The 244,348-nt window shown below is 33.5% G+C and overlaps 3 protein-coding genes across 5 annotated transcripts; 1 reads left to right on the forward strand and 2 right to left on the reverse strand.

The window, feature by feature from the left end:
* Nucleotides 1–1,988: 1,988 nt before the first annotated feature.
* On the reverse strand, nt 1,989–208,114 carry LOC140446036 (uncharacterized). Of its 3 annotated transcripts, none has more exons than XM_072538550.1 (7): nt 207,873–208,114; nt 194,538–194,988; nt 31,932–32,175; nt 24,423–24,652; nt 12,613–12,788; nt 12,303–12,431; nt 1,989–9,616 (listed from the first exon to the last, which is right to left on the reverse strand). In XM_072538550.1, the coding sequence occupies exons 2-7, from the start codon at nt 194,916–194,918 to the stop codon at nt 9,490–9,492; spliced, it is 1,287 nt and encodes a 428-aa protein (XP_072394651.1). In that variant the 5' UTR covers nt 194,919–194,988; nt 207,873–208,114; the 3' UTR covers nt 1,989–9,489. The 3 variants fall into 3 exon arrangements, with proteins under 3 accessions (XP_072394651.1, XP_072394659.1, XP_072394643.1); XM_072538558.1 differs by having other exon boundaries at nt 194,538–194,945; nt 207,829–208,114; XM_072538542.1 differs by having other exon boundaries at nt 207,829–208,114.
* Nucleotides 208,115–220,891: 12,777 nt separating this feature from the next.
* Nucleotides 220,892–226,061, reverse strand: LOC140446053 (soma ferritin-like). The gene is made up of 3 exons (XM_072538570.1): nt 225,827–226,061; nt 223,577–223,801; nt 220,892–221,919 (listed from the first exon to the last, which is right to left on the reverse strand). The coding sequence occupies exons 1-3, from the start codon at nt 225,923–225,925 to the stop codon at nt 221,719–221,721; spliced, it is 525 nt and encodes a 174-aa protein (XP_072394671.1). The 5' UTR covers nt 225,926–226,061; the 3' UTR covers nt 220,892–221,718.
* Nucleotides 226,062–230,801: 4,740 nt separating this feature from the next.
* LOC140438048 (lysophospholipase-like protein 1) lies at nt 230,802–232,629 on the forward strand. The gene is made up of 4 exons (XM_072527762.1): nt 230,802–231,024; nt 231,311–231,432; nt 231,568–231,715; nt 232,245–232,629. The coding sequence occupies exons 1-4, from the start codon at nt 230,946–230,948 to the stop codon at nt 232,580–232,582; spliced, it is 687 nt and encodes a 228-aa protein (XP_072383863.1). The 5' UTR covers nt 230,802–230,945; the 3' UTR covers nt 232,583–232,629.
* Nucleotides 232,630–244,348: the final 11,719 nt, after the last annotated feature.

A 244,348-nucleotide genomic window follows, 5' to 3' on the forward strand; every position in this document is an offset into this window, starting at 1 on the left:
TTATAATGAAAGGGAAAGTAGAAGGTCTAGGAAGAAAAAAATGCTCCAAGCTGAAGAATGTAAGAGACTGGACAGGCATGGACACACATTCGATACTAAGAACAGCTCAAGATAGAGAGCAATTTGCTTGCTGGTTTCTTCTTCATTATCCTTCCGTAATGAAGAAGAAACCTTAAGAATCAGTGTAAACAGCATTTTATTTAAATTAATTTATTCAACAAAATACATAATATAATTAAGGAATAGTTATTTCTATAATTAGGCATATTAGGCTATAAGTGAGTGAATTATTTTTTTACTCGATATTGAAATTTTTCTCACGAATTGTCAGCAACAGCCGGCAACGAGTAGTATATAAAAGTTCAGTGATTAAAAATACTATAAGAATAAAATAAGTAAATATTATATAATTTTATAAAAATGTTTTCTTTTTGCCTATCCGATTTAGCAAATCGCTCTATGATTGCATCAAGATGTAGAGAAATTTCAGGATGCACATTGATGAGTGCTAAACCAATTAACCTTTCCGCAGAAGTTCTATTTCTAAGCCAAGTCATTAGACGCTTAAGCGTAGGACGTTCTGCTGTTGCTGCACTGACTGGCAGTGTAATTAATATTTGCAGAAATATTCTGATATTTGAAAACATATGAATATCGCAGTTTTCTAATACTTCTAAAATATATTCAGGAAGTTTTCCATTATTTTGCACATCTCTTGTCCACTCTTGAATCCAGTGAAAACTCTTGTTCTACTGTGGAATATGCAGTAAGTAGTTGGTCCAATAATATCCTGGAAGGTGTCAACAATTTTTTTTAGTGCCACTTTATCTTCTGGTGTGTTATCAGTTTTAGGTAAAACAACTCGAAGATTAAATAGATTCATAACTGTTGGTGAAAGTCGTTCTTCTAAATCAGTTAAGATATTGTCTAAAAGGGGTAAATAAATAGATCTTCGGAAATATTCTTCGCAAGAGTTAGCAGGTTGGTTTTGGCGACAAGTTTGAGGAGAAACTATACGAGGCATCTTCAATTCAATCTCTAGTTGTTCAGCTATTTGTTTACTTCATAGTAAAGTTTGCTAAAAACAGATTCAGCATTTGACCTTTTATTTTGAAGAATGCATTTAGTGTCCTCTATGGTCTCAGTAGCCTACTTAAAACCTAGTTTTGGTGACTGAAGAAGACGACTAAGTGATACAGTTGTACCTAAAACATCACTAAGACAAACTACTGTTTCACAAATACCTTGGACAGCAGCCCCCAGTTCCTTTATTTGTATTCACTAACGGATCAGACAGAGCTAATGCAACAACAATATTCACTTTGATATTTATTATAGATAAATAATAAAATGTAGCACACAGTCTCAATAATTATAATACTTATTCAAATTACAAACAACCAATTCGTAGACAAAACTGAAGATAAGAAATACTTAATACAAAATAAACATGTGCTGATTTCGTGCGAAAAGTCATGTCATCTACATTGAATTGCAATAATGTGTGCGCGGTAATTCTATCTTATCGATAATCGAACGATTCTCTGGCACTCAAATGACGAATTGACAAAATTTGAAAATCGCGTAACTCGGAATTTGTGGAAGTCTTAGTCGAGGTAGTACTGTAGATATTTAGAATTGTTGATTTTTTTAAAGAGCAAATTAAAAATGCTTTCGTATAATTCTAGACTTAACCCTAAAATAAATGAGTTTGAATCATTTCAACTCTTGACTTAGAGTTGATGGGTTTTAAATTATTTTTTTAGGATTATTTGATTGATATTTAATTTTGTTTTAGGGGTGGTCATGACCCCCGTGCCTCCCCCCCCTTCCTTGGATCCGCCACTGAGTGATGACAGTCACCGTTTAAAATGACGGTTAGTCATAAATCACGGTTACTGATAACGGTGTGATTTAAAAATCACCACGTTCACCATCACTAATTTAAAGGATTTTTATAATATAGGGATTAAAAATTAAAAAGAAAATATGTCTACATTACTTTTATTGTTCTATGCTATTTACATTGTTATTATGTAGCTATATTTCAATATACTTCAGCACCTATGTATTTTTATTCTAAAGACTAGTTTTTGGATACGAAAATTAAAAAAAAATCTACGGAGATAATATAAGTACAATAAAACTTGTCTTATCAATATTAGGCATAAAAAAAGTTTGTGGACTTTTATATATACTTTAAAAAATATACTTTAAAAGTCAATAAATACGGGAAACTTCGAACACACGTCTGTATGAGATTGCGTATGACAATGCTTATAAGAATAGTTTGGTTAATATTTTATGGAACATGTGTATCATCGTTAGGGGCGATAGATGTTGTAGAATCGTCAAACTAAGAGGATTCATAATTATTAATTTCTGATCAAGTAAACAGTTAAGTCAAATATGTATATACTTCATCTAATTTACTTACCGTTGCACGTCATCCGCGTCATAGCCCGTGAGGTCACATGATACCAACACGAAATATTTAGGCGGTAGGTGTGTTCTTTTTTAGAATCACTTTGCCGAGTACACTATAATATTAACTTAAAGAAATACACAATAATATGTTTCATTTAATTTGTATAAATGCATTATAAAGCGTTGTTATGAAGAACATTTGTTCGGAACACACTGTAACTATAATCGAACGAAGGTGATATTCTGGCATAAATTGGTAACACTTATTTGACAGTTGCGGTATTGACACTTCTTGTACTTTAAAATTTTGAATTTTAAAGTGAATACCTCTTGTTTTATATTTTTACCTATTTAATAAAATCTGTTCTTTTTAGAACAAAATTAGTGTGTTTTATTTAAAAAATGTCACGTAAGAATTTAAATAGTCGTTGTAAAGAGATGGTAGCTTCTTTGATTCAATATTATACAATTATGTGACCTATTTAATTTAAAATGGATTCAGGATTTTTTTATACTTTGGCAACTATGTCAACTTCGATCTCTGTTAATGATAATGACGTGCAACGGTAAGTAAATTAGATGGACTGTAACTAGGTATCACTTGTGTAAATCAATATTGATTTCAAACAAATGCCCTCTTTATATTAATTTTTCTCCTTCTATACAAAAAAAATGGAAAAAAATAAAATGAACTTCCTTTGTATATTGTTTAGTGAAATAATTTTAACAGGAATAATATACACATTTCGGAACACTCTTTAAACAATTTTGATTGACAGATAAAATTACAATTTGACACTCATTAATGGATAATTAATTATGCAGTAATTATCTTATCAGCAATGACTAATGAAACATCTCTTAGATATATGGTTTCAGTATACATGAAATGTTATATGTTGATGGAATTGATCGTTAGGTTCTTCCTACTATTTTGATAAAGAATACATATATTAAAAATTGGTTGAAAAGTATTAAATGTAGGTACAGATACAATAAACATACATCAGTCTATCTGGGAAAAGATCATTGATTTCAAGTAAAAATCTTATACAGATATTTGAAGTTTCTAAAAGGTATATGAGGAGTAGCTGATAAAAAATCCGTGAAGGCGTACTACTGATTTTGGTTTGTTTTTGTTTTAAACAATCTTAAAAAATGAAAAAATCATTTTTGACGTGACAACGTCTTAAATTAGGTTGTGGCTCGGAGTCATTCATGAAAAAGTGTAACGCCCGCTCACGTCTGTTACGATGAGTCACCGAACGAGAGAGAGGCCCGCTGGACCGGCGAACGCCTTGCGTCTCTCTCCCACTCAAACATGATCGGTCCGCTGCGCGCGCAGCACTATAGAATTAGGCGCGTTGAATCGGTGCGTGCTTGTGTCTCTGTCTTTCTCGAGCGTTCTTGGCGTTCAAGACACATTACAGCAGAAACACTTCCTTTCATTTCATATTTCTCCTATCATCGTCCTATCCTCAACAAAATCACTCAAATAGAAATTAGTTAAGTTTAAGTTTACATGTACAATGTTTTAGTAAACAAAATATATTTCTATAGTTAAAATTTGTGCAATTCTTATTTTCATTCAATTCCTTGTTCCTATTGTGCAATTTAATAATATTCATATCAATAAATATTCTACCGAGAAAAAAACGTTGTCACGTAAAATCTTCGCCCGTAAAACCGACTTTACAGGCAACCGATTTTTTTGCCTATAAAACTATAATGAACTATAATGAAAATTGTAGATCTTAAAAAGTTTTTATATTAAAATACATAAAAAATTGACCAAGATAGTTCTAAAAAGCCTTTAATTTTGCAGTAATTTATAAATATTAATAACTATTTGGTCGATCTGTTTGAAATTTGGCACACTTTAATAACTTATTAATTGCCAGGATTGTGAGTAGAGGTATATTATATGCCAGTATGCAAAAAACAAAGTTATTAACATTTATAAATTATTACAAAAATAGGAGTTTTTTTGCAATTATCTCGGTCAATCATTTATGTTTTAATTTGTAAATAAAGATTTTTTTATGATCTATAACTTTTATTTGAACCATTTTTTTTTCTAAAATGTTAAGGCAAAAATATTTTTTTTACTTTTAAAAATTGCTTAAAAAAATCAAAGCAAAATCAGCTGTAAGTCTTCCTGTAAGCTTCAAATATCTGTATAAGATTTTTCCAGCTTTTCTTCTTCCTTGACTGGGATACCTAACATGCATACAATCAAGACAATCACTCAACATTTTTAATCATAGATGATCATAGTATATTACAAATTGATAGAGAAAATACTCTACTAGAACTAAAGCTGTAATAAATTAAGTACTTTACCGTCTTTTCTGAGAGAGCGAGTCTTGAATGAGTTTTCCTGAGGTATGTATATTAGCTTACTCACAATCTAATATAAATAATTAAGTTTAAAATCATAAAAATAATAAATTTAAAAACCAAATAGTTATGTTGATACTTCTTTATTAAATAAATAACAAGTTGATCAAATTTTATTTTTAAAACCATTTTTAATCACAAAATTGTAAGAAAAATGGTTAACATGCTAGCCAAAAAAGTACTTTCTAGTAATTTTATTGTAATTTATAGATTAGTATTTACAAATGGAAAGTTTTATTCAAAATTATTTAATATACACTTGCATTCTTCATAATTATTCTTTTTTTTTTAGAAGTCTCTACCAGCAAATTTATTTCAGATTTTAATAAGGACTGGTAAGCGTTTTTATGTTTTGTGGTTTCATTCGTATCAAATTTGTACGCTCATATGGACAGTGGAAGTGTGACGTCACAACTGTCAATTACTTTCCAAACAAAAGTTGAAATGTCCAATCTCAAGACTTTTTAATTTCTATAAAGTTAACATTTTGCTTCCTCTGCTGCTTTTTCTTTTAAGTATAGTGTTTTTACGATAATACCATCATAATTCAGTGTTCTATTTCTATGAAATATAGTTTAAAAGTTTAAATTAAAGACATTCTAACCTTACTTTATTGATACATGCATTTTATTGCTATTTTTATAAAACAACATGCTTTATTATTTACACAACCTTGTAAAATTGTTGTAGTAACTATTAGAATACTTAGATATTGCAAAAAGCGGAAAGATTCTGTAAAAAAATGAAAAAATAACGAAAAATACAAATTATCCACACTAAACAAGGTTTGTTTGGAAAGTGAAACTGACAGATGTCAATAAAATCTACGTCATCACTTCCACGGTCCATTGTTAGAGAGGATTTGCTGTGAGATTTCCCTGTCGCAAAAGAATGCCTAAACTGTGAATATTTTTATCGTTTTATTTTATCGCTATTTCTTTAAATACTTAATATTATTAAAAATACCGTATATCTATATGAAATTTATAAACAAAGTAAAATAGCTTTATGAAGAATGAAATTATATTCCAATAATGAAATTTATATTTAAAAGAATTTAAAATGAATCATTGTGGTTTTTTTACCCAGTTGCGCCATATGTAGGCAACTTACAGTTCTTTGTCCCGACGTTATATTATGCATACTCATCTTTTAGGTATATTGCAACCATTCATACCTGAAGTTATTCCATCAGATAACTACGACCAAGGAATCCATGAAACTTATGAAAACTATGTTTACAATTTCAGACACACCAGCTACGATTTTATTTTGGGTTTTATCTCCTCTAAATAATTTTTTTAACCAATTATCCCGTTCTGTAAGTTACACCTCATAAATCTACATATATATAGAAATTGTGAATGCATATAATTACGTATACTTATAAATAATTTCAAGATAAAATTCTACTTGCAAAGTTTTTTCACATTTAACTTACATATTTATATTATAAAATGTGATCACAGTTACGCAACATTCTGTCGCAGCGAACGCTACGAAGATTTGTCTATCGCCCCTTCCTTCCCCTATACGTTCTAGTCGGAGAACTATCTTTTATTACTAAGGTTATATGCTTTTATTACTAAGGGGTGAAGTTAAATAAGTAAAAAGTTGCTTCCCAATTGTTTTTTAAGTCATAAATCAAGACATTATTAACTGGTTATGAGATAACTCGTTTACGCCTTATCGACATATTATTTTTCGTTATCCTGGACGTAGGGGTAGTGAGTTACGCTCAAATTTGATTGTCAAATGAATTGGACACTCTGAAATTTATTTCTTTCTTAGTATTAAGAACTTCGAAAAGATTAGTAGTTTCCACGGTAAATCAAGTTGTTATTCTAATATACTTACGTACAAAGTACCAAAAATCCACAAACGTATTAAGGGGCGTCCTCACTTAGTAACATAACATGTTATCAACAATGTTATTCAACATGTTACCGAAATGGTACAAAAAATCAACATGTTACGGTAAAGATGAAAGAATGTTGACATGTTGGTGCCACATGTTGATACTGCGTCTTCACTTAATATTTTTGCATCTATTCTCTTCAGTTGCATTATAGGCCGGAAGCGAGTGAGTACGAGACATATTTTTTGTGATTTGTTTTGATATTTTTTGAGTTTTGTGGAAAAAAATGGAGTGGTCAAAAGAAGAAACTATGCATTTAACTGATTTATTTAAAGCCAATAGCGTGTTGTCGGATTGCCACACACAGATTGCGTCACAAAGATTATAAAAGTCGGCAAATTAAGAGTGCATTTATCCAAATAGCTACAACGATGGAAATACAAACAGATGCAGCAGAAAAAATATTAAAAGCTTAATAGGACAATTTCAGAAGGAAGTTAAGAAAAGGAAATCTCATTTAGGAGACGGAATCGGTAACGTTTACTTGAGCAAGTGGTTTATATTTAATAGTTTAATGTTTTTAAAAGGTAAGAACACGCCGCGTCACACTCTTGAAGGTTCGAATTAAGGTAAAAATTTACAAATTTTAATTTAAATATAAGTATGTCGTTATTTTATTGTTTCTTTATTCACAAACTGAAATAGTTCCACACCTTGTTCGTTAGAACTACACAAGCAGCAGCCGCGAGAAGTATAAGTTTCGTCGGACATGTTGAAATAGACTGGGCTATAAAATGTTACTTACTGCTTGCAATCCCAATGAGAATGTTAAAAGTTGTCAACATGTTGTTAGAAATATGTTGCCAATAAGTTTCGGTAACATGGTAATAAGTGAGGATGGGCCTTTATTCTTAAGTAAGAAATATCACTGTAGAACAATCAGTATCTAAAATGTTAAATATATTCATCATCTAGAACTAGCTATGTGTAATCGATAAAGTGATATGAGTGATGAAAAAGATAAAAAGGAGAACAAGATGCATCTTCAGTTAGATCTTTTTTAAACATTACAATTAAGTCACCAAATATGCAAGGAAATATTGCATTCGATTTGGAAAAATGTGATGAAAGTTTGTGAACAACATTCATAGTGGTAAAATGAAAATTGCATTTTGTGCGCAAGAAAAATGCTTTTCCAAGGTAAAGTTGGGGTTTTTTGAGATTACTTAACACGATTATGAAAACGTAGATGATCCTTGAGTTACCTAGTACCCAGGGTGGACCTCATCTCCTGGAGTTTTATGTTATTTTCATTCGAAATCAGTCGAAAACCATTGCTTGAAGGTTTTCGAGGTCGCTGAATACGAATTTAATGACGGCGATGGTTCTCGAGCTATCTAGTGGAGCGTGAACCTCTTCTCTCTGGAGTTTTATGTTATTTTTATTCAAAATCAGTCAAAAGTCATTACTCGGGGGTTTTTGGGGTTGTTGAACACAAATATTACGACTTCTTTGATCAAAGACTCGTCTCCTGTAGTTTTATGTCAATAAAAATTGTAAATAACAATTTTAAAAAAACTTCAGTAGACGAAGTCCACGCTGGACACCAGATACCTTGAAGATCATCGCCGCCGTAATATTCGTGATCAGCAACCCAAAAAACCCCCGAGTAATGATTTTTGGCTAATTTAACTCCAGGAGCGAGGTCCACGCTGTCGTAATATTCGTGTTCATTGATCTCTAACACGCGAATAATGACTTTTGACCCATTTCGAGTGAAAATAACACAAGACTTCAGAAGACGCGGTTCACCCTGGCTACCAGGAAGCTTGAGGATCATCGCCGTCATAATATCCGTCTTCAACGACGTCTAAAACCTTTCAAGTAATGACATTCGACTAATTTCAAATCAAATTAACAAAACTCCAGTGGGCGAGGTCCACTCTGGGCACTAGGTAGCTTAAAACCATTGTCGTTGTTATATTCGTATTCAGCGACCTGGAAAACCCGTGACTAACAAAATTACACTCATTTCAGTAAATAGTTTCTTAGTTGTAAAATTTTCGTTTTCTATCCACTTTGGAAATGCATTTTTCCCATGCACCAAATGTAATTTTCATTTTACAACCATGAATTTTGATCAAAAACTTTCTTAACACTTTCCCGAATCGAATACAAAAACTTCCACGGCGATTCATCTTGCTGAGGAAATTTCGTAGGTTTGGTGCTTTGTTTCCTCGCCTAAAATGAAATATGTAATCGACGATGTAATAAAATTCTGACTATAATTGTGACAACATTTAACACTAAAAGAAACACTTATGATTTGACAGTTGGTGAAACTTACTATAGCATTAGCCACACAGTAATAACTTGATTACAATTATGCTTATGGTTTGGCTTAATAAAACACTCAATTGTCAATAACTGCGTATTGTGTGTTGATTGAACGTTTAGATATAAATATCTAATAGATAAGCTAGAAGCGTCAAAATACTACAGAATCTTTAAAAACCAATAGTTTTCCTGTTCTAACCTTGTCCTAGATGATGATTGATTTGCTGGGTTCTCCATCTGGGGATTTATAAAAAATATATATTCAAATTATTGCTATTTCTTCTTAAATATACATTCTTGGAGTAACATTTTTTGTAGTTGTACACATTTTCTAAAAGATAACAGTACAAAAGAAGAGATATAGTAGACTAGACACTCTAAAATATAAATTAAATAAACCATTCGCTAAGTTTGTCTAGATTATAAACGGTAGTAGATTCTTAAATGACCTATCTGGATCCATTGATTTAGTTTTCGAACCTAATATTACGAAATTCTTCTAGTCGATCTTGCTTAGAAGGACATTTGCCTTCTGTATACATGTATGCTCCGTATTCGCATGCTGGCAGGCCGCATTGGTTGTCTTGGATACATCTACAAGAAAAAATTTAAATTTTGATTAGATAATGTAGGTTACGATCGGTTAATATCTTATGTATAACTTATGTGTAAGGCTAATATAGATTATAGTCGATTAATAGCTAACAGCAATCGTCAATTATGGGGTAGTTTCGTCGTGAAGATTTTATAAACGCCAATTTTAGTAGTATTGGTTAAATAAGTTGTAGCAATGAAACAACGACAGGCGCAAGTCTTGTAACGTTCGTCACTTTTTAATTATAATTGAAACATCAATAGGCTCTTATTCGCTCCGTGCATGACTGTCGCGACACCTACCGCCTTCATCTAACAGTTTTGGACCTCCCAATTTGAGGTTAAACATATATTAAATACAACTGAGCTTCTAAAAATTCAGCATAATTTATCTTTTCAACCCCAAACCTTAAAGAAAGGGAAAAATCTAGTACTGGCAAATCAAGTTTTTCACGTGGAAGAGCATGTAATTAAAAACAATAATAGTAATAGTTATGATATAAAAGCTTCAATCATCAGGCAGGCTGCAGCTTGATGCCTTATGAAATATCATTTAAGGTAAATTATTTAAATTTTTCCTATTTCAATTGCAAAAAATTAAATTATATGATATTTACTTTTTCATATTAATAGCACGAATCCGTCTTTTTCTTTTCTCTAATTTATACGTAATCTTTGGAAACCTATAAAAACTACACTCACTATTTTTGCTATTATTAGCACAATTAAATACGCAACATGTATTTGCGCACATTTTTGTTAAAATTTATGCATAAAAAGATAGGTCCAATTTTGTCATATTTTGCCGCTACGCACGCTGGCATCGTTTCATGGTACCCCTACCATGGTTACGCACGGAGCGAATAAGCCCTAATAGTTAGACAAACCATATTACCTTAGGAATTTCAATTTGATAATACAATGAGTGTGGAATGCGTAGAACAAAGATTCATAGCTACTAGGAGAAAGAGACTTCACACTTCACTTCGTTTCAGACAGTCAAACAGGCGGGTATTTAGGGGCATGCAAATTGACCGAATCCTTCGTGAGTTTAATTGGTCATCCTCTGGCATAGCTTGCTAGCCAAGCTGCATTAAGTCTCACAATATTGTGTTGTGAGCAAATCTCTTCCAGTTTTGTTACCTTGGCCATTACATCTGCCAACTCTCTTTCTTGTAAAATTGGTGCTTACCACAGAAGCCCACATATACAATTTTTGTTACAATCTTTCTGAATATAAGACAAAACTAACTATTACTTAAAATATGTAAATTTGTTTTATTGTATTTTTATTTATCTAGTGTCCAAAGTAAAATATTTATTATATTATATTATATTTATAATTTATAAATAAGATATTGAATATTTTGCCGTTTTATTTGTCACAAAACCGGAAGTTAATAAAAAATATCAATATATGTAGTTTGTTTTAAATTCAAAACACACTATCTTATTTAACCTAAACTTTAAAATTATTTTTATAAAAACAAGTGCATATATCTAAATTATAAATGCATATTTACATATTAGTTGTGCATATTTGTGCACATTCAGCCTATTTTAAAAAGCATATTGCACGCATATTTTGGACATTTTTGAGTGAATATTTTCCGACACTTAGTAGCAACCCAAACTTGCAGATACGTCACTAAATGAATGTAGATCCTCCAATCCTTTCGCCGGGAGAAATCCAGTAACTTTTGGTGATAATTTTTCGACTGTTCTAACAACCATTCAAATTTCGTCATTTTGTGTCATGTGGAACAATTTCACCCAATCATGTCAACATTAGACTGATAATTGCATCCAGTGCAATTTTCAATCCCTATGACAACACGATCGAGTTTGACAACTTCATCCAAATAAATTTCAAAATGTCACGTTTCGGCAATGAGAATGTTCAAAGTATAATGCTAATACTTTCACTAACTGTACTTTTAATAAATAAATGTTTCGTTATGTTGAGTTATGATTTTTTTTTTCGAAAAATTATCCGCCGAATATCCCTCGGACATTGATGAATGCCTCATAATTTCATGACAAATTTCTCAAGCTCGTTGCTTGGTAACAGCACTCAGCCTTCGGCTTCGTGCTGTTACCAAGGAACGAGCTTTCGATTGTCATGAAATTATCTCGTCTGTTATCAATGTCCTAGGGATATTACTACTGAAAATAGTTCACTTACGCACGCAACCGGCTACATACAGCCTTATAATTGGAGGTTGCTCTCTATATGGCTAAATTATTTTATATTAACAGTGTGTACTTTTATGACTGAAACAGTAGTAACCTTTTGTCACTAGATATACTATTCCTAAATTATATTTATTTATAACATATCGCATAGCATATTGTTTTTATTATTTCTTTTGTATTTGCCTTATCATCTGTAAAAATTACTAATAGAAATATATAATTAATCAGTATAGAGCTGTCTCTTTCTTACAGAACTATAAATTTACCTTCTGTGAATCTGGTGTAATTATTTGACCCATTATTCTGTCGACGTTCAGATGGAATGATTATTTTTTTCTCATATAATCAAAACATAATTGGCATGCGTATTTTTATTTAATATTATTTAATATTTTTTGATATAGTACAGTAAGAGTACTGAATTTAGACGTACAAATGTCAACAGTTTGAAAAGGAACTATGTAGAATAAAAGGCAAATAATATACTTACATTCTGTTTGTCATGCTGAAATGCTCTTTTCCTTTTTTAAGTGTAATACAGTCTTGGTCCGATTTGTCGCAGTCACAGCTGCACTTTTGTAATGATAAAAATGATTGGAAAGGCTTTGGGCAGTTGCACCTAAAAATAGAACAAAACCAATATTACAAAATATATTTCAAGAAAATATTGTATAGTTTATAAGATTGTCTTAGCTGGAGATTAGATATTGTATAGACCCTGTATCATGGTCTAATAAATTTGTAGACTAACTTAATAATATTAAAGAAGATTTTACCATATAATAAAAAAACCTTTTTACCTTGTGTTGGTAATTTCCGACGTCAGATTATATTCTATCAGAGATTTGGCAGCAAAATCAGGATCTTTTTCACTCTCCAGAGGAATGTATTCGGTCTTGTCCTTACATTCGCACTCTGTGTGGTTATAGAAATCCAACCTTTCGATGGTATTGTGATCCTGGCCCACAAATTTGGCCTAAAAAACGATTTCCAACAATAAAAAATAGCAATAAAAAATAAATTAATTAAAATTAGTAATTTAGTATTGGTGAAAGTATTTATAGCCGGAGATTTTCACTAATATATGTATTTGGTAGAAATAAATACTTCTAGCCTAGAGAAACATTTGGATTATTTCACGGAACAATATTATTAAAAATTAAAACTAAAACATCTTGAGGTTCGTTGATAATATTGTTTTATTAAATTGTAAATAAATTCGAAGCCAACATTGCATTAGTCACTAACACGTACAATTATTTTAAATACTTAACTAGGTCCTTTGGAGCCTTCTTGTTAAAACTGTGCCATCGAGCAGCTGAAGAGCCTTAATAGTGGTTATGATTAAGTAGCTTTTATATAATGGTTCATATCAAATCTGATTTTTTTACTGACTATTTCCACGCCCAGATCCCCTAAGGTCTCTAAATTCCTATTAGAGCAAGGATCATTTACTATGTCTCTTAATACGTTATTTCATTGCCCTGGCTTAAGGATTTGTTGGTAAATTATTGTTCTGTTATACGTGAACAGAGTAGAATTTGTTCCAAGCCAGTACAACTTTATTTAAGACTAAGCCGAGTATCAGTCAACATCTAAGGATCTGCTTGGAATGTATCTCCATTTTTTAGCTTTTCGTGTGATAATAATTGACCAGGAAGATACAAAGCCAACCAGGAAGAAACAGAAGAAGAAGAAGAACAAATACAACCAGAAAGAAGAACAACGAATCCTCCGTTCCGAAACTATCGTGTTACGCTCAGCCCACTGAATATACCTGTACTTCTTCTTCTAGTGCCATCTACACTAATGAAGATTGGCTATAACCATTGCAAATTCGTCTCTATCTTGGTCCATGGTATCTTCAAAATTCTCCTAAAAAGCCACATTTTAAAAGCTTCTAGTTTTGTCATTAAGTCAAAATTAACAGTCCAGGCTTCGACACCATAAAGAAGAATAAAATGGATATAACATTTTATCATCCGACATCGCTATAAAGGCTGCTATTGATTGCTCTATTCTTGAGCGAATTTCTGATTTCGAATTCAGATCTTCCGTAATCCAGACTCTAGAAGTATTTCATTTTGTTCACTGAGAAAAACACTTTTTTTCCAAGACCAAGACCAAGTGGTTTGTTTTTTCTTAAGAATGCCTTAAAACTCAAGTGAATTTTTATCTTTTATCTAAAAACGCTTCATTTTTCTGTACATATATTTTTTCCTCTGTGCATTTATTCACTTATCTGGTCTTCATTTGATATCACTGATCCTGTGTTTCTTGTTATCATGTTTTGGAAGACATTTAGTTGTTCTTAGTTTATTAATGTGAGTTTGGTTATTTATAGTTCTACATTACTACTGAACTTTTGTGGTAAGAATGGGCAGAAATTGAATGAGAAAACTCAGTACAAAATATAAAACAGAATACAGAAAAGTGAACAGAAAATAAAACAGACATCAGAACAGAGAACAGAGCAGAAAACAGAACAGAGGATAGACAGAGAACAAAACAGAGAACAAATTATCTATAAATCTACGTTACTACTGAACTTTTAGGGTAAGAATGGGCAGAAATTGAATAGGAAAATACAGTACAAAATATAAAACAGAATACAGAATAGAGAACAGAAAACAGAACAGACAACAGAACAGAAAACAAAGTGGAGAACAGAACAGAAAACAAACAGAACAGAGAACAGAACAGAGAATAGAACAGAGAACAGAACAGAGAATAGAACAGAGAACAGAACAGAGAACAGAACAGAGAACAGAACAGAGAACAGAACAGAGAACAGAACAGAGAACAGAACAGAGAACAGAACAGAGAACAGAACAGAGAACAGAACAGAGAACAGAACAGAGAACAGAACAGAGAACAGAACAGAGAACAGAACAGAGAACAGAACAGAGAACAGAACAGAGAACAGAACAGAGAACAGAACAGAGAACAGAACAGAGAACAGAACAGAGAACAGAACAGAGAACAGAACAGAGAACAGAACAGAGAACAGAACAGAGAACAGAACAGAGAACAGAACAGAGAACAGAACAGAGAACAGAACAGAGAACAGAACAGAGAACAGAACAGAGAACAGAACAGAGAACAGAACAGAGAACAGAACAGAGAACAGAACAGAGAACAGAACAGAGAACAGAACAGAGAACAGAACAGAGAACAGAACAGAGAACAGAACAGAGAACAGAACAGAGAACAGAACAGAGAACAGAACAGAGAACAGAACAGAGAACAGGACATTGAACAGAATAGAGAACAGAACAGAGAACAGAACAGCGAACAGAACAAAGCACACAGTACAGAACAACGAGCAGAAAAGGATATGCAATTGAAAACAGAACAATAGAAACTAAGCAGAGAATAAAACAGAGAAGAGAAGTAAGAACAGAGAATAAAATTAAGAACAGAGTTGAAAATTTTGAGAAAATAGACATAAAGCTAAAAAAATTGTGCAATAACAAAGAATGACGTAAAGACGAAATGACACTCAGTGTGTGACATTCATAATGTTTTATGATAATAAACAGGAAAGTTTGTAATAAAAAAAGCATCATATGATTCTTAATGTGAGGATAAGCAACATCCTTTATTTATTTATAATTCGTCAGGAGAGAAACGGGAACAGAGGACACATGAGATGGCATAGCTCTCAGTAGAATGTTTCTTTTTAAATACATTGATACGTATATACATAGTGCATTTCCGTTGCACTAGATTTACATAATTGTTACACATTTAATCGCTAATCTTAATAGTAAAATGTTTAAAAATAATACCAATCATTAAAGATAACATTTACAGAGAAAACACGTTATCTATTAACAAAAACATAAACAACGTATCGTTGTTCTTTGAATTTTCTACTTCGGTTTATTTGTTTTCGAAAAACATCTTTCGATTTGATACACACAACCATTCAGACCGTTACGAATCTCATCAAATGCTAAAGGCACGCAAATATTTGCCAAGAATCTCTTTGCAGTGCAGATTGTTTTCGTAGCTGGAAGATTAGGTTTCACATAATTCAAAAGTCAAAAAGTAGGTGCAAGTGTTTGAAAATGCAAAACAAAATTGGAGAATAATGATCTTAGTCTTTTGCCAACTGCACTTTGTAAACACTTCCTCGAACTAATTTCGTTTTGAGGGCAGGAGTGGACTTTTTAACGTTATGTGTTACTCTGTACCCAACCATAAATACATGAAGAATTCTAAAGTTACTTGCAAAAATTTCAGCACTCACAATAAGTGTGATCATGTGATATTTTTGGATTTTTATTTTTAATAACTTCATAAATAAATAAGAAGTAAAATACGAATTTTACGAATAGGAAAAGATGAAATATATTTTGAATTACTGATAATGACCATAACTTGCGGCATGGTGTATAATCTACGGGCCAGCTAGGTCACCGTGGTCTTTTCAATTCTGATGAGTCCACCCAAGTTTTTTTATGTATTTTAATGGCTGGTATTTAAAAATTTCGAGGTTGGATTGCGATCCGAGTGGTCAAACAATGGTTTTAAAATTTTTAATTGTTTATAAGGTTCTAGATCGTAAACTACAAAAGGGAAAAAAAAATTATCAAATAAAACTTGTTCATTGAAAAAAAAAAAAAGAAGAAAATGGCGTTTACTAAACTTTAATCCAATAATTATAACTCGAGATATAGTCCAATTAATGCAAAATGGTTGCAAAATAAGTATTTCTCGAAGTTTTTTCGATTGTAACTAGGCTTTTACACATGCAAATGAGTTTTACAAAGTCTCTTGATTCTTAGACTGTCAAACAAAATTTGTTAAATTACTTTATCTCCTTAAACAATTTGTAAATTACATTGTTTATAATAAGCAAATTTGACTTGAGTTAACAGTAATGATAGACAACCTCAAAAGAAACATTTTGGACTTAAGAAACGTTTGTAGGCTTATTTCTGGCCAAGATATCGATATTTTAATAGCGCGCTCGAGGCGCAATATCGGCTCGCAGTGAAAAGGTACGCGCATCAAACGCTCGATAAAAATTATAGTTAATATTATATAATATATACGTTATGTGAAGATCCTAATACAATTTTGTCACATAATTTTTATAACTAAATCATCATAAAGTAGATCCCTTTCATTCTATTTACTTTTTACTTCAATTTTTTATACTAAATAAGAAAAACACTTTCTCATTCCATCCAAAACTTTTGTAGAATGCAAACATAAAAAATATAATTGTGTAATGTAATATTTATAAAATAAAGTGCTTATTGAAAATGCGAAGATCAGAAATAACAGACCGACACATCCAGGAATTAAAAAAGTTTTTAATAAAATCCTTTATAAAAAGGTTTCTTCAGTTTTAAATTAGATATACACACTATAAATGGCAACACTGCGTGCCGTCGACTTTCCACGAACCTGCTTGCCTATTCTGATTTCATGACCAAGATATATGTACTTTTTTGTCAATTCTACCACTTGATTTTGGATGGTTAGGTATTCGCTGGGAACCAAATTTGTCATAAATTTGGTCTTACTGATGTTTATTTTTAGACCTATTATTGAAGATACGTTTTCTAATTCTTGTACCCATTTGTCGTGCTTCACTCAAATCTTCGGTAATAAGTACTATGTCGTCGGCAAAACGCAGATGATTGAGCATTTCTCCATCTATTTTTATTCCTCTATTTTCCCACTTTAGCATTTTAAAGGCGTATTCGAGGAACGTTATAAATTATTTAGGTGAGAGAGTGTCACCCTGTCTCACACCTCGCTTGATATGAATTTCTCTGGTGGTATCATGTAGTTTTACACGCATTGTGGCATTTTGGTATAATGTTTGTACTAGCTTTGTGAACCGGTAATCGTAATCTATTCTACTATTGTTCAGAGCAGTTATAATGCTGTCTAATTCCACAGTGTCGAAGGCTTTGTGAAAGTCTACGAAGATAAATACCAGTGGTCTGTTATATTCTAGCGACTTTTCTATTAAGGTTTTTACTGTTTGTAGGTGATCGTTTGTTCCGAATTTTGAGCGGAAGCCAGATTGTTCTCGGAGCTGGTAGAAATCTAACTTTTTCTCTAGTTTTGTCGTGATATTCGGGTAAACATTTTATAGATGTGGTTCAATAAGCTGATTGGCCTATAGTTTTCTAGGTGCGCCTTGTCTCCTTTCTTGTGTAGTAAAATTGTTACTGCATTGTTCCATGTTTTTGGTATGCAACAATTTTTTATTGTCAATAAGAGTATATTTTTTTGTTTTATCTTTTTAACTAAATGCGCTTTTATTTTTACTTCAAGCACAATAAATTGTTCACATTATTAAAAACCAGTAAACACAGTGTATTTTTATGGAGTTTATGTTATAAGAAATGAACCGGGTATACGTAAGCAAAACAAAAATCGACGGACGGAGGTGCATATTCCTTGCGTTGTTTAACAGTATTTTAACGTACTGTATATATATATATATATATATATATATATATATATATATATATATATATATATATATATATATATATATATATATATATATATATATATATATTTATAAATATATATATATATTTATATATATATATATATATATATATATATATATATATTTATAAATATATATATATTTATATATATATATATATATATATATATATATATATATATATATATATATATATATATATTCCGAAAGGTTTTTACGGTAACCTGAAAAGGCTCCCGGGTTGATTATCATTGCGCTGAGCTTTCGACATCCTCTTTGACGTCTTCTTCAGGACTTCTGAGGTATTAGTTTTCCGAGTCCCCAGACACTACTACTCTGATCACTCACCAAAGCATTACTAGTGCTGGGAATAGACGATCACTGGGAATCATTTATATCGTCGATGGTGACGCGGTTTGGGTGGTATAAAATTCAGGAAAAAACGGTAAGAGAAGAAACAAAGCGAAAAAGATGCAGACAATGTGCAAATAAGAATGACTACAATACTCAAATGAAGTTTTTGTGATGTTAAACCATCGAGTTAGAATCTATGGAGAGGGCATCACGTGACTAAAAACGACCTCACTTCGGCCATATTGTTTTGACACTTTTGACAGATCGTATATGTTTATTTACGTTTGTTGTTTTTCGAATATTTTTAGTTTTATAATACTTTTATAGAAACTGTAATAATATATTGTGATAGTGCATAATAATGGTTTCTTGTTCTCAACGTAGTTGCAGTGGCAGAAGCAATGTTAATAAAAAATCTTCAGGAATAACGTTCTACAGGATAGTATACAAATATGTAAACAAAGTAATGGCCCGTACTTCAGAGAATAAATTAATAGTATTTGACTGTATTAATTTATCTTTATGTATATATCGATTACATAAAAAGGTAAAAGAGTTTACATCGACTACCAAGAGAATGACTTTTCACACCATGCTGAACACGGATGGCAAACTGCTAGAATCAACGGAAGATAAACTGAAAGAATGGGAAAACTATATTAAAATTCTTTTTCACGACATACGAGAAGAACCAAGATTGGAAAATAACAACGAAGGGCCAACAATTCTGAAATCTGAAATCATAAATGCAATTAATCATCTTAAAACAAATAAAAGCCCAGGACCAGACGGAATATACCCAGAAACGTTAAAATTAATCAGCGAAGAAAATATCGAAATATTTGTCCTTTTATTCAATCGCATTTATACGATTGTAAAACTCGATGTGTTAAACCAGGGTTTTGTCTAGGTGTTTTACTATATATCACATAAATATTGATCTGAAGCTATTTTCTTGTGGCATGTTAAAGTAATTATTATTTAAATGGGAATAAGCGAAATAAATAAATGAAACGTCAATAAACGTACTTTAACCTTTAATTGTGGCTTATTCCCATTTAAATAGTAATTATCACATAAATATGTAAAAATAAATCTTGACTGTTGTATTTTCCGGATTTTCGTAATTTTAATAAACATTTTATTTTAATATTCAGTATTACCTTGTTATTTTCTGTAAATCTAATGTCACGTGCATCTTCAACGAAATTTGGATAAGAGACTCTACTGTCACGGATCAACAACAACACAATTTTATTATCTTAAGTATTAATGTTATTATTTACGTCACGCGCCCCTTAGCGACATCTCTACATTCGTGTCAGCATTCAATGTGTTAACTGTCGCGCGAATTTTTGTACATTTGTGAGTCTTTAAAATATCTAGATAACGCTCTAAATACCTCTAAAGCTAAAATATGAAAAAACACTTGTAATATACGCCTCGGGAGATCACAATCCGAAGAAAGAACAGGCTGCTGCCAGAAAAAGCCGAAAGGGGGAAAAAGATTTAATTTTCTTTATTTCTTGCGACATTCTGCTGAAAATATTATTCTAATTCGGTCCTGGCATTATGACCTAACATGACCCATCTCCAAGTTATGTGGTCGCCATTATTTAATCTTTTTTAGACCAACCTTTTCTTTGTAAACGCGGTTTGAAATAGTACGTGCACCGTTTCTAGAAGACTGACTTTCTTTTCAAAAGCATATACTGCATCAGAATAAAAGAAGTTTTGTAAAAGGGATTTGATTTTACTCTTGTCTTTATGCAAAATAAAAAAAGTAAATTGCAATATGGGTAATGGAACTATAAATATAAGTAATCGAAAGCGACGAGTAACATGCATTTACATGAAATTGGCGATCCAATATAAATATACTCTCTGATACACTTAAACCAGCAATTTCGTTTTTAGAACATTTTCATTCTGTTTATGATCAATCATCAAACTTTCATTTTTTCATATTTTCCAAGTTTTGTTTTTCACTTTCAAGCTTTTGCGATCACTGAACACTGAATTATGTGATAACCAATCTTCCAACTACAAAAACAACCCGCAACGAGATTCTTGGCAAATATTTGCGTGATTTCAGGATCTGATGAGATTCGTAACGGCCTGAATGGCTGTGCGTACCAAATTGAAAGATGTTTTTAGAAAATAAATAAACCGGAGCGGAAAATTCAAAGAAAAGTGATACGTTGGTTATGTTTTTTGTTTATAGACAATGTACTTTCTGTGTAAATATTATCTTTGGTTGTTTCACATTATTTATATACATCTTACGATAGCGGTTAAATAATAAGTGTAGAACGATTATATAAATCTGCTAAAAAGAACAAAAATACTTTATTTACAGTAAGTATTGTCAGTTATTGGATCAATAGCTGACGAAATGCAACGCATATTTTCAACGCATATTTTCAACATCTATGTATCCCACTTCTGAAAATATAAATTTAAATAATAAGACAACATAAAGAGGCTCTGAAACCGTTCTCTTGTGGGCTGGTTGTTCCATTCTACTCTTATATTTCTTACTCAGGCCTTAATGGTCTTCACCTTGCATCTACGTCGTATATCTGTACTTCTAGCTCTGTCCCATAGTGTTTTACCATAAATTTTTTTAATTGTTTTTATCTCTGCTGTTTGTAACATCCTTTTTGTCCTGGTTGTGTCAGGTCATGTTCTTGCCAAGTATGTCATTATTGGTCTGATGACTGTTTTGTAAATGCCTTTTATTTCTTTCCCAATATTTTTTTATGTTGTTTTTCTCCCATTTGGTATCCTTTTTGGTTCTTACTTTTTGTATTATTTTATCCATAATCAGAAAGGTTTCAAAACTATATCGAAACTAAATACATAACTAAAGAGAATCTAACAATTAGTGAACAACGGGAAATGTATAAAAATTACATTAAAGACGCAGCAAATAACATTCTAGGGCCGCAAAGACCACCACCACGCAATGAGTGGTTCGATGCTGAGTGCGAGGACATTACAAGAAGAAAAAACAATGCATATAAACATGCAGCAAAGAAGAACCCGAGAAAAAGAACAAAAATATAAAGATCTCAGAAGAGAAGAGAAGTACATCCATCGGAGAAAAAAGTGAACTTATGAAAATAGAGTATTGGAGAAACTTGAGGCATTAAAAAAGGAAAATCAAACAAGAAAATTCTATAAAAATCTAAATAAAGCAAGAAAAGAATTTAAACCAAGGATCGGACTCTGTAAGAATAAGGAGGGACATATACTCAATACAAAAGAAGAAGTATTGAAAAGGGTGGAACACTATAAAGAACTGCTTACTATCGAAGTAGAAGATCCAAATCAACCACCCCCAGGAGCAAACAACAATACACCATTGGCTACACAAAAAGGGCGATGAATTAGAATGTAGAAACTATAGGGGAATAACCCTCCTTAATACAGCATACAAAATATTTTCGAGTATTTTATATGGTCGCCGGAGTGAATATTCAGAGGAGCTTCTTGGCGAATATCAAAGTGGTTTTAGGCCTGGTCGATCAACAACAGACCAGATCTTTGTGCTAAGGCAAATACTGGAAAAAACCAATGAATTCAATATCGACACATACCATCTTTTCGTAGATTTTAAATCGGCCTATGATAGTGTCCTAAGAAATAAATTGTATGAAGCCATGGATGAATTCCACATTCCCGATAAACTGATAAGATTGGTTAAGGCTACAATGCGTAAAGTTGTTTGCAAAGTCGAAATACAGGGTGAACAATCATAGGCATTTGAAACGCATGTTGGGCTGCGACAGGGAGATGCGCTGGCGTGTCTCCTTTTCGACATAGCTTTGGAAAAGGCGGTCAGGGGCCCAAATAGACAGCAGAGGAAACATTTTTAATAAATCATCCCAAATTTTGGCATATGCAGATGATGTTGATCTAGTTGCCCACACAATACGCAAGCTAGAAGAAATGTATACCAGCTTGTCAAACGCCTCAAAAAATATGGGCCTGCAAGTAAATGAAGATAAAACTAAAATAATGGCATCAACACCCAACAATAGAGCCAGAAACATCGGCCACCAATTCACGGTTGATAATTCTACCTTTGAAGTAGTAGACAAATTCACATACTTAGGCTCCCTGATCACCAAGGAGAACGTCATGACGGAAGAAATCAAGCAAAGAATATTCCTAGCAAACAAATGCTATTTTGGACTGAGTAGACATATGAGAAGCAGAAACTTAAGCCAAAAAACAAAAATAACCATATACAAAACCCTTATACAACCAGTGTTGACATATGGGTCGGAGACATGGACCATTTCCAAGGCAGATGAAAATCTCCTGCTTATATTTGAACGAAGGATCCTGAGAAGAATATTTGGTGGCATCTGTGAAAATGGTGTTTGGAGAAGGAGGTACAACTACGAGATATATCACAGATATAAACATATATTTGGTGGTAAAGACGTAGTATCCTTTATAAAAATAGGAAGACTAAGATGGGCAGGACATCTGGTAAGATCACAGCAAAACAATCCTCCTAGAAGAATCCTTATGTCACAACCTGTGGGAAGTAGAAGTAGGGGTAGACCAAAACTCAGATAGAGGGATGGTGTAGATGAGGATGGTAGACAAATAGGCGCAGCAAAGTGGCAACAGTTGGCAATGGATAGAACTGACTGGCGTAATAGACTTGGGAAGGTCGAGGCTCTTTTATAGGGCTATAGCACCAATGATGATGATGATGATCCATAATCCGGATAAACAATAGAGGACTCAGGGTATCTCCCTATCTTATCCCATTGCCAGCTTGAAGAGGGTCAGTTAGTTCTTCTTCTACTTTTACCTTAACTGTGTTGTTTTGGTAGATATTTTCGATCGTTTTGATTATTCCTAGAGGTATCTCTCTTGCGTACAATAAGTGGATAACGTCGTTTAATTTGACCCAGTCAAATGCCTTCTTAAGTTCCACGAAACATAGATATGCCGGTTTGTTGTATTCTAATGATTTCTCTCGCACTTGTCTCGTTATAAATATAGCGTCTTACAGTCTTACAGTGCTGCTTACAAATTTTCGAAAGAGAGCACTGGGGTTCATTGGGGCAGTCCAAATTGCCTTCATTTTTTTAAATAGTTTTATCTGTAAATCTCATAAGTCCTATTAAACACTCTCAAAAATAAACACATTCCAATTGTTTGTTTATACAGCCAGATACCTCCACCGATATAGCTACTGTCTTTCTCTGATTTCGCTATTATAGGAGTCCTATTTACACCGTCAAGGAGTGAAGTCCAGAGTCAGATTCTGGCCTTTGGCTAATCATGTAGTGCGGGGATTATGTCAGTACCATCAGATTCCCATTTTAGATTGATTCTGATTTTAGCCGTCCGCCTGAGACGACCAGTACGAATGATGTTTGAGTGTTTGAATACACCTTTAGCGATACAAGTGTATCTTTAGCAGTTTTTATTATTTAATTTTGAGAAATATGTCATGGTTTCCTTGTTGTGCTGCCTCTAAGCGAGACTCACGAAAATTGCAAGGTCCGAAAAACCCAATACATAGAGACCACCTGAGAAACCTCCAAAATGATGGTACAGATCTGGTCATCATACTCCCAAAACTTAGTTATAAGAACGAACAGAACTTATTCCTAAATTAAAAGAAGAAGAAAAACAAGATTGTAGATATTTTATATCTTTCTAGGTATCTTCTAACAATATCATATGTGCTTTCAAATAAACTTTACCCTACACTTTGAGTTTTTTTATTATACTTACATAAAAATATAGAGAAACTAAGACCCTCGTCTTATACTGACACCTAGTATCTCTCTTGCAACATCCAGAATCTTCTGCGCACCTATGGAGGACTGTACAAGCAGGGATGTAAGTCCTGGTTGGATCTGGGTGCTCTTGTTGGACAGAGATAACCCTGGGCAACGGTGTCAGACATTTGGACTGCTGGTTCACTCGCGCGTAGTGTTCTATGACTGCTTTCACTTTCAACTCTGAAAAGAAAATCAAACGTTGGATGTCCATTATATGATAAAAAAAGTAAGACATAACAAGCTGTAGCTGTTAAATGGACAGGGAAATGATGACGTAGTAGCTTTAACAAATCGTAGAAAAGCATAGGAGACTAAAATTAAAAAGGAGATTGTAGATAAAAGAACTTAAAAAACAATAAAGTTACGAAAAGTCACAAGTCGACGAATGGTTTAGCGGCAAAGTGCTGCTTCAGCTCGTTCACTAATTCGAGGAATAATAATTTTAATTAATTAAAAATAAGAAAAAGATATAAAATAGTTCTATGTAGATCCGACTTTTATCTATTTCAAACCAATATCTGTCTGAACAGTGAAGTGTTCTCCTCGAGCTGTTTGATAATCTTTGTGAAATAATGTGTAAGTCCGTTTCCAGACTTTTGTTTATCTCGAACAAAGGATAGTCGAACAGCCAAGTGCCGCATTTCTTCACTTCTGATTTGTTGTGATAATCCCAGAGTCTCGTGACCTTGTATTTATCTCCAGCAATTTCAAGAGATATGGAACCGTTCTTCGTGACGAAGTCTCACAGTTCGATGATTATTGGTATAGGTGAGAAATAAAACGCAAAGTTTCGTAAAGCGGGCTACTCAGCCAAAATAGATCTTGCTTGGTCAAGATTAAGAACTAGCGTAACCTCCGATCGAAAAGTAAACTGCTGTTATGCATTTCTTAGTTGCATGTGCACAGCAATTTTCCATCGGAGGGCCAATACAATCGTAGATAATAAACCTTGTTGTAATTAGCCAGGCAGAGTGACAATTTTCGCTGTGATTGGTCCACTCTGGCGACAATATGGTAATCAGCAGACAAAACCATATAGAAGCTCAGTTGAATATAAATAATGGAGCTATTGAACGCGCTGAAAGGATTTAAATATCTTGGAGCTACATTTAACAGCAACTGTGACTGTGACCTGGAAGTGAAAATAAGAGTAGTAATTTCTAGAAATGCCTTCGTTAAAGATGAATATCTCCTTCTCCGTGCCTTCGAAGAGGTAATGTCCAAAGATCATTGTTAGATCTCATTAAACAGCGAAAGATTTCATACTTGCGCCATATTCTACGAAATAAAAAATATAATCTACTAAATGTCATCTTGATAGGCAAAGTTAAAGGTCGACGATGCACTGGGTGAAAGCAATATACAAGTTTCAGAGACATAAGAAACCGGTAGAAAGGTGCGGTATACCTGATGTCATCTCAAAAATAAGAAGAGTGGAAGAAGGATCTCTATATATTTAACAACCAGCATGAACGGCTACAAAGAAGAAAGCTAACCCATTTTCTCCGCCACTGCGGCATACAAATCTGGCTTAAACCCTTAATAAGCATTTGAATTTTATATTGTAATGAAAGTTTGTAGGGGTAATCATATTATTTTTATGGAAACAAATAAATATCGATATTTATAGTTTTTTGCTTTGAACAATCCTGTATAAATACTTGTAATCTTCTGCCATAAAAACTGTGCTATCGTGCATTTGCAAATCGCATATACCCTCGACTAGGTCTGTGTAACCTAAATAGCTTTATAAATAAAATCTCGATACATAAATCCTAGTTATTTTTCAATTGGATCTAATATCTCGTAAACAATACACTTACTGAACATGTTTAAAATCGCAACAAACAAAATAACTGTTTCATTCGCAAATTGGTCGACATATATAATAATCATCTATGAAAAGATCACAAAGCAGACCCCACACACAAACTACTCCTTTTTTTGTGTCTGCTCGACAGTGACTTCATTCCAGATAAAGATCCGCTGTGCGTATGCCTCGATCGATCATTGAAATTGCTTAAATAATGAGCACTAATTATGTTCCACGTTTTCTTTTAGGAGGGTGGTTGAAATGCCGAAGTACTCACGGCTATTAAAGTAATAGAGTAATTTGTCATCGACTGTGAGTGATCGGAATGTTGATTGTTGAATAGTAGATGTTGACTTTCTTTGCTCACAGCGCAATAGAATTGATCTCTAGTCGATGGTTTTTACGTGGATGCGGTCTTTAATGAAGTGAAGCTTCACGTGTGAAAATTTTTTTTATAGTCAAGGGAATAAAGTTCTATTCTTTTAAATATAAGTGTTAATTATTACTTTTCATTTTGTTTTATTTAACTACTTTATTTTTATTTAACTTAGTGCAATGGTGCAATACATTTTATTTGATTCTGATTTATTTTATAATATACACACATCAAAATAATGGTGAACCACAAGGTGGAGGGAAACTTTAGAAAATCTCAATTTCACATACAGTAGCCGCACCGCATGGAACCTTCTAAGGAAACTAGACTCTGGCACAAACAACACTACAGCAAAATCTACATCCCCAAAACCGTAAGACATAGGCAAACGCATAGCCAACCTTTCAAAACCAGTAATAGAAAAAACTCATAAATGAGAAGTTAGATTTCAGTTGAAAGAAGCCAACATTGCTCAACAATAAAGCCTACCAATAATGAAGCCTATCGAGCAAGAAGAGCTTGCAGAAGCTTTAAAATTAATTAAATGCCGCAAAGCCGCAGATCCTGAATTTTTAAAACACATTGGTCCAAATACCAGTAAGTGGCTTCTTGAATTTTACAATCAAATATTGACTAAGCAGAAGTTTCCAAAATCCTTCAAAAAAAAAGTAAGATCATCGCAATATCTAAACCTGGGAAAGACCCTGCACTACCTGAGAGCTACAGACCAATTGCTCTTTTAAGCGTCTGCTATAAGATATTTGAGAGTATAATCAAAACGAGATTATTTTACCATGCAAAGCCAAATATTCCTCAAGAACAAGCTGGATTCATGCCCGGAAGAAGCTGTGGCGATCAAGTCCTCTCCTTAACAACATTTATTGAGAACGGAAGAAGAAACTTAAAACAATAGCAGCTTTCATAGACTTGACGTGCGCCTACGACACAGTGTAGAAGTAGGGTCTTTTATTTAAAATATACCAGATGGTACCATGCCGCTCGTTCAACAGTTTGATAAACCAAATGCTAAGTGACAGACTTTTCCAAGTACACCTAAATGGGAAAAACAGTAGGTTCAGAAACCTGCAAAACGGCTTACCATAAGGGTCAGTTATGTCTCCTCTTCTTTTTAATATTTATACGTCAGATGTACCAACTACCACCTCGCGTCAATTTATTTATGCCGATGACATGGCTCTGGGTGCTCAAGAAGAAGACATAAAAAACCGCTGAAACGACCATAGAAGCAGACCTAAACACTTTTAACAGATACTTTAAGAAATGGGGCCTACAACCAAACCCATCGAAGACTGAAGTAACAGCTTTCCATCTTAACAACCACAAGGCAAATTACAGGCTAAACATAGAATGCGATGGAAGCATTCTAAAGCACAGTTCGAACCCAAAATACCTCAGTGTAACTCTAGATCGAATCCAGATGTCATCATAATGAGCGCGCTGTCCTTAGTATATCCTAATGCAGAATATTGCGCTCCTGTCTGGCTAAACAGTCATCACACAAACGTCATAGATACCTAGTTAAACCAAACAATGAGGCACATAACGGGAACTATAAAGCCCACACCAACCCAATGGCCTCCAGTTTTAAGCAACATCGCTCCATGAGCAACAAGACGACTAGCCGCACTCAACACCCTAGTTCAAAAATGCCAACAAAAGCCAGCACTACCGATAAATACAGACATCGCTGAGCTAGACCAAAGAGAGTTAAGACTGAAATCCAGACATCCAGCTACTAGAACTGCTACAAAATTGGCTGATTTGCGAGATCGCAATTTAACTGCATCACAATTGCAAGTGAGGCTGCAAGAGACCCATCAGGTGTTTGTAAGTGGCCAATCCATTAGAAATAGACTGCATGAAGTAGGGTTAAATGCTCGACGACCTGTGAGAGTACCTGTGTTATCCAGAGGAAATCGCGCTCATCGACAGTGGGCACAAGAACACGCAAATTGGGTTAGACGTGAGTAGCCTCTACTTTGTTCACAGATGAGTCCCGATTTGGATTTGCACCAGATGCATGACGGGCAAGAATTTGGAACTGATCTGGCAATGCTGAACGATTGGCCACCGTGCAGGAGGTTCATAGACAGCAAGGCGGCAGTATAATGGTATTGAGTGGCATCACTCTTAGTGGAAAAACCAAACTCGTTTGTCTGGAACGGTTTCTAAATGCAACAGACCGCGATATTATTATCAAACCTATTGTTTGACTCTTTGCATAACAAGTTGGTCCAAATTTCAATTAATGCACGAGTCCGCATACTGCCAGGTTTGTGCAAACATTCCTCTAAAAAAGGGAAAATGAGTTTTTACCATGTTCTTATATAATATAATTGGCGGAAGCATTTTGCAATAAAATATCGCGTTCAATACAAGACAGCACTTAGGTCATACACTATACTCACTTAACCTAAAGACTACTTTGTTGGGAGTTGAGAGGCAACAAATTAGTTTTTTATTTGTTTTTGTTACCATTTTTTGACTTATGAAGTTCTCTTTTAATTTTCTTAAGAGCTATTGCGATAATTCCAAAAAGTCCTAGTCCTTAGACGAAGTGTGTGTGAGGACTTGTTAATAGCAACTGATTGGTATTCAAATTCTAAATTACGCATTCTAAATTACGATCATACTACAGAGTATAAGGCACTTGGGCGAGACAGTGTGATGTCACTGTCGGTAAGCGTTGAATCTGCATTACCGGTCGAGCTTGAACCTTAGCCAGGACCGGAACCATTTGTTAACTGTCGAACAGTCAATTCTTCTTCGTCTGTCAACTGTCAATTCTTCTTCTTTACCGTAGCTAATGTCAGAACGAAGATACACCAGCGCTGGGGATATGACCCAAGCATGACAGACATATTTGATGACGATTTGAGACTGTCACACGTGTGGAAACCGTAACGAGTTGCATACTATATTTTATCTACGAGGAACAAGTAATTCATTTTCAAAGTTGTTAGTATACTTCCGGTCTTTGGTAAGAAATATGTAGATCATAGATGGTTTTTCGATAGCCATCAGGCAAAATTTTCCCCAATAGTACTCCTCTCTCTCCCAGAAATAGTATGTGCATGAGTAGCGTTTTCTCGAGTAGCATCGTCAATTTTTTTTCTAATCCGGAGGTATATTATTAAAGGTACAGCTACAGAACGGACGCATTTTGGCAAAGTTTCCCATGTAAATCTCCATAGAAGATCGATTCTGCTCATTTTTGACGCTTTTTGTGGTGGGATAAAACGGCTCATCCGATCGTGACGTATGATACATCATTCGAAAGTAGAGGGATAGCGAATATGTTGAAACAGAAAAAACAAACATGGCGGCATTGCCAAAAGGTCATTACATCATATCTCTATTGTTATTGGTCCGATTGAAGCGTGTTATACATTAAATGAAAAAGAAGGGTATAGAGAATATGTTAAGACAACACGGCGACTACCAAACGGACATGTTTTTCGTTGTTATGGGTCTGATTTTGATTTATACATATTTCGAAATAAAAAATCAAACAGGGCGTCACGGATTTTTTGACTATATCCAAACCATCGAACACATCTACGTATACACGTTTTACACACATACAAGCATACATATAGGCTGCACACAACGTTACGTAGCATGCTACTGTTATACACAGACTACTATTGCTACGCATATTAAAGCCGCTACACAGGTGTGTACAGGTCTACTGTTACAAAAACTCATTCATCAAACAGTTTCCATTCTTTAAGTATGTTCAATCCATCTAGCACCTGTTAGCCATCGCAAAAAAAGACAATCTTTCTCTTTCTATCACTTCTTGTACAGGGTATACAATTCTTCTTTTCTCTCTCTCTCTCTCTCTCTCTCAAAACAATAAATGTAATATATATGGGTGAGATATCGTTGAAAAGGATATGCTGGCTTGGTAAATTTTTTGTTTATGAGTTTGTTGACTTTACGATATTTGTTAGGGTCTCCATTTATATATTTATGTAATATATACATTAGATCCAGAATTTCCTCTATATTCAAATCATTTTTTGTTAACATTTAAGGTGTTTATAGGAACTTGTAGTGCTTTTTTAGGTGTTAACAAAAAAGCTGTACTGCCAACATAAAAATTAGAAGTCAAAAAGCACGTAACAACGTTATAAACATGCAAACAAACGTTTCTTTATAACACAGATTTGACAATATTTCTAAAAATACAATTAACTAAATGTTATGCATGCATTGTGCTTTACTATGGAGTTAAATCATGGACGCTAAATCAATAAGCGAGTAGAAGACTTAAATTCTTTGAAATATAGGGATTTTCAATATCTCATGAGTGGATCATGTTTAAAACAATGAAATGTTACAAATAATAAAGAAATAAAAAGAAGTTGAAAAGACGATAATAGAAATAAACCTGCGATATCTCAGACATATAGGGCATGGCGAAAAATATTGCATCTGGCGATTGATAATTATAATAATATAGCAAAATAGACACAAAAGGAATGGGTAAGAAGACGAATATCTTGGTTGAAGAAAGTAAGAGAGTAGAACAGTTGCAGCACAAAAAAATTCTTCTGAACAACTGTTTCGAAAGTTAGAGTGACTGATGATTGTCTACCTCCATAACGGAGATGACAGTTAAAAAAGAACCAAATCCTACTAGATTATGTCTACCTCTCGCATACGCATTTTTTTATTGACTCTAAGAAACCTGTAAGAGCATATGACTAATAAACAACTGCGGTTAAATATTCTGAAACGGCGATTGAGTTATTTTAACCTTGACATGTTGTCGAAACTAACGACCACAAAATAAATAATAAAAATAACCTGAATGATCAGATCCCGATGCCAAATGGTAGCGGTATAAAATGTTTAGGTCAGGAAACTATGCAATCCAAGCTAATCTCATTATACACGTTAATGTCACTACCAGAGCCAACATCTGTTCATAAATCAGGCTGATATAATACCAGGATTTGATGTTCTCGTTTGCGGTACGTGGTAATTTGGTTAATAAGGTGTATTTATAGATTGAAAATTACGAAAAGCGTCAACCATGCAATATGTGACGGTATTCATTTTACTATTACACATTGTGTTCACGTGAAATTAAACTTCCACCAAAAAAAGAAGGAACAACAAAGAAGTACAGATAATAAGATTAAGTAGCATAAAAGAAGATGACTTCAATTATTTTTACCTTGCACCACACTATAAAAAATATACAATGAAGACGAAAAAAACTGAAACAAAAGACTTACGTTCTTTTGATGGTTTTAAATTCAGTTGCTGCCTCATCGACTCCCGAACCTTCTCCTGCGTTCCGAAGTGGTTCCATTTGTATTCCGTCAACCTGGATACTGGTCTTACTACTGGCGGTAAAGTACTGGATGGCTTCTCGGTAGGTTCTTCTGCTTGGACGTCCTCATCTAAAGAGTCGAAGAAAGGATCCGAATCGGGATCATCATCTTCATCTGCGTAATCTAATTCGTCATCGTCATCATCCTGAAAAAAAAAAACATTTCATTATAATTTACAATCTTTTAGTTTGTTATTTTAAGTGTGCGATCAAGTAATTTGTTGAATGAATTATTTCATTGATCGATAATTCAAAACAGTTGGTAATTTTATAATATTATCCATATTTTATTCATTAGGTTAATTATATCACACCGAAAAGCGATTTCCACTCCGGAAATTGCTTTCAAAGAAAGATTATGTTAAAATAAGATATAACAACAACCAACAACTCCTTAGTTTAAAACAATCTGTTTTTTAACGATTTCCGGTGTGAAAATCCAAACTTCCAAGACCAAATGTAAAATTCAATTTTGTATTACAATCAATTGTAATTTAATCCCATATAAATACAATATTCAACTTCAGTCCTGACCCAGAATGAGTGAAGTGGTCATCGTGATTCCTCTTCCAAAGATCCGTCTCTGGTCATTTCTTTTGACTTATGCATAGGTCTTTTGCATATTCTTGTAATTTGGTTGATCCATCTTGTTAGGGATTATTTTCGTGATCTTCGGCCTTCTTCCTTTCCTTGGATAATAAATTTCCATGTTTTCTGTGGCTGCTCTCATAACTTGTCCAAAGTATTATAATTGTTGGGGATGGACTTTCCTGGAGAGAGTTTTAGCTCATTTAACATTGAATTTTTTTTAAAGTTCGTGAAATTTGAGAGTCCTTCCATATTTTCTGAATTTTAAATCCCATGTACAAGGGATTTTAAATTCGAACTAAGAGTTAGGTTGGCGAGGTGCTATGTTTTTTCGACTTTATTTTATGGAATGGAATCTTGGACCTTGAATTCGACATCAATGAAAAAACTGGAATCATTCGAGCTGTGGGTGTATAGAAGAATTCTGAAAATATCGTGGACAGAACACATCACAAACAAAGAGGTTCTGAAAAGGATAAATAAAAAAATAGGAACTTTAAATATAATTAAAACAAGAAAATTGGAATATCTCGGACATATTACACGTGGAGAGAAATACACCTTGCTCCAACTGATTATGCAGGGAAAGATCCAAGGAAAGAGAAGCATAGGGAGGCATAGAATGTCATGGCTGCGCAACCTGAGAGAGTGGTACGGATGTACATCAAATAAACTTTTCAGAGCAGCCGTCTCAAAAATCCGAATAGCTATGATGATTGCCGACCTCCGCCGCGGAGATGGCACTTGAAGGAGAAGAAGTGGGTTCGTATAGTTCAGTTATAAGCAAAGTTAAGTTTTGTGGTACGCCTACTTCTTTTAATATCTGCCATTAGGGTTGCCATTTGACCCGGTCGAATGCTTTGCGATAATCAATAAAACAAATATATAATAGGATATTGAATTTCCTAGATTTTTTTATAATTTGTCTTATATTTAGAGGAAGTATCTCTACCTTTGGTATATCCAGTTTTCTCTTGGGGTATTTCTCTTTATAGGAATGTTTTTAGTCTCTCATATAAAATAAGGGAGATGGTTTTATAATTGCCGCATTTATGGAAGCTGTCTTTTTTGTATATGGCTGTTATTGAAGATTTTGTCCAGTCGTCAAGTTTTGTCCTATCTGTACCTGGTGCTTTATACTTGAGTTTACTAATCGCCAGTCTTATTTTATTCTCGAATATATTCATCTTCTTCAAATTACTGCAGGAACTCGAAGCCAATAGTAATGACAATGCAAGACTATACAAGTACATAAAATCACAGAGAAAAAAAGAGATACCGGCAAATATTGGAAAAATGGAATGGGAAACACACTATAGAGAACTGTTTAAAAAGAAAGACGAGGCTGAAAATGCAGAAAATGAAGAACAAACAGAAAATAGGAATGAAGAACAATCAGAGCCTCCCTCATACAGCGAAGTATTGGCGACCATAAACAGATTAAAGACAAGGAAAGCAGCAGGGCCAGACGACATTATAAATGAGTTCTTCAAGAAAGGGGGAGAGGAACTAGCCCACAGAATCCACAACCTAATAGAACGAATATGGGAAGAAGAACGCATGCCGAACGACTGGAATTGTGGTCTGATAACACCAATCCCTAAAAAAGGCGACAAGACGAAATGCACTAACTACAGGGGAATCACGTTATTAAATACAATGTACAAAATATTAACTAATTTGATCAGACAAAGAATAGAAAAAGAAACTAGAACAAAAATAGGTGAATACCAACATGGATTCAGGGAAGGTAAGTCAACAATAGATGCAATACACATTGTAACGCAAATCGTCGAAAAAAGTTACGAGCATGGAATAGATCTACATATACTGTTTATTGACTACAAGCAAGCTTTTGACAGTGTAATAAGGGAGGAGCTAATTAAGGACATGAAACAATTAGGCATCCAAGAAAAACTAATAAGTCTCACGATAATGACGATGAAGGAATCCAAGGCACGAATCTTAACAAGGGAAGGCCCGTCAGATGAAGTACAAATGGAGGTAGGTGTCAGACAGGGAGACTCCCTGTCAACAACATTATTTAACATTGCCATAGAGGGGGCAGTAAGAGCAGCCAAAATTATGGGAACGATTATCGAATCTTCAGCCCAACTGATAGCGTATGCAGACGATATTGCACTGGTTACTAGAGATTTAAAAACCATGCAGAACATAATATTAATACTAGATAAAGAAGCAAAGAAGAGAGGGCTAGTAATAAACCAAAGCAAAACGAAATACCTCAAGTGTTCAAGAGAGAATACGAACATAGAGAAAGAAATTAAGCTTGGTGCATATACATTTGAAAGAGTACACCGTTTCAAATACCTGGGAGTGATGGTGAATGACAGAAATGATAGAACGGATGAAATAAATGAACGCATCCTACTGGGTAATAAAACCTACTGGAATTACCAAAAATTCCTGAAAGAAAAGTACATTAGTAAGAAAACCAAATTAAAAATTTACAAGACTGCAATCAGGCCAGTGATCACCTATGGTGCAGAGACGATGTGCCTAACACAAAAAGATGAAATGAGGTTGGAAATCCTAGAGAGAAAGATAATTCGACGAATAATGGGACCGGTGAGAATAAGTGTAGGCGAATTTAGAAGATTAACCAATGAAGAAATTAAAGAAGTCATCGAGGGTGAAGACATAATCAAGTTCGTGAAGACGCAAAGGCTTAGGTGGCTGGGACACACAGAAAGAGCTAACCCAGACTCTACCCTAAAGCGAATAACTGGATGGAGACCAACAACAAAGAGACCAAAGGGGAGACCCAAAACAAGATGGAGAGATCAAGTCTTAGGAGACATAAAGAAGCTGAGAATCTACAATTGGAAGGAGCGCTGTAAGGACCGGAAAGAATGGAGGAAAATTGTAGACAGGGCCAAGTCACACACGCTGCTATAATAATAAAAAAAACAACAGCGGACTGATTCTCCGCAATAAATAAATCAGAGAGCCCAAAAGGGCGGCAAACACTCCGCCAGGAGTGAATAAGCCATGATGATGATGATATTCATCTTCTATTTCTTCAGGGTTTGGTAAACGTAAAAGTTGTTGGCGTTGATCATCTTTCTATAGATTCCGACAATATAATCTCCATTTCTCTGCTATATCTTCTCTAATGGTTCTCAGGGTTCCTGTTTGGTCTTTAATTGCCCAAGTTCTGGCTTTAAACCGGTAAAGTCCCTTGCTATGTAGCGTATTTTTCTAAATAGATCTTTCAGCTGATTGTTTTGATCGTGGCTCTCAATTTCTTTACATATATTGTGATAATACTGTTGTTTATCAGCCTTGCATCTTAATTTTATTTCTTTGTTGAGCTCTTTTCCTTTTATTATGTACACCACTTTAACAAAGATTTCTTCTATTTTCAATTATTTTAAGGGTTTCATCTTTTATCTAGTGTTTCTGTTTCACAAAATTATTTAGCTTTGGACGATTCATCGGTATTGTTACACAATGTTTAATAGTCCCCCATATTTCTTGTGATTTACCCTTACGAATAGCAGTTTTATGCTATTCGTAAGAAAGCTTTTTCGCGCTTCTTGGAGAAGGTCGTCCTTTTTTCTTAGTTCTATCCTCTTTATTTCTCTCTGTTTTTAAGCGCTTTAAGTTTAAGATTTACTTTAGCTACGAGGAGAGTATGATCTGATCAGGATATAGCCGCTGGATATGATCTGAATTGAACTTGAACATAGCACAAGAAAAAAACAGTTTCAGAACCTCCTAAAAAACATTATTTAACATTAATTTCCCTTGAAGATCCGAATCAATTCTTCGATTTGCTAATTCAAATCACCGATCTACAATAGTTGCGAACGTTGCTTTAATATATTAGGTACCTTTAAAAAAAATAGGTGTGTCAATATTTGAAAAGTGTAAACGACGAAAGCAATATACCTAAAATAATACTAATTTGCTATGATCATAGAAGTGAATGATTTAATTAACTGATTCGTTTTGCTGATCCGTTACTACATATCTACCTGATATTATCTAATAAAGAACATTGCATAACAATCCAAAAAGTAGGAAGATCTAGAAATTAATACAAAACAAAATAAAACACAGACAATCTTTAATTGAAAATATTGATCAGGTATCACTTAATCTTCTCACATGTACATAGAGTACAACCCTGGTATGCAAATCAGATTATATTTAGATTTTATTGTTGTGTAGCATAAAATTGAACCCTTGACCTTACTCAAAAATACCGCTATAATGCATAATTTTCCATTCTCCCAAGGCACTTGTTTCCACTCGTATTCCTTACATTGGTATTTGTCACGGTAGATTCCTACTATAATACAACCACGTACTTAAAATTTTATGTGAGAAGTAGAGGTCTTCGGATCGATGTCTGATACGGTTACGGATCTACTGAATTGTAATTTCACTTTAATTCAGAGTTCTTATTAATTTCTGTTTTATTGTAGTTATTTGGAACGAAATTTTAAGGTTTCAATGTAAGTTTTTATTTCATCCATAAGTTTCTGTCTTGGGTTATACGGATATGAATCCTCCCCTTCGACTAAGCGTCTCCCAATAGGTTGTGTATAAAATTATTGGTTGTGTATTGTTAAACCATCATTTTATAACTTCCATTTTGCAATTCACATTTTATTATTTATTAACCACATCAACCACTTAGTGCGAGGACAAAATACAATAATTACAATAAAAAATTACAAAGTAAATAACAATTTCGGTTGGGTTTATGTTTCATGTTTCATTAAAAATGAAAGTTCTGTAATATTAAGTTATGTTTTATCTTTGAAACATAAAACTTTTATAATTTGTTAAGGATATTAATGTTCTTTAGATAGTTACATAAGTTTTAAAATTACAATTAGGTCTTAAAATTTGTGATATATTGACAGGTATTTAGTGTTTGTGTCTTTCCTTGGAAAGACACAAACGCCAAAAAGAAATGGAGTTCCTGAGGAGAAGCTGTAGACTTACAAAAAGAGACAGAATTGAAAACGCAGAGATTAAGCGGAGAATGGGAGTGCAATCAGACATAATCGACTATATAGAGGAGAAGAGACTATCCTGGTACGGCCACGTCAGAAGAGCGGACAGAGGACGCTGGATAAACAAAATCACAGAATGGAGCCCGATTGGAAGAAGAAAGAGAGGAAGACCCCGAAGGTCATTCAGAGATGAAATCGACGAGGCTATGGAGAAAAGAACCCTGCGAGATGGAGACTGGAATGACAGGGAAAATTGGAAAAAACGGTTGAGTGAAGGAAGACAGTGAAAACTGTGGAAATCCTTAGTAGTAGTAGTAGTCTTTCCTTAATGTTTTTAGGACAATCTAAAGTAAATGCTGCAGATATACCACAATCACAATATTCACATAAAGGCCGATTTGATTTAGAGGTAAGGTAACCATCAGTTATTCTGGTGTGCCCTATACGTAAACGAGCGACTTCAACGTTTAAAAACGATTGTGACGGCTGCCATTATTTTTCCATAAGCTCTTCGGACGAAGCATCGAGTTAGAGTCTAAACTCAATGGGACGAAGTGTCGAAGTGAAGTTAATCGAGGCGAGGTGACTCTCTACTTATACTGTATCCAGAAATTTAGTGTCTCATTATAAAAGTTATTTTAATAACAGCTGTAAAACTGAATAATCCCTTGTAAATACTCTATTGTTGTATAATTATCACAGCTACCAAAGCTGCCAGGACCGGCATAATAGCCAAGCATAGCACAACTGTATATAGGTATATATAATCAAATCAAATATTATCATTCAAGCATAATGTCAAAAAACTCTTTTTATAAACATACAAATTTCCCATAATTATTGTTATTAATCATTATTCTCAACGAAGAAAATGTGTTTTGTGTGTGTTTTGTGTTTTATTGGCACTAGTTTTCACACTGGCCAGTCAATTTCATAATGATTTTTTTAGACTATAACTTATCACCAACTCAGGGGAGTACTGTGTAGTGTCTGTGTTAAGTAAATGTCTTGTTACTTTAGTAAAGTCGACTTCATTGTCTTTACAAAGAGACGCTAATTGTATCTTAACGTCTGAGGTCCCTTCGGTGAGTACCGATTTACTCGTTTTAAAAGGTTCATATTTATTCATGTTGACTTGTTATGTTTAAGTTTTCCGTTTCATGTCTGAAAAAGTTGGCAAAAAATGGGAAATATTCTTTATTAATAATTTTACGAAAAAAAATTATTCTTCATTAAAGGTTATGCATCACATAGAAATCATTAACAGATAATCTTATAAAATATTAAGTGGTAGATAGGAAAAATCAAAATTATTAATTAATACTGAAGAGGAAAGTGATTTTAAATTTAGATATGCAAGAAAATGTAATTTTAAAATGTTTGTAGCTATTAAAAATTATGTCCAAGTTTAGATTCATGGCCTTCTAATAATTAAATAATACATTTAAAGTAAAAAGTAAATAAAAAAATACTTTTGCATTTGTTGATTTTGTATATTGAATAAGGTAAATTAGAAATAAAATTAAAAATTAATGCACCTACTGATACATCATTAAAAGGCCATGAATCTAAATTTAAAAATAATTTTTAAATCCTACAACCAAATTAAAATAACATTTTATGCTGCACCTAAATTTAAAAGCACTTCACTTTTAAGCATAAATCAATATTTTTGATTTTCGGTGTATACCACTCAAACTTTTATAAATTTGATTATTGATTATTGATTTCTATGAAATGCAGAAATGTTTATGAAGAATAGTTTTTTTCATGAAATTAATAATAAAGAAATTTCCCATTTGTTGCCAACTTTTTCAGACATACTTTATACCTTACTAACAATTAAAACACTTCTTTCCTTACATGAAGTATAAAATATAATCATATTTAGCTATATGTATATATCTACATTAATTCATTTTAATTTTCACTTCACCATTTTATTATTTCACTTGCAATTTTTTTAACAAAACAAAAATTGTTTATGACTATATTGTTAATTCAAAATTTGGATATATTTAATAAAGAATCGAGACAGGAAATATAATAATTAATTAATTCTAATACTCCATCAGTTTATGTATTTTTCCCTTAATTATCTAGATATTTATTTAAATTAAATCTGTAATGTAAATGACAAATAAAATATAAAATTCGTTAAGCCGGCCCTTTTTACTATTTACCTATTTACTATTGAAGAGGCAAATCCCTTTATGGCTTCGACTTTATCAGCGGGATACTTTTAAATTCTGCATAAGTCAATTCTTATAATTGTGAATGAAGTATACATACTCGTGAAATCGAGTAATGTAGTCTGACAGTTCGTACATAGAATAACCGAACACACATAGAAGCGACACAACGGTCCAAAAGCGTGTACCATTTTTGTATACGCATGCCCGATTCTGGTTGTTTAACTGTCAAAAACACGTGCTTATTCTTTAATTCTGGTTGTTTTCGATAGTCCGTAGGCATCTATGGTAAATACTCGACACAACAAGTGCATTTGACCATTTATATAATTTATTTATAGTTAAAAGGTTATAGTTATAGTTTATAGTTATAGTTAAATATATAAGTTTATAGTTATATTTTATAGTTATAGTTAAATATATAAGTTTATAGTTATATTTTATAGTTATAGTTTATAGTTATAGTTTATAGTTATAGTTTATAGTTATAGTTTATAGTTATAGTTTATAGTTATAGTTTATAGTTATAGTTTATAGTTATAGTTTATAGTTATAGTTTATAGTTATAGTTTATAGTTATAGTTTATAGTTATAGTTTATAGTTAAAAGTTTAATTTATATTTAAAATGTCTGGATATATTTGTGCGATTCGCGGATGTTCATCTGTGACAGGAAAAGGAATAAGTTTATTTAGATTTCCTAAGAATAATAACAGGTAATTACTATTGCTTTGTAATTATTATTAGTTATTACATAATAGTATTGGTTTGACTTTCGAACAGTAAGCCGGCGCCGACGTGTCTGTCCGAGCTATAAAAAATAAACTTTGGTCTGCCAAGGGATAGTTCAAAATGAAAACATTAAATTTGGTGTCAGTGCTATTTCTTTTATTGAAAGACGCAAGTCTCCGAAGACTCAGGTCAAAAAATCAACAGATGGTGGCCGGGTGTCAGCGCGCTCGAAGACAACAATACGAATATAGTATTTTTAGGAAATAAAAATATATAGAGGGTTTTATACACGAGAATATTTGATTTAAGAGCGTAGGCGCAAAATTTCGGGCAAATGTTTTTTAAATGTATTCATTTTTTTCGAATCCTGAAAAAACTAATAAGTATTTTTAAAAAATTTAAACGCAGAATGAAATACTACATTATTACTGAGGGCCAAAAGTCCCCGAAAACTTCTATAATGTTTATTTTAATAAGTTACAGGGGTGAAAAAAAAAAAGAAAAAATTTAGTGTGATTTTTAATTTCAAATATCTCATTCAAAAAAACTTTTTGTTTATTCTAAGGGACTTTCGGCCCTCGGTAATAATGTAATCTTTCATTCTGTGTTTAAATTTTTCAAAAATATTTGTTAGTTTTCTCAGGATTCCAAAAAAAAATGTTAAAAAGCATTGGCCCGAAATTTTGCGTCTACGCTCTTAAACGAAACAAAGAAATTACTAAAATGCTCAAACTAAAAATTGTTGGAAACATAATTAGACCGATAATTGGGAAAATCTTAAAATTACAACAGAACAAGACTTCAAAATTGCAAAAACATGGTTGCAAATAAACAAACTTACATTAAATTGATGAAAAAACTAAATAGGTACTCATCTACTTTTTGCTATATACAAAAGTTGTCTGCCAATTTTTAATTCGTTAAATATAAATAAAAAAGATCAAATATATGGATCGAAGTACATAAATTATTTAGGAGTTTTAAATGGGAATTACAAATAAAAAATATTAAAACTTTATTTGTTGCATATCTCAATATTTAGTGACATTTTTGTGACTTAGTCAGGAGAAAACTGTAAATTTATTAAGATTAGATATTGACAAAAGTTAAATATTTCATTACTTACAATATGCTTAGAGAATATACTAAGACTCTTATAGTTGTAACTAATAAAGTATTATTTATAAATACAGAAAAAGTTCTTTGTTTAAAATTTGTTCTGTTAAAAATTTGTAGTGCCAAAGTGTGGATAAAAGCTTGCAGACGAGAAGATTTGTTATTCAAAATGGATTCACTTTATAATAATTATAGGATTTCTGAACTACATTTTGAAGATAATGTTATTGTAAAAAGAAATAAAAGAAAAACATTGGCGCATGACGCAGTACCTTCAATGATCTTTGTTATTTATATTTAACGAATTAAAAATTGGCAGACAACTTTTGTATATAGCAAAAAGTAGATGAGTACCTATTTAGTTTTTTCATAATTTAATGTAAGTTTGTTTATTTGCAACCATGTTTTTGCAATTTTGAAGTCTTGTTCTGTTGTAATTTTAAGATTTTTAGTAATTTCTTTGTTTCGCTTAAGAGCGTAGGCGCAAAATTTCGGGCCAATGCTTTTTAAATACAATCATTTTTTTCGAATCCTGAGAAAACGTAACAAATATTTTTAAAAAATTTAAACACAGAATGAAAGATTACATTATTACCGAGGGCCGAAAGTCCCTTAGAATAAACAAAAAGTTTTTTTGAATGAGATATTTGAAATTAAAAATCACACTAAATTTTCTCTTTTTTTTTTCACCCCTGTAACTTATTAAAATAAACATTATAGAAGTTTTCAGGGACTTTCGGCCCTCAGTAATAATGTAGTCTTTCATTCTGCGTTTAAATTTTTCAAAAATACTTATTAGTTTTTTCAGGATTCGAAAAAAATAAATGCATTTAAAAAACATTGGCCCGAAATTTTGCGCCTACGCTCTTAAGAATTTATATTGTGTGATATGCCCACTGACTATTAATTTTCTGGTTGTTAGCTGTCATTGGCGGCTTGGCCACGTAACTTCAAAGGACTGTCACTTCTCTGTGTTCGGTTGTTCTCTGGTTCGTATTCGAACTTCGGGCACTTGACTCGGACGCGAAAAACCGACACAGAACGAGACGAAGCGAAGTCGCATGAAGTACCTGTCTGCACTCTCGTACTCGCTGAGATTCGACCAACTTCGCGAGTAGTATAGTGGCCGCTATACACTTAGTACTTTTTGTTTAACAAAACTCTTGAAATCGGATACCAACACTGTATTCACTAACACCGACGACGCACTTTGTATTGCTTCACGTGCATGATGATCAGCTTATCGCGCAGATAGAGAACCATCCTAGTCACATATTGCGAGAGATCATGAGGTACGACGCTTTCCACAGATGGAAGCACAAAAAGAGACTTAAACAACAAATAGTAGAATAAAACCAAACGTACTAGAGAGAAAATCAGTAAATACACCAGAGAGAAAACAAAACACCAGAGAGAAAACACTACAAAAAACAACAAAAACAAAGCACCAAGAAGATAGTTCGTAGCTCAAAAAACTCGTGGACAATCGCAACGTACAGCGTGGACCGAGTTAATTTTAAGTAGATAATTATTATACTAATATGCACTAATTCTGATTTTATGTTTCAGGCATCCTACAAAAAAAATCCAAAAAAACACAAAAAACGGCTTCGGCCACCAAAAAAATCAAAAACTACTAACAAAAACCGGCGCAAGCCACAAAAGATAATAAAAAAACCATTAAAAACCCGGGTACGTAGGGCCCAACCCCTTGAGCACCAAGTCGCCGAACTGAGCCTAGCTCAAAGCGGAGACTTGAGGCCCAAGTAAGCAATTTTAGTTCGCGGATAAGCCACAAGAAGATAAAAGGATTATAGCGATAATGCGCTGTCCTGAGTTTTGAATTCGGTTAGGAAACCATGTTGTAGTTCTATTACCCAGGACTCCCACATAAAGAGCATTTGGCTGATATTTGTGCCCCTATCGTGTATCAGAGTGCCATAGGGGGTAAAGGGATGGTCTGGAGCATTGGAGCGCGGTGCGCGGCATCGAAGAATTTTGGAAATTGGCTCCTTCGAATGCTCTCGAAGAATGGAGGGGCTGTCCAATTATTTTTAATGTAAGTTTCTTTGAAACGCCGCCCAATGGTATAATAAAGAGAGGGATGCGACTTTATCGCTTGAATGCGTGAAGCGTAAGCTAACAAAACATACATTCTTCTGAATTTTAGAGGTGGTTCAACCGCTAAACATTGTAGAGTTTCAATCGGGCTGATACGAAAAGCTGTAGCTATTCTTAGTACTATATTGTGTATAATTTCGAGTTGATAAAGTACTGTTTCCTTACAGAAGTGTAAACAGTTGACCCATAATCAAGCTTTAATCTAATAACTGATTTGTAAATGTGAATAAGGTTTTAAAAATCTGGTCCTAATCATTGTTACACCAAGTTTGCAATAAATTAAGGGCAGTTTGGCAAGATTTCTTAACCTTTCAGTACACGCGCCTCAAAAAGTTTCATCAGTACACACGGCGGACTGTGAGTCCTCATATTGAAATAACAAGTACGAGACGGACTAAAAAATTCTTCTGATAAAATAAAATAAACTCCTATTACAAACACTTATTTATTAATTATTTTGCATGTTATACACATTCATTATTATGTTGTAAACACATATATTTTCCACATTTAACACATGAATACTTGGTCGGACGGTTCTTTTTTTCTGTCGGGATTGTTGCAATAAAAAATGACATTATCATTAATATCTGCAATATTCAGCATCGAATAGAAAACTACCATTGGCCATCTCCTGGTATTTCTTGCAGTGTTATAGGCAGCACATAGCTTGTCCACGGAATCAACACCCCCTTTAGTATTGTTGTAATTAATTATGATTTCGTTTACCTGTTACTTCATCTATTTTACTATCATAATGAAAACTGGATAACAGTAGGACGTTTTTATTTTGCTTGGGTTTCTAGGACACAAGAGTGGCATTTTGTCGAAAGCCAAAATAAACTACTAATACTAACTGTGACTTTGGGGGGATTCCATCAAATATTTTACGTATGGGTGCTAACTTGTCCAGCTTCTTGCGTTCTTCGCGAGTTTCAGAATTGTCGAATCTTAAGTGCCGTAAAAGAAATTGAAACCTGTTTAGAGACATTACAAGTCGAAATAACTCCATCCCTGTTCATTGGGTATTGTACACGTCTCGTGCATTTAAGCGACTTAATTTTAAGACGCCAGCTAAGTACAAGAATCCAAAGAGTGGTTGTCCGTAGGTGATATATCTCTTTGACGAGAATAATTGGCTGCAGTTGATGCAATATGCTTATTTTTACATTAGACAATAATTTTTAACATATCTGTATTAAAAAGTATTTCCAGATTTCACGTGGATTTTTCAATATTTTAGTTGAAGTTTTTAGATCAGGTAAATGTTTCAATAGATTTACAGATCTTATTTTAACAATCTTTGGTTGTGCGTCTTTTCTGTGACAGGAGATGCTTCCACTTCAATATCCGAAATATCTTGTTCGCTCTCTGAATGATCACTTTTTTCTTCTACATAAACTTCTTCTTGGTGATCATCATTATCATAGAAAAGTTCTTCCTCATCTAATTAATAATCATCATCATCTAATAATGCTTCCTTCATCAACTTTTGAAGGCGGTTCTGCTCTGATTTGGAAACAAGTTAACGTACTAACTTCTTAGTCTAGATTAACATAAAGCAGCCGAGTGAATGAAGATTTACAAATCGGCTACATAAAATAGTGGGAGGTATGCGAGTAATTCTAATGTGCATAATATGGATTTTCCAAGAAAGTTTTTTATAAAAAAAAATCCTCAAAATTGTATATGGTCCACATAATCTAAACTGCTTTCATATCTTCACAGATCTGGATTTGAAGAATGTCCATATTTTGAGAATAATATACACTTTGTATTGGTTGTACAGAAATGTAATCTCACAGATTTAGACCAATTTTCAAGGTGATTGTAGGTTTTTATATGAAATAATAAATTTTTGTGTTTTGAATATAAGACCAAATCGTCAGCATGTAAGTTTGCTTTCACGAATTGCAGTGATAACAGATCCCTGTGCGGAGTTCCTTATAGTTGGTGTACTATGCTCGATGTAGTACTTACTATTTACTTGGATTTTAAATTCTCGTTTGATTGGAAATATGTGGATAAAATGGAACATATTAGCTTTTGGATTTGAAACACATTAAGACACCCCAGTGACTTAATGTGTTTCAAATATCGGACCTAAAAACCACATCGAATGCTTTTGTTATGTCAAAAAATACAGCAATACATGTCTTATAGCGAAGCTTTCATGTTTTTCTGATTCTACGAGTAAATCTATTAGATTGTCCAGGGTTGATCTGTTTTTGCGAAATCCACTTTGTTCATTATTAAATTTCTCTTTTCTAGGAACCACAACAATCTTTTATTTATTATTTTTTCTAATATTTTACAAACCAGAGCACACTGGTTTGCTCCCAAGTTCAAAAAACCCTCAATTATATACTAGCTCGCTCCGAAAACCATAACCGAGTTTGCTCCCGTGGTCAAGCGGATTAAGTATTTATCTATTAAGTTCTAGAAAAATTAACACCAGGAAAATAGGTACTGCGGCTTTTGTATTTTATATTAGAATTTATATCAAATATTGGTAGTTACATATTTATATAAATATAGTGATAAGCGCGATAATCGGCAAAATAACGCAAACGATGAAAAACATATGAAGTTGTAAGATAAAAAAGATGAAACTAGTAGAGATGTGAAATTTAGCGATAGAAACCTATAAATTTACATTCTACTCACTGTTTCTCACTTTTAGACGTATCAGAGGAGAATGTCAACTAAAACTGTCACTAAGACACTGGTAGTTTCCAAACTCTTACGTCTAAAGTTGGGAAACAATAAATGAAATGTAAATTTATAGGCTATTTCTATCGCTAAATTTCCCATCTCTACTAGTTTCATATCTATTTATCTCACAACTTAATATATTTTCCATCTTTTGCGTTATTTTGCCGGTTATTAGAGCGCTCATTACTGTTATGTATTTTGAAAAATGTTAGTGATTGATTTAGAAATTATATTAGAAATTTTGAATTGTTTTTAACAATTACTGAAATAATTTTTGTGCCTATTCTTAAATATAGGTATAATAAGAAAGCTATATGAGTGTAAAAACTAACATAATATGGGATATTTACAAAATTAAACAAATATAAATTAAAACGTGGCATTTATTTGGCTAGAAATCTAAATAAAATACATTTGACAAAATCAAATCTACTAATTTTGTTTTGCTTTAATTCCGCTATTTTGTGATCAACAAATTTTTGACGCTCTAGAAGTACTTTTCAGTGCACTTTTTTTGATTTCACAGAACTTCGTATGTTTATATAAGTGTCAATTTGAATATCTTTTAAAACTTCTAAAAATTGAAATATATTAGCGTGCGGATTGTAAAATAACGAATTAAATTTAGAATGGAAACTTTCACAGGCATTGGTTGTACGCTTAAGTGATGAACTGTTTTCCGCCCACATCTCAGGAGGGAAGTCTGCCTCTTCAGAAATATAGTTGTCCACCAAGTAGTCAGCAAATTGTTGTACGACTTGGTGTTGTGCTGGTAATATTTCACTAAAGTCTAAAGCAAAACACTCACCTACTTCTAATGGATCTAGGAAAGGTAGACCAAACATATATCTAAGATATTGTCCGACTTTATTGTCGTTTAAATACTCAGTAGCCAGACCAACTTTTTGAATTTTTCTCCACCATGATTGTCCTAGATGAAACCTACATCCTTTTATTTTTGCAGATGGAAACACTTCACTTACAGCTGCATGGATCGCTTTTTCGAAATCGGCATACACAACCTTGGGACTAAAATTTAAGTTCAATTTTTGACACTCCGTCTTTAAACAATTTAAGGCAGTCACATAAGTGTTTGTTAACTTATTTGAAAGCAAAAAGAATTCCAACGACACATAGTATCCATTTTTGAGTCCGTGAATTGTAAAGAGTTGAATAAAAAATTTAGCGCAGTATTTAAAAGTTCCATCAACATAAATTGTTTCTAATTTACTTAAAAATGTTAAGTTAGATACACAAGAAAAAGCAATAATTTTTTTTACCGGATCATTTTTCAATAAAAATTGTTCTTTTTGGTTGGTTGTCACTTCCACGGAGTTTAACGAGTCATGTACTTCCTGCGCGCACTTCGGAATTTTGGGAATAACTTGTTTTCTGCCATTATAAATATTTTTTCTAGTCAAATGTACATCTTTCACAGTAAGACTTTTAGTGCCTGTTTGTTTAATTTCGCTGTGTATCAACTTCAATGGTTTTTCACACAAATCATCCATTGCCTTCCGCTTAACACTATTAAATAATTTTTGCCGGTTTAACACTGTTTTTGATAAACTTTCATGGGTATGGTTATGACTACATTCGACTAGACTGTTACAAATATTTAAAGCTTTAACAAATGCTTTGTAACTTCTTTCTACACACTGCCAACGTTTGATATTATTAGCAAGAATTTTATGGAAGTTATACTTGTAATTGTCAATAACTAACATTGGCTTGCCCTTTTCACTTAACATTTCACTTACTTCAGATTTCTCCATCATGAACTAGGTATAACGACATTCAAACTGGAACTAAAGTAATAATGTTAAGATTCGCACCACCTCTATTTCTTATCATAAAATTTCAGGTAGACTACTAATTACCTGCCAATCTGTTCAAAGAAATATATCAATTGCAACTTCTGATACGAAAAACCCCAATCAAAAATTGAACAAGGGAATATGAGCTCTAACATCATAATAGTTTAGTGATGTTATCGTTATAATTTTAATATTTTTTTAAGTAATAAGTAGTGTTATTATAGTAGCATTGTTTAAAAAAGACTCATTCTTTTTTAAACAATAATGGTAGTGTTGTATTAATAGGTAAATACAAAGTTTAAGAAGACATTATTCAAATATATTTTCTAAGAAATATATGGCCGGAGCGAATTTACCTATGCCCCTTTTTTGTGTGGTATTAAAATCTGACCGCGGGAGCGAACTTGTATATACCCTTACAAACAGTGTTAATAAGTGAAATTGTTCTATACGACTCCAGATCAGTTTGTTGTTTGGTTGGTTCGTGTTTTATTTAATTTTCCCAAAAATTTCACGTCAGCATGGCGATTATGCGATTACTGACACGTAGAAATATATGATTCTATAACCACCTTAAATTACGTTTTTATGCTCCTATATAATGGATTTTACAGATTTCACTTACCTGAATGTGACTAATTCTGAGTAAATTATTAAATCACAAGTGATGATTAAAATTTATTACACAATAAGGTCACTATAATTATTTTTCGGTACTGTCCAAATAACGTCCTGTCTGATACATTAAATAAAGTCAATTGTAGTAAAATCTGCCGATATGAGTGGCTGCCAAGCCTGCCATCAAATATCGTAACATAAATGTCAGCATTTAATTTAGTTGATATTGCATTTGTCAACTGAAGTGCTAAAATTCTTCTTATGGGTTATAAGTTGTTTCAACCATTGTAAACATCACTTACGTAACACAACATTTATATTATATTAATACCGTTTGACATACTTGACCAAATATCTCGTTAAACGTGACACTATTCACGCCATATTAAGCAAAATGAAGATAAATACTACGGCTATATGCTAAGTCCACTTAGCATTCAGAAATTATTATTCACATTAATCATGCTGGAAGTGATACTAGAGGAGAGTGAAAGTCTTATTTTTCTTTATGTTTATTCACCATTTGCTAATAAAAAAAGCACTGGAAAAACGACTGAACAGTTTCGTCATGATGGAAACCTACGCATTTAGTGTATTCAATATGATTAAGTGTTTAAATCAAAAATCATTCCACCAAAATGCTAAATTAAAGGATTAATTGAAGTCTTTCCGTACAATTTTTTGAAAATTATCTTCTACACAAACCTTCTCCTAACAATAACAGGAGAAGGTTATTTTAGTCTCTCTTCCTCTCCTGATAACAAAAAAAAATATTTAATTTGGTGCGATCGTTCTGAAGTAATGCCCGTACAAACATGTTGGCGATTCATTTTTATTAATATATATATATATATATATATATATATATATATATATATATATATATATATATATATATATATATATATATATATATACATATATATTATATAAATAACCTGAAGAAATCTAGGAGTATTTAACGTATTTCATACTCTACTGTTTATAAGAATTTTAGGATTTATCCAAATCTGTAAATAAACACCAGAAATTTTTAAAAGAAGTTTGAAAGAAACAATTGCGTAATGCTTAGTATCAATGATTTTTATCTTTTTCTTATTAACTTCTTATAGTGTATATATGTATAAGGAGAATGGTGTCAATTTTGCAAGAGGTGTGTAAGGTAACTCAAAATAATATAAAGACTATCCAGTCCGATCTGGAATACAAATGCGAGAAATTGGTGAAGGAGAAGATGCTTTGAACGAATTACAGTTTCAAAGCTGGTGTCAACTTGAACAAAAAGAGAATGTTATCGAAGAAGTAAGTCTCCAAATCACCACAATTAAACAGAAAGAAGATAATGATCAAACTTCTCTGGAGAACCTTAAAAAGAGTCTAAAGAAAGATATATCAAAATAGATACTAAGCGATAGAAAAAATTCAGCTAATTTTTCAACAGAAAAAAAAGAACGATGTACATAGTATATGGATTGACATTGTGGATGGTCGTAAAAAATCAAACCAGCATGCAGCTGTGTTATAAAACATTAGACTCATTAAGACAATAGGTATTAGACACTTAAAATCTAATAAATAATAGCTTAATCTGACGCATGGCCTACGCACATCTGTCTCCATGTAGGTTATTAATTTGTAGCTATTTGTCACATTCATTTCCTAGAAACACACTATATGCGTGGCGAAAAGTAAAACTAATGTTTTAATCTGTCAACTAAAATTGATGGGGCAATAAATAACATTTATTGTGAGTGATAGCGATATGCAAATTAGTTCTCATCCTATTTTCTATAGGAATTAAAAACATCCACTAGAGCAAGTTCATTCATCTGCATGTTATCTTTTAAAAAATTAATGACACAACAAAAATTTGTTGTTTTCCTACAAAATTCGTTGAATGTCATCAGTTTTTTTTTGTTATTTATACTTATTTGTACATTGGCTTTAGTTATTCACAAAATTAACCTAATTATTTTATTAAATTTTAAGTAGCTAACAATTTAAGTTTGGAGATTTCTGGTTTTGCTTTAAACGTTTGGAGATTGCCGATTTTTCAATAGAAAAAACAATATAGGAATGCCAAAAAACACGTATCTTCCTTGAAACTAAATTTTTATCGAAAAAATCTTAAAACAAATATTTATGAAACAAAAAAGTTTTAAACAACCAAATCTGAAATTTCATCACAAGCATAAATTTCTTCAGAATCAATAATGTTTTCTAGCATATCATTATTCGTGTTTAAAACGTCATGTTAAAACTCAAGTTTTTCAACTCTTCTCCAAAATGTATTGTTAGGAGTTTATTAACATCCCAAAGTTTTAAGTGGTTAACTTTAATAGTCCCCAATTCAATAGTATCAGGATTAATCATACCCCAAGGACAATTTTTGGTTTTCCAATATCGCTTCGATAGTGCGGCTTTGCCCGTACCAAAACGTTTAATTCCATTGGAAAATCTACATTGGATGGAAGAGTATAGGACACAATATCTCGAGAAGGTGAATGTTTGGGCCGGCATTATAAACAATCAAATTGTAGGGCCATATTTTTTTAAGGAAAACTTAACTGCTTCTAGTTATCTAGAATTTCTTCAAGATTATCAGTTGCCACAGCTGAATCAGCTATTTCCAAATAGAAATGATTTGTGATACCAACATGATGGGATCCCCCACACTACGGCGTTGTGGTACGAAATTAAATTAATAACGTTTTCCCAGGTACGTGAATAGGTAGAAGGAGGCCCATCGAATGGCCACCATGGTCTCCAGATTTGACGCCGTTATACTTTTTTTGTGGGGATATTTACAGAGCAGAGTGTATCAAAATCGACCGAATAATGTAGAAGACTTGAAGGAGCGCATCAGAACGGAAATTGCACAAATAACACCTGAAGTGATCGAAAACGTTAGGAAACAATTGCCCATCTTTCACATTGTATTATTGCTGAAGGTCGTCAATTTGAACATTTGTTGTAGTTTGATTGTATTTAAGTAAACCTTTATTGTAGGTAAGTTAATTGTATTAATAAACCAACAGTTTTGGTTAACCCTGTAGAAATAAATATTCAAATGATTATATCGTTGCAAAGGCGATAAGGAGACCTTTCAAATTAGCTGTCGCGTGACCTAGGTTTGTATTTAAAAAAATCGTCGCTAACGTCATTACGCCGACACTGATGACGTAATGTTCAACATATATATATATATATATATATATATATATATATATATATATATATATATATATATATATCAGTTAATGGCCATTCAAACATTAAAATTGACGTGTTTTAAGATTTTTTTTAAAAGTCGTCTGTTTCTGAAATAATGTATTTATTCCATTACATTACATTTGCATCATACTGTATATATCCCTGTCTATAATATCCCTTTTACTATATTAATGTTTTACTCAATTATATAGTTCAATGTAAAAATAGACGGATACAAAAATTAAAATCAAACTAAAATAAATCCCACTCAAACTAATGGACAAACCATGTTCCAATCTCCTGATCTATCAGATATTTACACTTCTGGCTCCATACATCAATGAAGCTGCAAAATACTCGTACACCTGACCAGTAAAGAAATCGATGAAACCGACAAAAATAAAAGAAATAATTGAAATAACTACATAAAAAACATCTCGGTTTAAAAAAATAGTCTAAAAAAACGCAAATGCGCCTCATCAATCGTTGTTTTCGGCTTCCAGCACATTTTTTTCTGTCATCACATCCTCAGTTTATATTTAGGTGAATAAATATACAGTGGCATTTGAAAATAAATTACGCTAGGAGATTTATTTTTATGAGAGCTTTTATACGTGATTTAGGTATAACGATGCTATTAAATTTAAATGAATTGAAAACAGGGTGAACATTGTCTAGAAATAATAAGTACATAGTTAGAAAAACAAAAGACTAATATGGTACATTATTTTATAATTTAATGTAAACACATAGTTCAACAGTTAATTTCTCTTAGCGAATTTTTTAAGTTTCGTTTTAAACTGAAGTAAATATATAATTATAAAATTTGGTTTAAATTCGAACCATTTGTTTCCTTCTTCTTCTTCTTCTTCTTCCTTCTTGTATGTAGGCTTTAAAGCCTGTTTCTTCTTCAATATTAACCTAAATTGTTTAAATTAACGCACCATCTTTTTCTTATCTTATCTCGTGCTATTCGTACTATCCTATTCTCTGCCACTCTACTAATGTTTTCGTTCCCGTTCGTTCACTCCTCTTTCCGTTTTGTCGCCCATCCATTTATGTCTTCTATATTGCATGCTCTTCTTATGTTTTCGCTTCTCTACCTATCCAACAAACTTTTCCCTGATATTCGTCGGAGTATTTTCATCTCTGTTCTTCTAGTAGTCCTCTCGTTTTAAATGTGTCAGTTCTTGTTCTTGTATCTGGTGTGTATATTAATATACATAGGTCTAATTGCTGCTTTATAGATTCTTGTTTTTGTATTCCCAAAACTGAAAAAGTATTTTTTTTTTAATTTCTGAATTTAGTAGTAGCTAACAGACTCTGTTTTGTCTAAAAATGTTTGATTTTAGTCGCATGCTTAAAAATAATGACGCACAAGTCATCTTACAGTCATTGAATATTTTTCACAGCTTTTTGTTTGGAAAAATATTCAAATGTTTTGACATGTTTTACATTTATATTGTTCTGAAGCTATTTTCTTGTGGCATTTTAAATTAATTACTATTTAACTGGGAATAAGCCACAATTAAAGGTTAAAATACGTTTATTGACGTTTCAATTTCCACTTCGGAAATCGTTCTCAAAATACAAACATTAGTTTGTATTTTGAGAACGATTTCCGAAGTGGAAATTGAAACGTCAATAAACGTATTTTAACCTTTAATTGTGGCTTATTCCCAGTTAAATAGTAATTAATGTTTTACATTTAATTTCCAACTCTGTATTATAACCCTGGCTTTGAAAATATATTGAGAAAAATAGAAATTTATGGCATTACGTATTAAAATCATAAATCTGTACTGCTCAACGGATAAATTCACTTCCTACACTCAGTTCTATTGTCAAGATCACTTCAAGCCAACGCCCCACTTGTACAGATTAGTTAAAAAATGATTTGAAGCTAATTTGCTTAATACACAATGATACTGTAAAGGATGATTATGAATCAACAAAATTACCATGTCAATTCAAGAGATCGATTGAAACGTTACACACAAAAAGAATTTTTCACTAGGAACAAATATTAGACAAAGAACCGCAGGTGTCACCGTCAATAGACAGCGGCGTAGGCGCACACATTAGACAATGTGTTATAGATTTGATATTTTCACTCCTACTTTTTATTTTGAACTATTTTCCTCCTCAATGTCTCTGTTACGTATAGAGCGTTTAATTCGCTCATTCCAAGATGGAAGAATGGCACAGCATTATGCGCCATCTTCATTCCGCCATTCATAGTAGGTTGTCAAACGATCTTAGCCCTCATTTTACACAAAACTATTTCTGTTGTCCTCGCTTGATTTCTTTATTTGTTACATGTTTAAGTCTTGAAACTATCGCACTACATCTGATAGTTCATGTTGATGGCATTTAAACTTCTTTTGTTTCTGAATTAACATCGAGATATAGCTATTCTAACAGAAAACCGATTCTGGTAGTGTCTTTCCCACACGTTCCCTTTTTTATCTGAATGTTTTTATCTCACCAAGGAGGTTAGGTAACCCAAAATCTCTCTGCTTTATTAAATTCTCTCTTTTATTTTCTTTTTTCTGATTTCTTTTACATATACTTCTTCTTCCTCAACTTTTCCCTTTTCGGGGGTCGCTGTTCGTTACTCTTCGTCGCCACTCATTTCTATCTATCGGGTCTTCTTCAATAAAGAATAAAATTGATCAGTTTCCATTAAATAATAATTCTTGTACCGTCATGTAAGTAGTATTTTTTGGTTATTTACTAATTTAATTTCAATTTACTTATTATTTTGTGTCACTTAATTTTACTTCCAATAATTAATGGAAGTTAAATTTTCGCCTCGTAGGTATGAAAAAGTTGACCTCTGCGTTAAAAATAGGATTTAACAAAGTGATATAACCTAGGAGATTTGCTTAAGATGGATCGCGTTAAAGATATCTTGTGGAGGAGGAAGAATAATTATTATCAATTAGTAGTTACCAGAGAAAATTTCTGGCTGTCCATTAGATTCTAATTTCAGGTGATCCATCTGACGTGATTCACATTCTTATTAAGATAGATCACGCTAAAGATATCTAGTAGCGGGGGAAGAATAATTATTATCAATTAGTACTTATCATGTAACAATTTAATTTACTTACCACATTGGGTGTCACTTGTAACAATATAATTTGCTTATAGGGGGTTGAAAGGGGGAACTGAACAATTACTGGGCTGGAGATAGGTTAAGCAAATAAACTCAAACGTTTGTGAACGGCTATTCTTGTTTTGGTTGAAGAAGTGTATTTATTTGAGGAACTGGGAAACTAACTACAGCAAAAAAGAAATAAAAATACTTAGAGAGATTCACTGGGTAACAAACACAAGAAGATTCCTAAACTATTTAAATTGGACGCCGTTTAAAAAAATCCTCTTGCTTGATAGAAAGAAAGTTTTGTTTCCTAAAAATTTTTTAAGGATGATTTTTAAACTCCTGATTTAAAGAGAAACATTAGCTATATATTTATTATTATTTCACATTAACAATAATTATTACAAGCAAAATTATACAAAATTATCAACAAACCTTACATTGGCACTATTTGTAAAATTCAAATAAAATAAAAACAGACTAAAAATGTTTATATTATCAATCTCAGCGACGCAAAAAGATTGAGAATATTTTTCGCTGTTTTAATATATACGAGGTAGACAAAAATGCTACAACCAAAGAAAGTTTCTAGCTGTTCAAAAGATTCTTATTTCTTATGTTTGATTTGAACAACTTTTTATAGACGAAATTTACGAAGAATCAGCAACACACTTACATGATTTTCATAAAAAATCTTTTAATGGCAACACCCGATGTTCACGAAGAAATCGAACGGTACTTGTGGCGCTACATTTGAAAACGTTGTTGGAGGATTTAGTGATCAATTTTACCACCGGAGAACAAATTCACTCCAAACTACGGTACTCTGATCTCTGCTGTTTTCAGTAGCCTTTCTATTGTGGCTGTGTCGAGTCTTCTTTTCGATGCATATGTCATTATTATGACTTCATATCAGTGTTACTATGTCGGTTTCGCCATAAAGGTTTATTAAGGTATCCTGTCAGTCTATTTGCTTTTTGTACTTAATTTCTCGCGTCCTTGTCCAGGTGTCCATAGCTGGAGAGAGCAATTTCAAGGTATTTTATTTTCATTATCTATCTATATATTTATCTGTCTATCTATCTATCCATCTTGATCTTGCCGCCTTTGCAAACTATCTTCATCGTGGGCTATCTATATTGCGTCGTCTGCATAACAGAGTATTTTTACTTCTTTGTTATCAATTCCCAGATTAAATGCTATACAGATAATTGATCGAAATAAAATTGTAGCGTGAGTAGTTGTAGAAGACAAAATATCTGCATTAAAAACAAAATAATGAGAATAAATATTTCACTGATAAACTTACTACCAATTTTTTTCTCACACTGTGTTCAATTCATAAAATATGATTTCTTTCTCTCTCCCTCTCTCTCTCTCTCTCTCTCTCTCTCTATATATATATATATATATATATATATATATATATATATATACCTATAATATATATATATATATATATATATATATATATATATATATATATATATACACTTCATCCAATTTACAAACCGTTGCACGTCATCCGCGTCATATCCCGTGAGGTCACATGATACCAACACGAAATATTTAGGCGGTAGGTGTGTTCTTTTTTAGAATCACTTTGCCGAGTACACTGGCATTACAGCCACTATACATATTTTATTATATACGCGTAGAAATAATATTTAAAAATTTCTATTAATGTTAACTTAAAGAAATACACAATAATATGTTTCATTTAATTTGTATAAATGCATTATAAGGCGGTTTTATGAAGAACATTTGTTCGGAACACACTGTAACTGTAATCGAACGAAGGTGATATTTTGGCATAAATTGGTAACACTTATTTGACAGTTGCGGTGTTGACTAGAAATTAATAAGTAATGAAAAAAGTGTTGTGTTTGTTTAAGTATTCCATTTTATATCTTTATACGACGCATACAAGTTGCTCAAATTGTTTTTAACAAGATTATTTTTTAGCTTCTGTTTTGTTTCTATTTATTTACATTAAATATTAATTTGTTTTGTTGCATAATCCACTTTTGCAATAATTGTGACCTATTTGATTTAAAATGGATTCAGGATTTTTTTTATACTTTGACAACTATGTCAACTTCGATCTCTGTCAATGATAATGACGTGCAACGGTATTTAAATTAGATGAACTGTATATATGTATTATGCAATTAGTTACAATTATATAGGATTCGAATTAGCGCTATTAATACTTAATTTTTCATATATTTTTTTTAAACAGATTTATGATAAGCATCTATATTAATTTAAATTAAATTCCGTTATTTTTTGTTATATAGACACATAATATATTTCCAAATACTGTACCTATTAATTTTAGGTTGACCTGTGAACTGCAACTGTTACTAATAAGCATAGGTGTCACATGCACATTAATTTGAGTTTATAAAAAAATCTTGGTCTTGGAGTTTATGTGTACCAATTTTTACGTCTTCCTCTTGGGACGCCTCTGCTAGTATCACTTACGAAATAATATCGGTACTAACGAAAGATTTCCTACCGACACATCCACCTGAGAAATTCACACCTTAAAACTAACAACGTTGGTACGTGTATTGCAATTAGTAATAAAATTACAAAATGTCGCATTAATGTAATGAATTGACTAATAAGGTATTTCTTTTCCATTTTTTAATTGCGTTTTACGTTAGGTTTAGATACAAGGATTATCGGAGTAGAGATGCGTTGCATATTTTATAATAATCAAAAATATTGCAGATTTCACTGCCTTTCCTTTCTCAACCATCATCGTTTTTCCTTGTTTCTCGTGCCTCGTATTAACATGTCTTCGTCTACTTCCTTACTATAAGACTTTTTTAGATCGACCTGTTTCTTGTAACCATGTAAGCATTATTCATTTTGTAGGTCAATTATCAAATATATAAAACTGAATAGATATGCACACGGATCGACTGCATGTTTTTTATCGACCTCAAAAGACCTTTGTCCAAGTGAATCAAAACCAAATGATGGGTCTACAGTCAAACACTGAATTATTTTAACTTAAAATGGAACGCCCTTGGATTTTCGACAATGTGGTCTAAAAACTATGCTAATTTCATTTTATTATTCTTTCATATAGATAAACATAAATTATAGCCAAAACAAGCTGCAATCACGAGCACACAATCCAAACACGGAAACTTAGTTTGTATTGACTGAATATAATAAACAGCCGTCCATTTCTTATTGCTGCCAACTTTCAATAACATTTGACCCTTTACGAAAAAATTTTTCACTTATCCGAGTTATATGAATCATTATAAAAAAAAATAGTTTTCACTGTATTGATTCCAAAATAGCCGTTATACAGAACAATATCACACCCACATCTCTATTAAGCTGTATTTCGTTACGTCCAATAAACCATCCAGATATATTACTATTGTGGCGACTTATGAATGAAACTTTCTCTCTTTGGTATAATCCAGAAAGACAGTTATTAGGCAATAAACACTAACATTAGGGATTAAGAAATTAGTAATACGATTTAAAGCTCTTTATTCATCAAACCACTAGGAAATTTAATAGTAAGATTAAGTTTTAGTGTAATTTTTATGGGTAAAGAAGCGCAAGAATTAACATTGTCCAGTATGTTATAAAATTATGGAAAGACACCTTACATATATGTTTTAACGATTACAAAAGTTTCTAGTAATATAAAATGTATATTATCTAGTAATATAAAAGATACGACATTGTTCACGGTATTAGGTATGTTGTTATACTCGTATTTGGGCGTGTTCTTAGGCAGTTTCCTTAAGGCCACGATCGACAGGCGAGTAAAACTGCGGTTTTGTGGCTCGTCGGTAAAGCTCGTCAGTGTATCATTGCAATACCGAGGTTTTATATACCTACGAGCCTGGCTCGCGGCTCGTCAGTTTGTTTTATTTTTTACTTGGCTCGTCATTTAAAACCGCGCGTGTATCACTACGAGCAAAACCTGCAGTTTTCAAAGACCGTTGAAGTGAAAAGATCAGGTTTTAATCATGGATATGCGAACTCTCAGCTACGACTTTTTATTAGAATTTATATATTGTTTACGAGACTGTGTTTGTTTATGGAAATGTACATCTCCAGAATACAAAAACAAAACAACTTGACTTACCGCATATGTTAAACTTTTAAATACCCAACGTCTAGAGCGTCTCCGCTTTTTTTTTTGTAATTTCGTAGTATGCTATAGCGAAGTAACATAAAACTTCACTTTCAGTTGAACACGACATGTTAGCTGTGGACGGTGGACAATGACTGTTTTGCTCGCTATAGTAGAAACCCTCAATTTAGAAGAGTGATATCATAGTTTAAACGCCGAATATCCTCAAATTTAAATGCACACAGCGGCCCTCGAAAACTGCCTGTTTTCTCGATTGCAATTTGCGTTTCCTCATAAGAAATTACAGAATATATAAAGTAGTATATTTATTTGTGCTTCTCTATAGTAGACTTGACCAGAAGTTGTCGAACAGTGTAGCCAATTCTTGTTCACAAGTAGTAATTATGGTCATACAAAACCTGTATTCTTCCACGCAGCGATTATAACTGTCATAAAAATACAAAAAAAACCTGATTTTTTCAATAGTAAAAATTAAGCACAAAATTGTAATGAAATAAATTTTATTTATATGTTCCGTTTTGTTACATATTTAAATTTATAAAATAAAAATCGATATTTTAAAACAATATTTTTCAATCGTTTGGCAACTTTGGAATTAGCGACGGAACCCCGTTTCAATTCAGATCCACAGAAACCCGTAAAACTAGTTTTTGTCGAGCGAGTGCCCATCAACAATAGTTCATTACATTGGCGTTTCTGAGGGTAGGGTATTTTATGCGATAAGTTTGTGTTATTGATAATACGAGTGTTATAGTTTGTCGTTTTATAGTAAATGTTTAGTTATATTCTGTAATTATTTGGTTTGAGTTTTATTGGAGTTGGACGAAAAACCGAGTTGTTCCAAGACAAGACTGCAAAATTCTGATGTTGATTCCAAAAATGAAATGCCGCAAAAGAGACGGAAAATGTTAACGTCCGAAGAGAAGGTAATAATACGAAACGTTTATGAAGGAATTGTCGGCAGAAAAATGGAATTAAATGTTAGCCAAGCGGTCGACATTTGTAGCAGTTTAACAAAAGTATCCGTTAGCTGTATTTATCGTGTACTTAAAAATACATCGGAAAATAAAAAGCAAGAAAAAGGTAAAACTAGAGGTAGGAAAAGCATTGTTTTGGATGACGAGACAAGGAATATTATACGTCGAAAAATTCATTCACTTTATTTTCGTAGTGAAATTCCAACACTGAAAAATATTTCTCAAGAGCTCGAAAACGATGACTCCTTACCCAAGATATCTCGTAGAGTCTTAACCAGGACCATGCGTGAAATGAACTTTCGATAAGTAAAACTCAACAGAAAAAGTATGCTATTAGAAAAAAATAAAATTATTGTGCGGAGAAGAAAATATTTAGAAGAAATACGCAAAATTCGCAGCACTGGACGCAAAATATGTTATTTGGATGAAACCTGGATTAGCCGAGGTTGGAAAAGGTCATACAGTTGGAAAAGTTTGGCAAGATTTAAATGTCAAAAGTAAACGCGAAGCATTTATAGAAGGCTGATATACAGGATTAAAAGCTCCATCAGGAAAGGGACGGCGTTTAATCGTCACCCATATAGGAAGTGATACAGGGTTTCTTGATGATGGTTTTCTTCAATTTGAGTCGAAAAAAACAGGTGATTATTAAAGAAATTGAAAGGGAGGATTCAAGAATGGCTTACAGAAAAGGGGATTGCATACGAAATCAATGCTCAAAATTTAGCTACTTGACATTGCACGGTTAAGGAAAATTGAATATCTTAAATATGCTGTAGATGAAACTGCAAAAGATTATGGTGTCAAAGTTCTGCGTCTACCACCTTATCATTGCGAACTTATGAGCCACAAAATATTTATTCATATGTTTATTTATTGACGTTTCGATCTCTATATCCAGAGACCGTTTTCAAACATACAAATGACAGATATATTTATTTTTCTATAGCTGCTTGTTTGTGGCATTCTGTATTTTTAGGGAGAAGTTTTAGGGAGAAGCCACAATACATCTATTTACATGTTTAATACATTGACGTTTCGATCTCTATTTTGTTTTTAAAGATAGAAACAAAAAAGAAAATAAACAATATAAGATTATAAAAATATATAATAATAAACAAATAAAATAAATATAACTATCATTTATATCTTTGAATGCGGTCTTTGGATATAGAGATCGAAACGTCAGTAAAAACTTGTAAATAAATATATTGTGGCCTATTTCGAACATTAATATTTGAAAAATAAAATATAATTAACGTTAAAATAAAAGTAAGTGTACGTCACTGGATTTCCAAACGGCTTTCCGCATTTCTGGGCCTTTAAACGATGACTCACTCTCTCAAATAGTGAAATTATACTTTAGTCGATCAGCACCAACGAGCCGCAAGTAAAACCGTCGTTCTTAAAACCGCGGTATTATGGCTCGCACGTCGATCACCTACTTTACAGTTAATAGTTACAGCAAAATTTAGACCCTTTGTGAGCATTAGCTTCCCCGTTTTATTCAATTGTCTCTTCGATAAATTATTGTACTTATTTTTTTTTTGGATTTTTACAAGGATTTTTGTTTAGTTGGGGAGATATGTTGTGGAATGCAATTTTAGATTCCCCATGTCTCTAATGACATCTTTATCAACGTCTGTTTTGTCTTGCAATTCTTAGAAGGCACAGATTAAAGCAAAAATCTGAATTTGGTTTCAAAAAATTAGTTTACGGATTTATTATCAGCTGTCGCTATTTGCGTCCATGCGAGCCATGTTATAGTTGCTTCTCAAGACAGGAAAGATTTATTTTCACGTTCAGAGCGTCTGTGGATAGCCGTTCTAATGATCCCTTTTAGGGTAAATTAGGTATTTTAATTATTGATGGATTTTTCTAGTTTGGTATTGTTCTGAAACTATTTTCTTGTGGCATAAGGGTAAAATGGTCCATATTTCTCATAATTTTCATAAAAACGCCGTTTAGCTTTCTTTATTATATTCAGTACTACTAGTGCCAGTTATGCACGAAGCTGTGAAATTGTGCGAACTATTATAGGCTAGTTTTTATATAGCCTATAAAAAACATTGCTAATTTCGTGCTTATAAAAGTTGAGATTTTAGGCGATTTAATTGAAGTAGGTAGATTCTTTTAATGTAATTTAAAAAGGCTTCTTCTATTTATTTCATATATATAAATTAGTTTTTATATTTAATCAGATTTTGAGGTAATACGATCCTTCCATGTTAAGGCAAAGGACTATTTTTTATAATAATCAAATGTAGGTAAATTATCTTAACAGAAATAATGGTTGCTGCTCTCAAGTACTTAAAAAAGGGCGTAAAATCATAATGTGTTGGTAAGTGAACCAAATGTAGACTACTTTATTTATAAGGGGGATGTCAGAACATTATCGGTACTAATTACTATTTATTTAAATGGGAATAAGCCACAATTAAAGGTTAAAATACATTTATTGACGTTTCAATTTCCACTTCGGAAATCGTTCTCAAAATACAAAAATTACTATTTAAATCGGTACTTTCTTTTAGACAACAGATTATTGGAAAAGCCTTCACTACAACATTGCCCAACGAATTGAAGAAATTTGTGAAATAGCTTACGAGCTTGCGGAGAGAACCGGTATTAAACACGGTTTTTCTGAAAACAAAAAGTCAGCTGGAACGGCTTGGTTTAAACATTTTCTAAAGAGACATTCAGAGATTTCTTTTAGAACTCCTTTTCCCTTTTAAATGAAATAGAAAATAAAAATAACATCAATCCTATGAGAACATATAATATGAATGAATCTGGTATCCAGACTTCGCTAACAAGTTGCCCAAAATTTTAGCACATAATGGGCAAAAACAGCTTGGTTTCTTAACAAGCGCTGAAAGTAGATAAAATTTCACCATTGTTCTCTGTGTAAATGCAGCAGGCCAATTCATTCCTTGAGCAATAATATTCCCTCATAAACAAAGGTGTTTAAATTCAAATATGGTTGTGTGAACTAATCAAAACATTTGTCCTCCCTGTATTCCTACGATCCCTATAAGTACCGCCATCGGGCTCGTGGAATGTTTCCCTTTACGAGAGAAGAGCACCAGTCGTTGAAAAGAAAAGACGCAACCCGGCACGTGAACCCATGCACGCATATTGAATTGATTTCGTTCGTTGTTTTGTAGTGCAAACCCTGGTAATTAGACCCAGCGGTAAGTTTTTACCTAGTTTTACCTAAACTATAAATTGTCTTTGATTGTTTATTGCAACCATTTAAATTTTAATAATTATTTGCACCAATGAGGAAAAGTCCATATTTTCTCGCCAGAGTTATCGAAGGAATAGTTCTGTCAATTAAGTACTATTAATTTGTAATAGTACATTTGTTTGTTAATACCCCACATTGGCCTATCTAGCCGGATTTGAACTCATTTGTTGAAAAAATATTTTGTTTTATTTAAATTTTAATGGTTGGTTTCGTCGAATGTCGTATTTTTTATCGTTTTGAGGGTTCTTATCTTAAGTTTGCGTCTCTTGTCGTGGCTCGAGAATAATTTATGACCTTTTTGTAAAGTCGACCATATGGGACTTTTTAAAAGGGGATTATCGTCGTTTTAATAAAGTATCGAATTACAAATCGGTAATTTCGGGGTTTTAGACCACATTTTTGTACACTTTCGTTTGTATAATATTATTGGAACTTGTTAAAAATTTAAAATGGAAAAACTTGAAGAAAAGAATAGGAAGCTCAAATTTTTAAGAAAAACTGCTTTAAATGATATTCAGTTAATTTTCGATTTAGGTTTTAAGGCCCTTTCAGACGTTTCTATTCGCCCTTTATTTAAAATTAGACTGGAAGAATTAGATTCGATTCGCGAAGAGTTCTTAAAACATCACACTAATATTATTAGTAATATTCTTTCTGTACCAGACGCGGATACGAGGGTTGAAGAAAATGTTCGGGAATTATTTTTGGAACAATTTTATAAAATAAAACTATTTAGTGCGGAATTATCTGAGCCACAATTTGAAACTCCAGAACCGTTTAGATCAGTAGTAGTTCCACAATCAAATATTCGCTTGCCTAAAATAGAGCTGCCTAAATTTAAGGGTGATTTTAAGGAGTTTAGTTCGTTTTTAGACTTATATAATTCGGTTGTACATAATAGCACAGGCCTAGCAGACGTAGAAAAGTTTAAGTATTTGAAAGGATGTTTAGAAGGGACTCCACTTAGTTTGATTCGTAATTTGTCAATAAATAGCGATAATTATCAAATTGCTTACGATCTAATTGTTAAAAGCTACACAAATGTTCGTCGTTGTGCGACCGCGCATTGGGATGCGATCTTGGGCGTACAGAAAATATCGGTAGTTAATTCGAAAAATCTGGCTAAATTAGTAGATACGTTTATAGAAAATTTAGCCGCATTGAAAACATTAGGTCTTCCGACAGAACATTGGGATTTTATTATGTTTAATTTACTTTTGTCGAAATTAGACGCGGATTCAGTAAAGTTATTTGAGTTAGAAAATAAATCGAATAAAATCCCGTCATTTCAAAAATTGGTAGAGTTTATTGAAACTCAGTACATTGCTTACGATAATTTGAATAGTAGCTTAAGTGAATCTAAGAAATCGTCGAGGGCTCCAACTTATACGGAGCCAAAGTGTAATTATAAACATTCCAATGAGTCAAGGCATAATAGTAGTTCATCCTTTGTTACAAATTCGTCGTCAATATGTTGTGCTTTATGTAAACAAAGTCATTTTCTTAACCATTGCTCGTTGTTTTTGAAAAAATCTCCAAAAGAAAGATACCAATTTTGTAAAGAATCTTCCTCGTGTTTTAGGTGTCTTAATCAGGCTAATCATTCTGTTAAGTCGTGTCCAAAGGCCTTTAAATGTAGTAAATGTAATAGTCACCTTCATAATAGTTTGTTGCACTTTGATAGAAATCTTTCCAATAATCAGTCGTCCACAGGAAATACTAATAATTCAGGAGCATCGGGAGTAGAACAAAATTCGCCTGAAATATCACATTGTGCTGCTAGTTTTGTAGGGAAGAAAAACGAGACAAAAAAGGAAATCTTGCTCGGTACTGTTTTAGTTCACGCGATTGATAGTAAGGGGTGTAAACAGCCCTTGAGATGTCTTCTAGATTCAGGTTCAATGAGTTCGTTCATTAGTCGTAAAGCTGCCAGTAGATTAGGTTGGCCTAAAACTCCTTGTTCATTTGAAGTTAACGGACTTAATTCGATGCAAACGAAACTGAATCAAGGTCAAATAAGTTTTTCTATCCAACCTCGTCATCAGGAGTCACCGGTGTTTCACTTGGAGGCTATTATTACAGATCGGGTTTGCTCGGATTTGCCGAGCACCAAAATTGACATATCGACGTGGAATTATATTAAAAATTTGAAGTTAGCCGATCCCGAATTTAACTGTAGTCAATCTATAGATTTGTTAATTGGTTGTAGCATATTTTCGAAGGTGTTGTTAGAAGGTAAAATTGAAGGTAAAGCGGGACAACCAGATGCCCTAAATACCGTTTTTGGTTATATTTTGTTAGGACCTACTAGCACACCTAACCTTTCGTCGACTTCGCTTGTTTGTCTTTCAAATATTGAAGACCCACTAAATTCTTCGTTAACGAAATTTTGGGAACTGGAAAACGTACCGGAAAAGCCAGTTTCAGAACCAGAAGACGTTCTGTGTGAAAACATTTATCTGGAAACGCATAATCGGGACGTCTCGGGTAAATATGTTGTATCTTTGCCTTTTCGTGAATCGCCGCCTTGTTTGCAAGATAGCTATGATATTGCTTTAAATAGATTGCTATCATTAGAACGACGCTTATCTCGTCAACCAAGTTTGAAAAAAGAATATTCTTTTCATATGCAGGAGTATCTTGATTTAGGTCATATGCAGTTAGTCTCTAATGCCGAAAAGAAAAGGGGAAAGTATTATATTCCACATCATTGCGTTGTGAAACCAGATAGTGTTTCAAGTAAAATTCGAGTTGTATATAATGCGTCTCAGAAAAGTCCCAGTCGCGGTAAATCTTTAAACGACGATTTACTGGTCGGTCCTAAGCTGCAACAGAGCATAGTCTCGCTGTTGTTGAATTTTAGACTTAATCGTTTTGCGCTGTGTGCGGACATTCGTCAGATGTATCGTAATATTTTAGTCGCTCCTGAACACACGGATTATCAACGCGTGTTATGGAGATTTTCTAGCGCTGAGGAAATTTAGGAATATCGTTTATTAACTGTTACTTTTGGAATAGTATCTTCGCCGTATCTCGCTTTAAGAACTCTCCAACAATTAGCATTAGACGAAGGCTCTCGGTTTTCTAACGCCGTCTCGCTTATTCGTCACGCTTCGTATATCGATGATTTTGTTTTTGGTGCTTCGACTCTCGAAGAAGCACAAACTTTAGTTGACGAATTAGTCGCTTTGTTAAAGTTAGGAGGCTTTGAGTTACGGAAATGGTGTTCGAATGAACCCAAATTGTTGTCGCAGTTTCCTGAATCCCATATTAATCCTCATTCCATTAATTTTGATCCAGAAGCAAATGGTCCTTCATTAAAAATCCTTGGTTTGAAGTGGATTGCACAGTCCGACGTCTTTCAATTTTCAGTCAAATTGCAAGACGTCCCTTGTACCAAAAGATCGTTTTTGTCCGAATTAGCTCGAATTTATGATCCTTGTGGTTACTTAACACCTATTACCTTTTCCATTAAACATTTAATCCAACAACTTTGGGCAACCGGTCTTAAATGGGATGATCGTCCTCCTTCGGAAATAATTCGTGTATGGGAACAATATAAGAGCGAACTATCTCTTATTTCACAGTTCAAAATTCCTCGTTTTTTGAATATTTCCTCATGTCCCATCTTAGAGCTTCATGGATTTGCCGATGCTAGTGAAAAGGGATATGCTTGTGTCGTTTATATTCGTAGTATTGATACTCGTAACCTAGTTCAAGTTAATTTACTGTGTGCCAAATCGAAAGTAGCTCCTATAAAACAGATTACTATACCTCGATTAGAATTGTTAGCTGCTGTTCATTTGGTAAAACTTATGTCGTTTGTGTTAGAGTCGTGGAAGCATATAATATTTCAAAATGTGTATGCTTGGTTAGATTCTCAAATCGTATTGCACTGGATTAAAAGCTCCCACTCGAGATTCAAAACTTTCGTCGCAAATCGCATTTCGTATATCCAGTCCCATAGTCAAAATTATTCTTGGCATTATATCGAATCTCGAAATAATGCAGCCGATGCGCCTTCGCGAGGCATGCTACCGATCTAATTTTTATCAAAATTAGACTGGTTAACAGGTCCTTCGTTTTTGTGTAATATTCCATTAATTTTTTCAGAGGTTCCTCCCTCATTGCAGGAAAAATCCTCTTTGGAAGAGATAAAGAAAGCTTTAGTGTTTGTTTCCACTCGTGAGGAACATTTTTGTCTTGTTTGTTAAAAAATAAATCGTCTTTTACCTCGATCCAAAGAATTTTGGCTTTTATGTTGCGATTCGCGCACAACTCTCGTTATAAAAGGTCGAAACGGTCAGGACCCTTGACTTTCGTAGAATTAGAAGACTCGTTGATTATTCTTGTCAGATTTACACAAGAAAAGTATTTTGAAGAACATCTTCAATCAAATTCTTTTCCAAAACCATTTCGTAAGTTGGGAGTATTTTTAGATGATAGTACTCAGTGTTTAAGAGTAGGTGGTCGTCAAAGAAATCACGCCTTACTACTCTTCTAGTTCGTCATTATCATGAGAAGTATTTACATGCTGGATTTAAGAGTACTCAGTTTTTGGTTAGTCAAAGGTTTTGGATAATGTCTTCTAAACAAGCCGTTAATTTGGTATTGTCCAAATGTATTAGATGTTGGAAACAATCTCCTACAAACTTACAACCCCCTATGGGTAATTTGCCTAGATTTCGTCTCGGTGCCATTAAACCCTTTTCGATTTGTGGGTTAGATTATGGTGGACCGTTTTCGATAACCATGTCTCGTTACAGGATAAGTTATAACCCAAAAGGCCTATTTGTGTCTATTTGTATGTTGCGGTACTAAGGCTTTAAATCTTGAATTAGCTAGTGATTTGACCGCGGAAGCTTTTTTGGCCGCTTTACAACGTTTTTATTAATTTTGTTTTGTTCGGCTTTTATCAAATAGAACCACGACGAAACCACCATTTTAATTTTAATTTTTTTGATTTTTTAGTTTAATTTTGAATATTTGTTTAAGATTTGTATAGGAATTGTTTGTATTAATTATCGTTTTAGTTGTTTAAGTAGGGATAGTATTTAGAATTCGTTTTGTTTTTTAAAGACCTTATGGCCTTTAAAGGGGGGAGAATGTTTAAATTCAAATATGGTTGAGTGAACTAATCAAAACATTTGTCCTCCCTGTATTCCTACGATCCCTATAAGTACCGCCATCGGGCTCGTGGAATGTTTCCCTTTACGAGAGAAGAGCACCAGTCGTTGAAAAGAAAAGACGCAACCCGGCACGTGAACCCATGCACGCATATTGAATTGATTTCGTTCGTTGTTTTGTAGTGCAAACCCTGGTAATTAGACCCAGCGGTAAGTTTTTACCTAGTTTTACCTAAACTATAAATTGTCTTTGATTGTTTATTGCAACCATTTAAATTTTAATAATTATTTGCACCAATGAGGAAAAGTCCATATTTTCTCGCCAGAGTTATCGAAGGAATAGTTCTGTCAATTAAGTACTATTAATTTGTAATAGTACATTTGTTTGTTAATATCCCACAAAAGGAATGAATCAAGGCGTCCCATATGGAACACTTTCTCTTTACATCTAATCTGGATACATAAAATCTGACACCTTCATTCTGTTTTTAAATCATTTTTAACAACATACACAGTGCTCAGTTGAAGATAGGGTTCTAATGGCGTATTTTAATGAGGAAGTTATGTTATGGCTTAAAACAAACCCTGTAAAAGTCGTAACTATGTACAATATAGCTAGCTTGTTTGGAAAATTCGAGACAGCATACATCTGTCCTTTTAATCCGAACATATTTCCAGATTATAAATTTAAACCATCGTGTACAACTGATCGACCTATAGTGGAAAATGAAACCGTTGATCCTATTCATGAACCAAAAACTACTTCTCCACAAAGAGATACTTCTTCGCCTCCAAGTTCTTTACCTATAAGGAAAAAAAATGCAAAGAGATAACTCTTCGCCTCCAAGTTCTTTACTTATAAGGAAAAGAGGTTGAGTTTACCGAAAGTACAAGCTGATTATAGCTGCAAATGTCAAACATGGAACAAAAAATATATAAAAAGTATAGCATAGCAGTGTTGGCATGTTTTTATAATGTAGATGCTGTATGCTTCAAATATAAAAAGATAAAGCTTTAGAAAAGTACATTTTGTTTATATTATGTTATGAAATCTGCAATTTTTAATTTATATGAAACAAGAATCAGTAAATATTTGTTTCTTTCGAGATTAATTTCAGTTAATATTAGAATTTTTTGGTAATTACCCTTTGATAGATTAGGGAATAAATTTGGCAATCGTCAAATCAGCAGTTGCCAAATTGCAACAGATCTTTGCAACTACTCTCGAGAGAGACAAATATTTACTCGTTATTGTTTCATATAAATTAAAAATTGCAGAATTCGTGAAATAGTATAATCGATATGTACTTTTTAAAAGCTTTCTCTCTTTATATTTGAAGCATACAACAGATGCATTCTAAAAACATCCCCACTGCCAAACCGAAATATTTTAATTCTTGGTTGACATTTGCGGCTATATTCAGCTTGTACTTTCGGTAAACTCAACCAAAAAATCGTAATATATCTTTATTAGACGAGTGAGAGGAATGAAAAGTAAATGGGCGATCTTCGGATGATATCACCTTTTTGGAAACAGTCCGGGCATAAAACTTTATCCAGTGCAGCTTCAAATCTGGAAGTCATTTTTTCAAACAATAAAGTTGACATTACAAGCTCTGCAATTAGTAATTCAATACCAATTTCCGAAGTTAGCACTTCAGAACAGAACGATAGCGTTATTAAATTTTATAATAATGTTTGTAAATATGTTTTATATTTTGAGAAAGATTTTCGAAGTGGAAATTGAAACGTCAAAAATAAACTTATTTTAAAATTAAATTATGGCTTATTCTCAATACAAATAGTAATTGCATAATTAGGGGAGAGTGGGGCAAAAAGGTCCCTGTAACAGTTTTTTAGGCTAAAAATAACAAAAAACGAAATAATTATTCCTGACTTCATAAAACCGAAATTATTGCATACAGTTGAATTGGTATTGAAGTGGAGATTTTAATAAAGGTACAATATACAGGGTTTTGTATTTTAAAAACATCAAAATGACTAATGATATCAAAAAAAATGGTGGATCTGGCAACCTTACAAATATCAAATTTCAAATTTTTATATTACAAAACAGTTGTATTCCTGTTTTTGTATGATTCGGATAATCCATTTACGAGATAATTAGGGTTTTCCAGACTTTTGGTTCACTCTGTATATTCCTGTGTCAAATAATTCCAAATATTGTTCTGAAGCTATTTTCTTGGTGCATTTTAATATTATTAACTATGTTTATTTGGAATTAACCACAATTTTAGTTAAAATAAATATTTATTTTGACGTTTTGATTTCCACTTCGGAAATAGTTCTCCAAATAAACATATTTTAAACTTAAATTGTCGTTAGTTACAAAAAAATGAATTCCATACATATCAGCAAACTTGCCAAATTTTCCTTCTAAAATAAAACCATCGTTAACGATGTTTATCTTTCCGCTGTTACCATTTTATGATTATTACATATTTAAATTTTAAGCATCATTTGAGATGATACACGGAAGAAAATGCAACTGAAATGTCTCTGCATATTTTCAGTGCACTCCGAACATGTTTTGTCTATAAATAACATAAAGCGGCACTTTTGCCAACACGATAATATTCTCCCGCTATCGAAATAAACCAAATAGGATTTTAAGAGGAAACTCTTCCAAATTTAGTGACCTAAAGACAATTGCAGGGATATGTTTTAAAAGATTGTAACGTGTATTAGTACTCACATTTTATCTTAGTTACCCCTACAAAGTGTTTCTCGATAAAAGGAATAGTTAAATTTAATCGCGTAAACGTAACCAAAATTTATAAGGGTGCGCTTATGACCCCCTTCAAATGGAACATCCATGAATTATTGGTTATGCTGCTACAACACAAAATGCGAATCTAAGTAGATGCCAATATATCAAATGAAAAGATTCAGTAAAAAACTAAATACTACAAGTATAAGATTTGGGGCGGACTCGGTCAGAATAACACATTAACAACGGTAATTGAGTTATTTATACCTACTGTGGATCTGTTTGTTTTCATATAAATATTTTGTTTACACTGGAAAATATTTTAAGTCAAATGATTTGGTTATGCGCATGTCGCATCACACCATTTTAAACCAATGTAATCCTTTTAAATAATTAAAAGCAGAAAAAAATCAACACCCTAAATTTTAGATTGGATTATAATTTACAACAAAAAGAAAAAAAAAGAAAAACATTCTATTTTGTGATTAAAATTTGACTTGAGAAAAATGAGGAAATCTAGTACATTCTAAAAGTTTTGGTTGGCTGAAAATCGCATTCAAACAATCTTGTACACCATGTTTTATGCACTTGCTCGTACTCGATACACTGTCTAAAAATATGTTGAACTGTTAATGGTTCAGTGCACTTTTTACAGCCAGGTGATTTCTTCAAAGCCTTGAGGAGTACCTACATGAGTCAGCCGCGTGTGACCATTTCTCATCTTGTTGGTAGGCGGTATTTACATCTGATGCTAGTTGAACGGTTTTGATGTTTGAATTGGTGGTAATTACGTTCTTCGGAGCAATGTCAGCAGTTTCATTATCTAAAGTGTCAACGTGAGAAGAAGTTTAAATTAATGATATGTTTGTTCCATAAGAAGTTTGTAGCTTCATGTATGGCATGAAATAATGGATGTTTGGAGTATGTATATTTTTAATCGAGTGAGTTAGTTGATGGAGAACATCGAGTCTGTATGTACTGCAGTTCTTGGTCTTAATTTCGTTACATAAATTGTTTATTGCTTCTAGGATGTCGTATAAATAGTTCTCCTGTGTAAATGGAAATGGAAAGAGAAACTTCTGAATAATAATGTTTGCAGTTGCTACAGAATACCCAAATGCTGTCTTAGCTTTAGATGCATTTATGAAGATGTCATATGAATTTGTGTTGATCAGCTCTAGGAAGAATTTTCTCGGGATTTGGCTGTTTTTATTTTTAGAGTAATTGTTAATAGAGATAGAGAAACTACAAGAAGAATATACCAAGGCTGGCCTAGACATTAACCTCGCGAAAACAGAGTACCTATCTACAAGTGAAGCAGACATAGAAGATCTACAGATTGATGACAACGTAACAATCAAAGGAAGAGATAAATTCAAATACTCGGGGTTTATAATCACGAAAAAGGCAACAACAGAGGAAGAAATTGCACAAAGATTAGGACAAACAAGAACAGCAATCCGACAACTTAACTCAGTATGGTGGGATAGACACCTAAATATGAAGACAAAAACACAGATTTATAAAACATTAGTGCGAAGTATTATGACATATGGGGCTAAAAATTGGATCATAAACAAGAAAAACAGCAGTAAGATAGTAGCAACAGAGATGAAATGCCTGCGAAGATGCTGCAGAGTAACAAGAATGGATAGGAGAAGTAATGACGAAATAAAGCAAAGAACATCAATAGAATCAGACATACTAACATATATAGAACAAAAAAGACTAAAGTGGTATGGACATGTAAGAAGAACTAGCGACAGCAGATGGATAAAGAGAATAACCGAATGGAGCCCCATAGGAAGGAGGAAAAGAGGACGACCCCGAAAATCCTGGAGGAACGAAGTAGACGACGCCATGAGTAAGAGAGGCCTAAACGACGGAGAATGGAACAACAGAGAGAGATGGAAACAGTTGAGCGAGGGAAGGCAGTGAAGAGTACAGTAGAATCCTTAAATATATATTGTTGATAGAAAGATTAATTTTTGTAACGGAATTGGTCCAAGGACTGGTTAATGACAATATATGAGTATCTGTTACCGATATCAATCGATCGTGTAAGTGAAAGTAAAATTTGAAGTAATGTCTGATATTGATTATTGTAGGCTCATAATCATAGGGTTTATAAATTAGCTCATATAAAGGGTTGTTTCGGTCAGAAGATACCCTAGCTAAGTATATGAGAAGCAATTGTGTGCAAAAGCAAGAGAAAGTTCATCTGTCTTACGCCGAAAGCTTTCGGCAGAAGTGGATCTGAAGGATCCGAGGCATATTCCTAATGCTGTATTCTGTATCCTGTATTGTATTCTGAATAATGTGAAGAAATCTAAAACCTTGATGCTGACATATGAAGCTTCCATAGTCTAGTCAAGAGTGAATAAACCGCAATATATAAGACAGATATCAAAAAAGTGATATTAATTGTTATGGTAATGCTATGAGTTATCATTCTTGCATTAAGTATTTCAATGAACCAGGGATAAAACCCATATAATATAAAATGAAACATATATTTATTTTCGCTCCACGGTAGATGTAATAGATTTTACTTTAAGTAACATTCTAACTAACTTTACAGAAGCACCAAAAGTGTTGTAATAGTAGGTATAAAGATGTCAGAAGATCAGAGCTATTCTGAGTTGGAGTGCGTCACACTTTTCAATCGGACACAAGAAAAAGTAATCAAACAAGTTCCCGATCAACCAGGTGGTACTTTTCCCAGTAATTAACAAACTAATGCAAGGTCTCATTTATGCTAATGATACAGCCACTTTCGAAAATATTATAGATACTTTGAAAAAGTTTATACTGCCACTAGAAGAGCTGCCAAGAGTGTGAATCTAAAACTAAACGTCGTGAAAATTAAGTGCACTAAAAACTGTTGAGACAAAAGACAAATGCAGGGACCATATAGAAATACAACACTAGATGACGATATCATTCAAGTCGAACTCTACTTTAGTTTTCAAATACTTGTGTACCCAAAATATGATAACAGTTCCGTCGAAGATGAAATCTAAACAATAATAGCTGGGAATAATTTTGTTTTCTATGTTTTCGAGAGAACATCTAAGACTTCCGAGGGTCTACGATGCAGAAACTTGGACCCTTACAAAGGAGTGTGAAGTCCAGCTACGTAACTGGAAATAAATCGTTTGAAAAAGGTATAAGGAACCTTTCCGTACGTCGTCAATAAATAAGCTTATTACGATTTAATATTAAAGACATCCTGTATATTGACCTACCTACCTATTTTAAATCCCATTCACATGCAACAAAATCATCATACCTCTGCTATTTTTATCGATTTTTAAGAAATTCTAATGGATTTTCAATAAAAAATGCAAATGAACGTTGTGGGTGCATCGGTAACGTTGGGAAATTAATAACCATAGACATGGAGGCGTTTAATAAAACATGCGAAGCATGTTGTACCGAATTAGCATTGCTAATGCAGCTATCGTGTGTTCATTTGAGTCGTCGACTATGTGGATTGAGTGGCTGATGGTAATCGGTGTGATGACAAGCGGCTTTGAACAAAAAATAAAGAGGTATAGTGTAGAAGTCAATCAATTGTCGTGGGTAGTAACCTGGTTTAAAAAAATGTTCTTAATACATGAAACTTTAAAGCAAATATATAACTGGTTTGGCAATTTATATCTAAAATAACAAAATTTTGTTTGACAATTTTACTCACATTATTTTTCTTGCAGTATGACATAAGAAAGGGGCAAACGAAATGGTTAGCTGTATCCAAAACTTTTTATAAAGTAAAACTTGTAGCTTGTTAGCTCGTTCATTTCTACAGCGATAATTGGCCAGGACAGAACAGGGCAGAACAAAAATAAGCTTTTGGTTATTTTGGATTTATTCTGTGTGATGATAAGGAGGGCACACTCAGAATGAAAGTGTTAGCATTGTATGACACAATAGAAAAAACGCTGTTGTTAAAATTACTCCAACGAATGCTCTTGCACTGTGAGTCACTATTCTCAATTATGCAAAGATAACAAGTGGCTTATAGTGTCAATAAAATCTTCACTGGGCACATTTATGTCCTTATGAAGTCATTCATCATCATTATTATCCAGATTGAGCCATACGGCTCACACTCCCTCTAAGGGAAAAAATCACTTATCCCAGATACCTACGGCATCAAAAGGATTGAGCTCTGATGGGACTCCTTCCGTGTTATCGAGCCCTAGGCGACTTGGTACGCAGGAGTATATCCCAAAAATTTTCGTACACATCTGGACGTTGAGAGTAGTACAGCTTTCTGCATGGTTTTGTAGAGATGATTTTCGTTCTGTTTAACACGAAGAATATTGTTGTTAGGTATCGCCACATCAATTAGAATTGTTTATCTCTTTAGTTTATTAACAAGTATGGATAATTAATAATTGTTGTTATTATTATTGTATATAAGCAATGGCAGAGGGAAAAAGTCTCTATTATGCACAAAAGCAAAGGAATTTTATTAGTAACCTACTAGTAAATTGCAAAATTACAAAAAAAAATTACAAAATTATAATATAAAACGGTCAAGTTTGTTTTTAAACGAGTTGGTAGAGGGAACAGAGACAATGTTATCATTAAGGTTATCCCATTAATCAAAAACCCTATTTGGTAGAAAGTTATGTCTTGTTCTTGTAGAAAAGTTCTCTTTTTGTTTAAACTGATGACCTTTGAGGCGTTCATCTTGATTTATGGTAAACATTTCATCGAGATTTCCAAAATTGAATGTTAATATTTTAAGTGTTAGTAATTAAGTCTCCACGTCGTCGGTGAAGTTGAAATGAAGTTAGGTTAGCCATACTAAGTCTTTCAGGATAAGAAGGTCTTCTGGGTCCCAAAGGAATTTGAGTGGTTTTTGTTTGAACTTTTTCCAACAAAGTCTTGTTTCGAACCAAATCAGGATACCACGTTGGTCCAGTGTTTTCAATTATGGGTCTTACGTAAAGAGTGTAAAGTTTACAGAATGACTGCATTGAAACTCTCGAAAAACACCTCCCAATAAGATATAGTCTGGAGTTCGCAAGTTTACAAATAGAGGTAATATGGTCGGACCAAGTTAGGCTGCTGTTTACGATAACGCCAAGGTAGAGAACACAGAATCTAATGAATGCCCGTTAATAAAATACGTATCTTTACCAATTTGAAGCACTACACATTTTTTCGCATTTAAGGGTAGTAACCACTGGAAACACCAAGTTAAAATAGAGTCCAAGTCCATTTGGAGGGTTAGCTGGTTTGTCATTAGATTGGCATATATTTTTTTGGTGTCATCAGCGTAGAACGATATTTTACTTGAAACATAATAAGGAACATCGCTGGTATAAACCGTAAAAAGCAGAGGTCCAAGGACAGAACTCTGAAGCACTACACTTTTCACTAACTTGTCCTGTGAGAAAGATTAGCCAACTCTAACTTTGTAATGTCGATCTGTCGGAAATCATCTACCCAACGAAGAAAAGTACCGCTAACTCCGAAATGTTCTAGCTTATGTAGAAATCTGCGCTTAGGTACACGGTCAAAGGTTTTAGAGAAATCTAGATAAACAACGTCGACCGGCTTCGAACTGTTAAGGGATGACGTCCAGTCGTTAACATAATGTAGGAGATTGGTTAGAGTCAAGCGACCAGAGACAAATCCATATTGTTGTGTTGAATGAATGGAGAATGAATTTGGTCATTTTATCGGAAATAATGGCTTCCATGACTTTGCCAACTACTGGCAGCAAGCTAGTCGGACGATAATTGTTGGGGTCGAGTTTGTTGACTTTTTTAAAAATAGTGGTGACGGATGCTAATTTCCAACTAGGCGCTAAGAAGTTCTGGAGAAAATAAGTTCGCATAATTAACGTTGCGGGTATTGCAAGCGTGTCTGCGCATCTTTTTAAAAGTTTATAGAGTATAGTAATTACAGTAGATAATCATTATTCGATTCTTTAGTAAAAACATGTAAAAATGCTAAAGAGTTTCGGAAGATTCTTTGTCAGAAGAACACAAAGTCTGCTTTGGTTGTAGAGTAAGGTTGTAGAGAGGAATGGAAATTTTAGACATCAAGGAGAAACGTATGTATTTATAGATTTTTTTAGTGTTACCACTTTCAATAACATTTCCTTCAAAATTTTGTCTTAAAGATGTTTGCAAGTTATTTGAAAATCTGCTGTGGCTTTGAAAATCACTTAGCAGCCCGGTATGTTTAAATTTCCGCTATAGACGTCGTTTGTGATTAATTTGTTTTATTACTCTTCGAGTTATCCAGGGTTTAAGGTTGTTTTTATAAATCTGACGGAAGGTGGTATTTGTAGAAATTATATTGTGGACGGTATCGAGAAATACAGTCCACATTAATGAAGGGTTGTTTAAGTGTGCAAAAAATAAATGCCAGTCGATTTGGGAGAGTCCAGTGTAAACTTCAAAAAAGTCGGTAGTAGCATATGTTACAATATTATTTTTGCCGGGTAGTATTTGATTGAACTGAATGTGAGCCATTATAACTGCATGATCTGACTTTCCTATAGGAAAACTGACTTCGAGAGATGAAATTAGCTGTTCGTCATTAATAAGCACTAGATCTAAAGTAGAAGGTTGGTTATTAATTCTAAATCTAGTAGGATCTGTGATGAGTTGTATCAGGTTCGAATTTACTAAAAAGCTTTTAAATAAATTATAAGCGTTTTCGGCGTCAGATGATGAAGTTGTTGGTCAAGTGATCTCTGGAAAATTAAAATCTCCAGTAATGATACGATTATCAAGAGATGATAATTCTTCAAGTTTTGTAAAGAAAACATTATCGTGTGCAAGTAGTGTAGTAGGTGGACGATATGTACATACTAAATTAAAGCAAAAATAATTTTTAGTATCAGATATGTTATAGATAGGTTATAGGATAGATAAGTATCAGATATAATTTAGTATTGCATAGTATTGCAAGTGAATTGCATCTATTCCAGGAATATCTAATAGATTAATGTTAATTTTGAAAGTTGTGGTAATAATATTAGATAAATAAATGCATACACCGCCACCCACACGATTTTCTCTGTCTTTACGGTATTATATTGTATATCCATTTATATTAACAGAGAGGTCAGGAATTGAGGGTTTAAGCCAGAATTCGGTAATACAAATAATGTCAGGTTTAAGAGTTCCACTGTGCATGCAAATGCGTCAAACTTGCGTTTGTCGGTGGAAAAATTATAAACGAAGTTTCGTGATTCTGGGAGTGCCATTAATGTAATTAATAGAGAGTTTTTAGGCCCTCTACTTTTTGATGTACGTTAAACGTAAAACGTTATACTTGTCATGCGCTTTAAGTAGGAAATAAGGGATATCGTTTTTACTTAAAATCGTTTTTGAATGCTTTCAGAAATTACGCTAACACAAATTAACGTTAATTGACATTTGACAAACGTAACCTATAAACCGGCAGTTCGATAACCTATTTTATTTGAAGTATTTGTAATATTGAAAGAATATATTGAAAGTATATTAAGACGACGAAAACACAAAGAACTAATAGATCACAATTTTATAAGAGGCTTAATTCTTCACAATATTTTTGATCCTGTAATACCTTTTGCATCAAGACCACATTTTGTGATGGAAATATTTAAAGGCAAATATGATGAATTAAATTTTCGATTTAAGAAAAGGGATATTCCTCGACTAACTCGGTCCTTACGTATTCCAAATCATATGACATTTAGCTCATATGACTTTTTTTCGTTTTTTTACGATTTAGATATATGGCATTTGACAACATTACAAACATGTAATCCCTTAATAACGGTAACCTTATCTTTACCTAAATAAGGGAATACCTTATCCGCTAATAAAGTAATCCGTTATTTTTCTGTTAATACGCATGAGCAGAATAACGTATAACATTTAACGTTACTGAAATAAGGGACTTAAAAACTCTCGATTAGGTACAGTGCACAGATTCTAAATATGCCCGTGGGAGATGGCTTCTATGCGTTGTATTATAGTTGGTGTATGAGAGAAAAAGTTTTCGAAATTATTATTATTTGTTGTTTCATTATTTTGAAAACTTTCTCTCATGCATCGACTATAATACAGAGCATAGAAGCCATCTCCCACCGGCACATATAGAATCTGTGCACTGTAGTTAAATCATGTTCACCGTTATTTTTGTGAGTTTCTAGTTCGCTTCGGAGTTCTTTTAAACGTACTTGTTGGATGGGCGTCTTGTCGTCAATTATTGAGAATTTTTCCGTGGCTTTGTTCTCCAGAAGTTTTGCTTTATTAATTTTTAATTGGTAAACCATTTCTTGAAAACCTTTAATTTGTTCTTTAATCCATCTTTTAAACCTTTAATGCATCAAATTTCTTTTCCTTTATTTCCTAGAATGTCGCAATTTTGTACTCATTACTCCAATGAACTAAGGTATAACGATACTTTAGGAAGTTAAATATAAAGAAGAACGACGAATGTCTTAGTATCAAATTCCTGGAACGAGGAAGGCTTCTTCTTCTTCTAATGGCGCTACAACCCTTTGTGAGTCTTGGCCTGCTTAACAATGTTCTTCCATTCTGCCCTGTCGGTTACTTTCCTTCGCCACTGCCTGATGTTCATGGTTTTAAGATCCCTCTCTACGTCGTCTATCCATCTTTTACGGGCCTTCCTCTTGTTCTGTTTTCTTGGGGCTTCAATCTCTGGACTACTTTTACAGCTCGATTATCTGGCATTCTTTCTAGGTGACCAAGCCAGTTTAGTCTTTGTGACTACAAATCTAACAATATCTGCGCTCTGCATTAGTTCATCCAGCTCGTGGTTCATTTTAATTCTCCACGAACCATCGCTGCATTGGGTTGGTCCAAACATCTTCCTTAGTATTTTGCGCTCAAATATTCTCAGTTGATTTTCATCAGTGGTTGAGAAGGTCCACGTTTCACCTCCATATGTGACCACTGGTCTAATTCCCGTTTTGTAGATTCTAAGCTTAGACTCACGATTCAGTAACTTACTTTTCATTAATTTTTTTATGCATAAAAGCACTTATTGCTTTTTGGAACGAGGAAGGCATGAAGACAAAAAGAACAAGGGGGGAAATTTGGAGACGGTTAGACAACATATCCCTATGAAGCAAATTAATATGACACAAGCAGAAGATAAAACTTAGAGAAAACAAGATAGGGAAATATATTTAGGGAATAAAACCCAGCATTTAGATGAATCCAAAGATAATAATGATGACTTAAAAGTTTTTTTTTAATTTTATTACAAAACAATTCATTTTCGTTTCCTTAAAACAATCTACGAAAAAATATTTATTTACAGCTATAATATATTTCATATTCAATTGAATCTTGTCATCAACTAAACGTCCGGCGTGAAATATTACCGAAATAAACATTGTCTTTATTGTAGAATGTCACAACGAAGCTTAAAATTAAAATCACTCGTACATATTGACTATTGACCCACAGAATACAGATGCATCTGTTTTTAGAAAACTCCATTCAATTCATTGTTTGTCTAAGCATTTCATTTGAATGAAGATTCATTGGCAACAATTAACCGAAGCGAAATTGCCATGTGCTTTGAAAGTAAAAGTGTAAAAGAGAGTTCAATTGAGGGAATCATATTGAAGTGTTTTATAGGAGTACTCGGTAATCCTAAATATTCCACCAACATCTGTGCATACTGTGTGTGGTACATTGCTAATGTTCTTTATTGGATTTTCTGTAAGTATATTTTTTTAAGATTTGATATACCACACTATACTTACAGAAAAAAATATTACACGTTTTTCCTTTCGGTAATTTCTTTCATTTTTTTTTTCTATAAGCTTTTGTAATTTATATCGCCAAATATTGTTTACTGGATTGTTTTTTATATTAAGAATATTCTTCTTCTCCTTCTTCTTCTTTTTGGCTTGTATTCTACTGAATAATCAGAGAGAACGTTTGTTTTGTTAATTTTTGGGCCGCTGTCGTGAGTCTGAGAATATATCTCATGCCCTATTATCAGTGAATATAGTCCTTTCATCTACATAATATCTACACTTTATTTATGTTTTCTGTTTTCTTATAAGTGGTTTAAATGTTAATATTGGATCGATTATTATAAAGATTATAATTTCAATTGGTTGATCTGAAGGAATCTGAGAAAAATTTTGATAATTTTAGGGTTAATATCGCATAGAAGCATTAATATTAATTTTGATCAGGTCCTAAAAGACATCATAATCTTTTATTTTGTTTATTGGGCATTCCAAAAATATGTGTTCTAATGTTTACATTTATCCACATTCACAATATGGGTGATCGCGAATGTTGATTTTATATAAATGTACTCCTGTCAGGCAATGACTTGTCCTCCTTCTAATAATGGTAGTAATATGATGTCGCCTATCTATGTATGGGACTGTGTCAAACCACGGTTTATTAGGAAAAATATTTTGTATGTTGTTATACTACTTACCTTTATATTGAAAACACTTTAACCAATTATTTTGATGCATAGAACATATTTTATTTTTTAATAATGACATGAGATCCAAGTTTTTAAATCTAATTTTAGCAGGAATATTTATTTCAGTCCCAACCTTTGCCAGTTTGTCAGCTATTTCATTTCCCTCGATATCATTATGTCCAGGAATCCAACATAATCTAATATATTTCTCATATTTATTTAAATAGTATAGTTTCTTTTTGGTATTATTGACAATAATACCATACAACAAACAGACCCTTACAAATATCTGGGACACGAGATCAAAATAAGCAGAGACAATCAAACACATGAAATACATAGGCGAATAGGCCTGACATGGGCAGCATTTGACAAATTAAACCATATTCTAAAAAGTTCAATTCCCATGTGTGTCAAGCGAAAAGTTTATAACCAATGTGTTTTCCTGTACAAACTTATGGAGAAGAGACTTTAACACTCACACAAAAATCTTCGAATAAAATCAGAGTTACACAACGAGCCATGGAACGTACAATGCTGAATGTGAGCCTTCAAGACCACATAACAAACCAACAAATCAGGCAAAGATCAGGAGTTCAAGACGTCATCGAAAGAACGACGACGCTTAAGTGGAACTGGGCAGGGCACTTAGCCAGAACACTAGATAGACGGTGGACAAGACGTATTATGGAATGGAGGCCCAGAAACTATAAAAGAAGCCGAGGACGACCACCGACTAGATGGACCGATGGTATAAAACGTGTAGCGGGAAACTGGTTACAAGCGGCCCAGTGTATAGAACACTGGAAAGAACTGACGGAGGCATATGTCCAGCAGTGGACGCGATTGGCTGATTGATGATGATAGTTTTTTTTAACTTCCAAGACTCTGTAGTCCTTTGTTGCAGTTATCATATTGTTATTAATTTTGTCTATAGCGCTTTTTGAGTCCGTAAATATTATAGCTTTATCACAATTTTTTTCCTCACAAATCATTAGGCCCTTTTGAATAGCTATTATTTCAGCTGTAGAGATATTAATAAGTGAAGGAATTTTTTCAGAAAAGGAATAATTTATATTAAGAATATTGTATCAATGTAGTAGGCAAAACAATAATAAGAAGTTTTAAGGAATCATCTTATCCTGCACGAGTTGCTCGGCTGTTTCCACATCGTATAACATCATATAATACACACATAACACACATACGAACACAATATTACTCGTTTACAGTTGACAATCACTAACTGGTCGAAATTACTGTAGTTTTCGTTTTTTCTATGGATATTTCAATGTTAAACTTTGAGGCGGTGGTATAAAATTTGTGCAACATCATCTGGGGATGTCCAACACTTATTTCATCTTCCAAAACCAATTCTACAGGAAAATAAATGGTTCCCCAATGGGCTTTCCACTTTCTCCAGTAATTGCCAGTATCTTTATTGAAGACTTCGAGACCCGAGCACTTTCCACATCAATGCTCAAACCCACAAGTTGGCTACGATATGTTGACGACTCATCCAGTTTACGATGGAGGTAGAAACTGATTTATCTCTACCGTTTTTCAACGTTATTATAAAGAAAAACCGATCCCAAGGTTTTCATCACTCTGTTTATCAAAAACCCACTCATCCAATCGTTAGTTGCATGCCAACTCTCATCATCCACCTTCACAAATTAATTCAGATATTAATACCCTTGTCTTCAGATCAATACGCATTTGCGATGATGCAAGTAGACCCGATGAGCTCTCTAGTTTAAAACAAGCCCTCACCCAAAACGGTCACCGCGAAAATCACATCAATAGGAGTATCCACAGCATTGGTGCATTGATATATTTTCTAGCTCCTTCTTCAGATTTTGTAAACAGGTTTTAAACAGTTTCCGAAGTTCTATTGGGTGGATGAATATGGATTGTAAAAAGTAATAAAAGAAAGAAATGTATCTAATAATGGTAGCCGATAAAAGCTACACAGAGTTGAAGACAAGTTAGTCATCCTGATCTAAAATCACTTTGTTTTTTTATCAAATAAGACCATTTCTCTTCAATTGTACCGCTAATGTATTGCAACAAATTGGCAAATATTGGCACTTGGCTAAGTAAGCACCATGAGTTTTCCTGTCATAACTTTTCCTGCTGACAAAAGATTTTTAAGAAAAACTGTATGGAAGATAATAACTTTAAAAATCTTGACATAATTGACTAATTAACTCGTTCATTTCAGGCATGCTGATTTCATCATCAGTAATGTTATGTCGTGAGGTTTACAGATAGATAGTAACGTAAAAATAACAATTAAAAGTGAATGTAGCCTTCGTTTGAATTTAAAATCGTTTTATATGTATTTAATTATTTCAATTATTTCTATTTTTACTTACACATACTTGTATTTCTTTAATCAATTAATGTCACGATTAAAAATAGAGACATGACTAATGTATTGTGCCTCAACGATTGCTTAATAGATATGTTAGGAAATTGTATATAAAAATGTTATAAGAGTTATGAATAAAAACTTACCCATTACTACAAGCAATCATTATTTATGAGCAAAAGCAATAGTTAAAAAAGTAAGAGCTTAAATAAAAAGCAATTTTTTAATTTTTATAAAAATAAAAATCGTAAGATTTTTCTTCCTTTACACCATCATCTAATTGTCCAAGATCCCAGGGCTGCTAGACGTTTCTTATTTTCTCACAAATAAAATACATAGAATAACATAGTATTAGTATATATTTAAAGTGTATGAAGGCCTGCTAGCTTGGATCAACAGCCAATTCATAGGTACCAGGTGCTCTCTCTTCAATCCTGGCTTCGAAGATATCTATCTCTGGTCATTTATTTTAATTTATGCATAGGTCTTTTGCATATTCCTATAATTTGATCGATCGATCTTGTTGGAGATCTTCCTCGTGATCTTCGGTCTTGTACCTTTCCTTGGCTAATAAGTCTTTCCATATTTTCTGTGTCTGTTCCCGTAACATGTCCAAAGTATTTTAATTGTTGAAGATGGACTCTGCTGGATAGCCGTTTGCTGACTTTTAGCTCATTAAGCATTGAATTATTTGTCCAGTGGTGGATCCACGGAATTTTTTCTCATCCTTCAAGCTCTCTTCCCATAATATGCTAGCCATATATACTAATTAATTGTGGAGACAGTATACATTCTTGAAGAGACAGTATACAAGTGTTGCCATTTGACCCTGTCGAACACTTTACGATAATTTATAAAACAAAGGTATAGTGGAATATTGAATGCCCTAAATTTTTCTATTATTTGTCTTCTGTTCAGATGTTCTCGAGTACCTCTAACTTTTGTAAATCCAGTTTGCTCTTGGAGTATTTTTCTTTGTAAGAAAGTTTTCAGTCTCTCATTGATTATATGTAGCATTATTTTGCTGCCATGTGAGACAAGAGAGAAGATTCTATAGTTGTCGCATTTATGGAAGCTGTCTTTTTTATGTATTGTCGGTATTATAGATTTTGTTCAGTTGTCAAGACATGGAATGCTTGAAATGACATATTTTGTTACAGAGCAAGTAAAGCAATTTCATTCCAGTTTCTTCTGTAGCTTTGAACATTTCTCCTATTAACATATCTGGACCTGGTGCTTTGATATACATAGGTTTAATGATCGCCAGTTTTCATTCTCGAGTATATTAGGTTCTTCTTTGATTTCTTCAGGAGTTTGGTGAACAAGTTCCTGGTGTTGATCATCTCAATATAGATCCCGGCAATATAATCTCCATGTCTCTACTATATCTTCACTGTTGGTTCTCAGGGTTCCTGTGTCGGCTTCAATGGCTCAAGTTCTGGGTTTACCGTCTCTTGTTATGTATCGTATTTTTCTAAATAGATCTCTTGGCTGATTGTTTTGATCGGGGTTCTCAATTTCTTTGCATATATTGTGAAAGTATTGTTGTTCATCATCTTCGTTTTATTTCTTGGTTAAGGTCTCTTAAACTAGCTTTTTCCCTTTCACTATGTACACCACATTGACAAAGATTTCTTTTATTCTCAATTATTTTAAGGATTTCATCTGTTATCTAGTGTTATTGTTTCACTGGATTGTTTATCTTTGGGCGATTAAATGGTGTTTTTACACAATGTTTAATAATGTCCCATATTTCTTGAGAGGTACTCGGAAGGTCGTCCTTCTTTCTTAGTATTATCCTCTTTCTATCTCTCCGTCTGTTGGGCGCTTTAAATTTGAGCTTTATTTTAGCTACGTGGAGAGTACGATGATCTCCAGCGAATATTAGTGAGGATGCAGTAAATTTGATTTCAAGACCTGTCTCCAGGACTTTTAGACGTATAAAGTCGGCATTCGTAGTGTTTAAATTAAGTATTCATAATAGAATAGTTATTTGTGATAGCAAACTCGATTAAGTTTCGTTTTTCTTACTTATGCCAAACTTTTCCAGTAGGTAAATTCTTTAGCTCGTCATACCGTGTAGTGTTGCGGACTTTGCTTTAAAGTGACCGCATATTAAGGTTTCCAATTTTCCGTAAAATTCCTCTACTGTTATACCATCTGCTGTAGTGGTTGGCGCATAAACTTGTATGATATTGAGTTTATATAGTTTACCTTCCAGTCTAAGGAGAACTATCCTATCACTCACAGCTTTAAATTCAATGACAGATTTTTAATATCTTGGTGAGGCCAGAATGGCAACACCTGTATAGTTCTGGGTCTCACTGCCAGAGAACCAAACATAATTACCATTATGTGTTCTAAAATGATCCTCTCCTAACCAATGCGTTTCAGCTGATCTAGAGATTTCAATGTTATACCTTGCCAGCATTCTTCCAATAATTAACAGCTTACTTTTGATTCTGTTTAACACTTGTACGTTCCATGTTCCTACATTAATTAATTTTCTGAGTTTTAATTTCTGTGGACCAGTAGCTGAATTTCCACAAGATGCATGATCATGAACATTCGCGTAGTCGGTGGCCAATTTCTCACTCCTTGACCCGGACTCAAAGTGGCGCCGGTCGTCACCCAGACTGCGTGACAACATCCGAGGCACTATCTTAGAAATCACGCATAACTTTCTTGGGAATGACAATGCAATGGATTCCTTTGCTCTATTGCATCGCAGTGTCACAATCATTCTGCTACTACAGCTTCGCTTGTGAAAATCCAATAATAAGTCGGTCCAGGATCATTTAAGGATGATACCGTCTTAATAGCAAGCAACGCACAAGAACTACAAAATATAATAAATGCGGTAGTTCACCACAGCGAAATGTTCGGTTTACATCTAAACGTTTCCAAAACTAAAACTTTAGTATTTTCAAAGACACCAATAAACGTACAGGTGTATGCCAAGAGTCAAATAATATAACAGGTAAATTCCATAAAATATTTGGGAACAAATATCAATAGTCAGTGTAATCCAACAAAAGAAATCCTATCAAGAATCGAACAAGCAAGGAAAACATTCATGAGCATTAAAACATTTTTTACAAGATCAGACCTTAGTCTACAGCTTAGAATCCGAATGATCAGATGTTACGTTTTTTCTGTCTTACTGTATGGCTGTGAAAGTTGGACAATGGACCCCGAAATAGAAAAAAGAATAGATGCCTTTGAGATGTATATATACAGACGAATGTTGAGGATTCCATGGGTACAAAGAGTTACTAATGTTGAGGTACTTCGTCGCATGTGTAAACAAAAAGAATTACTAAGAATAATCAAAGAGAGGAAAATGCAATACTTGGGTCATGTGCTGAGAGGCGAAAGATATGAATTACTTCAAGTTATACCGGAAGGAAAAGTACAGGGCAAAAGATCAGTAGGAAGACGCCAGAACTCGTGGCTGAAAGACCTGCGGAGATGGTTCGACCGCTCATCCGCAGAGATCTTTCGCGCAGCAGTTTCCAAAACTACAATTGCCATTTGGATCGCCAAGCTTCGAAAGGAGAAGGCGCAATGAGAAGAAGAAGGATCATTTCCTGGATGCCTTATCTTGGTACTGGATTGAGATCAATATTCTCCTAGGGGTGAGCTTAGGAGAGAAACAGTAGCTGGTGTAGGAGCAGGGTTCCAAGCCCTAAAGTAGTCTGTCATTTGCTGGTAACTGTAAAAGAGTACTACCCTTTACCCTTAACGGATTACCAGGTCCTAAAGGTAGGTAAAAACAGTCCTAATTTTTGTTATAGTCTCCGTGCTTATTTTTACGTATGTTTCAGAAAATATTGTTAAAAAATAATAATTAATACTGTCAGACTTATTTTATTGTAGATAACTTTTACCAGAGACTTTAAAGCTTCCAAAAAATAATATAACTTTCCTTATTTTCTCGTGCTTAATTTTTATATAAGATACTGAGGAAATAATCCAATAATTTTTGGATACAACAAATTTTTTAACATTTTCCTTCCAATTTTTGGAATCTCCATCGTAGCAATTTTAAATAACCTCGTAAGAACCAAACTGAATTTCTAGCTTAAAAATACAATTAGTTGATGACTAATGATCTTTGGGAGGCGTCGTCGGTACCATAAATGATCATCACCAGATACCAGTGAAGTTGCATATATTTCTATTTTCTGTAAAGCGTCTTTTTCTACGATGCGATGCCTATTATTCTTCTTGGCGAAGTGATACAGTAATAATTATTCATTACATATAATCATATGGAAACATTCTCCTTTCTCCTCACTTACATGTCGAAGTTTTTAAAATATCGCGCACTCCAAAATACAGAAGCAAAAAATTTTACCAGCTGATGTTTACGTCTTTGGTATCTTTGATGGCTTTTACCTACCGTTACCAGCTCAAATGACTTCCGATTTGAGTTCGGTGTAAAGCTGTGAATCCATATTTTATCCTTTATTTCGCGTACATGTTTTATTGCGCTCTAAAGTTGCAAACCACGCCCTGAATGGTTAACGCGTTATTGGTTTTAAACAACCGTGAGAAAATATTTTAGCACTCAATGTAGCTGTAATCTATAAATCCTAATGTTTGATCGGTACCATGTGGAGATCAGTATTTTCTAAATATAAAAAAACTACGTAATTAGGAATTTTTTATAGTTGTCTAGTGTTTCTATAAGATTCAAATCCAAGTGGAATGCACGCACAACCGATAATATTCACAATAAAGTCCCACTTATAAAAACTCTTCTAATCAAACTTCTTTTACCTACAGTATAGTCACATAATCATGCTAAATATGATCCGTGTTTCATTCCATTTTTGGTAAAACCGGTGGAAGTGGTAGTGTAATAGTACTTATATTTCGATATAATCTTCGAAATGGATCTACAAGCAGCGCATTAGCACCCGAGAAACAAAAATTATGAATGCACGGGCATTCTTGCTTTTGATTATGTATATTTAATTTTGGTCATAATGTGAGATGTGAGGAGTTAATGACTTGCCTGAGGCTCTTTTGTACCAGGCCCGAAAGAAAAGTTACTACTAGTTGCACTCAAAATCTTTTAGGATACATGTAACAGGCGGAAAAAATTAAATTAAAAATATTATCAACTTAAAAGTCGACTTTTTGTAGCGGCTTACAATCATTTATAAGTAACGTTATTAAAAAGGAAAAACGGCAAAAATTTGCATAAAAGAACATTTTTGTAAATATCATACAAAGTTCTAAAAAGCTCTAAAACCAATATAGAAAATGAGAGAAATCTTATGACATGGTAATAAATACTCCAAAAATACAAAAACAAGTTATCTGTTGAAAAAAGTGTAAAAAGGGTTGTAAGTATAAACTATCAAAAACCGAATTATGTATATGCGTATAAGGGAAATCAAAAGTACAGTCTGTACCCATAATGGGCAGCTGACATAAAACTTGTCAACATGCAATGCAAGAGTGACGTTGCTATTATCTATTTATCATGTCAGATTTATAGACAAAAACGGAGTTACTCCGGGTGAGTAGAATGGAAAATCTGATCATTATCTGAGTATCGGTAGTCCCACGGATTCTGGAGTGGATGGGGGGAAAAATCTGACATATTTTAGAAAACTATCCAATAGATATACCTAGTCTTGCCATAAATATTGATACAAGGTATTTAACTAAAAAACTTTAAACTACTAATTTGATTTGAAGAATTTTTCGCATGCGCGGACGTCCTAAGGGCCTTCTTCCTGGGGGGGCTTCCTCTCATATTAACTTGGCAAGGCGGTTATTAGGGAGTCTATGGACATGGCCAGCTCATCTTAGACGTTGGGATTTAATCTCTTGGACTATACCGCGCGCTCTATACATCTGTGTGACCTCAGCATTTGTTCTCATTCGGTATTGGTTGCTATTAATGTCGTGATAAGGCCCAAAGATTCTTCTGAGGATTTTCCTCTCAAAACATTTAAGTTTTCTTTTAGTTTCTTTGGTCAGGGTTCACGTCTCACACCCATACATGAGCACCGGTCTAATCACCGTTTTCTATATTCTAATCTTTGATGTTCGTGTTAAGCTTTTAGATTTAATAGTATTGTGGAGGCTGTACATACATCTGTTTGCTGCCTAAATTATTCCTTTAATCTCTTCCGTGATATCGTTATCTGAAGTGATTGTTGCCCCGAGATATTTAAAACTCTCCACTCTTTCAAAGGTATATGGGTCTACTTTAACATTTTGCCCTATTCTATCCCGTCTCTTTTGTCTGTTGATGCACACGTATTTGGTTTTCTATTCGTTCACCCTTAAAAGAGTTTTTTTTTGCCTCTACCTCCAATTTATTAAAAGTCTCCTTCACATTGGTGACTGTGTTTTCCACAATGTCAATGTCATCTGCGTATGCTAGTAGTAATTTTGGTCCATTTACTGTCAGTAATTCTGTTTTAAGTTTGTGGCGTACAAAACCGAATCTATATAAAAAAAATTATAAAATGTACCAAATATAAATCAGACGTACACCCGGAAAGAAAAGTACTATACGGTGACAGTCTGGGAATGGCTCGCGGCTAGACAAAACAGTGGAGATGGTCGTGCGGTCCACAAAACAAAAAAAATCCGAAGTTATATCAGGGGCGCCAGGTAAATTGGCCCACAGCCTTCCCTACGTTACTATTCAATAAACCACCAACTTACCAATAGGTTTACTACTAAAATACTAAGTAACAGTATACAACCTGAATAAATAAAAAAAAATAAATGAAATTGTCAGATTAGAATTTAGTCAATTTTAATAAATAGATTCCCAAAATAGTTGAAAATAAATACATACATACTACATATTACAATATTATTTAACTTTACCATAGGCTTAATAAAAAAATAATATAAAAATGCGGCTTCTACTTGCCTAACAAAAATTCATAAGTTATTTCTATTTAACAGAACAAAATGAAAGGTAAGACGTATCAAAAGTACCGGACGCTAAGGGGTGTGCGGTTCAATACCAACCAAAAAAAATAATTAACGCAAATAGGACACCACGTGAGCTCAAGTGCGTGCGCAGAAAATAATATAAAAAAAATAAATCTCAAATATATAACCCCCCCTTAGACGCAGTTTACAAAATTAAAATAGGTATGTGTAAATATTGAATTAATAAAATAAACCGCAAATTATCTTTAAAAAAAATCTGTAAAGTATTTGTAAATATGAAAATAAAAACTAACAGCAAATAATCTTTAAAAAAACTATTGTATTCCGCAAACCAAATTAGACGGCGCTTAAATCTTCCGTTGAAAATTAATTATCGATCCATACCTCGAATTTTCATATACTTCACCGCGTGGAATTCCAGTTATAGTTCAGCGTGTCTTCAATCCAAAATCCCATACGCTTGTCGCTGTACATAGACTTGTGTGACAATGTTGAAAAGTTAAAAATTACAGCCAGACGGAAAAATACGAAGAAGAAGAAGCAGAAAAAAACAAACAAACCAACCAACCCCTTCTTAGCCAGATTAGGGGTTTGAAATATCCCAAATTGGACCGAAGCGTAGCCGGCTATTTGGACTCGTGATTAAGGCTAATTTCTTGATCTAAATACGACTCCCGGTATTCACGTGTACTGTAGATCCGCTTTTTTTAGCGAAATTGTGGATATTCCAAAAAAACCCTTCCACGAAGGCAGCAAATCCCCTTGAATATCCACACGGTTCGGACTAGTCCAGATCCCACATGGAACAGCAGCAAAAGCAAAAAAACAAAATGCCGTTTTTAATCTAGCCCAACCTTTCAGTAACACCGTCAAATCTGGAATCACTTTCTTTCCGTCGTCTTTCCGAACACTTGACAACTTGACACACGGAGGTCACCGAATAGTACCGAGATTCAAAAATTTCAATTTTATGATCCCAATTCTTCCAAGATAACTCTAGAAAGAACGATCTAAATTAGTTTCTTCACAAAAAGAGGACGTGTTCCCTTAACTTCAGCACAATTTGCCAGACATTACCCCTATTTGAAAATTACTAATTTTATTTTCGCCACCTTGCTTATAATATATTATAGGCAACCGCTCTTACACGTCCTGAATTATTTAAATTTTGATAAAATAGAGGTGGGACTTTCTACTTTAAATTTGGAACGTAACAACACCTCCCTTTCCCAGAGGAAAATTTACGAGGAAAAACTAGACGAAGAAAATTTTCCCTCGCGCTAGCGACACACTACCTAAACTCTGAGCGAAGTCCACACAATCCACACAATCATCATCCACACCGTCTTCACCATGCGCAAGTACTTGGACAACGAAAGACATACCAACCTCAAACCACACGCACAAAGCAACAACTTACTTACAACACTTACTCCACTTCCACACAACAGTCATCTCTCATCGTATGAGATCAAGTAGAATAGTTTCAAATTCCAACGTCAATCTGACAACACTGATTTGGTCGGTTACTGGATGTTGCCCTTATTCGCGACCTCCCAGCTCTGGGGCATCGCTAGTACTTCACTATACCTCGCATAACATGAGTCCATAAGAAACTCTCCACCACTCGACTCTTACTGATACTGCGAGAAACATCTACCGAAACAGTAGTGTAATTCCAATTGTTCATTAAAATAAAAATGAGATAGGTCTTTCAGAATTTAAATCCGTATACAACGAAATTTAGTGAATCATCCAAAACTAAGCTATTATCCAACAAGATTCACCAAAACATAATTATGTGGCTTCGAAAAAATCCCAATTAAATAGAATGGCTTACTAACATCAAAACAAATCCCAACGCCATATCATCGAAGACAACATATTTCTGACCAAACCTAAGTGACATTCAATTCCATAAATCAAAAGAAATTAAGGCTACCGCAACCCTACGACTTCGTATTGGCTACCTAACACAAAAAAAAAACGAATCGGTTGACCATCCAAATACATCCTAAGAACCGATCATAGCCAACACTCAGTCATCCTTCACGGACACAACAAAAAAAAATAAATACAACCAATTTCAGAAGAATTTACTTAGACTAGACAAAACTTTGCTAGTCCGTTCTACTCCGACCTAAATCCTATCGGGATCACCAGTCGGGTTACTAATCCTTAAATCCTTAATATTCCAAATACCTTGATCCTTGCCATTTTCATCCTCTAAACTATATGTCCAGGGGGAAACTTTCTTCTTCACGAAGTAGGGTCCTATCCATCTAGGAGCTAACTTTTTCGTGAAATATTTAGCGGCATCTGACAACACAAAATTTCTCCGCCATACTGACTGATGGGGCTGAAATTCCTCTGGACGTCTCCGTAGATTATAGGTCTTCTCACCCTTAGCCGAAGCTTTATCTAAACGTTTTCTAACATCAACAAATAATTCCTGGAGTCCACGCGATCGATTATATCCCATTTTAGCTACTTCGTCCTCCGGGTCTCCGAGTTTGTCCTTTCGGGAAAAATCTCGTCCATCCACTACCATCTTCCGACCGAAATTTATGAAGTAGGGATCTTGACCAGTCGACTCGTGGTATGCAGTGCGCGTAGCACATGCTAGTTTGGCCAAATTTTCATCCCACTTCCTATGGTTGTCAGCTATATAAGTTGCCATCATTGTTTTAAGGGTTCGGTTATAGCGTTCAGATGGATTGCACTGTGGATGATACAACGCATTATAACGAACTGAGACACCATAGGTTTCCATCATTTTCTTGAAAATACCCGAAGTATACTGGACACCATTATCACATAGTAACAGACGTGGAACTCCAAATACGAGGAAAACTTCTTCTTCTATTTTCTTAACGACATGCACGGCTTTTGAGGATCGCAACGGAAATACCAAAGAAAATTTACTAAACACATCCATTACCACTAAGATAAACTTATAGCCTTGAGTTGATCTTGGGAAAGGTCCCATAAGATCGGTTGCTACTATCTCCCATGGTTGAGTAGCTTTAGGTTGAGGAGTCATAAAGCCTTTGGGCTTACCTTGTTCCACCTTATGCATGGCACACAGTGAGCAACGTCCAACGTAACGAGATACATCACTCCGCAGTTTCGGCCAAAAATACTTCTCGTTAATACGCTTATAAGTTTTCAGGATCCCCATATGACCTGCTAAAGGACTATCATGACACAACTTCAGCACTTCCAATCGTTGACCCTTAGGAACGACTTCCTTCCAATTGTCCACTTCCTCGACCAAAAATCCATGACTGGGACGGATGTATTTATAAAGTTTGCCACCAGACATTCTCCACTGAGGATACTTCAAGGGATTAGACTCGATTTTTCTACAAAGTTTATCATACCAACTATCACCACTAGGAAGCGGTACAACCTCTTCAACCATATCAAGCACGGGAACTGACCGAGATAACAAATCGGGGACAACATGTTCTTTTCCTTTCCGATGCACAATCTTAAAGTCATATTGTTGCAATCTTACCGCCCATCGAGCTAATCTTCCAGTAGGATCCTTCAAATTTTGAAGCCATACGAGGGATGCGTGATCAGTCACGACCGTAAACGGAACACCCTCCAAATAAGGACGCAGTTTTTCGACTGCCCATAACACAGCTAAACATTCCCGTTCCGTCGTGGAAAAATTCCTTTCTTGACGCGTTAGTGATCTGCTCAGGAAACTAATTACTTCGTCACCATCCGGGCCTGGCTGCAATAACACGGCGCCCACTCCATATCCTGAGGCATCACATTGGACAACAAAAGGCAAATTGTAGTCAGGACAATTAAGTATCGGAGCAGAAACTAGACATTCTTTTATTTTCTGAAAAGATTCTTCACAACTCGGGGTCCAATTGAATTTTCTTCCTTTCTTCAATATCGCTGTAATTGGAGCTAGTAGTGTCGCAAAGGAAGGAATAAATCTTCGATACCAGGAAAATGTGCCTATGATGCTACGAACTTCCTTGACGGATGTGGGTGTTGGGATACGTAGCATAGCCTTGACCTTATCACCATCAACATGTAGTCCATTCCTATCAACCACATGACCCAAATACTTTAGTTCCGGTCTACAAAATTGACATTTATCCCAGCTAACGGTTAACTTAGCTTCTCTCAAGCGTCTAAAGACTTCCTCTAAGATCCTTACATGTTCTTCAATAGACTTTGTCACGATGACCACGTCATCCAAGTAAGTAAAAACATAGGGTTCCAACTCCGGACCGAGGACACGATCTATCAACCTCTGCCATGTAGCCGGGGCATTATGTAATCCAAAAGGCATTCTGCAAAACTGAAAAAGACCTCGACCAGGAACCGTAAAAGCAGTATAAGGCCTGGAAGCCTTAGCAACAGGTACCTGCCAATACGCCGACTTAATGTCTATGGTGGAAAGATAATGCGCGTTCTTTAATTTATTTAAAATATTAGAGATGTACGGTAATGGGTAGCCATCCCTCTCTGTTACGGCATTAAGCTTTCGATAGTCTACGCAGAACCTCCATTTTGGTTCTTCACCTTCTGGAACCTTTTTTTTCACCAAGAGAATCGGGGACGACCAAGCACTATTCGATCGCTCCACTACTCCTTTCGCCAACATATCTTCTAGCTCTTTATCAATATGGCTTTGGATTACTGGGGATACAGGATAGTAACGTTGTTTTATGGGTGCAGATTTACAAACAATCACATGCTCAGTGACATCAGTACAACCAAGAGAAGTGCCCATTAGTTCACGACTTCTATTAATAACTTCCTCCAATTGCGACTTCTCTGCATCGGTCAAAATAGTTTGACCTCGGAGATGATCCACTGAACCTACCATTGCTGGAGCGTCCGAAAAATACCATTCGTTATGCCTCAAATCTGGAACGATACCCATAACACGCCAAAAATCAGATCCTAAAATCAGAATGTGCGGTACGTCCAAAATAACTAATACTGGCAAGACACGCAAGCGATCCCTAACCATGAAAGGTACTAAACATTCCCCCAACGATTCACACATCTGACCATTCGCCACTCTACAAACGGTCTTCTTCGAAGTATCCAACTCTAAACCCAAGTTTTGTAAAAATTTCCAACCAGTTCTTCCTACAATGGTCTTTGAAGCACCAGAATCCAATAATCCCAAAATTTCCTTTCCTAAGACTTTAACTTTCAAATATGGACGTTCATCTCCTTCGGAATGATGTAAAATAAAGTCTAAAATAGGACGTAGGTTGGTCGAGTCAACGTCGGCAACACCTCTTCGACCAGTTAGGTGCGCTTCCTTCCGTTTCCCGAATTACACGAAGGACAAGTTCTGACTGTAAACCCTTCTTTCTTACACTTAAAACAGTGAACAGCCTCCTTCTTCATTAAACACCCTACTGCCTTATGGCCTGACTGATTACAACGATAACAGACTAAAGTCCTAAACTTTCCTCTAGCGGACTCCGATTCGGATGAAGCAACAGGACCCTCACCAACACTACTACAACTTTCAGCATCCACACTGATATAAGCTAGGTCCTTTTCCAAAGTATTCATTTTCCTACTATTCGGTTCAACATAGTTCCTAATACAATCACGTCTTTCCTCCATACTGCGACATAGAACACGAAGTTCCTCCAAGGTAGCTGGCAAAGGATCACGTAATCTATCTTGATAGAACGGATGCAAATTCCTAATAACTATAGACAATTTAACTTCCTCTGGAACATGACAACGCAAGCGATTAAAGTAACTATTCATTATTGCCAAGTAAACTCCAATAGTCTCAGACGAATGCTGAGTTCTCCTCCGAAGCTCTTCAAAAAGCGCTTCCCCATGGTGAGCTGACAGGTACTCCCTACGAAACTCTTCAACTAATTCAGCCCAACTCCCTACACGTAGACGAACATCTTTATAAAACTGATAGGCTTTATCCGAAAATAAATCTATACCTGATTCCAAAAGTATACTATCTGGTACATGACGAGCGAGACTCAATTCATTCACCATCTCAAAAAATGCAGAAATAGACATACCCCTAGCAGAACCTGAAAACTTTTCTATTCCCCATTTATGAGGAAGTATCATCCCAGAAGAAAAACTAGAGACAGACCCTGAAAGAACATTATTACCAGCTTGTGACATCGCTCCAGGAGAAGAAGCATGAACTTGTCCTACCCCTGCCTGAAAAGACTGATTTAAAACCGAAATCACATCGAGCGCTACTGGTACCGAACCAGATCCGATTGGATGCTGCTTATCATGTAAATCCTGTGACAACTTCAAAATCTCAGCAAGAAAGTCTGACTTAACAACCTGGGCTGCGTCTGCATCGTCACCTGTTGGCAATACCATAAGATCAATTCTCCCCAAGACATGGTTAATCTGTGTCCGCAATCTCAAGGACTCAGCACAAGTAGGAGTTCCGGCAAACTTTCCAACAGCCGTATTCAGCTCCGCAAGTTTAGTCTCGATTGCAGTTTTATCCTGTGAAAAGGTGAATGGGTGCTCAGGATATCTAAAGCTTTCATTTGCTGCCTCACGACTAAGTGCATCAGACAGACTAGACCTCATAGACTCAACAGTGCCAGTAGACACTCCACGAATTTTGAGTTCATATTCCAGTTCCTCTTTCCTTAAGTAGTTGGGTACAAGTTTTCGCACCATCTTGCCAAAGTTCAAAATTTAAAAAAAAATGTATCAACCGAAAGGAGCAAATATTCAAACAAAATCAAGATATAAGTAAAAATATTAACACACAGGTACAGTTTACTTTATTAATGGGAGCAAACCAAAAGCAAAATAAAAGTAATAGTCGCTTTATTCAATCTATAAAATTTCACAAAAGATTTTCAAAATTTCATTGTTTCAGAACAAATTACAAGTCACAACATAATCTCAAAAAAAGATTTTACATTCCCTAACATAAGTAAGTTAAACCACAATGTAGAATTTCGAAGTCCAACTTCTCAAAAAAATAAATTTGAACTCCAACTGAAATAGAAATATTTCAAAGTCCTAATATATCCATAATTCTTCTAAGTTCCACAACACCACTTCAAAGTATCTTCTTTTAAGTTCCATTTTTGGCTTCTTCCAACTTCACGTCACACAAAAAAAAACTAGTAAGCACTTCTTGGCATACACTTCCACTAAACACGAAGTTCTAAGACTACTACTAAGTGCAAAACCAGTGGTAAAGTAAATAAATCAAAGTTAGTCAATTAAAGCCCAAACACGTTAGGTTAACTAATTAAAAGGAATCTAGACAAGGGGTTGACAAAAAAAAAGGTTAATTAATTAAGGGCCCCACGTTGGGCGCCAAAATATGTGGCGTACAAAACCGAATCTATATAAAAAAAATTATAAAATGTACCAAATATAAATCAGACGTACACCCGGAAAGAAAAGTACTATACGGTGACAGTCTGGGAATGGCTCGCGGCTAGACAAAACAGTGGAGATGGTCGTGCGGTCCACAAAACAAAAAAAATCCGAAGTTATATCAGGGGCGCCAGGTAAATTGGCCCACAGCCTTCCCTACGTTACTATTCAATAAACCACCAACTTACCAATAGGTTTACTACTAAAATACTAAGTAACAGTATACAACCTGAATAAATAAAAAAAAATAAATGAAATTGTCAGATTAGAATTTAGTCAATTTTAATAAATAGATTCCCAAAATAGTTGAAAATAAATACATACATACTACATATTACAATATTATTTAACTTTACCATAGGCTTAATAAAAAAATAATATAAAAATGCGGCTTCTACTTGCCTAACAAAAATTCATAAGTTATTTCTATTTAACAGAACAAAATGAAAGGTAAGACGTATCAAAAGTACCGGACGCTAAGGGGTGTGCGGTTCAATACCAACCAAAAAAAATAATTAACGCAAATAGGACACCACGTGAGCTCAAGTGCGTGCGCAGAAAATAATATAAAAAAAATAAATCTCAAATATATAACCCCCCCTTAGACGCAGTTTACAAAATTAAAATAGGTATGTGTAAATATTGAATTAATAAAATAAACCGCAAATTATCTTTAAAAAAAATCTGTAAAGTATTTGTAAATATGAAAATAAAAACTAACAGCAAATAATCTTTAAAAAAACTATTGTATTCCGCAAACCAAATTAGACGGCGCTTAAATCTTCCGTTGAAAATTAATTATCGATCCATACCTCGAATTTTCATATACTTCACCGCGTGGAATTCCAGTTATAGTTCAGCGTGTCTTCAATCCAAAATCCCATACGCTTGTCGCTGTACATAGACTTGTGTGACAATGTTGAAAAGTTAAAAATTACAGCCAGACGGAAAAATACGAAGAAGAAGAAGCAGAAAAAAACAAACAAACCAACCAACCCCTTCTTAGCCAGATTAGGGGTTTGAAATATCCCAAATTGGACCGAAGCGTAGCCGGCTATTTGGACTCGTGATTAAGGCTAATTTCTTGATCTAAATACGACTCCCGGTATTCACGTGTACTGTAGATCCGCTTTTTTTAGCGAAATTGTGGATATTCCAAAAAAACCCTTCCACGAAGGCAGCAAATCCCCTTGAATATCCACACGGTTCGGACTAGTCCAGATCCCACATGGAACAGCAGCAAAAGCAAAAAAACAAAATGCCGTTTTTAATCTAGCCCAACCTTTCAGTAACACCGTCAAATCTGGAATCACTTTCTTTCCGTCGTCTTTCCGAACACTTGACAACTTGACACACGGAGGTCACCGAATAGTACCGAGATTCAAAAATTTCAATTTTATGATCCCAATTCTTCCAAGATAACTCTAGAAAGAACGATCTAAATTAGTTTCTTCACAAAAAGAGGACGTGTTCCCTTAACTTCAGCACAATTTGCCAGACATTACCCCTATTTGAAAATTACTAATTTTATTTTCGCCACCTTGCTTATAATATATTATAGGCAACCGCTCTTACACGTCCTGAATTATTTAAATTTTGATAAAATAGAGGTGGGACTTTCTACTTTAAATTTGGAACGTAACAAGTTGTTCTGCTTTTACTACTTTTTCCAGGATGATATTAAAGAGGAGAGGTGACAGCGCATCTTCTTGTTTCAGGCCACTGCTTATTTCCAAAGATTCTGGGAGTTTGTTACCTATCCTTACTCTGGATCTACAGCTATTCACACATAACTTAACAAGCTGGATAAGTTTTTTTGGAACTAAAAGTTCTGCCATTGCATTCCACATCTGATCCCTTTTAATGGTGTCGTATGCTTGCCGGAAATCTATGAAGAGATTATGGATAGTTCTATTGAATTCCCATCCTTTTTCAAGCAGCTGTCTTAGAGTAAAGATCTGATCTATGGTCGATCTATGTTTTCTGACCGACTGGAGAGAGTCGGTTTAAGGATAAATTATGGGAAAACAAAAATAATTATGACGTAACGTTTCTCCAATGACGTACTAGAAATCGAGAAACCGCCCATAGAAGTTGTGGAAAGATTTGTGTATTTGAGCTAAGAAATAAGATTAACGCTGAAAAACCAGACGTGTGAGCTATTCAGAAGAGTAAGTTTAGGTTGTGCGGAATTCGGAAAAATGACGATGTCGTGATTATAGATTCGCTGACGACATCGTGATTTAGATGATAGAGAGCATATTCTAGATCTAGGAACTACAAACTATGGTGTTGGAACTCGCAGACAACTCTAAAGTATAAATGGCAATGAAAATAAGTCCAAGAGTATATCTACCTATAAAATCTTCTGAAATTTGGCAAAGAGAACCAATGCGCGGAAATCGCTAGAACAACAAGACTGTCATGGGCAGGATTTGGAAAACTCAGTTAGATACAGAAGAACCGAAAATACCTTAATATTTGAGTAGCAGAGTGTTCAACCAGTGCATACTTCCTATCACGACACATGGATGTCAAACTTCGGTCCTAACCAAGGCAAATATGAACAAACTTGCCGCAACAGAAAGGGCAATGTTAGGTATACGACTATCAGATAGAAAGAAGAAATGACTGCCGAATAATTTCCGAACTGTAATTGGAGCTATACAGGCCACACTGCTAAACAAAAAGACCAACTTTGGAACGCCAAGATACAACATTGGAGAACTTACAAAGGTAGACGATTAAAAGAAAGACCACAGATAAGATGGGTAGATGATTAAAAAAAAATAGCAATCAAATATGAATATAAGAAGAAAAATATCAATAATAATATTCCCTAAAGTTTGCCAAAACTCTGGAGCATGGTTTAGGCAGTACCCTGGTGTTACAACTCGGGATTGAGGTGGCTGTGGTGCAGTTGCCTAGTTATTTACCAAATTAGTATGGTATAGGGGTGCATTTGTCTTCGTGTTTGTGTCATGTTCATTCAACAAATATACCAACAGATAATGGCATAGCTTATAGTCTAGTCCTCAGAGATTTGACCTCTAAAAATCATACAAATAAGCTGAATTTTGCCGGGAATATGAATTTTGAAACCCTAAAATAGTTGCAAAAAGTTTCCAAGCTTCCCCCTAAAACCCCTCACATAGAGGGGTAAAAACTCAAAAAAATCGATTTACCAAGAACCTGTACACCGTAGAAAAAAATATTTTAAATAAAAACTGTGGCTGAGAGAGTTTTGAACACAAATGTTAATTAACACTTTTTCTGTAGAATGAACCGATGTAAAATTACCGATAAATAAAATGTGCGTCAAGTCGACGGTAAAAATTCGATATCGTTTGATCAGAGTGTGCCACCGACAAAAATTAAGCAATAGTTCTTGTGCAATTTGAGTATTTTGCCGCAAATAAAGTCAGTTTTTATAAATCTACTTAATAAGTAAACATTGCGCAATTTTGGCCTTTTTTACAATTCTCGTGTGATCAATAAAATGTATCACTTTAATTGACCGGCCATTTACTAGCGTAATTGAAAAAAAGTAGTTTTAAATGTTTTAGATCATTTGTAATGTGAAAGTTTAAATTCAGCGTTTTTTGTTCATATTTCAAATGCCTCAAATTTGTTGCTAAAATTCAAAACTAAAATTTCATGTTATAAGTTTTAAAGATTAGGCTCTATAATCTATTTCTAATGAGTGTAGAGTAATAAAATCTCATGAAGTATTCAAAAGCGCTACAGGGTAATCCGTCAATAATCCGTCAATAAATTCCGTCAGCATTGCAAAATTCTGTCGTTTCATAAAGAGCAGGTAGGTATCACCCTGTTTTAAGGGATTAGTCCATTGTTATCGACAGATAAACACTGAGCCAGAGGCGCGCTAGTGGGTTAATTGACAAAAGAATATGCGTTCTTAAAAATCATATTAAAGGAAATAAAAATGTAATACAGCAGAACAGTGTTTAAAAAAATATAAAATTTAACAATAAAATATATACGAACCGAAATCGGGAAATACTCACAAACACACACGAATGAACTTTACATATTGAAACACTTGTGGGGAGTTTAAATCAATTTATTTACAAAAACTACAAAAACTTTACTGGATACGTTATTACAATTCTACATCACTATAGTCTTCATCCGAAGAACTGTCATCATCCCCTGGTGTTATAATTATAGGGTCAACCACCTGATCGACCAAGTTGTCCAGTTCCCACATTTTATCTTCCTCTTTTAAAACATGCTGGATTGCTTTTTGCCAGTTTTCTGATGTGATTTCCATAATGGCTTGATCAAACAATACCTTGACATCTTTCATTTTAAATGTGGTATTGTGCCTTGCAACATATCCTTTAACTTGTGCCCATATAAGTTCTATGGGATTTAATTCGCAATGATATGGCGGTAGGCGTAGCACAGTTACTTTATACTTTTCTGCTACATCTTCTACGGCATATTTTATGAAGCGAGATTTATGTTGTTTTACTACGGCTAGTAGTTCCTTCTTTATTGAATTCGTCTCAAACTGAATACCTTTATTTGACAGCCAGTTAATAATTTCTTGCTTTCTCCAAGCTGAAGTTGGTACCTTCTCTATGCGCCTTGAATGGTAGCTTGCATTATCCATAACCACGACCGAATCAGCTGGAAGAAATTTTAACATTTCCCCGAAGTAGTCTTCGAAGACATCCGAATTCATGTCCTCATGATAATCTCCCGTCCGACACGACTCAAAGCTTAACAAACCTTCTTTTAAAAATCCTTCTTCGCTTCCAATGTGAGCAATTATAAGCCTCTTCCCTTTTCCCGAAGGCACTTTAATACCCGTCGAAAGGCCTTCTATGAAAGCTTGGCGAGCACTTGTTACATTTTTATCTTGCCACATTTTTTGCACTATATAACCTTCGTTTATCCACGTCTCATCAAGATAAAAAATTTTCTTGTGCTCTCTGCGGTACTGTTTTATAGTTCTCAAATATTTTCGTCTCCAGCAAATGATTTCATCACTTTCCAGTAATAGTGCCTTTCGATTGTGCTTTTCCCAGGAAAAATTCATACTTTTTAAAGTTTTCCATAAAAGTTTTCTGGATATCAAAGGAATATCGTTATCTTGGCTTATCTCCATTAGTATTTTGTCAAGGGTGGGTATTTCCTTTTTAAAATAAAACGAATGAACTTTTCTTCGAATGTCACGTTTGGTGTCTTCACCTAAGATTTTTATTGGTCTTCCTGATTTTCTCTTGCATGGACTTAACTGGCCTGATATCTTTCTTTCTCGCAATAATTTAAAAATCGTGGACTGTCCAATTCCAGTCATTCGGGCACATCGCTCAACACTTTCTTGCACAGACAAACTAGGGTGATCGTGTTTTATGCAATCATATACATTTAAAATTATAACTTTTTCACTAACAGATAGCGGAGAATTTTTTACACCTCTTTTCTTTGGAGTAAATGTCGCCATTTTATAACTTTTTCACTATTTCTATATCACAATATTACTGTACGTTTAATTGGTGTAGTAACAATTACTAACTCGAATGTCGAATGTCGAATGATAATAATAAAATAAAAGAGGGATTATAATGAAAGTGTAAGTAAAACCTCATTACGCGTTATTAGTCTTCATGTTGATTTATTTTAGTTCTTAGTAATATTAGGAGGTGTGTCATACCCTTATCAGTTTCTTCTAATGCTTTTATTCGTTCAGTAAGGAAGTGAATTTGTTTTTATAAATAAAAATGTAATTAGATTTAATGACCATATAATGGAATACGAGTTTGAAGAATAAGTTAATCGAAAAATTAAATAAAATTGGTTATCAAAAAATATCCAAAATATGATATTTTAAGGTACATCAATTTTTGACGACGAAGTTGACATCCGTCCATTTGCCTACGCCCATGACGACACCGAAATTCAGGCAAATTTTATGACACTTCATGATTTATTACTCTACACTCATTTGAAACCAATTATAGTAATCGAAACTCCACAGTGGCCTGTTAATAGAAGGGATAAATTGTATTGATCGTATAAAAATCATAAAAATTGGCAAAAAACGCGCCACGTATATTTATTGCCATTTATTGTATATATGCCACATAATTATTACGTCTTCAAAAAATAGTCCGAAATATGAGACTTTTATTGGTTAATTAAAGACAAAACAACTTCGCTACATTGTCCTTACATTTTAACTTAACAGTCTTGTTTGTGGAAGAAATTTTCGCCGATTCGACAGTCTCGTAGTCTAAATATGAGATTCGATGTCGCGAGATAACGTCCACCGGGTGGCCACGACAAAGCTGTGACTAAGTAACAAAGGAATGTCGAGATACATTAACTGCCTCTGTGGTCGATTTACTCGATTTGGTAATTTGCATCATGATATTAATCAAAACAGTCATTGCTTTGGTTGCATTCATCAACCGAAATAATGTGGACGACGACCCGAGGAATATGTGCGTTGCTTAGTAGGAGAGATATATGCGATAATTTGAGATTATCATGAAAGACAATAAAATTATTTTTTAAAGGGGTTTACAAGAAAATTTAATCTTTGGTTCAAAACAAACCACATTGATTATGTCCTTGTAGAAAAGAGGACCGTGAAAAACATTCTACATTGACACTGATGCAAAGTTTTTTGAACATCTGAGTAACAGATCGTCATTCAGCTTATAAAGTTGAATAAAGTTTAAATTTCATCATATTTCGACAACTTACATCATAAATGTTTTATTAAGGTGCAAAGCAACCGAAACTTAATACAACCCCATTCATTTTTTTTAATTCAGACCCCCCCCTTTCTTATTTCAGACAAAGCTTCCTCATATTTTTTGAATTGCACAAAACATTAACCCTTGAGTAGTTGGGAGGGGCCTGTGAGACCAGTGACAATTTACATCTAACGCCTCACTGCTTATTGTATGTCCGAGTGTGCTGCGTTCGTCAGTACCTTTCCGTTCACATGTCGAACAACAATGAACAACGGGGTTTGCATTAGCGTATAATAGTTCGCTAGTTATTTGCACTTTTGGTCTGTCAGACTCTACCCGACTATTCGAGTAACTTTTGTGAGTTCGACAAGTCAATTTATTTTCCTATTTTTTGTGAAGTATAACCTACATAGAGTAAGTACGTATGTAAGATCCACTGATGGATCCTTATCTGAAAGAAATTCAAAGATTACAACAGCTCTATGATGAAGTAGAAGAAGAAAATATTGCATAATGACGGTATTAGATTTTTGTTTCGATACAGGGCAGCTGCAAGCCGCTTATACGTATTTTAGGTCTCCTCAGAGCGGTATAGCCACTTCTATCCCGTCGTAGACCAATAGTTATCAAAATAACTATTTAAGGACGTAACTGCGCCATCTAATAACAAAAAGAGAAATCATACGATTTCTACCTGGCGAAACCGAATTCAAATTTTTATCACTGTGCCTTATAAAATCTGTGCAAACCAAACAGTTTGATAAATTACTCGGCAAGGGAATCTAAAAATTGCATTCCACCTGCCGTTCATCAAGGTCAAAATTCGTAGTGAATTCAGTTTCCGGTACTCCAAACGGAGTAAAGAAATAAAACATAATGACGGCATTAGATTTTTGTTTCGATACAGGGCAGCGGCAAGCCGCTTATACGCATTTCGACTTCTTTAGATCTCCTCAGAGCGGTATAGCTACTGCTCTGAATCGAAACAAAATCTATCCCGTCGTAGACCAATAGTTATCAAAATAACTATTTACGGACGTAACTAGGCCGTATATTTTGACTTTCACTCAAAACGAAACAAAAATACCAATATTTATGACCGCCCCGCAATATTTATTTTTCTTAAAGGAACCCAACTCCAAATTAGCTGGTTTTACTACTCCATTTGTTGTCAGTTGTCATTCGGCTTATATAATCGTTCCATTCTACTCCTTCATTTTTTTATCCAGTCCTTGACGATTTTTACCCTAGATCTACGTCGTATATCTGTACTTCTAGCTCTGTTCCATAGAGTTTTGCCATCAATTTTTTTAAATTAAGTTTTATAAAACTATAATTAGACCGAGAGTGTGTTAAATTTGTGGACGATGTGTGGACGAAAATGGAATATTAAGATTTAAGTACAGTTATAAACTTTGATAATCTTCTTTTTTTGGTCTCTGCGTAGACTTCCTTAAAATTTTTCGTCATTTTTATTTTGTTCTATATAATCCGTGACAAAATTTAAAGCTTCCAAAATATGTCCTTGTTCACCTTGACCACGCTGTCATCGACGATATGTTGCAAATTACAAAAGGATTGCTATTTCCAGTTTAATTTACATTTAAATTATGTTAAAAATAGAAAATAGATTTATGCAACATTTACGAGACAATGAAATAGTGCGCATATCTTAGACGAATATATTATGAAAACTAATACGATAATTATAATGTTCCACTTCCATAAAATATTCAACCTGTTTCCTTGTACTTGTTTTGCTAATTTATCTAATTTATTGGCAAATATGTATAGCAGTCGAAATAAATGGAATTTTGGATACATTTTTAACAAAATGACAGCACATAATTATTTTTATTCTTTTTATTTTATTATTTTTATTATATATAATATGATAAACGAACTGCATGACTATGATGCAATCGCCGAAGTGGTTCCCATGTCTCGTTCATATAATTTACATAAAATAAAGTGGACTTCTTCTCAAAGCCGGTCAAAGAAATAATCGATTTAATACGATTTCCTTACAGACGTCCATATGGCTACTTGAAGATAATACTAATAAGTATATCTTTTTTATTCCTTAAAAACTTGCAAGGCGATTTCTTGAATAAATATAGACCAGTCGATAAAAATCCAATAGAAAACATGCAAAAATAATATTAAAACATGCCATTGTACACTTGGTAAGTTGGTATCATTAAACAGAATACCCGGGTGTGCTCCAATTAGATAATAGATAATCTGCTTAGTAGCCTAAATTATATATGAGGTTAAAAAATTATGTTATCCAAGAAGTGGAACATAATAGGTGTTTCTCTTCTTCTTCTTTCTTAGTTCGACAACTCTAAGTGAGTCTTAATATTGTTTTGAAGCTATTTTCTTGTGGCATTTTAAAGTAGACACAATTTTAATGGGAATAAGCCAAAATTGAAGGTTAAAATAAGTTTATTGACGTTTCAATTTCTACTTCGGAAATCGTTCTCAAAATATAAACTTTAGTAAATTAAACAAATTTGGTTTTTTTGTTACTTGGTGAAAAATTTTTCTAATAATTTAATTTTATCTGACTCATTTATATTGACAATTCAGACATACATTATACATTTTAAAGTAGACGATTTTAATATAATATTGCCAATATTGCTGTGTTGCGTTCCTAGGACGACTTTATGGTAAGATAGTTCATTCGATTACATGAAATCAACTTTAATTTGAGAATATACAGAAAAAAATCATGCATGTAATTCGTCTTTAAAAAGACAACCACATTTCATGATTTTCTATGTTTAATGCGTGTTTACATATTTGAGATCTATCAAATTCTCTATTTTTAATATAAGATTGATGTTCACTTAGTCTAACATTTAATGGCGTTGATGTTTCACCTAAATAAAACTGATCGTATTAACAAGGTATTTTATAAATGCAATTCTTTGTTCTTGCTTGTTTATTGTTATTATTAATATTATTGTATTGTTATTTTCCTAGTAATATTCCTTGTGTATGCTCTAGGATCTCGTTCCAAGTTGTTTTGTTCTATTCGGTCGATTTTTGAAAATTCCTTATTTATAAACGATGAAGGATAATCATTTTTTAATAAAACAGATGTTAACAAATATTTTTATTTATTTTTATTTTTATTGTGATTTAATTTGTAATTTAAATATCTGTTGGTGTGTGTTGGTTTTCTATACACCCGAGTTTCATATCCAGTATCGTTCTTAGAGATTAAAACATCCAGGAAAGGTAGTGTGTTATTATATACCTTTTCCATGGTAAATGTTATTGTCTCTTCTTTATCATTTATATCATTCAGGAATGTGTCCAACAACTTTAATCCATGACGCCATATTGAGAATACATTATCCACATATATCCACCATACTGTGGGTTTTAAATTTTGTTTAGAAATAATATTTGTTTCAAAATCTTCCATAAATATATTGGCTAATAATGGAGATAAACTAGAGCCCATTGCTAGACCAAAATTTAGTTTATAGAATTCATTATTTAGTTAAAAATATGTATTATTATCAGTGCATAATGTAAATAATTCCATTATAGCTGCTATACATATTTAGTTTTTTTCTAGTTGCCAATGTATCATCACTCTCTAACTTTGTCTTGACTATATTCAAAGTTTTATCTAATGGCACATTTGTAAATAGACTATTTATGCCAAAACTTACTAAAATATTATTTGAAATGAATTCAATATTTGATAATTTATTTGAAAAATGTTGTGAATTTTTTTAGAAATATGTCATTTTTATTTGCAAATGGTTGTATAACCTTTAATAAAAATTTTGACAGTTCACTACAGGGAAAATTCGTGGTAATACAAATAGGTCTAAGTAGTATATTCATTTTATGAACTTTCAGTACTTCATAAAAATGAGAAGTCTTACTGTAATGAGGTGTAATTAATCTTCTTTGATAATTTGTTAAACAATCTTTAAACTTGAATAAAGTTCTATATATTCTGTTTTCCAAAGGCTTTGTTGGATCCTTTGTTAATTTTGTATAAAGTCCGTTTGTTATTTGATGTTTAATTTAAGGGAATCATTAAATCCTTATACGATAGAGCCAAAATTGCTTGTTCTAATGAAAATTCGTTCTTGGAGGAAAAATATTTATCTGTTTTATTAAAAAATTATCCTTTATCGTTTATAAATAAGGAATTTTCTCCTCTCTGTATCAAATCATATTTATGCCGCGTATGTCATTTGTATGACGACTATTTTGTAAATTCTATCTTTCATATCTTTCCCGATTTTTTATTTCTCAACATACTGCTCTGTTTACTCTATTCACTTGATATTTCACTTCTGTTTCGAGCTTTCCGTAACTAGATACTGCGATGCCCAGACATTTAAAATCCTACACTTGTTCTATTATCTGACCGTCCAGCTCTAATTTACATCTTACTAGATTTGGACATTTTAAAATTTGACTTCTTTACACATTTGTTGACTGGTCTATCAGATCCACTTCCACGCTCCAAAGAAAGAAAAAACCTAAAACACTTTGGCATGTACTCGATGATTTTCCTTACATATTTTAAAAGTGATATGCATATGAATGACCATGGCAAAAAGTTACAAGAAATGATATAACTGTACTTTCTTCATGAAAGAATTAACCAGAACTGTAGTGAACATAAAGAGTTCATTGAGGAACGTGTGATTCGGAGAAGAGCGTCGTCATTTCACTGGAAAGAGGGTAATCACTTCTATAAACAACATATTAATGATTTTTAGGTAATAATACACACACATATATACATATATATATATATATATATATATATATATATATATATATATATATATATATATATACATAATTTTTGTTATACCCCCAATTTTGCCCCATTTAACATTGTATCATAAGCTGATAACATCGTATTATAACTTAACTGATCCAAAACTAGTCGATTTGTGAGCGGACACAAGTCTGATTAAGATTGTAAACTGGTTGTAAAGCGCTTGCAGATGAAACTAGTTTTCAAACAGTTGCATCGTGAGCGCTGGACCTAAGAGGTAATAGACAATCTTCCGCATTAAAAATCAGCGCCTTGGGGCCAAAACGCTGGTGATGAGTTTACTTACCTTAGGTGATCAGTTTAAGGATCTCCATAGGATGCCGATGATCAGTTTGTTATACCTCGGAAGGTCTGATAATTTTATGAGGAACTATAACGTGATAAGTTTGTACACGTCCAATTAAACGATTTTTATAGCCAAACCGTAAAGCTTTGAGAACATTTACAATAAAAGTATAGGATATTAGCCGACTTCTTCACGTTTCTGAAAATTTGAAAATAACTTTCCTAAATCTATAGCAAGTTTTCAAAATCCATGCTTAGATCAAAGGCATTCGTTTGAATTAAACGTTTTGATTTGATTACTCTGAAAAAATACTTTTCAGAGTACTTTGTGTTTAAAAATTTTTGAAAACTATTTTAAAAACTATTTTAAAAAAGTTAGCAATATTATTTCTAATTTTCAAAAAATCTTAATTATTATAATATAATAAAACGAAAAACAATATTCGTGAGACTAGGAGAACATTAGATCATTGAACATTTCCTTAACAAGAATCTCGCAGACAAAAATACTACAAATCACGTCTTGATGTGGTCGAGTAAATACCACCTGTCTAACATGGTCTTTTGAAAAAAGCGACGAAGCCACAGAAAGGTTATTTATAGGTTAATTCCTTCATTTGAAACTTTGGCACGTTCTTCTGTCTGACTTCGAGGTGTTTGTGTAGAATTAGTGTACGGGGATTGGTTAATAGAAACTACCATGGACTTATGAGAAACCGCTTGATTGAAAGGATATGACTTATAAAATATTTTACACAGTGGCATTTTTTGAAATGAAAGGATTTTCCACTATTGGAAAAAAGTAATAAATGAATCAAAAGCAAAATTAGATGCCAAAAGTTTTAGTAATATACTAAATTGAGTGAAAGTGGCACTTTGTATACATCACATTGCTAGATATCAAGGAAAAGCTGTAGATACTGAGTATTATGCACAAAGATACAAAACTAGCATTTGATCTAATATTTCAGTCTGATCTCAGTTGCCAATTGAGCCAATTTGTGAAGGAGGATCAGGATATTGTTGAAACGAGATCAATCTTATTTACGCATAAAATGCAGTTGCATCACAACTGAGCCCTGATTCTATTTCATTTTGATGTCGAAATTTAAAACAGACTACGCCATGACAGTCGCAATCGATAGCGATTCTCATTCATTTCGATTGTAGTTAAAACTGGGGATATTTACTTTATCATTTTGATGCTGCTGAAAATTTGGGTTGGCCCTCTTGTTTATTGGCTGCACGCTGCACAACGCTTGTTGAATGTTTGTTTTGTTTACGTTACGTGAACGTCTTTTTTTTTTCTTGTTTGAGTTGTTAAATCATATAGTGGCCATTCTCAATTATATTTTGAATTGAAAGAAAATGGATGGAGAGACTGTCGGTGATCGTGGCACCAAATTGTCTGTGGAGCAAAAGGAAATCATCGTGACTTTTTTGGAGGACCTTGCTGATTTTGCTAAGGGCAAACTCCTTGGCCATGATGGCAAGGAAAGAAAAAAGGCGATGTAGGAGATCCTTAAGTTATAACCACTAAGGTTAATATAACCACTAAGATTTGACTTAGTGGTTATATTCTAATATATTTTTAAATTTACTGCAGCTTAGTAATACTTACCCTAAACATTTTGGGTATCCTAGAGGCATAAACACCCTCCTCCAAATATGGTTCTAATACCCTTATCAAATTATTTGCAGCTTGTTCATTAAGCCGGAATTGCTGCCTAAATTGAGCATCACTTAGTGAAAAAGGATTTTGAGTATCCCGTAACATTCTTCTTATCCTCCGTTATGAGCGTCGGATATCTATCCTCTCTAATTCCTTCAAAACCAGCAAATGTCCGTAAAACGCAGCCATATTAATACTTTTTGCCTCATTTTTCCTTGCAAGACTTAAAACACAACACCGCCTAAACTGAACCTAAGTTCACTTCTCCCAGTCTAGCCAGTCATGTCAGATTAATTTCGACTCGAAATGAAATTTCAACCACTTTCTTGAAGTTGAAATTAATTTCGATAAATCGAAAATTAGTGACGTCGTTTGGTTAGTTCAGCTGAAATCCACAAGGCTCGCAAAGTCGAATTTCGACGTCGCTATATTAATTTCGACATGTTTTGAGTCGAAATCTCAATTAGAATCAGGGCCCTGAAAAAGAGGTAGTGTTGCCCGACTGCTTGTGCTGTTTTCTGTTTGCAAATCTTTGCGAAACGCTTTAATATAAAAAAAGAGGAATCTGACATAAGTTCCGTCATTTCCAAAAGGAATAAGTCCATTAATTTAAACTTCCGTTCCCTTTCATTAGGAAGGGTCTAGCATAAGTCCAAGACTTATGATTTTTAAATATACTTCAAATTTTGTTTGCCTTTTAGGTTGACTTTTTGTATGTGAAGATATGCTATTTTCATAGAAAACATGTAGAACGCTTCCAAAATAAAATAACACCAAAACGTTATATTAAAAAAAAGTGTATCGGATCCAATTTTTTTAGAATGGTATTAAATTTAATATGACTGATAATTTACTAACGTAAGTCTGACGTCACAATAGGCGGGGATTTAAAAACATTCATTTCTAATTTGTGTATTTGTCCCATATGAAGTTGGAAATATTGGTTTTTTTAATTGCTTGAAAAATAAATGAGGACTTTTTGTTATGAACATTTATTCAGTGCGATTGGTATTATTTATTGTTTGTGAATTTGTGCGATAAGAATATCAAAGTATTAGGATATTTACTACGAATGATTATATTTTAAGGTTATGTTATTGTTTGATTAAAACTTGAAATATTTTTTTACTGTATTTCCAGATATTTTGTTGTTGTTTTTATCAGAATTATTTCTAAATAAATCAATAAATTATTGAATTTATTTACGAAGCTTGTAACCTCGAAAACCTTTTTTTGGATGGTGCTAGAAAGGTCACCAATGGAGACACTGCGGACGGCAGCCAGATGGTTGGTGGAGAGTGAGTCGTGGGTTCGAAACTAGCTTTTGGAACCGGGAATGGGTCCAACGGACGAATTAAGTAAAGATAGATCAGGATAAGATATATTAGAAAATATACAGAAATAAACAAAAAGATAGATGGGTAAAATTACCAAAGATAAGATAAGATAGAAAAAGGGCGCCACTTAACTTTTTGGGGTTTAAGGGGAAAGTTAAGAAACCTTAGAAACGAAAAAGAGATAAGGAAAGATATTTAGGTTCTGAGACCAAATCCAAGGAAAGATATCGACAGTTAATTATTAAATAAATTTGGTCCACACACTACATAAACAAATAATAAATATATTAGATGGACTTCGTTCACCTACTTACCTACGAAACTTAATCAGCCTGATCATTCTTCTGGCCGAAGCTATAATACTAATTTAATATGTAGTAAGCAAATATTCAGAGGTATTATTTTATCAGGTATTAGGAGTAGAGAAATAAAATTCATTGATAAAACAAAACAATATATTCAACAACACAATTATATAGGCGGCTGTATGTAAACAAGTAAAAAAAATGCACCATCAATTAATGAATGGTTGTATACATATAGAAATAAACAATATTATGTTTAGGAAATACCTCTACAGATACAGTACAATAAAAGCATGCACAAATTAAATTATCAGCGAAGAGAGCTTGATAATATTTAAGAAAATTCAACTAAAGCTGGTTAGAGAATTCTCTCTTTGCTGTTTATGGGCTTATCTCGAGATAACGGGTCCAATAAATAAGAAAAATGAATAGCAAATAAAACAAAGCTAATTAAAGTTAAATTCAAAAGAATGCAGCAAGGTTATAAGAATTCTGTAGTATAAAAATTAAACCAACTCGCACTTGGTTTTATGTTAATTAGCTGTCTCGCACTGTTGCTTAATGATTAACTGTTCTTACTGAGAATTAAATGTTCGTAATAATTATTAGTGAAGAGTTCTTAATAGCTGATTGAAAGTTCGTATTAAAATATTAAATGTTCTTTTAATTAAATTGCTAAATGGGTAGTTAACCTTAACTACAGGTGATGAAATGGTTGACGCAGATTCATCCAAAATTGGGTAATATGATTACATACCTTATTATTCGCCCAGATATGCGAAGGTAATATGATTATGATAACTTACAATAAATCTCGATGACTGCTGCACAACACTGACTCTATTATACTTTTACTAGTATTAAGCACTGAAGTTAATTAAAATAATAGTTCTTTATAACCACATTTATTCTAATATGGTATTAGATTAAGAAACTCAAATATTTTAGTGTATACATACGTAAAGAAAAAATTTACCGAGAACGGTAAGATAAGCACGCGCCTTTACTCAAAGACTGCCCTCTCAGAAGTGAAGTTCTTCCTCTCAAAATTTCAAAAGCTCCATAAAAAAAAAAAGGTGGGATAGCCCCCACTTAAAAATGACAGGCCAGCCTGTATGTATTTCTAGGAAGGTAAAAAGATTCTAACGACATAGGAAGTAACGAGAAGAAACGTAAGGAGATATAAAATCTTTTGGATTAGGTTCTTACAGAAAAATACTATAAAGTAATTTGAGACGATGTTTACTAAATTTTTCAAAAAGAAACCGCCTGAAACCGGAAAAGAATTAACCCCGCCCTACCGTAAAGTATACTATTTCGGCGGCGTCTTTTGATAAGTAGGACCTTCTGTACGTGAGAATTCAGTGGTTCGGAAAGTCGGTAGGTTGCAATAAAATTTTCTGATGATAAACAAGACCACCCGCATAGCTATTTGCGAATACGACCATGGGCGTCTCTGCAACAAAGGTAAAGGTATTAAAAATTGTTTAATATTTTAATTATAAAAAAAATATTATAAGCTAAAAAAATTTAAATTAGTGTTTTATTCTTTTTTCGTTGCTAGTGATTTTATCCTGTAAAAGACTAAAGATATTCGTTTTCTTGTAGTTTAAGCTATAATATAACATTCTGTGGAAACCTTTCTATCAAATTGCTATAATAAGTGTTTAAAAAAATGTTTAATAATTTATTAATTAATTTATATATAATAATAATTTTTTAGATCTTGGTATATAATGATTAGTAACCATATGTTGAAGATATCCAGTATTACTGAATTTTTCAAAATTCAGTAATTCTGAATGACAACAAAACTAATATTATCTATTTAAATTACGGGAAAACGAATATATTTAGTCTTTTAGGGGAAAAAATCCTTAACACTTAAAAAAAAATAAAACATCAATTTAAATATTTTTTAACTTTGTAAATAAATTCAATGATTTATTGAATAATTTTGAAACAACCCCGATAAAAACAACAATAAAATACCTTGAAATACAATAGAAAATAATTAAATATTTAATCAAACAATAACATAACCTTAAAATATAATCATTCATAGTAAATATCTTAATACTTTGATATTCTTACCTCACAAATTCACAAACAACAGATAATACTAATCGCACAGAATGAATTTTCATAACCATAAGCCCTTATTTATTGTTCAAATAATTAAAAATCCCAATATTTCCAACTTCTTATGAGACAAATAAACACAAATTAAAAATGTTTGGAAAGGTTTTTAAAATCCCCACCCATTGTGACGTCAGAGCTTAGGTAGTCCATTATGACTAAACATGGTCTTGTATTATTATAGTCTGTTGCCTTGTCTCAAAGTATGTATGGATAATTTCGTTTTTGTACCACGGATAACGTATCAGCGATTTTTTGTATTTGATTATTATTAGTTCGGAGTTGAACGTGCCATTATCATCGTATCTCTTGTATTTTGTGATTTGATGTTACATGAGGCTAATGTTAATCTAATTTTTCGATTGCTTTCTCTGTCCATATTTCTCGCTGTGATTGTCGTCAAGTTATTAATGAGGTTCCAAGGTTGTACATTGGTATTATGAGCAAATATTATTTTTTCTTTTAAGATAGGTACCTGTTTATATAAAATATTATTTCATATTTGGAAATCCCCAAGAAATAAAAACATTCTTGGGTATAAACCTGCTAATGGGTATAAATAAATCGTAGTTATAAAGACCTCTGGTCGAGTGCACCTGACCTTCAAGATGGGTACATATCCAGTTTGATGAGTCTCAAGCGATTTAGTTGGTTACTTGGCCATTTACATGTAAACGATAATTCTGCTATGTATACCTGTTCGTGGTACACCGAATTTTGATAAGCTGTATAAACTGCGCCCAATAATAGATTTATTACTAAATAAATTCAAGAATTGTTTGTATCCATCTTAGCAAGTAGCCGTCGACGAATCCATGATAAAGTTCAGAGGCCGGAGTTCACTGAAGCAGTATATGCCAAAAACCCATAAAACGAGGCGTCGATGCTGGCAGATAAATCGAGCTATTGTCTAAAATTTGATCTGTATATAGGGAAGGCTGATTTAGTAAAAAAAAATTTAGGGGCTCGGGTGGTCAATTATCTGACAGTTTATGTTCGTGGCAAGCATCATACTCTTTATTTTGATAATTTTTTTAATAGTGTTCCTTTGGAGGAATTGAAGAGACACAACATCCATGCAGTAGGTACTGTAAATGTGTCTCGCCGATATCTGCCTACTTTTAAGATTGATAAAAAAATGAATCGAGGAGAGTATCAGTGGTTCACGAGCGATTCTGGATTTTAAGCAGTAAAATGGAATGATAGGAGATCAGTACATATACTTTCCAACTTCCATAACCCTGAAGACGTCAATGAAGTGAGTCGAAAAAAAAATGGCGACAGACGTCTAATACCATGTCCTCACGCTGTAACTGATTATAATAAAAATATGAATTTTGTAGATAAATTTGACCAGACGTTATCAAGTTACAAAATTGATCGTTGCAATAAAAAATGCTGGCATCGATTATTTTTTTATTTATTAGATGCTGCGGTTGTAAATGCATACTGCCTAAAGTAACAACAAAAGATTTTCGCCGTGGTGTTATTAATGGATTATTGGCAGATCAAAGTGTTTCTAAAAAGAGGCTATCTAATGAAATGCCATTATACACAATACAAATCAAAAAGCAAAGCCATTTGTTCCCATTCAGGTGCGACTACTTTCTTCAGAACATCAGCCACAGCGAAGTTCAAGAAGAAGATGTTTGTGCAGCACCAAAGACAAACAAGTTAGGAGTAAATGGATTTGTTCTGTGGGTAAAGTTCCATTAGGTATATTTATCTAAAAGCAAATCATGCTTTCAGAAATACCACAATAAACTGTAAGTTCGCTTTTTTCGCTAAAAAATAAAAACTTCTTCTTCTTTTTCTTCTTCAGTGCCTTATCCGGTCCGGATGTTGGCGATCATCAAGGCTATCATGGTTTTGTTGACCTCTGCGAAACAGCTCCGCTGAGGTCATCCCAAACCATTGTCGGAGATTTTTCAACCACGAGATATTTAATCAAACAATAACATAACCTTAAAATATAATCATTCATAGTAAATATCTTAATACTTTGATATTCTTACCTCACAAATTCACAAACAACAGATAATACTAATCGCACAGAATGAATTTTCATAACCATAAGCCCTTATTTATTGTTCAAATAATTAAAAATCCCAATATTTCCAACTTCTTATGAGACAAATAAACACAAATTAAAAATGTTTGGAAAGGTTTTTAAAATCCCCACCCATTGTGACGTCAGAGCTTAGGTAGTCCATTATGACTAAACATGGTCTTGTATTATTATAGTCTGTTGCCTTGTCTCAAAGTATGTATGGATAATTTCGTTTTTGTACCACGGATAACGTATCAGCGATTTTTTGTATTTGATTATTATTAGTTCGGAGTTGAACGTGCCATTATCATCGTATCTCTTGTATTTTGTGATTTGATGTTACATGAGGCTAATGTTAATCTAATTTTTCGATTGCTTTCTCTGTCCATATTTCTCGCTGTGATTGTCGTCAAGTTATTAATGAGGTTCCAAGGTTGTACATTGGTATTATGAGCAAATATTATTTTTTCTTTTAAGATAGGTACCTGTTTATATAAAATATTATTTCATATTTGGAAATCTATGATAGATAGTTTTTTAGTAATAGCAATTCCGTAAATCTCGCCCATGAACCCTCTACATTTTATCCTGGCTTGGGACCGTCTGCGATGACCACATAGCACATTGATCTATAATAGCAATTCTGCAAATCTCAGCTATGAACCCTCTACATTTTTATCCTGTCTTAGAACTATCTGCGATGACAGATATCTGATGACAATCTAATGAATACATATCCTGTTTGTGTTCTTTATCTTTTCCGAATTAAGTTTACCTTTTCTCACTTGGATGCTTTTTACTGAGTCAGACATATCAGAAAACGTATTTATGGTTGCCTTGTATTTTTTTATACATTTGTTAAGTTTGTTCAGATACTTCAGTAAAGGTTTTGTCTAGAACTTTGAGAACCACTGACATATAACACAACTACGCGTGAGGAAATCTCACCTACTCGATGAATCACTATTTCATAAATATTAATTAAGCATATGCGTTTTTCATTTGACACTTTCGTATGTAATATCTATCAAGTTTTATTTATAGGCATTTTGAAACTTCCATTCCACTTGTCTGTCCCCAGGCCCAACCCTTCTATGTAAATATGAATAAACAAAAGACGAATTTTGCATAATCTAACCACTATTGAACCTACAATTCATTGACATTTTGTTTGTAGATAAAAATAGTTGTTAATAGGTACTAACATACTCGTATTTGTATAATGCAAAAGAGGTTGCGCATGTAATTGAACGTGCAGGTGAGAGTTTTTATGGAATATGTAAGAATAACATAAATAATAAGAATAAATATGGAGGTAAATTAAAACAACTAAATTATTTACAATGGGAATTAAATTGCAATAAGAATATATAATTTTCAAATACCAAACCACCAAATTTCTAAGCTCCTCTTAAATCTACTAAGAGATATCAAAAATCAAAATAAAAGTGCTTGGGTCATTGTTGTAAAAATAAACCGATTAAAACCCTGTATCGCTATTAGAGATAAAAAGTCATTAACTAATATTGTATGAACACTTTTTTTTGTACAAGTTCCACGTAAAACAATTAATAAACTTAAAAGTTGCTCTTTAATAAATACAAAAATGTCAAGGCGAAAACATGTTTCTCATAGGTTAGTTACAATAGAACAGGGGTCAAATTTTGGCTAGCGAGTCACATGCAGCTCTTTGATGGATTATTTGTGGCTTTCGATAAATAAATGTACCCAGTGCCTTTTTATTTTTGTGTTACTATATTTTAAAAAATTATAATCGTTCCGTATGTATTTCAAAATGTCCTTTAAATTACTGACAACAAAAATATGAAAGACTATGTGCAACATTGTAACAAATTCCAGTTCCGTCTAAGTTAAGAATAATATCTTCTCATGGCGCCGCGTCCTTTCGAAGGTTGGCGATCCAAATGGCAATTGTAGTTTTGGAAACTGCTGCGCGAAAGATTTCTGCGGATGAGCGGTCGAACCATCTCCTGAGGTCTTTCAGCCACGAGTTCTGGAATCTTCCTATTGATCTTTTGCCCTGTACTTTTCCTTCCAGTATAACTTGAAGTAATTCGTATCTTTCGCCTCTTAACACACGACCCAAGTATTACATTTTCCTCTCTTTGATTATTCTCAGTAATTCTTTTTGTTTACACATGCGACGAAGAATAATATAACACATTGAAAACACAAGGTAAGTATATTATCATGTTTATTTGCTGATAGTAGGTATATAACATTATTTTATTTTGTAGGTTATATTAGCAGCTAGACTTGAACTAATGTTTTGCAAAAAAGCTTTAACGAAGCTTCGTGACATAAAGTTTGGTAGCATTGATCGAATTGGACAATTTAAAAAAAATAATTCTGCTCCTCCGATCAACAAAAGAGGTTTCCCTGAAGGATCCAGGATATTAAAAAATTCAGAAGACCTGATACAACAAAGTGAATCAAATATAAATTCATTTCTCATTCGCATCCCCACTACACTAGAAACAGGCTCAATGAAAGTTTCTTTCGTCCGATTTGAGCTTAATGAAAATGCGTCGGCTGTATTTTGAAGAGTACAAACCTAAGAAATATAGGTATACACTTTGCACCGAGGCTGGAAACATATATAAACTCGGCGACAGCTTTAATCTTCACAAGAAAATTAAGGAAATTGCTGGCGTCTTCAAGAAAAAAACAAGTCACTGGTATACATATTGACCAAAATGGACTAATAACGGACCCTAGCGATATACTTAATACTTGGAAATTGTACACAGCCAATTTCTTCAATGATAACAGAACACAAAAACCACCACAACTAAGAGACCATTTGTATGGCCCAAGTATTTTGAAAGCTGAAATTGTACACGCTATCAAACTATTAAATAGTAACAAAACCCCAGGACCAGATGATATGTACGCAGAAACAATCAAGTTACTTAATGAAGAAAACCTAGACATTATTGTCAAGCTCTTTAACGACATTTATGATACGAGCCTGATTCCAAAAGATTGGCTTCGCTCTACATTTATCGCACTACCAAAAACACCACGTTTGAAATTCTGCATGGACCACCGACTAATAAGCCTAATGAGTCACTTTTTAAAACTTTTCCTGAGAATACTGCACACTAGATTATTTAAGAAATGTGAAGAGGTCAGTGGATGGAGTCAGTTTGGTTTCAAAAATGGACTTGGCACGAGAGAAGCGATCTTTAGTAAGCAAACATTAATACAGAATTGTTTAGATCAAAGAAAGAATGTTTTTGTCTGTTTCATCGATTATGAAAAGCATTCAATAATGTGAAACACGAATTAATGATAAAATACATACAAGAGTTGGGATTGGACGACAAGGATATAAGAATTATCGCCAATCTGTATTGGAACCACACAGCAAAAGTACGTCTTCAAAATTTCAACGAAACAGAAGATTTCTCCATTAAAAAAGGAGTAAGGCAAGGTTGTATACTGTCTCCAATGCTGTTCAATTTATACGTAGAAAAAGCCTTCGCAGAAGCAGTGGCAGACTCTAATAAGGGTATTAAAGTTAACGGTATATTTATTAATAACATCAGGTATGCCGATGATACAGCCATAGTGGCAGATAACATCTTCAATGCCTCTTAAATTATCTAACTCTTGCAAGTGAAGCTCGAGATTTGAAAATAAATATCAAGAAGACAAAAACAATGATTATAGTAGAAATGATTACCCCAACGCAAAGATATATGTCTCTGGAGAAGAAATCGAACAGGCCAGGCAATTTAAATACTTGGTTTGTTTGCTGAACAAGGGTTGGGATCCCGAGAATGAAATAAAGAGCAGAGTCGAACAAGCTAGAAATGCTTTTTTGAGGCTTCGTAACTTTCTGACTGATCGCAAATTGGACTTCAACATCCGATACAAGATGCTTAAGTGTTACGTGTGGCCTGTTCTCTTGTACGGAATGGAAGCATGGACGTTAAAGGCCAGTTCCATTAACAAACTTGAAGTGTTTGAAATGTGGTGCCTGCGTCGAATGCTTAGAATGGACGGACAGGGTCAGAAATGAGGAAGTACTCAGAACGGGCTTACAGGATAGGAAACTTTTTAGTTATGTAAAAAGTAAGAAGACTGCATACTTGGGACACATATTACGAGGAGAAAGATATACTTTTCAGCAACTGATACTCGAAGGGAAGATAGAGGGTAGGAGAGGTTTGGGACGTAAAAAATGTCATAGCTGCGCAATATTCGACAATGGACAGGAATCCACAGCTATGAAATGCTTCGCAATGCTGCTAAAAACAGAATTATTTAATCCTGACTATTTAACATTCACCTGACAAGACGATGTACGGTGGACGCCTACGCAGAAATACACGGCGCCTTAAGAAGAAGAAGAAATATAGACAGTGGGAACCTGATAAGAAAACAAAATTAAAATTCAGCTATAATTTGTATCTACACATATTCAACACCAGATTCAATCTTTCATTTGGAAAACCTAAAACGGACGTCTGCAATGTATGTGACAGAGTTAAGAATCAAATAGACACGGCGGAAAATCCAGAAGATAAATTCCGATTGAATCTAGAACACTCTCTACATCTACCTATGCAAAGCGCAGAAATTTTATGATGACTTAAAGAAGTTCTGTAAAGAAGCTAAAACGGACGAAAAAAATGGATGTTGTTATCTTTGACTACAAAAAAACTTGCCAGTACCAGTACTAAAAATAGGTGAAATTTTTTATAAAAGGTAGTTGTGGGTATATAACCAGTATTTTTGTTCGGCAAAATCGAGTAGATCCTATATATACATGTACAATAAAGTCGAAGGAAAAAAGTGCGAATGAGACAGTATCTTTTTTAAAAACACTATGTTGAGAATATTGTTCATCCTTCTGTTGAAATGCTGTACTTATTCACCGATAACTGTGTTGGACAGAAAAAGAACATGGGTGTAGTTGAGATGACGTCTTCTTCGGTCGCAACTGGAAGGTTTAAAATAAATCGATTTCCTGAAAGAGGCCATTCATTCATCGTAAATTGCTCTAATTGAAAAGGAAAAACGCAAAGTCTCAACCCTTTACTTGCCGAAAGATTGGTATTCAACGGTGGCAAGAACATCAAGAATGTTTTCCGATGATGTCATTCGAAGGATCATTGGAGGCTTTCGTTTATATTTCCAACCTTTCTTAAAAAAAAAAACCAATAAAAGCTTTACAGTCTCAAAGAACAAAAGTTTTAAATATTAGGATAAAAAAATCATGTCTACCTAAATCAATCATGTTTAAGCCGCCATGGTACATGCGATGTACCACCTTTTTTGGTATTGTTAAGCGGCGGTGGTCTTATAAATGTACCATCTTTTTAAATAGTTGTCGCTTACATTGCAGTAGTACAGTTTTTCGACCAATGCAACAGCCATCTACTGGAGACTAGACAAACATACTAGCATGCTTAAATCCAGATGTTATCGCACTCTGTAGTCACAAACTTTATTTTATTGTCAGTGCATCGTGTATTGAAGCTTGTCGACAGTTTTTTATTAATAAGTTACTGAAAACTGAAGTATTTACAAAATAATTGTATTTAAGACGTGTGTTGACGTTTTTAGGTAGGTAATAATTAACCTAATTGATAATATTTGTGTCGCAATTGAAAATCCACAAAGTTTCCTAGTGGTACAACATTCGTACCACCGCTCTGCATATGATATTTTACAAAATTAATTTTTATCTAGGAAAATGTCAAGATTGAGAAAAGGCGATATACCTTTTACCCTAATTGACATGACGATAGACGAATTTCAAGCGGAACTGGATAATATAGATGAAGGAGTAGAGGCAATACCATCTGATTCCGAATCGATAGTGGACGATTTTGAAAATGAAGATCACGAAGGAGTTGAAACTCTAACGGCAGATGTCGAGGAAATGTATAACAGTTAAGTTGAAGAGTCTGAGTCTGGCTTGCCACTAGAAGAGAAAACAGATGGTCAAATAAACACCTCCAACATGGTCAAATAAACATAGACCTATCTCTCCTAAAAACTTTACACATTCTTCTGGAGTACCAGACTTTATTCAAAAGCTTGATAATCCAACCCCATATAATTTGTTTTAATTGTTCATAAATGATAATTTTATTGAACATTTGGCATTCCAAACTAATTTATATGCAGAGAAAATAAAAACAACTCACGGTAAAAATTTTTTGCCGACTGAATTTAAAGAAATAAAAACATTCGTGGGTACAAACCTGCTAATGGGTATAAAGTGATATCCTAGTTATAAAGACTACTGGTCAAGTGCACCTGACGTTCAAGATGCTTACATATCCAGTTTGATGAGTCTCAAGCGATTTAGTTGGTTACTTGGCCATTTACATGTAAACGATAATTCTGCTATGTATACCTGTTCGTGGTACACCGAATTTTGATAAGCTGTATAAACTGCGTCCAATAATAGATTTATTACTAAATAAATTCAAGAATTGTTTGTATCCATCTTAGCAAGTAGCCGTCGACGAATCCATGATAAAGTTCAAAGGCCGGAGTGCACTGAAGCAGTATATGCCAAAAACCCATAAAACGAGGCGTCGATGCTGGCAGATAAATCGAGATTTTGTCTAAAATTTGATCTGTATATAGGGAAGGCTGATTTAGCAGAAAAAAATTTAGGGGCACGGGTGGTCAATTATCTGACAGCTTATATTCGTGGCAAGCATCATGTTCTTTATTTTGATAATTTTTTTAATAGTGTGCCTTTGGAGGAATTGAAGAGACACAACATCCATGCAGTAGATACTGTAAATGTGTCTCGCCGATATCTGCCTACTTTTAAGATTGATAAAAAAATGAATCGAGGAGATTATTAGTGGTTCACGAGCGATTCTGGATTTTAAGCAGTAAAATGGAAAGAGATCAGTTCATATACTTTCCAACTTCCATAACCCTGAAGATGTCAATGAAGTGAGTCGAAAAAAAAAATGGCGACAGACGTCTAATACCATGTTCTCATGCTGTAACTGATTATAATCAAAATATGAATTTTGTAGATAAATTTGACCAGACGTTATCAAGTTACAAAATTGATCGTCGCAGTAAAAAATGCTGGCATCGAATATTTTTTTATTTATTAGATGCTGCGGTTGTAAATACATACTACCTTTACAAGTTAATGAACATGCCTAAAGTAACAACAAAAGATTTTCGCCGTGTTGTTATTAATGGATTATTGGCAGACCAAATTGTTTCTAAAAAGAGGCTATCTAATGAAATGCCATTATACACAATACAAATCAAAAAGCAAAGCCATTTGTTCCCATTGAGGTGCGACTACTTTCTTCAGAACATCAGCCACAGCGAAGTTCAAGAAGAAGATGTTTGTGCAGCAGCAAAGACAAACAAGTTAGGAGTAAATGGATTTGTTCTGTGGGTAAAGTTTCATTAGGTATATTTATCTAAAAGCAAATCATGCTTTCAGAAATACCACAATAATCTGTAAGTTCGCTGTTTTATATTATACTATATTAGTTTTATGCCTGCAAACTTGTACGAACTGGTACGGTGGAATAAAATCTGTACCACCCCATAACTAAAAAATAAAAACTTGGTTGCAAAAAAACATCTGATTGTTTATCAATAGTAGATAATTAACCCCCTGATGTGTTTTTCTTTCAATAAAAGTATTGTTGCTCCACTAGGGCATTTTGTGCATGAATACTTTTGCTAGAGAAATAAGAAGAAGCAATAAAACAGATGAAAAGCATGAAAGCTGTAGGGTCTGATAATATCGAAGCTGAATTTTTAAAACTCTTGGAGGAAGAAGGAATAAATTGAATCACGGCTGTCTTCAATAAAATATACAATACAGGAATCATCCCTGATAAATGTCTAGAATCAGAATTCATAGCGATACCTAAAAAACAGGGGGCTAAAAAGTGCGAAGAATATCGAACAATCAGCCTAATGAGCCAAATGTTGAAACTGTTTCTTAGAGTCATCCATGGAAGAATTTATAAGTGCGAGGAACAAATATCGGACAGACAGTTCGGCTTCATTAACGCAGTGGGTACCAGAGAGGCACTTTTCGGAGTACAGGTACTGATTCAAAGATGCAGGGACGTTAACTGCGACGTATACGCGTGCTTGATCGACTATGAAAAGGCATTTGACAGAGTTCAACATCAAAAGATGATAAACATTTTAAAAGAAGCAGACCTGGATGACAAAGTCCTCAGAATAATTTCAGAACTCTACTGGAATCAGACCGCATACATGAAAATTAACGGAGAAGAAACAGATCACATAAAAATACTACGTGGAGTTAGACAGGGATGTATCCTATCGCCGTTGACATTTAATATGTACTCAGAGAAAATTTTTAACGATGCTCTTTACGGAATAGAGGAAGGCATCCTTCTAAATGGTGAAAGAGTAAACAATGTTAGATAGGCCGACGACACCATGGTGATAGCAGATAGTTTAGAGGGACTTCAGAGGCTAATGGACAGAATAAACGAGTACAGTCAACAGTACGGACTAAACATTAATACCCACAAAACGAAACAAATGATTATCAGCAAGGAGAATATAAATGGGGCTCATCTATACATTAATGGGACGCAGATAGAGCGAGTAAAACAGTATTGCTACCTGGGAACTATTATAAACGAACAGTGGAGCAATGTACAGGAAATAAAGTGCCGCATAGGAAAGGCAAGAACGGTCTTTAACAAAATCAGCGCCATCTTCAAAAGTCACAACATATCCCTAGATACAAATGAGACATTTGAGATGCTATGTTTTCTCTGTGTTGTTGTACGGGGTGGAGACATGGACGCTTACAGACACCACTATTAAAAAATTTGAAGCATTTGAGATGTGGCTTTATAGAAGAATGCTGAGAATATCATGGACAGCAAGGATCACGAACAAGTAAGTTCTAGAAAAAATGAAGAAGGAACCAGAGATTATGTTTACGATCAAACGCATAAAATTGCAATATCTGGGACACGTTATGAGAAATCAGCACCGTTACTCCCTGCTGCAGTCTATATTGCAAGGTAAAGTCAAAGGTAAGCGAGGACCCAGTAGAAGGAGAATATCATGGCTGCGGAATTTAAGAACATGGTTTAAGAAAACCTCAACGGAGCTGTTTCGAGCCGCAGCGAGCAAGGTCATGATTGCCAATATGATTTCCAACATTCGAGACGGATAGGAACCAGAAGAAGAAGAGAAATGAAATGTAGCCATAGTCTACACTGCGAACCTTCCAGTAAATGCAAAAAAAATATAAACTTTAGGGAACTTAGGGATTTCATCCCGGCACTGTGTCAAGGATTTTATAATTCTTTGGAATCAAAAGAGCAACAGCAGGAGGAAATTGAAACCCATTTACCCGATAATAGTGATGGATAAACAAAATTTAGTGCAAATCTAATGTAATAACCTGATGTTTTGTAAAAAAAGAGTGAGAACTAGGTATATCCGTCTTTTATTTATTGGTTTTATATTGGACTTTGGACTCTACCTGGAACTTTACTATGCCTTTCTTTTTTTTGTGCGAATCCTGTAAGGTAGATGCGGTTACAGTAATACGGTAGTCAAGCTAAATGAGAAATAATAAGAAATTTCTTTTGATATCCAAGAATAGAAACTTATGATACCTTGGACACGAATGTCTAACATAATAACCATAACTACGTATTTCTTCACTTACATGTATTGTTTATTACTTTACAATCCCTCCTGAGGGCATATCTTTAACTAACGGTTAATTTTTTTGGTGAAACAACAGCTCTTTATTGGAATCAAGGCATAAAAATAACATGCAAATAAATTCGATATGGTATTACATCAACATTTCCTCATTCTTGACGGGTTTCTTGTTGTAGTCGTTAATTAATAGTTTCTAGTTTATGTAGTTGTCACTCTCTGTTAAAACATGGACCATAAAATCCATCAGAAATGGGTCATTTCATCAATAAAAAATACATAAATTTAGTGGTACGACCAGACGCGGAAATTGACATCCTAATTATATTTAAAAAAAGTTTTAATACCCAGTCACAGGATTTTTGTTAATGTCCCTATCAAACGTTGTTATAATACAGGAATATTAGTTATTCAAAAAGACTAGTATATCTATATTAAATTATAGGTTCAAAAAGTTATTTAATACTTGAAAGAAATGATTTACCTTTCTTTTAAGAGAAATTATAATGGACAATTTCTTCATAAATGTGGTCGAAAGTTTACATCTTTGTTTTTTAGTTAATTACGCAATAATAACGTATGTTGTTTCCAGTAACGTACCTTTTGTAGCCGATATAGTGAATGTATTTAACTATTTCATTATAAAATTTGTTAACGGTATGAATCTCTTTGATCCATCTACATGAGACAACTGAGACATGGGTAAAATATCCGAAGCTATGCTCTCGAACGGATTAAACCAGCTCACGCTATGGTTTTAAGTAACTTCTACAATTGTACTGCGCAGCTAAAATATAATAACGGATTTCTTCTGATTGCGTTTTAAGTACGATACTACTGCATCTTTTGTTGATTGAGTTTTCACATAAGCTTGCGTAGACGTCATACGTCATACCTTAACATATATCTGTATGTCGGTAGCATGACGATGTGAAGTACAATGTCTGGCACTACAATCGACACTACTATGTCTGTTTCGTCTATTGTCAAGGTCAATGTAATTAACGTAAACATGTGATCAATGCTGTCACTTCGGAGGCTGTATATGGCTTCTGCATCCATAGTTTTTCTGTGTTGTGAATGTGGATTGTGAATCAGTCAAACCAGAATTGTAATTAGAACTGATTGAGTTGGAATGCAATACTGAAGCCACCATTTCTATAATTGAATTCTACAGAGCTAGTTCTACTGTCAAAATTAAATTTTCTAAACCTGAAATCTAATGCTCAGAAGATAATTGTTTTCATCTTCCTACGTCTATGAATAGGTGTTTTTATCAGTTTTTACCAGATTATGAATAACTTTTAGAAATTTATTTAAAAAATAGGTATCTGTGCAACTTTTGCTTTCTTTATAGATTTCTTTGTCCAATAATTCCTTCACTTTATTATATCCGTACTAACTAGCATAACGAAACACATGCAATTGTAAGAAAAATAAAAAATAATCACTGTGAACGCTTTTCGAAAGAAATGGAACATGATTTTAACGGTCGGCAAAAGGAAATATGACGCTTTATAAGAGGTCAAAGGACGGAGGAAAGGAACTAATAGAACCATAACACAGAAAAGGATACGTGGATTGACTACCTAAAAAAGCTCTATGCAGAGCAAGAACAAACGACGCTAGAACCGAAAACACCAGAAATTACCACAAATAAAGAACTTAATATAAATGTACAGGAAGTTCGGAAAAGACTTGAAAACCTGAAGAACAGAAAAACAGCTGGTAAAGACGGGATACCAAACGAATTACTGAAATATTGTGGAGCAGCAATGACAGAACAGCTAACAACAATAATTAATAAAATTATAAAATACAATAAAATACCGGAAAAATGGAGAACGAGCCAACTAATTGTATTATTCGAAAAAGAAGATAAAAAACAGCCAGAAAACAGATGAACAACAGGGTTTTGGTAGTGGAAAATCGTGTAAAGATGTAGTATTCGTCATAAAGCAAATTACTGAGAAATCACTAGAATATAATAGACCAGCATTTCTGTGTCTAATTGACCTAAAGAAAGCGTTTGACAGAGTAGGACTCAAAGATGTAATCCATCTTCTGTATAATAGAGAAATTTCCCTAAATATTATAAAAACTATCGAAAACATCTACCAAAATAACAAAATGGAAGTCAGAATAGATGGACAACTTACAGGATCTATAAAATAGCCAGCGGAAGAAAGGACAAGGGGATTCATTAAGCCCCATGCTCTCTAATTTGACATAAGAGCAAAAGAATTTAATATGACAATATCATCTCAGAAAACTAAAACAATAGTAGTCAGCAAAGAACCGACCAGATGTAAAATAGAAATTGATGGCATCAGTATTGAACAAGAAATGGAAATAAAATACACTGCAAATTACACTGTCTAGCTAAGGAGATCTGGACAAAGAAGTGAGAGATTAAGTACAAAAAGCAAATAGACTGGCAGGATGACTTAATAACTCTATATGGCGAAACAGACACATTAACACTGAGATGAAATCAAGAATTTATAAAGCCAGTGTAAGACCAATAATAATGACATTTGCCTCAGAAACAAGACCCGACCCAGCCACAACGCAAAGGCTACTGGAAACGGCAGAGATGAGAGTACTGAGAAGAATTACAGGAAATACGCTGACAGATTGAAAGGGAAGTGAAGACATTAGAAGAAAATATAACGTACAGTGTATAAATTAATGGAAACAAAATAGCAAAAAAAGAATGGAATAACCACATAAGCAGAATGAAGGAGACCCGTATCGTCAAAATAGCAAGAGCAATCGGCAGAAGAAGTATCGGGCGATCACGCAAAAGATGGAGTGACAACCTTTCATAGAGGTATTAATCCGCCAATGAACAAGCAGAATTGCTTATAAAGAGGAAGAAGAAGAAGAAAAAAACTAGCATAACAAGTTTCCTTTGGTGTTTCTTTCTTTTGATGGTACAAAATTCTATTTTCTTTAAAAGTTTTGACATAGTGTGTCCGGTCATTGGTGATTATGCTGACTTCTTACAAAGATGCCATATACTCTAAAAATAACCTTACCTGAACCCGATTTATCAATTGCACAGCGCAACTGACATTTTGAAAAGTTAGAACTGAATTTAATTATTGCTATGATTCCAAAAGTATCTTTCTTTTTACCGTAACAACTCTAGTTATTAAGATAAAGACAAACTAATATTCGCTTTTTATAGAATACAAAAAAAGTAATTTTTTACCTTTTATAGATTTTACGTTTTTCACAATTCACCCATTTTACGATTTTTAGGTTTCAAGAAAAACATAATATCACACAAAAAATACAATACATATCAAATACTCCCCTATTATACAACTTTCTAGCATATGGATGTCCAGAACAATCTCGTTCGAGGCTTCAAAAATAGTCGGCCATTATATGGCGATCCAATTTTTGTTGATAACGAATTTCCATGGTTTTAATATCCTAATGAAATTTTTGTCCTGTTGTTCACTGAAGTTTTTTGGAAATAGATGAAAGTGAATGTGGAGATAGTGAATTTTAGTACTCAGGTTACAACCAAAACATTCAATTTAAACGTGTTCTTTGGTGCTGTGAATTGTGAATTGTGAATTTTTAATAACCTGTTTTATATAAGGACCATCGAATATTCCACGTTTTAGTTTGTGCTGATTTTTTGACAGTTTACTATTTTTAAATCGGCAGAAATTACGTACTAGTGTTCTTCATTTTTATTTTTTTAGGACTAGTAATATTTTTTGATATTAATCTTTCGTACTGATAGAAAGACCAATGTGTATTAACCCCAATTTATTACCGTTATATAAAAGGATAGATTTCAAAATACGTTTCGACCTATTGATATAAAGGTGCTATTCGTCTGGTGTGTAATCGACAGACTCAGTTTATCGATTTACATCCTAGTTTTAAGAATCAACATTATCTCGAATTTTATTTCTAGTTCCAAAGCCTCATCCTCCATGTATTTCTTCATACCCTCTGTTGGAGTGGATTACATGTGCATTAAAATCACCTATTATGACTCTTCCCTCTAATTAAATATGACCGAGTATGTCTCCAATTGATCATAGAAGGCTTTTCTTTCATTCTCACCCAAATCGGTTAGAGGAGCGTAACACACAACACTTTTTTATCAAGTAAGTACAAATTTTATTTACAATATTTTCACTCAATATCACTGGTTTTTAAAATATCTTTTACGTTGTCTACGTATATTTTCTTTTAGACACTTAGAAAAATAAGTAGATCGGAAATACGAAAAGGCGATATCTAGAAAAATGAATATTCAAAAAAACAATATATGTTGAACCATTCTACGATGATTGGTTTAAGGCCCTATAAAAATAATTTTTTAAGCATTTTTTCGCCAAATTTGCCCGTATTATAATCCATCATTTCACATCTAGATCTAATCCCTAATCAAACTGTAACAATTACGGCAGCAGATGACACACATACACACTCGTTTTCGGTTAATTATCAGTGGAACTTGTTTGTTTTTGGATTCTCGTGTGACAAAATAAATTTACATTATACATTTCCTCCTTTGGGAAAACGTTGCTTCTAGGAACGGCTCAAATCGTTTGTTTTTGGATTTATGAAGATAAACCTGTCGCGGGTGAGAGATCAGTGTTTATGGCGGTGATGGAAGGCGAGCGTTTTTTTAAGAAATTGTTTCGCTGTGGCGTAACGAAGAGTGTGCCTTTTCATAATATCTTAGTTAATCAAATATTGTCGCCTTTTACTGCGTTGTTAACGGTAATAAAAATAAAATAAAGTCTCGCGGTGTTCCGTTTCATCATCATCAATAAGTCTGATGTTATGTTCATTGTTTAACATAGACCTGTCCTATCTTTTTTCTATGCTCAGTAGTCGGTACGACGAACGGTATATATGTGAATTACTGGATCATAATCTATGGTTGTTAAAAAAACTGTTAAATTATTATGAGTAGAATATTTTGTCTACAAGATTAGTTTCTTACAGAAAGTATTTGGCATAAGAAGAAAATGTAAAAGAACTTTACCAAAGACTCTTAAATCAATATCTAGAATAGAAAGCTCCAAAAATAAAGCTCCATAAATAAATAAAAAAAAGCTCCTAGATATAAATAATGAATCCGAATAAATAGCAATAGCTTTCCCATTTTCCACTTTCCAAGGCATCTATTTTTCTTTGGTTGGAAACCTTTAAGATCATAAAAGTTTATTTAAATTCCTTTATAAAAGGTTATTATATAATTACATATTATATTAATTACTGTTTAAATGGGAATAAGCCACAATTAAAGGTTAAAGTACGCCAATAAAAGTACTCAATCGGAAAGTTTCAACCTAAATTATATGTTACGATACAGTAATCAGCAACCAATACAAGCAGGAAAGATACGGGGTAAGCGAGGGACTAGGACGTAAAAATAAGTCATGGCTGCACTGATATTCGCCAATGGATGGAAATCATCCTTTGTTAGATGTCCATATAATTCTAAAAAGCTGCACAATGCTATTAAAAATAAAACGTAATTTTGACTGTGGATTGCGGTGGATGCCTCCACAGAAAAGCCCTATAAGAAGAATAACGATAAAAAGGTACGTTAGCGTCCATTTTATTAGGATTGTTGGTATTTTTGTGAGTAATGGAATACTTTTTGGAGGAGTGTAGTATTTATACATAAGCGTATTAATTCATCTTAACGAACATGTAATTTTCAATGCTCTGGTTGATCATTTTGCTTCGTAGGTTGTGGTATTGTCCCAGTTATTCTGTATAATATAATATATAATATGAAAATGCGTAAAAAAATATTTTTATGTATGTCATGCACCGGGTGGTCCAATAAGCCGATCTCTCGGCTATATATATCAGAAACTATTCATGTTATAACTTTAGGAGAACTTTAGATTGCATTTAATTTTAATTGTCATGGGTAGAGGGTACTTTCTAATAGAAAAAATTAAAATTTATTTTTCTTCAAAATGTTTAATAGAAACACCTATTTATTGTAAATTATAATGAAACTGGATTAAATTCGTAACAAAATGGCGCAAACCGAATATTCATAGCTTTTAATAAAAGTCGAGATATGAATAAAACCGCATATACGTTATAACGCGTTATAACTTAAAATTAAATATGTGAAAGATCATACAAATATCTCGATCATTAAAACTTAATGTCCAATTAAATGTTCAAATTGTTTTCCATCGTTCTCCACACAAAGATGTAATCTTTCGCGCGTAGACATAACAGCTGCTTCAATCTCCGCTGTTGATATACTATTTATTGCGTTTATAATGCGCTGTTTCATGTCGTCTCGCGTGGTTGGTCGAATTTGGTATACTAAGTCCTTCAATCTTCCCCACAGATAAAAGTCCAGACATGTAAAGTCTGTAGATCTAGCTGGCCATGAAAATCTACTTCCCCTTCCAATCCATTTATTTGGATAACTTGCATACACATAATCTCGAACTCGTCCTGAAAAGTGCGCAGGACACCCGTCATGTTGTAATATCATATCTCTTCTTGCTTGTAAGGAAATATCTTCCAATAAAACATACAACTGATTTTCCAGAAAATCCAAATATGTTTCGCCATTTAAAGTTCTATCAAAGAAATATGGACCTACGATCTTTCTTTCAACTATACCATACCAAACATTAAGACTCTATCTACCTTGAACCTGCACCTCATGTATCCAGTGTAGATTTTCTTCAGCCCAATAATGCATATTATGCAGATTAACACCACCTGCACTATTAAACGTAGCCTCGTGATATGCGGTAGTTCTTCTAGCAGACCTAATATCCAATTGCAGTAATCCAGCCTTGCATCAAAATCTATCTCATGTAAAGCTTGGTGGAGAACTACATGATAAGGATGCAGTCTGAAAAACAGAACAACAAATATTGGTGAAAATGAAACCATTATATTTACTAAAACTCAAAAAACCTTGAAAAATCCACAATTGTTTCACAAGATAAATCGTGCATAAGTATTTTTAAGAAACGGATAAAAGGATAAAAGCGTCGTGTTGCGCTATAGAGATTTGCCGACTACTTATATGTGATTTCTGTTGAATTAAAGCAAGAACATTGATTTAATTATCTTCGGTCATACCTCTACTAAGTCGTTTAAAACAAGGACGATGAAAACCACCAGTTTCTCTTAATCTTCTTGCCTTCTGTCAGGATATCTTACAGAATATATACGTGAGGCAATAGTGGCATTTTGGTGACATTCGAAATAAACTCCAATCATATCATACAATTCTGCATTTGATATACTCATCAAGAATTATTAGTACTGATAATTAATTACTAATATTACCAATATTAATATCTGTTGAAAAAAGTGCAATCTTCAATTCGAATTATAATATAACACTTCTTAACAATGTTTTGACTGCTGTCAATAAATAAACAATATGAAGTCCCCGTCAAATTCATTGTCGTAGCCTACTTAGTTACGAAAAACCTATTTTTAATCATATGAAATAACAATGGTCAAAATAGGTATCAACATTAAGATTCTGCTATAAAAAAATTTGAAAGTACCACCTGACTTATTTTTTAATTTAATTTATAATACAGGGTGAGTTATGTTTTTGCGTTTTTATTCATATCTCGAGTTCGACAAAAGCTATTAACATTCGGTTTGCGCCATTTTGTTACGAATTTAATCCAGTTGCATTATAATTTACAATAAATAGGTGTTTCCATTAAACATTTTGAAGAAAAACAAATTTTAATTTTTTCTATTCGAAAGTACCCTCTACCTACGACAATTAAAACTAAATGCAATTATTTTATAGTCGATGTAAATTAAGTCATCCACACTCTTTCTAATGACACTAATTTCGTTAAAATTGGTTGATCCAAAGTTATAGGTATTTATCCACAAATACGTTCCCACTCTCCCCCCCCCCCTTTATTTGAAAAAATAAAAAAAAGTACTTGAACAACTTTGTGCAAAATTTAGACCTCCTTCTAGTTTACTTATTTAACACTTGGTATAATTGGGCATATTTCTCAAAAAACAGTTTTTCAAATTTTTCTTCACAGATTACGCCCCCTAGCGGTTAACCCAGAAACTTGAAAGTTATTTCCAGCGATTTCTCTTGGCCATTTGTGCTAAGGAGCTTTTTCTTCTAAAGTTATAACATGAATAGTTTCTTATATATACCCGAGAGATCGGCTTATTGGACCACCCGGTACATGATTATTAAAAAAATATCCCTTACAAGAAAACTATAGTTATTAACTTCTCATATTAAAGCAATCGACCCAAATTTATTCCATCGTTTAATTTCTTAGAAGTAATCCTTTCTTTTTCTGAAGATCATGTAGACAATGACCCTGCTAGGTACATTTCACGTGCAAGATCATATCACCGAAAAGCCAACTTTACTTTATAGCTGTTTATAACATTTAAGTGGGCGTAACTTTCATTAAATATGAATTAAAAATGTTATGTTCCTCTGTGGGTATTCAAAACAGGTACTGATGCAACGAATACTTAACGTACGATATCTCAACGAACGAAAGTGACACAATAAAGTACGTAAAGGAATGATACGGGGAACCTAATAATTATAATTCAAGGTATTATCATTTCTTATGGGTAGTTAGTTCATGATTTAGAAAAAAATGTACGTTACTAGAGGAACGACAGTAGTCGAAACAGCAACTTTTTAATAAAATTTAATTGTTGTTTCGGAAAAGGACCGTGTTGATGCCGGTGCAATAGTTGTACATGAAGAAGAAGTAATGAAAAACTTTATGGCACACAAAGAATAATAGAAAGGTTCTGTACCTATAAGAAAAAATATATCTATTAAAAGCCACATTCTAATTTCAAATAAATGTTCACCATCTGTTTTCTTCTTCGTGTGTTTCAGCTTTTAAGGACATTGGCGATCATCACGGCCAATTTAACACTGTCTGTAGCAATTCTGAAGTGCCCTATTGTTGTTTTTCCACTTCACTGCTTTAAATTTTTTAACTAGAACATGCTTCGCCCCCCCCCCCGGTGGTCCTCTTTTTCCTTCTATATTGCGCTTCTATACACATTTCCATATAATATATCAATGTGAACATATGTAATAGCTTATTTTTACTTAAAATTAAGTTATATTAAATTCCACAAGGAATCTACGTTCCTGTAGTTGGCTGTATACCATATATTAAAAAATTAATTAAAATCCTTTGTAAAAGGTATATATTTAAAAACCCAAACGGGCTGTGTTAGACAAAACGTTTTCGGAAGCCATCATTCCATCATCAGTGTCTAGGAGTACATGAATGTAGCCACTAAATATATGAGTAAAAACCCGTTAAAAAACGTTTAGTTACATTAGTTTGACAGTATTTCTTATAAATTAATAGGATGTTAAAGTTACCGTTGGATTAGGTAACATGGCGACATATGACTCCACGTTGAAGTTGCCAGTCCTGAGACGGTGTGTCTACGAGGACTGTATGGAAGCAACTGATTGCTTGTACTCAATGAGTACATACAAAGAGTACATACAAATTAAAAAAAGAACGATTAAAATCCGTTGAGTGGATCCGAAGATATAAACAATTGTAGTAGTTTGAAGACGCTTTTTCATTTTTTGAACGCGTAGATTTATGGGTTCCCCCTCCACTCGCCACTATTCGTCTTAATTTAAACCATATTTTTGACAATTCACAGAGGATCCTGTTATAGGGCAAAAATTTTACAACTTTTTGTACAAAAACTATGAATCCTTTTCTTTCAAATACCGAAAATCACGTTCCTTAATTGTTATAAAAAATTAGCTGTGAATTTAAAAAAAAAAAACTAACTTTGCCCCAAACTATCGTAGAACAACTTTTTTTCTTTTTATAGTCGTGTAAAAATGTCAGCTTTTGGAATATGAAAAAAGATATCTACAAGCAATAGTATAAAAGTTATTATAAATGTTTATAAATCAAAAATAATCGTAATTTTACAAAAGAATTTTGCGTTGTAAAAAATTTTTTTTTCAATTTTTTTGGTATATAGTCATAGTTTAACTGTTAAACTTTCATTTGCTATGCGTAGAATAATTCTATCTTGATTATTTTCTGACTAATGTTACTGCAAAAAAAGTCTCGGGGATAAACAAATAGAATAACTTTTAAGGACATACTTGTTAAGGACAACAATACCCAACTTTGGGCAGACTAACAAATACCTAGGTTGACTTTTACAATAGTTATAAACAAATAACGTTTTTGCCTTATTTTGCAGTTTTTGAAGCAACAAATTAACTTTACGACTTTTGAAAATCGCCACGTTACAGCTTTTTTTATGTTTTAAAAGATAAAGTTTAGTAATTTTACTTTAAATATTAAGCTTTTCAATGGTAAGCAAAAATCGAAAAAATGGCATTTTTAGACTAAATTGTTAATAATTAAAAAAGAAGCCGAAAGTTATGCGGAAAACATATAGGTTTTCTTTATATAAACCTATAATAACTAAAAAAATTGTTAGATATCTGAATTAGTAACGGTCCCGAACAGGATCTCTTTTTTGCTTATTTCTCTGTACTACCACTGTTTTGATAGATTTAAAAGAAAAACTCAAGGCAACTCGTGGAATTCTAGGACAATGACAGTACGAATCAAAAGCTGTAGTTTAGACGGCGCATTTCTATTTTTATTTACAAAACGACGTAACAATGAACTCTACAACTCTTTGTATTGTTGTGTACATTTAGTGGTTCACGTTTTTCTAAGTACTCATCTTTTAAAATGCTAACAAGTTATTATCTTTTGTTACATCGTAAAATATTGCAATGCTTGTATATTTAAATTGAAATATTTTATATAATACAATTGTTATAGTGCGGTTTGGTTAGGAGAGAAATGACGGGAAGACTAAATCTGAGTACTAAGAGGCTTTTGTTATAAGTAATTTTTCTTTCTTTTTAACTGCCTAGCATTCAGTGGCGTAGATTATAGCTTATCTTATAGGCATTATTATGGACTATACCTCTCGGCCTTATGAGAATTTCTTTTCCAATTCAGAAAAAATATCTCGTGACAATTGGAAACTTAGAAATTATCACAGAAATAAATTTCAAAATAAAAAAGTCTGTCCAAGCGCGATTATATCAAATAATGTCAATGATTACTTTACTTTAGTAGCTAAACATATTCGAAATTATTTTAATTCTACAAATGAAAAAGTAGCCATAGATTTTTTGAAAGTTGTACACTCGCTTTGCGATTCTTTATTTTTATTACCTGTTAGTGATACTGAAATCAGGAAGGTTTTGCATAGATTGAAAAATTCATAGTGCACGGATTTTTATTTCTTAAACAAAAAATAATTGTAGAAACAATCGATATAATTATTGACAAATTAATTATATTTTATAATAATTGTCCTACTGAAGGGATTTTCCCAGATGTATTAAAAGTAACAAAAGTGCGACCAGTGTTGAAAAAGGGAGCTTTAGATGAAATTGGAAATTATCGTCCCATCTCAAATTTTTGAGAGAATTCTAAATGTTCGTTTGATAGAATATCTAGAAAAACACAAAATACGTCACTATAATCAATATGGCTTTAGAAAAAAGTGTAGCACTACACTAGCTATACAGAAAATTGTGGGAGATATAGTTGATGGCTTGGAGGAAGGTCATTTTGTGTCTTTGACATTGTGTGACTTATCCAAAGCATTTGATTGTGTTTCACATGAATAACTGTTGGAAAAAATGCATCAATACGGTAGGTATTAGGAGAAACACTCTTAATCTACTTAGACCATACCTAACAAATAGAAAACAGGCAGTTTTTCTTAATAACAGCTATTCTGAGTTTAACACTGTTAAATATGGGGTTCCTCAAGGTTCGGTATTAGGACCCACTTTGTTTCTTATTTATCTAATTTAAGCATCTCCCTATTTCTTATTGCAATAAATAATATTATATTCACTTGTGACTCACCGATCAAAGCTCTTCTATGCTGATGATTTATTCATTTTTGTTAAAGGGATAAATGATAAAACTCTCCAGACCCATCTACATAAAGTACTATGGAATCTCGAATCATGGGAAAATTCTACTGGTCTTTAATTATCAACCACAAAATGAAATGTTATTTAAAAAAAGTTTAAAAAAAAATTGTTGAGAAAATTAAATGTTTAGGCATGACATTTGACAACAGATTGTCCAGGAATAACCACATTCATAATCTAAAAAGTACTTGTCAATCTGCACTTAACATTATAAAAACTGTTGCACACAACACGTGGGGAGCAGATAGTAAAACTTTACAAGTCATTGAGCCAAACTCGATTACGCTTGTATTGTTATTTACGATTCAGCAAAACCATAAATGATAAAACAACTCGATCGAGTACAAACTACTGCGAACCATAGTACATGCCTTTTGTACTAGTCCTACTGAAAGTTTACACTGTCACTAAAATATGCGATCAGTACCGACAGATTTTATAAATCCATAATCTCTACGTAAATTCAGACCGTTTTAGAAATATTTTTACAAAACATGCTAGGCTTAACCTTCCAGTTTATGAAAGGGTCAATATATACCTTAATGAACTTAAATTCCAATTTCCAGATACCTATTGTTTACAAAATGTCAACACTGTTAAACTGTTACTCTCCCTGTTAAACCCCCTCACTGTTAAACTCCCCAAATTAACATTAATTTACACAGAAGAGTTAACCGATATCCTCATTGTAATAAATTTTATGGTAGAAAATAGTATCAAAAACCCATTCATTATTATGGAATTCCTAAGCTCTGTAACTGCCTTAAATAACTTAAGTATATTCTAGTTATTCAAGTCTATTACTTATTGAATCAGCATTAAACCAACTGCAAACTATGAAAATAAATGTCAACTTTGTATGGATTCCTTCACATAATTATTCTGATATTGAAATGAATGGTAATGAAGAAGTATATTTCTAAGAAAAACTAGCAGTCTCGATTTCGGAAGATGTAGAAGCCAGAATTATTCCACATCTAAATATAAAACCTATAATAAAGATCTTAATAATCAATGTTTGGTAGAACAAGTGGAGTCAATCAACATCCAAGCAAGAAGTAAAAAATTCGATATTACCTTGGAAATCAACCCCAAATAAGCGTTTACATCAAACCATCCTATCTTGTCTGAGAAGAGGCGACACCGCCATCGCCCATAAACATCTGCTGGAGAGTGAAATAAGACCAGAGTGCTCTACATATGTGATATTGTGCTCCGTATTCGCCATATTCTACTAGAGCGTTCTTTATATTGCCTGGAGAGATATAAATTTCAAGATCCCTTACAAGCAATATTACGTGACGGAACTGATTTGAAAAATTTATCATCATACTTATATCCTCGTCGGTCCATGCGTACACATATGTGTACAAATTAATCAAAATTCATATTTTTCATTGTACATTTCCTAATTTGAATTTGGCGCCACATATCGTTCCTTGAAGCACATGTCTTCTTGTTTATGTAAGAAATACTTTAAATTGATACCAGTACCTTGCAATTAGTTGAACTGCAAAGTTTGTGTTTTGAGGACGTTTAGAAAATTGATACTTCACGAGGTAAATCTTATTAAATTTCTTGTAAAGTTAGTCATCGAAAAAAATAAATCTGGTTGTATCGTTTTCTAAGGATTAATTTACAAGATAGATTGTACAGTATTATTTAAATTTTACTTTCAGCAAAGTTATCAGTCATTAAAAAAAATTATTCACAGATGTGTACATTAGGTTTTAATGCCATGTTTGAAAATGTTTTCTGAAATTTCATTCAAAATAAATCTACCTTTTTTTTAATATTTAGACGTTGTAGAATCTTTTTTGTATTACTTTTTCTAGAATAAACACTCCTCCTCCTCTATCCTTTATCCTTCGTAAGGATGTGGTGACGTTATGGTATTTGACAAATGTTGGCTATCCATTCTTCTCTCTCCTGGGCGCGGTGTGCTGCCTCAGACAGAGAGTAACCGGTAGCGCACTTTATTTGGTCTGACCATCGGAGTGGCGATCTTCCTCGGGTTCTTTTACCATCTACCTTGCCTTTAACCACCAACCTCTCCATGCCTTCCATTCATCTGGTAATGTGTCCAAAGTAATTTTATAATATATATACGTCTACTTATATAAATATATCTATATAATAAACACTATTTAGCGAAAAACGAAAAATGTTTCTCTTTTTATTACCTCTAATACAATGACGACTAAAATGTACGCATGTTAATATAGTGTTGTATAAACCCAACGGTCACATACATGTACATATTTTTTTTATATTTAAGAAAAAAAAAACTTGGGTAAAAATTGTTTCGATAACATATTTGGAAGTCATTCAGATCAAAAATTAATAAAATAACTCTCTGATTAATTTTGCATAAGCTCGGGTCTGACGAGGATATTCCATAAATGTCCTAAATAAATTGTAAAACTAAATTGTACTACGCTAATGACCCTTTGAGGTTGAGGTAAATTTTAAAAAAATGTTTAATTTATTTATGTTTTGTCTTTTGAGAACGACTTTCGTAGTGGAAATCGAAACGTAAAATAAAATTATTTTAAAGTAAAATTGTGCCTTATTTCCAACAAAAATAGTCAAGTATTATTTTTTCAGTTGTGGCCCGCCCGCCTGATATATCATGTTGCGCCTTCTTCACTCCGCGGAACATGATGTTATCAGTGCGGCCCAGGGAGCAAGTTGTACTGATTTGTTTGTTCGGAGATTAGCTCTTCCGACAAATTGCTGCCTTATGGCATATTCAAGAATGTGAACGTGTTACGTTTGTAATACAAATATACAAATAAAAAAGGTCCTGGCAATTAAAAATAAAGTCAGCCTTTCATACGGACCCTGATAAAGTACTATAATTGTTCCATTCACCTATTCGAAGATAGATAGCAGTGTAATAAAATATTTCCTAGTAATTAAACGATAGCAGTAATGCTTTCAGGATATTGACCTTACGATATTTACTGCAAAAACTAATGACTGAGAACATATCACATTTTTTGCATTGTTATATAATATGGCAACACCCACCAATACTCTCGAGTCTCGGGTTTTATGACAAAAACATCTTAAGCGATTTGTTGAGATATTATATGAAGAATGTTTTAGATGTTATAAATATTATTATAAGCTTTGATAATATGTAACTTAATAACATTGAATGCAATCAAAAAAGTTAGTTAAAGAAGATTTTAGATTAAACAGTCTATTGGCGACAAACTGGATGTTATCAAGGAACTATGGAATTCATTATTGTCAGTGTTTTTAGCTATTAGTCAGGGAAATAACTTCTCAAGACATCGCAATAGCAAGGTATTTGCGTGATTTATTATTAATAATTTATTGCGAAAAATTCGAGTTTTTAGATTTTTTACTATTAAAAAGATATCTATTTATACTTAAATATAAACATTTTATCTGTTAACAGATTGGAAAAAAAAAGTTAAAATGGCGTATTATAAAATTTTAATTATTTTATAGCTCCAAAAACCGAAAAATAAGGAAAATCGTTAATGGTTTTATAACTTTTGTAAAAATTAACACAAATTTATGACTTTTGTGATTGTTCTCAAAGGAGGACTTGTTGTGGTTAACAACCTTAAAAATTTCAGTTGGATCCAAAATTATTTTAAAAGTTATTTAAATTAGTTATTCCACAGGTTTTTTTAATAAAATAAGACATATCTGTATCTGTAGAGTAGGGAGGGCGAGTTAAGTTTCTCTCAGGAGACATCTCTCTTATGTGGGCAGGTGTGGGCCAGGACTCGCCGAACGCGTACTCTCGTATTAACGATAACTCTGGGCATTCACATAGGACATGCTCTACAGTTTCGTCTTCTCGTTCACACTTCCTACATAGAGGTGTGTCTGCTAGCCCCAGTGTGTGGAGGTGTTTGCTTAGCTGACAATGACCAGTTAAAAAACCAACTGCCAAACGTAGATTTTTCCTGGTCATTCCCAAGTACTTCTTTGATGTTGACTCTTCAAGGTTACTTAGTGTTCTTCTTCCTATCTTTTTACGGTTTGCGTATGGGAGTGACATTTGACAATTTCCGCGATTGTTGTAGTTGACCAACCAAAAAGATCCCCAGGTCCTAAGAGTCTTAGGCCTGCCGACTTCCTAGATAATTGGTCAGCAATGCGGTTGCCTTTATTCCTATTGTGTCCTTTAACCCACCTCAGAATGATGGTATTACCATCCGAAGCTTGAGTTAGTGAGTCGTGACACTCCATTACTAAACCTGATGTGACACGTGGTCTATTCAATGTTAGTAGCGCTTGTCTGCTATCTGTGCAGATCATTATAGTTTTCCCTGCTATACCTTTTTGGGTTATCTCTTTTGCGGCTATGGAGATACCAGTCAGTTCTGTCTGAACTACGCTGGCATTTTTGCCCACTTTACCCCACTTTATTCTTAGATTCAGTGATCTGGAGTATATCCCGCATCCTGAGCCTTCTTTCATTTTGGAGCCATCGGTGTATATGCAATAGGCATTTGCCACGTTTGTCTCCATACACTGTCTCGTTTCAATGTTGTAGGGTTTGTTAAAGACAAACTTTGGTTCAATTGAGTCGCAACCTGCCTGTAGCAGTGGTAACGCATCCAGCTCTCCCCGCCAGAAACGAGTTCTCAATTGTCCCATTTCTACATCAAGGTTTGCACCAGCTGAGCTCAGTCACATCATTGTCACTAGTGCCACCTCTTTGACATATATATCTAGAGGCGTGATGCCAATGATCAACTCCATTGCAGCAGTTGGTGTTGTTTTCATGGCACTTGTTATATTTATGCAAGCCATCCGCTGATTATGGTTTAGTTTGTTAATCGCTGTTGTCTGTAGCACTTTTGGTACCCAAGCAATAGCTCCGTAAGTTAGAATTGGCCTAATGACAGCGGTGTAGATCCAGGCGATCACCCTGGGCGTGAGGCCCCAGGTGCGTCCGACCGTTCGTTGACACTGGTCATAGACAATATGCTGTTTTAGCTCTACCATCTAAGTGTGAGTTCCATGTTAACTTCCTGTCAAGGGTAATACCAAAGTACTTCACCTCGTTAGAAAAATGGCATAAAAAATTATTTAATTTACTAATAAGACATAAAATAATGAAGATATGGTAATTTTTCTGGTGCCGTAAGAAGATGAAGACTTTTAAAACTAATATTTTTATAGCTAAAAATCGTTTTGCAAGGTTACTGTTATTTATAACTTATAAACAATTAAAATAACTTTTAAACTAGTACTGACCCTACATTTCATTTTTTTACTAATGACATTCAAATTTCAGATACATCACTACAATAAAAAAACCTTAGAATCCTATACCAACGGTTCCTAGACAATAATTATCCACCAGCTCTTTAAAGAAATTTTTTTAGCACACCGTCTGAAACATATAACACCACACAAAATCATTTCTCTATCAAAAATTTTACATACATATATATAATATGTCACACCTAAACTGACACGAATACTCAACTCTGTTGGTGACTTTAAGTTTGCTAATAAAAAAGTTTTAACGATAAATCCAGTCTTCTCTAAACTCAAAGATAAACCATTAAAAGATAATATGTTTAACATAGCCTATAGTATTCCTTGTACAAATTGTAATTTGCAATACATTGGCCATTCATGAAGGCGATTAAAGGACCGTATTACCTCCCACAATAGTGATTCGAAGAAATACTCAGATAGGTTTATCTATGCATGTTAACCAAAACGATCACACAATGAATTACGTAGAAGCCAAGGTATTAGCAATTAAAAACAATTATTTTAAAGTAGAGGGAGGAACTGAGTTTTATTTTATTTGTATCAGACTGTAATAAACATTCAAAGATGTCGTGAAATGGATTTAAAGCCATTTATTCAATTGGTATCATTACTATTATGCTCTTATTGCACCAAACAAATCAAACTGATTGAAACGAGTCTATATTATCGAGAAATTGATTAATTATGTGTTGCTGTTATCTATAAATGACTATAAATGCACAAATAATTGGACAATTGCATCTACTCGTTGAATAAAAATGAAGAGTTTCACAAGATTATGATTATATTAATTCATATAACTATCTTTATGACCTATTAACAATATTGAGTTTGTTTGTTTTTATGGATACCATTTACATCGTAAACAAGAGTTTTATTATGTGTATATTTTATTTAATACTCTGCTTGTGTGAGGGGAAGTTACGAAATTTGTACGGTGGAAATTCCTAGATTTTCTCTAAATATTTTTATGTATCAGAGTATTTTAAATGGGTGTTGAAGACTGGACAGTGAATATTATCAATATTTACTTCATTTTATCAGTTTATTGATTGGGGAAATACTAGCAGCAGACATTTAAAAATCTTAATGTTGTTGTCACTTCTGCGACGACAGCAGTTTTAAGTTTTTGTGCGCAAAAGTTTTATTTAAACAGTAAAACTTTCGTTGCAATTAAATTAATAAAAGTATTGTTATGTAAAAAAAAGTAAAAGAAAAAAAATCCACATTAGGTTACGGTGGATTCAAAAAGAAGCTGGAATAATGTGTCAGTGTCCACACCGTAGGAAGGTGAAGCTATTTTGGAATACTTAGTAGACAATATCCATTTATAATTATGAAAAGTGAGAAGAAAGAAACAAATTTTTCAGGTTTGTTGCCCACAAAATTTTGTGTTGAGGTAAAATTTAGAAGTAAAAAAATTAAAATTAATCGTAAAACTCACTAAGTGAAGGGAATACGAGCTCTTGTCAACGTCCTTTCTGCTTAATGGACTGTTAATAAATGGAAATCCCTGCAGGTATAGTTGTGGTAAGAAATATAGTCGGACGGTCAGGTGTGTAGGTTTTGATAGTTCTCCTTTAAGTATATCTGATATTTCCCTTGTACCACACATTTTCGCCAGAGTAAATGAGTAGAACAAATCAGATTTCTACCTATTTACATATGTACCTGTATTTTAAGTAACGCATAGCTAATAAGTAATGCATAGATGGCCCCGATATCGGAAAGTTTACTTAACTTCTAAACATTGTAGTGGTACAACATTTGTACCAGTGGATTCTAGTGTTCTTCTTTTTTTTTCAATTAGTACGTGGCTGAATGTGTTTTATTATTTTTTCTTCAAAATTGAACCATTGGGGGGTACTTTAAAAAGTAAGTGTTTTTTATTGCCAACATAAGGATACTATACAATAGTTTCAGAATAAAAAGTATATATGAAAAGTAAAGAAAATTGAAAAATATTTTGAATATGATATTTTAGAAAAATGTAACCTCAAACTTCCTCCTAAACCTCCTACTAAATATGCTAAATTGGTTTCATATGTTGTCTTGGTCATTTTTGTACATTTTTGTCATACATTATGAACCAATCTACTTGGGCTTAGCAAATATTTTCCACAATACCCCAACATGCATGTTTTTTTCAAATGTCCGAAAACTATTCTGATAAACAGTATTGGAAGAGGGGCCTTACAATTGAACAGTTAGCCAAAATATTACATGAAATAACGGATGATCAAGCTGAATATTCCGAGATTGAAGGAGACTCAGATGCCGAGGATGTAGTAGAACCTGACACACCATCAGAAAGATCTTCTAGCAGAAGGTCGTCTACAATACTGCCGTCTACTCCGTCTGGTACAGCCAAAATAGACATAGTAACTAACTACAAGCCTCTACGTAGAAAACGTAAAAATTCTACAATTTACGACTGTTTAGAACACGAGGATTCAGATGATTCTGTAGCAGACAGAGATTACTAGCCAGAAAAACCCTCTCAAAACAAAAATATGAATGCTTCATCATCAAGTGAAGATGAAGCAACTTTCGATGTTACCAATGATTTTAAGGGGTGGTCTAAAGAAAAAAGAATACCTATTGAATTTAAAAATTGTAATTATGCAAAATCCAAGGGTTCGAAAGTGATAATGTCTTCTGAAGACCCAGTAAGTTTTTTTAATGTTTTTTCAATGACACCTTACTACAATACATTGTAGAACAGTCAAATTTGTATGCTGTCCAAGCTAACAAAAATTTAATTTGTCCTTCAAAGAATTGAAAGCTTTCCTAGGAATTTTAATTCTAATGGGATTTAATAGTTTACCTTCTATCAAAAAATACTGGTTTGCAGATCCAAATTTTCATAATGAAATAATTACTAATATTTTCCCTCTAAAGAGATTTCTTAAAATAATATATATAAAGATATATACACTTGAAAGATAACCAACAAATGGCAGCCAAAGGAACTCGGGAATTTGACAAGTTATACAAAGTGAGACCTCGCATTCAAAAATACATAAAAAACCTTTATGGAATCTTTTTCTCCGGATATGTACAGCCGAATAGAGAACACGTAACTTTGTATATGCTATTTCAATACGTATCTATATTATCCATGTTCATAAGTGTTTGTTGTTATCAACAGTCTCAAGTACTGTATCTCCAATAATCAATTGGATGTTGATATTCGTAAGGCGTTGCAATAAGTTTTGTAAAGCATTGTTGTTCAATCCATCATTATTACTGTATCGTCTGCAAATCCTAAGTTATTGAAAATTTCTCCATTGTAAGATATAACTTCTATTGAATCTGAGAGCGCTTCTTTAAATACGGCTTGACTGTAGATATTGAAGAGTAGTGGGGATAGCACACAACCCTGTCGGACTCCTCTCTGTATTTTGATATCACTGGTGTTCTGATTTTCAACTCTTCACTTGGTAGTTTTGATTCTAATATAGATCAGATATAATTTTTATATCACGACTGTCAATATTTTTGGTTTTTAATATATCTCCAAAGTTTTTATGTTGAACTTTATCAAATGCATTTTCAAAATCTGCATAACAAGTATTATATCCTAAGTAAAGTTTGTGTAACTTTCTGGCTAAGGTCTTGTGTTAGGGTTTTCAGGTGGCGCAGGCGCCCCTAACATGACTTAACGACTACTTTCGTAGCCGGACCGACGACTTTACGTGCCCTTCGAAGCACGGTGACAGCTCAGTTAAATTAGAAATTGAAAATTTTGTCGATGCCGGTATATGTCCTGATTCATGTCCATGCAACTCTGGTCCAGCAAACTCAAGCCAAACAAAGCATCTCTTGTAGCCAGACCATTTCTAACGCCAAATTGTGTGTCACTAATTTCGTATTCAGGAGTTTTAAAAATTCTGCTGTGTATTATTTTCAAAAATCATTTATGTTTGTGACTCATTAAAGCTATTGTTCTGTGATCTGAGCAGGTTGGTGCAATTGACTTTTTGGGAATTGCTACACCGGTCGATTACATCAATACCATCTTCATGAATAAATTTCAATAATTCGATAGGTACATCATCTGATCCAATAGCTTTGCTATCTTTTGTGATTTTGTTGGCATAGATGACTTCTTTTCGTAATATTGGTGGTCCGGTATCCTATCCATGGTTTCTAACGAGAGGCCTTATCTTTTATCATTAAATAGTTGTTGGGTGTAATTCTCCAGTGACACAATATCTTCTTCATCAGTAATAATATCCCCTTTATCATTTTTAATGATGTTCGTTTTTGTGTTATTTCTAGAATCTGTCATTTCATTGATTTTTTTTGTGCAAATTTAAGCTATCATAGTTTTTATTTAGATCTTATATTTCCTTGCGTTTTTCGGAGAGCCACGCCACTTCTCTTTTGCCTCTCAAATTTTCTTTCTTGGGTTTTTTTTTAATTTCTTTATATTTATTCAGGTCTTTTGCTTTATATTTTCTTTGTTTTTCCATAAGTTCAAGAAATTCTACTGTCATCCAGTTTAGTTGTTTCTATTCCAACTGATACAAGGGAATGTTGAATTTTCCCCATTTTGGTCAATAGTAGAGTCTTCGCATTTTCATGTTTGACTTTTCTTCCTCGTTTATTTTAAATTTCTTTTCCTCATATATGTTGTCTTTTTTGAGCCGCCTTGTATCCATTATTTTCTTGAAGCTAGTGCTTTTTATAGTCTTTAGTTTCTCTCTCATTAATAAAACAACCGGGTCGGGATCGAAGGATATATTCGGTCCAAGACAATAATTTTGGATGATATTATATAATTTCTATCTTCTGTTGATGATAATATAATCTATTTTATTTCTGATTATTTTGTTTTTATGTCAGATAGTAACCTCTATGTGTATAATCTACGTTTAGGAAATTTGAACCAATTATTTGCAATTATGAGTACCTCATTGATACAAAAATGAACCAGCTTATGGCCACGTACATTCCTCTTCCCGAGTCCATATAGTCCCACACGATTCTCCACTTCTCCTTTGTCCACTTCAGCGTTTAAATCGCCCAATATAATGTTTATATCATGTCTTTTAGTAGCTTTAAGAAATTGCCAATTTGCTCATAGGAGGACTCTATGGTGTCTTCATCCTTGTTTGTAATACTTAAATTATATTTATTTTACATTTTAAATGAGAGAGAAGAGACACCATCAATACTCGATCAGAGTAGGGAACAAAGTTACAAACAGTTTTTTGAGAATTCTTATCAACCATAATGCCAACTACCTGTGTTTGGAGTTGTTGTTACCGGAATAATATATTGTTCCATTTCTGATGTTAAATTTTCTTGATTCAGACCATTGTATATCTCTAAGCCCCATTATGTTAATCTTCAGTCTGAATATTTCCAACACAGCGTTATCCAGTTTGTCTAATTGATATAAAATGTTTATGTTTCATGTTCTAATTTTCAAGGTTATAGAGTTAATCGTATTTGTCTGTATGGGATCTACCTTCATAATGATCTGAGAGGCCCCGTCTTATAAATCTGATTGTCCTTCCCTGTTATCTTGGATTCCGAGCTTCATGATCATTACCTAAAAGATTCATTAGTGGGTTCATGATCATAAGGATCTCCATGAGGATCTTTAATGTGGTAGTCATTCCGTGGCTCAAATGATCTATCTTAGTTTTATTAGAATGGCTACTGTGCCGATATAGAACAGTCTAAAATATCCTCAACACTTGTTTATATATGTTTTCTATTATAAAGTTTGTTAAAATCCTTTATAAACATTAATGAAATAAAAACCAAATACATGAAGGCCAGTAAATTGACAGGCCAAAGAAACCTACAGAATCTAACAATAGGAGACTATAACATCGAAAGCGTGAAAAATTTTACATACCTAGGTTCACTAGTTACCGCAGATAACAATGTCAGTGAAGAAGTTAAGAGAAGAATACATATCGCTAATAAAACATATAATGGACTAATTAAACATCTAAGATCTAACAACATCACAAGAAAAAACAAATGCAAAATATACAAGACCCTGATAAAACCGGTCCTTGTATATGGATCAGAGACATGGGCCCTGATTCTAATTGAGATTTCGACTCAAAACATGTCGAAATTAATATGGCGACGTCGAAATGCGACTTTTCGAACCTTGTGGATTTCAGCTGAACTAACCAAACGACGTCACTAATTTTCGACTTATCGAAATTAATTTCAACTTCAAGAAACTGACTGGACTGGGAGAAGTGAACTTAGGTTCAGTTTAGGTAGGCAGTGTTTTGATCCTTGCAAGGAAAACTGAGGCAAAAAGTATCAATATGGCTGTGTTTTACGGACATTTGCTAGTTTTGGAGGAATTAGAGAGGTTAGATATCCGACGCTCATAACGGAGGATAAGAAGAATGTTACGGGATACTCAAAATTCTTTTTCACTAAGTGATGCTCAATTTAGGCAGCAATTCCGGCTTAATAAACAAGCTGCAAATTATTTAATAAGGGTATTAGAACCATATTTGGAAGAAGGTGTTTATGCCTCTAGGAACCCAAAATGTTTAGGGTTAGTATTACTAAGCTGCAGTAAATTTAAAAATATATTAGAATATAACCACTAAGTCAAATCTTAGTCGTTATAACTTAAGGATCTCCCACATCGCCTTTCGTTCGTTTCGAGATTCGTTAAACGAATGTTGGAGACCGAAACACCAAAACATATTATGAGGCAAACACCAGTAGGAAGAAGGTCAAAGGGAAGACCCAAACTTAGATACATGGAACAAATGGAACAAGATCTGAAAACACTTAAGATTACCAACTGGAAAAACAAAGCAAGGAACAGAACAGAATGGCGGAAAATCCTAGAACAAGCCAGGACCCAGAAAGGGTTGTCGAGCTACTGATGATGATGATGAAAATCCTTTATAAAAGGAATATAATTAAAAAACCCAATCGGGCTATGTCATGAAGACAAAACGTTTTCGGAATCCATATTCCATCATCAGTGTCTAGGTGTACATGTTTTGAACCACTAAATATCTGGGTAAAACCCCGTTAAAAGTTATAGGTTACAATTTAGTTTACATTATTCGATCTTATATATTAGGGTGTTGAAGTTACCAGTGGATTTGATAACATGGCAACGTACGACTCTACATAAAGTTGCTGGTCCTGAGACAAAGTGTCTACGAGGACTTGATGATAGTGAATTATAAAGTTTGTTGTGCTGTATCTTGGACATAAATGATAATGAACCTAGAACGTGTATGTATGCTCGTCTTATAAATGAAGCTAGTTTACATTCCCAACATACGGCGTGTTTTTAAAACAAAAAGTTGCATTTTACCAGTTGGCTGCAATAATTTGATCAACCATTTTAGAAATAAATTTCATTATTCATTCATCACAGTGATATTTTTACCTTTCCTAACACGTGACTGTGTTGCACTTTCTTCAAAACAGTTATATATAACTGCGTGATTTAAAACATCAACATTACTTAATTTTATTTAAGTAGAGTGACTAAACATGTAGGTACTATAAAATTGGTCCAATTCCAATATAAGATTTATAATATAAAGTGTGCCAAATCTATTAATACTAATTTACTTTGTATTCGCCGAATCAATATGATATTATTTCTTTCTATAATTAAATATCGTCTGCATATACAAAAATACATATTTCGGAATAGAGATGGTCCAGATCGAATCTAGACAGTGATTCGGAACTTCTGAACCTATGAATTAGAATTGGTGTGTATTTTTTTAGTCAAGTCAAGTCAAGTCAAGTCAAGTCAAGTCAAGTCAAGTCAAGTCAAATTTATTGATCACATGCGACATTATACAAAATACATGTATGAGACAAGTCAAAGTTACAGACATACATCTTAAAAGTATATAAATTAATAAACACGATAAAACATACTTAAAAGTTATTTTTATAATATGGCTCTAGCTCACATGCTCACAAATGTATTGATGTACACACCTCTGAAAGTTTGGCTGATGTAAATTCATTCGTATATCTATTGGTAATTTGTTAAAGAAACTTATGGCTGCATAATGTGTGCTACCTTCCAACAAAACAGAACGATGTTGTGGAAGCATAAAGTGATTGAATCTTGTTGAATAAACATGGTTAAATTGAAATTTATTAAATTCATAAATTTTGCTATGTAAATACATTATACACGAAAATATATACAGACCAGGAATTGTAAGAATATTGTTTTGTCTAAAGATGCCTCTACAAGAATCTCTAAATTTCATTTTATACATTATCCTAATAGCTCTTTTCTGAAGTACGAATATCTGCTCTAATTCAGAGGTACAACCCCAGACTTCAATCCCATATTTGGCTATTGAGTAAAAATGGGCAAAGTATACTGTTTTCAATATTGATGTATGAAAAAGACGTGAAAGAATTGTCAATGCATAACATGCGCTACTTAATCTGGATTTCAAATTAGAAATGTGGTTTGACCATTTACAATTACTGTCTAGAAGTACCCCCAGCAACTTCGCGCAGTCTGTTTTATCTATTGCTGCTTCTATAGTGTCTTGATGGTTTAATAAAATATTTGACGTGAAAATCATATACTTTGATTTGTCTTCATTCAAAACTAATTTGTTGGATAAGAAATAACTGTTTATGGTGGATAGTATCTGTGTAGTTTTATTTTGCAAATTTTGATCAGACGTTCCTGTGACTAGAATGTTGGTATCATCCGCATAACTGATGATTGTTAACCCCAGTCAGTGAATTAGTTACCAAAGCTATATCATTAATAAATACTATAAAAAGTAGAGAACCCAATACACTACCCTGAGGGATACCATAATGGATATCCAATGTGTTTGATTCGTTTACAAGTTCATTAGATGTTATCTTTACTTTTTGTCTTGTATTCTCTAGGTAGGAAGCAAACCATTTTAGAACTACACCACGAATACCAATCCCCTCAAGTTTTATTAGCAACAAATTATCGTCCAAAGTGTCAAAAGCCTTGGACAAATCGAGAAATAAACCACATGCCTTCTCTCGTCTGTCCAAAGCATCCAACACCAAGAGCTGTAGTTGTAGACGTAGAAGATGTTAAACCCTGTTGAAAATTATGCAAGACACTATGCTTTTTTAGGAATGCGTTCATTCTAGTATAAACCAGAGTTTCAATTATCTTTGAAAACACAGATAAGAGACGTATGGGACGATAGTTGTTAAGGTTCTTTATCTTTATCTTTATCACCACTTTTGAATAAAGGGATTACAATAGATAGTTTAAACATACTAGGAAATATTCCTTGTTGAAAAGAGGCATTACAAATATCCGTCAGTGGATCTGCGAGAGCATGAATGCATTGTTTTAATAACTTAGGGGAAATCTGATCAAAACCACAACTATGTTTGGATTTAAAACTTTCGACTATACTAGTTATTTCTTGTGGGTTAGTTGGATATAAAAACATAGAACAACTATTACGGTTTTTTAATGCTGATGTAAACCCACCTATTTTAGTAGGATCCAAAGCGGCAAGTAACTTTGGAGCCATTTCAACAAAATGGTGGTTAAATTTATCTGCTAAATTACTGTTATCATCACTAGGTACCTTTGAGTTATTTTGTTTCCCGACTGTTAAGTTTACTAAATGCCAAATACATTTCATTTTATTTTATGATTCGTTTAACTGTCTCATGAAGTGACTACTTTTAGCTGCTTTTAATTTAATTGAATATTCTGCCTTTGCCAAATGAAGGACTAGCCTAAGATTACTATTTTGCTGACAGATCGTTTCTAAAAGTTTTAGCGGATCCCTTAAATTGTACAGTTCCTGCGTAAACCAATTCGAACGTGTACATTTTTTAGGTTTACATTTAAGTAGTGGAAAATGGGACCGAAAGTAATTTTGGATAGTATTTAAAAAAGCTAATGATTTATCCTCAGCAGAAATTGTATTGAATACCTATGACCAATTTGTTGACTCAAGGGTTTGAACAAAACGATTTATGTTCCTTTCACTATATGAACGGATGAATATATAGGCATCATTGTAACAATTGCGCACGATGATCAGAGATAAAACCTTCCACAACCATTGTTTTTTGTGGGTGATTTATGTTTGTAGCAATATAATCAATTTGAGTTTTACTAGTTGCAGTTACTCTTGTATAATCATTCACAGTTACGGTTAAGCCATAAGAATCTAAAACATTCACCAAGTTCTGCTTACTTAGTGCATTTGATTTGAAATCTATATTAAAATCACCTGTTAATATTATAGCCTTACCTTCGGAGACTAGCACATCAAGTATTAGATCCAGTTTTGACATAAAAACATCAATAGAGCCACGTCCAGGCAGATAAATACACAACACAACACAATTAAAAAGGCAATAATCTATTTCAACAGCACTCACTTCAAAATTATATTTCTCAGATAATACATTAGGAAAGTCTTAACCACAAGACGTCTTACCGATACATTTGAGACAACTCTGGAATACAATAAACTCAATACTAATTTGTAAAAGATTCCTGAAAATCACTTGGGAAACCGAGCTTTTGGCCAATCCTGAAGACACTATATGACTACGAAATATATTAGGTACTAATGTTTACAATATATACAAAAACGCAACCATAACCATAAAAATTCACACAGATAATTATACACAAACTATCAGAATATGTGTCAGGCAATTTATCGTCTTTGATGCTTTTTATACATTTTAATGTTTTAAATTTTAAATAAAAAAATTTTAAAATAAAAAAATAGATTTTAAAAATTAATTTAAAAAGAATTTTAAACAATCATTCCCTCTCCTGATGCCATCAAATATGTAGCTTCGTCGTTTTCAATAATTTTTATATATTGTTGGATAGCCTAATTTGACGAAATGCACCTGAAGATGCTCTAGGAGCGAAAGTACTTGGGCAAGATTTAATAATAAAAGCAGTGCTCGATATCTGCCTTTATTTGATTAAAATTCGTTTATTCGAGCCTTCACCCTTATATTACTTTAAATTAAAAAGAACTTGTGCTATATACATACAACTTTCATTTTTCTTTTGTTTTATTTAGTCATAGACAAAGTAAACCAATATTATACCTACTAACTCTAAACAACTCAAAATTTAAAGTGAACTGCTGCGTTAATACGATAATATATTGCGGCGTGTAACATAACCTTAAAAAATGACAGTGTAACATCCATCGAGCAAAAAGACAAAAGAGGGAATCTAATCGTTATGAAAAGGCGACCAAAAAAGTGGCCTCTGATGGCGGACATATCCGGAAATGCGAATGCGCCAAATTTAAATTTTCCGACACTTATTAACAGTAGCTATAAAATAGTTTTCAGAATGTGTCTTAGACGAGAAAATTTTAAATAAATATTAACGATAACAGTCTAAAATGTGAAACAATTGTTAAAAAACTTCAATATAAATAAGATTTCATGTGACAGTTGAGACAAATAATAACATAACCCAACTAAATATGATTTCTTAAACAAGGAAAGACTCTCTTTCCTTGTTTAATTTGGCCTCTCAAGATGGCACTTCCTGTCTAACAATATTTTTGCCCCCACTACCTTTACATTCCCTCTTTTGTCTTTTTATTTTAACAATTTAACAATTGTTTCACATTTTAGACTGTTATCGTTAATATTTAATTAAAATTTTCTCGTCTAAGACACATTCTGAAAACTATTTTATAGCTACTGTTAATAAGTGTCGGAAAATTTAAATTTGGCGCATTCGCATTTCCGGATATGTCCGCCATCAGAGGCCACTTTTTTGGTCGCCTTTTCATAACGATTAGATTCCCTCTTTTGTCTTTTTGCTCGATGCTCTAAACCCATACCCCGAAAACTTATATATATAACCTTGGAAATTCCTCCCATCATTTTGACCCCCGTCAGTTAATAAAGAGAAATTACAGCCTATCTCGCTCACGAAGACATCACCAATCGTTTATTTTAACACCATCTAAAGGTATGTCATAAATAAAATAAACAATCGAAGCTTAATTCCGCAATGTCAATTCTGTCAAAAGTAATGACAGATCTTCCGTTGGTTTACAGCTTTCAATTTTATTTTATTATCTTTAACTTTCGTTTGTATTTATTCTTAGTAATTTTAATTTAAGTTGGTTACTTAGTTTTTAAAGTTTAGTTTTAGTTACCTATTGTAGGAAAGAGTTTTTGTTTTGTGTTAGTAAAAAAACTAAACACAGTGAATTATTGTTTTGTACCATTTTGTACAAATCATGGAAAAATGCATAGGATTCCATAGATGATGATAGCAAGTTGTCACTGGAACTCAAACTATTTTCTTGTTCTAAATTAATGAACAATAATATTTTATTAATATGATTTTATAGATATATTGCGGTTATATTAAATTTGGATTGCCCAAACTAATAATCAGAAATTAGCCATAAGAAATGTCATTTCCAGTAACATATGGTGTGAATTATTTTTAAAAGATTATTTGAATAGCTCAATAGCTCCCTATAGAAGCGTCACTTTAAAAAAATTTCAGGATATTATAATAATAGTATTTAACAATTGTTTCTGAAATGATCAATGTAATAAATATGTAATTATGTAGTTTATAACTGTTTTATCTGAAACAACAAATAAATACACGTATATCTAGAAAAAAATTTGCTTTTTTTATATATATCCTTTTTCTCATAACTAAATTTGACAGAAGAAATAATAATCACATATTTTGTAACTTGAGAATTTGATTAATGTACTCACATTTACAGTTTGTATTCTTGCATATAATTTATGAGTATTACTTATTATTTAAGTAAAATACTTTAACAAACTTAGTAAGTTATGGTATTTTATTTTAATAATATATATAAGATTATTTCATCGGAAAATAATAAGATATTTTCAATGTCCCAGTAAATTTTAATAACGAAATTTCCCGCAAGAGGCGCTAAAGAAATATTTTCAATTTCGCAGTAAATTTTAATTAATAACGAAATGGCCCGCAAGAGGCGCTAAAGAAATTAAAAAACTGGTTTCGGAAAATGTCCCACTGAACACGCAGAGGTCCAGAAGCTCTATTTGGACCCAATTTTCGTAGTTTCTACGGGTGAAAAATTTTACGCTTGAAAGATGTTTTAACATGAAAAAAAGGCAATGGCGAAGACTATAAAGAGTCGTCTGTAAATTCAATGTGGAATACTACAGCAAAAATGGTACAAGAAAAATATTTTACGGAGTACGGAATAAAATTCGACCCTTTCATAGATATATCTTTCAAATGTGCATGATTGGCCAGAGATACCAAGCGGAGGCGGCTTCAAAGTGTTCAAGAAAAAAGAAAACTCAGTTCAAAAGCATTATCCACCGAAGAACTATTAAAAAGCATCCAAAGCTACGACGAGGAAATCCTTGATGGAACATAAAAAAGTTTTTGGCCTTTGCTAATTTGAACTTGCATGGAGAGGCAATGAGGCCGTAAATGCAAGCTCTAAAACCATATCTGCAGCTGATTCCAGTCACCACCAGTTGATCGAAAATCTCAGAACAACAAATGAAGCTGGACCTTCGAGTTTTACTACTATATTGTACATTCAATATTGTTAACAAATAAAGCTTATGTTTCGTTGATATGGTGCATTAATTATCTCGTGAAATAGTCTTGTCGCATATCATTCGAGAGAATAGAGAAGATTATTTACCGGCAAAATTTTCTTCTGGTTTTATTTAAGTTTGTTACCTTTTGGCAATTTCCGCTTATGAAATTTTGACTAAATCACTCGACTAACGTCTCGTGATTTAACTGTCAAAATTTAATTGGCGAAAATTGCCAAGCAACAAACTTTCACATCAGTCGAAACTATTGCCGGCAAAATTTTCTCTCTTATGATATTATATACGATTATAATATAATTTTGCACTTTGTTGTATAGTAATTTCCAGCCACTTCTAGTCTGTCAAAATATAACTAACTTTACTCAAAATTTACTAGACAGTTGGGACTGAGATTGGCGAACCTACAATATCATAGTACATCTTCGCCGAAAAGAGAATGTTCCAGTGATCTAATTTATTGATTCGCCTCATCCCATCTCTATTCTTAACTACCTTTACAAATTGATACTTTATCGCACTGCTACAAAAACCGCACATGCTATTGGGAATTTTAAGAGAGCAGTACACCATCTGGTCAATATAATATTTGAATTGGTCGTTTCAGGAAAGAGCAAAATACTGCTTTCAGTTATTGATGATTACATGCCGCAAAATGCATGTGGTATCAAACAGATATCACTTAACGAGGATGTGGAAAAAATTATAAATGCCGGTATGTTCTATTTTCATCTCAGGAATTACAAAAATTTTAATTTCAATGTACAAACCGTTTTAGTATGTGTCTTGATTTTATTTATATTTTTCTTATCTACTTGGAATAACGTAGATCCAGCAGACGTGTTATTCACATCACTTATATTTGTCGATCTTTTTTACTTAAATGTTTACCTGTATATTAATAAGTTTATTGTATGCCCAAATTTCGCTCTACAGATATTTTTGCATACTCAAAAGGTAGACGTAGACAAAGGTAGTTAAGTATCAATATAAGTATTTATTTTGATCCAAAATGATCAAACTTCAAAGGTAAATGGTTATGCGATATTTCAGTACCTCAGTATGGAAATAAGAAAATTTTTTTCGGTTTTGCGGCAATAAACAACAACAACAAGTAATAAACATTTGGAGCCAAATAAAGACTTAATTAATAAATAAATAAAAACTTTTGTAAATCTACCAAGCCATTTTTTTTTTGAAAAGAGGGGGTTGATGTTTACGCATACCCTGGAAAACGATTACGGTGATGTTGCCTTTCATTATTGTGTGAAAACCCTTCTGAGAAAAGATTATGGTAATTAGCAGCTCATGTATAAAGTACCGACAAAAACAATCTTTACAAAATGAATAAAACGCATTAGTCAGAAGAATAGTATTATTTTACTTTCACAAATTAATATTTTGTCATATCAATTTACTATTTTAGTTGGGACTAAGCCACAAGATTAGCTTATTTCCAACTAGAATGACAAATTTATATGATAAATTAAATTATTAAGTACCTATTAGGTTAAAAAAAAACAATAACAATAAAAAACCATAGATTAGTCATTTGTTTTTCTTTATATGCAATAAACGGCAATACTTACAAACTTTTTTAATTATACAGTGATTGTTACACACGTTTCTACTTACAAATTTGTTTTTGTTTCCTGTCCTTTTTTGTTGGGCACATGTGACACCTTTTCTTTGTCAAAACTGGAAGTTTTTCTAGTTTTTGCTTTTTATTGTGTGGTTCAACTTCCTGTAAGCATTTTTCAATACATTGTTTTGTTTGTCATTGTAGTCCCCTTGATATTCTTTTCAAAATTTGAGGCAACACTAGTTGTTCTGCTGTCGTTGTAAGAAACAATCTTCGCTTTTCATTTTTGTTTTCGTTCCATTTTGGATGTAAATTTGTACAAGTTATAAATGAGGCTACCCCAGCCACGTCTAAAATATTGATAAAAAATGCAAAAGGCCAACGGTTAGTTCGTCTTTTGCACGTATATTTATGAACCATTTCGTCTATTGTATCGACGCCACATTTTGTACTATATATCTGGTTTTTTGTCAACATCATCTACACAGTAAGCATTGTGATGCATGGTAGAGAGGATTAGGACACTTCTTTGTTTTTTCGGAACGTAAGAAACAAGAGATGCTTTTGGAGTGAATCCGAAAATTGAAAATTTCTCTAAACGGTTCTTGTTCGGTAGAAATTCCCGAGGAACAAATCTCTTTTTTTTTCATTGTGCCCACAAGAGTTAGTGAATGTGAATTTGCCAGTTATTTATGTGCAAGAGCAAGATCAGTGAAATAGTTATCGCAAGTCACATGCCTCTTGGAATTATAATAAGGCTCAACGAGTTGCTTTACAACTTGAGATGCAAGACCTTTGGCTACTGTATTTCCGTTTTTTACTGTATATGGTATTCCACCTAAAGGGTAATATGTTTTCGAGTCACAGGCATATACTGCTTGAAAGGACACCTACCTCGATACGGAACAAGTTGCTCATCTACCGTAATGTTTTTTTCCTGGTAAATAGTATTTCTGAAAGTTTTGGTTGACTTGATTCCACACATCGCGTATTGCTGCTAATTTGTCGTTCCTTCTTCGTTCAGACCTCGTGTAATTTTCGTCAAATCGAACAAATCTCCCATGATAGCTTTAAATATATTAGGTCCATAAAACTTACTCCAAAGTATATTTGCAGTTAATAGTAGTCTAATAAAGGCATATAGCTCTGTAGAGTCACAATATTTCCAGTTCTCTATTTCCAAGGCTCTTTTTCGGCTTCTTTATTTGTACACTTCACTATTTCGTTCACAATTTTTTCGTTCACAAACAAACAAAAGGGATCAACAGGAGCATCTACACTTTGACCAGGGGCTAACATTACTTTGTGCACTTTATGTTTTATTATGTCGCAGGATCGCATACGTCCTATCGGTTGTGGTTGATTCTTCCAGTTAATTCCATCCTTAGTTTCAAAAATTACACACATAGTAACTCTGAAATTGATGATCTTCAATTTCAGAGTCACTTTCAATGCCACCTATTTCAGGAGATTCTTCATCATCGGAATCCCATAAATTATTAGCAATATCTTGTAGTTCCGCAGCTGATAATGGTTTTCGGGACATTATTCTGACTTTGTTGACTGCTGCCCTGAAAAGTCCGGTAGTGGTTAAGTTAAACAATTTTCGCAGGTTATGCAGCCAGGATATTATATAATATTTTTTTTTTGTTACTTGGTGAAAAATTCTTCTAATAATTTAATTTTATCTGGCTCATTCATATTGACAATTCAGACATATATTATACATTTCAAAATAAACGACTTTAAAATGATATTGCCAATATTGTTGAGTTGCGTTGCTGGGACGACTTTATTGTAAGATAGTTTATTCGATTATATGAAATCAACTTTAACTTGAGAATATCCGTCAGAAAAAATCTCTAAACACTAGAAATATTTATACATCATTCATACTTCTGGTTAGTAGTTTCTGATTATAAAAATACTACTTTGTGCAGAACTCATTTTTGAACGTTAGAGCGTAAAATGTATATTTTAAAGAGAAGATTGAAAATCATTTATGGGTATTTTGACATAAATAAACTTCGTGTATAATCACAAATAGCTTATAGGCATGTTAAAAAAGTCATTAAACATCTGCTTACATAATATATCGAGCTATCAAAACAATTATAAAATTTATAGTTTTGTAAACATCGTCAGTGGTTTCAGAGATCTCTGAAGTATCAGTCACTGATAGGATGTTTATTTAAGTACTTGTGCTAGTTGTTTTAGCAATATTACTTTTATGTAACAACTTATATCTGAGATTAATATTTTATTTGATAGGTTATTAAAACTTTTAAAATATCTTTTTATTACATAAAAAGCAATATTACCATTTTTTTTCTGATTGAAATTTTTCCCTAGAATAGAAAAAAATTTAATTATTAAAATGCTCTGTTCATGCATTGATGGTATTTATGGAGTAGACCATTTGAAAATTATATTCACTTGATTTAAGGTCTTCTTCTTCTTCTTCTAATGGCGCTACAACCCTTTGTGAGTCTTGGCCTGCTTAACAATGGTCTTCCATTCTGTCCTGTCGGATACTTTCCTTCGCCACTGAATGATGTCCATGGTTTTAAGATCCCTCTCTACGTCGTCTATCCACCTTTTACGGGGTCTTCCTCTTGTTCTGTTTCCTTGGGGCTTCCATCTCTGGACTACTTTTACAGCTCGATTATCTGGCATTCTTTCTAGGTGACCAAGCCAGTTTAGTCTTTGTGACTTTACAAATCTGACAATATCTGCGCTCTGCATTAGTTCATCCAGCTCGTGGTTCATTTTAATTCTCCACGAACCATCGCTGCATTGGGTTGGTCCAAATATCTTCCTTAGTATTTTGCACTCAAATATTCTTACTTGATTTTCATCAGTGGTTGAGAGGGTCCACGTTTCACATCCATATGTGACCACTGGTCTAATTACTGTTTTGTAGATTCTCAGCTTGACTCACGATTCAGTAACTTACTTTTCATTAAGTCTTTGTATGCATAAAAGCACTTATTACCGCTAAGAATCCGTGCTTGTATTTCTTGACTGATGTTGTTGTCATTTATTATTGAGCCTAAGTAGGGAAAAGTGGAGGCATATTTGTAGGTATGGTTGTCTACCTTCAGATTCTCATGTTCATTCGATTTTGTGCACTCCATATATTTTGTTTTGCTTTCATTTATATATAGACCAAACGTAGCAGCTTCTCGTTTCAGTTCTATAACTTTTTCGCTTAATACCCTTTTGTTGCGGCTTATTATGGCAACATCATCCGCATATGCGCATATTTGCATTGAACTTGTATTAATACAGCCGTTTATATCCAGTTTTCTAACAACAGCTTCTAAAGTTAGATTAAAAAGTGTTGTTGATAAGGCATCACCTTGTCTAACTCCATTTTTAATATCAAAGGCCTGCTTCATATCTCCATCTATTCTCACCATAGCTTTGGAACCCTCCAGAGTCATTCGTATAAGTTTAACCAACTTATTGGGTATCCCTAACATAGATAGTTGCTTTAACATCGTTTGTCGATCTACTCCATCAAACGCCTGTTTTAAATCGATATACAAGTTGTAAGTAGGTATATTATATTCAACACATTTTTCATGTATACATCTTAACATATGTATTTGGTCTATAGTTGACCTCTTTGGTCTGAAGCCACATTGGTATTCACCAATAATCTCCTCCGAAAACAATTCCAGGCGGCTGTATATAATTCCTGATAATATCTTGTAAACGACATTTAAAACTGATATGCCCCTATAATTTTTGCAGAGTCGTTTGTCTCCCCCTTTGTACATAGGAAGTATGATTCCTACTTTCCAATCTTCTGGGATGACTTCTAGTGTCCATATGCGGTCGATTAGTTTATGGATACGCCTCCATAGCGCATGTCCACCATTCTTTATCAGTTCTGCAGTTATTAGATCTGTGCCAGGTGCTTTGTTATTTTTTAGATGTTTTATGACGTTTATCGTTTTTACCAATGTTGGTTGCTCAACTAGTTGTTCTGCTGTGTGGTGAATTATCTCTTCATCTTTGTTTTGTTCTTTTTCTGGGTTTAACAGCTCTTGAAAATGCTCCTTCCACCTTTTCATTATTTCCTCTTTCTCGCTGATAATTGCCCTATTTTTGTCCTTGCAAACTGTTGATCTTGTCATGTATCCTTGGGTGCATTGCTTGGTTTCCTTGTAAAATTTTCTAGTCTCTCTTCTGTTATTATAATCTGTAATTTGTTGTATTTTCTATTCAACATTTCTCTCTTTTTCCTTCTGCATATTTTCTTTGCATCTTTTCTGAGTTTTTCATATGCCCTTCTATTCGATCGGGAATCCCTTTGTAGACATTTCTGTCTAGCTTTATTTTTGCTATTTATTACTTGTTGGCAATCCTGGTCAAACCATTCCTCGTTTCTTTTGCTTGAGGTTTCACCTAATGTTTCCTTTGCCATATTTGTAATTGTCGTTTGGATAATATTCCATTCTTCTTCAATGTTGTTTTGTTCTCCTCTTTCATTGATTTAAGATACTTTAAGATTTTGATAAGCAATGTGTCAATTCGAGAACTTCAGTCATTTGTCATAAAATTAAGTAAGCGATACTGATTCTTTCGATTCACCAAGAATATGTGCGTGGTAGAAAAAAATATGAATATTGGACATTAAAAATGGAAATTCCATCCGGTTAATAAAAAAGTGATTCTAATGGTACGCAAAAAATCGAAAACAACATGCATTTTTTACACTAAATTGTTAATAATTAAAAAAAGACGCCGGATTCTCCGCCGAAAACGTATAGTTTTTCTTTGTATATGATCAGATACCTAGAGTTGCCACAATCCCGAGAGAGATGTTATGTCCCCTAGCTAAAAGGTTTAAAATTAAAATACCCTGTTAAAGTTTATCAACAGTATAAATTCACTCTGTTAGCTTTGAAAGTGGTATATTGTTTTGGAGAGGTATTAGTTGGAAGGGACGCACTCAAAATGCTGGAACATAATTAGAAGAATGACCACCTCTGGATATACCGCGTATATTCTTGAAGATAATGTTTTTCTATATGTAGATTATGAATAAAACAACCCTACGATCGATTATAATAAAAAGTTTATTGAATGAGAATATTAACAAACCATTTGCTTACATTATAACAGTTGACAAGAAGTAACAACCTAAAAAACAAAATTCTTCTCTTTTTTTAGAATTAAATCCGATACAGTCCATATGGGCGGAGCTAAAATGCCGCCTTAGAAGAAAAAATCCTGTTCCGTATGCAACAATAACTTCAATTTGCACCACAATACAAATGAAATAATATTTCATAGGAATACAGTCAAAATCTTCAAACAATAATATTAGTAGTTATCATGTCTAATTGGCAAATCCTTTACGTGTTTGGTTCATACGCTAGTGGTTGTGAGTTCGAATCCCAATTATGAATTTCCTTTAACCCCGCTAATAACCCTTAGTGGTTGATGCGGGTATATTTGTTTAAATAAAAAAAAAAAAAAAAAAAAAAAAAAAAAAAAAAAAAAAAAAAAAAAAAAAAAAAAAAAAAAAAAAAATAATATTAGTAGCATGCCAAGAATGATGCAACGAAAACGAAATAGTTGTTACTTTTTAGTCAGTTTTTAATTAAAACTCAAAAATCACAAGTAAAATTTTGCTACGCAATACGAACTAAATTTTAAATGTTTATTTTTATAACATTTATTACATATTTTAGGATAATTATGTTCATAAAATTCTATTAATGTTTACTTTAAAGTTTTTATAATAAATTATTCTAACTACTATAAGTAAGTAATTTTTCAATAAAAAATTCTGAAAATTGTGTACTATCGAAAATTTTGTCGATGAGTGTACATTTTAAAATATTTAAGGATTATTATCTTCTTAGTTTTACTTCGACAAGAAAAAATGAACCAAGTGTTCATTCGGGTTCAAGTTACTTAAAATATGGATTAATAAAAAAAATGACAAAAAAGAAGTCCATCGCGTGATCGGTCCAGATCTCTTCACCTGTCATGTCGTGTCATCCACTGAACAAATTAACTCTTTAAGTGGAACATAATCCAGCAATTGGGTTTCGTCAAAATCGTCTGGGGTTTTGTCTTAAAGACACTGGCGTAGGTATAAAAGGGCTAGGTAATAGGATATAATATTATGTAAAAGATATTTGTGTAAATTTTCATTATTATTTTTTTAATTAGTTTCATTATCAAGAAAAATCAGTTAACAAATATATACATATAACAACATAAAGACAGGATAGGTACCAAACGAATTATTGAAATATCATTGAGCAGCAATGGCAGAACAATTATCAACATTAATTAATAAAATTATAAAACACCATAAAATACCGGAAGAATGGAGAACGAGCGAACTAATTCTACTATTCAAAAAAGGAGACAAAAAACATCCTGAAAACTACATAGGTATAAACTTGTTAAATATTACGCTAAAACTTATAACTAAAATTTTACAAGTGCTAGTAAATCAGAGGATAAATTTATATTTAAATGGGAATAAGCCACAATTAAAGGTTAAAATACGTTTATTAAATAAACGTATTTTAACCTTTAATTGTGGCTTATTCCCATTTAAATATAAATTAATTTAAAATGCCACAAGAAAATAGCTTCAGAACAATATCAGAGGATAAGTTTAGCAAATGAAAAACAGGGTTTTTGTAGTGGAAGATCGTGCACAGATGCAATATTCGTTATAAAGCAAATTACTGAGAAATTACTAAAGTATAATAGACCAGCATTTCTGTGTCTGATTGACCTAAAGAAAACGTTTGACAGAGTAAGACTCAAAGATGTAATCCATCTTCTGTATAATAGAGAAATTCCCCTAAATATTATAAAAACTATCGAAAACATCTACCAAAAGAACAAAATGGAAGTCAGAATAGATGGACAACTTACAGAACCTATAGAAATAGGCAGCGGTATAGGACAAGGGGATTCATTTAGCCCCATGCTCTCAAAAGCGTTAACAAAGGAAGAGGATATAGAATGGGAAACAAAAAAATAAAAATACTCTGTTACGCAGAGGGCGCAATATTGATAGTCCAAGATGAAGATAGTCTGCAAAGACTGGTCCGCAGATTTAACATAAGAGCAAAAGAATTTAATATGACAATCTCATCTCAGAAAACTTAAACAATAGTAGTCAGCAAAGAACCAAACAGATGAAAAATAGAAATTGATGGCATCACTATTGAACAAGTAATGGAAATAAAATACCTGGGAACCTGGGAATTACACTGTCTAGCTATGGAGACCTGGACAAAGAAGTGAGAGATCAAGTACAAAAAGGAAATAGACTGGCAGGAATAACACTATATGGCGAAACAGACGCATTAACACTGAGATGAAGTCAAGAATTTATAAAGCCAGTGTAAGACCAATAATGACATATGCCTCAGAAAGAAGACACGACACAGCCACAACGCAAAGGCTACTGGAAACAGGCAGAGATGAGAGTACTGAAAAGAATTACAGGAAATGCGCTAAGAGATCGAAAGAGAAGTGAAGACAGAAGAAAATATAACGAGATGGAGTGAAAACCTTCCATAGAGGTGTTAATGTGCCAATGAACAAGCAGAATTGCTTATAAGAGGAAGAATAAGAAGAAGAAGAAGAACAACATAAGCTTGGGAGAATTACTTCCACACTCTATATAGCCGAAAAAGCGATTTAATACAATGAAGTTACCTTCATGTGCTTTATTGACCTTACTCGAGCCTTTGATAGGCTAAAGCTTGCCGATGTTCTGATACTATTAAAGTAACTAATATAAAAAAAAATGAAATTAGTCGACAATTGAACATCGGTGTGTGTGTGTGTGTGTGGAAGGATAATGGCACGGAATCAAGTCCATTTGCCACAGAAAGTTGTATACAGAACTTTTCTTATAATATGAATACAAAGTTGTGGGTTATGCTGCTTTAAATTTCTATTTTTACTCCTTTAATAAAATTTACTAGAAGTTCTAAAGTGTTTCTATTGGCAGTTAATAAAATGTGTGATAGATTTAATGGAAGAAAATATTTCATTTTAATTAGTTTATGAATTAAATCATCTGATTTTTTTTAAATGTTTTTTACAACCGAAGAATATATGGTTGAGATCTCCGTAAGAGTTCTGATCACAACTACAGGCCGATGACTGTATAATGCCCAGCTTAGATCCAATATAGATTTTAAAAGGGTATGGTTTATATGATCATATTCTGTATAATGGGGTATTATAACTCTGTGTGGTTTTATTAGTGATCTAAAGGGTATATTATACATAAGCAATTTTTTTATTTAAACATCGGTAAGAGTACTTTCTTAAGAACTCTTAATAAGCTGTCCAACACGATACCAGTCTTAACAGGAATCAGGAAAGGAGATAGTCTCAGCCCAGTCTCTTTAACGTCCTTGTGAATCATATCATTAAAGAAGTGAAAACTGCGGGAAGAGGCTATAGAATGAACAATATAGAATTTAAAATAATTTGCTACGCTGATAATGCGGTACCCTTTCTTGATTCTGACAGCAAATCTACCGTCTGCATGATTTTTACTGTATATTAGATAATAAAGGGATTTAAAGTAATAATTGCGATTGATAAAGTGGGTTCAGATATCAGCATTATAGTAATGTTGTTGATTATGAAAGTTTTGACTTTTTAGACATATCGGGTTAGTCCGCTGACATTGCAAAGTACCACTTTAATGAACTTAATAATTTGGATAGCATAACAATTACTATAGTCAGAAAGGTATAACATAAATACCTATTTTTTCAATGAGTTCTTTGATTATTCGTTTCCTCTCGAACATATCACTTTTCGTTTTCTGCGATGTCTGGATTTCGGATTGCTGCACACTTATACTAGCGAGTTCCTGTTGTTTGTTTCGGTATATGTAATAATGGGTTATAATATGTTGTTCAGGTTTAATATTTTTAGAGTTTGCTTTGGTAGTTGTACTGGATACTTTTTTGCTGTAATTCCTTGTATATTGAACAGTCTTTGCAGTTGATTGGATGGTTACCTTCGCACATTATGCATTTTACATTAGGTAACCTTTCCTTTTCCTTTCCAAAATGGCCCGGTTACAAAAACGCTCATTCATAGGCCCATTGGTCAGAGAAGAAGAGGAAGACCCAGAACAAGGTTCTTTAATAACATCGATGAAGACACGAAAAATATAGGAATAAGTGCTTGGCGGAGGAAGGCGATCGATGGGGACGACTGAAGAGCAATTCTTGAGGAGGCTAGGACCTACGCAGGGTTGAAAAGTCAGAATGATGTTGATGAACCTTTCGTTTTTGGCATTGTTCTATCGCGTGATCATATACTGAATTTGCTATCTAATATAAACATGTTAGTTTAGTAAATAAAATATGTTAATATCTTACTCACTACCAGTTATAATATTTATGTTTTGAACGCTTTTTAAACAGTGTTTAATTACTTTCTTGTAGTTTGGGCTCTAATGAGGGGGTATGTAAAAAAACGAAGAGATCCACTTGTTTTGGAATTAGAAATTTAGTATTTATTTTTAAAATTGTTAAGTTCATTTTATAAAAGACCCCTTTTGAATAAGCTATGGGGCAATAATGCTGTTATTACAATAAACAATGTAATATATACCTAAGAGATCTATCTTAGGTAATATATTCCATTAATCTACAACACAAATTAATCTACAAAATAACATATTAATCTACAACCCTTAGTATGCTCTTAACTAATTGAGTAATACAAAATAACGAGCGTACTTCTGGCGATACAAGAATGTTAACTACGACACGATTTACTTAATAGATTAACATTTAACAGGATGCCTAACCCCATTAATGCATCGGAAGGTTTAAAAATGTGGATATACACAAAAAAATACGATTAAATCTCTTTAACGATGACAAATTGTGCAAGAGAGTCCTTTCTACAACGTGGAGTCATCTCCGTGGTATAGTTGGCCGCGGAAATAACTTGAATACCTTTGCTAACCACAAGTTGTACCTATTTAAACGTCTTGGATGGTACGTACTTTAATGATTCATCGACCGCAACCTCAAAATATTGGGAATATGAGATTGTTAAAAGGTGAGTTTATGTTTTAGGGTATTCCCAACTGTAAAAGTGATGTCACAACCGACATACAGAGTGTCACTAAATATTCGTGTTAGAACAGAGAAGCTATCTTTAATTGATAATATAAATCAAGGGCTAGTTGGTGAAATACAGTCAAATTCACTGGCAGATAATTCAAAGAGACTGACAGATAATTGTAAAAAATGGTTAATAGCATAAACAATAGGATAAAATTTATCAAGTTTAGTAAACAAAGGAAAAGATAGACAAACATTCATGCATGATCGGCTTGCAATAAAGCATATAGCTATACTGTGTTGTGAATGTGGTCATCAAATTGGGGAAAATTGAAAAACCTGGCTAAGAATGAATGTATTAGTTCTATAATAAAAAGGTGTTAAAGGTTTATTTATAAAGTTTTAGTTAGAAATACCATTTTAGCATTTGGTAGTTAAATTAAGGTCAAATATTTTGAATTATGTTTCTGGATTTTTTAGAAAATGTGTTTTAATATTTTTAAACATTTTGAATAATTTTTTTTGTATTGCCACTATTAAGAGAAAGAAAGTAAAATGATTAATTTAATTATTCTTGTGTATTCAATAGTGATTAGACAGTGTCTGAAAATATGAAATATTTACTTTTTTTTTTATTTTATCACAAAAATCATTCAGTATCCGATACGCACGTGTGTGATTTATGTTAAAAAAAGACAATTTCAAACTTTTCTTTTGCTTGCATATTTCGATGGATAACTGTATATCAGAAATAAATTGTCCTTGAAGACGTGTACACCATCGCACTTTGCACAATGCTGTAAGGCGAAACTGGTTTCGATATCATTTTATTCTATTTGGATGTCGTCTTCTTCTTCTTGTTCGGGTGATTTTTCTTCCGGTACGTTGGCTAGTCGATATCCTGTACAGGTAGTGGGTAGAATTCATTGGACAAATGTAACAGATTGATATGACAAGAGTTTATGTAAGTTTAGCTTCATGCTGTGTCGCTGAATAGTGCAATATGTTAATATATACGAGGAGAATAACAATTTTATACAAATTCATTTTTAAATAAAAAAACCTCACTGTGGGGGTGAGTCAAACAGAAAATAAGGGAAATGGTTTTGGGGGATGATCTATGCAATGACATAACCGATAACTATATATGTCCTAATTGAAAACTAGTCCAGTCGTCAGAGAGATGATCCCTAAAAACATACGGACAAGCTGAATTTTGCAAAGAATATTAATATTGGGACCCCAGAGAAGATGAAAAAAGTTTACCACTTTTACCCCCGGGCTTCCCCTTAAAATCCTCTTCACTGGGGGGTAAATACATAAAAAAAATCGATTTACCAAGAATTTGTACACTGTAGAAAAAAATGTTTTAAATAAAAAATGTAGCTGGAATAATTTTAAACAAAAATTTTTATAAGCACTTTTTGCGTAGAATGAAGCAACCGTCGATTTTGCATGTCAGTTACGCGCTCGGAATCAATGTTCAATAAAATTTGTATTAGCTGGACGGTAAAAATTCGATATCTTTTAATCCAAATGTCCTATCGACAAAAATCAAGATGGGTTTTAAAGAAAAAGAGTGCAACTTTCGTATGCAGTTTTTGTATTTTGCCTAAAAGAAACTCAGTTTTTATAAAGGTGTTAAATAAACTAATGTTGCCCGATTTTTGCCATTTTTTACGATTCTCGTGAGATCAATAAAATTGATCACTTTCATTGACCAGCTGTAGTAAAGTTTTCATTTTTGAGATCAATCTTTAAAACTTATGACATGCAATTTCAATTTTGAGTTGTGGTAACAAACATGATGCATTTGAAATATGAATAAAAAACGCAGAATTTAATGTTTTATATTACAAACGATCACACGTCACGAAAAATGCATTTAAGAAGACTATTTTGGGTGTAGATTATTGCAGTAGTTTTGTTCCCTTGAAAAACGTACTAGTGTAATTGAAAAAAAAGTTTTAAATGTTTTGGATCGTTTGTTGTGTGAAAGTTTAAATCCAACGTTTTTTAAGCATATTTAAAATGCCTCACATTTGTTATTAAAACGCAAAACTAAAATTTCATGCTATAGCTTTTAAAGGTTAGGCTCTAGTAATCAAAACTTTATAGTGGCCAGTCATTGAAAGGGATATATTTGATCTTGTGAGAATAATAAATAATGGCAAAAATCGCGCAACGTTTATTTATATAACACCTGTATAAAATCTGAGTTTATTTGCGGCAAAATACAAAAACTGCATACAAAGGATAAACTCTTTACCTTTAAAACGCATCTTGATTTTTGTCAATAGGTCACTTGAATCAAAAGATATCGAATTTTTACCTCCGAGCTGATACAAATTTTATTGAACATTGATTTCGCGAGCGTAACTGACATGCAAAATCGACGGCCGCTTCAAGCGTTGTTTCTAAGGGAACGGTTCATCCTACACAAAAAATGCTTATAAGCATTTTTGTTTAAAATTATCTGAGCTACATTTTTATTTAAAACATTTTTTTACGGTGTACAGATTCTTGGTAAATCGATTTTTTCACGTTTTTACCCCCCTGCCAAGGGGGTTTTAGGAGGAAGCCCGGGGGTAAAAGTGGTAAACTTTTTTTCATCTTTTTTGGGGTCCCAAAATTAATATCCTCGGCAAAATTCAGCTTGTTCGTATGATTTTTAGAGGTTCAGTGGAATTTTCGTCTCTGACGACTGGAGTAAACGTCTGAATGAAATAAATTTTGTGATAACTAGGGAAAAAACATAACAGATGTAACGTGATTGATGAGAGCATGCCTTCATATTAATAATTAATTTTAACTAAAGAGGAGTAAGTTTTTAAAGGAAAAACACATATAACGAATGCCGTATCACCCTTTATGTAACATTTATCGATTTCGAAAAAGCGTTTCATAGCACTGGGTCTTAAAAGAACTACAAGCATCGAGAAAATGAAACTTCCTTAACGAATGACACAAAGTGGTCGAATAACTAGTAAAACAAGCTACGAGTGTACGTCTTCAAATGAAATGTGGTAAAGCAAGAGTGGTGACAAGTACACAAGAAAATATTATCATACAGATACTTAAAAGCAACAGTGGTATATCGTAATTGTCGATAAACTGAAAAAACGCACAAAATGTATTTTCCTAAAGGATTAACTATTCATAACTTTCTTATCCTACAGACGACTGTATTTATATTTTGAATTTAACTTTCATACTGAATACTAGATTAGTTAACAGTACTTATGTGGAAAATTGTACCAAAATTTTGAAAAAAAATCTGTTAAACAACATATTTTGAAACAATTTGTAAAATATCTGATGAATAATCTTACTTGAAGATTTGGTTTAACAAGAAAAATTTTTGATTTCATTAAATTTTCGGAGAGAAAAGAAACGCTTATGAGACAACTGGTTCTATTAAAAAGAGGTCCTGAATTAAAAAAAAAATACAATAAAACAAAAATTAACCTTATTTTCTCAGCGATCAAAAGTGTACAAAATAACTAAAATCAAACTTTTCAGAAATTACTTATGTAGCTAATCTTTGCCGAATGTTGCTTCAGCTTCAGCTTGCGCCTTATTTTTTGGTGATACCTGTAAGTTTCTAAAAAACTTAACATTTACAGTAGGAATTTGCCCTTTATTGCACTGCTGCGTCAAATGAGTTTTCTTCTTGTGAGGAATTTCTACTAGTTCTTTATGAGATGGTTCTACATAAGTTGGGACTTAATTTGATTTTTCCCATTTTATAGCTGATGTATTTTTTCTTTAAAATCCTCGTTTTAATTAATTAATTTTTTTGGTAAAAAAGGATGTCTTTGTCTTTAACAACCTTCACTTCTGTTATTACTGTCCAAGGTAAAATTTTTGCCCATTTCTTCAGTAAGATTTTTCCAATTAATAAAGTTCGTAGAAGGCATTTCTAAGACAGTGTATAGCTTACCTGTATTCTTTGAATATTTGATAATTGTCGCCAATTCCGAAGGAACATAGAGTGTGCCACTTTTTAAAACTCTTTTTTTTTTCTTTTTGATGCATGTGTGCATAGAATCACCTTCATTTGCTTTATGTCCAGTGACTAAATACTTATAAATTATACTTTTTTTTGATAAGTTTTTCACACAATACATATACAAAGAGAAAATATATTTGTTTTTATTCTGACCTACACAGTTATCGGTATAAAATTTGATATTTTGTTTTTGTTTATTTTCTCAAACCGTTTTCAGATACTGATAAACATAAGTAGCGATTTCATTCGCGCCTCTTTTTGAAAGTTCCTCGTACCATAAGTAACAATAACCTTGTTTTTGAAATAGGTCAAATATGGTAAAATTGGGAATGTTAAATCGAGATATATAATAAAATTTTACAACTTCACCTTAAGGTAGAATCATGACAGCTTGAAGGTCGTAACAACAAATCACCAGATCTTCCCTTTCCAAGCATAGCTCTTTGTGCGATTGCTTACTTTCTCTGGACAATTTAACTGCTTCTAGATGCGTTTCATGGTCTAAAAATATTATCTTTCTGTTTCCTTGCACTATTTTTAAACGATTGACATGTTGAACATTGATCCTTCTTTGGTTTATGAAACCCTATATTGAATATTGTATTGAAAATTCTTTCACAAATTGGTTTTTTGACAGAATCTTGTTTTTTTTTCAATACATTTTTCTTTGTTCAGCCTACACATCATTGCTAAATTGAGTGACCCTTCCAGGTATTCTTTTTTTGTTCTGGCTCTACAGTAATATGACTCGATGCGAAGGAATGAATTTATGTGCTGCATAATGTATTAAATTTTTTATTCTTCAGTTTTGTTTATATGGTTATCATATTTTCCCCTTATTTCTTCTTCTACGTATCCAGTTTTGATTGTTTGAGCAACAATTGTTGCCACAGCATTGTTTAAAATATCAAGCGTAACAGTAAAAAAACTTTTTACAGAACCTCACTTTTTTGTAATTTAACAATAAATTGTAAGCCTAACGGTTACTATCTTTATTGTTGGTGTGATGAAATAGGAGTCATACATTTTGATATGTATTCTCTCTGGTGGGCCTTGCCCCTAACTCATAAAATTTTCTTAGCAGTGATTCCCTATAATCTTTATTTATTTTTTCTGGACATTTATCATTTATATAAACAGTTATTGCATGGCGGTTTTGGTTTTTTGGCTTCATGCAACTTGCTCTGTCTTGACAAATACCTCTGCCCTGTTGCAATATTATGTTTCTTTACATTTCTCTTCCACTTCACTGAATAAATCGTTTTTTCTAGAATTTTTTTCATGCAGACTAGAATCTATCATTTTTGCTCAACACACATCATTTGGCTCATTGGTGTAGCTCAAATCATCATCTTGGTGCCTTTAATTCATCGAGTGTACGAAGATATTCATTTTCATGTATATTCATTCAACATTTTTTAGTAAAGAATAAATCATACTTGATCTTGCGTCAGATAAATTGTAATCAGAGTCCTCACAAGGCCAAATTCTTCCTTTTCTCCATCACTTGAAAACCCAAATTAATATATCCGTTTAAAATTTTTGCGTACCTATTTCTAAATTTGCGCACCATACTTAGCCAATGAGGAAACCATTCATACAAACACGCTACTTTTGAGGATTCGGTTATTCATAAGATAAACATTATTAATGATTATCACTTACCTTTTGCTTCATTTTTGATATCCAGAAGTAGGGATACTACAAATGTTCCTCTTCTATTCATTCTCCGTAACTGTTTTTCACAACTAGAGCTTTTTACTAGAAACATATTATTAATACGTGATCAAATGCGAATTAACCTGTTGCTACAAGTCTATGACGGCGTAACATTGGCAAGATATTCCAGTGTCGCAGTGACATCGAGAATAATTTGAAATCACGATTTCGGTTAACACTGGGATATCTCACTGTTGTTATTTTCACTGTGTATGAACTTTAAGAGGAATACAGTAGTTTAATCACTGCAGAGCGAAATTCTGTGTAGTTATACATATCTCCATGTTACCTGTATAGAGTGCAACACATTTTATGTAAATAGTATAATGAAAGTTGGGACTTATCTCATTCTTGCTTTGAGGTATCGATATATCATATAACAAAATAGCACAGGTCAATGATATTTATATTTGGGTCAACTAATCAAAATAAATAAACAAACTTAGACTACAGAACTAAAAGGAAAACAAGGCTTGCTTGAATGGCCTTCAGTAAATGAATTATATCCCTAAAACACAAAATACGCACATAACTTAAAAAACAACAGTTTTAACCAATATTTACTTCTATATTTCCCATAGTTTTGACCCTTATGGGTCTATAATTATGGACTTAATAGTATATTAGGTATTGGTAAAATGAAGAATACACAAAGAGCCATAGAAAAGTAAGTGAACATAAAACTATAAGATATGAAAACAAATAAGTGGGTTAGAGAGACAATTAATATATGCGGAATAGAGAAATAGCCAAACTTATATATGAGATATAAAGATGAAAAGTGTATTAATCCAATCGTACAATAGAGACCTTATTCAACCGGTAAAAGATAAGGAAGATTCCGAGGTGTAAACATATAGTAAGGAGATATGAGTGTCGGTTAAAAGCTTGAAAATTTCATGTAACAATAGGTAATTAATTAATTCAGTTATTAAACTGAAAGTAACTTTAATAAATACAAAATTAACAAAAGTGGGAACTGCCCACAAAGGTTAAGATTTTCAATCTTGCAGATATGGACAATATTTAAATTATTAAAAAGTAAACTGCCATAATAAAATAGATCCAGACATTTATTTATAAGGCATTACTAAAGAATACTAAGATTGTCCTTATATTAGGAAAACACACGAAAATTACTAATTATTTTTGTAAAAATTTATATAATAGGTATAAACATCAACGAAGCAAGAAGTCTGAATATTTTGTATGATGTTGTTGGCATATGTCAAGACCACTCAAATGGATTATACCAAATATCTCTTGCAACACAAACTTGAATTCTAAAAATGGCATAATAATAAATTTGCAATATTAAGTAGTAATAAATTTTAAATTATTTTACTTCGTTGCAATCAATTTTTGCAAATGAGTGAGGGAATTGCGGTGAACCTTATTGATAACCTTTAATTCGCTGATTTGATATTGATATTATTTGGTTAGGGGATTCCTAGAACTATCAAGCTGTGTGCAGTTGCATGTAAATAGTATTATGAATTATGTTAAAATGTACCTTCTACTTTTTATATACTTATAAGTCCTTCTTCTGCCCGTTGATGTTATAAGTCCATTACATCACCAGGCAGAAGATACAAATGAAAAACCCGTGAAATGAAATGTATCAATGTTACATGGACTGGCGAGCTAAGAAATCTGCTCCTTAAAATGGACAAACTAGATATCATTATCACGGGGGGTGAGTGAGACAACATGGCCAAACATAAGGAATGCCATATAAGATGGATACACTGTTTATTTCTCATGAAAACCAAGACCATAATATACACAAATATGAAGTATTATTAATAATATTAATAATGATTATGAAACTGCATATTAGTAAGTATGTCACTGTTTTTTTTATATGTAACATAAACGTTATCTAAGTTTATGCTCCCATGCAGACAAAGATGATCAGAAAATCAAAGAATTTTACCACCAAATAGAAGTGCTAAAAACAACAAAAAACTTGTAAGAACAATACTTATTCGGAGATTTTAATGCTAAAGTTGGTCAGATGGCAATGCACAACGTAACCAGAAACTTTGACTTTGGAAGGAAATCAAAGGGTGTGAACGTCTAACCGAATTCTGCAAGAAATTGTCTTTGTTATCGCAACTACCTGGTTAACTTCATACTACATATCCTATATAGACTAAATCTTAGTAAAACAACAATTTCGAAATAATTTTGATGATGTAAAAACTTACCGCGGAGCTGACGTAAACTCAAACCATAGTTTACTCAGGTCGAGAATACAAATTAAACTAAAGGAACTAACAAAGCTATCTAAACCAAACTATGTCTCGACGTCCTTAGAAATTCCCAAATACGTGTAAATATAACACATTTTAATGAAAATGCCAAACGAAAATAGAACTCACAAGGCATGTGACATGGCATACAAAACTCTATTTTTGTATATGAAAATACCCAAAAAATTGGCAAAAAAAATGATTACCGTAGGAAAAGCTGGACCTAAAATATGTGGCGTACAAAACCGAATCTATATAAAAAAAATTACAAAATGTACCAAATATAAATCAGACGTACACCCGGAAAGAAAAGTACTATACGGTGACAGTCTGGGAATGGCTCGCGGCTAGACAAAACAGTGGAGATGGTCGTGCGGTCCACAAAACAAAAAAAATCCGAAGTTATATCAGGGGCGCCAGGTAAATTGGCCCACAGCCTTCCCTACGTTATTATTCAATAAACCACCAACTTACCAATAGGTTTACTACTAAAATACTAAGTAACAGTATACAACCTGAATAAATAAAAAAAAAATAAATGAAATTGTCAGATTAGAATTTAGTTAATTTTAATAAATAGATTCCCAAGATAGTTGAAAATAAATACATATTACAATATTATTTAACTTTACCATAGGCTTAATAAAAAAATAATATAAAAATGCGGCTTCTACTTGCCTAACAAAAATTCATAAGTTATTTCTATTTAACAGAACAAAATGAAAGGTAAGACGTATCAAAAGTACCGGACGCTAAGGGGTGTGCGGTTCAATACCAACCAAAAAAAATAATTACCGCAAATAGGACACCACGTGAGCTCAAGTGCGTGCGCAGAAAATAATATAAAAAAATAAATCTCAAATATATAACCCCCCCCTTAGACGCAGTTTACAAAATTAAAATAGGTATGTGTAAATATTGAATTAATAAAATAAACCGCAAATTATCTTTAAAAAAAAATCAGTAAAGTATTTGTAAATATGAAAATAAAAACTAACAGCAAATAATCTTTAAAAAAAAAAACTATTGTATTCCGCAAACCAAATTAGACGGCGCTTAAATCTTCCGTTGAAAATTAATTATCGATCCATACCTCGAATTTTCATATACTTCACCGCGTGGAATTCCAGTTATAGTTCAGCGTGTCTTCAATCCAAAATCCCATACGATTGCCGATGTACATAGACTTGTGTGACAATGTTGAAAAGTTGAAAATTACAGCCAGATGGAAAAATACGAAGAAGAAGAAGCAGAAAAAAACAAACAAACCAACCAACCAACCCCTTCTTAGCCAGATTAGGGGTTTGAAATATCCCAAATTGGACCGAAGCGTAGCCGGCTATTTGGACTCGTGATTAAGGCTAATTTCTTGATCTAAATACGACTCCCGGTATTCACGTGTACTGTAGATCCGCTTTTTTTAGCGAAATTGTGGATATTCCAAAAAAACCCTTCCACGAAGGCAGCAAATCCCCTTGAATATCCACACGGTTCGGACTAGTCCAGATCCCACATGGAACAGCAGCAAAAGCAAAAAAACAAAATGCCGTTTTTAATCTAGCCCAACCTTTCAGTAACACCGTCAAATCTGGAATCACTTTCTTTCCGTCGTCTTTCCGAACACTTGACAACTTGACACACGGAGGTCACCGAATAATACCGAGATTCAAAAATTTCAATTTTATGATCCCAATTCTTCCAAGATAACTCTAGAAAGAACGATCTAAATTAGTTTCTTCACAAAAAAGAGGACGTGTTCCCTTAACTTCAGCACAATTTGCCAGACATTACCCCTATTTAAAAATTACTAATTTTATTTTCGCCACCTTACTTATAATATATTATAGGCAACCGCTCTTACACGTCCTGAATTATTTAAATTTTGATAAAATAGAGGTGGGACTTTCTACTTTAAATTTGGAACGTAACAACACCTCCCTTTCCCAGAGGAAAATTTACGAGGAAAAACTAGACGAAGAAAATTTTCCCTCGCGCTAGCGACACACTACCTAAACTCTGAGCGAAGTCCACACAATCCACACAATCATCATCCACACCGTCTTCACCATGCGCAAGTACTTGGACAACGAAAGACATACCAACCTCAAACCACACGCACAAAGCAACAACTTACTTACAACACTTACTCCACTTCCACACAACAGTCATCTCTCATCGTATGAGATCAAGTAGAATAGTTTCAAATTCCAACGTCAATCTGACAACACTGATTTGGTCGGTTACTGGATGTTGCCCTTATTCGCGACCTCCCAGCTCTGGGGCATCGCTAGTACTTCACTATACCTCGCATAACATGAGTCCATAAGAAACTCTCCACCACTCGACTCTTACTGATACTGCGAGAAACATCTACCGAAACAGTAGTGTAATTCCAATTGTTCATTAAAATAAAAATGAGATAGGTCTTTCAGAATTTAAATCCGTATACAACGAAATTTAGTGAATCATCCAAAACTAAGCTATTATCCAACAAGATTCACCAAAACATAATTATGTGGCTTCGAAAAAATCCCAATTAAATAGAATGGCTTACTAACATCAAAACAAATCCCAACGCCATATCATCGAAGACAACATATTTCTGACCAAACCTAAGTGACATTCAATTCCATAAATCAAAAGAAATTAAGGCTACCGCAACCCTACGACTTCGTATTGGCTACCTAACACAAAAAAAAAAACGAATCGGTTGACCATCCAAATACATCCTAAGAACCGATCATAGCCAACACTCAGTCATCCTTCACGGACACAACAAAAAAAAATAAATACAACCAATTTCAGAAGAATTTACTTAGACTAGACAAAACTTTGCTAGTCCGTTCTACTCCGACCTAAATCCTATCGGGATCACCAGTCGGGTTACTAATCCTTAAATCCTTAATATTCCAAATACCTTGATCCTTGCCATTTTCATCCTCTAAACTATATGTCCAGGGGGAAACTTTCTTCTTCACGAAGTAGGGTCCTATCCATCTAGGAGCTAACTTTTTCGTGAAATATTTAGCGGCATCTGACAACACAAAATTTCTCCGCCATACTGACTGATGGGGCTGAAATTCCTCTGGACGTCTCCGTAGATTATAGGTCTTCTCACACTTAGCCGAAGCTTTATCTAAACGTTTTCTAACATCAACAAATAATTCCTGGAGTCCACGCGATCGATTATATCCCATTTTAGCTACTTCGTCCTCCGGGTCTCCGAGTTTGTCCTTTCGGGAAAAATCTCGTCCATCCACTACCATCTTCCGACCGAAATTTATGAAGTAGGGATCTTGACCAGTCGACTCGTGGTATGCAGTGCGCGTAGCACATGCTAGTTTGGCCAAATTTTCATCCCACTTCCTATGGTTGTCAGCTATATAAGTTGCCATCATTGTTTTAAGGGTTCGGTTATAGCGTTCAGATGGATTGCACTGTGGATGATACAACGCATTATAACGAACTGAGACACCATAGGTTTCCATCATTTTCTTGAAAATACCCGAAGTATACTGGACACCATTATCACATAGTAACAGACGTGGAACTCCAAATACGAGAAAAACTTCTTCTTCTATTTTCTTAACGACATGCACGGCTTTTGAGGATCGCAACGGAAATACCAAAGAAAATTTACTAAACACATCCATTACCACTAAGATAAACTTATAGCCTTGAGTTGATCTTGGGAAAGGTCCCATAAGATCGGTTGCTACTATCTCCCATGGTTGAGTAGCTTTAGGTTGAGGAGTCATAAAGCCTTTGGGCTTACCTTGTTCCACCTTATGCATGGCACACAGTGAGCAACGTCCAACGTAACGAGATACATCACTCCGCAGTTTCGGCCAAAAATACTTCTCGTTAATACGCTTATAAGTTTTCAGGATCCCCATATGACCTGCTAAAGGACTATCATGACACAACTTCAGCACTTCCAATCGTTGACCCTTAGGAACGACTTCCTTCCAATTGTCCGCTTCCTCGACCAAAAATCCATGACTGGGACGGATGTATTTATAAAGTTTGCCACCAGACATTCTCCACTGAGGATACTTCAAGGGATTAGACTCGATTTTTCTACAAAGTTTATCATACCAACTATCACCACTAGGAAGCGGTACAACCTCTTCAACCATATCAAGCACGGGAACTGACCGAGATAACAAATCGGGGACAACATGTTCTTTTCCTTTCCGATGCACAATCTTAAAGTCATATTGTTGCAATCTTACCGCCCATCGAGCTAATCTTCCAGTAGGATCCTTCAAATTTTGAAGCCATACGAGGGATGCGTGATCAGTCACGACCGTAAACGGAACACCCTCCAAATAAGGACGCAGTTTTTCGACTGCCCATAACACAGCTAAACATTCCCGTTCCGTCGTGGAAAAATTCCTTTCTTGACGCGTTAGTGATCTGCTCAGGAAACTAATTACTTCGTCACCATCCGGGCCTGGCTGCAATAACACGGCGCCCACTCCATATCCTGAGGCATCACATTGGACAACAAAAGGCAAATTGTAGTCAGGACAATTAAGTATCGGAGCAGAAACTAGACATTCTTTTATTTTCTGAAAAGATTCTTCACAACTCGGGGTCCAATTGAATTTTCTTCCTTTCTTCAATATCGCTGTAATTGGAGCTAGTAGTGTCGCAAAGGAAGGAATAAATCTTCGATACCAGGAAAATGTGCCTATGATGCTACGAACTTCCTTGACGGATGTGGGTGTTGGGATACGTAGCATAGCCTTGACCTTATCACCATCAACATGTAGTCCATTCCTATCAACCACATGACCCAAATACTTTAGTTCCGGTCTACAAAATTGACATTTATCCCAGCTAACGGTTAACTTAGCTTCTCTCAAGCGTCTAAAGACTTCCTCTAAGATCCTTACATGTTCTTCAATAGACTTTGTCACGATGACCACGTCATCCAAGTAAGTAAAAACATAGGGTTCCAACTCCGGACCGAGGACACGATCTATCAACCTCTGCCATGTAGCCGGGGCATTATGTAATCCAAAAGGCATTCTGCAAAACTGAAAAAGACCTCGACCAGGAACCGTAAAAGCAGTATAAGGCCTGGAAGCCTTAGCAACAGGTACCTGCCAATACGCCGACTTAATGTCTATGGTGGAAAGATAATGCGCGTTCTTTAATTTATTTAAAATATTAGAGATGTACGGTAATGGGTAGCCATCCCTCTCTGTTACGGCATTAAGCTTTCGATAGTCTACGCAGAACCTCCATTTTGGTTCTTCACCTTCTGGAACCTTTTTTTTCACCAAGAGAATCGGGGACGACCAAGCACTATTCGATCGCTCCACTACTCCTTTCGCCAACATATCTTCTAGCTCTTTATCAATATGGCTTTGGATTACTGGGGATACAGGATAGTAACGTTGTTTTATGGGTGCAGATTTACAAACAATCACATGCTCAGTGACATCAGTACAACCAAGAGAAGTGCCCATTAGTTCACGACTTCTATTAATAACTTCATCCAATTGCGACTTCTCTGCATCGGTCAAAATAGTTTGACCTCGGAGATGATCCACTGAACCTACCATTGCTGGAGCGTCCGAAAAATACCATTCGTTATGCCTCAAATCTGGAACGATACCCATAACACGCCAAAAATCAGATCCTAAAATCAGAATGTGCGGTACGTCCAAAATAACTAATACTGGCAAGACACGCAAGCGATCCCTAACCATGAAAGGTACTAAACATTCCCCCAACGATTCACACATCTGACCATTCGCCACTCTACAAACGGTCTTCTTCGAAGTATCCAACTCTAAACCCAAGTTTTGTAAAAATTTCCAACCAGTTCTTCCTACAATGGTCTTTGAAGCACCAGAATCCAATAATCCCAAAATTTCCTTTCCTAAGACTTTAACTTTCAAATATGGACGTTCATCTCCTTCGGAATGATGTAAAATAAAGTCTAAAATAGGACGTAGGTTGGTCGAGTCAACGTCGGCAACACCTCTTCGACCAGTTAGGTGCGCTTCCTTCCGTTTCCCGAATTACACGAAGGACAAGTTCTGACTGTAAACCCTTCTTTCTTACACTTAAAACAGTGAACAGCCTCCTTCTTCATTAGACACCCTACTGCCTTATGGCCTGACTGATTACAACGATAACAGACTAAAGTCCTAAACTTTCCTCTAGCGGACTCCGATTCGGATGAAGCAACAGGACCCTCACTAACACTACTAAAACTTTCAGCATCCACACTGATATAAGCTAGGTCCTTTTCCAAAGTATTCATTTTCCTACTATTCGGTTCAACATAGTTCCTAATACAATCACGTCTTTCCTCCATACTGCGACATAGAACACGAAGTTCCTCCAAGGTAGCTGGCAAAGGATCACGTAATCTATCTTGATAGAACGGATGCAAATTCCTAATAACTATAGACAATTTAACTTCCTCTGGAACATGACAACGCAAGCGATTAAAGTAACTATTCATTATTGCCAAGTAAACTCCAATAGTCTCAGACGAATGCTGAGTTCTCCTCCGAAGCTCTTCAAAAAGCGCTTCCCCATGGTGAGCTGACAGGTACTCCCTACGAAACTCTTCAACTAATTCAGCCCAACTCCCTACACGTAGACGAACATCTTTATAAAACTGATAGGCTTTATCCGAAAATAAATCTATACCTGATTCCAAAAGTATACTATCTGGTACATGACGAGCGAGACTCAATTCATTCACCATCTCAAAAAATGCAGAAATAGACATACCCCTAGCAGAACCTGAAAACTTTTCTATTCCCCATTTATGAGGAAGTATCATCCCAGAAGAAAAACTAGAGACAGACCCTGAAAAAACATTATTACCAGCTTGTGACATCGCTCTAGGAGAAGAAGCATGAACTTGTCCTACCCCTGCCTGAAAAGACTGATTTAAAACCGAAATCACATCGAGCGCTACTGGTACCGAACCAGATCCGATTGGATGCTGCTTATCATGTAAATCCTGTGACAACTTCAAAATCTCAGCAAGAAAGTCTGACTTAACAACCTGGGCTGCGTCTGCATCATCACCTGTTGGCAATACCATAAGATCAATTCTCCCCAAGACATGGTTAATCTGTGTCCGCAATCTCAAGGACTCAGCACAAGTAGGAGTTCCGGCAAACTTTCCAACAGCCGTATTCAGCTCCGCAAGTTTAGTCTCGATTGCAGTTTTATCCTGTGAAAAGGTGAATGGGTGCTCAGGATATCTAAAGCTTTCATTTGCTGCCTCACGACTAAGTGCATCAGACAGACTAGACCTCATAGACTCAACAGTGCCAGTAGACACTCCACGAATTTTGAGTTCATATTCCAGTTCCTCTTTCCTTAAGTAGTTGGGTACAAGTTTTCGCACCATCTTGCCAAAGTTCAAAATTTAAAAAAAATGTATCAACCGAAAGGAGCAAATATTCAAACAAAATCAAGATATAAGTAAAAATATTAACACACAGGTACAGTTTACTTTATTAATGGGAGCAAACCAAAAGCAAAATAAAAGTAATAGTCGCTTTATTCAATCTATAAAATTTCACAAAAGATTTTCAAAATTTCATTGTTTCAGAACAAATTACAAGTCACAACATAATCTCAAAAAAAGATTTTACATTCCCTAACATAAATAAGTTAAACCACAATGTAGAATTTCGAAGTCCAACTTCTCAAAAAAAATAAATTTGAACTCCAACTGAAATAGAAATATTTCAAAGTCCTAATATATCCATAATTCTTCTAAGTTCCACAACACCACTTCAAAGTATCTTCTTTTAAGTTCCATTTTTGGCTTCTTCCAACTTCACGTCACACAAAAAAAAAACTAGTAAGCACTTCTTGGCATACACTTCCACTAAACACGAAGTTCTAAGACTACTACTAAGTGCAAAACCAGTGGTAAAGTAAATAAATCAAAGTTAGTCAATTAAAGCCCAAACACGTTAGGTTAACTAATTAAAAGGAATCTACACAAGGGGTTGACAAAAAAAACGGTTAATTAATTAAGGGCCCCACGTTGGGCGCCAAAATATGTGGCGTACAAAACCGAATCTATATAAAAAAAATTACAAAATGTACCAAATATAAATCAGACGTACACCCGGAAAGAAAAGTACTATACGGTGACAGTCTGGGAATGGCTCGCGGCTAGACAAAACAGTGGAGATGGTCGTGCGGTCCACAAAACAAAAAAAATCCGAAGTTATATCAGGGGCGCCAGGTAAATTGGCCCACAGCCTTCCCTACGTTATTATTCAATAAACCACCAACTTACCAATAGGTTTACTACTAAAATACTAAGTAACAGTATACAACCTGAATAAATAAAAAAAAAATAAATGAAATTGTCAGATTAGAATTTAGTTAATTTTAATAAATAGATTCCCAAGATAGTTGAAAATAAATACATATTACAATATTATTTAACTTTACCATAGGCTTAATAAAAAAATAATATAAAAATGCGGCTTCTACTTGCCTAACAAAAATTCATAAGTTATTTCTATTTAACAGAACAAAATGAAAGGTAAGACGTATCAAAAGTACCGGACGCTAAGGGGTGTGCGGTTCAATACCAACCAAAAAAAATAATTACCGCAAATAGGACACCACGTGAGCTCAAGTGCGTGCGCAGAAAATAATATAAAAAAATAAATCTCAAATATATAACCCCCCCCTTAGACGCAGTTTACAAAATTAAAATAGGTATGTGTAAATATTGAATTAATAAAATAAACCGCAAATTATCTTTAAAAAAAAATCAGTAAAGTATTTGTAAATATGAAAATAAAAACTAACAGCAAATAATCTTTAAAAAAAAAAACTATTGTATTCCGCAAACCAAATTAGACGGCGCTTAAATCTTCCGTTGAAAATTAATTATCGATCCATACCTCGAATTTTCATATACTTCACCGCGTGGAATTCCAGTTATAGTTCAGCGTGTCTTCAATCCAAAATCCCATACGATTGCCGATGTACATAGACTTGTGTGACAATGTTGAAAAGTTGAAAATTACAGCCAGATGGAAAAATACGAAGAAGAAGAAGCAGAAAAAAACAAACAAACCAACCAACCAACCCCTTCTTAGCCAGATTAGGGGTTTGAAATATCCCAAATTGGACCGAAGCGTAGCCGGCTATTTGGACTCGTGATTAAGGCTAATTTCTTGATCTAAATACGACTCCCGGTATTCACGTGTACTGTAGATCCGCTTTTTTTAGCGAAATTGTGGATATTCCAAAAAAACCCTTCCACGAAGGCAGCAAATCCCCTTGAATATCCACACGGTTCGGACTAGTCCAGATCCCACATGGAACAGCAGCAAAAGCAAAAAAACAAAATGCCGTTTTTAATCTAGCCCAACCTTTCAGTAACACCGTCAAATCTGGAATCACTTTCTTTCCGTCGTCTTTCCGAACACTTGACAACTTGACACACGGAGGTCACCGAATAATACCGAGATTCAAAAATTTCAATTTTATGATCCCAATTCTTCCAAGATAACTCTAGAAAGAACGATCTAAATTAGTTTCTTCACAAAAAAGAGGACGTGTTCCCTTAACTTCAGCACAATTTGCCAGACATTACCCCTATTTAAAAATTACTAATTTTATTTTCGCCACCTTACTTATAATATATTATAGGCAACCGCTCTTACACGTCCTGAATTATTTAAATTTTGATAAAATAGAGGTGGGACTTTCTACTTTAAATTTGGAACGTAACATATCAAGCTTGTAACAAATATCATTAAGTCAACTCATAAGCAGAAAAATTAAGCAAGAAATAGAAAAGAATAAGAGAGTTTCAATATCCACAGTAAACTTAAATAAAATATATACCTCTGGAATTATAAAATCAAAAAATGCTCATTTACTTTAAGATGCCGACGGAGATTATATGTGACCACGAATAATAATGAAGGGAATGAGTTTCAGGTTTTACTCGTGCTTCAATATCTATACTTTACAGCTGATGGGTTAGGCCCAAAGAATAACGGAATAAAACAACATAATATGATATGAAAATAATGTAATAAAATAAACTGATTAAAATAACTCCAAAAATTATTAGCATACAATGTTTATCAAACAAAATTCGTTCTACGTACGTGAACCTTCAATAATGCATGGATAATATAATACAATTACAATCTAAAATCCAGCTTATTATTCCACATAAACAAATCAAATAATATTCAGTGTCTTTCCTAATGCAATTTTGATATATCGATTGTACCAAGAAAAATTTGTATGAATTATTAAATTTTCTCCACAGCTCCGTGTCCCGTCTCAGAACAAATTTGATCTCCTTCGACTATCGACAACTTATTCACACGTTACTAATATGATATAATATTATTTTACCCAAAATTCTCAAATTGAATATATTATGAATGTTTCGCCCGTTGAAACGCTTCCTCTGCCTTGAGTTGTCCAATTCCTCGTTCTATGCAAAATGAACTATCAGTTCTCAGCAGCCTCCTATGTAATTGGCAATATTAAACAAGATATTCAATTTAGTGTCTTAAATGCTCTCCTTCGAATGCACGTACCTTTCCAATGATGCCAGCCTCTTTTCCTCTCGCCAAACTTATACGTAGAATACAAGTAGGAAAAGTATACTTACAAATTTGTACCAGATCAGCTACCGTCGGACACAATTACTTCACCAACTCACAACTTATTCTTAATCACTTACTACCCCTGGATACCACCTCGAAAACCAACCATTCACTTTAAGAAACTGGAACTAACTAACTCTCCCATCTTCTCTATCCATTCATCCAACCTCTCATTATACACACCCATCACCACTTTCCAAATTCTCGGCCAATCAGAAATTTGCATACCACTCCCACATAAAATCAGAAATACCTACAAACTTTCCTAATTCATATTATTTCTACAAGGACACTTCATTTCTACTGGGTATTTACATATTCCGAAAAATCATTTAATTTTCACACAAAAACACTTTATGGCTTATGGGAAAAAACCATCGTTAACTTTTATTCATTGTACCCGCACTATTCACTTGTTATATTTATACAAAAGATTATTTATGACTTAGATTACCTTTGGTTAATTCCAGGCAGCTCGGAGTATTTTTATTTTTTATAAACTCTGAAATATTGATTTCATCGTACATTTAATATTTTAACTCTTCAACTTTGAATACCACAACAATATATATATATATATATATATATATATATATATATATATATATATATATATATATATATATATATAAACTGCTCATATATATTGATATTACATCAAAACGGAAAATAGATACAAAGACACAGGTACTTAACTGATACCAGATTTAAAAAGCTTTTACAATTTTTTGTTGGCCTGTTTTACCATTACATCAGATTAAGTTCCCCTTGCATTTTCCTTTTTTATAAAACCCAAACAATTAAATTGTCGCACCTTTTGGTTCTAACAAAAGCTCCATTAACATTTATTACAATAAACTAAAAAACGTTTTATTGTGGTCATTAAAGTGATGGATCTGGCGTCAAAAACATTGAATTGTTGGTAGTTATCATTGTACATAGCAATTAATGAGTGTCATGTTTTTCCGTTCTCGTTTTAGATGTCCTATTGGGTCAATATAAGACAGTAAAACGTTTATTAAAACTTAGCGACGATGAATAATAGGTTTGTTATAAACGAATCATTATAAATTGTAAAAACGTGCCCAAAGTACGTAGTGACCATATTGAAATGTTACTTATGAAATGTATATACATATATACAGTTCTTTTCAGATAAAACTATCCACCTTAAATAACTTTTATACTTCTAGTTTTTAGTAAAAGTGCAAAAACACGTCAATTACTATTTGAAGGGGGAGACATTATGTCATATTTAAGATTGCTTGGAAAGACACCCTCTCCCCCTCCATATGACCCCTTTATATTTTTTAAATTACTTCCACCTTTTTTTATTTGATATTTGGATTCTCCTCTTTGTACTGATTTCAAAAATGTATAACACATGATGCTTAAAGTGATAAATTGAAACTGGATTGAAAAAAAATTATTTTTTTAACAATTTTATTACAAATATTTAGAATGAACATTTCACTATCAAAAATGTTTACAATAATGTTCAAAATACTGCCATTCATTTTCATACAATAGTACAATCTATTTTAAAATTCTTCTCTGACATTGCTTACCACGTCTACATTTAATTGTCGAAATTCATCCTCTATTCTTTGTCGTAAAGCATCCAGAGATTCTGATTGAGTAGCATAAATTTTTGTTTTTAAATACCCCCATAAGAAGGGGCGTTAAATCCGGTGACCTAGGTGGTCAATCCATCATCTGCTCTCTTCTACATATCTAAGGAGCGGGAAAAGTTTCGTTTAAAAATTTTCGCACAGGGAAATACAACCAAATCTTCGGAAAGGTTATTATCATTTTCTACTATTTTTTTAATACGATCAACCACTTACCTAAGTAACTCAAGATACAATGCACCATTTAAGTTTCCAGTGATAAAAAAGGTACGACAATGTAATCCCCTAAGATACCACACCATAAGTTTAACCTTCGAGGATTCTGTGTGTGAAATTCGCGCACTATATGTGGATCACTCTTAGCCCAGTATCGGCAATTATGTCCGTTCACCAAGGCATTTAATAAAAATAAGTATTCATCGGAAAAGCAAATATTGCTTAACAATTGTAGATTATTAATGATGCATTGTAACATTAATTCGCAAAATTCGAGATGACGATCAAAATCTTCTTCATGTCTTCTTGTACCAATTTAATTTTGAATGGATGAAACTTAAATTTATGGAAGATTCGGAAGGCTATAGAAGGTGAAACACCGATTGCTCTGCTTATTGTTGACAGTGACTGTGATTGCTGAGCCTCTAAGTTAACTTGCCCTAAAACGGCTACTTGGATTACTTCGTTATTTACGAGTCACTGTCGGTTATATTTTTTATTGTAAACTGGTCCTGTTGCTCTAAATTTCTGCATCAGTTCAATCACATACTTATAAGTACAATTTCGATTCTTTCTTGCAAAGTGTAAAAAAAGAAAAATTGTCTATCTCGCAATATATTCACTTCAAGCCAAATGTATTTGGCTACATTCAAAGTATTTCAATTTTTTTATTTTTAGCCCTATTTTGATGATTTTTTTAGCACACGTTTTATACGAGTCAACGCTTTGCGGGATCGTCATTGAACAGCGGTGCAAACAACAAATTAGCTTCAAGAGGTTTGAGGCAATAATGTAAGTGTATTTACAGTTCGTCGAAGATTACATGAATTTGGTTTGCAAAGTTGCAGACCAGTGTCATCGAATGCGATAGTGCGCACTTCGATGCGCATCGCCCCGCCTCGAATTTTCCCATTGGCTCTTGACCTGGAAATCCCTATTTATCGCTCGAACAGCGCATATAAATATTGGCGATTTTCAGGTCAGCCAGGTCAGTCCCTCACGGGCTCTCCGAGAGCTTAGTGCTCTTGGGGCGCTGCTTCCTGCTGTTCCAATTATACTCTGTGGCTGAGATATTATTCAACTACAATCTGATGTTTTATTTCGACCTATATTTTTGTCATGTAAGAAATATCTTGTCTTTTTCAAGACAAGCCTTCAGAAGACCACGACCTGATGCTTTATTTCGACTTGGTCATGTAAGTCACCTTTGTCATGTAAGAAATATCTTGTCTTTTTCAAGACAAGCCATCAGAAGATAAATATTTACAAGTCCATACCCAGTAAATGGACTTGGGTAGAGGAGCTTCCGACTGCGATATTCGAAGCCCTCTACAGAGCACCCGGAGATAACAGAAGGTGGTTAGACCCTTATTTGTTCCCCCGAGGTGACACCAGCAACTGGGCCCAAATTACTTTCACGGCACAGAGTGGCTAGACTACAATTTTCCAGGGAACATTTACATTGGAATTTAGGACAATGAAGTAATGTTCTTTTTACGGATGAGTCGAGATGGGGAGAATGAGTATGGCGTCGAACTTGAGAGAGTGCTCTTTCAGTCCCCGCGTTAGCCATGGAGGGGGTTCGGTGATAGCAAAGAATATAGACGCTTATGTTAGTATGTGCAGAAATATCCCGACAAGCGCACACTGAATTGGTATTTATTGAGGGTTCCTTGACTGCACACCGGTATATTGAGGAAATTTTAGCGAATCACATAGTACCCTTTTCTCATTATATCCGCGATGATTGTCTATTAATGCAAGATAATTCGCTACCCCACTCTGCAATGTGTGTCACGCAATATTTAGAGAACGTTGGTATTAATAAAATGAACTGGCCAAGGTGTTCGCAGATCTGAACCCAATAGAGCACTTTTGTGATATGCTTGGTAGAAATATTAGAGGTCGCGAAGTCGCTCCAGCCTCAATTAACGAACTTCGCTTGGCTCTAGAAGAGGAATGGCAAAACATCCAGTAAGATGATATTCGCAACCTCATAGACAGCATGAGGTGACGTGAACAGGTAGTTATAGAGACAGGGGAGACAATACAAAATATTAAGTTATTTTTTAGTAGTTTTTCTTTGCTATTTGCGTACTTAGGATAAGTTACATTTAAGTTGTTTTTTTTTATGTTTTGTTATTTTCATTGTTCATTAAAACCAAGATCATATCGTTGCTTTTAATCATTATTTAAATACAGTGCTTCTGAGATGTCGATACGACATTTCTTCGATATCGGTCAAAAAAGCCCCCATCATCGTATTACAAATTAATACAAAAGATAATGGTAATAACAAGAAAAGTCATAAATTGTGTGTGGCAAAGTCATTTCGCTCCTAAAAATAAACCAATCAATAGTTTCACACGAAACAAAAAACATAATACTTAGAAGACATGGTTGCAACCGAAAAACAAGGTTTTACGAAAATCCGCCAACGGAATTATTCCACAGGATGTTTCAAAGTTAGGATAAAAAACCACCTTTCGATTAACCATTAAGTCAAATACAAAATTTTATTAAAAAACTCACTATACCAAATTAAAATTTATAGTACTTTGTAGTACTTTGATGAACCGTCTAACTGGCAATGTTATAGTTCAGCGAAATAAGCAAGAAAAGTATCCTGTTTGTGACACCGACCTCTCCAGGCAAACCATCGTTGTTTTGAGTAGTATGTACCTCTGTAACAAGAACCTAAATGTTTCCTGTAGTCGATTGTTTGGACTTAATTAGTTATTAACAAATTAAGGCCAAAAAACGTAAATTGTTAAACCGTGTGACAAAATAATAAATTTAAATTTATGTAACCATTTACATAAGTATGTTATTTTGTTATCACCTGTGTCGATTTTCTCTTTCTATTGTAGAAAATTTTATAGTTTTTGCAAAAAGATATTATGACGTCGTTAATTAGAAATTTCACTTCATAATTATAGCAAATTGCATGTTTTTACTTTATATTTGTTAATTACTCAGTTAGAAAACTCTTAAAAGAATCTTTACCTCTTACTGCTTGACAACAAGGTTACTGGAATACTTAATTTGACTGTAAAATATTTAAACTAATACAGAAGTAAAAACTTCAAATTTGTATATTGGTATAAAAACATTTTTTATTAAAACTTGTTAAAAGTGCCGTCCAAAAATTAGAGATGCAATCGTTGCAACGTTTTCAATCTGAATCAGATCATCCTCAGTGCCTTCTGTTAATACCTGTCCTGTTGGAAGGAGCAAGGAATCATGTTGCTCTTTAAGTATGTATTAACATTTACAACCAATGTCATCGACCTAAAGTCGCTTCTGTATTAGTTTTTTAACTATGGTATACAGCCAACTACTGGGACTTTCCCATGAATTTTGTAAATTATTCACTCTAATTAATTCCAATGGAACAGTAACGTAATAAGACAAATTAATGGTTTAAGCAGTATGCTCTATGTATTAAGAAGGTTTCCGAAGGTTTCTACGATCTGGAAATTTGGTTTGAGAAGTTCTTTGCTGTAGTTGTAGACGAAAGTTCAGGAACAAAGAATTCCAAGCTACGACCTTTAAACACTGAATACAACGTTATATCAGCTGCATTTGCCCAATATTGAATAGAAGATTGTTGAATAGCAAATCAAACCATTTTATAGACAAAAACTGATCACAATTTTAAAATATGCGATCTTTTGTAACTGACCCACCTATTCGCTACTTTATGGTGTGGTAAAATGATTGTCAGACGTGAAAATAAATAAAATCACTAACATAAAAATACTTATTTGAATGTGATACTGAAAATAAACTACTTACCAACGAGTCTTCGTAGTCATCAAACTCATCTTCGTTCTCCAACTCTCCGTAGGTCTCGAACAAGTCCATCTCCGTGGTAGTGGTGGTGCTAGGAGTGGTACTAACCGGCTTTCGGCCACCCCATCCCTTGTGCCTGATTCTGTACGCCCCATCGTTCGAAACGTCGTCTTCCACGATAAGTTTATTAATACGAGTCATCACTTTATCGAATTTCGAATATCTAGACTGTTTGTAATTGTTACTATTATCGTGGTATGACGCGATTGTCTTCGGATATTGTTTTTTCTGAGTTCGATCACTGTTTTTATTGTATATGTAAGATGTTGTCACGGAAAAGCACAAGTAGAAACATATCACTGTTTTCACTATATTGATTAACATTTTCGGTGGCAGTCTTTTTATTTCTTCCTATGGCAACTATATGACATTGTTGGTTCCGAAAGTTTAAAAGCTTTAACAATAAAAAAATGTTATAAAGGTCAAGATAGTCAAGAAAATCAAGAGTAGAAATAATCAAGAGGTTAAACATGGTGAAGAGTGTCAATACAGAAGTGAGAGATGAAAGAGAGAGGAAAATAAAGATAACCAAATAAGTGAAAGAGTAAGGATGTAAACAAAATAGATAAAATACCATAGTGATACAAGACAGAAATTGGTAAATAAGAAGAGGTAATATATAAACTAGAAATCCTAAAGGTACAGGAAACAGTCGCAATACATTAGGAACAAAACAAGATAAACCAGGCGAGATATTTAGGAGATAGAAACATAAGATGCATTAGATATTATACATTGTAAGGCAAATTTATGGATGGCTTAAAGTATTTTAAAAACACCTAAAAGTATAATTATAAAATTTGTTGTGTAGGGGTTGTGTAATATTTTCAATCTTCATGTGGTATTGGCGTTTTTGTTAGCTCTTTCGTTTTTCCAATAATAAAAGAAACTTAGTGGAAGAACAGGGTTAGAACATAGGAGCCAATCAATGAGAGTATAATTAAAATGCATATAGATATATACGGTAGAGAGACAGTGATACTCGGAGTATATGTCGAGTATATGAGTAGAAAAAGAAAATTTCACGGAACAACTTCAACACCAAAAAGAGCTAATTAAGAATAACGTGGAGATAATTATATTAGGAGACCTTAACGGCAGAACTGGAGGAAAACAAGCGATAAAGTAGTGGGGAGATTTTGAAAGGATGAACAAAACGATAACCGAGAACGTCTGATTGAATTATGCGAACTAAACAACCTAAAAATTACCAACGAATTCTTCAGACATAAAAATATCATAAATATACTGGACGCAAGAAACACGAAAGCTGAAATCGATAAATAGAATACGTAATAGTCAAACAAGATACCACAATAAAGATAAAAGATGTGAGAGTCAGAAGAGGAGCAGAATGTGAAACTGACCATAAACTGCTGACAGCAAAAATGGGTATTAATTGGAAACATAACAAGACCTCCTCTACAGAAGAACTGTTGAACACTATAAGAGAAAAACAATACAAAATATGGAACTACTCCAAGAACAATTATTAAGAGAACTATACAAACAACGTCTAGACCAAAAATTAATAGAATACAGATACGGCAACATCAAAGAAATAAATGAGCATATAAAGGCGAGTATAAAGAGCATTTGATGCCCTTGGAAAGAAAGAACATATAACAAATAAACAGCACTATTATAAAATAAATGAAGCAACAAAAAGAATAATTGAAGAAAAAAAAGCAACTGTACAGAAAATTGCTAACTACAAACAACGATGATCTTTATAAAGAATATAGAGAAAAAGTTAGAGTGAAGTGAAAAAACAAATAACACAACAAAAGAATGAAGAATGGGAAAGAACCTGCTTAAATATTGAAACAAACATAGGAGGTACAAGACCTTCGGAGTCATGGAAAGTACTGAGAGGATTAAATCAAAACTCAAAAGAAAAAATGAAATTGGGAAATATACAGGACAAAGAATGGAAGGACTATTATAAGGAACTGTTAATAGAACAAAGACCACAATTCATTGAAAAAGAAAACAGGCGAAGACGGAGCAGATCCCCACAACAAGAAATACAAATAACAGATAGGGAAATGAGAACGGCCATAAAAGCAATCAAAAATAAGAAAGCACCGAGACCTGGAGGCATCTTACCTGAGCTTATAAAGTGCGGCTCAAAAAAATTACACCGGATGATAAAATGGATGTTTCAGAACGCCATAAATGGAGAATAGCTCCCAAAAGAATGGACGGAGGCATATATGACATCTATATTTAAAAAAGGAGATATAAAACGATGCAAAAACTGCAGAGGAATGAGCGTAATATCATCAATAGGAAGATTATATAGGAAGATACTGTAAGAAAAGATACAGCAAGCGATAAAAGGCAAAATCGGGGAGGATCAGGCCGGCTGCACGGCAGGAAGATAGACCACATATACATACTGGAACAACTGTTGGAAAAAAAAAACAAAAAATAGAGATATACATTTGGTATTTGTGGACCTGAGAAAGGCGTATGACTGTACCAAGGTCAGAACTATGGGAGGCAATGTACTAATTAGAAATACAGACGGAACTCATAGAAGCTACAAAAGCTCTGTATAAAGAAAATAAACTATTCCTTAAAATGGGAACAAGAATCATATGAGACTTCACCACAACAAAAGGGCTCCTGCAGGGTTGTTTCACATCTCCAACCCTATTCAAAATATACTTAGAGAAGGCCTTGACTACATAGAAAAGAAAATGCGAAGGCTTGGGAGTACCGGTACGAAACGAATACCTATATACGTTAAGCTTTGCAGACGATCAAGTAGTGATTGCGTAGAAGACCTCAGTTACATGATGAAGATAATATCTAGGCCAAGACTGGCCTAGATATTAACCTCGCGAAAACAGAGTACCTATCCACAACTAAAGAAGACATAGAAGATCTACAGATTGACGACAACGTAACAATCAAAGGAAAAAATAAATTAAAATACTTGGGGTTTATAATCACGAAAAATGCAACAACAGAAGAAGAAATTAAGCAAAGATTAGGACAAACAAGAACAGCAATCCGACGACTTAACTCAGTATGGTGGGATAGACACCTAAATATGAAGACAAAAACACAGATGTTTAAAACATTAGTCCGAAGTATTATGACATATGGAGCTGAAAATTGGATTATAAATAATAAAAACAGCAGTAAGATAGTAGTAACAGAGATGGAATGGCTGCGAAGATGCTGCAGAGTAACAAGAACGAATAGGAGAAGTAATGACGAAATAAAGCAAAGAACTTCAATAGAAACAGATATACTAATATATATAGATCAAAAAAACTAAAGTGGTATGGACATGAAAGAAGAACTAGCGACAGCAGATGAATAATGAGAATAACCGAATGGAGCCCCATAGGAAAGAGGAAAATAGGACGACCCCGAAGATGCTGGAGGAACGAAGTAGACGACGCCATGAGAGTAAGAGAGGCCTAAACGATGGAGAATGGGACAACAGAGAGAGATAGACGGATGAGCGAGGAAAGACAGTGAATACTGTAGAATCCCTGAATGTATATAAAAGAAACTTAGTTCTTCAAATGGATCACTCTAAATATTTTATGAATTTAAGACTATTTAAGTAATTCTGAATAATTTTCCTATTCAAGAATTAAAAGATAGAATAATTTCATTGATAACGAGTATATAAAGTGAAAGGCATGTTGCAAAATATAATGGACAACTTTTTAAGCATAATATATTGCTTATTTTAGATGAGTTCATTTCAATTATCGATAGTACAAGATGATTATTTCAACATTTAATAGTCGGATGAATTTATTTTTGTAAGTGTTCCTTTTAGGTATAAAGCGTGTTACGTAAAAAATATACAAGATGAATAATTTTATCGGAAACGCAAGATCTGTCAACGCAAATACATATTAAAATCTGCCATAGTACACAAATTATATAAAACAAATTTTTCTACAAGCCGTTTATAAATTTGCTAACCAATAATTTATGCGTTCCATCGTTGATTGAATAATTTGGGTTATTCAATCAACGGTTCCATACATTTGTTACACATTTTGTGAGATAACAGTTAAGGATGGGAGAACTGAGAAAAAAGAATGATTATGGTCTAGAAGGTGAATTGCATACGCAGAATCTGTTTTTCTATTATTGTAAGCACTTTTGTGCTCTACTATCCGTTTGTTAAAAGTGCTACCAGTATGACCGATGCAAATTTGACACAATAAAATTGATGGTGTAGGTATGGTGTTTTTTAAAACGTAAGAAACAAAAATTCCCGCACTTTGTAGAACAAAGTAGTTATATTGACCGTTTCTTGAGAATTTTTTCTAAGGGTGAAAAGACGCAGAATTATTATAACATGTGCAGTTTAAATGGTTTTATTATAGAAGGCTTATTAACATTCGAATTAAAGTATGCCGGTGACTTATTAAGATAAATATAAGCACCAAAAAGTAAGGATAACGGATACGGATTGCCAACCCAATGTGGGTTAAAAGTGACCTTCAAAATTCGTTGCAGAACACAAATAATTAAATATACATTACATCAGCATTGTTAAAGGTTGAATTACCAACACTATGTAATTTGCATAAAGAGTTTTAAAAAAATATAGTGTGGGTGAAATGGTATCGCATTACTTTCTTCACCCTCGCATTCTGAAATAAACCCAATAAAGTTAATATTATGTTAATATAATTATCGTAAAACACATAAAGATAGGACGTCTGAGGTGGGTAGGCCATGTAATGCGGATGGAGCAAACCGACCCAGCTAGAAAAACGCTCCTTGATAGACCTATTGGTCAAAGAAGAAGATGAAGACCCAGAACAAGATTCCTAGATAACATCGATGAAGACATGAGAAATATGGAAATACGTGCTTGGCGAAGGAAGGCGATGGATAGGGACGACTGGAGAAAAATTCTTGGGGAGGCTAGGACCCACACAGGGTTGTAAAGCCAAAATGATGATGATGATGAAGTTAATATTATGAACGTAAACAAAATGGAGAGTTTTTGGAATCAAATAAAATTGTAGACCTAGTTAATTTAATTATATAAGCTCTAAACAATATTAAAAGGTGTAAAAGATTAGATGAAAAGTAGATGTAAAATGAGATTGACGAAGAAACCAAAAGCTGGACCTAGAACAATTGTGAATAAGTTATACAGCCCTTTATTGTAGATTTATCTGTCGATTAAAAGACTCTTCTTCTCAAAAATTGGATCTATAGTAGTTAACGAAGTTATTAATAATTTAATTTTTATATCTCTTGTAATTGGTAATCTGGATAATGTCTTTGCAAGTTCTTTTCATTCTTCTTTACTTCTTGCTCCGATTTTGACGCCAGTATTTTTTCGGTTCTCTAGTTATGATCCTTTTCCATTTATTGTCTGGTTTTTCTTTTTATTTTTCTCTCAGACTGACATTGACCCGCTTGTCTAATCATATTATTTTGATCTTTCTTAAATATATGGCGAACGCTTCCATTTTTTTCTTTTTGACGGTAGCAAACATGTTTGTTCTCTCCCATGGTTCTGTATTGTTTAATTTGTTGGACAAATATATTTTCAGAATATTTCTTAGAAATCAAATTTCTAGTGATATTTCTTTTCTTAGAGTACTCTGTTCCTAGGAACGTTGGCGACTACCATGCTTACTATATTGCTAAACTGATCTCGGTCTTAGGCTACGTGTAGCAATTGGTCCGCTGTTAAAATACAAGAAACCAGGAGTGTTTCTCTCCTTCAATTTTACCATTCAAAATTAGCCGAAGGAACTTTTTTTCATATCGATTGTTCTAATAACATCATATTTTTAAGGTTTGGACTCCGTAAAGTAATATTGTTTTAACACAACTATAAATAACATTTTAGTATTTGGTATTTCCGATATGTCGCTTCTTCTTCTTCAAGTGCCCTGTCCGTTGCGAACGTTGGCTATTAACATGGCAATTCTGATCTTATTTGCGGCGCTTCTGAATAGTTCGACCGATGTGAGCCCGAACCACTTCCTCAGATTTTGGAGCCACGAGTGTCTTCTCCTGCCTGGCCCTCGCTTACTGTCTATTTTTCCCTGGACAATCAATTGCAGTAGACGGTACTTATCGTGTCTCAATATGTGGCCTAGATATTCAAGCTTTCTTTGTTTAATTGTATTCACGATTTCTTTCTTCTTTCCGATTCTTTGGAAAACCTCTGTGTTGGTGACATGTTCGGTCCAGGATATACGAAGAATGCGTCGGTACACCCACATTTCGAATGCTTCTAGTTTTCTCGTGAGCGTCTCCGTCAGCGTCCAGGCCTCCACACCATACAGTAAGATCGGAAAAATGTAGCATTTAACTAGACGTAGTTTTAGGGGAAGAGACAAATCCCTGCTTATGAGGGGCTTTTTCATATTGCTAAATGCTGCTCTAGCTCGTTCTATTCTCGCCTTAATTTCTGTGGCCTGTTCCCATTTTGCATTTACGTTGGTGCCAAGGTACACATAAGATTCTATATGGTCAATTAGTATGTTACTTATCCGTAACTGTCGAGCAGGCTGTTGCTTCCTGCTTATCAGCATATATCATGTCGCTTGTTTTGATAAATTGTTCTACAAATTTGAGGTCTTCTAATTTATTATACAGGTTCCAGCTAATACATACCCGATCATTAGTTACTTTGCTCATTATCCAGGTAACCATTATTACGAACAGTGAACAGTAAGACTTGGAAGAAACACTGTACAGAACTTTATAAAGGGGAAACATCTAACATTAATCATTTCACAACTAAATATCACACCAAGAAACCAAGAACCAGAGGTCTGAAGTTGATAAAGCCATAAAACACAAGAAATAAATCATCTTGTGGCGATGATATCACAGCTTAGCTGCTACAGAACGTTGGTGAACCTTGTCTCCAATTAATATGGAGAAACTATGCAATCAGATATGAAGAATCGGCAAATGACCCAGTGATTGGAGTACTGCGCTGTTTACTCAAATTTATAAGAAATATGTAACTACGAAATGTAGGTACTACCGAACTAATTTCACACCCAAAGAAAATGCTGCATGCAGACATACAGATAGACAAACACCACAAGAATAAACAGGCTTTGTCAAGGATAAGAATATAAGGGAGCAAATTCTCAGTATGCGGCAGTTCATTGGAAATGCTTCAAAATTCAATATTCCTATGATCAACTGCTTTCTGTATTACCAGAAGGCATTTGACTATGTAAACTGGAGAGTTTTATGAAAAATTATACACAAGATGGGAGTTCCTGATCATCTGTCAACTCCAGCGAAGAAGAGAGAGAGCATCGAAACCAGAATAATAATTAAAAGCCGTAAGTCCAACTCTTTCAAACAAAAATAACGAAAACACCACTTGACAAATGGAACGGCGGTCTCTCTATCGCAAGCAAAAAGATCTATATGCAGACGATACAACAATATATATATATACAGACAATACAACTCTAATAACTGCACTCGAAGAAGAATGTCAAGCCTGTTACAGCTAGTATAAGCCGAAGACAATAGATGTGGTATCAAGATCAATAAACAAAACAAAATTATTATAGTCAATTATTATTGAAACTCACTGGCTCTTGTGAAACCGAAATAAGTAGGAAAAAAGTAATGGAAAAAATGCTGAACCGATTATCAAAACTATGGAAAGATCGTTCTTTGTCGAAGAATACCAAAAATGAGAGGTTGGTACGTACCCTAACGTTTCCTATATTCAGTTATAGGTCCGAAATATGGACAATGAAGTCGGAGGATACGAAAAGAATTGACGACTTCGAGATGTGGTGCTGGAGGAGAATGCTTCGGATCTCATGGACAAAGCACATAACAAATTACTTAATCCTCTAAGAGCTTAACATTCAGACTCTAGTCTCGTCTATTTGTCTCTCAGGCGTCTAAAAATTTTTAGACCTAATGCAAGAAGAGTCGCAGAGGTCGCCAAGTGCAGAAAGCCAGTGGCAAGATATTCTCTGAGTCCATGAGAACAGCCCAGAATAGAAGCCGATGGAAAGAGACAGTTGCTCTTAGGGCAGGAAATCATGACACTCAGTAATGAGGAAACGACTAGACAGAGAGATAGAGATGGAGAGGGAGTAGGAGACAAAACATGATTCTGTTTTAGTTCACTTTTGTTGGTTCGATGGCTATATATTTTGTGATCTCTCCTATGTGTCTGGCTCTTTATCGTTCATAAAATAGTTTTATTAAGTTAATATATTTTATTGCTAGTACGTAGTCTTAAGTCTCCTTAGAGTATTAGTCCTAAGATCTTCCACAGTTTCTGTCTATTGGTACTTCTTTTCCTTTGGGTGCCGTGTCCGTATTCAGATGTTGGCCATCATCATGTTTACAATTTCCTAAAACCGTTCTGTGTCGGCTGCTATGCGAAATGATTCTTCCACCGTGGTACCACACCATTGTCTAATATTACGCAGCCATGAAAGTTTCTTTCGACCAATTTCTCAAATCAAAATATTGCTGCTATAGAATATTATTTAGCTGGTATGTTATCTATATATGAACAATGGTCATTATTTGCAACGCCAATGGATTGCCTAAAATTTATATCTTTAGAATGCTAATTTCTTTAAATTACTTTCTACTAGATAAAGATGTATAAATTAATAAATTCAAGTTCCTGGAATGCTTATGGCAACACATCTAGTAATGTATGATATAATTTCTGGTAAGAGTGATAGTTCTGTCTCATTATTTAACATTTTACACCACAACTTTGCATTTATTTAGGTATATTTTTTAAAATGGTGGTATAATTTATGATCCATCTTTTCGTGACGTCCTGTATAACCAGTTTTATAGGTTATTTCACTATTAGTTGAAGTATGCAAATAAATATTCAGCGGACCATAAAACAGCTAATAATTAGAAAAGAACATACCGATTCAATATCCATCAAAACATTTAAGAGCTCCTAATAACCAACTCCAACTGCATGCAAGCATATTTAAACGATTTTAAAAACATTTAGTCCGTTTTATAGCCCCAGTGATATTAACTGGAAATGTCAAACTGGTAGTATATGGCGATTTTGCTACGCAGTGACATTAAGTTTGTGTTTAAGCAAAATAATAATTCGGACAGTGAAGTTATTAGAGCATAGAACATATTTTATTAAGGGGAGAAATGTTTTTGGTATGGTTTTGCCAGTAAAATATGCAAAAAGGATACAAAAGAGGACAGAAAAGTTACTAGGTTACTAGTTTTGGTGCTATTTGACCAGTAAAATATGAAAAATATGGTAGAATCAATATCTGTTAAGGTTATTATACAAGGTGAAGTTCGTATATCTTTGGTTTTTGCTTAAAAAACCATCATAGCACTAGAAATTTTTATATTATAGCGGAGTGTAGTTGCAAGCTTTACTTTTTTATTTAAAATCTAGCAAAAATTAAATTCAAACAAACGAATCTCTAGATATAACTGAGGATATAAATCTGGATAATAATAATATTGAAAAGGTTGGATTATAAATATACATAGGACAAAAAATAGGATTAACAAAACTTAACCTAAAGGCAGATTAAAATAGAAAATGATCCTTAGTATGGGCAGAATTTGGAAGATTACAAACAGTATTGAAGTCTAACTTACCAAATACTTATAAAGACAAAAATTTACGATCAGTATGTATTGCCGGTTCTGACTATATGACATATAGAACTGAAACATGCGCTTTAAACAATAACATAATTCACAAACTTCAAGTGACTCAGAGAGCTATGAAGCGGAAAATATTACTGATAATTATGTATAAGTATTAAAAAAAATAATTTGGGCATTAATGGATTAAACACACGGTTATTATTGGAAGTATTATTGGATGTTAATGCTGAAAGAACATCGAAAAAAGGCAGTAAAATGATTCCAGATAGGTTACGACAACGGCAATGTTTACCGTATATGATAAAAAGAAAATAAGAAATTAGACTAAACTAAGAAACAAGATATAAGTTTTGATGAAAAACTAGATACTTGAGCGATAACATTTTTTCCGACAGAAGATAAAAACCATAAAAATAATGATGAGTTTGAATTTTTAGGTACAAAAAAAGCCAAAAACTCGGGTTCGTTCGGAAAAATATTCCCATGAGATTTTTTTACATAATCACTTTCATTAGATACAATGTAACAATAAATTTTTTCGGCACTGACACATTTTTTTTTGAATTTTTTGGATCATTCTGAACAAAATAAGTCTTTTGTAGTTTTTCTGTAAACTTGATTGATGTTTTTCGAGGTACTTATAATATAAATAATTTAAAACTGAGAAAAACGCAAAATTACTATTTTCAATGCTCAAAAACACAAGTAAAAAACATTATTTTTGAATTCACTAAGGACCTAAATTCAAGTTCAAACCTTGTTCTATCATTTCACGATAAGTATTTTGGGCCTATTTTATTTTAAAACATTGTCTTTTAATCGGTAATAAAGTGCTTATGACAGGACGGGCGCTCGGGCTGCGACGTATATAAGGGAGAGAAACAAGATCTAGGGCAAACAAGTTTTTGCTGGTTTGAATTGCGCTGCCATACGCGCTTCATTATTAATTAGAAAACAATGGTTTAATAGTTATTTATGCACCAAGGGTGTTATTAAGCTGATTACGCCCGGAGAGCATCATAATCCAGCCAGAAGGTCTCTGGCCCGAGGAATGGATGTTGCTCAATGGGCTTAATCACCCTTGGTGTATAAATAGCTATTAAACCATTGTTTTTTAATTGATTATGAGGCACGTATGGTAGGGCGGATGCTCATTTATACAATGAAAATTTGTGCCCTAGATCTTGATTCTTTCTCTTATATACGCCGCAACACGAGCGCCCGCCAATGTTTTTAAATGAAATAGACCCAAAATACTTTGTCGGGGAATGATATAACAAGGTTTGAACTTACATTAAGGTCCTTGGTGAATTAAAAAACAATGTTTTCTTGTATTTTTAGCCTTAAAAATCGTAATTTTGCATTTTTGTCAGTTTTAAATTATTTATAACTCGAAAACGATAATTTACAGAAAAGCTATAAGAGACTTATTTTGTTCAGAATGATCCAAAAAAAATTTTAAAATGTCCGGGTCGAAAAATTTGATTGTTACAATTTGTTTCAAAAAAAAATTTGAATAACGATATTTGTCGCCGGCATTGTTCTGTTGCCTTTCTTGTATACTGTAGGCCCAAGAAATAACAAATTCCCCTGATATAATCCAAAAGATAACGATATAAAATGTGACTATTATTATTAAAAATAAGGGACTTAATATATATTGTGAATTTTACTATTTATGTATATGGATCACCACTAGCGTTGCCAGGTGTAACTGGCATTTAGTGTGATCGGGACACTAAATGTCTAGATAAATCAATAAAATGAAAAACCAAAAATATTTCCGCTGATGGTGAGATTTTCTAGCCTAACTACAAATTTAAAAACGAGTGTACTTGACTTTTATGAAGATGCAAATAAAACTGTATCAGCCATTTATGTGAATTTAGTGACACGATTGAAAGAGCGCAATGTTGATACCAAACGCCTTACCAGTTACTGTGCAGATAATGCAAATGTAAACTTTGGCTGTCACAATTTAGTTTTTCAATTTTTGCATCATGATAATGACAACATTTTATCAGTGGGATTTCAATTTAGTTTTTCAATTATTGCATCATGATAATGACAACATTTTATCAGTGGGATTTCCTTCACACATCTTACACAGTAGTGTAAATCATGGGCTGGGTAAGAGGAATTTTGATTTAGAGAATTTCATTCTGAAGTTCCATAACCATTTTACATATTATGCAAAACGAGTTGACGTTCTGACAGATTTTTATCTGATCCTCGAAGCTGAATTTGCTCCTGTCCTGCGGCATGTCAAGACGAGATGGATATCACTTCTTCCTGCCATGAAACTTCCTGCCATTATATCATTGAAAGAAGACGAATGACGAAACGGAACCTTGTCTGGCATTTTACCAAAATGCACTGAAAGTCTTACAGGATTCACTAGTAGGTATGTCTTGAAAACGAAACAATGCTGTGTTTTGAAGGTCACAGGAAGTAAAAAATTGAGGCAGAGAATTGAACATGAATTTGTGGCCTGAACATAATTCACGTGCAGCAACTTATTTAAAAAGTTGCCTGCGGATAAAATTACTCAAATAAAAAAAGACTGTTGTGCGTGGTACGAAAATGTTCAATGTTCTAGATTACTTAGAAACTAAATACCATATCAAGGATAGCAAATTGGACTTATTTAAGCAATTTCCCTCAAGGATGACTCTTTCACTTACCTGCCAATGGTCAACATAATTGAAAATCTAAAAATTGATACATTTTTCGACATGGATCAACTTTATGAAGAAGTGTGTAAAATTAAAGAATTCGTGAAGAAAGCAGTGCAAAACAAAGACTTAACGCCGCTACAAAAATGGCATAATATTTTTAAAGACAACCAAGACTTTAATCTTCAAAAGTTATTATAATTTTAATAAAAAATAAATAATTTATTTATCTACGATTTTGTTTTGTAATTTCGTCTGATTATTATTATGTAGAATTAAATAAAGATTATAGAAACACCTTGTTGTTTATTTGTCCCGATCTACATCCCTAAATCCTGATTTGTTTTACCTTATGTACCGATTTAAAACAAATCGGACCTGGCAACACTAATCACCACTGCCATAAGAATTTTCAAGAAAAGCAATTATTATCGTGATGGGATCGTGAATATTCTGGATTTTTTTATAGAGTTCATGAATGATTTTTTTTTGTCATTTCGGTTAAGATTGAATCGATTGGATATATTTGCATTTCTTCTTGGTTGAGTGGTATTTAAGAAAACCTGGCATGAACTTTGATTTGTTCCTTATGAATAAATTGTATCATGAAATTACTGTTTTTATTAAAAATATCTAATTTTTAAAAGAAACAATAGAGATAAAGAGCTGTAGAATAGTTAGACAAGGAAAACGGAAACAAGGGTGAGATAGTAACAAGAATATTACACCAATAAAAAAAGGATGCGAGCAACAATAAAGAATTTTTTTTTGAATAGATGTATATAATATATAAGCATCAGATTGAAGAGCGATAGTGGCAACTGATTTCCAAGAATTATATATATGGACTTTGTGGTACAATAGGAAAGAAATGAGTGCCCAAAAGGCAAAAATTAAAATAATAATAAGAGCTAATTTTTGTTTATTCATACCTTTGTAACATGTATATAAAGTACTTCATTTTAGACAAACCTACATCACAGAACACATTTTTATTATTTTTTTTTTTTCAAATTTTCAGAAAATATCGTCCTGTAACGTTCACAGTTTCACTTTTCACACAATATTCTCAGTTCAATTGGGACTCAAATCCATATTTTCACACTGGCGATATAAATAAACCGAAAATGATATTCAGCAGCACGCGTAAAAAGCCCGGTCGTGAATTCTCACGCGGACGTATTACCACTCTCGCGGTTCGGACAACACTGAGCTTTGTTTTGTTTTGTTCAGGCTGCATAAATCTGGTCCATTCATGAACGGATCCCTGGCTCGTGTTACACACGTTATTGTTTGTTGTGACAAAAGGGGGTGTAGCTGTTGACATGTTTTGTGTGCATGCATTACCCACATTACCCACATTACCCACACGGGGCGAATAAAGATATAAATCTACAGGGCAATCGCTAACATTCTTTGAATTGACTTTTAGTAAAAAACTATTTGAAAAGTTTAAAGAACACAAAAAAAAACAGAGGAAAAATGATGGAGAATGAAAAAGATCAAATCCATAAAGATTGCCAAAGCTTGTTAACTGCGTTTTTTACAAAGATGATTTCAACAACTCAACAACTCAAAGAATTTTATATAAGAACAAAATTCTTTTAAATAATTGGACCAACAGACATTTTCTCAAAAGTCTCCCTTATATCTCAATTAACTGTCGGTGATCTCTTGCAACAATGTCAATTAAGAATAACATTTAAATGTTACCACGTTCTTTCAATAGTGGGAGATGAAATGGGGGTGAAACCATGACAATATATTTGTCAGCGCAAGAATGGCGTTATTAACAAATAAAATAATTAAGAAATATAATAATTAGTAAGATATTAGTTGCAATTAATCCTGAAAAAGTTCCATTTAAGAGAAGATTTAATTTTAAAAGGGCAAAGTGGAGCAATTTCTCCAAACAATTGGATAAAGAAGTGGTCAAAGTCAAACTAAAACTAATACCAGAAAATTATGAAAATGTTATTCAGAAATCAAATCCCGGTTATAATATGAAACAGGTCTTAACAGCAAATCGAAAGTCTTGCTCCAGCATAATCAGGAAACGTGTGATGGAGAAGTGAAACTTATAAAAGAACTTATGTAAGTGATATTTAATCCCGGAACCGAAAGTTGTAGCAGTTTGCTGCATGAACTTACATATAGCAAATAATAGCTACCATACGAGGAAACTGTTAAAAGATCTTAGCAATGAGCCTACAACTTCATAACAAGGCATAACAAAAATAATACCTGACCAGATTGCTCACCATCTTTTACTAAATATAAAAGATTGGAAAAGCAAAGAAAGCTGGAATTACGTGATGTAAACCAAGAAAGTAAAAAAATATAAAAAATATAAAGATCTCAGAAGAGAAGAGAAGTACATCCATCGGAGAAAAAAGCGAACTTATGAAAATAGAATATTGGAAGAACTTGAGGCATTAAAAAAGGAAAATCAAACAAGAAAATTCTATAAAAATCTAAATAAAGCAAGAAAAGAATTTAAACCAAGGATCGGACTATGTAAGGATAAGGAGGGGCATATACTCAATACAAAAGAAGAAGTATTGAAAAGGTGGGTGGAACACTATAAAGAACTGCTTACTATCGAAGTAGAAGATCCAAATCAACCACCCCCAGGAGCAAACAACAATACACCATTGGAGCCTCCATCAATTCAGGAAGTACGGGATGCAATAAAACACCTAAAAAATAATAAATCTCCAGGAAGTGATGGTATACCCGCGGAACTTATTAAATCTGGAGGTGCTACTTTGACTAATCATATATATAAAATCATACTGAGAGCCTGGAATGAGGAACAAATCCCAGAAGAGTGGTGTATTGGGATCGTTTGCCCGCTACACAAAAAGAGCGATGAATTAGAATGTAGAAACTATAGGGGAATAACCCTCCTTAATACAGCATACAAAATATTTTCGAGTATTTTATATGGTCGCCTGAGTAAATATTCAGAGGAGCTTCTTGGAGAATATCAAAGTGGTTTTAGGCCTGGTCGATCAACAACAGACCAGATCTTTGTGCTAAGGCAAATACTGGAAAAAACCAATGAATTTAATATCGACACATACCATCTTTTCGTAGATTTTAAATCGGCCTATGATAGTGTCCTAAGAAATAAATTGTATGAAGCCATGGATGAATTCCACATCCCCGATAAACTGATAAGATTGGTTAAGGCTACAATGCGTAAAGTTGTTTGCAAAGTCCAAATACAGGGCGAACAATCACAGGCATTTGAAACGCATGTTGGGCTGCGACAGGGAGATGCGCTGGCCACTGGCGTGTCTCCTTTTCAACATAGCTTTGGAAAAGGCGGTCATAGATGCCCAAATAGACAGCAGAGGAAACATTTTTAATAAATCATCCCAAATTTTGGCATATGCAGATGATGTTGATCTAGTTGCCCGCACAACACGCAAGCTAGAAGAAATGTATACCACCTTGTCACACGCCTCAAAAAATATGGGCCTGCAAGTAAATGAAAATAAAACTAAGATAATGGCATCAACACCCAACAATAGAGCCAGAAACATCGGCCACCAATTCACGGTTGATAATTCTACCTTTGAAGTGGTGGACAAATTCACATACTAAGGCTCCCTGATCACCAAGGAGAACGTCATGACGGAAGAAATCAAGCGAAGAATAATCCTAGCAAACAAATGCTATTTTGGACTGAGTAGACATATGAGAAGCAGAAACTTAAGCCAAAAAACAAAAATAACCATATACAAAACCCTTATACAACCAGTGTTGACATATGGGTCGGAGGCATGGACCATTTCCAAGGCAGATGAAAATCTCCTGCTTATATTTGAACGAAGGATCCTGAGAAGAATATTTGGTGGCATCTGTGAAAATGGTGTTTGGAGAAGGAGGTACAACTACGAGATATATCACAGATATAAACATATATTTGGTGGTAAAGACGTAGTATCCTTTATAAAAATAGGAAGACTAAGATGGGCAGGACATCTGGCAAGATCACAGCAGAACAACCCTCCTAGAAGAATCCTTATGTCACAACCTGTGGGAAGTAGAAAAAGGGGTAGACCAAAACTCAGATGGAGGGATGGTGTAGATGAGGATGGTAGACAAATAGGCGCAACAAACGGGCAACAGTTGGCAGTGGATAGAACTGACTGGCGTAATAGACTTGGGAAGGTCGAGGCTCTTTTATAGGGCTGTAGCACCAATGATGATGATGATGAAACCAAGAAAGTAATCTTTATAACAACCTTTTTATTTTTAAATAGCTTATAGCCGCAATTTCTTTAATGCCAATTGGTAAAGCGCTTGGATGGCATTAGGACGCAACAGATCAAGAACTTCGGAAAACAAGCCTTCAATTACCTATTTCTCATAATAAACTCATGCGTAACAAGGTTTCCAGTACGTAAGCTATGCCGTAAACCATTGATGAAAAACTGATACTTGAACAATTCTTGCTATGGTTTAATAATAAATTTTGTACAGCATATCAAAAGTAGGTTTGAAAAAAAAGAAAATGACTAGTGTTGCTTACGGTAGATGCTGTTATGATACTTTTAAGTACCAAATATTATTAGTTACGATAATATGACCATATTGATGTTATTGTTGAAATGTATTATTTAAAATCATCGAGTCTACGTTACCTTGCAATCTAAAAACAGACGCTGGAGGAATTAAAAGAATGGATCTATCTCAGTGAAGTATATTGGCATCCCTTCTTTATCACATCTATACAAACAACTTACCGATCCACCCTCAACTACTATTACTTAGAAGAAATAAAAAAAAACTCAGTCACATGAGAAAAGGATATGAACCTAGAGCAACACAATGTAAAAACAAAAATGGCGATCTTATCACCATTTTTGCAGTTCAATAGACTTTTAACTCGGAAGAACACGAGGAAGAACGGAGACACGTAGATCTACAAAAGGAAATAGAAATAGAAAACAAGGAAGGGGTACCACCACCCTAACTGATTTAAATGAAGCAATAAATAAGCTATCAATCAATAAGAGACCCGGCACTGACCATTCGCCAGCAGAAATATTTAAGAGAGGCGGAGAAACCGCCAAGTCCACCTTTAGCTATAGCATTTCCTAATGTTTTTTCCTATTTATAAATGTCAGCTAAAACTAATTCAACTTCAGAAACAACTTGCCAAATTTGATAAGCCATGTAGGATTTGCATAGATGGGTCAAAATCCATTCTAGGAGTTGGTTGTGCGATATATATCCAAAACAATCAAGAACACATTATGTTTAAATTAAATCAACAATGTTCATTTATTCCGCAGAACTGTTTGCAATATATCAAGCTCTGGAATGGATTATTGAGAAGAAAATGTCTGAACAAATAGTAATACTATCGGATTAAAAATTTCCGTTGTCTGCTTTAGATAATTCGCATAAGCGTATATACAAAAACAGTATTATCGTCAAAATTTTAGAAAATCAACTAAAGTTACTTAAAAGAAATAATTCAGTCTCTTTTATTTGGATAAAGAAATATGCTGGTCTCTCAGGTAACACCAAAGCAGATTATTTTGCTAAAGAAGCGGCTTCAAAACGATTAGAAATTATTTGGCTCAATAGAAGTGATTTAGTCTCGTAAACAAGAATTAAAAGAAAACTGGGAAATTGAATGGAATGCTTTCTGTAACAGAAGTAACAACCTTTATACACAAATTCACCATGTTTTACCTACTGCGCCTTTTGCTGCAAGAAGTCATCCCAATAAAAGAGTATATTCAATGTTTGTTAGATGCCTTGTTAATCATGCTACTGTGAAAGCCTATCTTCATAGATTTAATTTAAGTGAAACAGAACTCTGCGATTGTAATGGTAGTGAGACTCGAACAAAGAAAAGTGTGTAATTTTGGAAGATGCTAAATTGATTTCCTTCTATAACAGATCTTATTGCATAGCAGGCTGAGGCTAGTTTCTTACTTAATAAATCCATGAAAAGGGACCATTTAAGGTTGCTGTCTATAAAAATACCAAGAAATTTTACAGAATCAACGGTATTGATCAGGCTGTTATTAAAAAGCAAGGGTTGAAGAGCTCCTTTATAGGATAATGCTACTGTCTTCTCCACGTTAAAAGAGTAAATTAGAGTCGGACCAGGTTTTTATTTAAAGTAGATCAGAAGTTATAATTGCATGAAGAGTTGCAATATTTGAGTTCCTTTAGGTAATACTGGTATTATCAGCAAAAAGAAAAATGTTTCCATCGATTTGTAGGTTAATGATGTCATTTATAAAGGTAAGGAAAATTAGAGGACCTAGTACTGAACCTTGTGGTACTCCACATACAATGCTTTTGTGACTAGAGTCAGTATCATTTACTCTAACTAGTTGTTTTCTATTCCTCAAGTAAGATTGAAACCAATTTAAAGAAATACCTGGAATTCCGTAGAAATTTAGTTTTTTTTATCAAAATGTCGTGATTTACACAATCATAGTCACAAAAACAGTGGCAGTATAAAGAATATTGTTTAGTGCTTGATAGACCTCATGTAGTAAAGAAAACATAGCATCACTGGTACATTTATTAGATAAAAAGCGGAACTGACTTTGTAATAAAATGTTGTTTTCGACGAGAAAGGACATAAATCGGGCTTTTACAAGTCTCTCAATAATTTTGGATAGGACCGGTAGTAAAGCAATAGGTTTATAGTTGCAGACATTAGATTTTTCACCACCCTTATGAAGAGGAATAATAATGGCTGTCTTTAGGCATTCTGAAAATAAACCTTTTTCAAAGGAATCGTTAATTAGTGAGACCAGGACTTCCAACACATTATTTGGGAGATTTAAAAAAAAAATTATGAATAGATCAGTACTGCATGACGATTTGCTTTTGATACTACTAATTGTTTGAATCAGTTCAGATTTAAAAACTGGTCTTATAAAGAATGAATTCGAGACCTTTTTTGAATTGAGGAGATAGGAAATGGGATCTTGTTGTGGCAAAATAGCTAATGTTATATTTTTACTCACATTCACGAAGTATTCATTTAGATTTTCAGGGTTTGGATGAAAAAGTGTTTGAACTGTGTTAGTTTTATTTCGAAGATCGTTTATTATGGACCAAGTATCCCTTGCAACATTTTTAGATCTTCCCGGATGATTCTCATAGTACATTTTTTAGCTGTTTTGAAAAGTTTTAGATAGGTTCCTGTGTACTTGAAGATATATTCAGTAACAAAGACATTGGTAGTAAATTTCTTGATGTACAGTAGTGAACGCATATTCTTATTTTTATTATAATATATTATATATAATTATATTAGTCCACGGCCTCAAACGGAAAGTGCTACCAGAAGTCAAGCACAAATTTTGGAATTTACGAAAGTTCTGAGTGGAAAAAATCCTACCTAAACGTTGGGTTTTCAAGGATTATTTGTTAAGAATGTTAAACTTGGTATATACTGCTTCATGGTCAGTGAGTCCTGCATTAATAATTGTAGAACGTACATCAAGGGGTGAGCAATCTGAGACAATATAATCAATTATGGTTATAATATCAATATAATCAATGATGTTTTAGTAATTCTTGAAGAAGAATTAATGTGCATTGTGAAACCATAAGATTCGAATATATTTATTGACCTTTCCTTTTATTGGGCATATTATTTTATTTATTGGGCAGGTCGTGTAGTTCCGTGGAAGAATGAGGTGATCTATAAATGCAAAGAATGTATAGATTAAGATTCTTGTTATAAACCAATGAAAACTCAAAAAAGGATTCATTCAACAGAAAGTCATATTTTGTTATAGGAGAAAAATCATTATTTTAGAAGCATTAGAAAGCATTAGGGTGCCACCATGAGCTGAACGTGGACGATCATACCTAGCAATTGTGGTAGGTATATTTTTCTGCAAAAAAAGGCTCGTTAACTTCAAGCCAGTGCTTGGTTACCGCAACTATCGGAGGAAATCCTAAGGCCCCTAGAAACAAAAATAATTCATCTGTTTTATATCTTATACAACGAATATTAATCAGAACGATGCTAAAGTTGTCATCACTATAGTACCTCTTCCTCTTCCACCCAGTGGTGTATTATTGTTGGTTTCACAGACTGGACTCTGACAAAAAGTAATTAAAACATCTTAGGATATTCCAAAAGAAAAACACTACAGCGAATCTATGGAGCGGGAAATGACGCTGGAGTGTGGAAAAGATGATATAACTTCGACCTTTATAGAATATATTAGGAACCCGATATCGTAAAATACATTAAGATAGGACGTTTGAGATGGGCAGGGCAAGTAATATGATTAGAACAAACTCACCCAGCTAGGAAAAAGCTCCTTGATTAACCAATTGGTCAGAGAAGAAGAATTTAAATCAATTTCTATTGACTAGAAATTGGTTAAAAAGCTTTTCATCTACCATAACTCTACTAGTTGTGTTGGTTAGTGCCATTTTATTTAATCCTATCCGTTTTTCTGCATATCCTAGATACCTCATGGCATCATACAATATGTTTTGTGATATGAGGTCACAGGTCTCTTGGAAATCAATAAATATTATATGTAGTCCCAAAGTTTGTTTATAAATATTATTTTGTATTAAGTTGTTCTTCTTGGCGACCTAAATTCATTCTGATATTTCCCTATTACCTATACTTGACATATGTTAACCTTCTTGAATAGTTTTTATTAGCATTTTGTTCACTACTTCTAGTAAGACGATTCCTCTATAATTTTCTCACGTTGTTTTATCAATTTTTTGTATAAATTGGGTATTTTTTCCTTTCTTATGTCGGAACACGTAGTAATCACTGTCTGAAAAGTACACTTTTTTAAAAAACATTATTCTGTATACATTTCCAAAGCTTCGTAGTTTCGTGATTAAGGTATGCATAAAGTAAACAGTGGCACTCCAGTTAAGACTAATCCTAATTCAACTAATCCACGGCGAGATACATCTGTGAGATGTATGTAATCGTTTCTTTTATCCCCACGCACGTACAGTAAATACTAACACCCCTTTTTGTCGTATTAACAATGCCTTGTATACGACATCAAAAGAAACTCGTACCGAAAAAATGGATGTAACTTTAGTAGTAAGTATAGACATCTGCTAACCACAATAATTATACAAGGAAGTAAGGAATGTTTGTATTTAATATTTCTACGCATTGGGGTAGTTGCAGATTACATATATTAGGGGGCTCTTGAATTCGTTTTTTTTTTTACCAGAAAGTTTTTACTTTTTGGATATCATTATCAACAAACATCTCAATTTTTTTTCTCTCTGTCGGTAAAAAGAGTTTGTTAGCTTCTCAAATTAAATTTATAATTTTTGTTTCATGTGAAAATATGGATTGGTGCATTTTTAGGAGCGAAATGACTTTGCCACGCACAATTTACGACTTTTCCTATTATTACCATTATCTTTTATATTAATTTGTAATACGACGATGAGGGCTTTGGTGAGTGATATCGAAGGAAATGTCATATCGACATCCCAGAAGCACTGTATTTAAATAATGATTAAAAGTAACCACATGATCTTGGTTTTAACGAACAATGATAACAATAACAAAACAACTTAAATGTAACTTAACCTAAATACGCAAATAACAAGGAAAAACTACTAAAAAATAACTTAATACTTTGTATTGCCTCCTCTAGCCTATATAACTGCCTGTACACGTCGGCTCATGCTGTCTACCAGATTTCGAATATCATCTTGCTGGATGTTTTGCTATTCCTCTTCTAGAGCCAAGCGAAGTTCGTTAATTGAGACTGGTGCGACTTCGCGACCTCTAATATTGCCACCAAGCATATCCCAAACGTGTTCTACTGGGTTGAGATCTGGCAAACACGCTGGCCAGTTAATTTTATTAATACCAACTTACTCTAAATATTGCGTGACATACATTGCAGAGTGGGGTCGCGCATTATCTTGCATTAATGAAAAATCATCGCCGATATATTGAGAAAAGGATACTACGTGATTCGCTAAAATTTCCTCAATATACCGGTATGCAGTCAATGAACCCTCAATAAATACCAATTCAGTGAGCGCCTCTCGGGATATTCCTGCCCATACCATCACCGAACCCCCTCAATGGCTATCGCGGGGACTGAAAGGCGCCCTGTACGTGAAATCAAATCTTAACTGTCTTTTCCTTTTTATTCCGATATACTCTGTACGAGTACAAGAAACCAATTCGCTAAGAATTTTGCTTAGTTGAGGAAATATGTTGTGGAATGCAATTTTTAGATTCCTCATGTGTCTAATAACATCTTTATCAACGTCTGTTTTGCCTTGCAATTCTTAGAAGGCACAGAGTAAAGCGAAATTCTAAATTTGGTTTCGAAAATTAGTTTACGGATTTTATTATACATAGTGTGTTTAAAAACTCATCAAAATAGGGCTAAAAATAAAAAAAATGAAATACTTTGAATTTGACCAAAATTTTCTCCGTTAAGTTTTTTTGCATCTGAGTACTCGTATATTATATTTTTTGGCTTTTCTTTCTTGTACTCAATACTCAGTGTTTCTTTGTTTTCTTGATTTTTAGTTGACCAATATGATAGCTGATCTTACGACAATCGTCTAAAATTTAGCTTTAAGTTTGTTGCTACGAAAAATTACAAATATTTTACAAAAATAAGGACAGCTTTGGATATAAATTAAAAATATAAAGAATTTTTTGTAACAAAACCATTAATACTACAAATAACTTCTTAAAGTATCCATGAATTATGATAAAATAGAGAAACAGCTGTAATGCGACCGTCCCTTTATTCTTCTTCTTCATGTGCCCCGTCCGCGAAAGTTGGTTCTTAACATGGCAATTCTGATCTTGCTTACAACAGTTCTGAATAGTTCGACCAATCTGAGCCTGAACCACTTCTGTACATTTTAGAGCCAAGAGTGCCTTTTCCTGCCTGGCCTCGCCTGCTGTCTGTTTTTCCTGGACTTTCATACACTTTGAAATCTATGTTTTTGCCAGAAATTCTATCCAATTGTAACCAATCCCATACAGTAATAATTTGAAAATCAAGTCATTTTTAACCTCTTGTTTTATAACTGAGTGTATACTGACCATCTTCATGTGTGTATATCATCGCAAAAGGAATTTGTGAGTGATTTCATTGCTATGTAGATTCCTCGCAAGTATATAAACTAACACATAATAATGTGAAGTTGCGGTTTTGAGATGGTCAATTATCGATACAAATAACCACAGAAGTCGTGCTTTAAGGTAATGAATTATTCCATTGGATCAAACACGAGGTCATTTGGTTTACTTCTCGGCCAGCAATTGATCCATCCCCCATTAGACAATTCTCTTGTTTTTCAGTTGAATCATAAATTGTATGAATAAGACAATAGAGTTTTAGACTCTAATAACTCGTAGATTTACTTAGTTAAAAACTATCAATAAAACTTTTTGTCCAGGGTTATTGAAGGACGTCTCTTTTTCTTTCTTTTTAAAGTTGTACTGTTTCTCAACTTCGGACAAATAAGAGTTATACCGCACTTGTAAAGTTTCTCTCTCAGCTTCAAAATTTGACTGTCTTAGATTGATTAAATTTTCATCACATGTATTACAAGTATATTTTAAAGGAACAGCGAATGATAAATTCAATTTTGTGTTAAAAATCTGATTATAAAGCCTGCTGACTTCTTCCGAAGAAATGTTTTTCAAACCACATTCTTCCTTAAGCATCCCGAACATTGTAGAAATATTTAAATGACCTGAATATTTTTCGCCATCCTTGCGAATTCTATTCTTCGCCTCATTCTTTACTTTATTAATATATAGCTGCTTCCATCTTTTGTCGCATTCTATAACTTCATTAGTCTGACTTTTTTGAAGCGAACATCTAACAAAGATTCCGAAATATCTAGAGCCGCAAAAAGAACTTACTGCAGATTTGAAATCTCTTTTCTTTAAGGGTTTTCCAAGAATCTCTTACTTTTATTAGCGTTTCTTCGAAAAAGTATGGTCCAATAATCGTATTATCTATTATTCCAAACAATAACTTTCTCTGGGTATTGAGTACGGTACACTTGCATTCAGAGTGAATTTTCCGTAGACCAGTACTCTTAGACAAGGAAAGAGAGGGGACAGGTAACACTCATGGACAGGTAACACTCATTTAATAAACCTTCGAAAAGTGAAGCCTATTTCGATGTGACCGCCATGTTTTGTGACTGTACGTTGCCCATTACTACCTCTCGCAGGGTTACCAGGTCTACTGATTTTTCAGTAGATCTACTGATTTCAACTTCCAATTTACTGATTTACTGAAACACTATATCGATCTACTAAAAAAATATGTAATGATAAAATCATGTTCGAAAAGTGATCATTATGTCAGTGTTCAATTATAAATTTAAAAAAATGTATTTATTGATATATATCCATTATTCTCAATCTACTAAAGAAATAAAATTTGACCTGGCAAATTTTTTGGTGCCGGTTGGTGCCAATTACACGTCCCCTCTCTTTCCTTGTCTAAGCCAGTACTGATAAGTTTGATGATTATATTATATGACCGTTTAGTAGAAATGTAGTAGAATGTAGTAGCTTCATCAGAGAATAGACCTTTTTTAAAAACATCGGATCTTTGTTTTTTCGTCCATTATAATTTCACAAAATTCAGTGCGTCTATCAAAATCATCTTCCATAAGTTCTTTTACTTTGTAGGGATGCCACTTTTCTTTCTTTGGCTTTCTAAGAACTGTTGAATGGTTCATGTCATTATATATATATATATATATATATATATATATATATATATATATATATATATATATATATATATATATATATATTCAGGGATTCTACAGTATTCACTGCTTTCTCTCGCTCAGCCGTTTCCATATCTCTCTGTTGTCCCATTCTCCATCGTTTAGGCCTCTCTTACTCATGGCGTCGTCTACTTCGTTCCTTAAGTCCATACCACTTTAGTCTTTTTTGTTCTATATATGTTAGTATGTCTGTTTCTATTGATGTTCTTTGCTTTATTTCATCATTAGTTCTCCTATCCATTCTTGTTATTCTGTAGCATCTTCGCAGGCATTCCATCTCTGTTGCTACTATCTTACTGCTGTTTTTCTTGTTTTGAATCCAATTTTCAGCCCCATATGTCATAATACTCCTCACTAATGTTTTATAAATCTGTGTTTTTGTCTTCATATTTAGGTGTCTATCCCACCATACTGGGTTAAGTTGTTGGACTGCTGTTCTTGTTTGTCCTAATCTTTGTGTAATTTCTTCCTTTGTTGTTGCCTTTTTTGTGATTATAAACCCCAAGTATTTCAATTTATCCTTTCCTTTGATTGTTACGTTGTCATCAATCTGTAGATCTTCTATGTCTTCTTCACTTGTAGATAGGTACTCTGTTTTCGCGAGGTTAATATCTAGGCCAGCCTTGGTATATTCTTCTTGTAGTTTCTTCATCATATAGCTGAGGTCGTCTTGGTCTTGTTCAATCACTACTTGATCGTCTGCAAAGCTTGAAGTATATAGGTATTCGTTCCGTACCGGTACTCCCATGCCTTCGCATTTTCTTTTCCATGTAGTCAAGGCTTTCTCTAAGTATATTTTGAATAGGGTTGGAGATGTGGAACAACCCTGCAGGAGCCCTTTTGTTGTGGTGAAGTCTCCTATGATTCTTGTTCCCATTTTAATGGACACTATTTTCTTTATACAGAGCTTTTGTAGCTTCTATGAGTTCCGTCTGTATTTTTAATTTGAACATTGCCTCGATTGTCATTATCAAATGACAGATAACAGAACCTCCAGTTGTTTGTTTTCAGATATTGGTTTTCTACTACGTTTAGTGAGGTCTTTGACATGACCTGTTGCTCTGAATTTCTTCTCAATTTTGCTTTAAGATGGTGAAATTGTATGTCGGTTGGGGTGTTTTATTATTAAATAACGTACAGACTTCTTTCTGCGTACGTGTTTTTTCAAATTATTTAAGGGAAAACATTCAAATATAAAAATGAGAAATGAAAATCTTTATTATACAATATATTAAGCCTATCTATATAAAGTTATATATCACGTTGTAATATATGCCATTAAAACAATATTCTCAATTGACAATTTGTTATATGAGTTTGATACCAATCGTATAGTTTCCTCTATATAAATAAACATACTTTAATCAAAGCTAGACAGAGGCATATGTGTATCACAAATATATCAGTCAATAATAAGTCACAAATGGCTGCTAGACATTAAAGTAAAAAAAGGTTATGATAATGTGCTTCGTCAATATAAAATCAAATATGAAATCAAACTAAATAATATTATATAATACCAGTCATCCGTTATATTCGAGTTGTCATATGCCATATGCCAATTGTCATAAGAAAATCTAAAATTACAAGTAAATTTTAAATTTGTGCAGTATAACGTATTTGCAGCTTTTCGGTGTACACTTCAATAGTTTGATTATTCTTACAATTGCAGTTTCTCTGTCTAACTTTAATTAAAGAAGCGGATGAAAATGCTTTTACCTTTCAAAAAACTGGTATAAGAGTGTATAAAATACTAACGGTAAACAGTATTGTATTTTGAAAGGAAACTAAAAGACAACTGAATTGCTTTAGACTTAATGTTTTGTTATTGTACAAATAAGATAAAAATTGATACAACATAGTTGTACGAAAATCACTAATATCGAAGAAAATTAATACAAAATATTCAAAATTAAGTACGCAGTTATTCCTTCTAATCAATACTCGATAAAAACCATGAATAGCAAAAGAATACATCCGCTTTTACAATAAGTATTATTTGTGGTTACTAAATATTTTAGCTGGTTCTAATTAGAAGCAGCTTCCTTGTCTAACCTTTGATCGAACATGTACACGCCAAGGCCCTCTCCGACCCTCTTTAGATTCGTAATGTGGTCCCCTATTTCCTTGATAGCATCCACTTGCTCCTGCAAATAATGCGTTTCCAGGAAATCACATAAGTTAATGTCCATGTGACCGGAACCAACGTTGTGCAAGTGTAACAGGCTCTGGAAGAAGAGAACAACAAAATAATTAGAAACCCGAATTTTAAAAGAATAAATTATAACATATAATTTCACTTAGTTTTATAAAGTCATAAACAAACAGTTGTAACAAAGTTAGTTACAACGTCACTCATGGTTACAGAAGATATACAAGATTACCATCATTAACGTTCGTTATAAGAAAAAGTTTACGTTGATGTTCTCACTCGATTTTGTTATCTGACTTCAAAAGGCTGGCAACAAACTAATCACACTTTGTTTTTATTGATAAATGTCGAAGTTATTTAATAACCTTAAAGTATCGTACAAACTTCAAATTTGCAAAGATATTTATTACTTGTTGAAGGGTTGCCGGTTGATGGTCTTTAACTGGTTCAGAGATCAAAATTTCAACGAAATTTGGTGATGTACAAGGAAAAATAACAGGAAAATTTGAAGCAAGAAGAAAATTAAACCTTAGAGATCCGCTATCCACAATACTCTTCAATTTCTTCTGAAGGCAATAATAAGAAAAAGTGGAATACGAACGCAAGGTATGATTTATGATAACAGAAGCCAAGTCATGGACCGATGTAGTGTTAATGGCAAAAACTAAAGGGGAACTGCTGATGATTTTTCAACTCTTTGAAGCGAAGGCTAAACAGTATGGACTGATTATAAATAAGTAAAAAATAAAGTATATGGAAATTGGATAGATGACATATGTGAAGACACACAACTAAAGACTACCACAAACAAAGAGAGTAAATAGTATTGCTTCAAAAAGGTAACGTAGTTTAATTATCTAGGAGCAACCCTAACAAGTAAAGAAGGGGAGGAAAGCCAAGAAATGGAGAAGCTGATTTCGAGAGAAACGAAGTCTGTAATAGCTGTACACAAACTACAAAGAGCGAAAAACATCTCCAGATAGGCAAAATTGAGACTATACCGAACAGTGATTCAACCCACGATCCTGTACGGAAGCGAAATATTAGTTGTGAACAAAAATCAAGAAAATATGCTGAACATCTGGGAACGGAGTATTTATAAAAGATATTCGGGGGAGTAAAAGACTATGAAGACATTTGGATGAAACGAGCAAATATAGAGATCGTAGGGCTGTACGGGAAGCCAGATTGTCAGGACAAAGAGACTTAGATGATTAGGTTATCTTGCGAGAATGACAGACGAAAGGTGAGCAAAGGAATTGCTGCTGAGAGGGAAAGGAAAGAAGAGAAGAGGACGTTAGTAAACAATATGTCATTTGTATGACAATTCATATGTCAATTTCATAAACTGCAGTACTATATGTTGGCCGACATCAAGAACAAGCTTTGGATGCTAAGCTTTAGACTCATCATTATCAACACGATATAATATTTGGGCCTAATGCCGCTTCATGATAGTATGCCAGGAAAACTATTGCAAAATGGCATAAATTCGAGCTCCCAAATGCCCCTAAAGCTCGCCCAATAGAATAATTTTTGTCATTATTGTGTCGAAAGGTTTTTGAAAATGGCTAAGAAGCCTAAAACTAATAACGATTTTTAGGAAAATTTGGCAAGAAGACTTTAACATAGTCTGACGAAAATGGGACAAGTCTTAACCAACTTGTATTTCATTGGTAACTACGGTTTAATATCTCTTAATTTTAATTACTTATAGCTCAAACATTACGTACCTCATTGACTTCTTTTTCTAGATTAAGAGCATCAACCATTGCTTCAACTGGCGAGGTCCACTCCTGCTTTTCTGGAGCTTTGATTTCACTCAAGACAATTTTTCCTCCTCTCTTGTTCATGTACTCCATTAAGCGGGTGGCATGCTCGCGTTCTTCCTCTGAAGATTCTTTGAAGTACTTATGGAATCCCATCAAAGCTACGTCATCTCTATGGAAGTGATAGGCCTGTAAACAACAATAAAGGTATTGGTATCATCAAATTGCATAAAGGATTATGTAATTTAATGATACCAATCAAGGTGAGGCTTGAGTAATAATTACTCAAGCCCCTAAGATTCGAAACAAATATCATAACAGGAAATTCTCACGAGCATTTAAAATAAAAAATTAAAAATGCCAATTCAGACCTATAAACGGAAATCACCAGGAAAAGATGACAACCGTGGAGATGTTGAAGTTTGGAGAAAAAATAACAACTAGGGTCCTGCATTTCTTAACGAATTAAATTCTTAGTATAAGAAACCAAACAACTGGAAAGAAACAGTGACACTGTTATTATTTAAAAAAGGAGACAGAATATATAAACATTTATACACCTATAACCCTACCAAATATTAAAGGATTAAGCTAGATTCAGTAAATTACTTAAATCACCAGACATATTTATCCAGACTTTTACCTATTTGTTAAGGTATAGAAGAAGTTTCAAACTTAGCGATCAAAGGATCGAACTATCTATATTTGATATTTATTCCTAAGTAAAAGACACCTGTGACAAGCTTCAACTTAACATTCCTACTCCGAGAAAACGTAAAGTCTCTACTAGATTAGATAATAATGCTGAAAATACATTTACAATTAACGATAAAAAAAGTTTAACTCTTTGTATTTTATTCGCTTTTAGACCGAATGATTCAGTCATTAAACGACAAATTTGACCAAGAATAAAAAAAATATTTATTTAGTAGGTAAAATCGTATCGTTAAATATAGATAAGATAAGAAATCAAGATTTAAAATACACGTTAGAACATTTTGATTTGAATTTTCCAGAATTAGAAGGTAAACTAAGACTTTTGAAAAAAGAAAAAGTAAAAATTTTCCACCTTAAAACGTTCTCGACTGGCTCGATTGGATGTCTTTGCATAATAGAAAATTGATGTTTCGAGTGTTTAACTAACCAATGGTAAAATTTGCCAGAATTCCTGTATAATGTGTTGTTATAATAAATTTTGAATGAATTTAATATAAAAATAAACATAACTCATTTCAAAAAGTCAAGGATATCACAACAAAAATTGCCAAATGGAGCTTCGCAAGACACACTGCTAAATAAAAAGACCAACGTTGGAACGCCACAATACAACATTGGAGACTTTTCAAAGTATGTTGACCATGATAACAATCGATGAAAGGAGTTGGGAGAGGCTTATGTCCAAAAATAGATGATAGAAGGTTAAGAAAAATAAGATGATAAAACTAAAAGTATCTAAAAAGAAGAAGATGCAATCAATATGTACTACTTACACCCACAAACACATGTATGGAGTTTATGGACAAACCCTGAGATAGAAGAGCTGCAAATAGGATAAAAAAATTATACATTAGTAAACATGGACCAACAAAAACAATAAAATGGAGGACCACAACCTCCTATACAACCACAACTAGATGTTCAGATAAAACAAGATGCTGAACGAAGATAGATGCAAATAATCCAAGATAGAGACTGATATATTTTCATCTTGGTTGTTTTCATTATTTCTTTTATTCTTCTTACGTCAGGCTTTGTTCAAAAATTGGTAGAAAAAGACACAACTCCTAATATGAAAGTTAAGTCATAAAAACTGATATTGCTGATATTACTGGTATAGAAATTTGCCAAAAACTATTAAAATCTACGAATCGTAGCATACTTCGAAATATAAAGATATTTCGCAATACTTATGAAATATTGCATCTAAATATTAAGGAAAAGACATCTTATAGAAAGAGCTTTCGACAAAAAGTAAAGGGAGTACAAAATTACTTGTAACGCTTAGGGGAATGATGTGAACAGTATACATCATTATTATAAACAAAAATGAATATAATCCAGCAAAATGTGAAATATAGTCCATTTTACAATCTAAAATGAGTTTATCGTCGTCTGACTCATACCCACATATATACAACGCTTCATAATTACATTGTAAAGTGTAAAGTATATTTATCAATCTAATTTGAATACCAGACGAAAAATAAAACTCACCATGGTCATATAGACATAACTAGCACTTAACTCCACATTGATTTGTTTGTTGATGGCATCTTCACAGTCCTTGTGGAAATTCTGCCTCACTTGCGACATTTTTTAATTTTAATATATCAAAAAATTGGTGGAAAACTTGGGAACATTCACTTCTACTTCGACAAACAACTGGCGATCGATCGACAAATGCGCAAATTGGAGTGAGATTGGGATAGGCCACGTACAGTTGGCTAGACTCGAACGTACTTGAATTTGGGTAATGATGTCAGTTTTTTTATACGTGTATGCAAATAAATTGGATATTTATGATGAAATTTGCTATTTTTTTAGATAGTTATATTGTTTTAATAAAGAAACGTAGTAAAATTATTAGTTAAACTGTATTTTCGATGGATATACAATTTCATAAAATAATTTAGTAATAGAAAACAACAGCTACGCGTAGTAATATACAAAAAGAACATTGCACAACAATTTTAAATCTCTTCTATCCACATGAACAGAGCAAAGACAAAGAAATAATAATAGGCTGCACATGCAAATAAAATTTACTATTATCCATTTTAAGATAAAAAAAATTTGATACCAAAAATAATGTTTTTATAAATTACAAAAAAATCGCCATAACATTTTTCTAGATTTACTATTGCTTCCATTTTTATTCACGATACAGACTTAACAATTTTTAAAACATCAAATCAGTATTATCATTGTTTAAAAAATAAGTATTATTTTCTATAACAATAAAACACTGAAAACTTTGTTTTCAAAACTTGCACGAAATTTATTATAAATTCTTATCACTACAGCTGCTTCGGCCGAGTGCCTTTCTCAAGTGATCTATTTTTGGTATATGTTTAGACTTTACAACCTTTAACGACATAGTTCGAGGAGGGGAGAACTGTTTGTCAAAGTTGTCAAATGATCTAGAAGGTGAAGGGCGTATGTAGAATCTGTTTTTCTATTATTAAAAGTCTTTTTATGTTCTGCTATATGCTTGTTAAAAGTTCTACCAGTTTGACCGATGTAAGTTTTTGGACTGTCGGCACATTTAAGCTTGTATACACCACTGTGTTAGTGCTTTTTGTTTTGGCTCTTGTTGTTTTTAATATATTTGCCTAAGTTGTTGTTTGTTCTAAAAGCTAGTGTTATTCCTTTCTTTTTTATATGTTTGGCTATTTTTGTTGATATGTTGCTTGTACATGTAATCGAGCAGAAGGTACTGGTTTTTTTCTCTGGTGGTGGAAATATTAATTTTATGGCTTTCTTGTGCAGTTTTTGATTTAATATTTTATTAATGGTTTGTTCGCTGTACCCATTGTTTACTGCTATTTGCTTAATGATATTTAATTCTGTCTCAAAGTTGTATTTTGACATCGGAATTTCTGTTAATCTATGTAACATGCTATGATAGGCTGCCAGTTTGTGTTGTGTAGGATGGGATGATGAATTGTGTATAGTCGTGTCAGTATGGGTAGGTTTATGAAATACGAAGAACTTATGTTTGTTTTTAAATCTGATAATTTTTAAATCTAAAACATTTTTAGATTGATTTTGTTCTGTTTCTATTGTAAATTCAATATGACTATGGAGTGAATTAATATACTATAAAGATTGAAAGCATTGACAGAATGCCGAATAGACCATCGCTACACTAACATAATCAAATATAATATCTCTAAAAATGCCACAGCTAGCGTAAGACTATGTGAACAAGAACCAAATAAATTCTGTATACAGCCAGGAATACGGCAAGGAGACACCGTCTCTCCAAAGGTATTCACGACGCTTTTAGCACATACTTGCATGAGGGTACATCTGAACGAGCATGGTATTAACACGCGCTTCCTTGGTGGTCGGACTAAAGATTAATATGAACAAGACGCAAATAATGACTAATCTGGTGCTAAATCGAAATGTTGCTGTTGATGGAAGAGATATTGTGCAGACTACATCATACAAGTACCTAGGACATGAAATTCGGTTGGGCAGAGATAACCAGACATGTGAGCTCCCACGCCGCATTAACACACTCCCACTCACAAAAAAGGTAGTTAATAAGATTCGGGTGACTCAGATGACTATGGAGCCCCAGATGTTGGGTGTCTCTCTGAGATACCAAATCCCAAACGAAGAAATAACGCTACCGAAAAAATCGCGACGTTAAAATGGAATTGGGTAAGACACGTCGCCAGATTATCAGACAACCGATGGACAAAACGTATTTTAGAGTGGAGACCAAGGCAAAAAGAAATACGGAGCAGAGGACGCCCACCAACTAGATGGACTGACGACCTAAAGCATGTTAGGTATATAATGACTGGATGCAAGCCGCAGAAGATAGATACAGATGGAAAGAACTGAGGGAGACCTATGTCCAGCAGTAGACGCATACAGGGTGATGATGATGATGATGAAAGATTGGTCAAGTTGTCTGTTAGTCCCTGTAAAACATACCAGTGAATCGTCTACATATCTCCACCAATATAAAAACTGTTTGAATACGGGACTTTTTGAAATCTTTGTCTCTAGATCAACCATAAAAATATCTGATACCAATTGGCTTAGAGGATTATCCATTATAAGCCCTGCACGGTTATTTGTATATATTTGATTATTAAATTCAAAGTAGTCCTGGTTTATGTAAATTTCAAGAAGATGTAAAATTTCAGATGTAATTATTGGATTTGTAATATTATGGTCTAAAAGGTTTTTTACTAGAATAATAGTTTCTGTAGGAGGAATACTAGGAAAAATATTTTTTACATCAAATGAAATTATTCTGGAGTTGTTAGGTAATTTAGTGTGTTCTAAAATAAAATAAACAGGTTTTTTTTAAGTTTATATGACGGAGCTGTATAAGAAGAAACTACTAGTCTTATTGGGTGATCCGGTTTGTCCTGTGGGTTCATGATATTGAGGTATTTATGTTCTGTTGAACTTACTATTGATTTTGAATTTTCTAACGCTAGCTTTGTAAATTTTTTATTATCGTTGAAAGCCACATGAATATCTTTACGTTGATCGTGGCATTTTTGAAGAAATAAATTTAAGCAAAAAGTCCTTCAGGCTACAGTCAAACGGTTTCATCTAGGTCTCCTTTACAATAACTTCTTATTATTCCATGAAAAACAAAAATGTTTAATGTGTGGTCCATCAGACTAATTATGTATTCGTCGCTTTTTTTTGCATGCTGTTTCTTTGGAATTGCGATAAAAACCAACTTCAGCCATTTCTCAGGTACTTCACCACATATACACATCATTAAAAAGCTCAACTAGAATGCTGATATGATCCTCTTGTATCGTGTTTAAGAGTTTAGCTAGGATGTTGTCTGCTCTAGTTGCTTTCTTGTTATTTTATAGGATGAAGAACTAGATTTTAAAATATCAGCTCCTTCTTGATTTATATTGCCATGTGTATTAGAAGATTTATGTTTATATATTTGGGATTCTATTATGTTCAGTATTTAGCAATAACTTTTGATTTCCTAAACCAATATTCGCGTTTATATTTTAGCATTATTAGTACATTTTTTAGCGATTTATCTGATCCTGGTGAGTTTCTGTTTTTAAACTGGGTCATTGCTTTACTGATTTCATCTTCATCAATGTTAATATTTACATCTTCATTTAATTGTATATTTTGCGCGTTACATTCATCCCCTTGAAATAAAGGTAATTGCAGTTATTTCTTTGTTTTTTTTTTATTAATTTATCCTTGTTTCCCATACTTGATTTTACGCAGCATAAAAATTGCTTTCGTAGCTTTATTTGATTTACTCAGATATTTCTTTCATTCTCTACTCTTTTTAGAAGTTACAACGCTTCATTTCTTCACAAATGCCCAACTATAAAAATATGCTTTGTTTTACTGGTTGTCTTTCTAGTGCTCCCTTAGCATATAGCTTATAGCAATATATGCTATATTCTTTAAATAACGTTTATAAATTGTGTTATAGGATATCAAAGATTATAATATATAAAACGGTGATTAGACCGGTGCTCATGTATGGATATGAGACGTGGACCCTGACCAAAGAAACTGGAAGAAAACTTAGGATGTTTTGAAAGGAAAATCCTCAGAAGAATCTTTGGGCCTTATCACGACATTAATAGCAACCAATACCGAATGAGAACAAATGCTGAGGTCAAGCAGATGTATAGAGCGAGCGATATAGTCCAAGAGATTAAATCCCAACGTCTTAGATGGGCTGGCCATGTCCATAGACTCCCTAATAACCGCCTTGCCAAATTAATATGGGAGGAAGCCCTCACAGGAAGAAGACCCTTAGGACGTCCACGAATGCGATGAAGAGACAATATATGGTCAGATCTAAGAACATTGAGGCTACCCACTGACCCAACTATTATGGACGACCGTTCAAGATGGAAGCAAGTTGTACAGTCAGGCAAAACCCACCCCGGGTTGTAGTGCTACGAGAAGAAGAAGAAGAAGATATAGGATTCATTTATAGTGTCTGATTTTCCCAATTCTGATTTGGACAAATAATAACTTGTGATCACTTCCTACGTTCACTGAATATAAAGTCAATTATCTGCTCTTGTAGCATTTTTCTAATATATTTTATTACTTAAGGTTGATGAATGTAGTAATAATTGTATAATAAGTATAATATAATATATATAAGTGTAGCATAATTTCTCTATTTTCGTTCAAGCAATCTCCATTGAATCTTTGGTTCCTGAATGATGGAATTATTATTACTACTATTACTACTTAGATGCAACCAACATTACAAATGTAAAACTTCAGGTACATTGTTAGCATCTTTATAAAAATATAATATATTCCCCAACCACACACAGGCCCATCTTTATATCAAGGAATATAATACGCAATGTGCGTCTATATTCTTTGTTTATATATTCAACATAGTTTTTTTTATTTATTTCCATTCATGAATTAGTACCCTTCTTGTTCTTACTACTTAATTTAATCGAAAGCCGAAATCGATTATATTAATTACTTTCCTTAGGTAAAGTAAAAGGAAAAGGTTATCAGAAAATATTTTTGTTCGCCGATGTGTCTCTAAAAATAACAATATTTGTTTCTACAATATTCATTAAAGCATAAATAATATTTTGTACTCATTACAATGTCCCTTGGTGCTGTACATGTTTTAAATCAACAAAAAAAAATATGCTCAGCAGTTGTGATATGTTTACATGGATCAGGTAGGTACATGCACATATATATCAAATATTTAGCGAAATGGTTATGGTTATATTTTCTGAAGCTTTTAATTGTAGTTGATATGTTGAAATTTTCAAACTAATTTTAATTTGACAAATAATTGTACTTTCATTTTTAAAACCTCACATATTGTTCTTATGATGACATTAGGAATGTCACGTCAAAGTCAAAACAACCGAAAATTTTAATTTCCAAATCGATAATTTAGTTACTAAATACATTGTATAACTGGTTGCCTATATTGAAAATAAATTTTATATTTTTTAGGTGACACTGGTCAGGGGTTTTTGGACTGGATGAAGTTTCTAGTAGGAGATTTTTCATTACCTCATATTAAATTTTACTTTCCGACAGCTCCCCTTCAGCCTTATACACCACTTGGTGGAGAGGTAAGCAATTCGGTAACTAGTTTTAACAAAGCGGATTCAAATGCCCTGACCAATTCTCTGTATATTGATACTGATATATTCAGTGAAACTTCATATTTATCGAGATATAATTTAGATAATTTTCTTATGCTTTAGATGAGCAATGTTTGGTTTGATAGACACAGTATAACACCGGATGTACCAGAACATACCGAAACTTTGGATTCCATTGGCAACGTAATGAAAGAATTTATAAATAAAATAAGCAAAAATAACAATGTTAGTGTAAATAGAATAATTGTAGGTAAGTTTGGTAGTAAGAACCAGTGCTGTTCAGTGACATTTTATCTGGTGTGCATAGAAAAATTAACCCGGTTTAATTTGGACAACTATGGACATAATATCCACTATATTGTTCGTACTTTTAGTTGAAAAATAGATTAGATTATTTCAAATGTACTAAATTATTAATCTCCAAAAATTTTAATTATAGTTCTGTCGTAGCTTGTCACAAATTTCTCAATTCGAGTCTATGGCGATTGCGTGCTGACAAACTTCGAAGGCGGCATCTGAGAGTGGGCATTCTGATTGTTATTTATTCTGTGATAAAACTATCATTATCAATTTCTTTTTGGATTCTTTCACTTCATGTTTCCTCCTATAACTGTCTTTTATAATTCAACAACCTTCTATCTACTTATAGTGCTGTTACTTTTGCTGTTGATTAAAGTTTTGTTTAAAAAAACCTGATGTGTAGTTTGGCTATAATCCGTAATGAACAAGCCCATCTACCGCATCTCTAAATTTTTTAATATTTTATTATACTATTCCAGGTGGCTTCTCCATGGGAGGAGCGCTAGCATTACATACAGCGTACAGGTTCAATCCCGGTCTAGCTGGTGCTTTTACCATGTCATCCTTCCTGAACAATGGATCTGTCGTACTAAAAGAAGCCAAGTCTACAACTACACCATTATACATGTTACACGGTGATAGAGACACAATGGTTCCGATTTCGTGGGGTGAAAAAACGTTTCAGGACCTTCAGAAGATCGGAATAAAGGCCGAATTTCTACCTATTAAAAACACCATGCATGAGTTGAAGAAAAACGAAATTTTACATCTGCTGGAATGGATTCAGAAGATATTGCCAGAAGAACAAGATAGATAATACATACATTTGAAAGTTTTCAGAATAAATAAATACTTTTAAAATTATGTTTAATTTATTTTGGCCTCTTGCTATCGTTTACCATATGTTTAGTAAATCTTACACCATTTGTATACTGGTTCTAATGTAGTTCTGTCATGATTTTAAGATAATAAAGGTCTTAGAAACGCCACAAAACGATGTAGCACTGTACCAGCTTGTACAGGTCTAGTTGATGGCGACCATACTTTTTTGGAGTCGTTTGTTAGTCTCCAAAAAAGTGTTAGTCCATGTCTAGTAAGGAAGTCTGATATGATTCTAAACTGATTCCTGCTTGTACTTCCGCCCTATTAGCTCATGTTCGTAAAATATACATTTTGCCACGTAATTTGTCGAGGTATTTTGTAGCTGAGATTGTATAGCAAGTGCATCATCAGCTCTTTTATTGTCGTGTAATCTCCTATTGGAATAGAAATGTGTATATTTCCTCTACTTAAAACACACAAGTTTATGATTGTTGTTAGTATAGTCCATACACCTACACAACAAGATTTTCCAATAAAAACATAGTTGTAAAGTTAACATATCCATTTTATAAGGCCGAATTCAGACCAACATTATAATTTATTGCTAATTTATTACGGTTTCCGAGAAGCAGTGAGCATGCTAATTTTACGGTAAAGCCAGCATAGCTATATCTTGTCAAGGAAAAGGCATACATCGCATATCTTGGCGACATATTATATTGCTAAGTAATTGCTGTTGATAAGTATATTAACCAATCCCCAAAAACTATCCCATCATCGCCTATTCAAAACACTTCCCGGAAAAACAGATATCGGCCGAAAAGCGAACCACAAGAAATTGATTGCCAAAGTTTTACGCCAAGAAACAATATAATCTAGAATAGTCATAGCTATATCTCGGTAGTGAAAAGAATTTCAGGGCCCATCTTGGCGGCGTATTTTATTGCTAATTAATTGCTGTTGATTGATACATTGACCAATCCCCAAAAATTGCCATATCATTACATACACACAACACCTAATAATAATAAAAACAGTTGAGGTTGAGTATTACATAAAAAAATATGGATTACGAAATGGTTCAAGTTTTATTGCAAGAAGATGACGACTGTGATGACACGTGGTCGGGCTTATAGGATAGGTTAACTCTGTAGGAGGCTAGGTTATAATGAAACAACTTGTCTCTATCGTGTCTAGATTCAGCCTGGCCCTGATTCTATTTCATTTTGATGTCGAAATTTAAAAGCGACTACTCCATGACAGTCGCAATCGCTAGCGATTCTCATTCATTTCGATTGTAGTTAAAACTGTGGATATTTACTTTATCGTTTTGACACTGCTGAAAATTTGGGTTGGCCCTCTTGTTTATTGGCTGCACGCTGCACTACGCTTGTTGAATGTTTGTTTTGTTTACGTTACGTGGACGTCTTTTTTTTCTTGTTTGAGTTGTTAAATCATAAATAGTGGCCATTCTCAATTATATTTTGAATTGAAACAAAAGATGGCAAGGAAAGAAAACAGGCGATGTGGGAGATCCTTAAGTTATGACCACTAAGGTTAATATAACCACTGAGATTTGACTTAGTGGTTATATTCTAATATATTTTTAATTTACTCCAGCTTAGTAATACTTACCCTAAACATTTTGGGTATCTTGGAGGCATAAACCCCCTCCTAAAAATATGGTTCTAATACCCTTATCAAATAATTTGCAGCTTGTTTATTAAGCCGGAATTGCTGCCTAAATTAAGCATCACTTAGTGAAAAAGAATTTTGAGTATCCTGTAACATTCTTTTTATCCTCCGTTGTGAGCGTCGGATATGTATCCTCTTTAGTTTCTCCAAAACCAGCAAATGTCCGTACAACGCTGCCATATTAATACTTTTTGCCTCAGTTTCCCTTGCAAGAATCAAAACACAACACCGTCTATCTAAACTGAACCTAAGTTCACTTCTCCAGTTCTCCACTTCCAGTCCAGCCAGTCATGTCAGCTTAATTTCGACTCGAAATGAAATTTCAACCACTTTCTTGAAGTTGAAATTAATTTCGATAAATCAAAAATTAGTGACGTCGTTTGGTTAGTTCAGCTGAAATCCACAAGGCTCGCAAAGTCGCATTTCGACGTTCGGTGTTTCGACGTCGCCATATTAATTACGACATGTTTTGAGTCGAAATCTCAATTAGAATCAGGGCCCTGATTCTATTTCATTTCGATGTCACTCTTACAATGTTACCAACCTGAGTGCGTTCCGAATATTTACTTATTTACATACATCACAACGACGATTTGTCATTGTATTAATGCTTCAGCAAAAAACCTACATAACCATCATGATACTATAACTAACAAGATAAGTCAACGCGCATGTTCTTGCAACTCTCTCGCACACCTGTGACGTAAACCCGAGACAACTTTAATGATGCCAAATTAAATGCTCTATCTGTTGCTATCCTGTGTGCTTCAAAACGTAGTGAATGAGATTTTTATTTATTCATTGATGTAGTAAAGACTTTGTATATTATATTGGTATATAAATTTTGTGGTGAAAACATTCAGTTTACTGTGTTAATATCACCTAATTTATATATCGTACGCAACTTCCTCTCGACTACCTGTAGCTACTTTATAAAGAAGAGTAATTATTTGGTTGCCATAATGTATTGCGCAGTGGTTGGTTGTTTAAACAATTATAATAAAAAAAGTAAATCTTTTTCGAAGTGTCGTTTTTTTTGTATTTCCTACAGACAAACAAATGCGTAAAGTATGGGTCTTCAAGTGTTTTCAGCGAGACAAATGATTTAATGTAGAAACCGCGAGAATATGATCAAAACATTTTACAGACGCTGACTATTGTCTAAAAAAAAAACTATAGTGGAATATTACTACTAATAGTATAATTAATTATGAAATTGTCACTGAGGAGATCTTTTCCTCGCTAAACATTTTAGTGGTGATACAGAAATTAACCCTGAAGATTTAATTGACAGTCATCGAGATTTTATTAATTCGAATATAAAAGACCTGAAATGTGATGGATTGGAAAATTTAGCCGGTTTCATTGCATTTAAGTTACAAAAAAAAAAGAAATATCTGGATATATTCCGGACGATAAATCGTTTACTTGGGTAAACCACGTTTCTGAGGGTGGTTTACTCAAACCAACACTGGAATTTGTAACTAAATGTAGTGAACTGGAACATATTTTTAGTAGTTATAATGGCAACAAATTAAAAATAACTAAAAGTTATTTAAAAAACCTAATAGAAGCTGTAAAATATGTAAGTGTTGCGAAGATGTAAAATTACTTTTTTTATATGTAAAATGTATTTTAAAATATTAATTCTAAATAAACATTTTAAAGATAATTATAATATCCGCAAGAGAAAAATCACGAAGATTGTAAAATAAATGTCTAAATGATATTCATAAAGTCTGAAGTATGACCTGCTTTTCCTTATATTTCAAATTATTTACATTTTACCGGTCTTTTATATTCAATTTATGTTTTGTAGCAATATCCATTTTATTTGCAGTACACACAAGCAAACCGAAGATTCATATATTTCTTTAATTAATTTTACAAATTACTAATTAATTTTCAAACCACGTTTTCACAGAAAGTAACTTTTTATGACTTCTTACTGCAAGATATGGCATCGAGGTATACTTACCGTTAATTGTTTAAGTTTCGAAGTTGTTCATTACAGTAATGGAACAACGTTGCCATATGATGCATCGTTAAAATAAGATCCACACAAGTCCCCTGGCTTTGTCTCGCTATGACGTCATGCGCAAAGTCGATTAAAATTAGAACGGCAAGTGAGCATAAAATACCTTGTTAGTTATAGTATTATGCATAACCATTGTACTTAACTAGACTGGAAGAAGGTTCTTATGAAACATTGATCAAAAGATTTTATTCACTTTTTGGGCGATCTTGTTCCAAATATTTTCTTTGAAATGTGAATTTTTATAATTCGCATTTTTGCAGTGGAATAAACAGGGTACTTTTTAATAAACTTTTAACCTTCCACCAGTATATGGTAGAACATGAATATTTGGACACTAGATCAATAAAATAATCACTTTCTTCGTTTGTCAATACTTCTATGTCGTCCAACTTCACGGCGGCATTAATGGCAGTACCACAGAATACTAAATGGAGTATTGTGTGGCACTACTGTGTTTGTTCAAGTATGCCGGCGGGCGGCACAGCAACTGACGTTCTGCCGGGCAGCAGTTGTAGTCAGATGTCGGAAGTAGTCTCATACAAATTAATACTGCAAAGTAATGACGTCTACCGCGGCTGTCGTTTGCAGTTGCTGTCTGACAGAAAGTTCGATAGGTGAACGGAATACATTAAAAAATTGTTGGAAAATGTAAGAAACCAAAAAATATAAACAATTACAAAGAAACAACGCACAAAAAATCTAACAAAATCTAATAAGGGGGCTGATAATATTCCAACAGCAGTAGTTAAATTAGTTTCACAAGGTCAAGTGGATAAGTTATAATTAGACTTTATAGTAACCTTATACAGCAGATGTTTCAAAAAAAAGTCTAGGTAAAAAACTGAAAAATAATTGAGGTTTGCTTAGTAAAAAATTTTTTTAACGCCATCCATTTTCAAGATAACGTGCGTTGAAGAAAAATAATTTTTACCATTTTGCCGAAACTACTGGCAACATTGTAATGAAATTTGATACGAATATGTTTTGTACGTACCAACTATTATTCAACATAACTTTTTTAAGGATAGAATTATTAATCAAAATTCCAAGGGCACTTAAACATCATACAATTATACAACAAAATGGTATACTCTTGCTGAAACTCGATATTGTATACCGTTTTGGGAATATTTTGATTTAAAAATTATGAAGTAATAACCGATGCTGGTATAAAGTAATGATAAGGATAAGGTTCTAATAGGTATACGAGTATGTTGATTTTCTCGAAGTTTGCCATGGGAAACTGACATTTATTGATTGTTATGACGATAAGTCAACAATATTTATATTTTTGAAATCTTGTTATTTTTAAAATAGGATCGTTTATCAAAATGTACTCAAATGTTGAATACATTTCCTAAATGTTTAGAAAACTCTGCTTTTAGGCGTTATGCAGAAATGTTTCCTAAAAGATCACAAGTAAAATAACATTTAGAGCTGTTGAACAAACTTGTCGAGAAACTGGGAATGTGAGACCAAATAAAATAAATTTTGGTAGAAAAAGAATAACAAGAACAATTAATAAAGAAAATATTATTTTAAATTAACTTGATCAATATCCAGCAGTTAGAGTAAGGAATATGGCAAGACAAACAAATACGTTTCTTCAAGTACTTACTTGAAGGATACTTAAAGAGCAGCAGCTACATCTTTAGCATTACAGCCACGTCCAAGAGCTCTTACCGACGATTAACCGGTTAGAGCGGATTTTTGTGAAGCATTGCAAGAAAGGACAGCAACTTACTTAAACTTAAAGCAACTGACACGCTTTTAAAGGTTTACTGGACTGCTTCCTTCTGAATGCCGTGAGCAAAATAAGAATGTCAATTACCTTTGCTACGACATTCAAACTAAATAATGGTAGTCAAAATGGAGAACTAAAAAGATTCAAAAAGAAATATTTAGTACCTACCATACAGAGTTAAATAATGACAAAAGTACTGACTATTTATGGGACGCTACTAGAAAGCTCAAAAAACCAATAGTACAAGCTTAACCATTACAACTGAAAAATAAAAGTACTTACTTTTTAACTTTTGCTCCTGTAGTGATTATTTTCAAAGTTAACATGCTCCTTTTCTAACTTAGCTGCACGATACTGATGACGACCAAATAGTCAGAAATACGTATTTATGGTTGACTTTCTTCGATATATTTATTTTGTTTTTCTGTTTGCGAGACATACCATTACATTTTACCTTTATTATTCACTCGCAATAACCTTTTCTATTTGTTTTAAACGTTTTAACGTTTGGTATTTCTTTCCTAAAGTAGCTGTAACTTCCTTTGGGATTACTGTGAGTTGTTGCACTGGAAATCATTAAGGTCTACTAACTCTATTGCCAAAAATTGGTCGAATTGCTCCTGTAGTGATCCTTTCCCAAGGTAACATGCTTCTTTTACAACTCGGCTGCACCGTACTAATGATGACCAAATAGTCAGAAATACGTATTTACGGTTGCCTTTCATCGATATATCTATTTAGTTTTTTGTTTTTTTGTTTGCGAGACATACCATTACATTTTACATTTATTATTCACTAGCATTAACCTTTTCTATATATATATATATATATATATATATATATATATATATATATATATATATATATATATATAATATATATATATATATATATATATATATATATATATATATTATATATATATATATATATATATATATATATATATATATATATATGTCTTCATATCAATGCGAGATCCGTTTGTATCATAAGCTATACAAGATGAGATCCATTTTGCAAGGCGAGATCCGATTTTGGATCTCACCTTGTATTCACGTGTATATAGTGATATCTCGATGTAACAATGATGGGGGTACAAGGAAATCGATTTTTGTCTGGACCTCATTTTGCACCCCTTTTGGCGAATTTTATATTGCAGTAGTTCCACGAAATTGGCTGTAGAGGTCAGGGCGAGTAATCTGTTGTGTATATGCTAAATATACATTTTGTAGACAACCCGAGATCCGGTAAACTTGGCAACATCGCAAATGAATTTTACAGTCAGCTCTCTCCCTCCCCTCGGCTTATTTCTGGTTTGAATAATAATATTTACATTATTAAAGAGCTCTGTCCAGAAAGGCGATTGTCAAATATCTCGAGAACTAGACGTCGTATCGGAATATTGTTTATTTGTAGTATTATTTGTTTACAATTTTTCTTATATATCTTCTCCATTGTTCGCTGTACAAAAAATGTTAAAAATTTATTTTAATCGCTTTTAAAAGACCTATAAAATAAACCCAACCGCTTTCAATTTGATTGAGAGTTATTAACACAAATCTATTTTGCATATCATTTATAATTAAGGGACCAACTATGCTGTTCACATACTATATTGAGATTCCAAGGGAATATTTTTCAATATATGTAGTTCATTTCTGCTAAACTTGGACACTGTACGTCAAATAGTTTACGAGCTACAGCTTTATAAACAAATTGACTTCATATTTATTCGTTTTGAAAACAAAAGTTAAAGGGAATAACTACCCTAAATAAATTCGTGAATTAATAAAAGAAAAAAGAAAACTAAGAAGAAAATGGCAGCAAACGAGAGCCCCTCGAGACAAAACTAACCTAAACAATGCCAGCCAGCAACTTAAAAGAGAAATCCAGAAAATTAAGAATGAATCTATTAATCTTATCTGGAAGAGTTAACAAATGACAGCAGCACAGAGTATTCGCTTTGGAAAGCTACAAAAAGAATTAAAAGGCCAATATTACATTCTCCTCCAATAAAACTGGAAGACGGTAGTTGGGCCAGAAATAATCAGCAGAAGGCAGAGAGATTTGCCACTCATCTAGAGAACACATTTAAGTTGCAAGATGACCAAGACGATGACCAGGATTGGCCTGAACCAAAGCAAATAGATGAGAATATCAAGCCAACTTCCCCAAAAGAAGTAGCTGAGTTAATTAAAGAACAAATCGACCCAAATAAAGCACCAGGTTATGACCTCATTACCGGAAGACTGCTAAAAAATCTACCAAGAAAAGCTATCGTAAAATTAACAAATTTAATAAATGCTGCCTTTAGACTACAATATGTTCCAGATTTATGGAAGATAGCTGAGGTGATCATGATACCAAAGCCTGGGAAACCCCCCAATGAGGTGACATCATATAGACCAATATCACTCCTACCTGTGATGTCCAAGGTGTTTGAAAAACTCCTCCTGCGAAGAATCCTGCCAATAATTGAAGAAAAGAAAATAATTCCAGATCATCAATTTGGATTTAGAAATAAGCATTCGACAATTGACCAAGTGCATAGAATAACTGCTATAATTGAAAGATCATTAGAGAAAAGAAAAGTCTGTTCTGCAACCTTCCTAGATGTGGCACAGGCGTTTGATAAAGTCTGGCATAAGGGTTTGATACATAAACTTAAATCATTCATGCCTAAACAATACTCAAATATATTACAATCATATCTAGCGAACAGACATTTTAGAGTTAAACAAGAAGATGCATACACTGATCTCAAGGATATTGAAGCAGGTGTTCCACAAGGGAGTGTATTGGGTCCAGTCCTATATCTAATATACACGTGTGATATACCTGAACTAGAAGACGACACCATAGCTACTTTCGCAGATGACACTGCTGTCTTAGCGGTAAGTGACACCGTCGAAGAATCTACAGAAAAACTACAAAATTCAATAAATAAAATCCATGAATGGACCAAAAAATGGAAAATTAAGCTAAATGAGAATAAATCAGTCCATATAAATTTTACCAATAAGAGAATTAATAATTTTCCTATTAGAATAAATGATGTCCAAGTGCCTATTGCAACATCAGCAAAGTACTTGGGGATCACTCTTGATGCGAAACTTCGCTGGAAAGCTCACGTAAAGAAGAAAAGAGAAGAACTAGGCATCCGCTACAAGAAAATGTATTGGTTAATGGGAAGACAATCCTCTCTATCCATAAATAATAAACTTCTAATCTATAAACAAATACTGAGACCAGTATGGAACTATGGCTGCCAACTCTGGGGCTGTGCCAAGCCTACTAACATCAAAGTAATCCAGACATTCCAGAATAAAGTACTGAGGAACATCGTAGATGCGCCTTGGTAGGTTAGGAACAACGACCTTCACCGGGACCTCAAGATGGAAGACGTCAATCAGATAATCAAGAAATTTGCAGGGAGCCATGAACAACGACTCCATCATCATGTAAACGTCGATGCTATCCAGCTCCTCGACAGTACGAACCTAGAGAGAAGGCTCAAAAGAACAAAGCCTTTTGAATTGGTATGAGTGAGTGAAAAGCAGAGTAAAGTGTTGTGCGAGTATGCATGCTAAATTTAATGCTAGTTATTAGAAATAATAGGAAAGATACTAGTGAGTAGACACCTAATTTTAAGATCTTATTAGTAATTTTAGTTAGAAACAAATTGATAATTGGTCTTACTGACCAGATTTTAATGTAAGTACACTTCTGTGTCTTTAGTAAAAAAAAAAATATATTTATTCGTTTATTGAGCCCGGACGAAGGTCAAAGTAGGGAGGGTTTTTTTAAGGGGAGGGGATTTTAACTCAATGACTCAAAATTTAGTTGTATTTGAAAAAAAAATGTTTTTGAATCAGAGATTTTTTTAATTGTCTTATTATATAAACAATTTAATAATTATTATATTAATAATTAGTAAAATAAAAAGGGCTAAAGAAGTAACCAGTACCAGTAAGAGCAGTAACCAGAGTCATTTTTTTAACTACTATAACTTTTCAAAATACACCAATTAGATTCATAATATTTATGTATTAAGACTAGTAAACAGTAAAATATGTACCTAGTTAAATTGAGTTTTGAATTAACACTGTAAATAAATAGTTTATTCGTATATATGTATATAGGATAATATTAATAAACAGCAGCTGTATTACTTTTAAAAAGATTTATTTTCAAGAGATGGATGAACGTTAAATCGCTCTATAAAAATTATAAACGAAAACTTTAATTTGAACCCAGGTCTTGTCTCTAAATAAATCAGGTCTCTCATTTTTAAGTTTTAAGCACTCTTGTTTTTTGGAGCCACTTTACTTTTAAGATGGCTCTTAAAAAATGCAGATATAACAGACTTCTGTTTTGCAGTCCATGTCCCCCGGTAATGCATTTTCCCTTTTTTCTTGTTGCCGCAAACATTTTTTATTATTTCAGGGTTCAAACCTAAAATAATTAAGAGATTAAAATACATATTATCTTTATTTTCAATTTAGTAAATAGATTGTTTTAGTTTAAGTTCTTAAAAATGTTTAAATTTATGAATTCAATTCACATGTTTTAGTAATTTAAGTGATTTTCGGTTTATGTAACTTTAAATGTAAGCTAATCAACTCATATCGCCGATTGATAAGTAATACAAATAGGTAACTCGAATTTTAGCTGTCTCATATAGTTAGCTGCAACAAAATAACTTCTAGTATATAGGAGTATATTTTATAAACGCCTTAGAAGTTATTTTGTTATAGTAACAAAAAAGTGTGAAAAGTCGACCACTCAAAATTGCAAAAATTCGAGTTATCTAATTGTAATAGGTATTAAGGGACAATATGTTATGTACGATTCCTTTTGTTAACATTAAAATTAAATACCATAGCAAAATTAGAACATAATCTTATAGTAACATATGTAATATGTAATACAAATAATAAAATATTACCTACCCTCTTTAGTATCTCTATTTGCGTTGACATAGTTTTCTTCATTGCAGTTTGGATCCACTAAGATATCTTTCGACCAATCTGATTCGAGTTCGTGGTCTTCTCTATTCAACACATCGGAATCCATTTCTTTACTACAATTTGGTTCTGATGCATACATATTAGATATATCATCAGGTTCTTCTAGTGGTGTGTCTTGATTGTTCCACATTTCTAGTTGCGAATCAATTTTATTTAATGTTTTGCCTTTGTTTTCAGCACCAACGCCCTTCTCCATCAAAAGCAATTTTGCTATTTTTGCCGTCTGGAAAATAGCCTGAGGTAATCTTAAAAGAAATATACAATATAAGTACCCTAGCTTTTTTATTTTAAGTACAACACTCACCGGTAAAATTCCTCGTGCGTTTTTTTTTGTGTGGCTCATGAATCTTGCCACTTGCTTCATTTCAGTTTCATCTAAGTTTAAGATCTGCAACACTGTGGCACTTTGTTTTCGTAATCTTGACGATGTCAGAGTTTTAGGATTTTTAGCACCACAATTCTCAGCAAATTTTCTTAAAGCTTTGGAGCCATCTGCCCATTTTGAGGAACTTCCCGAAAGACCAAACAGAAATGGATTATCTTTTGGCACGATGTCTGTAGAGTTTCTAACAGAAAGCAAACTATCCACATATCTTTGAATATTTTTAGAAAAAAGTACTGGTACTGCTTTGCTGCCTTTATCAATAGTAATAATTTTTTTAAATGTTTTGAAAGAGCAATTTCGCTTTCACTAAGTATATTTAGACACTCTTCCTGATTACTGTTAGTGGAGGTGTTAACATTGGATTCAATTTTGATGTACTGCACATCACCTACTCTTTTCCTATTCAATACAATTAAAAGGGCAAGAGCAGCTTCTGTTAATTTTTTAAATGATTTTTCATCATTTTAATTTATATTTAATTTTGTCAAAGAGGTTTCAGCCACTTGCTGCACATAATCCTTAAACAATTTAATATCTTGAGTTACTGGTAATGTTTGTGGTTTGAGACACTACTTTTCGTTGAGATCTTTAAGAGCAAGCGATTCCATAGAAAATTTCCAGTTTTTGTCCACCAGTTCATTAAATCTTTTAACATCTTTTAAACTTTCTTCATAATTTTGAACTGGTAAAATAGGGTCCTTTTTAAAGAGTAGGGATTTGGCAACTGCAGCTACCGCCATCAATGTGGTTCCCATATGCAGTGCTAAAGAAGGCGCTTGAAAGGAATGTGTAACTTCATCATAACCCGAAATTATTTGAGACGCTGCAACAACTTTATCGAAATGTTCAGCTTTAAGTGCTTCTAT

Source organism: Diabrotica undecimpunctata, chromosome 1, assembly GCF_040954645.1.
Source record: "Diabrotica undecimpunctata isolate CICGRU chromosome 1, icDiaUnde3, whole genome shotgun sequence".
In the NCBI taxonomy this organism is placed as follows: Eukaryota; Metazoa; Arthropoda; class Insecta; order Coleoptera; family Chrysomelidae; genus Diabrotica; species Diabrotica undecimpunctata.

Coding starts and splice junctions, on each gene's coding strand:
- LOC140446036 (XM_072538550.1), bottom strand. CDS start 194,918: ATGTTAATCAATATAGTGAAAACAGTGATATGTTTCTACTTGTGCTTT. Junction 24,653..31,931: donor TTTAAAACCATCAAAAGAAC/GTAAGTCTTTTG, acceptor TTTTCTTTTCAG/AGTTGAAAGTGAAAGCAGTC. Junction 9,617..12,302: donor TTCAGCATGACAAACAGAAT/GTAAGTATATTA, acceptor TTTTTCTTGTAG/ATGTATCCAAGACAACCAAT.
- LOC140446053 (XM_072538570.1), bottom strand. CDS start 225,925: ATGTCGCAAGTGAGGCAGAATTTCCACAAGGACTGTGAAGATGCCATC. Junction 223,802..225,826: donor GTTATGTCTATATGACCATG/GTGAGTTTTATT, acceptor TGTTGTTTACAG/GCCTATCACTTCCATAGAGA. Junction 221,920..223,576: donor TAGAAAAAGAAGTCAATGAG/GTACGTAATGTT, acceptor CTCTTCTTCCAG/AGCCTGTTACACTTGCACAA.
- LOC140438048 (XM_072527762.1), top strand. CDS start 230,946: ATGTCCCTTGGTGCTGTACATGTTTTAAATCAACAAAAAAAAATATGC. Junction 231,433..231,567: donor ATACACCACTTGGTGGAGAG/GTAAGCAATTCG, acceptor CTTATGCTTTAG/ATGAGCAATGTTTGGTTTGA. Junction 231,716..232,244: donor TGTAAATAGAATAATTGTAG/GTAAGTTTGGTA, acceptor ATACTATTCCAG/GTGGCTTCTCCATGGGAGGA.